Source organism: Mesoplodon mirus (genome assembly GCF_964341445.2).
Source record: "Mesoplodon mirus genome assembly, chromosome: 1".
NCBI classification, from domain to species: Eukaryota; Metazoa; Chordata; class Mammalia; order Artiodactyla; family Ziphiidae; genus Mesoplodon; species Mesoplodon mirus.
The window spans coordinates 62428015-62716372 of NC_138976.1; the positions used below are offsets into that span (position 1 = coordinate 62428015).

General features: G+C 40.2%; 1 protein-coding gene across 3 annotated transcripts; it reads left to right on the top strand.

Annotated features, from left to right (window-relative positions):
- The first annotated feature begins 32731 nt into the window (after positions 1–32731).
- TTC39B (tetratricopeptide repeat domain 39B) lies at positions 32732–157146 on the top strand. 3 transcript variants are annotated; one of them, XM_082629144.1, is made up of 21 exons: positions 32732–32988; positions 63855–63889; positions 90884–90979; positions 100646–100756; positions 103963–104094; positions 105068–105144; positions 110584–110651; positions 113798–113862; positions 126490–126595; positions 127963–128028; positions 129574–129682; positions 130694–130761; positions 130847–130906; positions 132354–132515; positions 133683–133774; positions 138376–138502; positions 142232–142340; positions 145895–145981; positions 150704–150821; positions 153578–153694; positions 156934–157146. In XM_082629144.1, the coding sequence occupies exons 1-21, from the start codon at positions 32947–32949 to the stop codon at positions 157022–157024; spliced, it is 1938 nt and encodes a 645-aa protein (XP_082485270.1). In that variant the 5' UTR covers positions 32732–32946; the 3' UTR covers positions 157025–157146. The 3 variants fall into 3 exon arrangements, with proteins under 3 accessions (XP_082485270.1, XP_082485271.1, XP_082485272.1); XM_082629145.1 differs by lacking the exon at positions 145895–145981; XM_082629146.1 differs by lacking the exon at positions 63855–63889.
- The last annotated feature ends 131212 nt before the right edge of the window (positions 157147–288358 follow it).

Genomic DNA, 288358 nt, shown 5'->3' on the forward strand with positions numbered 1-288358 from the left:
CAATAACACCATGATACTGCAATATGAAGTTGCAATAGGTGCAAAACACAATGAAGTGTCAAAGGCAGGTAGAGGAAAGAGCATGAGATCTGCACATTTGTATCAGCAAAGGAAGCCAGTCAGTGTGAAGCACAAGATTGAGAAATAAAAAATCTGGAGATTTGGGTGGTGGCCGCTGCTGGGCTTCAACTTCTAGCTGTATAGGGCAAGGTGGCAGAGACCCTGGCACCCTGTGCCCCACCGCTGATGCCCAGATGGAGGTCGTCAAGTGGGTGGTGGTGGGAGATGGAGTTGTAAGTAAAACTTGCCTACTGATGTGGGATGCCAATAATGCATTTCCTGGAGAATAGATCTCCACTGTCTTTGATAACTATTCTTCCCATGTTATGGCAGATGGAAAACTGGTGAATCTGGGCTTATGGATGCAGCTGGACAACAAGATGATGACAGATCACATCCTTATCCTGTCCACAAGCTGACGTATTCTTAACTTGCTTTTCTCTTTTGAGTCCTGCATCTTGTGAAAATGTCCGTGCAAAGTGGTATCCTGAAGTGTGACACCATTGTCTCAACACACCCCTCGTCCTAATGGCAGCTAAACTTGACCTTAGGGATGATAAAGACATGACTGAAACTGAAGGAAAGGCTGACTGCCATCAGGTATCCTCAATGTGTAGCCATGGTTGAGGAAATCTGTGCTGTGCAACACCAAGAATGCTGGGCTCTGACACAGCGAGGTTGCTACATGGTGTTTGATGAAGCTCTTCCAGTGGGTCTCTCCCATCTCCCGTCAAGAGGATGAGAGAAAGCCTGCTGTTGAAAATGTCTGAGCACCTCACTCCTTGCCCCACGCCCCTGAGAACTTTTGTACACTTTGCTGAAAAACGCTGGCACCTTTGCACTGAATGCCAACTTTTTGTTACAGATTAGGTTCCCCATAAAACCATTCTGAAACAAACAGGAACTTTAAAGTTTTGTTTAAGGTCTAAGAGTTAAAACTTGCATGTTCTATTAAAATTTACCCCTAAAATGGAAAAAAAATCTGGATTCAAGCCCTACCTTCACCATGTACTAGCTAACTGACTTTAGGCGAATTACATCTGTAGTGGCCTCAATTTCTTCACTTGCATAAAATAGGAATAATAATAGTACTTATTTTGTGATATCTTTTTTTGCAAAAAATAAGTGTGATCATCTATGTAAAAGACTTATGCTAATTAAATAGTTTGGTTTTAGTTAGGTAGAGGAAAGAATTTGAAGCTAGGACAGAAGCAACATAGGTCTGCCATGACCTAGCTCATTTCCTTTGGGCAAATTCCCTGACATCCTTACTTTCAGTTCACCCCTTGTTAACTAAGTTTGGTAAGCAGGTAGCAGTGTGGTAGGCATTCAGCAAATGTTAGCGCCATCTTTCTCCTTCCAATCTCTTATAAAATGAGATAATTGGAATGGGTTACTGCTTTACAACCTGGCTAGTTATCAGAATAATCTTCAGAGCTTAAAAAAAGAAGAAAGAAACTGATCAGTCAGAACGTGTGTGTTCAGAGCCATGGACTAGATGATCTATGAGATTCATTCATGGTCTGATGATTGGTTATTTTTAACCTCATGAGGAAAATATGATTTGTGTTTGATTTTAAACTATTTGTTTATTCTTCTTTTTCTACAAATTATTTGAGTCCATGTATAATATTACATAACAATAAAAGGGACAACATATGAGGATCAGGGAACCTTGAAGGGTTATTGTGAGGATGAAACATGATAGTTCAGGCAGGCACTTAACACATGGCTGGTCAAGGTTGAGAATCAGTAATGGCAGCTATTGTTACATGGGTGAATAGATCAATTATCACTCTCCCTAAACATCACTTTGAAAGATGGCTTTGGAAAACAGTGGGTGACTGATGGATGTTGTGTTCTCTAGAACACAGATATTCTGTAATATTGATTAAGGGCAATTAAAGGAAGTGTAGAAGAGTGTGGGGGATAGGACTTTCCAGAAGAAGGGGACCATTTGGGCAGAGTTCCCAGGTTCTGACTTGGTGTGTTTGGGTGATTGATGAGACAACCTGAGAGGCGGGGGGTGGGGTGCTGGGAAATAAGGTCAGATTACAGAGGTCTTGAAGGCTGAGTAGAGAAATGTATATCTGGTGGAACTACTGAAGCTTAGTTTGCTGAGTTTATGGCTATGGCCACCTCTCACAAACTCATAAGACCACCTTGTATTTCCAAAGCAATTTTAAGGACATATGCCCAGGAGCTGGGAAAGAGAAGGCACTAGGAGGCAAGCCCGTCTTTGTTTTCTTCTGGGGGAAAGAAAGTAAAACGAAAATGTTCAGGACACTGCTCCCCTCAGACACAGTTTGTACCTCTAAAGGGCATGATGCAGATTGTCAGCCATACTTTCCTTCTGTGAATTCATATTGGTGATGTGAACTAAGAATGCCGCCTGCTGTATCATAAACAAAGGATGTTGCAGCCATCAAGACACCACATTACAGCCACCTTGACAGTGAGTCCTGAGGGAACTCAGGATGGAAACAAAGAATGCCTACCATCTAGCAGTCAATGGCTGCAGCCACCCCCAATGGTGCACACTGAGGAGACTAAGGATGAGAAAACACAGGATACTGCCCCCCAACCCCATGCCAATAGCTGAGGGGCATATCAAAGGAATAATTTCAATAGGCCCAGACTTTGCATATTCCCATACATAGAAATGTGCTAATTTCATCAACTTGAGATGTCTGGTTTTCTTTTATTAACAGTAATCTTCTGATGTTCCCAATACCTGGTCTTTTGTTGCTAAAACTCCTATATATCCTGGCTCCCTGAGCCCTTTGCCTCTTTGGAGCGGTCACTCAGAGTTATTTGAGATGCTGTCTCCTGCGCTTGAAGTCCTAAGAATGTTTGCTGAATAAAACATAACTCTCAACTTTTAGGTTGTGTATTTTTTTTCAGTTTTCAGTCGATGGTGACAAGCCCTGTGCTCTATCACCAAGTCACCCCAGAATGACAGAAGCCCATGGTACTCTAATGGATGCCTGATTCAGGTGCCTACCATGGGGCAAAAAATATCTGACTAATTGTAGCTCATTTAAAGGTAGCTATTGGGAAGAATTTCAGTGCTCCACCTGGGCACCCAGTATGACTTGTGACAAACTTCCACTATGGCCTGGTTGTCCTTATCTTTAAAATAAAATCATTTGTGTCACAATTTGTACTGATCCAACTCCAGGTATTTTCAAGTGGTTTATAGTCTGTGTTCACATCCCAAGCACATTTTTAGGGGAGGGGTCACTGGGCTTTCTTCCTTCCCCCTTTTGCCTCTTGGATTCTCATTAGTGTTCAAGAGCCTTGAGGCTGAAATTGAGCAGGACCCTGTAGGGCCTTCCCAGGGACAGACCACCACCCCCACCACACTCCCTATCCCCCACCTCTTGTTTGTAGAAAAGCTTTAGCCTTCTAGGCCTTCCCCAAGTTCCAAAGAGCAATTTTAATCAGAGAAGTGAGAAAATGCAGAAACAAAGGAAAACAGTCAAAATAATAATAGGCTATTATTATCAAAACAAGACAAAATAATAATAGGTTAGCCATAAAACAAAGTCAAGGACCTTTAGTTCCTCCTCAAGGGCTATAGATAATATCCTGAGCCATATCCTTGAGTTGTTTTGCAGAAACTAAAACCCTCACCAGGTGGAAGAAGTTAACTGCATGCTGACCACAAGCATGTAGACCCCAGACCGGATGATGATGTTAATTCTTGAAATACCACCCTATTACCTCATCATCAACCAATCACAAGAATGTCCACAAGCTGATCAGGCACCGTACAACCCTCACCCCTAATGTTGCCTTTAAAAACCCTTCTGTGAACTGTAAACAAGATGAAAAGACAACCCTCAGAATGGGAGAAAATATTTGCAAACAAATCAACGGACAAAGGATTAATCTCCAAAATATATAAACAGCTCATGCAGCTCAATATTAAAAAAACAAACAACCCAATTAAAAAATGGGCAGAAGACCTAAACAGACATTTCTCCAAAGAAGACATACAGATGGCCAAGAGGCACATGAAAAGCTGCTCAACATCACTAAGTATTAGAGAAATGCAAATCAAAACTACAGTGAGGTATCACCTCACACCAGTTAGAATGGGAATCATCAGAAAATCTACAAACAGTAAGTGCTGGAGAGGGTGTGGAGAAAAGGAAACCCTCTTGCACTGTTAGTGGGAATGTAAATGGATACAGCCACCATGGAGAACAGTATGGAGGTTCCTCCAAAAACTAAAAATAGAATTAGCATATGATCCAGCAATCCCACTACTGGGCATATACCCTGAGAAAACCATAATTCAAAAAGACACATACACCCCAATGTTCATTGCAGCACTATTTACAATAGCCAGGTCATGGAAGCAACCTAAATGGCCATCGACAGACTAATGGATAAAGAAGATGTGGTATATATATATATACAATGGAGTATTACTCAGCCGTAAAAAGGAACGAAATTGGGTCATTTACAGAGATGTGGGTGGGCCTAGAGACTGTCATACAGAGTGAATTAAGTCAGAAAGAGAAAAACAAATACTGTATATTAACACATATATGTGGAATCTAGAAAAATGGTACAGATGAACCGGTTTGCAAGGCAGAAATAGAGACACAGATGTAGAGAACAAATGTATGGACACCAAGGGGGGAAAGGGGGAGGGAGGGTGGTGGTGGGATGAATTGGGAGACTGGGATTGACATATATACACTAATATGTATAAAACAGATAACTAATAAGAACCTGCTGTATAAAAAATAAATAAATTAAATTAAAATATAAATAAATAAATAAATAAATAAATAAATAAATAAATAAATAAATATAAAAGCGCTTCTGTGAAAGCCATCAGGGAGTTAATGTCTTTTCAGCACAAACTGCCCATTCTCCTTGCTTGGCCCCTCATTGGGCGCCTTGCAATACCCTCCTTTACCACAACCCATTGTCAGTAGATTGGCTTTACTATGCATTGGGTGAGAGGACCCAAGTTTGGTTCGGTAACAAGGTCTGGGACTGAGCTTCACTCTCTTTTCACCTGCCACCGCATCTGCCACCATGCTGGCCCAGACCGTGTGCATGAGACCGATAGCTGCTTCCACTGGGATTTTCACAGGGGTCTCCAGCTTACTCAGCATAGAAAATACATATTGCCTTGTCATTTATAATGAGCAAGAAGCAGTTTTAGAGAGGATGACTAAATTTCAGTTAGCAGCCAAACTCCTACTCCTGCACAGTGATGGCTGTTATTTTTCTTTTTCTCAGATCAATGCTTTTTTCCACTACCATTCCAAACTCCATTCCAAACTCACAGAGCTGTGTGGAAATTTTAGAACAGCAAAATGAATGTTGAGTGTATAAATGCTTGTGGGTGGTATGTGCATGTGTATGACATTCTATGTTTCCTGGCTAAAAGTTTACGAATGTGTTGGTATTTTGTGAGTGTGTTGGCCAGAGGGATGATCAAAAGAGTAGGTGTAACTACTTTTCCAGTCATACCTTCTTCCTTCCAAACCTCAGAGGTATAAATTGACTGGCACTAAACATTATAAATAATGTTCAGGGATTTTTTTTCTTCTAAAGCCAGGTGGATTTGCTTCTTATATTTTCAGGGATGGTTTCTCCCGACAAACAAACACAATGTGTCCATTATGTTACTCTTGGTCAGTTTTTGTCATTTCTACTACAGGTTGTCTCTACTTTCGTACATCACATGTTCTTGGAAATGTGTTTCTAAGTTGAGTACCTGAAAGCAGAGTGTCAGACTCACTTGTTATAAAGAGCGTTCTATTCCCAGAGACTCAAAACATGTCAAGTTTATGCAGGGGCACCTTGCCCTGGGGTGAGGGGAGGGACAGCAGAAGGTGGAAGGGAGACATTGGGCTCTGTCAGGTGATTCTAGATGGACTCCCCAGAGCACGGCGGGGTAGGGGTGGGGAGAGTAAGCGCCAGGGTTCCAGATGTCAGGGTGTGCAGGTCCCTTCAGGTAAGAGAGGGACAGGAATGTTAGAGCAAGTTTGTGTGCCTGACACACAGTGAGGCCAAACAAACCGTAAAGTCAGAGTTTGGCGCAGAGCAAGGTTTATTGCAGGGCCATGCAAGGACGCGGCTGGCTCATGCCCTAAAAAGCCCCGAGCTCCCCGAAGCATTTTTAAAAGCCAGGTGAGGGAGGGGGGTCGCCAGGTAAGTGATCAGCTCATGCCCAGTTTTCTGATTGGCTGATGGTGAGGTAACAAGGTGGTGTCACAGGGGTTAACATTATTAGTCCTTAAGCTCCAGGAGGCCTGGGGTGATGTGCTCATGGTCATCAAGAAGTTAACATCTTCCACTTGGTGGGGGTTTTTCACATCAGTAAAACAACCCAGGAAATGTGCATCAAATACTGTTATCCAGGTACCTCAGAGAGGAGCTAAAGCAGAGGATATGCGGGAAGGCCCCACAGGGTCCTGTTCGGTTACAGGAACGTGATCATGATAAGACCCGAAGAAGGGGTGTCTATGCTGACCTGAATGATCACAAGTGAAGGCAACTTTCCCTGATAACTTGCCTAAGACTGACACTCCACAGTGAAAGTAGCTTGTAGATGATGGTCAGTTATCATTGGCCAGCTGAAGTAGGAAGACTAAATCCAGAGAGATGCTTTTCCAGGATGAATGTACTAAGTCAAAAATACTCGAAGGCTGCTGTCTTGGTCCCTTCAGGCTGCTATAACAAAATATCTCAGACAGGTGGTTTATAAACAACAGGAATTTGTTTGTCTGAGATCAGGAAGTCTGAGATCAGGATGCCATCAGGGATACGTTCCTGGGTTGCAGATCTCACACGTGGTAGAAGGAGCATGGGAGCTCTTTTGGATCTCTTTTATGAGAGCGCTAGTCCCAGTCATGAGGGCTCCACCCTCGTGACCAAACACCTCCCAAAGACCCTACCTCCTAATACCTTCACATTGGGCACCAGGATTTTGAGATGACACATTCAGACCATATGCTTATAGTGGAGTTCCTTCACATAACTGAACATCAGTCTTGCTATATGTAACCCATGGTCAGTTACAGGTGTGCTCTGCTTGATGCTTTCCAAGTTAGTCAGATACTGAATTTAACAAATTGAATCATGTTTAAAAAAAAGTTTCCTTGTTATTTTAAGGAAACTTTTCGTGAGTGCTCGTATTATAATAATTTTTATGCTTTACCTTCCCGGTAAATTTAATTTTTTAAAATATTGAGTCCAGTAGCCAACTCTAAGATGGCTCCTAGTGACCTTTGCCTTCTGGTATTCACATCTTATACTGTCTCCCCTCACACTGAATTAGGGCTGGCCCTGTGTGACTTCTGACGCTGTGTAATAAAAGGCATTGTAGCTTTTGCCTTACTCTCCTGGACCACTTGCTCAGCAGAAAGCCAGCCATCATGCCACGAGGACACTCAAGCAGCCCTGTGGAGAGGTCAGTGGGGAGAGGAACTGATGCTCCTGAACAACAGTCAGTGCTGACTTGCCAGTCACATGAGTGAGTCCCAGTCAGGTCTTCAGGGAATTGCTCCAGCTCTCATCTGACTACAACCACCTGGGAGACTGAACCAGAACTACTTCTGAATTCCTGACTCATAGAAATTGTGAGAGAAAATAACTAATTATTATTGTTTTAAGCCATGAAGTTTGGGGATGATTTGTTCATTAGCAATAAATAATGAACATATTAAGTTTCTGAAAGTAGGAGATACCTGTATTATTTAGTCACACTATGAGAAGTTTCTTATTATTTTTGTGATTTGTTTAACCTAAGAAGTTTAACCTCCTTAGATATGTGGGTTTATAGTTTTCTCCAAATTTGTAAAAATTATGGCCATTTCTTCAAGTATTTTCTCTATTCTCCCCTATCCTTCCTCTCCTCCTGTGACTCCAATCACACATATATTAGGGTGCTTGACATTGTCCTACTGCTCACTGTTGCTCTATTTACTTTTTTTTTCTTTCTCTGTTCGTCGTGTATCATCTTTAACACTGTCTTAAAGTTCACTAATATTGCCTTCTGCAGTATCTAATCTGCTGTTACTATCACCTAGAGTAGTTTTCATCTCAAACATTACATTTTTCACCTTTAGAATCTCATTCGGGTCTTTTGTTATGTCTTCTATGTGTCTATTTAACATGCTTGATCTTTCCTCTACCTTCTTAGATATATGGAATACCATAATAACTGTTTTAATGTTCTTGTCTATGAATTCTGTCATATCTATCATTTCTGGATCTGTTTCTATTGATTGATTCTTTTTTTCTCTGCATTATGGGTTATTTTTTCCTACTTCTTTACATGCCTGGTAATTTTCCACGGTAACATGACAGACAATTTTCCCTTCTAGTTTTATTGAGATATAATTGACATACAGTACTGTGTAAGTTTAAGGTGTACAGCATCATGATTTGACTTACACCACAGGCATTTTGTATTTAATCTGTCGAGTGCTGTATATATTAGTATTCCTATAAATATTGTTGAGTTTTGTTCTGGTACACAGTTAAGCTACTTGGAAACATTGGTATACTTCTGGGTCTTGCTTTTAAGCTTTGTTAAGCAGGACCAGAGCAGCATTTGATCAAGGGCTAATTCTGCCCCACAACTGAGCCAATTCCCTTCTAAGTACTCTACTTGATGTCCTATGAATTATGAGATATTCTACTCTGTCTAGTGGAACATGAATTACTGGCACTGTATGATCTCCCAGGATTGCTCCTGCTAATCATTAATATGGTGATGATTAATTAGATTTCCAGAATTCTCTCTCTCTGCAACTCTCTTCTCTCCAATCCTCTGCTCTGTGAACTTAAACTACTTTGGCCTCCCTGTGCTTTCATCTGTCTCCTCAATTCAGGGAGGCTATCGGGCTTCCTCCAGTTTCCCTCACCCTAAGCTGCAGCCTGGAAACTCTTTCCGGATAGTAAGGTTGGCCAATTATAGGGCTTATTTGGTTTGTTTCCTATCTTTCAGGGACCACTGTCTTGCACTGCCTGATGTACAATGTCTGAAAACCATTGTTTTCACACATAATTGTTACACACACTATTTTTCAGTCATTTCAGACAAATGGATAAATCTAAGCCTTCTTACTCTATCTTGTTGAGAAGCAGAAATCACTTTCTTACTATTTTTGAGGTTGGCATATATAACAGAACTGCTCCATTTGAGCTGCAATGTGTATATGTTTTTATGTTTGTTGATGAAAGTGTGTGATGAGGAGGGATGGGAAAGGTCATAGAAATCAAGGTCATCCATTTCTTTTAAAAAATAATTTTCAAATGCATTTTTAAAAAGTAGTAAAAAAGATAAGAAAATAATACAAACTTAAGTAAATAATATAAATACAACACAGATAATAATGTGGAAGTTAAGTCTCTTGACTGACTCACAACTCTATCATTCAATCCCACCTTAATCCTCAGAATAGACTGCAGCTAACAGTTTTTTGGTGTATTCTTACAAAAGTGTTTCTGAGTGGGAATGTAGTGCTATGTTTTCATGAAATATAATCAAGCATAGTATAGTATTTTTTTTTTTCTCCAATTCGCGCTGTCTCGGCGCACGTATGTGTCACCAGCTCTTTTTTTTTTTTTTTTAATTTATGGCTGTGTTGGGTCTTCGTTTCTGTGAGAGGGCTTTCTCTAGTTGTGGCAAGTGGGGGCCACTCCTCATCGCGGTGCGCGGGCCTCTCATTATCGCGGCCTCTCTTGTTGCGGAGCACAGGCTCCAGACGCGCAGGCTCAGTAATTGTGGCTCACGGGGCCAGCTGCTCCGCGGCATGTGGGATCTTCCCAGACCAGGGCTCGAACCCGTATGTCCGGCATTGGCAGGCGGACGCTCAACCACTGCGCCACCAGGGAAGCCCCAGTATAGTATTTTTGACATAATAATCATTAGAGGTATAATTTAAATTCTTTATATTCTATCAATTAAGAACTGATATATTTAAAATAAAATTTTTACTTTTATCTTTTGAAATCTGTTTGAATTACATATTTTGAGGAAAGCTGAATAAAGCTACAGCATTTTCCATTAAATTTCCACTGCTCTATTCATTAATATGTTAATGAATTAAAGTCTTTACAGTAATGTATTAAAATAGTAATACATGTTCATGTGTTCATTTGAAAAAGATCAGAGAAATATAAAAAAGAAAAACTATTTTGAATCCTACCACTCAGAGATGACTTGGCCACTATAGCTGTTTGATAATTTTTTATCAATTAAATTAGCAGAAGACATCCTCATCCCTAATTAATTACATGACATAGCACATAAGGATTATTTTGGCTGTATGTGATATGTACCTAATAAACATTTCTCTCTCTCTCTCTCTCTCCCCCTCCATCATTCTCTTAAATGAATGTTCTCCTGATAAGTACATGTGATGTTCAGTAAACGTATGCTGATAAAGTAATTAAGTAGGGCAGTTGATTTCATTTATTAATTCAAAATACATTTGTTGAGTAAAATAGTTATAGTCCCCGTTTTCATGAAGCTTTTACAGTCTCAGGAGGGACTAATATTAATCAAATAATTATACAAATAAATATATACTCACAAACTGAGATAAATGCTATAAAGGAAAAGAAGGCTATAAAAGAGTATAACAGGGACCTGACCAAGCTAGAGGAGCCAGGAAGGTTTTCCTTGAAAAGTGATTTGTCAGTTGAAAAGTCATCCTGACAAAAAGTCATCCTGACAAAAAGTCATCCTGACAAAGGATGAAGGAAGGAGTATATGGGCATAACATATGCAAAGGCCCCAAGGTGGGTGGCAGTTGAATCTGGGGGAAACAGAGAAGGCTCATATGCTGAGGCACAGAGAGTGAGATGTAGTATGTCTGAGTTAGAGAGGGGCTTCCCTGGTGGCGCAGTGGTTAAGAATCCACCTACCAATGCAGGAGACACGGGTCCGAGCCCTGGTCCAGGAAGATCCCACATGCCGCAGAGCAACTAAGCCTGTGTGCCACAACTACTGAGCCTGCTCTCTAGAGCCTGCGAGCCACAACTACTGAGCCTGCATGCTGCAACTACTGCAGCCCATGTGCCTAGAGCCCGTGCTCCGCTACAAAAGAAGCCGCCACAATGACAAGCCCGCACGCTGCAACTAAAGAAAAGCCCATGCACCGCAACAAAGACCCAATGCAGCCAAAAATAAATTAAAAAAAAAAAAAAGAGTTAGAGAAAGACCACATCACACTGGGCCTTGTAGGCTATGTTAAGGATGTGAGTCTTTAGCCTAAGGGTGGCGGGAAGCCAATGAAGGATTTTAAAAAGAGAAGCGCCAATACTAGATTTTTGGTATGAAAATATCCTTGACTGCTGTGTAGAAAATAGTTGGAAGGAAGCAAAAATTAATGTAGGTTGGGACTGCCCTGGTGGTCCAGTGGGTAAGACTCTGTGCTCCCAATACAGGGGGCCTGGGTTCAATCCCTGGTCAGTGAACTAGATTCTGCATGCATGCTGCAACTGAGAGTTCGCATGCCGCAACTAAGACCCGGCGCAGCCAAAATGAATAAATAAATAAAAATAAAATCTTAAAAAAAAATTAACGTAAGGACACCCATTAGGAGGCTGTTTAAGTGTAACAAGTGAGAGAATAGGGGCTTTGACTAGAAGGGCAGTGGTAGAAATGGAGGTAAAAATCATGGTAACGAGACAATGTGTAGGCGAGGGAAGTGTTAAGGATGACACCTAAGTTTCTGGATTTCAAAAGTGTGTGGACCAAAAATGTATAAGAGAAATTATACACCATGACCAAGTAGAATTGATTCCAGGCTTGCAAAGCTGGTTCAATGTTCAAAATCAATCAATATAATCTATCATATCAACAAGCTAAAGAAGAAAAATCATATGATCATATGAATTGATGCAGGAAAAGCATTTAATAAAATTGAAAATCAATTCATGATGAAAAGTCTCAGCAAGGTAGGAATGAAGGGAAATTACCTCAACTTCATAAAGGACATCTATAAACAGCCCACAGCTAAGATCATATTTCATGACGAAAGACTGAATGCTTTCCCTCTAAGATCAGGAACAAAGCAAGATGTCAGCTCTCACCTCTCTTGTTCAACATAGTATTGGAAGTTCTAACCACTGCCATAAGAAGAAAAGTAAATAAAAGAGATACAGTTTAGAAAAACAGAAATCTGTCTTTAATTGCAGATGACATGATAGTCTATGCAGAAAATTCCAAGGATTCTACAAGAAAACCTCCTAGAACTAATAAGTGAGTTCAGCAAAGTCACAGGATCAATATACAAGTAAGTAACATTTCTATATACTAACAATGAACACGCAGCAACTGAAATTTAAAAATGCAAAATCATTTACAGTTGCCCCAAAGAAAATGAAATACTGAGGTATACACTTAACAAAACATGTACAAGATCTATATGCTGAAAGTTACAAAATACTGATTTAAAAAATCAAAGACATAAATAAATGGAGACACGTACTGTGCTATGGATTGGAAGAGTCAACATGGTAAAGATGTCAATTCTCCCCAAATTGATCTGTAGTTTTATTGCAATTCCTATCAAAATCCTAGCAAGCGTTTTTGAGATAGAGATGAAGTTATTCCAAAATTTAGGCACGGGTCCCAAAATAGCTAAAACATTCTTGACAAAGAAGAATAAAATAGGAGGAATTACCTGATATTAAGGCTGACTGTATATCTGCAGTCATTAAGACAACGTGGGGAATTCCCTGGTGGTCCAGTGGTTAGGACTTGGCCTTCTCACTGCCAGGGCCACGGGTTCCATCCCTGGTCAGGGAACTAAAATCCCATAAGCCACACAGTGTGGCCAAAAAAAAAAAAAAAGACAATGTGGTATTGGTAGAGGGTTAGACACACAGATCAATGGAACAAAACAGAGAACCCAGAAGCGGACCCACACAAAGATGCCCAACTGATTTTTGACAAAGGTGCACAAGCAATTCAATGGAGGAAGGATAGACTCTTCAAAAACAGGTTTGCAGTTATGGGACACCTATAGTCAGATAATGAAACTCCACCTGAACAAAATTCAATCTAACACCAAAATTAACTCAAAATGAGTCATGAACTTAAATGTAAAACTGTGAAACTCTTTGAAAAAAAAAGATAGAAAACAAATTCTTTAGGATCTAGGCAGAGTTTTCTTAGATGATCTATGAAAGGAAAAATTAATCCATCTGAACTCAACAAAATTAAAAATTTTGTTCTGTGAAAGCCCATGAGAAGAGATTGAAAAGATAAGCTACAGAATGGGAAAAATTGTTTGCAAACCACATGTCCAACAAAGGACAAATATCTAGAATACCCTCAGAACCCAAGAGTAAAGACCCAACCCAATTAGAAAATGGGCAAAGGCATGAACAGACATTTCACCAAATAGGATACATAGGGGGCAAACAGGCCCATGAAAAGATGCTCAACCTTGTTAGCCACCATGGGAACGCAAATAAAAACTATAATGAGTTATGACTAAACACCTTTCAGAATGGCTAAAATAAATAATGATGATAACCTCATACACTGGAGAAGGTGTGGAGAGACTGAATAACTCATATTTGTTGCTAACGGAAATGTAAAATTGCCATTTCTTATAAAATTAAACATCCAATTCCCATACAACCCAGAGATTGCACTCTTGGGCATTTAACCCAGAGAAATGATAAGTTATGTTCACACAAAACCCTGTACATGAATGGTCATAACACCTTTATCTGTAATAGCCAAAGCTGGAAACAACTTAGAAGTCCTTCAACAGACGACCGGTTAAACATGCTGTGGTACAGGTCTTTCCTGGAAAACTATTTAGCAACAACAAAAAAATCGATTGACACATGTAAGAACTTGGATGAATCATGAGGAAATCACGTGTAGTGGAAAAAGTTAATCCTCCAAAATTACATACTGTATTATCCCACCTATGGAACATTTTGAAATGACAAAATTTTAAAAGTGGAGGACAGATTAGTGGTTGTCAGGGGTTAGGGATGAGGGTTGAGGGTGATGTGAGATGGCAGAGAGGCGGGTGTAGTTACAAAAGGATAATACGAGGTATCTTTGAAATGCTAATACTCCTCAATTTCTTGACTGTGGTTGGTGGTGGATCCACAAACCTACACATGTGATAAAATCGTATAGGACAAAATATACACACACATACAAATGAGTACAAATAAAACTAGGAAAATCTGAATAGGTTGGTAAATCATATCAATGTTAATATCCTGGATGCCATTTTATATGAGTTTTTTTTTTGGCCGCACTGCACGGCTTGCAGGATTTCAGTTCCCCAGCAAGGGACTGAACCTGGGCTATGGTAGTGAAAGCCCAGAATCCTAACCATTAGGCCACCAGGGAACTCCCCGTATGAGTTTTACAAAATGTTACCATTGAAGGAAACTGGGTAAAGTGTATACAGGATCTCTCTTAAGAAAAAAAAAGAGGGACAGTGGGGACATTACTGAAAAGAGCCGTAGCCTAAGATGATTGGTATCAGGATAAACTCCAAATTCCATAATCAGCATTTTGTACTTTATGCTATGGCCCCAACTTATATTTTCAGGCTGTCATCCATGACACACTTAAGCAACCCAAGCACTGCAGCCCCTCTGAGCTCCTTGCCATTTCCCCAAATGCTTAGCGCATTCCATATGGGAGAGTGTATGGCTCAGGGCATCGGTCCCCCAATCTAGTTGTGCGTCAGTCTTTCCTTTGCCTCACCCAGTACAGGGTAGGGATTGGGATATTTGCTTGAAGCAAGTAGTCACCCATGAGCTTGAAGTTCTCACCCTTAGTTTAGTAGCTTACCAAAGAATTTTCCAAACGAAGAATGTTCTCTCCTATTCTGGTGCTAGTGATTAAGACAAAAAAGTCACCTTTTTTGTCTTCTTTTCTAGCAGTTCCTCTGCCTGGCATTTCTCGCCCCAGCTCTGCCCCTCCCTCTGCTACCACTCTTAAAGCTACCTCCTTAGTAAAAAAAAAATTCTTGTCCATTCAGCCAGAGAAAAGTGCTTCCTTCTTTGAAATTCCAAAGCCGTTTCATCAGTAGTTTACACTTGTGCTATATTTTTGGTTATTCATACACCAGTTTAATGTTTCCACTAGACTATGAATGACTTGGGGGCAGAGTCCATTCATCCTCTAGTCCCTCATACTGGGTGCTGTGGAGACAGACATCGGTAAAACAATTCTAAGTCCTTGAGGCTCTTACAACCCAGTGGGGGAGATGGTTTTATCAATAAATCCCTCTATCTTTCACAAGGTGCCGAGGAGCCAGAGATCAGTGCCCCATTTCAATGTTTTCTGAAGCCCCCTCACAGTAAGAGGCAGATTCAATCGGCAATAGTTGATTCTCTCTACACATTACTTTGTGCTGACTGCTTCACTCAAGTTGCTGAAGCCAGAAACTCTTGGGAAACAGGAATGGCTCACTTGGGAAAAGAGATGTGGAGGGTAAAATGGCTGATGGGGGAGTTTCACCTCATCTTGGAAGATAGCAAGTCTCTAAGGCTTTGATACATGAGGCAAAGAAACAAAACAACATATAAATATGCTTATTCACATGTGTGTATACACACGAGCGTGCACGCGCGTGCACACACACACACACACAACCCAACAACAGGAAAGGAAAGAAAACCATTTATATTGTTACACTTTTTTCCTTTTAGATTTCACATTTGACAACGTGAATAATGTAAATGTAATATAAAGTCACAAAGCTTTGACTAATTTTATAAGCCTACTACTACACATGGGCTTGGTGGGTAATGGGAGTGGTATGTAGATGAAAGCTTACTATTTTGAACCTTACTATGCACTCAGAGGAAAGATGGCCCTTTCATGGTAAGGCAAATATGGTAGGTTTTTATCTTATCATTGGGACTTCTTCATAAAGTTCCTTATCCGGTCACATATTCTGTGAACCTGTTATTTTTACCTATCCTGTGTTCATTCACCCTGCTTTTGGCAGCAGTACCTTGATTTTTCCCGGGGAACCTCTACTCCCCTGTTGCAGTCCATGTGTCTCCCCAGAACCAGCACACAACTTGGAGCAGCTAATCAGAATACTGTATTCCTATGGTCACTGTAACTGGCTCTGTGGGTGGATATGTGACTCAATTTGGTCTAATTAGCGTGAATGCCAGGACTTTTGCCAGAACCATTGGGAGAAAATTAACTCTTTGAGCTGAAGTTGCTGTGAGAGAAAATAGGGTGATCCTGGAAGTACTGGCAGCCATTTTTTTCAATAAAAGAGACTTTGGCAGAAAACACTGTTGTCACACACACACACACACACATACACACAAACAAAAAACAGCTGAATCATGGAACGAGCAATACTAAGTCCTTGATATCTAGCCTAAGCCTCTGTATCCAGCATGCCCAGTGCTCACTCTAGTCTTGGACTTTTAATTTATGTAGGTTAATAAATTTCCTATTTTGCTTAATAAATTTCCGATTTTACTTAAGACAGCCTCATTTGTGTTTTTTTGTTTGTTTGTTTGTTTTCTGCAGTACGCAGGCCTCTCACTGCTGTGGCCTCTCCCGTTGCGGAGCACATTTTAAAATGTCTGAATATAGCAGAAGCTTCAAAAATCATTCATATGACCCTCCCTCTGCTGGCTGCAAAATGCACTAAAAATTTATAGAAAGGAGACTACAGTAGACCTAGTCTCTCTGGTATAAAATTTTATATTCTTCCATTCAAGATCAGGTGAGAGATACTTGCTGTAATAATTTTATGCGATAAGAGCCTTGCTCACGTTTTCTGTTTAAGGAAGTAGACAAAGGTCAGGTGTTTTTAGTTCTATTTTATACTACAGGAATCTGAAAGCTGGGGTCTATCCATTTTATGGGGTACAAAAAGCAGATAAAATTTCACTAAAACCTGTTTTCTGGGCTTCCCTGGTGGCGCAGTGGTTGAGAGTCCGCCTGCCGATGCAGGGGACACGGGTTCGTGCCCCGATCCCGGAGGATCCCGCATGCCGTGGAGCGGCTGGGCCCGCGAGCCATGGCCGCGGAGCCTGTGTGTCCGGAGCCTGTGCTCCGCAACGGGAGAGGCCACAGCAGTGAGAGGCCCGTGTACAGCAAAAAAAAAAAAAAAAAAACAACCTGTTTTCTGCTTTTATAAAATCCTCCAGTTTTAGTTTATATAATTGAGCGTCACGATTCTTGTCTTCTAATTTTCTTTTGTTTTTATGTAGATTTTTTTAAATGACCAGGAAGATAAAGTGAGAACCACTGAGAAACATTAAGTTTGACTTGACTGTAGGTTAAACTCATTTCAGGTCTAGGTATTACCTGAGTTAGAAACAAAACTTTGTCGAAGACAACAGAATAAAAGAAGAGTAGAAAAAAATTAGCCTAAATATATATTCTTCATTGCTTCATCAACTTTTCACTGTTCATAGTTAATTAACTAATAAATAAATGTCTCTAAGTGAATCCTTGTTGGCTCTGGAGTGAAAAGTAGCCTGTCGATTTAGAGTCTGGTTACTCAAAAAGTGCATGATAATGTTATTTTTATTTTATTTTAGGTGAAAAAAAGGAATGAAGAAAATCATAGAGGGTGGAAGTTTGGGAAAGTAGTAGGAGAAAAGATTAATCCTCTCCTCTTCTCTGCCCTGAGAAAAATAAGATTTCTAGACCCTAAATAGAGAAAACACTGTTATTACCAAATTCTGAGAGTGGTGTGGTCTTCTCCCAGATCTTTTTCGATTTAATATATGGTGGCACTGAGGCACCACGGCTCAGAAGAGAAAGTGCAGTGGCCAAGGACTCTGGCACTATGCTTCATTTCCTGTCTCATCACTAGCTGAGTGATTTGGGGCATATTACCTCTTAAATTTGTTAGCATTCACCTCTAAACAACAGAAAATCCTAAACTAACACCGGTTTAAACAAGATAGAGATTTATTTATTTATTTTTAACATAAAGAAAATTCAGACATAGGCAGTAGAGAACTGATATGGTGGCTACATGGTCATCAAGGACCTAGTTTCTCTCTATTTTGCTAGATCAACATTCTGATTGTGTATCCTCATAGTACAAGAGAGTCACTTGAATTCCAGCCATTACATCTACATCCCAGCAAATTGAAAGAATAAAAAGGCAAAGGTAAAGGCCAACTAATCTTTTAAGTAAGTTTCAAGGAGTAGCCATACAATGCTTATGTTTACATATCATTGGCTCTTTTTTAAGGTTGTCACAGTTGGAAAAAAAAGAGTCTGAGAAATGTAAATCTCTGTTTTGGTTACTTGTGGCCAGCTAAAAATTGGATTTTCTATTGCTGAGGAAAAAGAGAAGAATAGATATAGGGGTGGTAACCTCATCCTCTACCATACACTTTTAAGCTTCAGTTTCCTTTTCTGTAAAGTGAGAAGCAAAACAGTATCTACCATGTAAGCTTTTATATAGAGAATGGATAAACAACCAGGTCCTACTGTACAGCACAGAGAACTATATTCAATATCATATGATAAACCATATGGAAAAAAATTTAAAGAATGTATATATATATATATATATATATATATATATATATATATATGTATAACTGAATCACTTTGCTGTACAGCAATTAACACAACATTGTGAATCAACTATACTTCCATAAAAAAATACTGAAAACAAGATCTACCAGAGAAGATAAATCAGATAATATAAGTAAAGTGCCTGGTACAGTGTGCATGCTCAACACATGTTATTATTTAATCTGTTGTAATTTTGCTCTTTGTTAAAGCTGTCAAATTGAGACCAACTTGTTATCTAGGAGGATAATTCCATATATGTGTGTATGTATATATGTATCAGTCAGGATTCTTAGCTACAGGCAACAGAAACCATTTCTTTCTTTTTATCTTTTTCATTTTTTGGCTGTGCCGCGTGGCATGCAGGATCTTAGTTTCCTGACCAGGGATTGAACCCACATCCCTTAGAGTGGAAGCGCGGAGTCTTAACCACTGGACCACCAGGGAAGTACCCCAACAGAAACCGTTTTTTGCTAACTGAGGCAGAAAAGGAATTAATTAAAAGGCTATTAGAAGGATATCTTGCTTGTTTTTCAGAGGGCTCACAGAACCAACTTAGAGACTTCACAACCAGAAATAATGTCCATTATCATGCCACAAGGTGGGCCCCACCGTACAGACTCTGCAGATCATGTTGCCAGTGCTAGTGACACTACTGGACACTGACCACCTTCACTAGGACTGTTTCTCTAGCTGCTTTTGGAAACGGCTTGTAGCAGTTTCCACTGTCACTACCCACACTGATATGGATTCTGCAGGATACCTGCTGGTTCACGCACAAGCCTTGAATTCAGCACCTGAGTTGGGCTCTTGTGATTGGTGGACCCTAGGTCATAACTTGCATTCTTGCTACAAAGGAGGCTGTGGAAGAAAGTCTGGCATTTTCAGATTTTCAAGAAGGAGGTAAACTTTGCTTTAGGTGGGAGTTCTCTCACAACAGAGTTTTAGATGCTGGGTGGCTAAAAACAATGACAGATGATTTCTAAACAGCAGAACTTCTTTACAGGACTGAGAACAAATTTTTGTGTGTGCTCTGTAGTTTGTCATTCAGAGAAGTGGGTGGTGGTGAGAAAAGGAGATTTATTAAGCACATACTATAGGCACTTAGCTAGCTGTTTAGTATTTCGTTATGAATGAGAAATCATCCCTGTCTTCTAGAGCTCAGAGTCTAGCAGCTGAGGCAAAACTTACATAGGCGATTTAAAAAATTCTTTTGTATTATAGTTTCAAATGGTAAAAAATAGCTATATAGTCTATCCTCATTATTTGTGGATTCAGTATTTTGAATTCACCAACTTGCTAAAATTTATTTGTAACCCCCAAGTCAATACTTGTGGCACTTTCAAGGTCTTTCCTATGCTCCTTTGAACCACCATTACTATTGTGCTTGTTCCCTTACTAATGAATTAAATAGATTTTTAGTGTGTGCTCATGATATGTATTAGAGTCATGTTTTAGCTTTTTGACATTCTAAAATTATAATTTATAGAACTTAAACATTTTAAGTTCTAAATTATAATGTACAAAGCAGTGGAAAATTTGAGTCATCCAATGCTCACGTTCCCAACTGAGGTTAAATGAGGCAAATACTCTGCTTTCTCATTTCACTGTCATGCTGAAAACCAGTATCCTTTTTGTAGTCTATTTAGTGCCATTTTTTTTTCATTTTTGTGCTTCTTGTTGTTTGTTGGTGAATCTGTTGCTTAAACTGGCCCTCAAGCACAGTGCTGATGTGTCTAAGTGTATAGACAAGCTTTGCTCAGGCATAAGTTATAGTGCTGTTGTCTGTGAATTCAATGTTAGTGAGTCAACAATATATAAATGTCTTTAAACAGAAACACACATAAAACAAGGGTACGGGGCTTCCCTGGTGGCGCAGTGGTTGAGAGTCCGCCTGCCGATGCAGGGGACACGGGTTTGTGCCCCGGTCCGGGAGGATCCCACATGCCGCGGAGCGGCTGGGCCCGTGAGCCATGGCCGCTGAGCCTGCGCGTCCGGAGCCTGTGCTCCGCAACGGGAGAGGCCACAACAGGGAGAGGCCCGCGTACCGCCAAAAAAAAAAACAACCCCAAAAACAAGGGTATGTACACTGATCAGCTGACAAAAATGTTGTGACCAGAAGCTTGCAGGAAACTAACCCTGTATTTCCCCTATTAGCAAGAGCTCAGTATTTGCTAATTCAGTATTTGCGGCAACTTTATAGAACATTATTACCATTAACAATGAGAATAAACTGTATTATTTTCCCCCTAATTTTTTTTTTTTTTTTTTTTTTTTTTTTGCGGTACGCGGGCCTCTCACTGTTGTGGCCTCTCCCGTTGCGGAGCACAGCCTCCGGACGCGCAGACTCAGCGGCCATGGCTCACGGGCCCAGCCGCTCTGTGGCACGTGGGATCTTCCCGGACTGGGGCACGAACCCGTGTCCCCTGCATAGGCAGGCGGACTCTCAACCACTGCGCCACCAGGGAAGCCCTTCCCCCTAATTTTAAAAATGATGCAAGTCCACTGTAAAGTAATGTAAACAGTAAAGGAATGTATTTATAAGAAAGTGAAAAATACTCTACCCATCTCTCAGAGAAGAACGTTGTTGAACCCAGGTCTGTTTTTCCTGAGGCGCAGCAAGCCGAACGCTGAGATGCCGACGTTTGCCGCCGAGAAAGGGTTTATTCTCCAGGCAACCAGGCGACGAGATAGGAGCACAATTCTCAGATCCATCTCTCCTAAGGCAAGGGGCTCGGGGTACTTTTGGGATTGAGAAGCAGGGCTGTCTGAGGCGTAGGGAGCCTGCGGAAGAGTGATTGGAAATAAAAAGTTCCGGTAATTGTCGTTCTGCGCAGGCGTAGCAGCTACAGGCTTCCTCACTGGACCCGTGATCAGGAAATGGTAGGTACGCGCTTTCTGAGGGTGAAGTTTTTGGCCCTCTGATGTCGAAAGATCACTGGTATACACCTAGTTGGAGGGTCGGTGGTCCTAACCTTTTTTTTTTTGCGGTATGCGGGCCTCCCACTGCGGAGCACAGGCTCCGAACGCGCAGGCTCAGCGGCCATGGCTCACGGGCCCAGCCGCTCCGCGGCATGTGGGATTTTCCCAGACCGAGGAATGAACCCATGTCCCCTGCATTGGCAGGCGGACTCTCAACCACTGCGCCACCAGGGAAGCCCTATCCTGACCCTTCTTAACTGGCTTGAGCTTGAACTGGACACAGCTGACTCCAAATTCCTAAAAAAAAAAAAAAAACCACAACTCAGGCAAACACCTTATAGTCTAGGCTACATGCTGCTTAAGGACATCAAAGTTTTTGTAGCAACAGTTAAAGCAAGCGTGATCAGTGAAGGCAGGTTCCAGATTTAGTGGGTCTAACTGATGATTACCCTCGGTTTCAAAACCACTAACGTTAACTATCTTGGTAAAAATTATTTCAAATATTTCCTTTTTCATATACATATACACATTCATATAAATGGAATGATATGATCGTGGTTCTAAAATTTCTTCCTTCAACATTTGAATTATCATTTTAAAATTTTCAGAAAGCTAAAAACATGACTAATACAAACATACTGTGAGCACATGTTTAAAAACGTATTTAATTCATTAATAATGAAACCAGTAGGATCCTAACACTGGTTCAAAGGAGCATAGCAGAAACATATGTATCTATAGTCATTGAAAGAAAATATAAAATGAGGTTGATAAGCGGATGCAAAACTGGTTAATGTAATTCAGGGCAATAAAACTTTGGGGAAAACTTTTCTGCTGGACAGAAATTGTTTGCAGTTATCAGTCATTTACAAGCAGTTATCTAACTGGGACCAGCCATTAGTAAATTGGGTCAAAGAAAAATTACGGAGAACCTTGTACTCTTTAGGCAGGATTATGAAACATTGCTCTAGTAAGTAAAATATTAAATAAGAAAAATTATAACACATTAAATATCGACCCTAAGCTCCCTAAATTTCCTAAAATATAATCAAAACACTGTTAAACAGTTTTGCTAGGATAAAAAATGTTCCATGTCACCAAACAACTCGTATGGTTATAAACAATATTTGTTTTGCAGGCAGTCGTGTCTCTGCATCAGCACCATCTTTGAGGCAGAAACCTGGTGCTGACACTCAGTACACTTTTCAAAACCATTTAGGTAAGATTCTAATATTCTACCAATTGTTTTTGGACTATAACATAAGACTTTTCCTGAAAAGTATTTCGGGAATGTTAATATAATTTTTTTCTTATGTAAATGTTGGCTGAAAAACGTCTTGAAAAGTATATATTCTAGGACGTTTGGGTATTTAAAACGAAGAGGCAGTCTACCAGAAAAACGGCAGAGACGTTTTTTGCAGCGTATCTCTTTAGTGTATTCTGAAAATTATTCTGTCCACTTCTGTGTTCGCCAACAGACAGTTTCTCTCCCTGGAGGCAAACAGTGTTATCTGTTTGAAGACCCAAAGGCCTAAAAATAAAACAAAGTGTGCCAAGGACCCTCACCTTCACCCTTACAGGCAAGGTAGGGACTAGGCCATCTGTTGTAGCACATGCAAAGAGAGTGAGTTCCGGAACCTGCTTTGTGACCTTGGATTATTATCCACTTCAAGGTGATGCAAGAGAATGCTAAGAATTCCTGAGAGGTCATTGGAATAATAAGAGTAAAGCTGATTCTAGGGGAGAGAACTGTGGTGTCCTCTGCAAGTTCTCCTTCTACCCCACTCTGGGGGAAGAGGAGAGTGGGATGGGGGCTGTTCCTTCCTTCTATTCAAGCAAAGGAGCTTTCAGTAAAACCACTCAGAAAACTTGATAGGCATCCACCAGAGCTTTAGGGCAGAGGGATTGGTGTCTGCCTATGCTGGGGGAGGTGTATGTAAAGCCTGGTGGGGGACTTAGCCGGAAAGAAGGGCTTCCTTAGAGGCAAGCTGCACGTCCTCTGATGTCGGGGACAAATGTGTGTTTCTTGTATACCATTAGATGAGATGCTCACAGATAGAGCTGACTGTACGTTGTCTTTAACAGGATCTTCAGACATTCTCTGGGAACACATGGTGGGAGTGAAGGGTCCCCCCCTTGCCAAAGAAGCATTTTTCTCTGGGAAGCGCTGGGGATGAGGGAGGCTAAAATCCATACCTGCAGAAATCTCCAAACAACCCTCAAAAGTCCTTTGTGACAGGAAGAATCAACTTTAGTCATCTGTCCCACGAAGAGGGCACCCGTAGCAGTCAAGTGAGAGCTCTTGTGCCCTTTATCTCTGTCATTCCAACCTTGGAGGGTCACCACATTTACAATTTTTATATATTTTTATTTTGACTTGAAACGTATTTGACATAAAACACTGTGTAAATTTAAGGTGTACAACAGGTTAATTTGATACATTTATATATTGCAAGATGATTGCCATTGTAGCAATTGATAATTAGCACCTTTATCATGGTACATAATTGTCACTCCTTTTTAGTGGTTGGAATAATTAATTAGTTCTAGTCTCTTAGCAAGTCTAATGATTATAATATAGTATGGTTGTCAATATTCATTATACTGTGCATTAGATCTCTGGGACCTACTACTCATTACAAATATGTACCCTCCAACATCTCTGTCCTATGAGGATCCCAAAATTGTAGCTAGTGATGGAGGTGAGGAGGAAGAGTGAGAAAGAGGAAAGAAACAGTCTGTCTTCTCTTTTCCCTCTACAGAAGCTTGAAATGGGGTGGGGGGAATTTTAAATTGAATGATGTTTGGGTTTTTATGATTATTAGGCTGGGCTAGACTCCAGAATATCCCCGAGTGATGTCAAAAGCTATGGCACCTACCTAAGATTCTACCCAGGAGCAGAAAATAGCATGACCAGAAGGGACAGTGGGAAAGAGAATTAAATTGCTTCCTGATCATATCTTCTTATTTCCTGCTTGTTTGATATATCAGTCAGGGCTATGGATCAGCACACCCCACTCTGCTGGCCGGTGCCACATTCAACAGGCAGGAGACGCGGACACTGGGTGAAGCCTGCTGCTCTTTCTTTCTCTATTTGAGAGGCAGGCATCCAAATTCTTGGTTTCCCACCAGGAAATAGGTCTGGGGCTGGTATTGGAGGGGACTCAGAATAGAAGAGAACAAAGCTCTTGAACCTGAAGAAAGTGAGAAGAACAAGAGAGGCTGGTTAGTTGAAACCAGTGTCAGTAAGGGAAGCTTCAATTTCTGAAGTTCCTTCTTGTTGGCATTGGTACCTCTGCCTGTCCTGGTGTCCAGGTCACATTTATGGGTCCTTTCTACCTGTCTCTGGATCCATTAGGCATCCGGCAGCTGGCATCCGGCAGCTGGCATCTGGGAGGCAACGCAGTGCAGCAAAAAGGGCTCTTTAGTACTCGTTGCAGTGCAAATTGGCACAGTCTTTCTGGAGGGCAAATTAGCCAGATCTGGCAAAATCCTTGCAGTGTTTATACCTGTGTAAGAGTTAGGATTAGATTCAACTTCAAATAATTCAAGACCCAAAATAACTGTGATTTTTAACAAGATGGAAGTTTATTTCTCTCTCATGTAAAATTCCAAGTGTATGTGATCCAGAGCTGGTACTTGCCGGATCTCCAAGAAGCATTGAGGTTTCTTCCAGCTCAATCATGAACCAAGATGAGAGTATCCATGTTCTAGACAGCAGGATGGAGTGTATCCAATAAAGGATGTGTCCAATGAAGACAAAGGGCAAAGGTCACAGAATACCTGTGTCTAAGGAAGGGTCCTAGAAGCTGCCACATAAAGAGTTTTGCTCAAACCTCATTGAGGAGACCTCAATCCCATGGCCACACCCAGCTGCAAGGGACACTGGAAAAAGCAGTCGATTCCAGATGAGGAAGTATCTGGCTAAAAATTTTGGAAGAAGTGTGAAAGGATATTGGAGAACAATGAATACTGCTTTGTGCCTTGTTTATTTCACTTAATAATATATGTTGGAGATGATTCAGTATCAGCCCTTAAAGGGGTTCCTCATTTTTATGTACTTTATTTTAAGGCTGAAGAATACTCCATTATTTGGAAGTATCACAACGTATTTAGTCAGTTCTCTGCTGATGGATAGTTAGATAGATGTCAAGCTTATATTATTACAGGTATTGCCACAGTGAGTAACCTTGTGCATTAGCAGTTTTACATATATGTGAGTATATCTATAGGATAAATTTCCAGCTGTGGGGTTTTTAAACTCTGGATCGTCATTGCCAAACTTTTCAAGGAAGATGTGCTAATTTTCCTATTCCCACCTACAATGCTTGAAAGGAGATTACTTAAATAGGTAGGAAGCAGCTAGAAAGATAACTTTGGAATCAAATACACCAGAGTTTGAGCTGGATTCTTTTAGATCCTCTGAACAGTATTGACTGATTATTTTTTAAATCAGTTAATTTGGATAAACACAAACAATAAACACTCCTTCCCCTAGTGTGAGTGGCTGCTGAGATTTCAGCTCAGTTCTTTTAACCTTATCTGGGCTGTTTGGAGTTGGCCTCACAGGTGTACGGGTCAGGGGTCAGCCAGAGATTTGGACAGGAGTTTATAGTCCCAGGAGTTAAACCCCATCCCCCCTTCCCTTTCCTGGATATCTCCTCTCAATTTCCAGCTGCTGTGTTTGCCCTGAACTCTGTCCTCATGTTCTTTGAACCAATTAAATCACACAGGCTCTCCTCAGGCTAATGCCATAAAAAACAAGTAAGCCACAGAGTAAGTTCTTTCTGGAGTATGAGACCCCAGCAGCCTTCAGAATCTACCTTTTTTGGGTCTCTCTTCAGTGCCTTCAGGTAGGTTTTTTGTGGTTGAAGGTTGTTACCTGCAGGAGGTACTTCTCTGGACTTGTGTCAGCATTCTTCACAGTTGGACATTTATGATTTTTATAGTCCCTTCTGCATGAAGTGCAGACTTTGAGTTCACCAAGTGTCTTATGTCTCCAAAGGCTTTGGAATTGTCTGATAATGACAAAATAAACAGCTGGCAGTGTCGGAGGTGGGTTGTGGGGTGTTGGTGAGTGGTAGGTGGGCTCACCAGTTTCTGGGGTATGTTTGTTGTACTGAGGCAGATTTGGGGGTATTTAAGCCTTTCCTAGCCTCTCCAAAAAACAGCCTTCAGGCCACAGTTATATCCTTTATAAAGGATGTAAACAGAAAAGGGCCTTAACATGTGGTTGATCCCCACTCAGTAATGACTTTGGGCAGGTTGTCTAACATCTCAGAAACTCAGTTTTCTCATCTGTTGAGATGTAAGCCCTGCCCACCTCACAGTGAAGGTGCTGAGGAGGCAATAAAACAGTTCAGATGTGCAGAAATAATACTATGCCTCTGAGCCCAGATATAACTTCTGAGCGGTGTCAGAGGCTCTCAAACTGCACCTGAGGCCCATCACCCTGGAGCCTACTTTTCAATGTTTATATATGTTTCTAGAAATCAATGGGAAATTCCAAGTCAGCTAGAAACATCAAAAAGACATGAAAGTATATAGATAGTATAAAGTATAGAGAATAGTGTAAATTATTTCCCCTTAAAAATGCTAATACCAGCATATTAGGTAGTATGGCATTTTGGGGGAAATTACTTGAGATACCTGGTAACTTGGGAACATGTAAAATCACCTCCATGGCTGCTTCCAGTCACCACATTCCACTCTCTGTCGTAACTGTGAATCAAGGAGAGCTTCCTTCACTCCAACTAAATCCCAGGGTTGTAGTCTTGTGGATATGGAAAGTCATGTATTTTTATCCCTCATTCTATATTTGACACCCACAAAAGAAGCTGAAAGAATTGAAGTGGATTGTTCAAAGATCACAAATCAGGGTCTCAAGGAGCTAAGAGATGAGGCTTAATTACTGATGGTCCAGTATCTGCGTGGGAATCAGGCTCACTTGGAGCAGTGAGGACCTACCTCTTTTTCACGTCGGTCAATTGAACAAAAGGAAAAATTGATGAAAATGAAATGAATGTGGTTTTATTGAATCATATGAAAATAAAGCTATATTTTCACCACTTAGATTGTTTTCCTCATTGTTGAAAGAATATCAAGGAGAAAACGGTTACAGCGCTTCGTTTAGATGGAATGTTAATGTTAGTCTTTGTATGCTAAGTAGCAGCACAAAAGCACTTTTCTAGCTTTTCACCTTGATCCCTTAGAGGGCGGGCTATATCTTCCAGGTAGACTGCTTGTGCCCAAGGAGCTCAAGTTGCTCACCACGGTTTAGAGCAGCGATTCTTAAGGCCTGGTTCTTGAATTAGCAGTAGCAGCTGCAGCAACAAGTGGACCCCACCCCAGACCTGTCTAATCAGAAACTCTGGGGATTGGAACCAGCAATCTGTGTTTCAACAAGCCCTCTGAGTGATTCTGATGCATGCTTAAGTTTGAGAGCCATTGCTTTAGAGACACGTAGAGCTACATTTTAGTGCTGAGTCAAAACTGATTTTAGAATATAGATGTTACTATGTGTAGATCTTAGGGAGGAGGTTTGTATCTGACTCTTCTCGGTGAGTGTAGGAATTGCCTAATGTAAATCCAAAGTGCTCAGTCAGAAGTGTTGTAAGTACTAAGCCTGTAAGTGGCTATGAGAATATAATTGCCAAAGATGGCTAAAGATAATTATTGGTTTACTAAAACTGTGCGTGAAATACAATTTTTTTATCATAAAAAAGATGCTAGTATTATTCAGAATGTGAAGAATATTTGGATTGTAGGACAATAATGGATTCTAGCAGTGTAAGGGGAAACATGCCAGAAAAGAAGGCACAACAGAACCCCAAGAAAGAGGACTTGAAGGAGGTGTCTTCAGGAAAGAAGGTGTGCATGGGCTACAAAACTGCTCTAAGTAGGCTACTCCAATCCAACACTGGGTTAGAAGTTCCAAATGCTTCAGCTGAAATCAGTGGGAAGGCATATGGGAACCCAGAACATCTAATAACACTTTGAATTAGATACTTACACATATACATTTAAGATTGTTTGCATCTAACAGAAAACTCAGTATAATGGTGACTTAAACAAGATAGTAATGGAAATTAATATAATTAATAGTAATTGAGAATAATAGAAATTTGGAGGTTGCTGGTCAAGTACTTGTGTGGTAGCTCCACGGTCATCAGGAATCCGGACTCTTTCTGTCTTTTTGTCCCACTATTCTAGTTTATGGCTTCCATTCTCAAGGTATTACTTCATGGTCCAAAAGGGCAGCAGGAGCTCCAACCATCATGTCTGTTCCAGGCTGTTGGAAGGAGGAGAGGTAGAAGGGCAAAAGTGCCATATGCCTTTGTTCAGTCCTTTCCCTTTAAATAGCCTTCCTGGAAGTCAAATATAATATATTTCATTGACTGGAATTTAGTTACATTGGCTATTCCTAGTTGTAAAGGAGTTCTTGAAAATGCCATCTTTTAGCTGGACACCATGCTGCCTTATATAAAATCAGGTTCTCTTACCAATAGAACAAGGGGAGAACAAACAGCAGGTGGCAAAGAGTACCTCTGCCACAGATTCCTTATTTATTCTTGTTTTTAAATCCTCAACACTGCACTCTGAGGTTTCATATTGCCGCAGTTAGTCTCTGTTCTGCTTTTCTCTTCTGTGGGTCTCTCCTCATCTGAAAAAAATGAGATTATTCTAATTTAAAGAGATATAGTGAAAGTAAATAGGAAGGTGATTGGAAAGATTATAGGTATATGTGTGTGTGAAAAAGTGAACAACTGATAAACAGGGCAAAATGAGTGTTTACCCAGCTCCAAATGCCTAGAGCAGGGATATTCTTAAGGGAGAATTTCAGCCTCCACTAAATGATGAGGTTTTTTCCCCTAGCATTTAAGCCTCTCTCAGGGACCTGAATTAATCTCCTTTAGGTCACTGAGGGACCTCTAAGTACTTAGCTCTTGTATAATTTTGAAAAAAATGAGTAGGCATTAAAGATAGTCATCATGCATGCCACATCACCCTATGAAAAACATTATTTACTTTTTAGATTTCATGTAATTTGCATTCTTTAATCTCCCTCATTATTACTGGTTTTCCCTGTTTTTAAAAAAATCATTATGCTAAAGCATTGGCATTTCAAGGTCTAAACAAAATGCTCTGTGTACTATGCACTTTATATACTTTCATTCATTCACTCAATAACCATTTATGACATATCCATTTAGAGTTGGGCACTGGGGTTTTGCTGTATACACAAAACACAAGGTTCCTTCCCTCATGGAGCTTACACTACAGTGTATGTGAGGGTGTTGTTGAGGGAGATAGACCAGAAGCAAGTAAACAGATAAATGAACAAGATATTTTCAGATAGTGATAAATGCTAAGAGGTAGCAGGAAGACACGGTAGTAGGTGATGGAGAGGGAGGGAATGGCATGGACATATATACACTACCAAATGTAAAACAGATAGCTAGTGGGAAGCAGCCGCGTAGCACAGGGAGTTCAGCTCGGTGCTTTGTGACCACCTAGAGGGGTGGGATAGGGAGGGTGGGAAGGAGACACAAGAGGGAGGAGATATGGGGATATATGTATATGTATAGCTGATTCACTTTGTTTTAAAGCAGAAACTAATACACTATTGTAAAGCAATTATACTCCAATAAAGATGTTTAAAAAAAATAGTATACAGGGCAGGACTTCCCTGGTGGCACAGTGGTTAAGAACCCGCATGCCAATGCAGGGGACTAGGGTTCAAGCCCTGGTCTGGGAAGATCCCACATGCCATGGAGCAACTAAGCCTGTGAGCCACAACTACTAAGCCCTCACACCACAACTACTGAAGCCCGTGTGCCTAGAGCCTGTGCTCCGCAGAAAGAGAAGCCACCGCAATGAGAAGCCTGTGCCCCGCAACGGAGAGTAGCCCCTGCTCACCACAGCTAGAGAAAGACCATGTGCAGCAACGAAGAACCAATGCAGCCCAAAATAAATAAATAATGTTAATTGTTATTAAGGTGTACGGGGCTTCAGATTTGATCTCTCATTTAAAAAAAATTACCAACTTTTATCTATAAGAATGATTTCTGAAAAATTAAACTTGATTCTCACTATAACATAATCATGCCACTAATTAGTGCCAAGTTCTTTTGTACCTCTTCAAAATTTGAGGAGTTGAAATTTGAAAGACAATAATAAAGCATACAAGAGAGGAAGAAGCCACCACAGGATGGTTTAATGTCAAATAATGTAATATTAATTTAGGAGCCAACTAAATTTTAGAACTTTAAAAAACGGAATCATGCATGAGCAATACAGAGTGGAATCTGGACCCAGACAGGAAATCCAGCCTCAGAAAGCTAAGCATAAACAGGAGGTTGGGGGAGGAATGGAAACTTTCAGGTGTATTGGAATTAAATGACCCCTAGGTCCTTTCTAGCTCCACATATCTGATTCTAAGAGTGCTGAAAGAATGTGTTAACCTGTTTTTAAAAGTGGCATTATTGAAATATAATGTACATGACCATAAAACTCATCCATTATAATTATATACTTCAAGGATTTGTAGTAAATCATAGAGTTGTGCAATCATCACCGTAATCTAATCCATTTTTTCCCATGTTGTTTGTGGGGTGGAAGCCATTTTATTTTTCTAGTATAAAGGTACATAGTGACTCATTAAAATTGTAGAGCAAGTTTCAAGGATGCTAAGGTGATTCACTGAAAGTATGTGTAATAGACATGTGCAGACAGCTGATCTACTGAAACAAATAGGGAGAAAGAAAGGGAAGGTGGTGGCTGGAGGCAGTGCAGAACAATGGTTAACACCACGCCTTAAGGTCAGATTGCTGAAGTTCAGATTCTGGCATCCCTACTTCCTTAATAGCTGTCTGACCTCAAACAAGTTACTTAAACTCTCTGACCCTCATTTCACTCATCTGTAAGTTAACAGCACCTACTTCATGGGGTTATGAAGGGTAAAGGAGTTAATTTACGCAAGGGGCTCAGCATAGTCCTGGCACATAATAAGTACTCAATAAATGTTAGCAATTTTTATAATTGTCACTGGATGACCATTAAATAGCCCTTCATGAGCCAGACACAGAAGATCCTGTGCTCTGTGATAGAATTTATATGAAATTCTAGAAAAGGCAAAATGAGAGTGACAGAAAGCAGATCAGTGGTTGCCAGAGGCCAGGGAGTGGGGGAAGTAAATTGACAGCAAAGAGGCACAGGGAACTTTTTGGGTGTGTTTTCATGATTGGAATGGTGTTTTGTAAACATCTGTTATCAAATTACAAACTTAAACTTGGTGAACTTTATCGTATGTAAAATAAAGCTGACCAACTCCCCCCCCCAAATACCCTAAAAAATGTAGCTTATAATTTTTCAGTTGGATAGTTCAATTACCTTGCATGTTAGACACAGGAATCAATTTCTAAACGAAGCCAACAAATACTTGTTGAGCATCTACTACGTGTAAGGCACTGTTCTAGGTGCTGGGGATACAGTTTTGAAGAAGACAAACAGCATCCCCACCCTCATGGATCTTATAGTTCAAGCACGAATTATGCACATATGTTTGGGGTTTCAAAATGGGTCATCGTGACAGGATATTGGGAGGAGGGGTAGAGAAGCTTTAAGTTGTATAAATATATGTCCTGTGGTTTTTCTGTTATTTTTCAAACATACACAGAAGCAAACACGGCATTCCTGTATCTGAAGATGATGTCCCTGACTTAGTGTCTGGACAGGTGGAATGACAGAGACCTTTGTGTGACTTGTGACCTTGACTCAAGGCTGCTCTCTGGCCTCGCCATCTGCGAGATGCCGTGCGCACCTGGCGAGGGAAGGGGACTGGCACTGGCCCAGGGACCAGGTGGACGGTTCAAAGGGGCATCAGGGATAGGTGGCTTTGACCTTGGTTGGCCTCGTTAACCCAGCGCCCTCTTGGCTCCTCCTCCTCACAGAGTACTGGAAGCTGGTACTCTCAGGTGCCTTCCCAGAGAGTGGGCCAGACCAGCGAAGTTCGCCAGTGACTCCGCCCACGAGGTGACTCCGCCCACGAGGTGACTCCGCCCATGTGGATCCTAAGTGGATGCCGTCTGGAGGCGGAAAAGCATTGGAGAATCTGATTGGCTGCTCTAGTCAGAGCCGCGTAGAGGGCGGGGCAAGGCCTGCGGGGGGCTGAGCTTGTGTAGAGGCCCGCCACCCGGCGCCGGCTCGGGAAATGGATGCTCGTCTGGTGTGCGGGCGCCGTGGGCGGGGAAAGCACACCCTCAGCTGCGCGCTGGCCCCGCCCGGGACCCGGCGGGAGCGCGGGGCCATCCTCTTCCTCCTTTGCTGGCGCTGGGCTGAGCCCGGAGCCGAGAAACTGAGTTGGCTCTGAGCTCCCTGTTTGGTTTCTGGGCGGCGGCAGCCGGAGGAGGAACATGGCGCTCGTAGGCAACGGAGCAGAGTTGGAAGCGGACGAGGTACTGGCCGGTGGGGAGTGTGGGCACTGCCCCTGGAGCCCGGGAGGAATGAGCGAGCTCGGCAGGGTTGAGCGAGTCCGGCAGGGACGGCCAAGGTCCCGCCCCCTTGGTTCCCTGTCTGGGACCTGCAGCCTCCCTCCCGGAGGAAGGGACGGGGTTGCGGCTGGGGACACCAGGCCTTGGGAGGTCTGTCCTCGCTGGAGCGAGGAGGGTCTCTGCGGCTCTCGGAGCGGAGGCGCTGCTGAAGTTGCGGGCGCCGGCACCGTGGGCTCTTGCGGATCGGAGGACACCACGTCCGGCTAGCGGGTGGATGGGTGCGAACACGCGGGAGCGCAGGACCCGCAGTACAGAGCAGTACTGAGCCTCACCAGGGACGCCTAGGCTTTATGAGGTCTGACTCTGAAGTCCCGACATTGGCCCTTTAGAGTTTGTAGAATCGTCTCTTGACCTGGGAATCTCACCTTCTCTGGAAGTTTCCGGTGGCAGAACAGAAAGGCTTGCAGTCGATGAGAGGAGGGGGACAGCCGGAGGAAAAAGGAGCCCTCGGGGTGTCTGCACCCGCGGGCAGTGCAGGGCTGTCCAGGGGCTGGAGGGCCAGGGACCTGGAGCAGCAGCCCAGGAATTGGTGCTTTCCCCTCCGTCTACGGGGCCCGGGCCTTTTCCCAGCAGGTTCCCAGTGTGGGTGGTGGACGGAGGGAAGGCGCTTGGGGAGCCGACTCCGGCCTCCAGTGGTCTCGACTGTCTTTAAATAATTAGCCACTTCCTCCAGTGGCTGGCGCGCCCGGGTCTGAGCACCCTCGGGCGGGCGAGCAGGACCTGTTGATTTATCGACTGTTCCTTTGAGCAGTTGGCAGCTCCGGAGAGACGCGCTCTCCGGCGCTTTAAGTTGAGGCTAGCGGCGGCGGCCGCAGCAGCAGCACCCGCAGCGGCTGCTGCTGCCATTTTACCTGACTTGAATTTTACAAGTCGCTGACTGAGGAGGCTTAGTTTCAAATGATGCAATAGTGGAAGATCTGGAGTTGGCGGGTTAAGCTTCCTGTTCATCTCTTTCAGTGTCGGGAAACTCCTTTGACAACGAATACTATGTTGAAATGTAGCCCTTAAAATAAAACGAAAACCGAACTCCAGCTCCTTTACACGACTGGCCGACAGGAGGGCAAGCCGGACTGTCCAGATGCTTCCTTACAACCTGTGCCTTCCAAGGAGGGTATCAGGACCACAGATCAATGAACTAGAGCTTGCATAGCTGCATGTATTGTTGAAACTTTAAAATTACACATAAAGGCAAATGATGAAATGCATATTTGTTGCCGTTTTCATCTGCGACAACCTTTCTTTATTTACAGCTTTAGGCTGTCTTTTTGGTACGACCTGGAGCCGGCTTTTCTCATTCCTCCTGTCTTAGATCTTTTCTGTAATCAACGTCATAACACTTTCTTGGTGCTTTGACTATACATTCACTTTCTCCCTTAAAGGTTTTTATCGCTCCCTGCTGTATATTAAATTATGTATCCGTGTTCTTGGCATGCAAGGCTCTCTACAGTGTAGTCTCAATCTGATGTCCCAGCCTTGTCCCCAGCCACTTTTCTATTTATAACCATTTAGTTTAATGTGTTATGCCTGTATTAGAAATACGGAAACAAGACTGGGAGTAGGGAATTCCCTGGCAGTCCAGTGGTTAGAACTCTGCCCTTCCACTGCAGGGGGCATGCGTTCGATCCCTCGTTGGGGAACTAAGATCCCACGTGCTGCATGGCACAGCCAAAAAAAGGGGACTGGGAGTAGCTAGTAAATGTGGAGTGAAATTTTTGAATCCCTGGGCTTCTTGTTGAAAAAGATTTGCTACACTTAGGGTGATATAATTGTCTAGACCAGGGCATTGTTGGGAGAGAATGCTTGGACAATAGGTGTAAACTGGTACTATCTTGGCATATTGAGACATGGCTACCCTAGCTGTGCCCACAGCCTGCAAGGTGAACCTAATGCCATGCGTTTGCTAGGGAGGAGGGGGGCTCTAGCTCTGTGGGGGAAATTAGGTTTCAGAGCAGCAGAGAGCCTGGCACACAGATACTTGGTAATACATATTTATTGAATGAATAAATTCAATGAATTTATTGAATGAATGAAGACTATGCTTAATAACTTCTCAGTTTTTGCCATATCTTTCATTTGTTTTTTAAAATCCAGTAACTGTTAGGCTCCCATTACATGTTAGGTACTCTACTGGTCCTAGGAAATGAGCAAAGTACAAACAGAATTTTTTTGTTCATGCCAAATCCACTTTTGTCCCTCATGGTGCACCATTTCCATTGGAATAAGTTTTGCAAACATTTATTGAACATTTGCTTCGTGCTTAAACTTAGTAGGTGTCTTAGAAACGGAAGGCAGTTTCGGCTCTCTACGGTTCTCAGTCTGGGTAAGGAGATATGGCACATGAACAAGAACTCTAGAAAAGAGATCAAGGCAGGGTAAGCAAATAAGAAGTGATGCATTGCCAACCGGGTACCTTGACTTATTTGTGGAAAGTCCCTCACTTTTAGTGGGCTGAAGCACTCTACCACAAGTGCACAAGACCCTGCTCTTCAACTCTGGATGTGTGAAACTAAAAGAGCTGGGAAGCTCTTCAAACACTTAATATAAATTTGATAGTCTTTGAGGCCACTATTTGATATTCTAGGAAAGTAAAAAGGGACAAATTGGTGTAGTTGGAAAAGTGGTAGGTTAGGAATTAGGTGAACTGGGCTCTCAGCTCTGCCACTAATTTGCCCAATAGCCATTCATTCATTAAGTGTGCAAACATCTGACTGTGTTATGTGCCAAGCCTGGGCCTAGCTTGGAGATACAACAGTGACCCAGGCTGACAAGATCTCTGTCTATAACAATATAGTGACCTTGATTGAGCCAGTCTCTCAACCTCTTAGGGCTCTTTAAAGTTTCCTCATCTGAAGATGGAAGGGCTCTATGAGCCCTAAGTGTTCTTCCAGCTCCAAAAGTCTACACTTTTAGAGGTGGGGGGCTCCTTTGTTTGGGAGAAAGGCTAATAGTATGGGAATCGCTTTTCTTTCAAAGTACCCAAGGAGATGATGGTAGTAGAGGGGCCCTTATTATAGTTGCGGGATGGGGTGTTTTCTTAGGTAAGCTGGGGGGTTTTGTTTTTTTTGTTTTTTTCTCTAGGTGCTAGGAGGGTAAACGTGGGAACAGAGAGGTTAGGGCTTGCAGCCTCAGGGGCAGCAAAAATTGGTTCTGGAGGGAGGCAGAAACTTCTCAGATGTTCCAGTGGTTTGTGGCCCTTCAAAGCTTGGTGGGCAAAATCTTACTTCTTAACATTTAAATTTCTCTCATTGGTTTTTCTTGGGTATTACACAAGCAACATTGACATTGAGTTCATGGAAGATATACAGAATGTATGCAGGGTCATTACTACAAACCTATGGCAAATAGATGGCTATGACTGGAGAACTTTCTGTCCATCAATAGCTTGATCCTGAAGTCATATTTCTGTTGGTGACTTCCTTATCCATTAGGTCTGCCTTTGGCTGCCTTGTGGATGTTAAGTGCTTATGTTTGACCCACACTGCTTTGTGTGTGACTTGGGGTTTGAAAATTAAATAAAAGTACTTTATATTTTATTCTTTAATCCTATTAGAATTATCCAACCCACTAATAACTATGCCAAGTACTGAAAAGAGAAACTATTGATGATATCTGAATGAATATGTAGCAGCTGGATAAGTTAAAAATTATTTGCTCATATAAAACAAGAGTTAAGTTCATGAAAAATAACTTTTAAGAAGATTTTTTTTTTCAATTGTTTTACCTTTTCTGGAAAAATAGCAGTTTTGAAAGTTTGAAAAATTTGGTTACATTGCTATTATTATGTAGAAATTGGCAATTTTTATGTATAATTTGATACATCACATTTTTACATTAAAATTACATTATAAGTTACTCAGCAAATACAAAGTTTAATGTTAATAGCTTTAAATTTTAAAACATGACTTAACATTTTTATTGCCATTCTGAACCCATTATTATATAAGAAGAATAAACTTTATACTTGCTCTTTTATGTATAAAGTACAGATATATCTCTGTGCTATTAACATTTCATGGGGGATATGGTTAGGAAAAAAGTGTCTAAAAAGGCTCCTGGGGCAGGGGGACAATACTGAAAAAAAGTTGAGAAACACTGATTAGGGAAAGAAATGGTTTATGTGACAGATGCTTTCATGGCTTGAATTTTTGGCCCAGGATTTTTTCAATCTAATTCTGATTTAGAAATTTTCCCCACTGGCATTTTAGATGAAGTTTAGATAAAACTGATTGCTATAGTTTTCTTCGGATCAGATTCATTCTTTGATTCTATCAGTGTTCATTGAGCACTGCCCCAGGTGCAGGCAGTCTTCAGGTGCTGGAAGTCCATACTGAGATAATATGGCTTGATTGCTCTTGAGGAACACACGCTCTAGCAAAAGACACAGTTACACAAGTAACGAGCGCTGTCTTTGGGTCAGGGTAGATATTAGGTAGGAGGGCCATATAATTTATCATCCATAGCAGGGCCCTGGGGAAGTCAGTGTGCTGCTTTCAGTAATTACTCCAGGACAACAGGTGCAAACAGGAATGGTTGGTTGCCCTCGTTTAGTGGCTGGCAAAGACTTTAAAGAAGAGGTGGTATTTGAACTGGGTCTTAAAAAAATTTTTTTTAATTAAAATATAGTGGATTTACAATGTTGTGTTAGTTTCAGGTGTATAGCAAAGTGATTCAGATGTATGTGTATATATATATATATATATATGTATATATTTTTTTCTTTTTTAGATTCTTTTCCATTTTAGGTTATTGCAAGATTTTGAGTATAGCTCCCTGTGCTATACAGGAGGCCCTTGTTGGTCATCTATTTTATATATAGTAGTGTGTATGTAAAGGAAACAATCCCATTTACCATCGCAACAAAAAGAATAAAATACCTAGGAATAAACCTACCTAAGAAGGCAAAAGACCTGTACTCTGAAAGCTTTAAGACGCTGATGAAAGAAATCCAAGATTACACAAACAGATGGAAATGCATACTGTGTTCTTGGATTGGAAGAATCCATATTATTAAAATGACCATACTACCCAAGGCCATCTACAGATTCAGTGCAATCCCTATCAAGTTACCAATGGCATGTTTCACAGAACTAGAACAAAAACTTTTAAAATTCGTATGGAAACACAAAAGAGCCCGAATTGGCAAAGCAATTTTGAGGAAGAATGGAGCTGGAAGAATCCGGCTCCCTGAAGTGGATCTTGAAGGGTGTGCTAGGTGGAGCAAGTGCGATAAGGCAGAGGCGTGGGTGAAAGTTGAGATGGGGGTGATGAGAGCACACCCTGGGGTCAGCAGGGTGCTCAGCATATGGGGAGGAGTGCCTCGGAGGGCTGCGATCTCCTAAAAAATGGGGACCCAGAGGGCTTTTTAACTAGGCAAGAATGATACAATTATTTATTTTAGGAAGCTAAGTCTGGTGAAGTTGGTGCAGCCAGACTGGAGGTGGTGGCAGGAAGGGCAAGAGGCTGTTGCGACAGTTCAGAATGGGAGGTGGTGAGGACTGGAGTGGAGCAGAGGTCATGGGGTTGGAGAGAGGAGGCCAGAAAGGAGGGACTTCTCAGGGAGGACTTGGAGGAGGAATTGGCCTGGTGGCCTGTTCCCTAGTTGGAGGGGCAGTGGAATGGGGGGAAGGGAGGAGCCGGTAAGAGATGATTCTTGGCTGGCTGGTGGTGCTGTTACCTAAGAAGACAACTGGGTAAGGTTCAGCCTTCCGGTGGGTGTGGAGGGCGGGGAAGGACCTCATGCAGAATCCACTCACCTGCTTGGTTCACTGTGACTTTCCTTACTGAGGGAGCACGGCCATTTGCTTATGAGTGGATGAATCTGGGCAAGGTTAGAAAAGGATGTTTGTAAATTGATCCTGCAGGTGAGCGAGAGGAAAAAAATAGCATCAGTTTACCGTCCTCAGCCTGGATGCCAGCTCAGGTTAACAAACAGGCAATTTTCCTGAAATGTTCAATTTTTTTTTTTTTTTTGCCGTACACGGGCCTCTCACTGCTGTGGCCTCTCCCGTTGCGGAGCACAGGCTCCGGACGCGCAGGCTCAGCGGCCATGGCTCATGGGCCCAGCCGCTCCGCGGCATGTGGGATTCTTCCCGGATCAGGGCTGGGATTCTTCGCGGACCGGGGCATGAACCCGTGTCCCCTGCATCGACAGGCGGACTCTCAACCACTGCGCCACCAGGGAAGCCCCTGAAATGTTAAATTTTGAATCATTTGAAAGCCCATCTGTTCTGGGAATGCTACTTTCTCAGTGAAACTTGCCCTCATTTTCTGCTCACGTCCCCTTTGCCCCGCACCTCCTACCTCCCCCTCAAGTTCAGTGGTGCAGGCATGCTTCTTAGACAGGAATCAGTTCTTCCTTGGGTTAGCTGTTTGCTTTCCTTCCTATCTTAGCTCCCTGTGCACGGGTGCTGTTACTAATTATGCGCCGTGTGAACTGGATACTGTGAATTCTGAGAGGCTAGTCTGTTGACAGTCCCCCGGCCCCCAGTCTCAGGTGCCCCGGTGGCCAGCTCAGGCAGGTCTCCTGAAGTTACTGTGTGCTCGCTTCCCAGGAGAGGAGTGCCCGGGGACTCGCCTGGGCGCTGAGAGGCTTCCTGGGAAGAGCTTCCCTTTGTCAAACCTCCCCTCGGTCACTGTGTCAGAACTTTCCTCTTCCATCCCTGTGCTTAGTGGGAGTCGGTCACATACCCAGACTCTGGCCAGTCGGCCACTGGCTAGGTCACCACACCTCTCTAAAGGCACTCTTGACGTGTTGACTTCCTGGTAGTCCATAATGCCATTATGCATCTTGAGCTCTTTATTGAAAGACTGGGTGTGTAGTAAGAGCTTTTTTTGCTGAGATCTGTGGACCTGTATTTTAAAATACTTCAATGAAATGATGCACTATGTATATTTCTTGGGTCTGATTGTAACTAGTGAAGGAGAAGATTATTCAGTCTAAGTTAATGTATCGGGTTTTATGCCAGGTGCTCCTGCCCTAAGTGATGGTCTAGTGGGAGGTGGAAGGCAGGTGTGTAGACAAATAGATGCAATTCTCTGTGCTGAGAACTACGCAGGATGGATGCCAAGGTGCTTTGGCAGCACGGAGGAGGGCATCTCACCTGGAGTGGGGGGAGGGAACGGGTAATGTGGGATGGTTTCCTCAAGGAGGCCATTTCTTAGACATTCTGAATCTTGTGGGATGAGTAGGGGTTAGCCATGTAGAAGAGAGCTGGGGACAAAGGGAACTTGCATTGCATCCCGGGGAGAGGGAACAGCAAGCATAGGGTTCGGAGGTGAACAAGTGCTTGTGGTGCTCTGGGTGGCAGGAAATGAGGCTCAAGGGCAGGAAGGGCTCTTCTAAGTTTTTCATGCGGAATCGTGGATATCCTGATGTGCATGGTGTGCATTTAAGGGTTTCAGATGAGCAGAGGTGTGGTGAGATCCGTGCTGTAGGTGGGTCCCTCTGGCAGTGCATGGAGGCCGATTGATTGGAGGAAGACAGGACCGGAGTTGGGGAGGGAGGTTGTTTTCTGGTGTTTTTGTTTTGTCGAATGACTGTTACAGCCCCCTGAAGGCCCACTCTGTGCAGCGCTAGCTAGGTACTGGGATAACACGATGGGAAAGACATGGTTTTGATCCCTCTGCAGCAGGCAAGCAGGAATATGGACACACAAAACCACTCTCACCTGGAATGGAGGGGAGAGTTCGGCGAGCTTGTAAGCAGGCCTGGGGCTTCTAGGAGGAGGAGGAAGAGAGGGCTTTCCTGGGGTCGTCACTCACCCTGAAGGTGCTGGTGAGGCGTGCCTCCCTGCCCCTCCGCCCCCAAGTCAGATCAGCTAACTTGGTTTCCAGACCAAGTCTTTACTGCCCAGCTGTGTGACTTAACCCCTTTGGGCCTTGGTTTCCTGTTACATAACCTGAAGGATTTGACCTTGATGATCTGTTTCTGAAGTTCTCGGCTTTGACGTTTGTGATCTAGAAGGTGCCATGTGATCTGGACTTTGAGGGGTGGAGTTTTAGCAGGCAGCCATGGAGAGCAGATCACGGCTTCATTCCTTCAGGCAGAGGGAGCAGCAGGGGAACATGCCTGGGCATGGGTGAAGCTTGGTGGAGGCTGAAGTGCAGACTGTGTGAGGGCTCTGTGGTCGAGGCTGGAAGACAGTGCTCTGTGTGTTCCAGCAGATTTTGGTAGGTCTTGAATGCTCAGCTAAGCATTTTGGGTCTTTTGTTTTTGTTTGTTGTTTCAATTTTCTTCCTTGACATATGTATCCTCCCACATTTGGGAAATGTGTTTCTTTTTCTTTTTCTTTCTTTTTTTTTTTTTTTTGATAAAGGAAGCAATGATGATCCCATTTCTTGGGTGGTTTCTCCTTTCCCAGCCCTATTTCCAAAGTACTTAGTTTTAAACTGATGGCTGTAACCTGCAATGCACTAGTTAAGGAGGCAGACAAGTCAGGCACGATTGAGTACTTCCATAGGCTGTGTTTTGTCACATAGACTCTTACCCTCAGCTAAGTTGTCAGATGCAGAACCCCTGGACCCACGACTCTGGTGCGGTCAGCAGGACCAGTCAGGGGTTCTCTGAGGGTGTCCTCTGTCCTCCTTTTCTCTTGCCCTGCTTCTTTAGGCTGCTTTGCCCCAGAGTTCTGGGCTTCCTGGTCTATTTAAATCCATGCATGAATCACAGTCCTTCCCTCAGAGCTAAAGGCAACAAACCTCAGAGTCTCACATCATTTTTTCAGACCAAATGGGGTAGGATCTTTTGGAGAGGAGGCGGGCAACACAGATGACAGAGTGGGAGAGTCCGGAAGAGAGGGGAATGAGGCCTGGCTCCAGGACCCTCTGCCAGAAGCACTCAGATGTCATCGTCTGTGCAAAATCATCGCCCGAGTGCTTGCTGTTCGAGAATAGCTACCCCTGGCTTGGATTCCGATCTAGGCTTCTTGTCTCATTTGCTGTGTGACCTGGGGCTCGTTATTTAACTTGTCTGATGCTTTTCATTTATAAAACAGGAATAATGATAACTACTCCATAAGGTTGGCAAACAGGATGAAATACGAGTCTGTTTTACAAAGCACCTGGCACATAGAAGTACCCTTAACGTGCTAGTTCTCTCTTCCCTTCTGCTTTACCTTAAGGTATTGCTGCCACTGTTTATTATTTATGGGTTTGATGGAGAATCTGTTTTAGTGTGTCCGAATGTAGTTTCACCTTATTTTTGCAGCCTATAGGGGAGAAACTAATGCAGAAGTACACAGCCTAGACACAGGCAGTGACTGGCCGAAGGCCACCCAGCTCACTTAGGCATGGAATGAGGGTTAGAAGCCAAGTGCTCTAACTCTACATTCATGGCCCTTTCCACCGGGTCAGGGAGTGGCAGACTGTGCTGCAAGGACAATGTAAACTCCCTCCTGCCTGTTCTTGTAAATAATGTTTTATTGGAATACAGACATGCCCGTTTGTTTAGGTGTTGCCTGTTGCTGTTTACACACAATGTCAGGTAGTAGTTAGGACACACCGTATGGCCCACGTGGCCTAAATATTTATAGGGTCTTTGTGGAAACAGTTTGCTGACCCCTGTACTAGGTGATTTCTAGGGCTATGCATGAGTTTGTTTATAAAGCATCGTAAGCTTTATGAATTAAATTTGCTTGTTTCCTTAATACTCCTATTATAGGCATCAAAAACTCGGAAAACATAGAAATCTATTTGACACACCCCATGAAGTGCTATGGCAGAAGTTCTGGAGTCAGACGGGTTTGAATCCCTGCTCCTCCATGTACAGCCTTGGATAAGTTAATCTCTCTAAGCTTCAGTTTCTTCATCGGTCAAATGGGGATAATGTTGTAGAACCTGCTTCAGAGAGTTATTTATTTATTTATTTATTTATTTACTTTTGGCTGCGTTGGGTCTTCATTGCTGCATGCGGACTTTCTCTAGTCGTGGAGAGCTGCGGCTGCTCTTCGTTGCGGTGCATGGGCTTCTCATTGCCGCGGCTTCTCTTGTTGCGGAGCACGGGCTCTAGGTGTGCAGGCTTCAGTAGTTGTGGCACGTGGGCTCAGTAGTTGTGGCTCGCAGGCTCTAGAGCGCAGGCTCGGTAGTTGTGGCGCACGGGCTTAGTTGCTCCGCGGCATGAGGGATCTTCCTGGACCAGGGCTCAAACCCGTGTCCCCTGCATTGGCAGGCGGATTCTTAACCACTGCACCACCAGGAGAGTCCTCAGAGGGTTGTTGAGCGGATTAACACCCTATAAAGTGCTTAGCATATGGGGTGCAAATGTTGGCCCTTAGTACCATTATTATTAAGGCTGCATGATGCGGATACTTGACATTGATTTCCCAATCCAATAAGGAACTGAACTTGCATAAAGGTCGGCCCATGCAGAGTCCTGCAAGACTCCTTTTCCACTTGGATTCCTTTAGGATGATGCAGTTACCTCTAAGGCTAATCTCAGGACTCCAGCTATGTCAATTCTGCAAGTTTATAATCCTCACACCTCTCCCTCCCTGAGCGGAGAGGGGAAACCACTTACCGAAAAAGAGAGTGTAAACATGGGCTCAAAGGGGCATCTGTTTCAGCAGAACAGCGTTTATAATAGTCAGCAAGGGACTTAGCCATGTCCATAATATATTTTTTTTAAACTTTTATTCGCTAACTAGTGAGTTAGTATTTTTCACTATATGTTTACTGGCCCTCTTAGTTTCTTATGTGACTTATCTGTTCACACACTTCCAGGAAAGGGAATTCTTTTTTTAAAAATTTATTTATGTATTTATTTATTTATTCATTCATTCATTTATGGCTGTGTTGGGTCTTCGTTTCTGTGCGAGGGCTTTCTCTAGTTGCGGCAAGTGGGGACCACTCTTCCTCCCGATGCGCGGGCCTCTCACTATCGCGGCCTCTCTTGTTGCGGAGCACAGGCTCCAGACGCGCAGGCTCAGTAGCTGTGGCTCATGGGCTTAGTTGCTCCGCGGCATGTGAGATCTTCCCAGACCAGGGCTCGAACCCGTGTCCCCTGCATTGGCAGGCAGATTCTCAACCACTGCGCCACCAGGGAAGCCGCATGTCTGTAATATTTTGAAACTGACATTTGCCCCCTGACACCTAAATGGTATGTGTGGTAACCTCTAGTTTCTCCAAATGTGTGGCTGTGCAGGATGGTCCCCTGTTTAACATTGGTGAATGTCATAACATTCTTATGACATTTCCATAAGATCGTAAAGCACCTAGATGTTAATAGGAGACTGTAGGAGGTATGTTTGTGTTCGGCTACTTAGTTTAAGAGGTTAAAAGGTAAAGGAGGTGACAGCGTGTGTGTACTCCTGGGCCCTGGAGGGAGCTCTAGGGTTCTCTCTCTGCCCCCAAATCATGTGCCATGCCAGACTGCTGTGTTTAAAGTTCAAGTCCATCCTCCCCTTGCTGCTTAAAATCTATCCACAGTGTTTCATTTGCTTTTGAGGTATTATGCAAACAGTTAGCATGGTGTATGAGGCCTTACTTAGGACCTATCTCGGTGGTTCTCACGCTTTAGGGTGCATGGGTAACCTGGCTACGGGAGTGGGTGGCTTGTTAAGATGCATGTTCCTAGGTCCTACCGCAAGCCATTCTTCTTCGGTAGGTCTGGGGTGGTTCCCAGGAGTCTGCCCTCCTAACAAGACCTTTAATATCAGCTGTGGTGAAGTGCTTGTAGCTTCCCTTCCAGGCGCCGTCTCCCACAGGGGCAGCCTTTCTCACTTCTCAGCTTTTTCATACGCTGTTCCCTCACTTGGCTGATTCCTCTTCATCATTGAAGACCTCCCTCAGGTACATTCCTCCTCCAGCCTTTCCAGATATTCCCTTATTTTCTCCCCTCTAGGTACTCGATGACCATTTAGCATTCCTGGCTGCTTCCAAGGAGAAATACTCCTCTTTCACCATACAGGCTATGACACCCAGCAGGGATAGGATGTAGGTGCCTTGGTGTTCCAGAAGGAAAGGGTGGGACTTTTCCCCCCCAGAAAGCAGCAAAGGAACTCCATTCAGTGCTTTCTAACAACGTGATATTTTTAGCCTTTCAACCAGAAAGGAGAATTTACCTCCATAATCTGTTAGCTTTATCTCAGTATTCTTAAAAAAAAAAAGCTTTATTGAGGTGTAATTTATAGGCCATTCATTCACTCCTTTTAAGTGTACAATTCATTGATCTTTAGTAAATTTACATTGTGCAGCTATCGCCACAATCCAATTTAAGAACATTTCCATGACCCCATAAAGATTCCTTGTGCCTGTCTGCTCTCATCTCAATATACTTTTCACCTTTAAATGGATTGAAAAATTAAAAATCATCAGGATAAAATAGAATTTCCCAGGCAGAAGTAAAAATGAGCAGCCATTATATATGATGGGGACAAAGCAGACATGTTAGGCATCAAAAAGCAAGACTGCAGAGCAGAGTGCATTTGGGTCAGCGCTGACTTGGCTCTTAACACTGTGACGTCATCAGAAGACAGGCTTGAGGGCTGAGTGAATTACCCTTGTCGAGATGAATAATTTGTCCCATTTGCAATAAAGCAGATGTGCAGTATATACAGATGATGGTTTTTCCTGATTTTCTAGTTCATTCCCCAAGGCAGATGCTACTTATCCAACATGTTTAGCTTGCTGCCAGAAGCACAAGCAAGCAATTGCATTTCTAAGCCATTAACAGTTGAGTGAAAGGGACTGTCACCCTAGCACAAGTCTCAAATAGGACAAACAGTCAAAAAATTTCTGCCTCTTTTCAGGCACCCCATCTGAATTTCAGATTTGTCGTATCTGTTCCTAGGAAGGCATGTGGGAGAGAGGAAAGAACATGGATGGGCTTACAGGTTAGTGGACATGGATTGGGTTCTGTCACTTGCAGAGGCACTGTGACCTTGGGCAAGTTACTTAATCTCTCTGTGAGCTTCAGTCTCCTCGTCAGTCAGTGGGGGATTCTAATGGCCACCTCAGAGAGTTGCTACTAGCAGCCTTGGCAACTCATCCAGAGCCATTCATTTGAATAGCAATGATGTATAGATTTTGCTTTTTATCAGTACATAAGAATGGCTAGAATTTTACAGAGCAGGAAAGAATCCTAGTAAGATTGTATCAAATACTACAACTAGCCATATTGAACATCTTGATATTCAGTATGCATTTGCTGATATTCATTTTAAGGTCTAGTTTTGAGAGAGAAGGGTTTTTTTTTTGTTTTCCTTTTAAAATACAAACAGTGGTAAATGCCCTTGTGGACACCGGCCCAAGCTAGGTAACCAAGAGCAAGACACTTGGAGCCATAGCTTCCTCACTCCTATAGTGGCATGAAGTGAAATAACACATGTAATCTAGCTGGGCTAAATAGGGAGCATTCAGAAAATGAGGATGAGTATAATTTATTCATACACTTAATGCTTTTAGAAGCCTGAGGTGTTCACATTTCTTACAGTTTTCTATTTAGTAATACTAGCATATGTGCATAGGTGGTATTTCTCCCAACTTTTCAAAATAGAAAACATTGAGATTCGTGGACTTTTTCATGAGATGTCAAGCAAAGTTACTCCGATTTCATAAATAGTAGAGATGACTTTATAAGGTGTTAGGTTCCACAAGTCCAACTGTAATGCTAATTATATTGGAAATTTAAAAAGTAAAGCTACTAGCTTAGAAAGAATCTTTTTTTTTTTTAATCTTCTAAAGGCTTACCTGCTTTTACCTCCCTTTATAGTTTATGGTGGAGGAGGTTACATTTTAACTTAGATAAGAGTCCCCCTTTTTGATGTACAGGGTCAGAACTTTAAGTCTGCATGCCTCAGGGAGCAGGTTTCACGTGACAATAGATTAGGTTCAACGAGGGGGGGGGCATGTGACATGCTAAAATGAACTCCTGTCTCTTTGTTAAAGACCTAAAAGCATTCCATTTCAATTGTGGCAATTTGGTGACAGTCACCCCTTCCATAATCATTTTAGGAGCAAACACAAGACTTTGGGGGAACAATTTAAAGCAGCATTACTCAACCAAAAAAGCCCTCCCCATGCCTCAGCCTTGATCTTCCCTCTCTGTTCCCCTCAGTTTACGCTTCTTTTGCCTCCCACGTCTCTGTCATCAGCCAGTCCTGTCGGATCTACCTCCAAAACATGGCTCCTTACTGCATACTGGCCCCTTCTCTCCATCACCGCTATGTCCCCAGGCCACACCACTGTCTTCTCCCCCCTGCATCTCTGGAAGAGCATCCTCACTGGTCTCCCTGCTTCCTCTCTGGCTCTGCAATCCACTCTCACTCTGCAGCCCAAGTGCGCTTTTACAAATGGTAATCACATTACGCCCGTGCTTCAGACTGTTTATTTAGGATGAAATCCACACTTCTTTTCTTTGGCTTTCCCCCTCCAGCTCATCTCCTGCCCCTCTCCCCTTCGTTCCTCTGCTGTAGCCACCCTGGCTTCCGTTAGGTTTCTTGAACATGCCCAGTTCTTTTCCACCATAGTGCTCCTGCGTTAGAGTTTCCTCAGCCTTGCAGACTGCACCAGTTCTTCACGTGACCAGCTCCTTCTTAACTTTCCATCCTCACTTTAAAGATCAGGTTCCAAGTGCAGTTTTCCTTGGGTTTCATCTTCAAAGCAGCCTTTCTCTTTCCTCTATTACACATCCTGTATATAATCACCATCTGTGTTATCTTGTTTGTTTATTTTCTTCTCTGTCATCTCTCTCCATCAGGTTTCAGCACAGGAAGCAGAAACTGGTGTAGGTAGTTTACATAAGAAAGAGTTTGAGAAGGGAATCCTCAGATGTTTACAAAGTGCACAGAGGGGCTGTAGGTGTGGTTCTAGGCTGGGCCTCTGTGAAAGACCCTCAGTGCTGTCCAGAACTGACTCACTAGGGCAGCTGCTGGTATTCTGTGGCTGATGGTTCTAGAGCTAAGAGTTCCCAGCGCTTTGCAGTAGCTGTGGTTCAGGGATCAGGAAGCCAGAATGGAGACACCTCTGCTGCCACTGTCTTATATATGCTGGAAGGTGGAGAAAGGATGCTGAGCCCAGCTGTTGAGACCATGTCAGTTCCCTCACCCTTGCTTGACAGCAGAAAAAGTCAGAAAGGGGCAGGAAAATGACCTCAGCCTTTTGGGTCTTGTACGGGTATATCTTAATGGGTGTAACCTAATTCTCACCCAGAATCAACTTACTTCTTCTACAGCCACAAATCTCTCAGGCTCTCAGTAGCTCTTGTCTCTGTAAATTGTACTGCAGTTCCTCAAATTTCTCTTGTGATTGATCAAAACTCCACTGATTGTTCTGACTTGTTCTGTTGTCTCCAGATGTTTCTCAGCTTCTTAATTTTGGCAGTTCTTTATTTTCAGGTTAGCTTCACACTCTTGCCAGTTTTCACTATAGATAGCTCTTTCTCTTAATTAAAAAGAAACAATTAAAGAGACTGAGTTTTAGAGGTCTGCACCATTATTCTGATACAAACGCCGATGATCCCTTAGGTTCTCCCAGTATTTATTAAATCAGCTAAGAATTGGTAAGGAAACTCAGCTTCATATGGCAGCAAATCAAGCAGACCCTTAATGTTCTCTTTTTTAACAAAGTCCATTTTGTAATGTATATCGGCGTGTCAAGTGTGTAGGTCAGTGGCTACATACCTCAGTTTTCATTAGGGGACTCGGAAAAATAATTGAGTCTTATTGTAAAAGTTTAGATGTGCCTAACCTTATAAGAGTCCTTGGAAAAACAGAATTCTCATAATAAGCAAGTTCTAGGTATTAGAATTTGCTCTGAGGGGGTAAAGAGTGAAAAATGTAAAAGTTGCCTAGACCAAATTTGGGACAATCTGAGCACCAAAATAAGTAAGGACAGTAATGTATTATAGACCACTGAAAATAGGTCTCCTTGAGTCCATATGGATGATGACCAACTAGATAGACACATGGAGGAGACGGGAGGGATTTACTTTCAGCAGAATGCCAAAGACCAACTGGTGGAAGTGGAGGGAGTGCTAGAGGTGGGAAAGCAGTGTTCAGCTCTCCTAGTAAAGATGGAGTCAGGTAGCCATCATCACAGGTGATATAGACAAGTTTTGGGGAGGAGCGTGATATTGATCTGCTCTTACCCTATCTCACCACAGATTCCTCATGACTTGCAAGAAAAAAATGGTAACTATACAGTGGAGAAATCAAACACTGCTTTGACCAGGTGACCAAAATTAATATATCACCAGTGGGGGCAGACAACATCTGTGCCTCCAGATACAAGTAACCTGACAAGGACACAGGGTCCCTTCTGTACTAGTCTAACCTGAATACTTACTATGGACCAGACACCTACATACAGCTCACTTAATTCTTTCAATCCCACAAATTTGATATTACTGTTATTCCCATTTTACAGTGTTGAGTATGAATCTTAGAGAAGCCAAGTAACTTGCCCAAAGCCACACATAGTTAAGAAGTGATGGACTGTTGGTAGGACTCTAAACCCATGTTCTAGCATTATTTTTTTCCCCCTTGAATTTGAAGCTTGAAGGCTGTGAGTTTTTTGGGTAAATAATTCCTACTATTTTCTAGATTTTTCACATCTGTTTCTTATTCTATTCTCAAAATATCTAACGGGGTAGGGAAGGAAATTTGATGGTTTATCCATTTATGCAAAGGTGGGCAAACTTTTTCTGTAAAAGACCAGATAGTAAATATTTTGAGCTTTGTAGACCATATCGTCTCACTTGCAACTACTCAGTTCTGCGGGTGTAACAGGAAATATATAAATAGACAATATGTAAATGATTGAGAGTGGCGGTGTTCCAATAAAACTTTATTTACAAAAACAGGCAGCAGCTTGGATTTGGCTCATGAGTTGTAGTTGGCTGACCTCTGTGGTGGTGGACTGATCGGATCTCTTTGGGGACACCTGGACATGTCAGCCGGGGGTGGGGCAGAATCAGAATTCCTAGTGCAAAGTGTTGTGCCCTGCCCACTCCCCAACCTTCTCCAGGCTGCATCACTTAGTACCACTCACTAGTGCCTTTAGGAGAGTCAAGTCCCAACAATAATAGTGATAATGAGTGTCTTGTCCTGGGTACTTTGTACTGTGTGTTTTGCACTTGTGTCATTTAATCAGTGAATAACCCAGTGAGATGGGAAACTGAGGTACAAGAAAGGAGAAGGCTTGCCCAAGGTCATAGAGCTAGTAGGTGGTTAAATGGATTTGAACCCAGGGAGGTTGATTCTGAGCATGTGAGCTCAAGTCTTACCTTATCTCTCCCACATTATGGGCTTTCTCAGCTTGAGTTTGCCTTTGAAGCCTTATTCTTCAGGAACTGCCTCTTCCCAGCACTCATATTAAGAGATGAGATTCTCTTTTTAAGACATTTACTTTGGAACCGAGCTACAAGTAAGGGAATGCTAACTCTGCCATTTTTCTGTTATAGTTGGAAAGTTTGAGGGTCAAATAAGATGATGCAAGGGGTTTCTTTTTGCTTGTCCTTAGGCTGCACTGAAGACTATCAGCTGTAGAACCACTTTAATGATAACAAAAGAAATGATTTGTTAGTGTTGTGTCAACACGGAGCCGGGTGCATTAAATACATTATCGCAGTTAAACCTCAAAACAGTGCTGTAAATTAAGTGGCATTATTCCCATTTCACAGATGAAAAAACTGAGGCTCATCTATGAGATGTTGGATAAGTTAATTAAATCTCCATGAGTCTTAGTTTCCTTATTTGGATATAATAATAGCCCTATCTCATAGGGTCATTATGAAGATTAAATGAGTTAAGGCACTTTAAGAATTTAGAGCAGTGTTTAGCAATGAATGGTATTACCTTTTATTATTGTTTTTATTATTATTATCAGAATATAGTAGTAGTAGTAGTAATAGTAGAGGTGAAAATTTTTTTTTTTTTATGATTGTTTGTGAATTGGAAATAAGCATCTAAGTGTCTAACAGAGTGCCTGGGTGTTAATAAATGGAATTTATGGTTATTTATTCACAGGAAGAAGTATAAGCTCTCTTCATTTTAATTTAAAAATACTTCTACTCATGATGGTTTCCAAATTAAGCAGTTTAAAATGTTAAAACTCAGTCTCTTGATTCTCTTTGTTGTTGTTTGTTTTGTGTAAAATTATTCTCCTGCAAAAATAGTATGCCCTAGATATTCCTCTGTTTACTATAGATTAGGTAGGGCTGGTACTAGAGGACAGGAGTGCATGACTTATTAAGTGATTGCCAAGGTTCATTTTACAATCATAAAAATAGTAACTGAGGACTGTGTACAGGCGAGTAAAATAATTTGCTCATTTATGTTAAACAAATTCAACAATACACCATTGTAAAAAGACTTGTTTTGCATATATACTCTTTATTACACACCATACATTGCTGTACACATTTTGTGTTTGTACATGCCCATTCCTCTCTGAGGTTATATACAAAACCATGTGAACTCTATAATAATGGCAATTGAAAGTATTTGGTCAATGTCAATTTTGACTCTACGTGATTTTCCTTTTAAGTACTGGCCTTAGAACTTAACCCCTGCTATAAGCTGCAACTCAACTCCATATTTATAATGAGGTGCAGAAAGGAAAATATTTCCCCCTTCATAAAGTTAACTGTTTCATTTTTTAAAAACATGCTTCTCTATATGTTAGCAGAAACTAAAGTCATGCTGTCCAGTTCATTTGTTATTTGTGAGGGTGACATCTGGTGGTTCTTTTTAATTCTCACGTTTTCTCTGTGCTTGGCTAGAAGTTGTTAGAAATTCCAAAGAGTCACTGTGTGAACTGCTTTGCCTGGTACTTAACATACTAGCTGGCTGTTGAGGATTGAGTTAGTGTAACTGATAGGGCTTTGAAAGCCCAGCACTGCATTTATTTTTATTTATTTATTTATTTATTTTTACAACTTTATTGGAGTATAATTGCTTCACAATGGTGTATTAGTTTCTGCTTTATAACAAAGTGAATCAGTTATACATATACATCTGTTCCCACATCCCTTCCCTCTTGCGTCTCCCTCCCTCCCACCCTCCCTATCCCACCCCTCCAGGCGGTCACAAAGCACCGAGCTGATCTCCCTGTGCTATGTGGCTGCTTCCCACTAGCTACCTACCTTACGTTTGGTAGTGTATATATGTCCATGCCTCTCTCTCGCTTTGTCACAGCTTACCCTTCCCCCTCCCCATATCCTCAAGTCCAGTCTCAAGTAAGTCTGTATCTTTATTCCTGTTTTACCCCTAGGTTCTTCGTGACATTTTTTTTCTTAAATTCCATATATATGTGTTAGCATACGGTATTTGTCTTTCTCTTTCTGACTTACTTCACTCTGTATGACAGACTCTAGGTCTATCCACCTCATTACAAATAGCTCAATTTCGTTTCTTTTTATGGCTGAGTAATATTCCATTGTATATATGTGCCACATCTTCTTTATCCATTCATCAGATGATGGACACTTAGGTTGTTTCCATTCTCCGGGCTATTGTAAATAGAGCTGCAATGAACATTTTGGTACATGACTCTTTTTGAATTATGGTTTTCTCAGGGTATATGCCCAGTAGTGGGATTGCTGGGTCATATGGTAGTTCTATTTGTAGTTTTTTAAGAAAGCTCCATACTGTTCTCTGTAGTGGCTGTACCAATTCACATTCCCACCAGCAGCAGCACTGCATTTAGGTGCGGTCCCTCTGGATGTCAGCCTTCCCTGAGGGACTTTATTTTAGCATGTGTGATGGACAAACAGCCACCTTATTGGGGAGGATTTGTGTTTAATTCAGAGAATTTAGGGTTTTGAGTAAGGGATGGCATCTATACCAACCTCTTTGCTTTACTCATGAGGCGGCTAGAGCCCCAAGAGGTTGAATATATTAACCAAGGTCACACTGTGTTGGCCAAGGTCACTGTTCCCCAGTGAGCTGAGGTCCTGGGCTCTGTGCCCATAAGTTATCTTTATTGGGCTGAGTCACCCACTGAGTTGGAAGAGTCCGGGCATTAAAGGATAGGAGACAAAAGGCATTTCAAGATGGGAGAAGTAAAGACAGTTAACATTTCTGAGTATTTATTGCAATAAATATTCCCACATTCAGCCTTTTTTCTCTCTTCCAAAAGAGGGTGCAGAATCTTTAGTGGGAAGGAGTTATTGAGGAAGTACAGTGAGGGAGGGATCCCAGCTCTGTCTCTGTGAATCTACTGATTCATCCCATATCTGAGAAGTTAGTATCCTCAGGAATTATATTTTGTATTTATTGAGCCTGTTTTGAGTTGGATCTTTACACGCCATTAACTCACTAGCATCCTTCCAACAATCTGGGGAGGCGGTTGGAATCCCCATTGTTAAGAGTCTGCAAAGTGCAAAAGTACTGTGTTGTGTTACAAAGTGGATTCAAAAGGAGTGTCGTGGCCCTTGATTTCAGCCAGAGCATTAAGATAGGCTCTTGAAAGTCAGTGGAGGAGGATTCAGAAGGCTAGACCTTCCCAGGGTTGGGGTAGAGCTGAGATTCAGACCCAGACAGGTTTAACTTCCTGGCCTAAATTTATGTTTTCCACTGTCCTATGTTGGAAATGCACTTAAGGGAATTTTTGAATAAAACCTAACTCACCAACACGTAATAGTGGCTTAGTAAAAATATGCTCAGTTTTATTTCTGTGTTCAATGTAATCCTTCCTAATGGAGTGACTACTACTGTGTATCTCCTATTTTCACTATCAGACCTGCGAGTTTTGGTAAATATGAAGCTTTGAAAAAAAAGACAGGACTTATGGGGTAATATTGGAGTACTTCTCTGGCATGAGAGAACCTAGAGAACTATGTTAATACTGTACTTGGAGAATGTGTGAAATCATTTTCAATCTCAAGTGATGAATGTTTAAAATAAAAATTTCTCAGGCACACATTTTTTTCTTCTGGCAGCTGATTGTTTTTTTTTTTTTGTGGTACGCGGGCCTCTCATTGTTGTGGCCTCTCCCGTTGCGGAGCACAGGCTCCGGACGCGCAGGCTCAGCAGCCATGACTCACGGGCCCAGCCGCTCCGCGGCATGTGGGATCTTCCCAGACCAGGGCACGAACCCGTCCGTGTCCCCTGCATCGGCAGGCGGACTCTCAACCACTGCGCCACCAGGGAAGCCCCTGGCAGCTGATTTTTACTATTTGTATTATCTGAAATTTAAAAACTATTTTTGAATAATGTTAGAAAACTTCCAGTTTTTTTGTAAGCGTATCCAAAAAATTAGATTTTATAAACCTTCTGGGCAGATTTGGAAGATGAACTCTGTGTCATGTTTTTTCTTTTTTGTCTGCTACTTTTGAGAATTCTGTTCATAACTTTGGAAAGGTCACATTTTGTTCACTGCAAGGGCCCGGTGGGGACGAGGGGTGTGAGGGGTCTCTAGTGTATGGGCCCTCGTCGCTTTCCTTCTCTTTCATTAGGAGCTCTGTGGGTCAGTTAAGTTTTGATGTTAATCCTTCAAGGGGAGGTATAAGTGGTGTCTGTACCCTTTAGATGCAGTAATGGGGATACTGAAGCCGAGGTTTACATTTGGCTCCAGAGAGCCTCAGGGCACTGCTGTTCCCTCCTACAATATGAACTTTTAAAAAATGCAGGCTGTAAAATGCAACTAGAAAGTTCAAAGGCCATGGATAGCAGATGTGAGCAGATGAAAAATTCTCCTTGACACATGAGCTCAGGGTGCATATATTAAAAAGTTGTTTGCCCCAATTTTGCTCTAAGGGTCACTTCATGGATATATAATAAAGGTGTATTTTAAATTAATTAATCCTGATTTAGAAAAATCAGCACTTTATTGAAGTTATAGTAGGAAATGATGTCACTTAAGTTTATGCATTTCCCATATGATTCCTTTAACTAGCAATGTGCTTTTTCCTTTTATGTGTGCAAAGATTTACATCCAATATTTGAGGAAGACTCCTGGTGTGTCACTAAGATAATGGTAAAGTGTAACAACTGGTGTCAGTCTTGTTTTCCATTTTGGACACATTGATTGACCAGGGGAGAATACCATGCAGAGAAGTGTTTGCAGTTCTTAGGGCCACAATACCCATGGCTCTTAATCCCTGCCTTAGTCCTGCACGAGGCTGGGGCACCCTCTTCATGTCTCATCTCCCTGGGAATAGTCCAGATGTGCCCCAGAGCCAGGCGTGGAATCTGTCAGAGTTGTCAGAGTTCTCAGCAGCTCTGGGGTTCTTTGAGTCCATGGTACCAAACTTACACAGCTGCCTTAGTCATCAAATGGAATGTTGCATAAAAGCCGACAGAGCCCCATCAGACCTTGTCATCCCTCCCTAACGAACAACAGTTAAATGAGAACATGGGGACTTCAGCTCTCAGACCCATTCAAGTCATCCATAGGAGAGAGGGAAAAATAGAGGAAGAGGCAGAGGAGGAAGATGAGGAGGAGGAGAATAAGGAGGTAAGGGGAGAAAGGAAGAGGTCATAGAGAAGTGATTCGACTTTTTGGATTTGCAGTATCTCATTTTAATTTTTATCACGTTCCTTCCTACTCCCCCTTCCTTCTTGGAGTAATCTTTGCCACATAAATATTTCTTTTCACACCACAAAGTGAATTAAAATTCAGATGGGGAGGCCTGAAAAGTTTGTAAATCTATTTGGTCTCTTTGGAAATTAATACAGAGTACTTAAATTATTGCTGTTAATTGCATATTTGTTGTCTTTATTCTTTGCCTCTCCTCAGGGATAAAAATAATATAAACATCTTCATCATTAGTATCTCCATTATTTAAGATTCTTAAAGAAATAAACATTTATTAAGAACCTGCTGTCACTTAAAGGCACTTGCATGCATTTTTGCTACTCAGAATGTTACAAAGTTAACAAATTAAGATGAAAATTGTTTAGAAAAGCCTTAGCAGTTGATGCAGCACCCCTATTCCCTTTCCTCACTTCTGTGTCTGTTTCTGTGTGTCCAGGATCCTCCATCCCTCTGGGGGCAGGGGGTAGGTTTCAGGCTCCCCACCTAGCAGGGAGCAAGCCCTGGAGTGCTAGCTTGCATCTGGAAGGTGTCCCCCGCCGCCCCACCCAGGAATCTCTCACCTAACAGGGTTAGCCCATTTGCTGAATTGCAAAATGAAACTGTCAAGGTAAGGACCTCCTATCTCAAGACAAGGGTTCTCAGTCAGCCAGTCAGCCAACAGTCATCTGCTAAGAGTCTTTGAAGTGCAGAGTACTGTGTTAGGTTATAAAGTGGATTCAAAAGGAGTCAGATGGCCCTTGACTGCAGCCAGGAGTCAAGATAGGCTCTTGAGAAAGTCAGGTACCGTTTGAGGCAATGTATGCTTAGGAGCCAGGTGTGGCGCAAATAAATATTTATTACACTTATGCCCAAGCATAGTAGCTCCTCAAGGTTGGCCTCGGCATGGGAGTTGGGGGGCCAATGCAGCAGCCTTCAAGGACAGAACTAAACACTGAGGCTTTCCTTTGAACACATCTTCTTTGTCAGCAGCATGAGCTTTCCTGTGTTACTTTCCTTAAACCGGAAGGACTCTGGATGCTTCTCTGACTATATGTGTTTCAACTGGAGTTCATATGGTATGCCTACACAGTACTGGGAGGTTTAAGGGAAACCAGCTGTGGTAATCACTGGGGAAGTGAAAACTAGCAGTGATGAAGCTTTGGGAAGTTGATGGTGAGTTTGGGGAAGCAAAGAGACCAGAGGTAGAAAAATCTTGTTATGCTCTGTGAGGAATGTATGTGGGGATATTTAATGCTGGGTGGGAGACTGTTGACTAGCAGTTCCCTGTAGATCAGGTACCAAACCTAGTGGTGCTGATAGGAATCCACAGAGGAAATGTTCTCCCCAAAGCAGCAGCAGGAAAGGGATAGAATTTGAGCTGGGGGTTGGGACTTAGAGAGACTGGTATATGGTGTGGGAGATACGACATGATACTATATATAGAGAATGCTAAAGATGCTACCAGAAAAATGCTAGAGCTAATCCATGAATTTGGTAAAGTAGCAGGATACAAAATTAATGCACAGGAATCTCTTGCATTTCCTATACACTAATGATGAAAAATCTGAGAGAGAAATTAAGGAAACACTCCCATTTACCAGTGCAACAAAATGAATAAAATACCTAGGAATAAACCTACCTAGGGAGACAAAAGACCTGTATGCAGAAAACTATAAGACACTGATGAAAGAAATTAAAGATGATACAAACAGATGGAGAGATATACCATGTTCTTGGATTGGAAGAATCAACACTGTGAATAGACTATACTACCCAAAGCAATGCACAGATTCAATGCAATCCCTATCAAACTACCAATGGCATTTTTCACAGAACTGGAACAAAAAATTTCACAGTTGGTATGAAAACACAAAAGACCCCGAATAGCCAAAGCAATCTTAAGAAAGAAAAACGGAGCTGGAGGATTCAGGCTCCCTGACTTCAGACTATGCTACAAAGCTTCAGTAATCAAGACAATATGGTGCTGGCACAAAAACAGAAATATAGATCAATGGAACAGGATAGAAAGCCCAGAGATAAACCCATGTACATATGGTCACCTTATCTTTGATAAAGGAGGCAGGAATATACAATGGGAATAGACAGCCTCTTCAATAAGTGGTGCTGGGAAAACTGAACAGCTACATGTAAAAGAGTGAAATTAGAACACTTCCTAACACCATACACAAAAATAAACTCAAAATGGATTAAAGCCTAAATGTAAAGCCAGACAGTATAAAAATTCTTAGAGGAAAGCATAGGAAGAACACTCTTTGATATAAATCACAGCAAGGTCTTTTTTGACCCACCTCCTAGAGAAATGGAAATAAAAACAAAAATAAACAAATGGGACTTAATGAAACTTAAAAGCTTTTGCACAGCAAAGAAACCGTAAAGAAGAGAAAAAGACAACCTTCAGAATGGGAGAAAATATTTGCAAATGATGTAACTGACAAAGGATTAATCTCTGAAATATACAAGCAGCTCATGCAGCTTAATATCAAAAAAACAAATAATCCAATCCAAAAATGGGCAGAAGACCTAAATAGACATTTCTCTAAAGAAGATATACAGATTGACAACAAACACATGAAAGGATGCTCAACATCACTAATCATTAGAGAAATGCAAATCAAAACTGCAATGAGGTATCACCTCACATCGGTCAGAATGGCCATCATCAAAAAATCTACAAACAATAAATGGTGGAGAGGGTGTGGAGAAAAGGGAACCCTCTTGCACTCTTGGTGGGAATGTAAATTGATATGGCCACTATGGAGAACAATATGGAGGTTCTTTAAAAAACTAAAACTAGAACTACCATACCACCCAGCAATCCCACTACTGGGCAGGTACGCTGAGAAAACCATAATTCACAGAGTCATGTACCACAATGTTCATTGCAGCACTATTTACAGTAGCCAGGACATGGAGGCAACCTAAGTGTCCATTGACAGATGAACAGATAAAGAAGATGTGGCACATATATACAATGGAATATTATTCAGCCATAAAAAGGAAACGAAACAGTTATTTGTAGTGAGGTGGATGGACCTAGAATCTGTCATACCAAGTAAGAAGGAGAAAAACAAATACCATCTGCTAACACATATATGTGGAATCTAAAAAAAAAAAATGGTTCTGATGAACCTAGGGCAGGACAGGAATAAAGACTCAGACGTAAAGAATGGACTTGAGGACACGAGAAGGGGGAAGGGTAAGCTGGATAAAGTGAGAGAGTGGCATGGACATATATACACTACCAAATGTAAAATAGATAGCTAGTGGGAAGCTGCTGCATAGCAGAGGGAGATCAGCTTGGTGCTTTGTGACCAGCTAGAGGCGTGGGATAGGGAGAGTGAGAGGGAGACACAAGAGGCAGGGGATATTGGGAGGTATGTATATGTATAGCTGATTCACTTTGTTGTACAGAAGAAACCAACACAACATTGTAAAGCAATTAAACTCCAATAAAGATGTTTTAAAAGTATAATTTCCAAAAATTAGAAATATGACTTTCATAAAGATATAAAGTGAATGTGTAGAAATTTTATTTAGCCTATCAACGAGGAAAACAGTAAAGTGGTAAACTGATTCTCCGGGTATTTGTGGAACTGGGTATTTATAGGCTTAAAACAAAAACAGTGTTAGATTTAGATTGCTAGGCTACAGGTAAAACTGGATAGTGGCCTACAGGGCTATAAAACTAATCACTGAGGTTTTCTCTCCATTCCGAAATCTGCAAGCTAACATGTCATCTCACAGTATCTGGTTTCTAATCTCATAGTAAATAGCAAAGTCTCAAACACAAGGAAGTTCTCCTAGAGAATTCAGGAATCCTTGGGAAGATTTGTGCAACAACATGCAGTATGACCTGCAGAGATATGCTGCCCCCTCCTCACCCACCCACTCTCCACTCCTGCCCAACTGCCTTAGCTCTAGGTTTTGGATATTTTTTATTAACATTGAAAAAAATACTTTGGCATTAAAGAAATCTGAGGGTGAATCTCACTTCCTTCACTTGTCAGCTGTGTAATATTGGGCAGGTAGTTACCTGCGACTGGATTTGCTTGCTGCAAATTGGGAGGAGCTTTTGTAAAGTGCCTGGCACATGATAGGCGCTCGTTAAATCTTAGTTCTTCTCTTTACCTTTCCTTTTTCTTAAGTGAAAAAAGTTCACCCTTTGTCTGACCTTCAGAGACAAAGTTTTCTTCCCCTTGATAAGTGGAATATTTATAAATGGAATGGAATATTTATAAATGGAGTATTTCCTGCCTTATCAATAAACAAAGGATGTCACAGTCATCAACGATTGCAGCCCTCCAGTGTGAGCCGGTGAGCCCTGAGGAAACTCAGGGCTGAAAAGAATACCTGCCATCTAGCAGCCATCAGACTGAAGCCACTCCCTGTGGTGAGCCCTGAGGAAACTCAGGGTGTAAAAATACAGGATACTGGCCACAGATATCTGAGGTGCATATCAAAGGAATGATTTCAGCGAGCCCAGACCCTTGCATCTTCCCATACATACGAAAGCGCTAAATTCCTTAATTTGAGATATCTGGTTTTCTTTAATTAACAATAATCTTTTGCCATTCCAGACTACCTGCCCGTTGTTGCAAAACTCCTATATATCATGGCTCCTCCCCTCGCCTCCTTGGAGCAGTTTCTCAGTTATCTGAAATGCTGTCTCCTGGGCTGCAGTCCTCATGTTGCCCCAAATCAAACTTAACTTGCCACTCTTACATTGTGCATTTTTTTAAGTCAATACCCTTCCTCCCTTCCTCCCTCCCTTCCTTCCTTCCTTTCTCTCTCCCCCTCTCCCTCCCTCCCTCCCTCCCTCCTTTTCTCTTTCTCTCCCTCCCTCCCTCCCTCTCTCCCTTCCTTCCTTCCTCTCTCTCACTCTCTCTTTCTCATCTCTAGTTTATTAGAATAATATCCTAGAACTCTGGTGGATTTTTCCCATTACTAATAGAGGCATTCTCTTAAATTTTTATTATTCATCTAAATGGAAAAAAATAGATTTTAACATTCTTTTTTTTTTTTTTGCGTTACACGGGCCTCTCACTGTTGTGGCCTCTCCCGTTGCGGAGCACAGGCTCCGGACGTGCAGGCTCAGCGGCCATGGCTCATGGGCCCAGCCGCTTCGCGGCACGTGGGATCCTCTCAGACCAGGGCACGAACCTGCGTCCCTTGCATCGGCAGGCGGACTCTCAACCACTGCTCCACCAGGGAAGCCCTAACATTCTTTTTTAAATAAAAATTTCCAGCAGCTTTATTGAGATGTAGTTAACCAATAACATTGTGTGAGTTTCAGGTATGTAACTTGACGATTTGATACATGCGTATATTGTGAAATGATTACCATAATAAGGTTAGTTAACACATCCATCACCTCACATAGTTATAATTTTTTTGTGTGTGTGATGAGAACTTTGAAGATCTACTCTCTTAACTACTTTCAAATATATAATGTAGTATTGTTAACTCTGGTTACCACGTTGTACAGAATGCTTTATTTAGAGAACCCTCTGCATATGACAAAATGGAGAGATGTTCCTCAAGTGAAGATGATTTCTTACTGGATATAACTTAGTGTTTCTTGTTTTGAGGTGGGGATGGGGGTATTACTTGTTTAAGTGTAAATATTATCCTTGTCTCCTTTTAAAAGGAAAACTGGCGGGCTTCTCTGGTGGCGCAGTGGTTGAGAGTCCGCCTGCCGATGCAGGGGACACGGGTTCGTGCCCCGGTCTGGGAAGATCCCACATGCCACGGAGCGGCTGGGCCTGTGAGCCATGGCCGCTGAGCCTGCGCGTCCGGAGCCTGTGCTCTGCAACGGGAGAAGCCACAACAGTGAGAGGCCCGCGTAGGGCAAAAAAAAAAAAAAAAAAAAAAGAAAAGGAAAACTGGCTTCCCGAGTTCTCCTTTCTGAAGCCCACTCAGTATCTCAGCGTCTGCTGTGAGCCCTGCTCTGGGTTGAGGTTTGTGAGGAAGGGGTTGGATGCACAGAAGCTCCGAGGAGCATGCTCTCTGCATTCCCCCTTCCCGGTACAGGTCGGCCCAGGTGGGGTTAACGGATGGCAGAGGGACCATGAGCTGGTGTCTGGCACAAGTAACAGGTCATCACTACCAGATCTGTATTCCTGGAGAGTACTCGTCTCTCCCCTTCTCCACAACCCCTCACATAATAAACCTGTGTGCTGGCATGTGGGACACTGAGCTGTGATTCAAAATGACAAAGTCTTCTGATATTGTTCCAATCACTCATTTCTGGAGAGTGAAGAGTAAGAAAGAATTGCCCTTGACTGTGCCTCCCTCACAGAGTATGGTATTAATATAGATCAATAGGTCAGGGATCCCACATTCTAAACTCACTTCTGCCACTACTTATAATGTTGTTTCTTCTTTTTTGTATTTACACATTTTTTTTCCTTTCCTGCCTAAATGCAGAATCAGTATGTTGTATACATTGTTCAATATTAATGGTCACATGAGGGAAAAACTCTGTAACCCTCCTTCCTCATTTCTGTGTCCTATCTGTAAATGAGGTGATGTGATCAGTGCCTTGATGGTCCAGGCTCAGTTCATTCATTCATTATGCAACATGTAGCCGTTGAGCAACAGCTCTGTGCCAAGCCCTGGCGGTTTATCTGTAAACATGATAAATGAGAACCTGCCCTAATGGAGATAGATTGTAACCAAGGAAACAAATAAGGTGATTAGAGACTATGATAAGTATTATGAATGAAAGAAATCAGATGATGGGAAACTATAAGTAAGCTGCTATTCTTAGTAATTTTAATTAGGGTTATCAGAGGTGGTCTCTTTGAGGAGGTGGCTTTCTGAACTGCAAACGGAAGGATGAGAATGAGTCAGTCATAGGAAGAGTTGAGTGAAGAACATTCTAGGAAAGAGAAACAATGCAGAGAGGTGTGGGATGAATTTGGCTTGTGCCTGGACCAGAAAGACAGACCTTTGGCTGAAGTGGAGTGAGTCTGGTGGGTGGAGAGGTGGACAGAGGCTGGCAGGGTCATTTAGGGCTTTGTAGATCATGGGAAGGAATTTGGGTTTATTCTAAGTGCAATGGAAAGCTTTTAAAGAGGTCTAAAGCAGTGGAATGGTATGAGCTTATTAAAAGAAGGGAAAGGAAAGAATAACTGAGGCTGCTGCGTGAAGAGCTGAATGGCAGATGTCAAGCTTGGGAGTAGGGAGACCAGTGAGGTCCTTGTGCTTGGCTGTGGAGAAGGTGGTAGGGATGTGAGAGAAGGAGACCTTGAAGGTTTGACTAGGTTATGGTGGGTCCCAAATACCTGGATGAGGAGCTTGGATTTGATTTACAGCTGTGAGGGAGCTTCGTGTGTGAGTGTGACTTTGTGAGTGAGTGAGTGTATGTGTGTTTGTGTGTGTGTATGACTGTGAGTTTAGGAGTGAGCTTGTGAGTGTATGAGCCAGTGTGTATGAGAGTGGGGTGCATGTGTGGATTTGTAAGCAGATGTGAGTGTGTGTGTGTTATGTGTGTATGTGTGTGTGTCTGGGTTTTTCTCCTGTTGCAGATTTTGAACAGGCCAGTGGCATGAAGGAAAGGGCTGCCCTGTATGCTACAGATAAAGGCTGGTGACAGGGAGACTTGCTGGGCGGGTAGTGGAGTTAGACGTGACACGATGGCCCAGACGTGCTAACGTGGCCAGCCATGGAGAAAGAGACGACTGAATCGGGCAGGTCCTGTTCTTTGTTTTATTCTGCTTCTGGGTTGGATGAGACTGAGGAGTGAAGACCCCACTGAAGGAGTCACATTCTCTTCAGATTCGCCCAGTCTGATTGCTGGCTGAGTAGCTTACTCGTCTTATTAGTGACAAAACCAACCCTAAATTAAACCTCACTTAAATTCATGTGTTGGTTTCTCTGAAAGGAATTCCATTAGTAAGAGTTAAGTGGAATGGTTCTACTGCAGCCCACCCAAACTGTCCCCACTCGGCCTCGAGGGGTGCACGTGCACACACACACACACACACAGGGAGTACACACACGGGGAGTACACACACACACACGGGGAGTACACACACGGGGAGTACACACACACACGGGGAGTACACACACACGGGGAGTACACACATGGGGAGTACACACACACACACGCAGGGAGTACACACACGGGGAGTACACACACACACATGGGGAATACACACACGGGGAGTACACACACACACACACACACTCTCTCTCTCTCTCTCTCTCTCTCTCTCTCTCTCTCTCTCTCTCTCTTTTCTATTTAAATTTCTTGATTCTTGAGAAACTCATTGTGTTTTTTGTTCCCCCCCCAGGACATCTTTGAAGATGCCTTGGAAACCCTCTCTATGTAAGTAGTAACATAATAAAATGTATGTAGTAGAGAAAAATTGATGGTTTCTTATAAGAAATGTAAATATTTCATTTTCATTTTTTTGAGTGTAGTGGCTATTGTTGGAAAAATTCACTTCTCCATAATTTAACAGTTAGGATGTGATTAAGCTTAAGAAAGGATGTGTCTAAAGTTACTATCAAATATATTTTTGATATTATTTCTTGTAACCTTAATTAAACTAAAATGAAAGAAAAAATGTTTTCCAACAAATTAAATTTTATTTATTTATAGCTAACCCTTTTACATCTTGCCCATATTTATTTACATGGTTAGCCTCATATTGTAGATTTTTGCTTTTGGTTTGCACTTAGTTTTATTATAAGCATTTCCTATAAGCCTACATAATTTTTGTAATGATTTTAAATGACATCATATTAGATCAAGTGGAACATCGCAATTTACTTATTCATTTCTCCTTTGTTAGACATTTAGTTTTTCACTGGTTTAAAAACTTAAAACTAAGTAGTGAACATTTTAATGTGTATAGCTTTATCATATTTTTGAATATCTCCAAAAGGTTAACTTCACCCATGTAGAATTATTGGATTAAAAGGGATGAATATTTTTATTCTTAATGTGATATTTCTCAAGTTGCCTTTCTGTGTTAGTTAGCTCAGGCTGCCATAATAAAATACCATAGACTGGGTGGCTTAAACAACAGAGATTTATTTTCTCACAGTTCTGGAGCCTGGAAGTTGGAGATCAGGGTGCCAGTGTGGTTAGGTTCTGGTCAGAGCTTTCTTCCTGATTTACAGATGGTCATCTGCTCGTTGTGTCTTCACATGGCAGAGGGAGAGAGAGCGAGAGAACAAGCTTTCTGGGGTCTTCTCCTATAAGGGCATTAGTCATGAGGGCCCCCCTCTCAGGACCTGATCTAAACCTGATTATCTCTCGAAGTCCTCATCTCCAAATACCATCACACCGGGGATCAGGGCTTCAACATGTGAAATTTGGGAGAACGCTATTCAGTCCCCAGCACTTTCAAAAGGGTTTCACCAGTTTGCACGGCTGTGAACTGCGTAGAAGTGAAGTGGTTTAAAATGTAGCATTATCATCCCTAGGTATTATTTGAAACCATTTTGCTGCTTAAATGATACCTAATTGTTTTATCTTAAAATTTTTTTCTGGGAGTTCCCTAGTGGCCTGGTGGTTAGGATTCTAGGCTTTCATTGACGTGGCCTGGGTTCATTCCCTGGTCAGGGAACTGAGATCCTACAAGCCATGTGGTGCACACCACCCCCAAATTTTTTTTCTTATAATCATTGTTTAGTCCATTGCATTTCCTTTTGTATGAATTCTAGTCTTCTTTTGCCTATTTAACTTTTTTCTCAATGTTTCTTTTACATACTTATGAACTTTAAAATATATATACACCTTCATATTTTGTCCTATTTGCTACAGATACTTTCCCTTAATTGCTATTTTTATGTTAGAGTTGCAAATTTTTATATTGTCCTAAAGTTTTACTGTTTATGTCATTGAATATGTATGTGAATAAAAAACTTAATTGTGATTAGGATTTTAAAAACTAAAACCTTTGGGCCTCCCTGGTGGCGCAGTGGTTGAGAGTCCGCCTGCCGATGCAGGGGATACGGGTTCGTGCCCCGGTCTGGGAGGATCCCATATGCCGCGGAGCCTGCGCATCCGGAGCCTGTGCTCCGCAACAGGGGAGGCCGCAGCGGTGAGAGGCCCGCATACCGCAAAAAAAAAAAAAAAAAACAACAACAACAAAAAAACTAAAACCTTTTAGTTTAGTTCTTAGTTTAGTTTAGTTCTTTTAGTTTTCTGATGTGCATTATTTCTTGTGACACCTAAGACTGTTTCTTAAACAGTTTTGTGTTTCCTTTTCAATGTTGCCAAAATGTCCCTGGTACTTGCTTCTCTCACCTTAGTTGTAGCAACACATAATAGTAATACTTTACCTAATTGAGAACCTTACCTCTTTGAAATAGAGCCCAAAGCCGGAAAGGGTAGCCAAAGTAGGTATTAGAGCTCATGCTCTAAAAATCTTGCCTTTTACTTGTAGTAGAGGATTCCATCCAGAGTCTATTTACAATGAATGTAAGTACACTTATGCTTTTTGGCATACTTTTGCCAGAGTTCTAAGAGGTATGGTGAGAGGGTGGTTTTATTTATTTATTTTTATTTTTAAATTTTTTATATCTTTATTGGAGTATAATTGCTTTACAATGTTGTGTTAGCTTCTGCTGTACAACAAAGTGAATTAGCTATACGTATACATATATCCCCATATCCCCTCCCTCTTGAGCCTCCCTCCCACCCTCCCTATCCCATCCCTCTAGGTAGTCACAAAGCACTGAGCTGATCTCCCTGTGCTATGCAGCAACTTCCCACTAGCTATCTATTTTACATTTGGTAGAGTATATATGTCAATGCTACTCTCTCACTTCGTCCCAGCTTCCCCTTCCCGAGGAGGTGGTTTTAGAAGCCAGTTTGTTGATAGTAGCAAAAAATGGCAGGGAAAGAAGAAAGTAAATATGACATACAGTCATAGAACTCCAAAGCACAGCAGTGTGGTTTTACCTAGTTTAGGTGCACACAACAAGATGTACCTTTCTGGTGAGTCAAGCCCTTGGACTTGACAGGTGAACTTGAGCACCAGTCTCAGTTGCCATTTACTGCCTGGGAGATCTGGGACAGTTTCTTTCTTTTTCTTTTTTTTAAAAAATTTTTTTGGCTGCTTTTGGGTCTTCATTGCTGTACGCGGGCTTTCTCTAGTTGCGGCGAGCGGGGGCTACTCTTTGTTGTGGTGCGCGGGCTTCTTGTTGCAGTGGCTTCTCTTGTTGCAGAACACGGGCTCTAGGCATGCGGACTTCAGTAGTTGCAGCACTCAGGCTCAGTAGTTGCGGCACGCGGGCCCTAGAGCGCACGGGCTTCAGTAGTTGCGGCGCGTGGGCTCAGCAGTTGTGGTGTGCAAGCTCTAGGGTGCATGGGCTTCAGTAGTTGTGGCACGCAGGCTCAGTAGTTGTGGTTTGTGGGCTCTAGAGCACAGGCTTAGTAGTTGTGGCGCACGGGCTTAGTTGCTCCACGTCATGTTGGATCTTCCCAGACGAGGGATCAAACCCGTGTCCCCTGCATTGGCAGGAGAATTGTTTTTTTTTTAATTTTTAAAATTTAATTTATTTTTTATTTGTTTTAACATCTTTATTAGAGTATAATTGCTGTACAGTGTTGTGTTAGTTTCTGCTGTATAACAAAGTGAATCAGCTATATGCCTACGTGTATCCCCATATCCCCTCCCTCTTGCGTCTCCCTCCCACCCTCCTCATCCCACCCCTCTAGGTGGTTGAAAAGCACCGAGCTGATCTCCCTGTGCTATGCAGCTGCTTCCCACTAGCTATCTATTTTACATTTGGTAGTGCATATATGTCCATGCCACTCTCTCACTTCGTCCTAGCTTACCCTTCCCCCTCCCTGTGTCCTCAAGTCCATTCTCTACGTCTGCATCTTTATTCCTGTCCGGCAGGAAGATTGTTAACCACTGTGCCACCAGGGAAGTCCCTCTGGGACAGTTTCTAAGTCTCAGTTTCTTTATCCTCTCACAGATTTATTGGGAAGATAAAATGAAATTTAATTTAAATGTGAAAATGGGTATAAACACATAGTAGGTGCTCTGTAAATATTGGTAGTATACTACTCCCCCACCTTGGATGCTGTTAATCTCCACTGAGAAAAGCATGTTCACATTGCTGTCTCTGAGACATTGGAAAAAGTTTAAATTATATCTAGTATATTCTATTTAAGAGGGTAGAGACTTGTATCACACATGTTAAGAAAATTCCAAAATGAGTAAAAATGTTTTCAAACAGCATTTGAAAGTTAGTAGGATGTGCTTCATTCACAGGGAAAGCTCTCTTGGATGTTTCTCTATTCCATAACATAGAATGTGATGTTACTGTACTATGTCTCCTGTATTACTGACCCTTTCTGAAATTAAAAATATTACTGAAGTAATCTGTTATTCAAGATTTTTCTTTTAAAATATTATGTATGTTTTCTCGCTGATTACAAGTATATTTTAATTGTAAAAAAATTCTTCAGTTTTTTATGTGAACTTCTATTTTGTCCTAATTTCAGGGTTTGCCAAAATTTCTCTCTCGTTCCCTCTTATTAAATTTACGATGCCGCGACATTCCTCTTGTGATCCATTAGCTGCTGAAATCAGTCAAGTTCTTTTTCCGTATGCTGATTGAACCGCATATTTTGGTTTTATGTGCAGGTAGCAACGCTTCCACCTCTCTGTAGCAGGATGTGGTCCTCTTGCCAACCTGGTGATTAATTTCTTCCTGTGAATACTTTCTCCTGAATTTCTAATGAAAAGATGCAAGTGAACAGATGAGGGAGGCCTTAAAGTATTTCCACAAAAGAAAATTATCTCCTACTCTCCTTTTCTGCTTAATGAATTCACCACCACAGATGTAGATTTTCCTAGTTCTGGATCTTTGTGTAACAATTGTGTTATTTTAAGTGATTAACTGTTTGGGGAAGTTGCTAGATTTACAAGCTGATAGATCGTACAAACATCTCTAACGTTTAGAACTGGAGGGAAAATTAGAGATTTTTTTTTTTTTTTATAAAACAGTTAGTGGGACATTGAACATGTCCTTTCTAAAAATTAAAAAATTGTTTATGAAGTTTCTGACTTGTTTAGCATAGGAGGTAATCTCTCAGGGAGGCACCGTACATTAGACCCATCTCATGGCCTATAGAAATTTGCTAGAAGATTAGCTCTGCCTTAGTCTCTGGCTCCCTGATTTAACAATTCCATACTGGTATGTGCTTCTTGGTGCTCTGATGACTGGGTATCCTTCTTGCCCACTGTTTGTACACAACTACCATATCTGAAAATGTAGTGGTGGGTATAAAGTCTGTTCATGAATTAAGTGATATGACATATGAAGAATAAATAAAATGTTCCAGGGTTTCCAAAGAGCTGTTTCTGGTTGGGAGATCGGAGTGGCTGGCATTGGTTTTGGGTTTTGAGAGATACTAGGGTTACCTGGGACACCTGTGGACACAAGAGATTTTGGGTCACCATGGATTCCTGGCTTCCATTTAGTGAGGAGAGTAGATTAACTGCTTGGAATCAAGTGAATTGGTAGTGTTTTCAATTAACCTCTTTCTCATAAAAACCACAGTGGGCCATGGCACAAAAATCTAATTAACTGGGGGGCCTGGTTGGGTACTACTTAATCAAGATTTTCTTTTTATGATAGTTTAGAGAAGTCAGAGGAGACATCAAATTTATGTGCAAAGACTGTTAGAGCAGATTCAGGTTTAATATGTTTTCAGCAGTGATCTCTTAATATTCCATAGTACCTTATTAAAATTTTGAATTTATCCTTATATAGAAATTCATAGGTGTTTGATCAAGTCCTGAGGCAACGGGATGTATGTGTTTACGTGCAGGAACTATGGTGAATTTGTTCTTACGTCTAGAAGTTGAAAGAGGCAGACATTTTTAGTCAGGTGATAAGAAGCTTTACAGTAGAATTAAAAATATTTTGTAGTGTAACATTTCTCATGGACTTCGTCCTTCTTCACACCTTCTCTTTTGAACTACAAACTGTAGGTTAGAATGAGGTAAAGCTTTTAAGGCAACCCCCCCGCCCCCCATCAGTTTAGATCAGTTAATTATGGTGCAATAGTTTTGTCTGTTTTAAGGTTACTTAGGGTGATATTTGATGAATGGCAGTTGAAAAATATCTAGTTAATATTTTTCTTCATAGTGGTTAAATTATAACTAGTAACTACAGGCAGAGTGAGATTAATTTTCATATTTCTGTGATCTTTTCCTTGACCCAGCTTCTCTGTCTAGGTAATCCAAATGTTGCTCAGGTCTGGAGGGGCACCTCTCTGCCCTGACCTCAACCTGATTTTTCTTAACCAGGTTGGCACTTAATTATTTCATTGGATCTAAGATGCTGCTGACATTGTATATACCACTGAGGAGGGAGAAAAACACAATGGAGAGTTTTACAGGTGACTTTGCCTAAGGGAAGGGAAAAATAAAACTGTCATGCAGGAATACACAGTAAGGAAATGTGTGTATTTCAATCTTGGTACTAGGTAGGGAGGGGGAAAAAACTTCTCTTGAGATTCTCTGCCCTGGGAACTTTTAAAAATAGCTCTATCACATTATGAATTTATATCCCATAAAATCCCTGTTTTAAATTTACAATTCATTGGAGTTTATTATATTTACAGAATTGTACAACCATCATTACAATCTAATTAAAAAAAATTGATCACCCAAAAAAGAAACCCCGCACCCCTTTACAGTAATTCTCCTTTCCCACTCCTACTCCTAGGCAACCACTAATCTAATTTCTGCTTCTAGATTTGTCTGTATAGACATTTCATAAAAATAGGATTATTCAATATATGTTCTTTTGTGTCTGGCTTTTGAGGTTTATCCATGTTGTGGTATGTGTCAGTATTTCATTCTTTTTTAGGGCTGAATAATACTCAACTGTGTGGATATACCACATTTTGTTTATCCATTCATAAGTTGATAGACAATCAGGTTTTTTCCAGTTTTCGACTGTTGTGAATAATGCTGCTATAAACAACTGTGCACAGTTCTTTGTGTGGACACATGTTTGTAATTCTCTGGCATATATACCTAGGAGTGGAACTGATGGGCTGTATGGGAATCCTGTGTTTAACTTTTTAGCACTCTCAGAATTTCAGTCACAAGCTAGTTTGTGGTCTGAATATTAGGTACCTGTGTGGCCCAAACAACTTCAAGCAGGTAATTTAATTTTAAGTGGATCAGCTTGGTTTTGCCTTCAGGTAACTGGCAGAAGCCAATGTGGATCCTTTCCCTAAGAATTTAACTTTGATCTAGGGCAATCAAAGTTGCTCTTGATTTTAAGATACATCTGGGTTTTGGTGATATTACATGATGAAAAATCTGTGTTATAGAGTCCATGGAATACAGTGAATGGAAATAAATTTCGCTAAAAAGCCCAGAGTGAGCAGCATCCCGAGCGTCTTTTCCCTGTATTGAATTGCTTTTCTGTGTATTTTCTTTTGTACTGTTAGGTCTTCTTTAATGGTCCACCATTGTATTGGAACGTTCCACAATAAGTAGTTCTTTATATAAGCTTATGGGGGGGGTAGGGAGCGTGTATGCACATTTTAAGTTAAGGTATGTATATTCTATGAATGCTTCCTTTCACTCTAAGGAGGAATGACAGTATTTCCTAAGCTCAAAGGAAAGCTTCTTAGTGACCCTTTGGTCCAATTGTCTCATTTGACCAAGGAGGCCCAGGGGAGGTGGAAGACTTGGTGGTGTTGGTGGCAAAATGAATGGAAAATGACCCGTAAACCCTTATGGACAGGGCCTTTGTCATTGTGGTTCCCTTTTCTGCAGGCTCAGGAGCCTCTCTGACCATCACTCAACCCCAGGTAGCAACACCCAAGTTGTGCCTGCAAGTCAGAGAAGCCCTGCTCCCAGTACTGACTTCCTTGCCTCCTCCAAGAGTGGCCTTCTGGGCATGACTACTACTCTGTCTGGGACTACCTTAACAGTTGTAATGGGAAATAGGTCCAATCCTTGCCTATTTGATCACTCACTTGGATATTTCACAAATGCCTTAATTAAAAAAAAATTAATTAATATTTATTTATTTTGGCTGCACTGGGTTTTAGTTGTGGCATGCGGGATCTTTGTTGTGGCATGCATGCGGGATCTAGTTCCCAGACCAGGGATCGAATCCAGGCCCCTGCATTGGGGGCGTGGAGTCTTACCCACTGGACCACCAGGGAAGTCCCCGCCCCCAAATGCCTTAATTTCTGTGTTTCAAAGTGAACTCTTGGTGGCCGCCTCCCTCATCCCTCCTAAACCGTTTCCTCTCCCAGGCTTCTCCATCTTTGTAAATGTCTCCACCCACTTGCTCAAGCCAGATGCCTGGTGGACATCTTTGATTCCTTCCCTTTTCTTTAACTTCCCTACTACCAAGTCTGATGATTTCTACCTCCAACATTTATTTCCCATCTGTTTACTTCTCTCTCTCTCCTCTCTGTTACATTAGCTCGAGGTGCTGTCAGGTTTTGCCTGGATTACTTTAAGAGCCCCCAGTGTGTTTTCGTGCTTCCTTTGTTCTCTATTCTTCCACCCTCCCAACTGCGTCCTACGCATTCTCCACACAACAGCTGAAGTTACCTTATTTTAAAATTTTAATATGAAAAATTTCAAACATATATAAAAAGTAAAGAGGATAGTAAACGGAGCTCTTGTATACTCACCACTTACCCTCAACAGCTGTTAACTCAAGGCCGATCTTTCTTCATCTATAATCCACCCCCAGGTTATTTGGAATCATATCCTAGACAATATACTTTATTTCTACCTCTACATATTTCAGTATGTGCTTCCTGAAAACAAAGGCGTGCTCTTATACGTAATTACCATTCAGATAACAAGGTCAGGAAATTGCATTGAAACAGAACTATTATCTAATCTATAAGCCTTTTATGGCATCACTGTATCTGTATTTTAGTATGCATATAAAACATAGGTCTCTTTTTTTTTTTTTTTTGCGGTAGGCGGGCCTCTCACTGTTGTGGCCTCTCCCGTTGCGGAGCACAGGCTCCGGATGCGCAGGCTCAGCGGCCATGGCTCACAGGCCCAGCCGCTCCGTGGCATGTGGCATCTTCCCGGACCGGGGCACGAACCCGTGTCCCCTGCATCGGCAGGCGGACTCTCAACCATTGCGCCACCAGGGAAGCCCATAGGTCTCTTTTTTAAAAACATCACAAGGCTGTTGTCACACCTAAAAAATTAACAACATTCATCAAATATGCTGTCAGTGTTCAAATTTCCCAGTTGTCTCATAATTTATTAACAGCAGGTTTGTTTGATTCAGGACAGAGTGATCCTTTTAGAAAATCCTTTTAGAAATTCAGTTGGATGATGTCACTGTCTTGCTTAGAATCTGTGCATGAGTTTGCATGTCTCTGAGGATGAAGACTCCAATCTACCTCAGCCCGCAAGGCTTGAGGTCAAGGTCAGGTCCCCACTTACTGCTTCCACTCACCCTCATTCTCTGCCCTCAGCCAGAAGCCTCTTCCAGGGTTTTGACTGAGCTAGACCTTTGCTGCCCTAGATTTGTGCATCTGGCCTCTCTGACCAGAGCGACTCCCTTCCATTCCTCCCAGAGCTTCTTCCTGGTCATCCTCAGCTCTCAGGTGCTATGTCCTCCCACTTTGCTTAATGACTTCACCTGATAGGTTACTCCTTCCTCATTCCTCTATCTTGGCATCCTGTTTGTTCCTCTCACACCCTTTCTCATTTTGTAGTTATTTTTTACTTGTTTTTGACTGCCTGTTCCTTTGGACTCTTGAAGTACCAGGAGGATGGGACTGTTCTCTTCTTTTTTTTTTTTTTTTGCGGTACGCGGGCCTCTCACTGTTGTGGCTTCTCCCGTTGCGGAGCACAGGCTCCGGACGCGCAGGCTCAGCGGCCATGGCTCACGGGCCCAGCCGCTCCGCGGCACGTGGGATCTTCCCGGACCGGGGCATGAACCCGTGTCCCCTGCATCGGCAGGTGGACTCTCAACCACTGCACCACCAGGGAAGCCCCGGGACTGTTCTCTTCTGCTCATCGTCGTGCACCCTGTACCCAAGCACGATGCTTGGCATATAGGAGATGCTCAATATGTATTTGTCGAATTAATACATTTGTTGAATTAATGTACTAATCGGAAACTATAGATGAATATTCAAAGTAAACTGCAAGGATTTGCAGTGCATTAAAAAAAATCCAGCCATCATTTACTGAGAACTTAGCAAGTATAGGGCACAATGATATTGCTGTGATTGTTCAAAGGGAGAGTGAGTTAAAGGATCTTTTGGGATGTGTTTTTATTCTTCTTTTTAATGATGACAGCTGGTTGTGTTAATCAACCTGTACATACATAATTAGGTAATGTCCAATTGTTTGGGCGTACTAAGCACTGTGCTGATTGTCAGTGACTCCTTTGCCGTTACTCAACTCTGGGCTGACTCACCTTCCATCTGAAGTTTATGTAAATGAGCTGTCATACTCTTAGGGGTTGTAGTGAGCTTCACTACCTTTTGTTAACTTTCTACCATTTTTTATCTGCCTTGTTTTCTGATATGTTTATCCATCCGGATAAAAATAGCAACCTGAAATGAGTAATAAAACACCACAAAAGCAGATACTTGGGAGCTTTGCCTTTTGAAATGTGTCAAACTTCTCCGTTGCCTATGTTTTGAAAATTAATCAGTATCTCTGGTTCTCCCTCTCTCTCCTTCTTCCTACCTTTTCCCTTTGTGTCCTCATGCTTGTAGAACATTGTAGCTAGAACTCCTCAGAGACAAAGTGATGTTTGCATTAGGTACATTATTTATAAATAATGTATAGTTCAGTATCATGTATCATACACATTTAATAGTCTGAAGACTTAGCCACTAACAAATTTAAAGGGCTCTGAAATTGCTTAACACTGAAGAGGTATTTGGGGATTTATTCATGATTTTTATTTTGTGTAATTTCTGTGTTATTTATTTTATGTTTATTGTCCAGAGTGAAAGTATTCAAGCCAGCAAGGAGTATTTTTTTTATTACCTGTGAGCAGAATGATCTCAAAATGTGTTAAAGCTCCATGTAGCTCTGATAAAGTAGCATGTTTAAAGGTATAGGCATAATTTTGGTCTCCCCTGTAGGCAATGCAATTATGAGCTTTTAATTTCTATTTATTTTATCAGCAAAGGAAGTTTTCTGTGAGGGCACCTTGACTTTGTTTTTATGCAAACTTCAAAGCCAGCAGCATAGTCTTTTCAAATCACTCTGGTTCCAGGGTCACATCATCTTGTGCCTTTTGTGTCAAATATCCTGCTGCTTCCCTCTTATAAGGATACTTGTGATTGCATTTAGGGCCCAAACCAAATAATCTAGGATAATCTTCCCATTTTAAGATTATTAACTTAATTACGCTTGCAAGCCTCTTTTCTCATATAAGGTAACATTCATAGGTTCCAGGGGTTGAGACTTGGATATCTTTTTTTTTTTTTTAAATAAATTTATTTATTTATGTTTGGCTGTGTTGGGTCTTCGTTTCTGTGTGAGGACTTTCTCTAGTTGCGGCGAGTGGGGGCCACTGCACGGGCCTCTCACTATCGCGGCCTTTCTTGTTGCAGAGCACAGGTTCCAGACGCGCAGGCTCAATAGTTGTGGCTCACGGGCCCAGTTGCTCCGCGGCATGTGGGATCTTCCCAGACCAGGGCTCGAACCCGTGTCCCCTGCATTGGCAGGCAGATTTTCAACCACTGCGCCACCAGGGAAGCCCAAGACTTGGATATCTTTGGGGCCATTAGTTAGCCTAACCACAGGTAAAAATATCATGCATGGTGGATACATATACAGTTTTAATTTCCTTCTTTGTTTCCAGTTCTCTGTAAGGACTTTATTATTTTTAAATCAGGAGATATCAGAGTACATTACCTGATACTTTTATAATCAGATTAAACTGTGAGCCACATCACAGAAACAGTCCAGTTCTAATATGTGTAAGAGCCCTTAAGGCAAGACAAGAAAGTTGTCAAGTCACTGACCATCTCTAAGCCTACTTTATTTTTTTGAGTTTCATCAAAATCAATTCAAATATTCTTTATCTAATATTAATTTTAAATTGCAGTTTCCATCTACAGTGGAGTGACGTTATACGTATATTTCATTCACTTCACTAATTTAACTTTTGTTCATTTAACCCATTTGACCGAAAACTTCACAGAGCTTGACTTTCCCTTATTTAGTGTTTTTAAAAAGTCAGTAAGATATAAAATCCAATTCTAACTTGGGAGCATCAGACTGCTCTTAGGTTTTCCTTAAAACAAAAGAGGTAATTCATTTTATTCCTCATTTAACCCTCTTTGATAGTGGTGAATCCCTGGATTAGATGAAAAATCATTAAAAGGCCCTGTGGATTTTATAAATCCAGGCTATTTGTATTTTTCTTGCTTGCTTCCCTAGGATAATCAAACAGTGATGGATTAGAATTAGGCTGCAACAGAGATTGGGAAAAAAAAAAGTCTCCCGGCATCCCTTCCTGCAGGAGCATCAGCTTCGGCAGTGAGTGTAGCTGCCACTTTAACTGACATGTCTTAAATTCTGCCCTGGGAAGCTCTGGGATGCTGTCAGCTGCCGGGCAACTTCTTTTCTTAAGCTCAGTAATTGAGAGTCTCACCGGAGACCAAGAAATAAAACAGAAATTGAGGATTTTTTTGCCTTTTAAATTGAGGATTGTCTCTTCTTTTCACTGGCTTTTAAAAAATCTCGTAGAAGAGAGGGCATCTTCACAGTGGGGCTATATTAATTCCTTCAAAGTTACAGCTGCTCTAAACCTGTGAGTATGTTACATTTATTTAGCTGTTCCTGGGGGTATGATTGCAGCATTCTCTTTGGATCTGTGAGGATTTAATTTAAGGAAAGCTATGCTGATTAAAAAACTTGGAGTGAAATTTCACTGGAGACCTGCAGTTTATGTTAATTGGCATTGTCTTCATTAAAGCCTTCATGTCAAGCCTGCCAGGGCTCCCCCCCCCCCCCCCCCCGCACCGCCGCATATCTTTTTTTCTTGAGTTCCTGAGAGTGAGTGCTGAAATTGGAGAAAATAGTGAATCTTGCTGAGAAGGATTCAGTCTTCCCGGGATGCTGTGGCTGGTTTACTGCTGCTACAAGGTGTGCATGGGGCTGCAGAACAATGGAAGGATGATGACGGCTCACTTTGTATTCACTGTTTGTCTTATGTCCTTTGTTGGCGTCATTATGGCGTTTTGTTTTGTTAAGGTGATTAAAACCCTAAAAATTAAGTACCGTGGCATGCTGGCAGAATAGCGTCAGTAGTCATAGACTTCACCGCTGTCTGTGCTGTGTCGGGTTCAGCCAGTCTCTTTGTAGCAGATCACAGTAAAGGGGAGTTACCCAAGAGTGACCTTTGCATGCCCACCCTTTTCTAATTGTGCATTTGAGTCGGTGCCATTTTTTTTCTGGTGACGCAGACCCTTTAGTCTAAACATCTGTCCTTAGTCATTGTGTCCCCTTTGGAATACACTGGAGGCTAGAACTGTATCCTTGCTGAATTTTTATTGAATCAATTTTGAACCTTTTGTAAAGAGAGAGGTTAAATTTTGGTTCCCTTGATAACCCCCATATGTTCTTGATTGGTCTTTGTTACATGAAAGTCTTATTATTTTAGTGATCTGATTCAGATCATTTGGTTACTGATCTCATTCCTTTATCTTAAAATCACATTAGCTAAAGTGATATCTAAAAGTTAAGTTCAGAGATCAATAATCAAAATACTTTTAAATACCAACGGTTAACAGTCGTCTTTGTAGATGCAGAATATATTATGTGAGTTTTTTTGGGTGCTAGTATTTTGATTGATTCCCTGCAGCATAAAAAATAAATCAAGGATTTTAAAAAAGAAACTCTACCACCCAGAGATCAAACATCTGCTGTTTTTATTTTTAAACATTTCGTCATTCCTAAATGCAGCAACTTTGAATTCAATGAGGAAAGAGTCCTAAAAATAGGAAATTCTGCCTTACCTAGACTGGTAAAGAACTTATATTCATTCATTCCTTTCATTCATTCATTAACAAACGTTTACATTTGTCACAAAGCTCTTGCCAGGCTTTGGGGACATGATGCTGAACAAGATATTATATCTGCCCTCATGGAGCAGATACTATTAGCAGGTGAGGGGAACATTCAGAAACTACCTAATTATTTCATTATATGTGTTGTAATTTTTCAACTGTAAAAGTATTGGTACTTTGCAGCCAAATATTTATATTAAAGACATACAAATACTTCCAAGTAATTCTGCCCCAGATCTTCTGGAAACACAGATCCTTGGTATGCTTGACCTGGAAAGAGATTTTGAAAATAATTGAATTATTTCAACAAGCATGTGATAGGCACTATATTAAGTGCTGTTTTTTAGATCAGTAAATAAGGAATAAGCCCTGCTTTGGAGGAGGTCACAGTCTAGTCTATTGAGAGAGGGAGGGAAATTGGTTATGTTAGTATATTCTAGTATGTTATTCAGTAAATACTGTGTGTGTGCTGTAATGTTGGGCATTGCCATAGGCACTGTGCTGGGCACTGGGGGTGGGGTGGAGAGTAAGACAGAGATACCCTGCCCTCTGGAAGCTCTTAGGGGCCGTGGCAGAGAAATGATACGATGCCATGAGAATACACATGAGGGGGAAGGGGCCTCAGTACCATTTACTGATCATCTGTGGTGGGCCAGCCATTAATTGGTACTCTCTGTGTGCATCAATCTTCCCTTCAATCCTATAAACTAGTTACTATCTCTGCCGTAACAAGCAAGTAAATGGAGATGCAGAGAGGTTAAGTAATTTGCTGAAGGTCACACAGGAAGTGAGTGGAGGAATTAGAACTCGATCCCAGATGTGACTTGACTTCACATCTCTGCCCCTTCCAGTGGTCCCCAAACCTGGCTGCTTATTAGAGTTATCTGAGCTCTGGAGGGAGAACTGTGTTTATTACGGGCATGCCCTGAGGACTATGGGCAGTGAGATTTAGGGACCATTCTTAGACTACCCCCTCAATTTACAGATGGAGGAGAGCAAACATAGAGATCATACAGTAGTTAAAATGGGGCCAGTAGCTAGATTTCCTAGTCACCATTCACTCCATTGCAGTATCTGGAAAGATATATACTAAGAAATCAAAACCAGAATCAAGAGCAAACAACAGACCCAAACCAACCAACCAAATTAACAAAACAAAACAAAATAAAACAAAAACAATATAGTAGCAATAAGAACCTGAACCTGTAAAGTGTTTGTCTGATCTTGGCTCTGACTTATCAATATTCATTCAGGCACTTCAGTTTATTCAAGAAACTGTTATTGGGATGTAATGGGATAAACTCTGTAGTATGGAGAAGGTCAGGGTTCTGTGGGAGCACAGATGAGGGATGACCAACCTACACCTGGGTGATGGCAGGACTTCAGAGAGATGCTGACCTTGTAGGGCTTTCTGGAGGAGGAGATGTCTGAATTGAGGCTGATATTGCTAGATACTAGTGGCAATCAGGTGTATCAGCAGAGTTTATTAGGGCAAAGACCCTGAGATATGAGAGACCATTGTAAGAGAGGAAAAGTTTCTCCTCTGTCCTCTTAGGTTCATGCTTGGGGCCCTGCAAATTAAATGGATAAAAGACAGATTAGCAAGGGAAGAGAAAAGTTTAATTGCGTACGTACATACGAAAGTTCACAAAGAAATGTGCCTCAAGGAGGTGGTTAGAATTTGGGGCTTATTTACCATCTAAACAAAGAATGATGAAGTGTGGAGAAGAAGCTAAATAAAAGAGTTTGGGGGGGCTTCTGGATGAAGGTAAGTTATGGGAAGATGATTAGAAAATGTATGTTAGAGAAGAATTGTTTAGTAAGTTTTTTATGCAGCTATGAGTCCTCTCAGGTGATACGAGTTATCTTTGGACTAGTTTTCTTCCCGGTGGGGGAGAGGGAGACATCATTACAAAAGGAAACTGATACCCTGATTTTAGATAGAAAGGAGGAGAGCAGAGAGCTAATTGCCTTCACCTCAAAATAATCTTTATGTGAAAATGATATATTTTGGGGTGACATACTCTGATCCCCTTCACCATGGTCTCTTCAGGGTTTGCCAAGAAGCTTGAGAGGCCTTCAGTTCTAGTGAGGATAGTCTGGTTAGAGAAAGACAGGTACCAAGGGTACCTTGCCAAGAAACTGTGGCAAGGGCCATGATGAGCCACTGAAGTGTCACTAAAGTATGAGTGGTGAAGTCATCTCGCTCCTGGCTCTTAAGACTATGGCCAGTTATTTATAACTTAGGGCTTAAATAGGCTTTGATGGCTTAGGTAGAGAATTTAACATATTTGTGTGCATATACATATGAATGTACATAGAGATATATGCATGTGTATATATATATATACACACACACAACGCATGCATAGAGATATATATTGGTATAGATATATATCAATCATTGTTTTTATGGAAAATATGTTTTGATTTCCAACCCAGTACATCATTAACAAATTTATAAGATTATAACCCACTTGTGACTTTGTATGGTTTTTAATCTCCCATTTTTTGCATCAAATCTCTCATTTGATTAGCAGAAGTCTCTGAGGCCTGTCATGAGATAAGGGATTTTGAGGCTCTGTGTGGTTTCCTGAACAAAGCAGTGAGGGAGGTTTAGCAGCTTTTTGCTGTGTCATCGTTTTCATATCTTAGTGGAGAAGAAATGGATTAGATTCTTTTTTTTCTTTCTTTTTTTTTTTTTTTGTGGTACGCGGGCCTCTCACTGCCGTGGCCTCTCCCGTTGCGGAGCACAGGCTCCGGACGCGCAGGCTCACGGGCCCAGCCACTCCATGGCATGTGGGATCTTCCCGGACCGGGGCACGAACCTATGTCCCCTGCATTGGCAGGCGGACTCTCAACCACTGCGCCACCAGGGAAGCCCCCTCCTTCTTTTAATAAAGTCGCAGTGCCCTCTGCATATGAAAAATGCTTATAGGTTTTTTGACCTCATGCTCAGAGATCTTCCTATCGTTTGACTTGCTTTCTACTTTTCAACACAAAATTTACACTTATGTCTTTGGCTCATTTTAGAAAGGGCAGGACTGCATCTATGGGCAGATTATACGAACAAGAGTTTGACATGAATTTCATGCATAGCTTGTTTTTCTTTTGATAGTTCATCAGTTCACAGGTGTGGAAAGTCTTTTTTTTTAAATTTATTTATTTTAGGCTGCCTTGGGTCTTTGTTGCTGTGCGAGGCTTTCTCTAGTTGCCCTAAGCAGGGGCTACTCTTTGGTGCGGTGCGTGGGCTTCTCACTGCAGTGGCTTCTCTTGTTGCAGAGCACGGGCTCTAGGCACGCGGGCTCAGTAGTTGTGGCTCACGGGCTCTAGAGCACAGCCTCAGTAGTTGTGGTGCACGGGCTTTGTTGTTCTGTGGCCTGTGGGATCTTCCCGGACCAGGGCTCGAACCTGTGCCCCTTGCATTGGCAGGCAGATTCTTAACCACTGTGCTACCAGGGAATACCCGGTGTGGAAAGTCTTTAGTGACCATTCAAGTGGTATGAATGGATTTCTTTGGTGATCGTTTTAGATTAGTGGGTTATAGAATATCTTATTTCAGGTCATTACAGGTGACTATATTTTAGAAACCAGAGAAGTGTGGGACCCAGACTTGACTTTCTCTTGTGGTTTGGGGCTGTAGTCATTATCTTCTTAGCTTAGTGGGTGGGGCAGAATTTGAGCCTTGCCATGAGCTAGCAAACTGGGCCTTAATATACAGCATTATGTGCCATCACCCATCTTTAATATTAGCTATTTTTAAAGGCAATATCATCCCTGTATAACAAAACCATTTTATGTGCCCACTTGGTACCACAGGCTGAATATGAATATATACAGTACACCACTATGAAAACACCTAAAGAAAATTAAACTTTGACGCTTGATTACCTGAGTATTTGTACGTTTCCCCTTGTGTTTTGCTTGTCTCCTCTAATAGATATATGTGGGGGAAGCCGTAATATTTACTGATACCTGCTTGCTTGTGAATGAGGACTCCATGATATTCATGGGTACTTTCCGTGATCTAGATAAGTGACATAAAATGCCAAGTATTGATATTGTGTTTGGCACAAGGGTGCTAATATAGAATAAATACAAATGTCATTCATTCAACCAAAACTTATTGGGCTTCTCTGGGCTAAGAGAGTCCCTGTCCTTAAAAAGCTTGTAAGCTACTCACAGCAACTGAAAAGTAGACCATTCATCATACTATGATAAGTTTTTTTTGTTTGTTTTTTGTTTTTTTTTGTGCGGTATGCAGGCCTCTCACTGTTGTGGCCTCTCCCGTTGCGGAGCACAGGCTCCGGACGTGCAGGCTCAGCGGCCATGGCTCACGGGCCCAGCCGCTCCACGGCATGTGGGATCTTCCCAGACTGGGGCACGAACCTGTGTCCCCTGCATCAGCAAGCAGACTCTCAACCACTGTGCCGCCAGGGAAGCCCACTATGATGAGTTTTAAATTCTGATCATGGAACCCAAAGGAGAGACACATTACCTAAACTGGAAAACTTTTGGGTAGCCTTAATTTTTCTTTCCCTCATGGATCATGAGACAAATGAAAGGAAAGCGTGTTTTCACCATTGCTTTTTAGAAATTTCTTTTTTTGCTAATCTTTGTTTTAGGTGGTGTTTTAAAAGAAATGATAAACAGTTACCCCCATTCAGTGTTATGCTGAAAACCTCCATTTGCTCTGCATCCTGAAAAGGGTCTGCATCCCTCCTTTGAGGGACTAAGGAAAGTGGCAAAGTGCCACTAAGTGGTCTCTGGCTGTGACTGCGGGAAACTTGAACTGCTGAGTAGCAGGAGTGCAGTGGTCTGTCTAATGGGAAGTTCTTGGCCCCAATCACTTAACTCTTCTAACAACATCAGCACCACATTTATGTCATGTTCCAGTTTAAAAAGTGATTTTACAAAATGGAATGCATCGCTTCCGCAGAGCATCCCTGTGAGGTAGACAGGACAAATGTATTGTTAACCCTCTTCTGGCTTTTGTGCGTGTGCTGCTTCCCCCCCCCCTTTTTATATATAAATTTATTTATTTACTTATGGCTACATTGGGTCTTTGTTGCTGTGCACAGGCTTTCTCTAGTTGTGGTGAATGGGGGCTACTCTTCGCTGCAGTGCGTGGGCTTCTCATTGTGGTGGCTTCTCTTGCTGTGGAGCACGGGCTCTAGGCACACGGGCTACAGTTGTTGTGGCACACAGGCTCCGTAGTTGTGGCGCACGGGCTTAGTTGCTCCACGGCATGTGGGATCGTCCTGGACCATGGCTCGAACCCATGTCCCCTGCATTAGCAGGTGAATTCTTAACCACTGTGCCACCAGGGAAGTCCCCCATTTTTGTTGTTTTTGTGTTTATCGTTGTAAAATACATGTAACATAAACTTTAACCATCATAACCACCACTGCAGTCGTATTAATAAATACATTCATAATGTGGTGCAACCATCACCACCATTCACCTCCGTAACTCTTTTCATGTTGTAAAACCGAAACTCTACACACGTTAAACAGTAGCCTCCCTGCTTCCTACTCACCCCACCCCCAGCCCCTGGCAGAGGTGAGTGATTGGTCCGTAGTCACACTGCTTGCACAGCTAGGGTAGAATCCAACATTCTGCCTGTGTTGCGGCATGCTTTCTCCTAACTCGCACTACAGTAGGGAACTGAAGAAGGATAATTAAAAGATTAGGTGGAAGTTTTCCACTAGAAATAAGAGAACCTTCCAGTAGGGAAGAGATTTTCTTTTAAATTTAAAAAAATCAGTAAAAAAAAAAAACAACCCAGCAAAATGAAACAGGTACCGTGTATATCTCTTGCCAAGTAACATTCTATTGTTACTTGTTTTAAATAACGTGGAGTACAGTTTGCTTTGCCTAAGGAAAGAAACTGAAAAGATACAGGCTCTGATTTTAGTTTCCAACTCTGTCAGTGATTTGCTGTGGCTCTGGGCACGAAAAACAGCATCTATTGGGGTACTTTCTTTTTTCTAAAGAGACAGTAAGTCCCACCCTCCATTTTCTTAGGGAGTAGGGTCTGAGCATGCTTTCTCTTTTATCCAGAAATGAACTTTTATTCTTTTTCACCTGTCCTCACTTTGTCCTGGAACTCTCATTGCCCTTGAGGATGGGAAAAAAACCCATTAAGTTGTCAATTAAAGATGACATCATCTGTTCAAAATTCAGACAGCCTCTTTCAGAGGGACTCAGATTTTCTTGGGGGAGTAGGAGAGGTAAATGCCCAGGCAAGTAAAAATTTAAACTCTGCATCGGGCTGACATCTCCCTTCTCAAAGGTTCCCCCTCCCTCTCCTCCTTCCCAGATGGCCTCTGGGGGCAGGAGGAAGTGACACAGGGATGGAGCCCTGGTCTGGGTGTTGCTCTCTGGTTGACGTCTCATCGGCTATTTTTGCAGTGACCCCTGTCCTTGCTGCCTTTGCTCCCGAAGCACTTGTGATGGCTGGACCTGTTGGTGTGCCCATGACCCCAAGGGCTTGGCATTCTCCACTGGTGTTGGCTGGTCCACAGGTACCGGAGGCCTAGTGGCCACTCCTATTTAATCCCTGTTCTCTGCCCTTTGCTACAGGAGCTGTCTTTTAAAAATGTGTTATTTTGCAGTAACTCCATACTTAGAGTAAAGGTATGAGAATAATACAGAGAACTTCTCTATACCCTGAATCCCTTTTTAACATTTTGCCACATTTGTGTATTTTTCTCTGTATACTCACTATTATGTATTTTTCTGAATCGTTTGGGAGTAGGATACAGCTCCAGAGAAGCTGATCTAGAAGGATGCATTGGAACCTTCCAAGTGAACAAGGGAGGGAAGTGTCTGGAAATAGCTCTCATGTTCTTCCTTTTTCTCTGCTTTCCTCTAACTCTTCTTTCTTCCAAGTTAAGTTTCTCCACCTCCTTGAGCTCTTCCTTTTATGGAAAAGCACAAAGAATGTAAAAACCACCCAAGTCCTTCAGATAATATGAAGGCTTAAAATATTGATCGAGGAAGCCTTTTTTAATAAGTCTAAGCATGAATTTTTTAGGGGCAGTTTATCTAGTTTATAAATTCACTAGTATCTCACCTAATAGAATAATTATATCCTGTGTTGGTGCTTGCCCTTTGGCCTTTTTCAGCTTTTTAGATCTTCCCTCTAAAGGGTAGGACTAGTATGGCAAAAAAAAATGTTGAAATTTCTTTCCTTTGATTCTTTTTTTAAATTTATTTATTTTTAATTAATTTATTTTTGGCTGCATTGGCTCTTCGTTGCTGCGTGTGGGCTTTCTCTAAGTGCAGCAAGCGGGGGCTACTCTTCATTGCGGTGCGTGGGCTTCTCACTGCGGTGGCATCTCTTGTTGTGGAGCACGGGCTCTAGGCACATGGGCTTCAGTAGTTGTGGCCCGCAGGCTCAGTAGTTGTGGCGCACGGGCTCAGTAGTTGTGGCTTGCGGGCTCTAGAGCGCAGGCTCAGTAGTTGCGGCACACGGGCTTAGTTGCTCTGTGGCATGTGGGATCTTCCCGGACCAGGGCTTGAACCCGTGTCCCCTGAGTTGGCAGGCGGATTCTTAACCACTGCACCACCGGGAAGCCCCTTTCCTTTGATTCTGATAGCACAGCAGGCGAGGGGGTGAAGTTGACAGTAACATGTATTTGGGGAGTGCCTGGTAATTTCTGGGCTGTTCTGCTCTCCCAGCAGTAGGAGTAGCACCTCCCTTTTTCCTCTCATCGCTGGCCATGAGAATGGCTATTTGAAAACATCATCCGTGGGACAGAATTTGGTCTGAGGAGCAGTTTTCTTTGGTAAGAAAGACAGGTTGGTCATATGGGCAATAATATGAAGCAGTAGGTTTCCCAGAAATCTGTCGGTGGTGCCCCTGGAGTCCTGTGTCATAGCTCCAGTGGGCGCCATTCCGACTGTAGGTTTCATAATGGTGCCTCCTGGAGCACACCCACTGGTCTTTCTTCATGCATTTCTCTCGTCCCCTAAAGAGAGATTTTAACTTTGATGAAAAAGCCTCAAAGATATTAAGTGTCTTTTTATTAATTTTTGAAATTTTATTTCATTTTTTTCTTTTTTAAATAGTCTAGCTTGTATTTCATGGTGCAGGAACATAGCTCATTGTATCAGATTTATTGGGGGAAATTAAATTTGAATTGATTCTGCTAACTATGATTTGAATGAGAGAAAAAGTATAAAAAATGAAGCTGTAAGCTTTTCATCTGAGAATAGTTCTACCTAGTGATTAAAAATTAGAGTGGTGGGCTTCCCTGGTGGCGCAGTGGTTGAGAGTCTGCCTGCTAATGCAGGGGACACGGGTTCGAGCCCTGGTCTGGGAAGATCCCACATGCCGCGGAGCAACTGGGCCCGTGAGCCACAACTACTGAGCCTGCGCGTCTGGAGCCTGTGCTCCGCAACAGGAGAGGTCGCGATAGTGAGAGGCCCGCGCACCGCGATGAAGAGTGGCCCCCACTTGCCACAACTGGAGAAAGCCCTCGCACAGAAACGAAGAACCAACACAGCAAAAATAAATTAATTAAAAAAAAATTCAGAGTGGTATGAAACTCGATAATAAAAAGGCAAGTAACCCAATTAAAAAATGGCCAAAGAACCTGAACAGGCATTTTTCCAAAGAAGACATACAAATGGTTAATATATAGCTAAGCAGATACTCAGTACCAGTCATTAGACAAATGCAAATCAAAACCACAATAAGATACCATCACACCCCCGAAGATGGACAGTAACACGTGTTGTCCAAGATGTGGAGAAACTGAAACTTTCATACATTACTGGTGGGAATGTAAAATCACACAGTCACTTTGGAAAATGGTCTGGCAGCTCTTCAAAATGTCAAACATAGAGTTACCATAGGATTCGGCAATTCCACTCCTAGTTATATACCAAGAGAAATGAAGTATATGTCCACACAAGAACTTGTACATGAATATTAATAGCAGCATTATTCATAATAGCCAAAAAGTGGAAATAACCCATATACCCATAAACTAATGAAATGACAAATGAAGTGTGTTATATCTATGCAATGGATTATTATTTAGCAGTAAAAAACAATGAAGTATTGATACATGCAACAGCTCAAATGACTCTTGAAAACATTATGCTAAGTGAAAAAAACCAATCATGAAAGACCACATATTATATAATTTCATTAATATAAAACATCCAGAATAGGCAAATCTGTACATACAGGAAGTAAATTAGTGGTTTCTTAGGGCTAGAGGTGGAGGGACATGCGAAGCAATTGCTGGTGGATGGATATAGAGTATCTTTTGGGTGACAAAGTGTAAAATTAGATTGTGGTGAAAGTGACATACTATCTATGAATATTAAAAAACATTGACTGTATAATTTAAATGAGTGAATTGTATGGTCTGTGAATAATGTATCAATAAAGCTGTTTAAAAACTTAAAGAAATTAAAGCAGTAAAATCAGGGCAAAATAAGGACACATTTCCTAGCATACCTATACCTGTAAATGAAATATGATGTACTGTTTTTCTTAGCCTCTATAAACCCAGTAGCAATATTTTTCTCTAGCTAAAAATACATTTTTTTCCTGACATTTGAGTTTAACGTCTAGGTTATGCTCAGAAGTGGAAAAAACGAGTCATTTTTTTCAGTTAAAATTTTACTGACTGTACTTGCTTTGGTGGTACACATTCTAAAACTAAAACAATATAAGGAACATCTAGCATGGCGTCTTTGCAAGGGTACACGTACCTCAGTGCAGTGTTTTATGTATATTTCCTTCCTTTATTGAAGGAAGTAAGAGAAGACCTGAATAAATGTGTATAGATGTGAAAAATATAATATTGTAAAGATTACAGTTCTCTGCAAAATCTCTGAAAATGTAATGAAGTCCCACTCAAAACCTCAGCAGGACTTTTCTTGGAACTTTACAATAACTGATTCTAAAATTTGTAAATAAGAATGAAGTTGCAATAGCAGTCCCAGACACCCCCCTCCCCCAAAGAGCATTTAATAAAGTAGAGGGCTTGCCCATTGCCATATAGGATCTAATAAAGCCAAGCTAATGAAAGTTGTGTGAATGGTGCAGACAGAGGCAAATAAGTGAATGGATCAAAAGAGTGCCTGAAACTGCCCTGTACATGTACGGAAACCTGCCCTGGGTTAGAGATAACAGCATCATTCATTATGTTGGAGTGTGATAATTTTACTGTAAACGCATGTCAAACATTTACTTATCAATGAGGAAATCATCAAGATGGTGAAACTGTTCGAAGAGCATTTGGGAATTGAAGGAAGAATGTTCGAATGATTTGTTATATACAAAACTGGTTAATCTCTTACAAGGCAATAAAACCATAACCATACCAAATTATTTGCATATGTACCAGACAAAAAAAATCTGCAAGTTAACATATTATTTTATAGAATATAGACCTTCATAGAAAATAGCAAGTCAAACAAGGATATATCCCTTATAGAATGAAATATTCCTTGGGTGGGCCTGTTAGACAATGCTCCAAGATGGCATTGAGTGGGCATGCAATCTTTTTTTTTATCTTATTTCAAAGCTACTGAGTAGCTGAAGGATGAGTTATTCATTGCTATTGGGATAATTGCCCATCCATAGGGGAAACAATTAAATTTAGATCACACTGTACACAAAAGTGGATTCTAGATATACTTGTGTGTTAAATTATTTTCTCCATGTGTTTAAGCATTTCTCATAAAAAAGGGGAAAATAGGTTCTTGATAAAATACTAGATAGTAGTTTACTATCTAGTAAGTGAGTGAATTAGGTCTATAAAAAAAAACGGAAAAAAATCAGTTTGTAGCATGATGTACTTATTGTGATACTAATATGAATTTTAAAATACTGTAGAATTTCTGGGACTTAATGTACATGTATATAAAAGCATAAAAAATGAAACTTTTGTACCCCAGAAAAATGAAAAAAATCTAGTATTGTTTTATTAATAATTATTAAGTTCTGCTAAATTTAAGTGTTTTCTGCCTGGTAAAGATGCTATAATTGTAGCTTTGAAACATGCAACATTTACCTGACACAACAGACTTGATTTTAGCAGAACTTAATTAATTTAGTGTTTTATATATATGGTATGTCAAATCATTGGGGTAAAGATACAGGCTTTTAAAAATTAGCTTGGGAAAAATGGCAAAAGATTAAGAAAAATACACAGCACTATCTTGTACCATATACTCAAATTGTAAATGGATCAGCACATTAAATATTAAAAAAATAAGCAGCAATTATGTTATATAATCTTTGTGGAGGGGAGGTTTTCCTAAGTGTGCCCTCAAAATCAGAAATATTAAAGGGAAATGATTAATTTTGATTATATAAAAATTTCAATATTGGGGAGAATTTTAAAATTAAAGATAAGGCAAATGAGAAATGGGGATATTTTTATATACATTTCAGAGAACATATTTTTCTAGCCCTTATAAATGAATCTGTAAGGGAACAGATAGGCAAGAATGGTCCAAAAGGCTAGACAGCCCTTTGAATCTATCTATTCCTCTTTCCCTGCTTGTAAACTGAGATGTCAGTCAGTACCCTGGAGTCTCGTTTACCTAAGTGCTTAGGGCTTCCTCCATTCTCCTGGTAAGAAGTTCTTGTGATAGAAAATAACATGCCTTCAAGCTACATTTCCACTTAACCGTGGCGTTTTCTTTTCTCCCATCACCCACACCCAACCACCCTTCTGAAAAGAACCTTGATTTTCCCCTAACCTGATGTATGAAATTTAGGAAACTTGACACGTTCAAGAAAAGATGAATGTTGAATATAAAATATTACCGGGTATTGGGAAGTCTGAAGGTAGAATATAATCAAACTCCACTTAATGTACAATAAGGGCATTGACATCTTAGAATTAAAAAAAAAAGAAGCTTTCCTAAAAGGATGGTCAATAACCCTTTCCTCTCTTCTCTATGGCTTGTGGACAGTTAAGGTGAATCGTTGATGGGAGGTTGACGATTCTGTTATATACAGGGCAGGGCTTATTCTTAAGCTCTATGGAAGTTTCCTTCTCTGCAGTAGGCTTGCCTTCGCGTGTGTCTCTGCGGTAGATCTAGGTCAAAATGTGGCCTAAGATTCTGCAAACCAGATTGGTCTCCAGCTCCTTTATGTTACCTCGGCATTCTGTGGTATAAATATATAATGGGAAACAAGGCAGTTTTTAAAACATAAGATATTTTACAAAATACTTGCCCTTTCACTCCAGAATTTATCCTTAGGAAATAATCAGGCAAGTGAGTAAAGGGGCTCATTGCAGTATTGTTTGTATTGATAACTGGAGCACCTAGCATGCCTCAAAATGAGGGAGAGGCAACCAATTATGTCACCTCTATTCAGTAGACCGCCATGTGGACACTAGCTATGATAGAGCAACTCTGTATTTGTTGAGAAGAAAAGATTCAGGATAAATTTAGCATATAATGAAGGAAACCAGAATATGTTATCCTAAAATACGTATGCCTCTTTGACATAAAAATCATTTTGAGCTGAAGGCAATCAAGAAGCAGTAAACACTGAAAAAGTTCCCTCTTTCTGCCTCAAGGTGTAGGACATACATTCTGTTTTTACTGGAGACAGACTCGTACAGCTCAGAGAGTCTGCAGACAAATCTTGTTAAATGAACCCTTATTTATTCCAAGTTATTCCTTCACCATTTACCACTAGGCCTTCACCATTTGTTTTGCCAATTCTTGACAAATGTATTGTTTCTTTGTCAGAAAGGTATAAAAGATTTCTGCTCTGCTTACTTCTTTGGGTCTTCATTCTCCTATGAAGGCTCTCACGTACATGTAACCATTCAATTACATTTGTGTGCTTTTCTCTTGTTGATCTGTCTTTGTCAGTTTAATTTCCAGACCCAGCCGGGGACCCTAAAAGGGTTGACAAAAACTTTTTCCTCCCCTACAGTAATATTCCATTTCAATTAAGAAAAATATAGACAGATAGATAGATAGATTTACTTGGGAAAAGATTTGGAAGGATATATACAAGCTACAATGTTATCTTTGGGTGGAGAGTTTTGGGGGGTGATTTCATTAATTTCTTTTTTGTGTACTGAAATATAAAGAAAAATAAGTTTATTTTATTGGGGCTGTATTTCAGGAATATTCACCATGTAACTGAGTGGATTCTGCTATTTGATTTTCAAAACTGATAAGAAATGGAAGTGAGATAATATAAATAATTGAAGGACTTGTCTTGTATACTTTAATCTATGTAGACTTTTCCTGTAAGACAAAGAAGTAATAACCTCACTGCCTTTTTATTAACAGGCCTTCTCGTGTAGATATGGCAACAAGCAGCCAACACTTCTCATCATTTGATACAAAACAGGCATCCGGACAGCACCGAACATCTAATGTGAAAAGGTCAGGAACGGGGTCGGGGGGGGGCGGTGCGGGTATTCCTGGGGGACTGGGGAGAGCAGTCCAACCCTTGGGTAAATTGCAGTGTTGATGTTATGATAGGGCTTTGTGTTTTACTAATGGGTAGGGTGGAGAGAGGCCTGGGCAGGTGTAGTGCCCATTTTACAAATTAGGGAAGGAGTCTCGGAGCTCCTAAGGGATTTAGTGAGTAGGTGACCCTGTTACATAAAAGCAGAAACAAAACCAAATTCAACTCTTGGGGTACAACTCCCTCTTGAGCCTATTTTTATCCTTAAAAATTTTAACCATTTATTTTATTATGAAATAATGTAACCATATTGCCAAGCATCGGGGAAGATGGAAGAAAGAAGAATTAGGAGCACTTTAACACGGACTGTTAGAATTTTGGTATATTTCATTCCAGTCTTTTCTCTAGGCATGTGCTCCTTGATATAGATGTAGCCATACCTTATTCATTGAACATTGTATTGTGATTGTTTTTCTAATTGTATTCTTGTAACTTTGGCTTAAAAGTGCATTTAAGAAGCATTTGTCGTAGAAAATTCAGGAAATATACAAAAGCACAAAGGAGAGATAAAATATGTATTACCATCACCATAACTTTTTTGGGTGTGTATTCTCTCTTTTTCTCTTCATATATAGAGAGATTATTTTTTTTTCTAAATTGGGATCATATTAATTTTACTCTTTGGTAACCCACTTTTCAAAGCATAATATATCATGACATTTTTCCTTTCCACTGAATATGTTTTATAATATCATATTTGATTGCTAAGTACTGTTCCTTTCTGCCCATTTTAGAATTACTTTAGCCAGTTGTCATTTTTTGAATATGTAAGTTGTTCCTTTCTTGGTTATTAAGGCAACTCTGTTAAAGCTTTATTTTATACCATGAATAAGTGCTTTCCATTTATCCTTACGTGTTTATTCAACTTTATACAGCACATCTTCGGCCTTTTAGATTTTGCATTTGAAATTTCAGCTACTTTTGAGCATGTTCACAATACTCATGGGCTTGGCGGTTTGTCTTAGGACTCAACCCTCACAATATAAGGAAGGGGTGCAATATTTATAAGGACTGAGGAATGGAGATGAAGTTGAAAATAACTTCTCAGCATCTGAAGGCGTTTATTTTCCACATTACTTTTTAATTTCATATGTCTCTGCTCATGGAAATCTGAGCTATCTTCAGAAATATGTATTCCTCCCTCATAGTTGTCCTCTAACTGATCTGATAGTTTCCTAGGTAACCACTGCATCAACATTTATATAATGCTGAGTTTGAAAGCTGGGATAAAATAAATTTAAAAAATATTACTGAAAGCAGTGATAAATTAAGGGCATAGCATTCAGAGAGAGCTCTGGGCTGTATCGGTAGACTGGGAATTTTCAGCATATGTGTAGTTTTTTGTTGTTGTTGTTGTTTTTTGTTTCTTTTGCGGTACGCGAGCCTCTCACTGTTGTGGCCTCTCCCGCTGCGGAGCACAGGCTCCGGACGCGCAGGCTCAGCGGCCATGGCTCATGGGCCCAGCCGCTCCGTGGCATGTGGGATCTTCCCGGACCGGGGCACGAACCCGTGTTCCCTGCACCGGCAGGCGGACTCTCAACCACTGCGCCACCAGGGAAGCCCGATGTGTAGTTTTGAAGGCATGAACTGTATGTGCTCTTTCTAAGAGAGAGCAAAACAAATGAGAAGAGAGTGAAGGAAGGAAGCCCCATGAACACAGACATTGAAGGAGCAGCTAATGGAATGATTTCATGCAGAGCTATGGAGGTTTGAGGGACAGGATGATTAAATGAGATGGTAGCTGCAAGATGGGCAAGGGGTTGGGGAGGGGTGAGTTCTGGAATGAGGTCAACAGAGCCAGGTGTTGCAGAGAGGTCTACGTGGATAAAGGCTGGAAAGCATCCTTTGTATTTTGTAGTAAGGTCATCATAGACCTTTAGCTTAGAGGGTTCCTTGCCAGGCTACAGTGGAAGATGAATGGGAGGAGGGGAAGTAGGGAAAGTGAGAGTCAACTCTTTTTTGAAGCTTTTGCCTATGAAGAGAAGGAGTGGGAGAAGTTCAGGAGAGAAGACAAAATCGAAAGTTATCTTTTTGGCTGGTTTTACTTTAAGTAGAAATGAGTGAAATTTGTGCGTTTTCTGAGTTGGAAAGAGGGCAGAGAGGAAAAGGTTAAAGACATAAAGGAAGAAACAGAAGGGAAACGTAAGAAGTATAGTATTAGCATTTGTAGGTTTCATTTTAAAATTAAATTATTAAAATTAAGATTTTTCTTTAAAAAAATGAAACAAATATTCCTACTCTGCCTTTCAGTCAACAGGTCTTCTAATGCATTTGTAAAAACAAGCACTTGTAAATTTATTGTGAAGCAGCCCAGAAGGACATCTGCAAAGTTGAGCAGTGCTTCAAACTTGAGCAAGTATGTGGGTAGTTAGACCGCATAGAGCATAATGGCACCCTAGCTAATGTATACTCCCCATGTGACTGCTCCACTGACACCCGGTGTATTGCTCTTCTACACAAAGCTGTGAGGCAATCAAGGGGGGAGTTTAGTCACTCTTTCACAAACGAGCAATCCTGGATGGCAGGTGACATACCCAAGGTGCCTCAGCCAGGCAGTGGTTGATTTGCATCTTGATGCTCCATCTCCTCATTTCCTGGCCAGAGCATCTTTAATGATGAACCCATTTGCTTCCCTGGTTGTAATCCCTCTCATCTGTTTAGTCTTACAAAGTGTTTGACAACCATGGTTTCTTTTGATTATACTTCAACTTGAAAGAGCCAGGAAAGAATCTTTCCATGTAAGGATCCTGATGTCGAGAGCAGTACATGGCTAACTGAAATGCCTTGCAAAACTCTGAAATATTTTGAGTTTGAGTTATCGCCCGTGTCCTTCCAGGGCACCAGTGACAAAGTTGCGGATATTTGTTAAGTTCTGTGTTCGCCACTTCATATCTGTTGACACCCAGAAGCAGTTGTGTTAAAGCCACTTTTGGAAAAAGGAGGAAAGACTTTCCACCCTGGCCCTGAGCCTTTCCATCATTTCCTCCTCTTACCATATCTTTCTGAGTTGAGAGACATGTTGTTTGGCCTTGCGTAGGAAATGGAATGACGACAAGGTTGCCCACTTTCAAATCTCTAAGACAAAGTATATTTTGTCTTCTTGATCTACTTGAGAAACTTGTCGAAAGCAGGAAGAAGAACAGAGGTATAGCATCTCAGGATTAAAGGATTTTTTTTTGGTGGTACGTGGGCCTCTCACTGCTGTGGCGTCTCCCGTTGAGGAGCACAGGCTCCGGACGCGCAGGCTCAGCGGCCATGGCTCACGGGCCTAGCCACTCCGTGGTATGTGGGATCTACCCAGACCGGGGCACGAACCCGTGTCCCCTGCATTGGCAGGCGGACTCTCAACCACTGCGCCACCAGGGAAGCCCACCAGTAAGGTTTTAATAAGAAAAACTTTGTAACAAATAATGCTTCAGATGTTCTGAACATAATTTATTCCTCCTTTATCTTCCATATTGACATTTTATTCTTTCCCCCCCGTCATCATTGCTAACTTGGCTTGTGTTCCACAGTTGCTTCAGTACATAAACAAGTTATTATTTTAGATATTTTTCCTTTTTATTTACTTAATTTTATTTTATTTTTTAAATTTATTTAATTTTGGCTGCGTTGGGTCTTCATTGCTGCGCACGGGCTTTCTCTAGTTGTGGCGAGCGGGGGCTACTCTTCATTGCAGTGTGCGGGCTTCTCATTGCGGTGGTTTCTGTTGTTGCAGAGCACAGGCTCTAGGCGCATGGGCTTCAGTAGCTGTGGCACGCGGGGTCAGTAGTTGTGGCTCGCGGGCTTAGTTGCTCCACAGCATGTGGGGTCTTCCCGGACCAGGGCTCGAACCCGTGTCCCCTGCATTGGCAGGTGGATCCTTAACCACTGCACCACCAGGGAAGCCCATCCTTTTTAAAGTAGAAGACTGAAAAACTCATTTTGCCTTTAGATGAACATATCTTCTAATTCAGAAACAGGAAGAAAGATATATATTTACTGAAGATATATATTAATAGAGGCACCTGGGTGGGGTTTCCACAGATGGAGACCATGAGTGTATAGTCCCTCTGAGAAGGGCTGAGCGCTCACAGCTTCTGGAGAATTATATATACATGGTTGTTAATTTGCATAGGCCTTGACAGTTCACCAAGTACCCTCGTAGCAACCATGGCCTTGGTTTCTCCTGCACACATTGTGAAATGGGAGGGCATTTCAAAGATGAGGCAGTGGACTCAGGGAGGTGGAGTGACTTTCTGAAGGTCACAGGCTAGAGAATGGCAATGCTGACTTTGATTGCCGGCCCAGGAATTTTCATTCTATCACATCAGGCTTCAGGAGGATGATGTCACAACGATGAGCCTCTTGGAGATCTTTGGCTGTTTTTAAATAGTCGTACTCATCACTCTAGGCTGGTTGGACAGTTGTTATGAGGCTGAGCAGAAGGGTTTATGTGGTAAGTGTGGCTGCCATTTTAGGTCTTTGATCTAAGGGGGCAGTGTGATTGAACATCTGTTTTAGGCAGAATAGTCTGAGGGTGGTGTCCAGAAAAATTAGTATTATCTGGGAGCTTGCTGAGCCCACCCCAGGCCTACTGAATCAGAAACTCTGGTGGTGAGGCCTAGTGGTATTGTTTTAACAAGCCCTCTGGTGAGTTGAATGCATGCTAAAGTTTGAGAGCCGCCTAAGCACAGCTGGTAATACGAAGGCATTCTTGGAGACTGTTTCAGAATTCAGGCTTGAAGTGGTGATAGTCTCAGTTAATGTGGAGGCAGCGGGAATGGAGAGAACAGCTGACCCCAAGACGTGTGTGAGAAGTCCTAGCTGAGATTCCACTTGCTCTCTTGGTCATTCTTTGTGGAACACATGGTAGCACTGGTATTCTGGAGGGGAGGGGGTCTTAATTTCACGTGAACAGGTTAGTAAAACGCTTAGAAAGGTTGAGTTCACGGTGTTTGGAGGTGCCGAGTGCCTACTTCTGTTTCTCCCTCTGAGCTGGGCTTGCAAGTGCATCCACCCAGGTGCCAGTGTGGCCAGCTGAGATGCAGAGGTGGCTGTTTCTGTGGCAAGGGGACTGGTATCTGTTCTCAGCCCATTTCTTGGTAACAAAAGATGAGCTGTACTCTGAGAGAACTGGTGGGAGTGGAAATTAAGAGAACAGGTGAGAGGTAACACTGGAAAACCTAATGGTTGAAGGGAAGGGGTGATGAGGAAGGGAGTGGGGGTTGCTGAGCTAAAAATTTCCTTTTGTTCTTAGAATAAAGTCCATCTTCTTGGGTGGGAGGGAGGGAGACTGCAAGAGGGAGTGTATATGGGGATATATGTATACGAATAGCTGATTCACTTTGTTATAAAGCAGAAACTAACACACCATTGTAAAGCAATTATACTCCAATAAAGATGTTAAAAAAGTAAATTAATTGGGCTTCTCTGGTGGTGCAGTGGTTAAGAGTCCGCCTGCTGATGCAGGGGACACGGGTTCGTGCCCCGGTCCGGGTAGATCCCACATGCCGCAGAGCAGCTGGGCCCGTGAGCCATGGCCGCTGAGCCTGCGCGTCCGGAGCCTGTGCTCCGCAACGGGAGAGGCCACAACAGTGAGAGGCCTGCGTACTGCAAAAAAAAAAAAAAAAAAAAAGTAAATTAATTAATTAAAAAAATAAAATAACATTGCTATTTAAAACAAAAACAACAAAACAAAACAAAGTCCATCTTCTCTGCCACCGTGGTTTCTGTTTTCTGCCGGCTTTCTGTCCTCATTTCCTCCCACTCTCTGCCTTGCTCACCGCATTCCCAGCTTAGAACCTCCCTTCTCCCCTCAACCTAGATATTCTCATGGCGGCCTCCACTCTGCAGCACTTGGATGTCACCCTTTTCAAGAACTTTCTATGAGCATCCTCATTAATGTTGGGCCTCACCTCACCCCCTTCCCCAGCCAGTTTCTTCCCCAGACCACTTATCCCAGTCTGAGATGATCTTAGTTACTGGTCTCCTTGTTTTAAGTCTGCCCTCCCTCCCCAGCTCTTCCACAGCCGGGAACCCTATGGGTCTGCTCAGTGTGTATTCCCAACACCTAGAAGAGTGCCTGGTGTGTAGTTAGAGCTCCATAAATATTAGCTGAATGAATTCTAGGTAGAGATTTGATTGGGGGGGGCAGGTAGGGGGAGGAAGTAGGGGGAGAAATGTGTCTGTAGACACCAGGCAGCAAATGACAGCTAACTTGGCAGGCAGTGGAGGTGAAACAGGATAAATCCAAGAGATGTTCAGGAACTAACACTGACAAAATTTGGAGCTGGACTGATATGGAAGGTATTAAGCAGTTTACTTGTGAAAAATTTTCATGAGAGAGGTTTGTGAACTCCTAGCATTCGTATTTGACCTCTTCATTCACTAGAAACTTAAGGACAAAGCAATTCTGTGTTAGTATTAGGGTTCTTCAGAGAAAGAAGACCAATAGGAGATATATTGAGAGAGAGAGAGAGATTGATTTGTCATGGGAATTGGCTCACGTGATTATCAAAGCCAAGAAGTTCCATGGTCTGCTGTCTGCAAGCTGCAGAACCAGGAAAGCCAGTGGTGCAGTTCAGTTGAAGCCCGACAGCCTGGTAACCAGAAGCACAAGAGAGGAGAAGATAAATGTCCCAGCTCAAATAGAGAAGAGATCACGTTTTCCCCCTTCCTCTGCCTTTTTGTTCTATCCTGGCCCCCAGCGGATTGGCTGATGCCCACCTACATTGGGGAAGGCCATCTGCTTTACTCAGTTCACCAATTCAAAGGCTAATCTCTTCCAGAAACACCCTCACAGACACAAAAATAATGTTGTACCAGCTATCTAGACATCGCTTAGCCCATTCAAGTTGCCTTATAAAATTAACCATCACAAAATGAGCTCTCCAGCTAACCCCTTTTCCAAGAGCTTGTCTCCTTTCTGCACCACCCTGGAGGAGAGAGGCTTTCAGGTCCCAGGCATAAGGAATTCTGTTGCTGAGCGTCTCGCAGAGCAGCGCTCTATCCCCCCAACCCATCCGGCCACTCAACAATACTTACGGGGTTGTAGTATGTTCTAGATACAACCAAAGGCCCTGGGGGCATAGCAGTGACTAAAACAACCTCCTTGCATTTATATCCTAGAGAGGGAAGATAGCCAAAGACAAACAGGTCCACAAATGTAGGCACAAGATATTTTGGATGGTAATAAGTGGTATAGAGCAGACAAAACAATGGGAGAGGTTGGGCTGAGGTCAATGAGGCAGGTCTTGAGTTGGTGCTTTTTGAGCTGATATCTGAATAACAAGAAGGAACCAGCCATGAGAAGACCTGGGGGCAGAGGGTGGGTGGTTCCCTGCAGCACCTTCAGAACCCACTTCTGGAAGATGAGTAACCGAAGTGGCATTTTTGTTTTCCTGCTTAAGAAGTGAATATGGAGAGAATGGTGGCACAGAAATTCAACTTTCAGATCTTTGAAATGAATCATTGTACTGCTTATTTCCTTACTGACATATTTTCTTGTTAAAAGATGTTACACAAAACATTTTAGAGATGGCTCTCATTTTAAAGGGCAGAATTTCTATCAATCATAAATAATTAACATGAGTTTCAAAAGGTAAAATCATGACTCATACAGATGTAAAAATGAACAGATGTTAAAAATTTTACTTAACTCATTAATCAGGGAGAGAACTAGGCAGATGTTAAAACAGATTTGAAGGAGATATCGAAACAGCACACATTTATATGGAGTAAAGGAATGTTGAAATGAATGTGCAGATTCAGGCAAAACTAGCTTCTTCCACAGTGGAGGAGGGAAGTCGATTGAAGGCCAGGACAGAATTTACATGTGTTAAATAACAAGTTCAACTGACTAAATTTGAAGATCTAATTGTCTTTATTAAACTCTTCGTGAATTGGGCAGCATCCCATCTAGCAAGAGAAAGGAGCTCCTTCAGGCTGCAGGAAAGGAAAGGTTTTTCAAGGCAAGGAAGAAGCAGGGGAAAGAGGAAATTAATAGTAAAGAATGCATTGTTTTAGGCTAGGTTGCCCTCCTAAGGGGAGTGGAAGGGGTCTATCAGTGGATTTCCAAGTGCTGTTCAGGAAATTCCAGGTTGGCTGGTTAGAGGTCACATTCTTGGAGAAGGTTGGAACTGTAATTAGGTTATAGCTTTAAGTCCTGGTGGGGCTTAGCATAAATGACTCCATTTTGCGCCTGCTGTCTCTTTTCTTTTAACATCTTTATTGGAGTATAATTGCTTTGCAATGGTGTGTTACTTTCTGCTGTATAACAAAGTGAATCAGCTATACATATACATATATCCCCATATCCCCTCCCTCTTGCATCTCCCACCCACCCTCCCTATCCCACCCCTCTAGGTGGTCACAAAGCCCCGAGCTGATCTCCCTGTGCTATGCGGCTGCTTCCCACTAGCTATCTGTTTTACGTTTGGTAGTGTATATATGTCCATGCCACTCTCTCACTTCGTCCCAGCTTACCCTTCCCCCTCCCCGTATCCTCAAGTCCATTCTCTAGTAGGTCTGTGTCTTTATTCCTGTCTTGCCCCTAGGATCTTCATGACTTTTTTTTTTTTTTAGGCTCCATATATATGTGTTAGCATATGGTATTTGTTTTTCTCTTTCTGACTTACTTCACTCTGTATGACAGACTCTAGGTCCATCCACCTCACTACAAATAACTCAATTTCGTTTCTTTTTATGGCTGAGTAATATCCCATTGTATATATGTGCCACATCTTCTTTATCCATTCATCTGTCGATGGACACTTCGGTTGCTTCCATGTCCTGGCTATTGTAAACAAAGCTGCAATGAACATTGTGGTACATGTCTCTTTATGAATTATGGTTTTCTCAGGGTATATACCCAGTAGTGGGATTGCTGGGTCATATGGTAGTTCTATTTTTAGTTTTTTAAGGAACCTCCATACTGTTCTCCATAGTGGCTGTATCAATTTACATTCCCACCAGCAGTGCAAGAGGTTTCCCTTTTCTCCACACCCTCTCCAGCATTTATTGTTTGTAGATTTTTTTGATGATTGGGCCCGTTGTCTCTTTTTTAACACGGGTCTATAGACAACAGTTATTTTGTATTGATATCAGTTACGTATAATTTACAGAGCTGTAAGATAGTTCCTGTGGAATCAAAAACAACCTGGCAGGGTCTTCTTTAGATTTTAGATGATGCAGTTTTCCACTGACATACATTCTTACCCCTACATAATCAAACTAAAACAAAATAACCTCTGCTCCCACTCATGAATAGATGTAGTTCCTACACTTGTGGTCTTCGGAGTGATGGGGGGACTATCATTTACTAAGTGCCTGCTATGATCATTATTTGTCAATTTGTTCCATCTTCAAAACAGCCCCATGAAGTAGTTGGTGGTGTTCCCATTTTACAGGTGAGAAAGTCAAGTTCCCAGAGGTTAGAGACACAGCTAGTAAGTGACAGAGTAGAATTCCAGCCTGTCCTTCTGTCTCCAAAGTGTACACACACACACACACACACACACACACACACACACACACTCCCTGTAACAACTTGATAAAGTAAAAACTGTAGAAATTCTGTGTATTTTTTTCTTGATCTTTAGGTCAATGTCAACCAAGGTGGATCTTAGGAGTGGCCTGGAAGAATGTGCAATGGCACTGAACTTATTTCTAAGTAACAAATTTACAGATGCCTTAGAATTGCTTCGACCATGGTAATTAACTTTATTTCTTTTAGATAAAATATATTTTTTTGGATGCTTTTGATGATTCTGTCTCTGATGTCATTCTTGTCAGTTAATTTTTCTGCACTTCCTCCTGAATATTTATAAACTAATTTGGTTGAGACCCCTAAATGTTGATTAGTTTTAATATCCAGTTAAGAAATCTGTCGTTTCAACTTTAATTAGTAGAGCATTTCTGATTCTTTCTCCTATCTTAATTTCTATACTTGTTCAAATAGTGTCATCTTATTAGTTTCATAGAGCTTCATTTGGCTTTCTTCAGTGAAATATTTTTATGGATATTCCTCTGAAACTTAAATATCATTGAGAAAAGTTTCTTTTGAAATGGGCATGGGTGGATGTCCCTGGTGGCGCAGTGGTTAAGAATCCACCTGCCAATGTAGGGGACACGGGTTTGATCCCTTGTCTGGGAAGATCCCACATGCCGCGGAGCAAATAAGCCTGTGAGCCACAACTACTGAGCCTGCGCTCTAGAGCCCGGGAGCTACAACTACTGAGTCCGTGTGCCTAGAGCCTGTGCTCTGCAACAAGAGAAGCCACTACAATGAGAGGCATGCACACTGCAACAAAGAGTAGCCCCTGCTCGCCACAACTAGAGAAAAGCCCGTGCCCAGCGACGAAGACCCAGTGCAGCCAAAAATAAATAAATAAGATAAATAAATTAAAAAAAAGAAAAGAAACGGGTGTGGGAAGAACTAAAATATGGTAATCTCAGATGCTAAAAAGAAATTTAAGATAATAAAAATCTTACTGGGACTCCCTATTTATGTGATAAATCACTTAGGCAGTTTCATTTCAATTAATAGTACCTGTTAATTCTGATGATGTGGCAGCAAAACCTATGCTTAGCCTTCTTACTAGGCCTCACTTTGACCCCAGTGTCCACCTGCTCGGCAGGAATAATCTTACCTTGTGCCTCCAAACACAGTGTCTTCCTTGGATGAAGCTTAGACCTCAGATAATAATTTCAAGACATTTACGTGGGCACAGAGTGGGACTCTCATTCCTTTGAGGAGTCTGTAGGGTGAGCAGGGTGATGTGACTCTAGTCATTGCCTTTGAATCTTAGAAATTAATGTGCCTACTGAGGCTGTGGTGAGTCTCAGACTTAGAAGAGCTGCGATCAGTTAGCATTTCAGAGGTTAAGAACAGATGATAAAATAGATGGTGAAGTCCTATGGTAATTGCCCAGGGCTGTCTCCACCCAATGCTTGTCTCGCATCCTCTACCTCAGGGGTTCCCAACTCCCGGGCCACAGACGGGTACTGGTCTGGGGTGTGTTAGGAACTGGGCCGCACAGCAGGAGGTGAGTGGCGGGTGAGAGAGTGAAGCTTCATCTGTATTTACAGCCACTCCCCATTACTCACATTACCTCCTGAGCTCTGCTTCCTGTCAGGTCAGTGGTGGCATTAGATTCTTGTAGGAGCGCGAACCCTACTGTGAACTGCACAGGCCAGGGATCTAGGTTGCACGCTCCTTATGAGAATCTAATGCCTGATGATCAGAGGTGGAGCTGAGGGGTGATGCTAGCACTGGGGAACGGCTGCAAATACAGATCGTCATTAGCAGAGAGGTTTGACTGCCCAGAGACCATAATAAATCAATGCGCTTGAATCACCCAGAAACCCCCCCACCCCAACCCCTCTTGTTCGTGGAAAAATTGTCTTCCACGAAACTGGTCCCTGGTGCCAAAAAGGTTGGGGACCACTGCTCTACCTTGCCTGTATCTGCCTTTTTCCTTCTGTCCTTCTTAGTCCTTCAGACCTCTCTCTGTCTGTGTCTCTTCATCTTCTGTCTCTATATCCCTCTGTCTTCCTCTGTCTTCCTCTCTCCCTCCCTCTCTTTCTCTCTCTGCCTGTTGTTCTCTCCTTGTCTCTCCTCTCTCAATCTGCCTGCCTGTCTCCTTTGTTTTTTATTCAAAAAGTCTCCATTTTTTCTCCTCCACTGACACCCAGCTGGTCATAATATGGAATGAAAATAAATGACAGTCTTACACTTAGTCAAGTTTTATATTCTCTGATCTTTATGCATGTTTCACTGTTAAACATACGTTTTTCCCACTTGAATACTTTTTTCCCCTTGGAGAAGCTTTTGGTTTAAAATGTGGGGTTTATACAACATTGTAAATCAACTACACTTCAATAAAAAAAAATTTTTTTTAAACGTGAGGTTTAAAACCACAGTTGCTGATTCACTTTGGGCTCCTCTTATTCCTTTTTTTTTCTTTCTTTCTTTTTTCTTTTTTTGAATAGCCAGTGCCCTCACTGTTTGGGACTAACTGCAAATTACCAAAGGATGTTTAGACTCTTTCTTGGGGGGAAAGTATACTGTGGCTTGTATTTGTTTTGCAGAGCAGCAAAAAAAAGTATTTTAAAAATGTATTTGAATTAAAAATAAAACCATGCATTAATATTGTAGATCTTATAAATAACGAATTAACATAGCTTGAGAAGTTTTGAGGAAAGAGATGGTGAGGTTTTCATAGCCTGAGAGTCTGGGATGTGCCATCCATTTGGGCTGAATGTCCTTAAGAATCGAACAGATAACTTGATAATTTGAATTATCCAGAACTTTAATCAGGATTCCCAGATAATGGGATTAGATTTGGTAAGAGATCTACCATGAATTTTTGTCTGGGCCCTTTGTGGCTGACCTAACTTATTGCAAAAATCTTGTTTCCTCGTGGCCTCTGGCTGGGAGAAGGGAGGGGATGATTTTAAACAAGACTTACCTTTCAAAAAACATATCAGAATTTCTCTGTCACAAACTATATTTCCAGTGGCCTTTATTTTAGCACTTATTTCAGAGCAAAAGATGGTACACTGCTTCTTGTACAACTGGGAAAAATTGGGTTTGCTTTGAAACATTTTCTAGGAAATGAGTCAGCAGGCTGCCCCCTTGTGCTCAAACAGGGAACAGCATATGCCGCACTCTGCTTCAACCTGGAAAGTTTCATGCTGCCTGCTTGGGCTTGAATTAGCAAGTCCTCAGAGTTTGAGTTCTTTAGGGCATGTCTTTCATAGTCCATATTATTTCAGTGACCATGGTGAAGGAGTAAAAGTTGTTACTGTGAAAGTCACGTCATGGATTTACTAGAATTTCTTGTGATTAGTTTCAGATGAGACCTGAATGCTTTTCAGTTGAATTGAAATGTAATAATTTCTGTGTTCTCCCCAGGGCTAAGGAGAGCATGTACCATGCCTTGGGCTACAGTACCATTGTGGTGCTACAGGCCGTCATGACCTTCGAGCAACAGGACATCCAAAATGGCATTTCTGCCATGAAGGACGCCTTACAAACCTGCCAAAAGTATGAGCTGAGTAATTAAATACTTGAGACATGCCTACAAACCTTTCTGTCTGTGTGACAAAATGCACTTAGCCTGACTGAGAGCTCTGTTGGAAGTTGGCCACGGTTATACAAAAGGACTTGAGCATCACAGGTTCCTGGCCTCAAGTAGTTTTATGTACGGGAGATAAAAATATTTCCACTAAAGAATTACAGTAGGATGCTGGGATGGCGGAACACGTGGCATCTATATCTTCCACTTTTCTCGTTGGTACTTGAACTTACCAAGAAGGGCTGAGGATTTCAGTGGGATTAGCAGCAAGCATCTCTCGGGGTCCCCCTGGTGGAGCGTTTAGGTACCACATGCCAAGCCCGGCCAAGCAAGGAGCATTCTTCTTTTATATGGGAAATGCTGCAAAGTCAGAAGAGAGTCTTTTATTTGTCTAAATGGATATATTTAAACACTTTTGCTTGGTGGAAATGACATGGAATTTCATTTTTATTTTAATCTTTGTGTGTATAGGAAGCTCCTAGCAAAAGCTGTTAACTAGCATTGGTGAATTTTAACATTGCTGAAATTATGTCCTCTTGTAATTATGTTTCCAGCCCCTCAAGGGAAGAGAGTTTCCAAACACTGCACCCTAACTCCATTCTTAACCCGTGGTGAGGTGACCCTTAACAACAGAAATACTGATTTTAGCCATAGAGATCAGGGAAGGTGCATGACAGGGTTAGTATTGACTGTTATGTGTATGTTTGTCCATGCACTTGTTCAGTAAGCTTGGATTAAATGCCCACAGGATGCCAGTGCTGGGAGCTGGATGTGCAGGGTTCAAAAGGGTGGTCTCTGCCCCAGAGATTTTAGGGTTTAGAGTTCTGTTTTGGTGACTCTTTGGTGTGATTGTGACTGAAATGAATGTCAAATGAAAATGAGCTTGATTATTGTTATTTTTTCTTTCTACTTCCCATCTCCCCTTCTACTTATTCTCTGCAGATACAGGAAAAAATGCACAGTCGTAGAATCTTTCTCAAGTCTTCTTTCTAGAGGATCATTGGAACAGCTGACTGAAGGTAAGAGGCATTTAAAAGGGTTTTTTCCTTTGAAAAACTAAAATGTGGTCATGATCATAAAATTCAGCACTTACATGTATAATTTAAAGTAAATGGAATGTCTTTTTCTCTGCCCCATCATACTCACCCTCTAGAAGTAACCACTGTTAATAGTTGGTTTTCAAGCCTTGCAAACTTTTCTGTGTACATGTACAAATATATACAGAAGGTACACATAGGATTTTTGTAGCTTTTCATGTATTTTTCATTTTTTGCTAATGTAGAATCGTGATACATGTTATGCTACAATGTAATTTTTGGCAATTGACTTTTTCCATGTCAAGACATATAAATTGTACTTCATTCTATTTAATAGCTATTCCTTAGGACAGGTGCCATCAGTTACTTACTTTGTCTCTATTGAAGGGCAGTTACATTGTTTTTCTCGCTATTACAAATAATATCTTCATGCATTTTTGTAAGTATTTCATAGGATAGATTGCTAGAAGTGGAATTACTGGGACTATTTGAAAATAGAAAACATTTATAGATACTGACAATTTTTTCTGCAAAAAATTAGGTCAGTTTATATTCTTATACCACCCATGTACAAAAGTTTCTATTTTTCCGCAAGCTATTAATTTTTTCCTCAAGGTCAAAGTAATTTTGATACCTTTAAAATAATGATGATGTTTCACAGTATGGAAGATGTTTGGTTTGTGGACATTTAGGAATATTCAAGAATCCAGGAATGTCTGCAGCATTTGATCAAATGGCTGGGAGGAAATGACTCCTTTTGCTGCCAATTGCTTGATATTCCACAGAGATTAGGGCAGAAGTTCTATGATCAGCCCTGTTTTATTAGTGTTATTCTCTAGTCAGGATGGTTTATAAGAAAGGAGCATCCCAGTACACCTGTAGAAGAAAAAATAACATCTTTCAAATGAGGCCATTGTAGAGTAAAGCTGCTGCCATCCAAGGAGCATTTGTGCCTGTGTTGTCATTGTCAAATTTGTTCTCTGGAAGAGGTAACACAAAATCGTTAAAGTAGCTGTAGCCGATTAAGGCAGGAGCAATTCTGGATACTGCTGTCTGTCATTCCTAGTGGTCAAGTGTGTGCCAGACACATTTTTGAGTGTGTTTCATTATGAAGTTTTGTTTGCTTTGTTAGAAGAGTATTATCAACTTGTTATGGACATTGGAGAACTTGGGCTCACTAGAGTGTTGATAACAGGAGAGGATTACAAGACTTGTTCCAAAAGGTATGATGCTGGCCCTGCAGCTGTCATACGGCAGAGTGGATTTCACTGGTCCCTCCAGGCAGCTGAAGCCCATCATCTTTTTCTCCAGAAACTGACCTCCAAGGGCCCTTAAGAGTTTATTTATCCCCTTGATTTCAGATAGACTATGTTTTCATATTTTTCATCTTAGGGCCATTTATGTAAATTGGCCCCAGGAGACCTAAAGTCCACTAAAGTAGGTCAGTGGGAAATTAAATGGGCCCCAAAGAAATTTGACTCATTTATATTCTTCTGTTTTCCTCTGTATGGCTTCTCTCCCGTGGCCCATTTCCCCCTGCCTCCCTTTTTCGTTGCAATATAAAGCCTGGCATTTGAGATTCTTTTTTAACCTTCGTTTACAAAAGAATGGCATGGTATTATTGGTATAAATATGAATAATAATAATAACTTAAAACATAATAATGATAATGCCCCATTTTTTAAAGGCACTCTCTATGTGTGAGACACTGTCCTTGATGCTTTCCTTAGCATTGTCCAATGTAACCCATGTAACCTCCTTTTTATAGACTAGAAAGTGATGTTCAGAGAGATTAGACAAATGGTCCAAGATTACCTGCTTAGCAGAGCAGAGTTCAAACCCGATCTGCCTTTCCCTAAGCCACATACCCCACACCTTCTCCTGTAGTTGGGTAGAAAAGGGCATGAAATGTGTCACATATGGATGAAGGAAATGTTGAATTATTTCTATGTTAGACATCTTGAAAATAGATGGTACTGTTCTTATCTTTTTATTCTGTCTTTGGGCATGGCATATTTAGAAGTATTGAAAAATAAACAGCAATGAGATACCACTACACACCTATGAGAGTGTCCAAAATCTGGAACACTGACAACACCAAATGTTGGTGAGGATGTGGAGGAACAGGAACTCTCATTCATGACTGGTGGGAATGCAAATGGTGCAGCCACTTTGGAAGATAGTATGGTAGTTTCTTACAAAACTAGGAGCGGAAAACTTGTGTTAACCCCAAAATCTGCAATTGAATGTTTATGGCAGCTTTATTCAGAACTTGTCCTTCAATAGGTGAATGGATAAATAATAAAGTGTGGTACATCCAGACAGTGGAATATTATTCAGTGCTAAAAAGAAATGAGCTATCAAGCCATGAAAAGACGTGTAGGAGCCTCAAATGCATATTCCTAAGTGAAAGACACCAATCTGAAAAGGCAACCTACTTACTGTATGATTCCAAGCATATAAGATTCTGGAAAAGGCAAAACTATGGAGACAGTAAAAAGATCAATGGTTGCCAGGGGATGAATAGGTGGAGCACAGAGAATTTTTAGGGCAGTGAAAAATACTGATACCATAATGATAGATACATGTCATTATACGTTTGTCCAAACCCATAGAATGCGCAACACCAAGAGTGAATGCTAATGTAAACTGCGGATTTGGGTAATTATGATGTGTCAGTGGAGGTTTGTCACTTGTAACAAATGTACCACTTTGGAGGGCATGTTGATAATGGGAGAGGTTATGCGTATTTGGGGGGAAAAGGATATATGGGAAATCTCTGTACCTTCCCCTCAATTTTTCTGTGAACCTAAAACTGCTCTTAAAAACTAAGGTCTTAATTGAAAAATTATGAAAATAAATCAGGCTGTGACTTTAACCTATTCTGAAATAAGGTTTATTTAGACTTTTATGTCTGAAGGCATGCTTAGCTGACACTTCAGTGCATAATGAAGATATTTCCTTCAGTGAACTGAAGAATTTATAATTAAAAGATGTTCTGGTAGGTACCTATTTGTAAATGCCAAATGTCTAATTTCGAGAGCTAAGGGCTGCCCAATATAAATCAATCAGAGTGAAGAAATAAGACTTTTATAAATTAAATTGCATTTATTCCTAATGAGTTTGGCTGTTGCTGCAACCCAAACAGACTTTGTGTTCAAGGGAGCATGTCAAAACATTGTGGATTTAGGGTGCACTTTGTTTTTCCTCTTGGTAATTTCCATTTCCATCCTTGAATGGCTGGCTTTCTGCAGGAGAGAGGATATTTAATTAAACTTTTTGTGGGTTTAACATGGGACACACCCATTCTTCCTTCCTTATGGCTGGCATATTACCCTAAATGGCTTTCAAACTGCCTTTAAAAACCGACGTTTATATACAGTGCTTAGGATGTGCAAGGAATTTAATATGAAGATTCCTTACACGCAGAATACAGAGTTCAAACTTTCTTCCCTTTTATCTCTGGCTTCTTGTTACGTCATTTGTGCTGCTCTTTGACTTGTCCATCTTTAGCTTAACTCTGATCCATCTGCCCTTCTGCTCAGATCTCTGCAAGGACTCACCATTGTCTACCAAAGGAAGCCCAGACTCTGATATTCAAGGTCGTCCATAATTCAGCCCCAACTTACGTTTCCAGGCTCATTGCCCACTCCTCCCTGTGCACACCTCGTGCTTCAGCCAAAGGTGCACCGCTGGACTTGCCACGCAGGGCTCGGTGCTCCTTGCCTTTGCTCGTGTTGGTTCTCTCCCAGCAGCCGCTTCACCCCCTTCTTGGCACACGCCCCAAGCCAGCCATCTGGGTTACTGAGCAGGCTTTCAAAGTGAATAATTACTAACAGTTCCCACTTTGTTACAAGTTTCCCTGGAAAGAGGATATCCAAGTGAGTCTGTAAAAATAAAAGTTACCAGTTTTTCTCCCACTGAACACACGGAGAAAATTCAGGGGAGCACTTTGAGGTGAGGTGTACCGAAGGACGGAGACTCTGGCTGCTGATGCTGCTAGACTGCGCAGAGGCCACAGCTCCTCAAGTTTGGCCTGTTGTGTGTCTGGCCCCATCTTATGCGTGCTGTTGGAAGATCTTAGTTGCACTGTTGCTTCTTTGTAAATCAGCCTTTGGAACATGAGCGTGGCAGGAAGGTGAACCTGTTTGTGAGAACTAGTAGTGTGTGTGTGTGGTCGGGAGGGGTCCTGTGTGTGTAAGTGAAAGAAATAAAGCACTAGTTCTTATCCAGTTAGATTCAACAATGTTCCCATTAACACAGAGATACCCCGTTTTTCAGTTACTTACATCACATAAAGATGTTCTACTTCCTGAACTTTTGGCAAAAAGCATGACATGGACCAAGGGCAGTAATCTTAGTGAAAGTAGCTGATGCATCGAGGGCTTACTCTGCCCAGTGAGCTTCACAGGCAGCACCTGGTTGAATTCTTCAGCTCTGAGGTAGAGATGTCATTAGCTGGACTTCAGGAACAAGGAAACCAGCAGAGAGAGGGAGGGTAACTTGCTCGAGGTTCTACAACTAGCACGTGGCAGGGCCTTCCCTGCCACCTAGGCCGTGAAGTACCCCAAAGCTCATTTACTTAAATAACACACCAGTTTGCATCCCATGGATAAAACGGGAATCTGCTGATTTTGTTTATGCAAAAAAAAAAAAAAAAGAAAATGCAAAGATTTCTCCCTCCCCAATCTCTGCAGGTATCATGGACTGTCTAGGAAGATAGGCCACGTGTTTTGGGGCACTCCACGTGTCCCAAGGAGACATACGTAGTTTTATGTAGCCCTTTTGTGAGTGCCTTGTTCCTGCACTAGATATCTCAGTGATCCAAATAGCCCCAAAGTGCGCTAGTGTGACTTTTTTACATCAAGTCATCCCTGAATGAGGAGTCATGAGTTGGGCACACAGGCCAGTTCTTTTTCCTAGAACCCTAGGGAATTACTGCTTTCTCTTCAAGTTAATAGCATGCCTAACCATTGTCATGACTATCATGCCTTCATGTTTTAGAAGCTAGAATTAGTATATTTAAGTTAGATTTCCAATCTATAACTGTGTTTAACTTGCCTGTTCCTGTTAAGTTAACAGATAAGTGGTTTCCTTTTTTCCAAGAAGTGCTTTTACATTTTGGTTTTTACATTTTGGTGAGCTGAGTTTGGGTCTTTGACACCAAGGGCCTGACTCTTGGCAGTTATATGTGAATGGAGCCAAAGATAACTCCCCCCAAACATTTCATGCATTCTGGAAAATTCTTGCTGAGGGCCTGAGAACTGAGGTCATCATTCCACTTTTATGGAAGCACCAAAGCAACCTAGGTTTTTATTGTCTCCCTTGGGCTCATTTATCTACCCGTTTTTTCTGAACATCTCAGAGCAATTACGGTGGATATGGGATTTTCCTTAATATATTTTTATTTGTTTTTAATAGAGGAAATGCATGCCGAAATCTGTTATGCCGAGTGCCTCCTACAGAAAGCAGCCCTCACGTTTGTGCAGGTAATGAACATTTGGCTTAGAATCAGCATTGCCCGGGAAGCCTGCCAAGTACGACATAGAAGAAATGTGGCTCATTCTATGTCAGTGCTTCAGTTCTTTTGACTTAGAGTTGTAGTGAAAGATATTTGTTATTACTGATAAACTTTTGCTGAAAGAAGACCCTGGTTTTTTTTTTTTTCCTACGCAAATGTACTTAAAATTCTGTTTCGAACTTCGCTTTATTGGGAACCACTGGCTTTTGAAGAAGCTGTCTTGCAACTACCTCACCTAATTTCAGGATGCTGCTCTGTACGAGGACTGTGAGGTTATCCCTCTTTGTGATTGCTTATGGTGGAGGGCTGCACACAGGAGTGACCGGCTGGAGGAGGCTTCAGCATCCTTGGCTGTTCCCTTCTTGCATCAGATGCTTCAGCAAAGCTTAGTTATGCATGCATCGAGAGCCAAACTTCCCATGTATACCTCAGATTTTATTTCCCCGCTCATTGTATTCTCATTCCCTTTTCTTTTATTTCTTATTTTGGAAGAGCAGTTTAAAAAATGTCACTAAACAGGGCTTCCCTGGTGGCGCAGTGGTTGAGAGTCCGCCTGCCAATGCAGGGGACACGGGTTCGTGCCCCGGTCCGGGAAGATCCCACATGCCGCGGAGCGGCTGGGCCCGTGAGCCATGGCCGCTGAGCCTGCATGTCCGGAGCCTGTGCTCCGCAATGGGAGAGGCCACGACAGTGAGAGGCCCACGTACCAAGTCACTAAACAAAACAATGACTCCTTTTCTCATGGGGCATTTAAATTTCACCTCTAGGAATTGTTACCACCAGTACTTGCCTGTCATTGTAGCTTCCAGTTCTTCTAAAAAATATGGATTTTAACATTGTGGCCACGCAGGTGGCGGTGATGGATACAAGTGGGGTAGAAGTGGGGTGGAGATTGTAAGGGGGCAGAAATTCAACTGTAAGATGGAAAATCTTCCTCAATCTCAATGATTTACTTGAATTGAGAGTTGCTTTTCTCTTTTTCTGGAGGGTGACCTCTTAGGTTGGATTCTGGTTAAGTAAAATTAAGTCAATCTGGTGTAGGGCCCTGTTTCCTAAAACCCCACATATTATAAAGGCTGGTTGAAAACAACAGTCTTACTGCCTCAGTAAACATAAGGCTAGTCACGGAGGCCCCCAGTTTTTTCTGATGTGTTTTTCAAATGATAATTTGATAATAAAATCATTGATTTGAAAGTTTTTTGTTTTTTATGTCTGGGGGGCTTGTAGTTCAACGTCTGGGAGATATCCATGGCTCCCCTCTTTCTCATGCCTCTGTATCCAGCCAGGCTTGTGGTCATGCTGCTTTTACCTTTTGAAGGTTTATCAGCTCCGTCTCTTCCTCTTTATTCTGACTATAATTGTTCTAGTGGGGGGCTTGTCAGCTCTTCCCTAGACTGCATGGCAACCCAGGGACCTTCGGTCTGTAGTTTCTCTTCCCTCCAGCTCACTCTCCATTGTGCAATTGTGCACCCTCTCAAAGATGAGAATTTCTCCTGGTCATGTCTCTGCTTCAGCATTTAGTAGCCCTCATTGACTATGGCAGTGGTTCTGTATCAGAATATCACAAATGGGGAAGGCTTTTTCTAACCAAACTGGTATCTCCCCCCCAGTTCCCCACTCTCCTCTTACCAGTGTCCTCAACTGCTACTGGCAGGTATGTTGCATACTTGAGTGGCACAGGTACAACACAGGTAGCTTTCTATTCCTTAGTCATTCCCTTTTTTGCAGTAGGTTTCTGCAGCAGTGCTGAGTTATATAAGCACAGATGGCCAAGCCAAGCACACCAGGATCTTTAATGCTTCCCTGAGCATTGTTTTATTTTTTTGCTTGCAAAGTTCATACCTACCTTGCCTTCTTTCCTTCAGCTGGTTACTTCCCAGTCTTTGTGTGTGTGTGTGTGTGTGTATGTGTGTGCTTTAAGCATTGATGCTTCCAGGAGGCTTTTGTGGACCTCTTCACATCCCCGCCCACCTTTGTGCTGTCATGACATCCCCCACATGTCTCCATCCATGCATGTCTCCATCCCTTAGCGAGTTGTGTTGCTTTTTTCTGATTCTGTGTTTGGGTGCCTGCTGTAAAATAGGCATTCAGCAAATGTTTGGTGAATCCTGAAATGAAATATTCTTATTTGAGGCAGATTTTAATCCAATTTAAGAAATTCTTTCCTGGCCATTATTGGAACTTGTGTAACCAGAGGATTCCTTAAAATCAGAAAACAAACATTTAAATTGCATAGTGAATTTTACATTTATTGATTCTTTTAATAATTTAAATATTAAGTATTTAAGTAATTGATGACATTAACAAACTAAAATTAGTTCTTCTTTTGTTTCGGAAGGATGCTCAAGTGCATAGGAAATCAATACCAGAGCATCCTTCTGATATTAATGGACTAGAAAAGCATGGGACTATCTCCATTAGCACCTTCTATTAGAGTAACATCTTTCAAGCAGTTATTTGATATGCTTTAATAAGAGACTCTTGGAATCCTAGAATGCTCACCCTAAAAAGGTCATTCATTTAGGCCAGCTGCCCCAGTTTTATGGTTGATGACCATCAGGCAAAGAGAAGTGATCTTTTTTCCCCTAAACAGTATTATTTCATATTAGTGACAACAAATTTAGAATCCAAATCAGTTATTTGTGGTCTGGAAATGTATATGAATGAAATCCACAATGTTAAATAGACTGCCTGCTAAAGTACCCCCTAAACCATAATCCCATTACTTGGAGTAAGACAGACAGGAAAGTCCTTGGAGCATATCCTTAAAGTCAGCCATTTTGAATTCCATTGAACCCAGAAGAAAGTTGCTCAGTAGTTGATGATGTTTATTGAAGTACGTTTGGACTAACCTTTATGGCCCCAAATTGATGAGGACTACTTCCTTACTTCCTTAAAGTAATGCAAGGATTTAAGAAATGTTTCCTTTTTGTTGTCCTCTAACTTGGAAGAAAAATGATAAAAAATCATTTCAGATATAAAGCAAGAAGAATGTTTTAATTTAAAAATCATATCCTCAAAAGATAGTGTTTTGTTCTAATCACGCAGCTACACAGCTGTGGGGACAGTTTAAGAATCTTTTGCTAAATGATCTAATTATTTAATTGTTTTCAGGATGAAAATATGATCAACTTCATCAAAGGTGGACTCAAAATTAGAACAAGTTACCAAATATATAAGTAAGTTAAAAATTAAGATTTATAAAAAATATTTTAACAAGGTTTGTACCTTTTTGACCACGGTCTTGTGGTTTCTAAGTGATTCTTGTACTATGTACCATTTTGTACTTCAAAGTTCTCAGTCAGTATGACTATGTTTTTTAAAATTTGGTGTTGGTAAAAATGCACTTGATTTTTGGCTTACTGAGGTGTATTCAATGCCATAAGACAACACAATTTAAGTTTAAATGCAGTTTTAAAAGAAAAATATCTGTAAAGAAAAGTACTTACATAATTTCTGATTAGATAATCTTAGTTTCTCTCTCCTAAAAACAATTTATAAATTTAAAATGACAGGTATGTACAGGTATGTCTTTGGTCCAGACACTAGAACATCACTGCTCCAATGAAGTGTCTGCAGTGATTCAGGTGTTCAATTAAAGTGGACCATAGTGTCATTCACATCTTCTATATCCTTACTGATTTTTGTCTAGTTGTCCTATCCTTTACTCACAGAGTTAAAAATCTTCAGCTTTGATTCTGGAGTCATCCATTTCTCCCTTTAGTTCTGTCAGTATTTGCTTTGTATATTTAGAACCTCTGTTATTGGGCTTATATATATTTTAATTGTTTTATCTTCCTAATGAATTAATCTTTCATCATTATAAAATGTTCCTACGTAACTCCTTATAATATTCCTTGTCTTGAAATCTGTTTTGTCTGATATTAATAAAGCTACTCGTGCTTTCTTATAATTAGTATTTGCATGGCATATATTCTTTTACTTTAAACCTAACGTTGTTTTTATATTTAATTTGCATTTTTTGTGAACATGCTTAATTGGGTCTTGCTTTTTTATTCAGTGTGACAGTTAATATGTTTGCACTTGTGAATACCATTTTGCTTTTTCCCTTTGCCTTATTTGTCCCCCCCTCCTTATTTTTCCGCCTTCTTTTGCCTTAATTAAAAAAATATGTATATGTATTCCAGTGGAATCCTTCCATTGTTTTCTTAGCTATAGCCCTCTTTAATTTTTTTAAATGTTTGCTCTAGTGATTATAATAGCCTTCTTAACTTATCATAGTCAACTTAGAGTTAATATTGTACCATTGCACAAATATAAGAACTTTGCAAAAGTATAGTTTCATTTACCACCTGTTGTCTTTTATACTATTCTTACAATAGTACATGTATGTATATTATACACCCCACAGAGTGGTACCCACCTTTTGCTTTAAACAATTTTATGTCATGGTCTTCACTATTAACCCATATATTTACCATTTTTGGTGTTCTTCATTCATTCCTGTCTAATTTCAGACTGAAGCATTTCTTTTAAGATTTCTTACAGTGTGTGTCTACTTTCAGCAATTCTCACTGTTTCATTTACCTGAAAACATCTTTATTTTTTATTTATTTATTTTTTTGCGGTACGTGGGCCTCTCACTGTTGTGGCCTCTCCTGTTGCAGAGCACAGGCTCCGGACTCGCAGGCTCAGTGGCCATGGCTCACGGGCCCAGCCACTCCGCGGCATGTGGGATCTTCCTGGACCGGGGCACGAACCCGTGTCCCCTGCATCGGCAGGCGGACTCTCAACCACTGCGCCACCAGGGAAGCCCACATCTTTATTTTTGAAGGCTGTTTTTGCTCAGTATAGTATTCTTGAGTTACAAGGTTTCCTTTTTCTTTTCTTTTTTTACCCCTTTAAAACTGTCAATCCATTGTATTATAACCTCTGTTGTTTCTGATCATAAGTCAGCTGTTATTTTAATTATTGTTCCCTTGTCTGTAATTTGTCATTTCTTCTGGCTGCTTTGAAGACTTGTATTTTTGATTCTTTGCACATTGACTGATGTGCTTAAGTATGGCTTTGAGAAATGTGTAGCTATTATTTCTTCAAGTATTTTTTTCTGCTCTATTCTCACTTTTCTCCTTCTGAGACCCTAATTACTTGTTAGTTACCTGATTTTGTTCAATAGGTCACTGAGCTGCTGTCGATGTAAAAAAATTGTTTTCTTCAGATTAGACATTATCTCAACATCTGGGCTGTCTTGGGGTCAATTTCTATTGCCTGCTTTTTCTCCTGACTATATGTCATGTTTTTCTGTTCTCAAGTCAATAATTTTTTGATTGTACACTAGATAGTGATACATTGTAGAGACTCTGTAGGTTCTGTTTTCTTTCTCCGAGTAGTGCTGATTCTTGCTCTGGGAAGTATTTGACTTGACTAGACTTAGAGCCCATACTCTTACTCTTTGGTAGTGGGCAGCATCTGAAATCTTGGTTCCATTACTTCTTCTGTCTTGTCTCTGCTTTTCTTTGGAGTTTCCCCAGTGCTCACATAGTTCATGAATCAGCCAAGAATTTGAGTGGAGTTCTAACACTGATTTTGGTGTTTCCCTCCTATGTGGTTCTCTCCTATCTGAAAATTCCCCCATTACCTTATAGATACTCTGGCAGATTTGAACTCTGTGCTCCTTTTGAAGCCAATAAGACTGTGGCTTTCTGTGTAAGTTCTAGGCACCCCGCACCAAGTGTACTGGGGAGTACTTCCAGGTGACTAACCATATAAACTTAAGGTCCCTTCAAGAGTTGTTCTCTTTTTTCAAATTTCAACCCTTCTCCAGTTTCCCATTACTTTTTTTTTTTTCAGTTTCCAGTGCCTACCAATATATTTTAAATATGTATTTTGCATTTTGTCCAGAGTTTATAATCGTTATCCGTGGGAGGGTTAATCTAATATAAGCCACCCTGCCATTACTAGAAGCAGAACGAAAATTTAGTATTTTAAGAGATGCTTTTACCCAAAATGATTTCATAAAATTATATTCCATTGAAAATCCTGGAAGGGAGTGGATTTTGGGAACCTGATATATTGTTTTTACTTTTCCTCTTGAAATGTTTTTTAGAAGATATAAAAGAATGTTAAAGAGTTGATTGCTTTTTCAGTCATCAAAAGTTAAAAACCAAAGGAATTAAAATAGTCTTGTAATGGCACAGAAATATATATCAGTGGAATGGAACATAGGGCTTAGAAACGCTTGTGTGTGTGTGTGTGTGTGTGCGTGTGCGTGTGCATGCGTGTGCATGTATGCGTGTGTGCACATTGTGCATGCACTTCTATGTACACACACATACATTTACCAGGGAATTCAAAGCATACTAAAAACCTATATATACATAAATCTCTTTAAAATCAGTGGGAAAATATGGGTACTTTAATAAATGGTTTTGGAAAAATTGGCTCTTCGTTTTGGAAAAAAGACTGTATAAAAGATACATTCCAGAGAGAAACAGTCAGCTCTACCCACCATCAGTCCTTCCCATCAGGAAACTTGCACAAGCCTCTTAGATAGCCTCATCCACCAGAGGGCAGACAGCAGAAGCAAGAAGAACTACAATCCTGCAGCCTGTGGAACAAAAACTACATTCATAGAAAGATAGACAAGATGAAAAGGCAGAGGGCTATGTACCAGATGAAGGAACAAGATAAAACCCCAGAAAAACAACTAAATGAAGTGGAGATAGGCAACCATTCAGAAAAAGAATTCAGAATAATGATAGTGAAGATGATCCAGGACCTCGGAAAAAGAATGGAGGCAAAGATTGAGAAGATGCAAGAAGTGTTTAACAAAGACCTAGAAGAATTAAAGAACAAACAAACAGAGATGAAGAATACAATAACTGAAATGAAAACTACACTAGAAGGAATCAATAGCAGAATAACTGAGGCAGAAGAACGGATAAGTGACCTGGAAGACAGAATGGTGGAATTCACTGCTGTGGAACAGAATAAAGAAAAAAGAATGAAAAGAAATGAAGACAGCCTAAGAGACCTCTGGGACAACATTAAATGCAACAACATTCATATTATAGGAGTCCCAGAAGGAGAAGAGAGAGAGAAAGGACCAGAGAAAATATTTGAAGAGATTATAGTCAAAAATTTCCCTAACGTGGAAAAGGAAATAGCCACCCAAGTCCAGGAAGCACAGAGAGTCCCATACAGGATAAACCCAAGGGGAAACACGCCGAGACACATAGTAATCAAATTGGCAAAAATTAAACACAAAGAAAAATTATTGAAAGCAGCAAGGGGAAAATGACAAATAACATACAAGGGAACTCCCATAAGGTTAACAGCTGATTTCTCAGCAGGAACTCTACAAGCCAGAAGGGAGTGGCATGGTATACTTAAAGTGATGAAAGGGAAGAACCTACAACCAAGATTACTCTACCCGGAAAGGATCTCATTCAGATTCGATGGAGAAATCAAAATCTTTACAGACAAGCAAAAGCTATGAGAATTCAGCACGACCAAACCAGCTCTACAACAAATGCTAAAGGAACTTCTCTAAGTGGGAAACACAAGAGAAGAAAAGCACCTACAAAAACAAACCCCAAACAATTAAGTAAATGGTCATTGGAACATACATATCAATAATTACCTTAAACGTGAATGGATTAAATGCTCCAACCAAAAGACACAGGCTTGCTGAATGGATACAAAAACAAGATCCATATATATGCTGTCTACAAGAGACCCACTTCAGACCTAGGGACACATACAGACTGAAAGTGAGGGAATAGAAAAAGATATTCCATGCAAATGGAAATCAAAAGAAAGCTGGAGTAGCAATACTCATATCAGATAAAATAGACTTTAAAATAAAGAATGTTACAAGAGACAAGGAAGGACACTACATAATGATCAAGGGATCAATCCAAGAAGAAGATATAGCAATTATAAATATATATGCACGCAACATAGGAGCACCTCAATACATAAGGCAACTGCTAACAGCTCTAAAATAGGAAATCGAGGTAACAAAATAATAGTGGGGGACTTTAACACCTCACTTACACAAATGCACAGATCATCCAAACAGAAAATTAATAAGGAAACACAAGCTTTAAATGACACAATAGACCAGATAGATTTAATTGATATTTATAGGACATTCCATCCACAAACAGCAGGTTACACTTTCTTCTCAAGTGCACATGGAACATTCTCTAGGATAGATCACATCTTGGGTCACAAATCAAGCCTCAGTAAATTTAAGAAAACGGAAATTATATCAAGCATCTTTTCTGACCACAACACTATGAGATTAGAAACGAATTACAGGGTAAAAAAAAAAAAACCACAAACACATGGAGGCTAAACAATACATTACTAAACAACCAAGAGATGAATGAAGAAATCAAAGAGGAAATCAAAAAATACCTAGAGACAAATGACAATGAAAACATGACAATCCAAAACCTATGGGATGCAGCAAAAACAATTCTAACAGGGATGTTTATAGCTATACAGGCCTACCTCAAGAAACAAGAAAAATCTCAAATAAACAGTCTAACCTTACACCTAAAGGAAGTAGAGAAAGAAGAACAAAAAACCCCCAAAGTTAGCAGAAGGAAAGAAATCATAAAGATCAGAGCAGAAATAAGTGAAATAGAAACAAAGAAAACAATAGCAAAGATCAATAAAACTGAAAGCTGGCTCTTTGAGAAGATAAACAAAATTGATAAACCATTAGCCAGACTCATCAAGAAAAAGAGGGAGAGGACTCAAATCAATAAAATTAGCAATGAAAAAGGAGAAGTTACAACAGACACCACAAAAATACAAAGCATCCTAAGAGACTACTACAAGCAACTCTATGCCAATAAAATGGACAACCCGGAAGAAATGGACAAATTTTTAGAAAGGTATAACCTTCCAAGACTGAACCAGGAAGAAATAGAAAATATGAACAGACCAATCACAAATAATGAAATTGAAACTGTGATTAAAAATCTTCCAACAAACAAAAGTTCAGGACCAGATGGCTTCACAGGTGAATTCTATCAAACATTTAGAGAAGAGCTAACACCCATCCTTCTCAAACTCTTCCAAAAAATTGCAGAGGAAGGAACACTCCCAAACTCATTCTATGAGGTCACCATCACCCTGATACCAAAACCAACCAAAGATACTACAAAAAAATTACAGACCAATATCACTGATGAATATAGATGCAAAAATCCTCAACAGAATACTAGCAAACAGAATCCAACAACACATTAAAAGGATCATACACCATGATCAAGTGGGATTTATTCCAGGGACGCAAGGATTCTTCAATATATGCCAATCAATCAATGTGATACACCATATTAACAAATTGAAGAATAAAAAGCATATGATCATCTCAATAGATGCAGAAGAAGCTTTTGACAAAATTCAACACCCATTTATGATAAAAACTCTCCAGAAAGTGGGCATAGAGGGAACCTACATCAACATAATAAAGGTCATATACGACAAACCCACAGCAAACATCATTCTCAGTGGTGAAAAACTGAGAGCATTTCCTCTAAGATCAGGAACAAGACAAGGATGTCCACTCTCACCACCATTATTCAACATAGTTTTGAAGACCTAGCCATGGCAATCAGAGAAGAAAAAGAAATAAAAGGAATACAAATGGGAAAAGAAGAAGTAAAACTGTCACTGTTTGCAGATGACATGATGCTATACATAGAGAATCCTAAAGATGCTACCAGAAAACTACTAGAGCTAGTCAATGAATTTGGTAAAGTTGCAGGATACAAAATTAATGCACAGAAATCTTTCATTCCTATACACTAATGATGCAAAATCTGAAAGAGAAATTAAGGAAACACTCCCATTTACTATTGCAACAAAAAGAATAAAATACCTAGGAATAAACTTACCTTGGGAGACAAAAGACTTGTATGCAGAAAACTATAAGACACCAATGAAAGAAATTAAAGATGATACCAACAGATGGAGAGATATATCATGTTCTTGGATTGGAAGAATCAATATTGTGAAAATGACTATACTACCCAAAGCAATCTACAGAGTCAATGCAATCCCTTTCAAATTACCAATGACATCTTTTGTGGAACTAGAACAATAAATCTTAAAATTTGTATGGAGACACAAAAGACCCCGAATAGCCAAAGCAGTCTTGAGGGAAAAAAATGGAGCTGGAGGAATCAGACTCCCTGACTTCAGACTATATTACAAAGCTATAGTAATCAAGACAATATGGTACTGGCACAAAACCAGAAACATAGATCAATGGAACAAGATAGCAAGCCCAGAGATAAACCCACGCACCTATGGTCAACTAATCTATGACAAAGGAGGCAAGGATATACAATGGAGAAAAGACAGTCTCTTCAATAAGTGGTGCCGGGAAAACTGGACAGCTACATGTAAAAGAATGAAATTAGAACACTCCCTAACACCATACACAAAAATAAACTCAAAATGGATTAGAGACCTAAATGTAAGACCGGATACTATAAAAAACTCTTAGTGGAAAACATAGGAAGAACACTCTTTGATATAAATCACAGCAAGCTCTTTTTTGATCCACCTCCTAGAGTAATGGGAATAAAAACAAAAACAAACAAATGGGACCTAATGAAACTTAAAAGCTTTTGCACAGCAAAGGAAACCATAAACAAGACGAAAAGACAACCCTCAGAACGGGAGAAAATATTTGCAAATGAATCAATGGACAAAGGATTAATCTCCAAAATATATAAACAGCTCATGCAGCTCAATATTGAAAAAACAAACAACCCAATCCAAAAATGAGCAGAAGACCTCAATAGACATTTCTCCAAAGAAGACAGACAGATGGCCAAGAAGCACATGAAAAGCTGCTCAACATCACTAATTATTAGAGAAATGCAAATCAAAACTACAATGAGGTATCACCTCACACCAATTAGAATGGCCATCATCAGAAAATCTACAAACAACAAATGCTGGAGAGGGTGTGGAGAAAAGGGTACCCTCTTGCACTGTTGGTGGGAATGTAAATTAATACAGCCACTATGGAGAACAGTATGGAGGTTCCTTAAAAAACTAAAAATAGAATTAGCATATGATCCAGCAATCCCACTACTGGGCATGTACCCAGAGAAAACCATAATTCAAAAAGACACATGCACCCCAATGTTCATTGCAGCACTATTTACAATAGCCAGGTCATGGAAGCAACCTAAATGCCTATCGACAGATGACTGGGTAAAGAAGATGTGGTACATATATACTATGGAATATCACTCAGCCATAAAAAGGAACGAAATTGGGTCATTTGTTGAGATGTGGATGGATCTAGAGACTGTCATACAGAGTGAAGTAAATCTGAAAGAGAAAAACAAATATATTAACACATATATGTGGAACCTAGAAATATGGTACAGTTGAACCACTTTGCAGGGCAGAAATTGAGACACAGATGTAGAGAACACACGTATGGACACCAAGGGGGTAAAGCGGTGGGGGGTTGGGGATGGTGGTGTGATGAATTGGGCGATTAGGATTGACATTTATACACTGATGTGTATAAAATTGATGACTAATAAGAACCTGCTGTATAAAAAAATAAATAAAATTAAATTAAAAAGATACATTCCATATAGATTTAATATTAAAATATTTTTAGAAGAGTTCAAGCAAAAACATAGGAAAGTCTTTTTATAGTCCTAAAGTACAAAGGCCTTTAAACTTTTGATTTATTTAAAAAATTTTCACTTTGAAATGATTCCAGAATTTTTACAAAGAATTTTCATGTATTCTTCCAATATACAAATGTTAACGTCTTATAGAACCACAGTATAATTATTAAAACCAGGAAACAAACATTGATATAATATTATTAACTACTTCATTGACTTTACTCAAATTTTTCTAGTTGTCCCACCAGTGTCCTTATTCTGGTCCAGGATTCACTTCAGGATCCTGGATGTCACATTTAGTTGTTTCGTCTCCTTAGTCAGTTTTAATCTGGAAGAGTCCCTCAGTCTTTCTTTGTCTTTCAGGATCTTGACATTTTTGAAGAATACTGGGCAGGTATTTTTTAGACCATCGCTCAAGGTGGACTTGTCTAATGTTGCTTAATGATTAAATTCAGATTTTTCTATGGCAAGAATACTATAGAAGTGATATGGTGTCCTTCTCAGTGTGTCATATCTGTAGATATATGATGTAAATTTCAGAAGCCTTTTAAAGTGTGACATAAAATCAGAAACCATAGAAGACTGACTTGAGCAAATAAACATATAAATTTTCATCATGGCAAAAATATCCCGTAATAAAAAATACAAATAGAAATGTGATATAAATGACTCAAGGCAAATGACAGTGTGAGAAACTCATAGGTTGGTGGGGGTCTAAACTGATAGAGTTTTTATGAAGGATGTTCTGGCAGTATATACCAAAATTAAGAATATGTATCACCTTCGATCTCAGAAGTTGTTTTTCTAAGAATTTATCCTATGAACAATTAGGATGGTATAAATATAGTTATAGTCCTTGATATAGGAAAGTACTTGATGAAGGTCTAAGGACACTCTTAGCAGCATTGTTTGTACTATGGAATATTTTGAAACAACTTGAAAATTTAAGAATAGGAATTTGGTTAAATAAATTATTCCATAGAATGGAATAATATGCACTTGTTAAAGAATAAGGTAGCTTTCATGCATTTTCATGGAAAATTGTCAATATAATCTATTGAAGAGTATATACTATATGATCTCTTTTGTGTTTTCTAAAGATTGCACTCTTAGTAAAGCATAAAAACAACTAGAAAATTATGTACCAGGCTGTTAACAGTGACCATCTCTCTGTGGGATGATTGTGTAGGGACACTTAGGCTTTCTCCATATTATTTGAGCATTTTATAATAATCATCTATTATCAGCAAATAGAATATTTACACAGAAAATAACTCTGAACATAATATGCATATCCTGCCATCCTGTTGATATTTTGACATTTGAATTTTTGTGCATGTGTATAAGCATATATAATTATCTTTTTATACAGTGAAATTATATGCTTTGTGTCATTTTGAAATTTCCTTTTTCACTTCATGTCAAAAAATTTTAGGTCATTAAGTATTTTTAATTAATCATGACTTTTAATGGCTCCATAGTATTCCACTACGTGGATATACTACATGTGTATGTATAAATGTATGCATGCATGCAACTGTCTTCATAACCAATTTCCGTTTGTTGCCTATTTAGTTTGTTTATAAATTTTTATTATAGGTAGTAATACAGTATCTTTCCTTATAGGTCAAGTTTTGTGTGTATCCATGCTATTTCCTTAGAATAAAATTAGATTTGTTGGTTCAAAGGTATGCATGTGTGTAAGATTTCTGATATATATTGCAAAATTATTCTGAAGAATAATTGGATTGGCAAACTTTTTCTTAAAATACCAGACAGGGCTTCCCTGGTGGCGCAGTGGTTGAGAGTCCGCCTGCCGATGCAGGGGACACGGGTTCGTGCCCCTATCCCGGAGGATCCCACATGCCGCGCAGCGGCTGGGCCCGCGAGCCATGGCCGCGGAGCCTGTGTGTCCGGAGCCTGTGCTCCGCAACGGGAGAGGCCACGGCAGTGAGAGGCCCGCGTACAGCAAAAAAAAAAAAAGCAAAAAAAAAAAAAAAATACCAGACAGTAAGTGTTTAGGCTTGTGGAATGTAAGATCTCTGTCCCAACTACTCAACTCTATGACCGCAAGGTGTAAGCAGCCATAGACTATAAGTAAATGGGTGTGGCTATGTTCCAGTAGGTTGCCAACCTCTTTACTATAACTACCATTTTACCAGAAATAAATGAATGTGTCTATTTGTTCTTACCTTTGCCAGCACTGGTTTTCCATTTAACAAATTAAAGTAATGGGTTTTATCACAAAAGTGGCATATATATTTTGGAAAATAGGAAAACGTGGATGAGCAAATATTAAAATACACACACACCCCATATACTTATCACCCAGTAATTATGGCTGTTAACACCTTAGTATATATTCTTTCAGAATATTTTCTACATGTATCTAAAGATATATATTTTTTAAACAAAAATGAGATCACACTGTATGTACTATTTTTTAACCTGCTTTTTTCAGTTAATGATCTTTACTTTTTCGTGTCAACAAGTCTTCATTTCGTGTAATACTCGATCCATGTTCAAATTTTGCCTGTTGGCCCCAAATCTCTTTTACTGCTGGAATGTCAGCACCAGGATCCAACCCAAGACTGTCTTGAGCATCCAGTGTTTACGTTCATTAAATACATCTTATTCTAGAAGAGTCTCTATATTCATGAGAGTTGTTGAAAAACCCAACCCATTTGTCCTGCAGGATATGTACAGATTTGTTTGGTGGCTTCCTTGAGTTTTCATTTAGCTTGTTCCTTGCCATAGTCAGCTCAGGGTGCCATAACAAAATATCATACACTGGATGGCATAAGCAACAGAAATTTATTTCTTCACAGTTCTGGAGGATGAAAGTCCAAGATCTGGGTACCATCATGATCAGGTTCTGGTGAGGACTCTCTTCTTGGCTTGCAGACAGCCACCTTCTCACTGTGTCCTCACGTGGCAATGAGAGACCTTCCTCTTATAAGGCCATCAATCTTATCAGAGGAGGACCCCACCCATATGACCTCATTTATCCTTAATTACTTCCTAAAATCTCTGTCTTCAAATACAGTCACACTGGGCGGGGGGATTAGAGCTTCAACATATGAATTTGGGGGAAATATAGTTCAGTCCATAGCATTCCTGTAGCCCCTTATATTTCCTGTAAACTGGAAATTAGATTCAGGTTAGCTGCATTTGGCTAGAATACATCATAAGTGAAGTTGCATGATTTATAATTGCATCACACCAGGTGATACATAATATCTGGCTATTTCTTATTACCTTTAAAAATATATCTGTCAGTTTGATAAGCAATTTGTGGTTATTGCCAATTTTTACATCTTTGTCATTGTTTTCATCTGCATTTCTCTTACTAAGTATTTGCCTTTCGAAGATGTGAAGGGAAAGGGAAAAATGCATAGAAAATTAATTAAAGTGAGAAATCAGAAAGATTGGCTTGGATGGAAGAGGGAAAAATAAGAAGACAGTTGCAGGCAATTGTGATCAAGCTTGCTTTCCTCTTTCAATCTTTCCTAGTTGTGAGTTTTATTTTGGTCTATTTGAGACCATGGTGATCATGCTGAAATTCAAGTCTTTTTGTCAGTAGCACCTCAGTTACTCAGTGGAAGGTAGGTTGCTGAAGTGTGCACAATAGCTGAGAGACTGAGCATTCCTAGGTAGTCTCCTCTAACACATTGCTGGGAAACTGTGTGATCACAGTCCTTCGGTCCTATGGCTCCTGAGTCATGCTTGCTGATATTTGAACCCTCTTTTGCTTTAAGCCCAGAAAGATTGGTCCTGATAAACAGTGTAGAAATGAGTGTGTCATTTTTCCTTAATGATGATTACCCAGTAGAGGGGTGGGATAGGGAGGGTGGGAGGGAGGCTCAAGAGGGAGGGGATATGGGGATATATGTATGCATATGGCTGACTCACTTTGTTGTACAACAGAAACTAGCACAGCATTGTGAAGCAATTATACTCCAATAAAGATGTATTAAAAAATAAAATAAAATATCGGCAAACTAAAAAAAGAGTAAACTCAGCACAGCATCATCCACTTAAAAATTCTCTAGTGTTTTGGCTAATGACATTTATCTTATGGTATGTAAATGCAAAATTTGACTTAAAATTAGTTTTCAGTGTCATAGTAAACTTACAGTATAACTGTTTTCTTCAATCCAGAGAATGTCTTTCTATCCTGCATGTAATTCAGAAGAACAAAGTTGAGCAGCAATTATTCTATGAGTTTGAAGGTGGCGTCAAGCTTGGAATAGGGGCCTTTAATTTGGTAAGTAATCAGAAAGGTTCTTGTAAAAGAACCTTAGGTTTTCAGTGCCTCTGCTACTGCATTTGAACCTCACCCTGAACCACTACCTGGGTTTGGTTGGCAAGTGGCTACAGTGGGATCAGTTTTCTTGTGCTGTGAACCAGTGGGGGCTTTGGCCAGAATGTGCTGTAAAGTTCTGCACATGCTCAGAATAGTTTTTGATTGTATAATAAGGGAAGCATGCAGCTCTCTGAATGGACTAGTAACATTTTTTGGTAATAAGAAGCTTGAAATTCAGTTCTATTCCCACATCAGAAATATTATTGCTATAGCAATGGTGGCTCTGAAATTGAAAATAGGTGAGGGAACAATATAGTTTGAGGGGTGATGAAGCTCTGGGGCAGGTGAAGGGTTTGAGTAGATATCTGTCCAATTGCTATATTATTTAGATATTTTGATATTTTATTAAGCTTTGACTGGAATTGGTGAGAAAATTAAGTGGTAAAGGGAATCCCACACATAAGTGTATACACTACCATGGCTGCTTTGTTCATGAGCCCATTGGTTGATGATGGAGGTGGCTGAAGAGAGAGGCTGGCTAGTGTCCACAAAATGAATCACCCTATCCACTTGAATATTAAAATTTTCCTCTGCTGAGGTCAGCCTTTGGTGAACATTCACATGGGACACAAATATCTTCACATTTTTTGCCCATTCTGAGAGGTCTGTCCGTATACCTCTTTCCCAGAGCTCCTTGTCATCAATTTTCCCATCATGTTCTTTCTAAAGCCCTGACCATCCAACCAAACCATTGGCAACCACCCATGAATCAGTAAATAATTGCATATATGGCCATTTCTCCTTCCAAGCAAAGTGAACAACCAGGGCACTGCTCAAAGTTCTGCCCTGGGAGGCCTTCCCTTTATCCTACTCTGTAGGGATATCCCACAGAGGGGCTGTAGTGCTGTAGGTGTCTACTTCTGGGTCATGCCTGCATATATGAAGAATACAACAGACCTTTGCTTTCTGGAAAAGGATGCTAAAAGAAACACTGTTTGGAGGTGGACACTGGGGGTTATCTTCTCATCACTTTATCAACCCACATGAAAGGAGCAAGTGTTCTTTAGAGCATTCTGAAAAAGCCAGGTTTTCTGTTTTGTTTTGTTTTTAATTTTTTAGGTGTATTGTCTTAATTAAATGAAATTAAGTCACAAGTAATGATTATACTAGGTGCAGTATGTGGTGACTGAGATGTGTCCAGTGGTTTAACCTTGGTTCTAATTTTTCATATGACTGAATCATTAAAATTTTAAGTTGGTTAGAGTTTAACATTTATCTACAGTTAGATGTACTAACACATAAGTACACTTGTATTTTTTTTCTTACAGATGCTGTCCCTTTTACCAGCACGGATTATCAGACTACTAGAATTTATAGGATTTTCTGGAAATAGGGTACAAAATTAATTTTTTCTTAATTTTGACAAGGAAAATAAAAGTTATTTATTGAATATGAGGGAAATACAACATGTCCTCGTAACTAGCAATTTGTTTTCAGAACAATAAAGAGGCATTGGGTCTTGATTATATTTTTCAGGAGTTAGAGATGGTTTTTCTATTGAAAGTTAAAAATTTTCATCTTTGTTATTTAAATTCTGGGATTAAAATTTATGTTTTACTAATATTGCTGCTTGCTGGATCTTTAGTACTCATGTGAGGTTAAAATATGCTTCCCTAACACTTTTGCAACCCCAACGTTTCCTGCAAAACCAAGAAATTAGGCTAGATTTCTCTGTCTAACATTTTATGATTCGTATGGATCAAGCATAGTTGCAGTGTTTTGGTTTTCCTTGTTTTTACAAGTTTCACTATAAAACTAAGCAAGGAAATTTATTTTCCATGAGTTTTGTTTGTTATAGTTCTGTGTGGTTGTTTTTGTAGTGTATAACATTTATTAATCATAACACTCAATATGCTATTACCAGAGTTGCCTTATTGCAAAAGTTGTCCCTGTTAGTCCAGAGAGCAAGTTTTGAGAAATATATGAGAACAAGTACAAGAAGCTGTAATTTTTTTCCCTATTTATTCCACTGTCCAGGTTCTCCATAAGTATTATGTATTTATGGTGATCCCTTCCTGATATGGTCTATCTATTCAGACTCTGTATTTCATCATTACCCTTCCCCTCTACTATTCATCTTCCACCTTATTTCTTTAGTAGCTCCACCTTGCCCCTTGAATAAAGTCCGAACTATAGCATGGATTCAAGGGCCCTCGGATCTGATTCTAGCCAATGCTGCTAGCTTACTACCCATCCTTTTTGCTTCCCCAGTGTTCCTGCTAAACTGGGCAAATGGTTGTTCACCAAATAGACCCTGTGCTTTTCTGTTTCCATGCTTCTGCTGGTGTCTGTTTTGGATGTCCTCCCCAACTGGCATCCTCCCAAATAATGTCTCTTGAGAGCCTCTCCATCCATTAGGATTGAGATAAATGTCACCTATTCCACAAAGCTTTCCCTTATCTTCTCCCAACAAAGCTCAAGTATTCTTAACTTTCAGAATCATTTACTTATCTTTCTTATGGCCCTCGCCATATTCCAATAAAATTATGTGTTCATGTACTACCTTCGCTATTTGATGGAAAGATCTTTAAAGACATAGAACTGTATATATTCATACCCACCATAGCGTTTTGTACTTAGATCCTCAATATGTTTTAATAAATTAATATTTATATAAGAGAAATGCAGCATTTTCTATGAAATGAGCTCTACCTTTTTCTCTCCCTAAGATCACATGATATAAGAATTGGGGAGATTGTCTTATGCCAGTTTAAAATGTAAAATTTGTTTCTAGTTAGATACTACTGCTATTCTAAGCTCTTGAAAAATAAACCCCACCTTCATGGAGGATGGGGATCCGTGAGCTAGCATTTTAAAGTCTCTGAATATGATGTTTCAATCATGCTCTTCTCATTCTAAAATGCCTCTAATTCCTATAGGAGTTGGGCATCCTGCAGTTACGGGAAGGTGCCTTAGGAAGAAGCATGAGGTCTCCACTATGCTGCTTAACTATACTAGCTTTTCATACTTATATCTCCCTGATACTTGGTAAGGACTGGATTATATTTCACATCATTGAAAGTTGATTATCTTTCATCTGAGTAAGTAAAAATTTAGAAAAATCAGTAAGATTAGACGTAGTCTATATTTACCTTTTTTTTGAGTAAAAGTGGAAAATTATGACATTTCTCGTAGTAACATTTGGCAGAGGGGTGGAGGGTTCCTTTCATCAAATTCTTTTTTTTTTTTTTTGTGGTACGCGGGCCTCTCACTGTTGTGACCCCTCCCGTTGTGGAGCCCAGGCTCCAGACGCACAGGCTCAGAGGCCATGGCTCACGGGCCCAGCCACTCCGCGGCATGTGGGATCTTCCTGGACCGGGGCACGAACCCGTGTCCCCTGCATCGGCAGGCAGACTCTCAACCACTGCGCTGCCAGGGAAGCCCCATCAAATTCTTTTTAATCTGTTCTCAGCTAAAAAATTCTATAAAGCTTGTTTAAGGTGATCTATTTTTAGCATATTACATTTCTTTTTTTAGCAGAAGATTAAATTTTTGGTTAAAATAAGTTTAATATTGCTATTAAAACCAGAAATTTCATTTAGGAATTGAAGGCAACCACCTCTGCTCCTAAGAATTTGCCCGAGAGCTTTCTTAAACTAAAGTCATAGATGAGACTTGTCTTCTTTTATTTCCCAAATTTTTTTTTTTTTTTTTTTTTTTTTGCGGTACACGGGCCTCTCACTGTTGTGGCCTCTCCTGTTGCGGAGCACAGGCTCCGGACGCGCAGGCTCAGCAGCCATGGCTCACGGGCCCAGCTGCTCCGCGGCATGTGGGATCTTCCCGGACCGGGGCACGAACCCGTGTCCCCTGCATCAGCAGGCGGACTCTCAACCACTGCGCCACCAGGGAAGCCCTTTCCCAAATATTAAAATGACAAATTAACAGTTTTCATGTTTTCCATGAATAGGTCTTTGCTATATTTTAATGAAATTTGGAGAAATAGTTACCAATGTCGACCACATTTCTTGAAGACTGAGGTTTTTCCTGTTAAATTTCTAGGTACAGGAGAAGTGAATGTTGTGGAAGCAGAGAGTCTCCTTGAACCCTACCTCCAGCAGTTTCCAAATGTACGCTTAGAATTTCAAGTGTCTTTTTCAACCATAATCAATCAACCAGGGTTGACCATTGAACAGTCTGTTTCTCCCTCCGCAGGGCTCCCTCATGTTGTTTTATCATGGCCGGATAGAGCTGCTGAAAGGAAATGTGGAAGAGGTAACTTATTTGAGGGGGTCATTTAGGGGGCTGTCTATCTGGTGGAGTTGTGTAGTGCACCCATTCCATATGAGCAAGTCCAGCTATATGCACTAGACAGAAATAAAGGGAAGATATGTAATTAAAAAGCCAAAAGTTAATTGTGTGGATGCACTCTATGATATGTCATAGATTACTGAATATACTCTACATTTGCACATAAAGTACCTGAGGCAATTCAGGGTAGGATATAGAAATACAGTTGGGCAGTTTAAGGGGCTTTCAAAAATCTTTGTCTACTATCCATCTCGGTATTACATATTGACTTTGGAATCTTGCCCCTGCATAAAGGTCACTCCACTGTACTACATGTGTGCTCCCCATCAAAGGAAATTATTCACTAATTCCCTTGAAGAAGAAGAGTGAATAGCCTTTTATATAAATATACTCATGAACAATTTTCTTCTACACAAATGGGGTCAAACATGTATTTTTCCTTGATTTGATTTTTTTCTACTTAATATACATCTTGGATTTCTTTCCAGGTCAGTATTTCTAAATCTTCCTCATTCTTTTTGATGGCTGGGTTTCATTCAATGAAATGGATATACTGTACTTACTAAAGCAGTCCACTATTGATAGACATTTGGCTACTATACATAATGCTGTTGTAAACATTATTATGTGTATATTTCTGTGCAAAGGTGTATTTATATAAGATTGATTCTGATAATGAGGATTTCTAGGTCAAAGATGTTTGCATTTTTGATAAATTCAGACAAATTGCCCTCCTAACAAGGCTAGTCCATTTAAACTCCTATAAAGATATGAGAATACTTGTTTTCAGTGCTCTTTGCCAACTCTGGTCGTTATTTATCTGTTTTATTTTTGCCAATGTGATGGTTGAAAAATGATAATCTAATATTTTAATTTATCTTTCCCAGTGTAAAAATTTCTTCATATGTATATTTGTCACATATATCTTTTTCTCTAATTTCCTATTTATATCTTTAAACAATTTTCCCACTGAGTTGTTTGTCTTTTTTTAAGGATTTTATAAAATTGCTGTATGATAAGGGTTAATCCTTTGCCCGTTATGCATATAGCGATATCTTCTCCCAGTCTGTCCATGCCTTTAACTTTGTTTAAGGTATATTTTATCCTCTGGAAGTTCTAAATTTATTGTCAGATCTTTTCTTAAAGGACTTTTGCATTTTACGTCTTACTTAAGAAAGGAACTTTGCTACTCCCACATTATAAAGTTCCATGGCCCTCTCACAGAGTTAAATAAAGAGGCAAAATTTAACTGTATTGTTGCATGTAAGGAAAGGAATGTGTTGTTGTCTTGAGTGGTTTAATGAGTGATGATTTTGCTCTTTTTGTACAAAGTGTTTTATGTATTTTTCCATTAGGTTATTATCTCCTTGTCTAATATCTGGATGATCAGCTTTATGCAATTGACTTATAGGCACAAGAGATATTTCGAAAATGCATTTCAGTTCAAGAAGAATGGAAACAGTTTCACCATCTCTGTTATTGGGAGCTGATGTGGATTTTTGTATTCCAACAAAACTGGAGGGAGGCGTATTACTATTCAGATCTGCTTTGCAAAGAGAGTAAATGGTCCAAGGTAAAGTACAGTTTCATTAATATCATCTGTTTGCTAATAAGTGTACAGGATGATTTTCATTTAGGACTGTTTGTTCCATAGTATGATATTGACACTGTTTTCTCAACTTAGAGATCCATCAAAGGAGGAAGTGGACATTAAGTACCTGCTGTTTATAACCACTGTTCTCAGCACTACGTGCTTTAAAAGCCATCCAAATAGTCTTTTTCAACAAAGAGGCTTTATCTGTGAAGATGAACTGTACTTATATATAAAAAGTATTAAATATCAAGTATTGATAATTGTTTGTAGACTTTTTGATACCCTGATAACAAGGCTTTTCACAATAATCAAAATTAATTATCCATTCATCCGTTGATGCACACTTAGGTTGCTTCCATGTCTTGGCTTTTGTAAATAATGCTGCTATTAACGTTATGATGTACATATCTTTTTGAATTTGTGTTTTCATTTTTCTTTGGATATATACCCAGGAATGGAATTGCTGGATCATATGGTAGTTCTATTTTAATTTTTTGAAGAACTTTCATTCTGTTTTCCATAGTGGCTGTACCAACTTACATTCCCACCAACAGTATACTAGGGTTCCCTTTTCTCCACAATCTCATTAACGTTTATTATTTGTTGTCTTTTTGATGATAGCCATTCCAACAGGTGTGGCAAGTTAGGGGAAGGAGATTAAGAGGTACAAACTGCTAGCTATAAAATAAATAAAATACAAAGTTGTAATATACAGAGGATATAGCCAATATTTTATAACAACTTTAAATGGTGTATAATCTATAAAAATATTGAATCACTATGTTGTACACTTGAAACTAATGTAATATTGTAAATCAACTGTACTTCAATTAAAAAAAAAGAGTTCTAAAAAAATTCTGATCCATTTGTGAAAAGTTGGGAGGAGTGAGATAATGATCTCTTTTGCATTTTGTCCATTTTCTCATCCATGAACGTTACAGTTGTATAGTAGAAAAATGGCCAAAATTAGGTGAAAAGTTTTGATCTCATTTGGAACAGGTGATATAAGACTTCATTTCTTTTTTTTTATATTTGATACCTCTTAAATATTATATCTGGAAGATTTGTAGGTCTTTCCTGATTTGCAAGATAGCAATGTCATGTATCTAGGATGCTCTCTGACTAGCTGCTTTTCTTTTCCTCAAGGCAACATATGTGTTCTTAAAAGCTGCAATTTTGAGCATGCTTCCAGAGGAAGATGTAGCAGCAACTAAAGAGGATGTGGTAACTTTATTTAGGTAAGCAAGACACTATTTCTATAACAAAGATCCTGAATGAATAGAGGAACACACAAATACTTTCTTTTTCCCTTAGTGCTCTTCCATGTTTCACCTTCATATTTCTTTAACTTATCTGATTTGATACAGAAACTCTTAAAAAATATATTTAACTAAGGGTCAAAATGTCATCCTTTTAGCAAGACTTTGCAGATATGCCAGTGTAATTGGGAATCCTGAGAACACATGTTTTTTGTTTTGAAACTGGGGCTTTGCTACTGCATTTTGAACACAGTTTCCTAAAATGATATTGTTAGCTAAAGATGTTTACTGTTATAAATCAAAGGTATTTTGTGATCAGAAAAACTTAATAATATAACACAATATAATATACCCTTAGTTTTCATTAGTGTGCCAAAGATTCTGAGAAGCTCTGCTGTGAAGTAATCTGTTTAACTTTGTTTAGACCAGTGTCCATCCATCCATCCATCCATCCATTCATTCATCTCTAACCTTTATGTTGAGCACCTACTGTATGAAGACTACTGTGTTAAGTGCTGAATAAACAGGCATGGATCCTGTCCTTGTGCAGTTCATAATCTTGTAGTGGAACTAGACATCAGTGAAATAATCACCCAGTAAATGCAAAATTATAACACATGACTGATTTTTCTCCTCCTACTTGTCTCACCATTCCTTCTTGGTATCTGTAAGCTCATCCTACTTCCATCTATTAAAAGTTGATGCTTTTGATTTCAAAGGTCAGTCTTAGAACCTCAACCTTAGGAAATCTGATTCAAGCCAAATTGAAATCCCTAGTACAGACCTTGTGACTGAGCTCCAGACCCATATATCTAGCTCCCGTTTACCACCTTCACTTAGATATGTCAAAGCATTTAAAACTCACCACATCCAGTCTTCCCTAGCAAACCTGGTGTTCTTTCCTCTCTCAGTGACTGGGACTACCAGTTAGCAAGGCAAAAACCTATAATACTTGCATCACCAACACTACCCACTGTCCCTCCTTTCCCCAGTGGGAGGAGAGGTATGGATAAGAGCACAGAGGGAATGACAGTTGAGATGAGGTCTGAAGGTGGCTTGGGAGCTGCTGGGGCAGTGGGGAGTTGTGGTGATAACAGTTTCAGACCAAGGGAACAGCATTTGAGAGGATGCTGTTGCAGGAACAGCCTATGAGAGGATGCTCTTGCAGGAACAGCATATGAGAGGATGCTGTTGCAGGAATAGCATATGAGAGGATGCTCTTGCAGGAACAGCATATGAGAGGATGCTCTTGCAGGAACAGCATATGAGAGGATGCTGTTGCAGGAACAGCATATGAGAGGATGCTCTTGCAGGAACAGCATATGAGAGGATGCTCTTGCAGGAAGGAGCACTGCACATTAAAAGAACTAAGACAAAGCTGATCTTGGACAGGACGTAATGCTACATTTTATATATAGGTCAAAGGAAAATGAACGTCCAGGATTGCTCAAAATATGTCTCATAGAACACAGAATTCCTTTTAAAAATAAGACAAGAGTCTCCAGCCGTACCACCCTGAGTGCACCGATCTTGTCTGATTTCAGAAGCTAAGCAGGGTCGGTGCTGGTTCGTACCTGGATGGGAGAGCACCTGGGACTACCGAGTGCTGTAGGCTTAAAAAAAAAAAAAAAGACAAAATGTTTTAGGGACACAGAGCTCATTGGTGTCCCGAGTGGGAGTTGGTAAGGTAATAGAACAGAGGTAGAAACCAGACTGGGATTGGCTAAAGAGTGAATGAGATACAAAGAAATGAAGAGAGTTGAGCATAAATAACATCCCTGGATAACTTTGACTATGAAGGGGAAGAGATAGAGAAAGAGTTGGAGGGAGATGTAATATCAAAGAATATCTTAATGGGAGAGATCTGAGCATTCTCAAAAACCACTGGGAAGGATCCTTTGGAGAAAGAGAAGTTAGACATATAAGCGAGAAATGGTATAAGCGAGAAATGGGATAACTGATATTTACAAGGCTCTTGAGAATGCAAGAGGAGATAGAATCCAAAGCACTGATGGCAGGACTGGCTTTATCTAGAGGGAGGACCGGGTCCTCTGTTGTATGGGAGGGAGGAAGTCCAGAACAGGTGTGGAGGCATGCAAGCTCGTGTGTGGTAGTGTGAGATGGAGGGCTTCCTCCCTCACAGCTTCTGATTTTCTTCATGAAGTAGGAGGCAGGGCTGTCTGTTGAGAGTGAAGGAGAAAGGAGTGGGCTGGAGGTGTGAGGAGGATGAAGAATATTGGAAATCATTGCTGTAGAGGGTGGGACAGTGAGGTGATGAGAGAAACACAGGAGGGGGAATGGCAGGCGGTGCCAGGGCTCGTTTGAGGTTGGTGTTGATGAATTTACAGTGATACCAACTTGTTCTCAGTGCAGTTGCAGGGAGGATGGATACTGAGCTTCACCCAGATGAGTGCAACGACTAGGCATTAGCAAGGAGTCTAGGACATAAGCCAGAGCATGCTGCAGTAAAGATTGCCTGCCTGGCAGTCTAAGCAGGAGGATGGAGGGATGGGGAAAGAAGGAGACTGCTGAGCTGGGAGAAAGTTGAAAGGCAAGAGGACTGAAAGTCTTAGTAGAACAGCCAAGGTAGCATGAGGAGAGTGGCGTTCAAAGGGTGGTGTGCTTGAATTTGTGCTTTGAGGTCGAAAAGTCACAGGTGATGAAGTGGTCTAAGGTGTGACTGTAGGGGTGGGTGGCTGTGGTGGAAAGGAGGAGGTGACCGCTGGAGATGAGGAAGTTAAGGAACGGAGAAGCTCAACTGCGTTCTTCAAACATAATTGATGACAAACACGTTTCTAAAAAAATTTATTTATTTATTTATTTATTTTTGGCTGCGTTGGGTCTTTGTTGCTGCGCACGGGCTTTCTCTAGTTGTGGTGCGCGGGTTTCTCATTGTGGTGGCTTCTCTTGTCACGGAGCACGAGTTCTAGGCGCGCGGGCTTCAGTAGTTGTGGCACGTGGGCTCAGTAGTTGTGGCACACGGGCTTAGTTGCTCCGCGGCCTGTGGGATCTTCCTGGACCAGGGCTCGAACCCGTGTCCCCTGCATTGGCAGGCAGATGCTTAACCACTGCGCCACCAGGGAAGCCCAGTGACAAATACTTTTAAGTGGAATACTATAGTGTGTGACCACATTATGAGAAATAATGGCCTGGCTGAACCCTCTGACAAATTTGTCAGAACAAATTTGAAGGTATGACCAGGACTACTTTTTCATGCTTTTAGAGAAGCTCTTTTTAGCAATAGGACCAAGTATACTAATAGAATCAACATTAGTGGAAGCCATGTAGATTAATGCCACCTCTTACTGGTAGAAGGTACTGCCTTATTTCACACAAACAACAAATGGAATGGAATACTAAGATACATTGAGATCTTTTACATCCACACTTCCTGTACTTCAAAGTAAATTTTCTCCATATCAAAATAATTTCTTTGAAATGTGTAACCAATCTTATTTTCAGGAGAAAGCTTGAGGTCTGCTGCATGTGTGGTAGCATCTAATTTGTTGGGATAATGAGAGGAGAGTCCCACAAATGAATGTTCTCTTCATACAGACTCTGTGATCCTTAAATGACAAGGTTTCATGTCCACTGCATGCTTCTGACCCCTTCCCTCAACTCCCACCTCACATTTCCACTGCCTCTTCCACTGATTTTAATTCACAGTAAGGATGGGCATTCTGGTTTAAAAGCCATAGCCCTTTGTACACCTGAAAATAATATAATGTCATATGTCAATTATACCTCAATTAAAAAAATCCATATTCCCAAATTGTGCCCAGAAATAATGTAACACAAGCTTGTCTTCATACTGGAATGTTTTTTCCTCTTATTGCATCTTTTTCTTTCAGTATAGTTGGATATTTCCCTAAATTTCTTCTTGGCAATGTGTTTGGTGCATTTGCAAAGTTACGTATAAGAAAGTGCCCAAGGAACTTGTAGTCTCATCATCCTATTCTCAATTTTATGTGCTTGTGAATTTTATAATTGGAATTTCTTAGAATTTGGAGAGAAAGGTTGTAAACATGGTATATGTTCTTAGTTGATTATTTTCAAAATCACCTATGCTTTGGAAACATTTTCTCAAATTATACATGAATTGACGGCCATCTTTTGAGCCACATTACTTTACAGATCTGTGTCATACTTGCAGAAAGGAATAGGAGATGTACCAGTATACGCTATTGCCTCTCTCCGAAGTATCCACAATGTAAATACTTTGGACTTTTTCCTGCTTACTTATGGAAATTGCCAATTTTATATCTAGATTTCCTTGACTCTGTTTGATAGGCTAAGACACTTGCTAAGTTAACTAGAAAGAAATACGTGTCAATCAGTGGTTCTCAAACTTGTGCGTGCATCAGAATCCTCTGGAGGACTTATTGAAATCCAGATTGCTGGGCCCCAGCTCTAGAGCTGCTGATTTAATAGGTCTGGGGTGGAGCCTGCAAATTTACATTTCCAACAGGTTTCCAGGTGATGCTGATGCTACCAGTCTGGGGAGCACAGCGTGACAAGGACAGATGTAAATAATGTACGTGTTCTTAATGACCTTTCGCTGGGGCTGGGGCTTTTCACAGACAGGTGGATGGCTTGAAGCAGAGAATTGCTGGGAAATCGATCCCTACCGAGAAGTTTGCTGTGAGGAAGGCTCGACGTTACTCTCCTTCGTTGCCTGCACCCGTGAAGCTCGTCTTGCCTGCCCTGGTATCTGCCTTTATTTTATTTACTGTTTGCATCCTAGAAATAAATTGTCTATTCACAGTGGCAGGGAGAACATCTAACTTTTGTTGTGAAGTTTGCTCAATTAAAAACCATTGTGTTTGTAAGGTGAACATTTATAAATAAATTATTAATGAATAATAAAAAGTATAGCAGATGTTTTTTGACTGATTGGTGTGTTCTAGGAATTTTGATAAAGGCTATTTACAAAATATATCATTTAATTCTTATAGTAACTCTATAAGGGGAGTTTCTCTTTGTAGCCTCATTTGACAAGTAAGGAAATTCAGGCAGAGACAGGTGAGTTGACTTAATTGAAATTGAGTTGAATTATAATGCAAGCCACATATGTAACTGTACCTTTTCTAGTAGCCACATTAAAAATCAAAAGGTAAAACATTGAAAAATAAAAGGACACATGATAATCATTTTAAGAGTATTGGTTCAATCCAGTTTATGCAACATTTTGTCATTTGAGTATGTAATCTCTAAAAACTTATTAATGAGATTTCGCATTCTTTTATATTGTACTCATCCACTGAAATCTGGTGTGTGTTCTATGCTTAGACTGTGTCTCAGTTTGAACCAGTCGCATTGCTCCAGAGCCATAAGTGGCTGGTGACTGCTGTGCTCTAGCCCAGCCCTAGAGCTCACATTCTTTTTTTTTTTTTTTTTTCTGTACGCGGGCCTCTCACTGTTGTGGCCTCTCCCGTTGCGGAGCACAGGCTCCGGACGCGCAGGCTCAGCGGCCACGGCTCAGGGGCCCAGCCGCTCCGCGGCATGTGGGATCTTCCCAGACCGGGGCACGAACCCATGTCCTCTGCATCAGCAGGCGGACTCTCAATCATTGCGCCACCAGGGAAGCCCCATAGAGCTCACATTCTTGATCGGTATGCCATTTAGGCTAGACTTGTGAAAAGCATAATTTCAACTTAAATTGTCTTAATGAAGACTTTTTAAAAGTACTGAATACATCAAATTATGATGACTCTTTGGGGCTTTAGTTTTGTGTAGGTAGTCACATAGCACAGGAAAGCTGTTTAGTGCAAGCTGACACCTGCTGTCCTCCTTTGGGGGTTCATGATTTTTTTTTTTTTTTTTTTTTGCTCTCTCGTTGCGGAGCACAGGCTCCGGACGCGCAGGCCCAGCGGCCATGGCTGATCACGGGCTCGGCCGCTTTGCGGCATGTGGGATCTTCCCAGACCGGGGCACGAAACTGTGTCCCCTACATCAGCAGACGGACTCTCAACCACTGTGCCACCAGGGAAGGCCCATGATTTTTTTTTTTTTTTTTGATTCCAGAGTTTATTCAATTATCCCCCTTTAACAGTTATTTAGTTTCCAGTTTTTACTACTACAGACAAGCTACAATTAATATTCTTTCATATCTCTCTTTTTGTACATGGGCATAAAATTGTCTTGGAGAGATGTTTAGAAATGGAATTCTGGGTTGAAGGGCATATGTATTTAATACTTTGACATTGCCAGTTTGCCCTCCAGAAAGGCTGTACCAATTTAAATTCCTACCAACAGTGTTTTACTGTTTAAATGTGCAGTTGAGCATCTTTTCACATGCTTTTTCATTTTTATTTCTTGTTTTGTGAATTGTTGTTCATATACTTACTTCCCTAATTTCATCGGGTTTTTTATTATTTTATCATTGATATAGAAGCTCTTTAAATATTCTCTGAGAAAGAAAACTGCAGCCCCTCACAGGCATCCGTTGGGAGCTAGCCTGCACCTAGTACCTTGACCCAGGTTTCCCAACTTAGTCTCGGAGAACACCACCCTCAGACTGGGTTGTTCTGTGCCTGTGATGGAGTGAGATAAAAATATGACCACTCTGGGGACTTCTCTGGTGGTGCAGTGGTTGAGTCTGCCTGCCAATGCAGGGGACACGGGTTCGAGCCCTGTTCCGGAAAGATCCCACATGCCGTGGAGCAACTAAGCCCGTGCGCCACAACTACTGAAGGCCGCAGGCCTAGAGCCCGTGAGCCACAACTACTGAAGCCCATGCGCCTAGAGCCTGTGCTCCACAAGAGAAGCCACCGCATTGAGAAGCCCGTGCACCGCAATGAAGAGTAGCCCCTGCTCGCCACAACTAGAGAAAGCCCACCTGCAGCAACGAAGACCCAATGCAGCCATAAATAAATAAATGCATAGATAAATAGATAAATTTAATAAAAAAATATATGATCACTCTGTAATCATATCTGAGCACAGATAAAAATAAGAACACCACGCAAATCACAAAAAATGACCAAACATCCCCCTTTCCCAGCCAGCGTGGGAGCCTGCTGCTGTTTTACCAATGACAGCTTTCAGCCCCATTTCTGCTTCATTTCTATCTAGTGATTTGTGCTGGGAAATTTTTTTCTTTCTGTGTCACAGAACTTCCCTGAAATTTTTCTAGAGCACCATAGTCCTTTCTCTGCCCTAGAACTTAGATGCTTGTGTGTACATGACAATGTATAGCTTGCTCTGATTACTAAGGGTCTTAAGGAAAGTTAACTCAGAGCACTTATTTCTCCAGGGGTAAGGGTGTAGAATTGGCTTGAATTTGTGGTGACTAGGAATTTTACCAAAATCCTATATGTCATAAAATGGCAAGGTCAGGTATGAGTGTTCCTTCTTCTGACAAATATTCGTTCGATAAAAGCAAAATTTAAAAACATCATCATCAGTTAAAATAAATGTTCGGTTAGTTATTGAATTGAACTCTTACTCTATTAGCAGTAAGAAGCTAGATGTAAAACAAAAGGTAGTGTTATCTTAGTTTTCAGTACCATAATGTAAAGATGACTTTGTTGCCACTGCAATGTATTTTCCTCATTTCTACTGCTTCCCTGTAAGAGGCTGTTCAAACAATATCTCTGTAATATTTTCACATTCGTTTATTTCCAAGAAGATTCTAATTACCCTGGTTATTTCATACCTTTCAAAATATGAACTGCACTACCAGGAAGATCAGAAAAATATTTTCAAGCAAGAGCACATTTGCTTTTGGTCCAAAAAAAAAAAATTCTCATCTGTTTGCCTATTAAGTGTAATTTGCAATGAGAAATCATTAGTTTACACTTTTAGGGGCTGTCATTCTGCCGTATGGCCTTTAAATGAATGCATTTTCTGCATATTGGATTGCATTACCGGACTGTCACATGTTTTTAATGGTATAAAAGAACCTGAGCCAGGTAAAATATTTCCTATGTTCATTTTCAGTGATGTCCTTGGAGACATTTTATATAAACAATTGGCAGATATTGAAAAATGTTTCCCTTTACTTAAGAGTAACAGCAAAAATCTATATTAAATAGAATTGTTCATAGTATCATTTTAAAATATTACATTTATTTCTGTATCTGTAATCCATTATCTTCCAAAAGGATTGGATACCAGTAGGTACTTAATAAGTACTTGTTAAATGAACGAGTAAATTAATTTTTCAGTAAAAACACAATATACTATATATATATATATATATATATATATATAGAATACTTCGCAGTATAAAAGGCAAAAAGCATTAAATAAAGTGAGACAAGGGGAAATTAAATCACTAAATTCCAAATGAGGAAAGCTAAGGAAAACGATCTCTAAATGTTGTCTTGAGATCACTAGCAACTGAGGCAAAACACACATATGTAGTTTTGTTGTTGTAAAGAACATTGAATAACCTCACATAATTGCGAATGGTTTCTCATTTTTCCTCATTAGGAAATGATGTATGTTTGGAATGGTTTTCCACTAGTGAGCAAAAGAAAAGATTTTTCTGAAAGTCTGTTGGTAACTGTTGAAAAGGCTGAGGCAGATCTACAAAGTGAAAGTAAGTATGAAAAGTAAGAGCCTGGAAATCTTTACCGTTGCCCCTCTCTCGTCCTTTCCCTGTGCACATATGCCCGTGTTAATTTGTGTGCATGATGAGGACAAAAGAGCTTGAGCCGAGGTGACTGGGTGATTGCAATCAAGATGGAGAAAAGATACCTGATACAACATGGATGAGCCTTGGGGACGTTAGGCTCAGTGAAAGAAGCCAGCTGCAAAAGAAAACCGAGTGAGAGATATAATTTACATAAAATATGGAGGATAGATCAGTCTGTAAAGACAGAAAGCAGATTAGTGGTTGCCTAGGGATGGAGAACTGGGGGTGTGTGAAAGCTAAAGGTTATGGCATTTGTTTTTGGGGGTGATGAAAATATTTTAAAATTGATTCTGGTGATGGTTCACACCTCTGTAATATACTCACAGCCAGTGAATTGCATACTTTAAAGGGGTGAATTGTATGTTATGGGAATTTTATCTTAAGGCTGTTACAAAATAAAAAGATGAAGAAGAGAGTTGAGTTTTAGAGCAGCTCAAGGGAAATGTATACTGGTTTTAGTTGGTTGTGATTCTTTCCGTGCCTCATTTTTGCTCTCTAATGACTACTGTGTTTTTACAGACACAGAGAATTGTTTGTTTTCAAGTTGAAATCTTGTCACAATTTGATTTTTTTACTCATTACTTTGGTTGTACAGGAGGTCCCTTTCCAGTGTCCTGGAAGCTCTATTTACTGGAAGCAGCTGGCATAGTAGGAGGAAAATCAGCTGGTCTGGGCTTATAGTTCCAATCCTGCAGCTGTGAGGCTCCGGGAAGCATACCTCATCCCATACCCAGGAGGGCCTCCGATTTCTTTTAAAATGGGTGTGGTGTTGGACCAGATGATACCCAGGGTTTTCTTGCTCTGACATTTTCTAGTTCTCTGTCATAAATAGAGGCTTTAACTTTTGCTAAACAATACCATAAGTGATAGCTTTTGTTGTATTCCTTATCAACCCCCAAATCATTTAGGTATTTTTCCAAGATAATGGTCTTATCCTCTGGAATGTTCTAATCACAGAAGTAAAGCAAAAATTGCTGGGATGATAAACATTGTAAAGGGCATACAAATTCAAGAATAGCCAGGAAAAATTCTAACAGGTAACTAACTTTTCTTAGCTGGAAGAAAATGGGCACCGAAGGAGTACCGGCTCCATATGCAGTATACTCCCCACGTGGGGGATGAAATGATTGACTCCAGGGATGAGCACCTCATTTGGATGATTTATTTATTTAATTTTTTTGGTAGTATAGTTGCTTTACAATGTTGTGTTAGTTTCTGCTGCTGTACAGCAAAGTGAATCAGCTATACATATACATATATCCCCTCTTTTTTGGTTTTCCTTCCCATTTAGGTTACCACAGAGCACTGAGTAGAGTTCCCTGTGCTACACAGTGGATCATTTTTTACTTCAACCACAGTATGGGGCTGAAATGTTTAATGACATTTCTCTTTACAATTACTTTTAAAAAATTAAACACGTAATTACATTTGATAGATGTGTTACCGAGTCGAAGCTCACTCTGCTCGCCACACCACAGGCCAGTGAATCAGAGACGAGGTGCTGAGGCAAGGAATACAACTTTATTTGGAAAGCCGGCAGACCGAGAAGATGGCGACTAGTGTCTCTGAAAAATCATCTTATCGGGGTCTGGATGCCAGTTTCTTTTATAGAATCAGAGAGGGAGAGGTGGTGAGGAAGTAAAGTAAAAGGGCCACCAGTCTTGCAAAACTCCTGGAATGACCAGCCTGGGGAGGGGATGTGTTAGTTTCTTTTTTCTTGCAGCCAGTCACAGGTGGTCAGGGTTCCCTGAGGCAGGCCATTATGTATGATTATAATAACAAAAGCAACGAAAAGCAAAGGTTAAAGTCAAAGAAACAGATCCAATGGGGAGTCCGTTTTAGCTCTTCCCTGTTACAGATGTGGGTGAAAAAAGTCACCCATATTTTTCCTGCTATGCAGAATTAATTTAGAATTTCTGCTAGCTTTATTTTTTATTATTTAAAAAAAATTTATTTATTTTATTTTTGGCTGCGTTGGATCTTCGTTGCTGCGCGCAGGCTTTCTCTAGTTACGGTGGCGGATTCTTAACCACTGTGCCACCAGGGAAGCCCCATCCTAGCTTTATTTTTATAGTTACAATCATAGTGTACCTGGACATACTCTAGCCTAGTTTTTTTCATTTATTATATCGTAAACTTTTTTTTTCCATTGAGAGATAATTGACATATAACACTATATTAATTTCAGGTGTACAGCATAATGATTTGATATTTGTATACATTGTAAAATGATCACCACAGTAAGTCTAGTTAAAATCTGTCACCGTACATCGTTACAAAATTTTTTTTCTTGTCTTCAGCACTTTTAAGATCTATTCTCTCAGTAGTTTTCAAATATGCAATACAGTATTAACTATAGTCACCATGCTGTATACTACATCTCCATGACTTATTTTATAACTGGGAGTTTGTACCTTTTGACCTCTTCATATATTTCACCCACCCCTCAACCCCTCGCCCCTGGCAACCAATCTGTTACCTGTATCTACGAGGTTTTTTTCTTTTTTTTTTAAGATTTCACATAGAATCGAGATCATATGGTGTTTGTCTTTCTCTGTCTGACTTTTGTTCACTTAGCATAATATCCTCAAGGTCCTTCCTGTTGTTGTAAATGGCAAAATTTGATTCTTTCTTATGGCTGAATGTTCTATTATATATATATAACACATTTTCTTTATCCATTCATCCATTGATGGACACTTAGGTTGTTTCCATGCTTGGCTGTTGTAATAATGCTGCAATGAACATGAGGGTGTATATATCTTTTCAAGTTAGTATTTGTTTTTCAGATAAATATGCAGAAGTGGGATTGCTGGATCATATGGTAGTTTATCATAAATGTTTTGATTGTTGCTAAGTAACCCTTATAATAATTTCAAAAGCTTCATGGCATTCCATGGAGATAATATATCATAATTTAATCAGCTCTTTCAGAATTGTTGAGCATTTAGGCTGCCTTCCATATTTAAAATAATTGTAGCTTTAGATTCCCACCAATAAGGAGAAGCAATAGAAAAGAATGCAAGCTGAATCAGTGGGCTTATCTGCTAACAAGCTCAAGGTTTCAGGCTGGATAGATAAAGAATGCAATGGAACTAAGAGCAATGCTGTTCTGAGGCCACAGACCACCGCCCTCCCCACCTCCCCATTAGCCTTCTTGCACATACAAGCAGGTGATCACAGGGATACCAGGTGAGTGGAATATTCTACTCCACTATTGAAAAACAGTCGTACGAAAAGCTCATCTGTTGATGAAGGGCGAGTATGTCACCTTCCCATATTAAAGGCATCATTTTAAATAAAAGAATGATGGTTTCCTTTCCCTTCTTTTTCCTTCCCCTTTTACAGAAAAGTTATAATACTTCCACTCATTTTCATCTGGAGGTTAGGTAGAGTAGCCAAAATATTGAGGTATTCATCTTCATGGACTGATAATTCCTTTGATTTCTGGGCACCAGGGAAACCAGTGGATGAGAAGGCTCAAGAAACTGGGACCAAAAGGAGGAACTCAAAGTTTGTACTATTTAACAAAGAACCAAAACAACGTATGCATAAGTACAGACTATATGGACATTTCAGACTTTCTTTGTCTGTGTGTCCTAGATGTTCCATCACTAACATATCTTCTGCATAGTTTCTACTAATATAGAGTTATGATAAGCCTCCTTACATTTTTTACAATTCTTTAAAATTTTTAATGGTAGGAAAATGCATATAATATAAAATTTACCATATTAACCATTTTTTAAACTGTATGGTACAGTAGTGCTAAGTATATTCACTTGGTTGTGCAACCAGTTTTGAGAACTTTTTCATACCCATTAAACAATAACTCCCCATTTCCCCGTCCCCACAGCTGTGGGCAATCACCATTCTACTTTTTGTTACTATGAATTTGACTATTCTAGAGACTTCGTGTAAGTGGAGTCACACAGTATTTTTCTTTATGTGGCTGCCTTATTTCCCTTATCCTAATGTCCTCCAGGTACATCCATGTTGTAGCACATGTCCGAATTTCCTTCCTTTTTAAGGCTGCATAATATTCCCTTGGATGTTTACAGCACAGTTTGTTTATCTATTCATCCATCAATGCATATTTGGTTGCTTCCACTTTTGACAACTGTGAATAATAAATACTTCTATGAATATGGGTATGCAAATATTTTTTTGAGACCCTGCTTTCAGTTCCTTTAGATATATGCCCTAAAGTGCAATTGCTGGATCATACGGCATTTCTATTTTTAATTTTTTGAGGAACTGTCATCCTGTTTTCTCTAGTGGCTGCACCATTGTACATTCCTACCAGCAACGCACAGGGTTTCAATTTCTCTACATCCTTGCCAATGCTTGTAATTTTCTTTTTTTTTTTTTAATTTGTTTTGTTTGTTGGTTGTTTGGTAATAGCCATCCTAATGGGTGTGAGGTGATTTTTTTTTTACTCTTTTTAATATGGAATAATTTCAAAAAGGAAAAATACTTACTTTGATTTGAGTGGAAACTCAACATAGAGCCCCATCATTTTGAAATGTAACTTAGATGAAACTCCATAAATGTTTACTTCAAAAAATGAGATTTCACAAAATGTACTTCAGTAAAATGTATTTGGGTTTTTGAACAAATTTACTAGTGTTTATTTTTGTTGAATCAACTTGGCCACTCTTCATTAATTTGTTCCTTTGAACACTCTTAGATTTTCCATACTAGGTATAGCATTGTGACAGGCAGAGAAAGCATTGTTCCTGTCATTAAGGGAATTATCTGTGATTAAACCCCACATATTCACAAATCAGATGGAAAAATGAATATGTTTTAAAATAAGTGGGTATGTGAAAACTGGGAGGTAAAGAAAAACCTCTTTTTATTAAGTTAAAACATTTGTAGGGTATTTTTCCCCCAGCAAAGCAGGCTAGCTTGCTTCTTCTGTTTTACTACAAAGATAAGGGTTTTGGTGCAGTAGAATAAATCCTAATGTTTGAATGTCTGTCCTTTGTAGTATAGACTGTTACGTACCACCAGGGAGTAAGGGCTCTGTATACAGTCGTACCTCAGTTTCTGCATGGAATCGGTTCCAGGACCCGCTGTGGATACCAAAATCCTTGGATGCTCAGGTTCCATAGTCCACCCTCTGTATCTGCAGTTTCCGCATCTGTGGATTCAATCAACCGTGGGTCCTAAATGTAGCTCCAATCTGGTTGGTTGAATTTGCGGATGTGAAGCCCTCGGATACAGAGCACCCACGCTGTTAAGAAGTCCTGAGGGACTATTGAGTTTTCCTCTCTTTGAGCAGGCTCTTCACCCCTTCCCTCTAAATTTATTTTGTCCCTACATTGGTGGGGGAAAAAAATTAAAGGAGTAATATTTGTATCAGACGACGCATGTAAAATGCAATAGAGGTTTAGAAAATCAGGCTGTTCTCTCCATCCATTCCTTTCTCTTTTAATGACATATTGAGATGATAGACTTTGAGAGATATTTAAGCAGAACAGGTGGGGGAGAAGAGCTCAGACAGACAGACACATTGTACTTTGTACAAACTTGTCTTTGTATATCTTCTTGCTGGATAAAAAAAAAAAAACCAAACAAACAAAAAACTGGTTTCTTTTCTGAACATCACTTTTGCTAGATGTTGCACATGAAATTTATGATGATCTCTTCTAGGTCCACGGTTTTACACAAGATGACTACCTGATTCTATACCCCTACCCCCTTAGGATCTTTTAGTAATTAAGCTCTTATCCTTCAGAGTGAGGGAGAAAATCCACAATTGGAAAATGGAGTGAAGTGGCAAAGCTGAGGTGACTTCAGCCTCCACTAAACACCTCCTTCCCCCCTACCCACCCTCGCCACATACACATTATTAGGAAATGAATGTATTTTGGCTTCTCATACCTTTGTTAAGTGTCTCTAAAGTAAAAGATGATAGAGGATATAACTGGTGTTCTCCTCTGACGATGCCACAGTTATGAAAGGCTGGTCAGAGATACAAAAGGAGGAATACTGTTTAAAGACAGAAAAGAACTTGGTAGTATGCCCTGAGTCAGTATTTGCTATTAATTCCAATAGTGCTTCATTCGAAATCTGACTCAATTCAACATGTAGCCAGAAGTTGATTCAGTAGTTCTACTTTAACTATTTGTTATAACTAATTTGCAATTATGTAGCAAGCATAATACAAGTTACATAAAAGGGAAAGTGTTACTTTATGGCTCTTCACCTCTAAATCTATTTTCACATTTTTCCTTTGGTGCATATCAACTAGCTTCTAAAAAGTTCAATTGTACATATTTTGTAGCTTGGGTCTCAAATTTCCTTTTCCCTAAGCCTACCCTCTGTTTTAAGTTCAGCAGATCTTTTGTGATGCAAGTGTGCTTTGGCAGCATTATTGTGTAATTTTCTTGGGGTGTAAAATGTGTTGAAATGTTCATTCGGGAACTCTCCCGTGAGGTTGATAGTCATGATAAAGCCTTCACATTTTAAGGGAAAATAATCATCTGACAGGTAGTGGTCTGAGGAAATAATGGTTTTGCTTTCTAAGGTTTTTGGAGGAACATGGTATTTTTGAATCCATTTTCCATATCCCAAAGTCATGATCTAAATAAAAGTTGTGTGTTTTAATGGTACTTCAACTTTCCATGGTGTTCCTCAGCAAGATTGTCCTTCACTGAGCACCAAAACGGTGAGATAAGACAAACTGTCATAAAATGTGACATAGAACTCAATAGAATGCACAATAGTGATACTAAAACTTAGCATCCAGTATGGACCGTAAGGGTTTGGTTCTAGGCCTGGAAACATAATACTTCTTGAATGGATATTTCAATGAGCATCCATGATTAGAAGCATAAACAGATTTTTTTGAGGAAAAGGGGGAATGGATTTTAATAGGGAAGGTAATGTGGCATTGACATTTGTGATTTTCTTAGTGAATAACCTGTCAGATCTTGGAAGTGAGAGGTGAATATCAGCTATTTTCAGCACCTAGAAGTAAAGTGACCTCCTTCCAGTTGGTTAAGTAGCATCCTTAACCTCCCATAGACAAGCAGTTTACTGATTAAAACACCAGCATGTGTTAATGGTGATTTCTGACGTTTATACTGAAAGCAAGAGTATTTCAGTATGAGGGACTCTTAGAGCCTCATTAATTTGGTTTACTGCCCCTTCCCACCTGTGTTGTCACAGCGTGAAATGTATAAATTATCAGTCTGTCTTGGAGTGATTTGTTAGTTGCACTTAACTTGCAAAAAAAAACCCCACCCCAAATTCAAAAGTGATAGATGTGAAATGGCAACCTTTGTCAGATAGATGTCACACATGATACGGTTCCTTCTGTTAATATATGTTAGCCTTGGGCTGTAGAAGGTAACGAGACATTTTCAAAAGGGAAAAAGTCCTGAAAGAAAATCCTCCGCATTAGCCTCACGCAGTTAGAAGTTTGTGGGGACTTTAGAAGCCTTGCACACTTCAGAACCATTTTGTCTAATTTTATGACATAATTTCTTCCCCAAAAGCACATAACCTGGGAGAACTGATAAGTTGTAAACATAATGATCTGGAGAGGGTGTGCTCCTTCCTGAATTTTTAATGGGGAGAAGGCCATCTGCTTCTCCATATGGAAGTGTTACCCTCTTCTACAGGAAGCCAGCACAGCTAGGGACCAGAACCACAGGAAGAGGCAGCGTGCGTCCTCCTCACCGCTTTACCTTTCACAGAACTAATAAAGCTCTTGCTTTATCTACAGTTCAAACTTCCTATAATTATACCTAAGGTCACATAACTTAGAGTATGAGCACCCGAAAAAAATTTTAAGTGGCTAGAGTGAACCCCTTAATAAAATGGTGTATTAATGTAGTTAGTATTCTTTTCATTTGAAATATTTTCATTGTATTTTATTTAGTAAGGCATAACAAATGCTAAACATATCCTCCTTATTTTTAAATGGTCCCTCTGAAACCTAAGAGCTGTTAGTGCTAACTCTTTTTTTTTTTTTTTTTTTCTTTTTGCGGTACACGGGCCTCTCACTGTTGTGGCCTCTCCCGTCGCGGAGCACAGGCTCCGGACGCACAGGCCCAGCGGCCATGGCTCACGGGCCCAGCCGCTCCGCGGCATATGGGATCCTCCCAGACCGGGGCACGAACCCGTATCCCCTGCATCGGCAGGCGGACTCTCAACCACTGCGCCACCAGGGAGGCCCAGTGCTAACTCTTAAATAGGATTTTTACAAGTATTTTTCTTTCCGTGTGTGAATTGTATGTTTGTTTTGCTTTAAGACTCCAGTGACTACTCTGTAGATGATGAATGCTTAGTGAAGTTGCTGAAAGGATGCTGCCTGAAGAACTTACAGCGGCCTTTGCAAGCAGAATTGTGTTTCAATCACATTGTCCAAAGGTAAAAGCAGACAATGAAACCAACTTGAGTGCAAATTGTGGTTTCTGGGGAATCGCTGTGAGAAAGTGATGCTCTTATCTCCCGCTGCTAACCTTTTACTTGGTGTTACCAGAAAGAGAATCCAGTAATGTTTTCTTTATTCTCTGAGAAAAAAATTATAACCTAAGTGGAACATGGCTTTATGCCTTTCTACCTGGTGTTCACAGGTGACTTACAAAAGCTAAATTTACAGCCAGGCTGACATGTGTCTGTCTAAATTCTGGCAGCAGTGTACAGCACATCTGATACTTTTTTGATTCATGCATTTGTCTGCCATTCATTTATTCCACAGATATTTGAGTACCCACTATGTGCCAGAGACTGTGATCCTGAATCCTAGGGATTCAAAGTTGAGTAAAAAGACTCGCCATCATTGTAATGATAATGTGACAGGAAAGAATGACTGTGATGAATACTAAAACTGCTTCTCGTTTGGCAAGGGACATTTTTCTGTAGATGAATGAGTTTTAACCCCCCAAGAGCATTGATGATGATGTCCTGCTCTTTTGCTAATTAGAGAGTTGAGTCAAGGTTCTGATGCCTGACCCTCTTCTCTATATCTGGAGTCACAAATGCAATTACAGGGGCCAGACAAGTAACCTTACTGAATGATGGCAGGAATAGGGATTAGTGGGCACTGCAGTTTAGGGAGATTGTGTGTTCTCTCTAAAGAATGCAGCCACTCCTGAGCTCTAATTGATTATTGCTCTGGACAGTGTGGGCCCAGTAGCAATAATCCCTACAGTTTTTTTTTTTTTTTTTGGCTGCGTTGGGTCTTCGCAGGCTTTCTCTAGTTGCAGCGAGTGGGGGCTACTCTTTGTGGCGGTCTGCGAGCTTCTCACTGTGGTGGCTTCTCTTGTTGTGGAGCACGGGCTCTAGGTGTGCGGGCTTCAGTAGCTGTAGCGTGTGGGCTCAGTAGTTGTGACACACGGGCTTAGTTGCTCCGCGGCCTGTGGGATCTTCCCGGACCAGGAATCGAACCTGTGTCCCCTGCATTGGCAGGCGGATTCTTAATGACTGTGCCACCAGGGAAGTCCCTACAATTTTTCATTGAAAGCCTGGAATCTGAATTTTGCATAACGTCTCCAGATTTTTAAATCTTGGCTCAATTTTTGGGAAACCATTGTGTAAGCCAAATAGATCACAGCCATAGACTGCCGGTTGACATTTTTTGTTCAATATCATGTGCCTTTCCATCCATAGCTACTGATCTGCCTCTTTCTGACTATATATTATGAGAATGTAGGAGGACTGGTGTCCTTATAAGCTGAAAGAGACAACTATTTCCCAAATAAGTAATATACAGTCTTTAGTAAACATGTTAAAGAAGTATCCATTGAGTTCGCTTTTATTGGTGTTTTTATTAGGATCAAAAGGATGACCCATTTGGGCTATTTGTTGTATTTTTTGAATCTCATAGTGAATTGCTTGCTGGTGTGTTTTATAGTTTTGGATTGTGAGTTCACCTTCAGTGGGGTTTTATCTTGAGGCTCCTATGAGGCTAGGATTGAGGAAGAGTCTCTCTCTAAAGTGATTTTGCTTTTATTTCTGCCAGATGCCCAATAGGCTTTTCCAGGCCAGGGCCACCTTCATGTTAATTTCATTGCTTAGAAGTTCTTGGATCATTTGGGCCACATAAATTTGAATTTGCAAATTCATGTGAGGGCAGGCCTATTGGTTATTAATTTCCTAAGGGATGTGTTTTTTCCCGCCCCCCCTCACCTAGACCTCAGGCCAAGGAGCCAACTGCCCGTCTTCCTCCTATGCTGCAAGTGGGTTTTTCTCATCTGCCCTTTCTCTGGTGGAGCAGAGCCCCAGCTTTATGTAGAGTCTCAGCTCAGGCTCTACATACTATGTGGACCCAAGGCCTCACCTCCTGTGTGGACATTGAGACACAAAGCTCTGGCTGATTCAGACTGAAACAGACCTAGGAGTGCTTTGGCATCATGCACATACTTAGAGTTCTGGTTTTGTTTTGTTTTCAGTTTGAGAGTTTTCCTTATGTCCTTGTGAGCTGAGCTCTGCATTTTAAAGGGTGTTGCTCTTATTTTTTTGAGTGCTTCTAGATGTTTTGTAGTCAGAGAATTTTCATAATACTGCTGAAAACAGAAGTGTTGACCACTTCTTTCTTGACATTTTGAAGCATTATAAGACAGCAGTGCAAAGAGAGTTGAACCTCAGTGAGAAATAAGTGGCATTATTTTCTGAGTGGAGTCATTTCCTGAATACATTCATGTTCAGGAGGGATGATCCTGTCCTTTCTAGGGTTAATCTTTGAAGATCTGCATGCGTTTGTATACCTGAAGGGCAGTAAACAACCCTCAGTGCTGGATTTATATTAAGGAATAAAATAAAACAGTAATATAGGGAATTCCCTGGCGGTCCAGTGATTAGGACTCTGTGCTTCCACTGCAGGGGGCACGGGTTCAATCCCTGGTCGGGGAACTAAGATCCTGCATGCCAGAGCTTGGCCAAAAAAAAAAAAAAACAGTTAAAAAAAAAGTAAAAAAGAAAAAAAAGAGTAATATATTAAAAGCATAGTATTTATTGCCATGGTTTATTAGGTTCTTTAACTGTATAATGGCAGCTTTTCTCTGATAATAGTCTTAGTGCTGTAGCTGTTTTCTTAAGAATGGGGAAAAATACATATATGTTGGAAAAGAATGATATGTTCCTTGTTCTGTTAAGACTTAATTGCTTTTCATTTGCTCTTTTAGTGAAAAGCTACTGAAGTATGACCACTACCTAGTGCCATTTACTCTGTTTGAATTGGCATTTTTGTATAAAAACCAAGGGGAAATTGACAAGGCCATAAAGGTCCTAGAAACTGCAAGGTAAGTGATAATGGCAGCTTCTCCTTGATTGCTATGGAGTCAGGAATGTCAATACAATTTTAACAACAGCAGTAACTTGATACACTTAAAATGAACACATTAATGAAAAATTAGTCACAATTTTACATTTGCTAATTTATGCTTAGTTTCTGCTTGTGGCTTTTGCTGGAATTGTGCTGTTTCCAACCCTCTTAATGCCAGACCCTGTGGCTGTTTACAAATGTTGTGATTTTGGGGACCTACATGACAGATTTCTGGCCTGTTCTCTTCTATATCAGGGGTCAGCAAACTTCTTCTGTAAAGGGCCAATTAGTAAGTATTTTTGGCTTTACAGTATAAGGTCTCCATTGCAACTACTCAATTGTATTAAAAGCAACCATAGAAGACAATATGTAAATAAATGGGTGTGCCCAGATTTGGCCATAATTTTGGTCATAGTTTGCTGATCCTTGGCGTGTTCCACCATCTCTCTCATTTCCTTAAAGAGCCATTGATTTGAAGAAGCCCTTTGAATCTTCTCCTCTTTTTTCTTTCTATGTGGCAGTTTCAAAGTACTTTATCAATTCTGCTGTCCAGTGGCTCTCAGACCTCCTGTGATCATGGCTCACTTACTGGGGGCACAAACCCTGTGGTCTGCTTGCTTTGAACACTACTTGCCATGGAGAAAGAATGCCATGATAGCTGTAGGCCATAAATAGCTTGCTGATTCACTAGTTTGTTCATTTACTCAAATTCAGCAGAAAATTCACTGAGTACCTATTATGTGCTAGACACTAGAAAAGGTTCTAGACAGACAACTGTGCATAAACAGGCAATGTTTCTACCTTCTAAGTTGAGGGGTATTGGTAAATAAATAAGAAGAGTAGCAATGGTATGTGCTTTGCTGAGATTTACGATATGATACAGGGTACTCGAGTGCTACTTTAGATTGAGTTGATTCTGGAAGGTTTCCTTCAGGTGGTATGTAGCATAATTAAAGCCAGTCCTGAGAAGACCAGTCACCAGAGGACTGTGTGGGGAGCATTGTTGGCTGGGGGGTGGAGCGGGGAGGGTGTTGAGCCTCGAGGTTGATAATGCTTCTTGAATGAAATGGGGAATACTGAGAGGATAAGGATTGAGGAGAGAGAAAAAAAAAATTACTCCTGTTTGGACTGTGATATTTTGAGGTGCCTATAGGTATTCATGTGGAGATGGTGAGTTGGCAGTCATATATATACCAGCATGGAGTTCAGTGTAAAGGTCAAGGCCAAATGTAGATATTTCAAAGTCACCAGAACAGAGACAGTGATATTTAAAGCTGTGGTGCTTGATGAGGTTATTTGGGGAAAGTTATACAGCTAGAGAAGGAGATCCAGCATAGAGCCTTGGGATATGCCATCATTTTAGAGGTTAAACAATAAGATTAAGAAGTGGGGCTTCCCTGGTGGCGCAGTGGTTGAGAGTCCGCCTGCCGATGCAGGGGACACGGGTTCGTGCCCCAGTCCGGGAAGATTCCACATGCCGCGGAGCGGCTAGGCCCGTGAGCCATGGCCGCTGAGCCTGCGCATCCGGAGCCTGTGCTCCGCAATGGGAGAGGCCCCAACAGTGAGAGGCCCGCGTACCGCAAAAAAAAAAAAAAAAAAAAGAAGTGGCCAGTGAGTTAGGAGGATATCCAGGAAAGCCAAGTGAACAAAATGTTTCAAAAGAAGAGAGTGGTCAGTTGTTAAGATGGCCGCCAAGAGGTCAGTCAAGGTGAGATCAGAGAAGTGGCTGCTGAACTTGGCAGCATGATCATCAGTGACTTTGACAAGCGAGGTGAGAAAGTGGAGTTAGCTACTCCAGGCAACTCCTTCAGGATATTTGGCTGTGAATAAAGCATAGTAATGGGGCAGAAGCTTTGGAGGCACAGTGGAGCCAAGAGAGGTTTCATTATCTTTTTTTTTTTTAAAAGCCGAGGTTATGAGAGAAAGTCACTTTTAAAGTTAATTTGTTGAGAGTGAGTATGACTCCTATTTCAACTGACATTCGTGTATCTTCAAATCTATTGAAAATTTTTAGTCCCATTGGAAAATTTGGGACTAAAAATACGGTTTCTAAGTATTCATATCATTTGGACATATTTGATGTTATCTAAGCAATGCAGAATAAGGCAAATTTATAACAATGAAAATAAAAGACTAGTAATTACTATGAAAAAGCAAGACCAGCAGTGATCAAAAGTCACCACTAACTCAAGACAGTCCCAGTGATGTCAACATAAACAGACGTCTCATAATTTCAAGACTGTTGATTATCTGCAGTTTTCCTTGTGCAGTAGGAGCTTTGCAAAGCTTCCGAAGTTAATTAGGGAAATACTCAATTACGTCCTTTGGTAAACTCTAGTAAGATGTTGGCTTAGCTTATGAATAATAACCGTCATTATGAATAATAGCCCTTATCAAGTTTACCAGTAAGTAACCCTTAGACCTGTATAAAGTAAAGGGCTATAGAAAGAAATGAATGCCACTGCAAAGAAAGAAAGTACAGCTCTCCCATGGGCCAAGGTGGTGTGTGAAAGCAGAGCCCAAGGTCCAAAGCATTCCATTTTGCTGATTCTGAACAATTCTAGCAAAGAGAAGTCAACATGGATGATCTAAGTGAAGTTTTTAAATAATCTGTGGATTTCTAATGCCCTTCCTGACATTGTCACGTAATAATTATTGATCAACCCATTGATATTTGCCCATCAGAATTGCAGTAAGTAATTTTGGTGTCACCAAGTAATCCTGCTATCTTTGTTGTGATTGTCGTTTTGTGAGAGTTTCTATATCTATATCTAAATATATATATATATATATATATATATAAATTTTTTTGTGTGTGTATGGAGGGGGTGAATGATTATGTTCATCTTGTTTATACAGGCTGCCTGAAATTTCCAGTTTAGAAAAGGAGGTCAACTCTTTAAAAATAGTTCACAAAATTTGTTAAGCCCTCCTTGTAACCTTCTTGCTGTTTGTGAATGGTTTGGTAATTACATAAACCTTGCTAGTCAAAGCGCGCTTTTTAGACCACCACCAGCAAGCTTCTAGAAATACAGAATATTGCCATCCTCATCTCCTCCGAGGATCAGAATCTGCATTTTAACAAAATCCACTGTTATGCATATTAACGTTTGAAAGCAAATAAGGAATGAAGATGAGAGGAGGGGGAGGAGGGTGGTGGTGCCCTGGTGTATAAAGGAATTTTGACATTACAACGTTATTGTTATTTATCTTTAGAAATAACTACAAAGATTACTCACTGGAGTCCAGACTACACTTCAGAATTCAGGCAGCTCTTCACCTCTGGAAAAAATCTTCCTCAGATTGATCAGAACATAAAGGATGGAATTTTCTCTCAATTAGTACTGGCATCTGCTGTAGATTAGACCTTGTATTAAAGTGGAAAAATGATCTTGTGAATGTGAGACAAAAAACTAATTTTACTGTCAATATTTTCTATCATCTGTGTGGTTTACTATTGGTCTACATAAGTGGGGTTTTTTTTTCCCTATGGAATGATGTTAAATAATATCTAGAAAACTCTTATATTCTGCATCTCCAAAAAAAATTTCATATCCGATTTGAATTGGAGAGTGAAAAGTCTTTTAAAGGACTCACAGGTACAGTAAAGTATAATTAGATTATTTATTTTTTTAATGTGGAAATGAATATTGTGTAAGTAGCAAATGGCTTACAACCTAAGCATTTTTAGCTTTGTTGGTCAGTTAAACTTCAGAGATATTTAGTTGCCTAGCATTTAAGTTTCAGAGGGGAAATAAGAATCACCTACATTCAAAATAGCTCAATAACTTTCCGAAAACTCCTGAAAAAGACAGGCAATGGGTGTGAACAGGACAGGTAATGTAGGTAATAGGTTGAAAGACCTGTGTCTAGAAAAGGTGATGAAATGTTATTGTTTTTTATTTTTCATGTAACTTACAGGTGGTTTTGAGAGACTATCCTGTTTTTGAATGTAGTTAAGTCTGTTATTATTATAACAAAATTCAAAAAAATTCCATGTATCTAAAGGGAAAAAAAGTTATATTTTAGAAAATTTCCTTAACCTTAACAATGAGCACCTAAAATATATACGCTGACTATTTTTCTTATAAAGTTCCTGCTGCTTTCAATGATATGTAAAATAATAATTTTTACACTCGTAATGTTGGTGTGTAAGGTCTAATCTGCTCATTTCTCTAGCACTGTGATGGTTCCTTATAAATATCTGGACTGTGCTTAGTCCTTTAATTTGCAAACACAATCAGGGCATGGAGTGGACGAGAGCCAACTCTGTGTGGTCCTGGCTCTGCTGTCAGCAGTTACCGGGGTGATGTTTAGGGAGTTCTGTGCTCTCTCCATCACCATATTTTCCTCATCTGTGAAATGGAAAAAGAACAGATGAATTTCAAGGTCTCTTTTAGTTTTATAACTGTGGGTCTGAGGCTGAGATATTTATTTTCAGCAAACAATGTTAAAATGTTTAATCCAGATCATTCCCACTTAGTGTGTGTTTTATTTTACAATCATCACTGCCCTCCCCAGCCCCTCAGCTCTCCAATATGTATGTGCAGTGGCTGAGGACAAGACTGCATCCAGAGCGACAAAAAACAGTTCAAGAATCTATGAATCAGGGTTTTGTCTTATTTCTATTTTGAAGAATAACTTGTCGTGGAAGCCTCTGCAGTTTAACAAAAACAGCCCCAGATTGGCAGTCAGGAGCCCAGTTCTATTAGATAATAATAATTCCTCTACATGGAGTGAGTCATTGACCCTTTCTGGCACTCAGTTTCCCTGGTGGGGATAGCAACATAGAGCTTGGTGCTTGTGATGGCTCTATTAGATAATGCATATGGTAGCTTTTTGTAAACTGAAAGGCTGCATGAATATGAGTTGTAATAGTTATGGTTTTTATGTATGTATTACAGTATCAAAACAGAAGTATTGGCTTGAGTCTGTGGTCTCTGATATAAAATGAAAGTGTGGAGACTCAAACAAGTTTAAATTTATTTGAAGTGTTTGGCACTGACATGAGCTCACGTTGTGAATTTGCTCCTTGCTGTTTATTCCCCGCTATATGAGCCTGTATCCAGCAGGTATTTGGTCTTGTTTTCTTTAAGGTACTAATTCTTGGCCAATACTGAGGATGTTTTTCCAGTGGAAAATGATGAATACAACTCAAGTCGGAGTACCACCCCTTCAGATAATATTGGTGGTAGATTGATCATGTGCTATTAATATGAATTATATAACTTTACATTAGGACCAAACAAAAGAGAAAATAACTGTCATTACAATTAGTAATGGAAAATCTGTTCAAAAATTTCTTTGAATGTTACTTGGAAAAAAAATTCTCCAAAGCTCTTAGAAGAGTTTTGGTAGCACTTTCTGGTATGAAATGGAAACGATTTAAGGTAATGGTAGTTATTTTTGTTTTATTTTAACTCTACATTACCAAAACAAATATAAAAATTCATATCTCCCATTAAGATTTTTCCTTTATTTGTTCTTATTTCATTTGTATTTTTATTTCCTTTTCTTTTATAGTTACCTGATAATCTATCCAATGAATTTTTAAATGTTGTAATATCATTTATTTATTTATTTTTAAACATCTTTATTGGAGTATAATTGCTTTAAAATGGTATGTTAGTTTCTGCTTTATAAGAAAGTGAATCAGCTATACATATACATATATCCCCATATCTTCTCCCGCTTGCGTCTCCTTCCCACCCTCCCTATCTTACCCCTCTAGGTCGTCACAAAGCATCTCCCTGTGCTACACGGCTGCTTCCCACTAGCTATCTATTTTACATTTGGTAGTGTATATATGTCCATGCCACTCTCTCACTTTGTCCCAGCTAACCCTTCCCCTTCCCCGTGTCTTCAAGTCCATTCTCTATGTCTGCGTCTTTATTCCTGTCCTACCCCTAGGTTCTTCAGAACCATTTTTTTTAGATTCCATATATATGTGTTAGCATACGGTATTTGTTTTTCTCTTTCTGACTTACTTCACTCTATATGACAGACTCTAGGTCCATCCACCTCACTACAAATAACTCAATTTCGTTTCTTTTTATGACTGAGTAATATTCCATCATATATACGTGTCACGTCTTCTTTATCCATTCATCTGTGGATGGACACCTAGGTTGCTTCCATGTCCTGGCTATTGTAAATAGAGCTGCCATGAACACTGTGATACATGTCTCTTTGAATTATGGTTTTCTCAGGTTATATGCCCAGTAGTGGGATTGCTGGGTCGTATGCTAGTTCTATTTTTAGTTTTTTAAAGGAACCTCCATACTGTTCTCCATAGTGGCTGTATCAACTTACATTCCCACCAAGAGTGCAAGAGGGTTCCCTTTTCTCCACACCCTCTCCAGCATTTATTGTTTGTAGTTTTTTTGATGATAGCCATTCTGACTGGTGTGAGGTGATACCTCATTGTAGTTTTGATTTGCATTTCTCTAATGATTAGTGATGCTGAGCATTCTTTCATGTGTCTGTTGGCAATCTGTATATCTTCTTTGGAGAAATGTCTATTTAGGTCTTCTGCCCATTTTTGGATTGGGTTGTTTGTTTTTTTTGATATTGAGCTGCTGAGTTGCTTGTAAATTTTGGAGATTAATCCATTGTCAGTTGCTTCATTTGCAAATATTTTCTCCCATTCTGAGGGTTGTCTTTTCATCTTGTTTATGGTTTCCTTTGCTGTGCAAAAGCTTTAAAGTTTCATTAGGTCCCATTTGTTTATTTTTGTTTTTATTTCCATTTCTCTAGGAGGTGGGTCTTGCTGTGATTTATGTCATAGAGTGTTCTGCCTATGTTTTCCTCTAAGAGTTCGATAGTTTCTGGCCTTACATTTAGGTCTTTAATCCATTTTGAGTTTATTTTTGTGTATGGTCTTAGGGAGTGTTTTAATTTCATTCTTTTATATGTAGCTGTTTAGTTTTCCCAGCACCACTTACTGAAGAGGCTGCCTTTTCTCCATTGTATATTCTTGCCTCCTTTATCAAAAATAAGGTGACATATGTGCGTGGGTTTATCTCTGGGCTTTCTATCTTGTTCCAGTGATCTATATTTCTGTTTCTGTGCCAGTACCATACTGTCTTGATTACTGTAGCTTTGTAGTATAGTCTGAAGTCAGGGAGATTTCTCAAGATTGCTTTGGCTATTCGGGGTCTTTTGTGTTTCCATACAAATTGTGAAATATTTTGTTCTAGTTTTGTGAAAAATGCCATTGGTACTTTGATAGGGCTTGCATTGAATCTGTAGATTGCTTTGAGTCGTTTAGTCATTTTCACAATGTTGATTCTTCCAATCCAAGATCATGGTATACCTCTCCATCTGTTTGTATCATCTTTAATTTCTTTCATCAGTGTCTTATAGTTTTCTGCATGCAGGTCTTTTGTCTCCTTAAGTAGGTTTATTCCTAGGTCTTTTATTCTTTTTGTTGCAGTGGTAAATGGGAGTGTTTCCTTAATTTCTCTTTCAGATTTTTCATCATTACTGTGTAGGAAAGGAAGAGATTTCTGTGCATTAATTTTGTATCCTGCTACTTTACCAAATTCATTGATTAGCTCAAGTAGTTTTCTGTTAGCGTCTTTAGGATTCTCTATGTACAGTGTCATGTCATCTGCAAACAGTGACAGCTTTACTTCTTCTTTTCCGATTTGGATTCCTTTTATTTCCTTTTCTTCCCTGATTCCTGTGGCTAAAACTTCCATACTATGTTAAATAATAGTGGTGAGAGTGGGCAACCTTGTCTTGTTCCTGATCTTAGTGGAAATGGTTTCAGGTTTTCACCATTGAGAACAATGTTGGCTGTGGGTTTGTCATATATGGTCTTTATTACATTGAGGTAAGTTCCCTCTATGCCTACTTTCTGCAGGGTTTTTTTTTTATCACAAATGGGTGTTGAATTTTGTCAAAAGCTTTTTCTTCATCTATTGAGTTGATCATATGGTTTTTATCCTTCAATTTGTTAATATGGTGTATCACATTGATTGATTTGCATATACTGAAGAATCCTTGCATTCCTGGGATAAACCCCACTTGATCATGGTGTATGGTCTTTTTTTTTTTTTTTTTTTTTTTGCGTTACGTGGGCCTCTCACTGTTGTGGCCTCTCCCGTTGCGGAGCACAGGCTCCGGACGCGCAGGCTCAACGGCCATGGCTCACGGGCCCAGCCGCTCCGCGGCATGTGGGATCTTCCCAGACCGGGGCACGAACCCGTGTCCCCTGCATCGGCAGGCGGACTCTCAACCACTGCGCCGCCAGGGAAGCCTGGTGTATGGTCTTTTAATGTGCTGTTGGATTCTGTTTGCTAGTATTTTGTTGAGGATTTTTTGCATCTATGTTCATCAGTGATATTGGCCTGTAGTTTCCTTTCTTTGTGACATCTTTGTCTTGTTTTGGTATCTGGGTGATGGTGGCTTCATAGAATGAATTTGGGGGTGTTTCTCCCTCTGCAGTTTTTGGATGAGTTTGAGAAGGATTGGTGTTAGCTCTTCTCTAAATGTTTGATAGAATTCGACTGTGAAGCCACCTGGTCCTGGACTTTTGTTTGTTGGAAGATTTTTAATTACGGTTTCAATTTCATTACTTGTGATAGGTCTGTTTATATTTTCTAATTCTTCCTGGTTCAGTCTTGCAAAATTGTACCTTTCCAAGAATTTGTCCATTTCTTCATGGTTGTCCATTTTATTGGCATATAGTTGCTTGTAGTAATCTCTCATGATCCTTTGTATTTCTTCAGTGTCAGTTGTTATTTCTCCTTTTTCATTTCTAATTCTATTGATTTGAGTCTTCTCCCTTTTTTTCTTGATGAGTCTAGCTAATGGTTTATCAATTTTGTTTATCTCCTCAAAGAACCAGGTTTTAGTTTTATTGATCTTTGCTATTGTTTCCTTCATTTCTTTTTCATTTATTTCTGATCTGATCTTTATGATTTCTTTCCTTTGTCTAACTTTGGGGGTTTTTTGTTCTTCCTTCTCTAATTGCTTTAGGTGTAAGGTTAGGTTGTTATTTGAGCAGTTTCTTGTTCTTTGAGGTAGGACTGTATTGCTATAAACTTCCCTCTTAGAACTGCTTTTACTGCATCCCATAGGTTTTGGGTGTTTGTGTTTTCATTGTCATTTGTTTCCAGGTATTTTTTTGATTTCCTCTTTGGTTTCTTCAGTGATCTCTTGTTTATTTACTAGTGTATTGTTTAGCCTCCATGTGTTTGTATATTTTCCAGATTTTTTCCTGTTGTTGATATCTAGTCTCATAGTGTTGTGGTCAGAAAAGATACTTGATACGATTTCAGTTTTCTCAAATTTACCAAGGCTTCATGTGTGACCCAAGATATGATCTATCCTGGAGAATGTTCCATGAGCACTTGAGAAGAAAGTGTATTCTGTTGTTTTGGGATGGAATGTCCTATAAATATCAGTTAAGTCCATCTCGTGTAATGTATCATTTAAAGCTTGTGTTTCCTTATTTATTTTCATTTTGGATGATCTGTCCATTGGTGAAAGTGGGGTGTTAACGTCCCCTAGTATGATTGTGTTACTGTTAATTTCCCCTTTTATGGCTGTTAGCATTTGCCTTATGTATTGAGATGTTCCTACGTTGGGTGCATAAATATTTACAATTGTTATATCTTCTTCTTGGATTGATCCCTTGATCATTATGTATTGTCCTTTGTCTCTTGTAATAGTCTTTATTTTAAAGTCTATTTTTTCTGATATGAGAATTGCTACTTCAGCTTTCTTTTGATTTCCATTTGCATGGAATGTCTTTTTCCATTCCTAGGTCTGAAGTGGGTCTCATGTAGACCACATATATACGGGTCTTGTTTTTGTATCCATTCAACCAGTCTGTATCTTTTGGTTGGAGCATTTAATCCATTTAAGGTAATTATCGATATGTATGTTCCTATTATCATTTTCTCAATTGTTTTGGGTTTGTTATTGTTGGTCTTTTCCTTCTCTTGTGTTTCCTGCCTAGAGAAGTTCATTTAGCATTTGTTGTAAAGTCGGTTTGGTCGTGCTGATTCCTCGTAGCTTTTGCTTGTCTGTAAAGGTTTTAGTTTCTCTGTCGAATCTGAATGAGATCCTTGCTGGGTAGAGTAATCTTGGTTGTAGGTTTTTGCCTTGCATCACTTTAAATATGTCCTGCTACTTCCTTCTGGGTTGAAGATTTCTGCTGAAAGATCAGCTGTTAACCTTATGGGGATTCCCTTTTATGTTATTTGTTGTTTTTCCCTTGCTGCTTTTAATTTTTTTTTTTGTATTTGATTTTTTTTTTTTTTTTTTTTTTTTGCGATACACGGGCCTCTCACTGTTGTGGCCTCTCCCATGTGGAGCACAGGCTCCGGACACGCAGGCTCAGCAGCCATGGCTCATGGGCCCAGCCATTCCGCGGCATGTGGAATCTTCCCGGACCGGGACACGAACCCGTGTCTCCTGCACTGGCTGGCGGACTCTCAACCACTGCGCCACCAGGGAAGCCCCTGTATTTGATTTTTGATAGTTTGATTAATATGTGTCTTGGCGTGTTTCTTCTTGGATTTATCTTGTATGGGACTCTCTGTGCTTCTTGAACTTGATTAACTATTTCCTTTCCCATATTAAGGAAGTTTTCAACTATAATCTCTTCATATATTTTCTCAGTCCCTTTCTTTTTCTCGTCTTCTTCTGGGACCCCTATAATTCGAATGTTGGTGCATTTAATGTTGTCCCAGAGGTCTCTGAGACTGTCCTCAATTCTTTTCATTCTGTTTTCTTTATCCTGCTCTGCAGTAGTTATTTCCACTATTTTATCTTCCAGGTCACTTATCCGTTCTTCTGCCTCATTTATTCTGCTATTGATTCCTTCTAGAGAATTTTTAATTTCATTTATTGTGTTGTTCATCATTGTTTGTTTGCTCTTTAGCTCTTCTAGGTCCTTGTTAAACGTTTCTTGTATTTTCTCCAATCTATTTCCAACATTTTGGATCATCTTTACTATCATTACTCTGAATTCTTTTTCAGGTAGACTGCCTATTTCCTCTTCATTTGTTAGGTCTGGTGGGTTTTTACCTTGTTCCTTCATCTGCTGTGTGTTTCTCTCTCTTCTTATTTTGCTTCACTTACTTTTTTGGGGGTCCTCTTTTCACAGGCTGCATGTTCGTACTTCCTGTTGTGTTTGGTGCCTTCCCCCAGTGGCTATGTTTAGTTCAGTGGGTTGTGTATGCTTTCTGGTGGAGGGGACTGGTGCCTGTGTTCTGGAGGATGAGTCTGGATCTTGTCTTTCTGGTGGGCATGACCGCGTCCGGTGGTGTGTTTTGGGGTGTCTGTTACCTTATTATGATATTAGGCAGCCTCTCTCCCAATGGGTGGTGTTGTGTTCCTATCTTGCTAGTTGTTTTGGCATAGGGTGTCCAGCACTGGAGCTTGGTGGTCGTTGAGTGGAGCTGGGTCTTAGCGTTGAGATGGAGATCTCTGGGAGGGCTTTCGCCTGTAATATTACATGGAGCTGGTATGTCTCTGGTGAACCAGTGTCCAGAATTCTGCTCTCCTACCCCAGAGGCAGAGGCCTGACTCCCGGCCGGAGCACCAACACCCTGTCAGCCACATGGCTTAGAAGAAAAGGCAGAAAAAAAGAAAGACAGAAAGGAAAAAGTAAAAATAAGGTTATTAAAATTAAAAAATAATTATTAAAAAATTTAAAAAGTAACAAAAAAGAATGAAGAGAGCAACCATAAAAAACAAAAAAACAAAAAAAAACACGGATAGGCAGAACCCTTGGACAAATGGTAAAAGTAAAGGTATACAGAGAAAATCACACAAAGAAGCATACACATACACACTCACAAAAAGAGAAAAAGGAATAAAATATATATATCGTTGCTCTGAAAGCCCACCGCCTCAATTTTGGGATGATTCGTTGTCTATTCAGGTATTCCACAGGTGCAGGGTACATCAAGTTGATTGTGGAGATTTAATCTGCTGCTCCTGAGGCTGCTGGGAGAAATTTCCCTTTCTCTTTGTTCGCACGGCTCCTGGGGTTCAGCTTTGGATTTGGCCCCACCTCTCCATGTAGGTCGCCTGAGGACATCTGTATCCGCTCAGACAGGACAGGGTTAAAGGAGCAGCTGATTCGGGGGCTCTGGCTCATTCAGGCCGGGGGTGGGAGGGGTACGGAATGCGGCGCGAGCCTGTGGCGTCAGAGGCCGGCGTGACGTTGCACCAGCCTGAGGCGCGCCGTGCGCTCTCCCGCGGAAGTTGTCCCTGGATCACGGGACCGTGGCAATGGCGGGCTGCACAGGCTCCCGGGAGGGGAGGTGTGGAGAGTGACCTGTGCTCGCACACAGGCTTCTTGGTGGCGGCAGCAGCAGCTCCAGCGTCCCACGCCCGTCTCTGGGGTCGGCGCTGTTAGCCGTGGCTCGCGACTGTCTCGAGCTCCTTTAAGCGGCGCTCCTAATCCCCTCTCCTCACGCACCAGGAAAAAAAGAGGGAAGAAAAAGTCTCTTGCCTCTTCGGCAGGTCCAGAGTTTTCCCGGACTCCCTCCCGGCTAGCTGTGGCGCACTAACCCCAACCCCTTCAGGCTCTGTTCACGCCGCCAACCCCAGTCCTCTCCCTGCGCTCCGACGGAAGCCCGAGCCTCAGCTCCCAGCCCCGCCCGCCCCGGCGGGTGAGCAGAGAAGCCTCTCGGGCTGGTGAGTGCCGGTCGGCACCGGTCCTCTGTGCGGGAATCTCTCCGCTTTCCCCTCCGCACCCCTGTGGCTGCGCTCTCCTCCGTGGCTCTGAAGCTTCCCTCTCCGCCACCCGCAGTCTCCGCCCGCGAAGGGGCTTCTAGTGTGTGGAAACCTTTCCTCCTTCACAGCTCCCTCCCACTGGTGCAGGTACCGTCCCTATTTTTTTGTCTCTCTTTATTGTTTTCTTTTGCCCTACCCAGGTACGTGGGGAGTTTCTTGCCTTTTGGGAGGTCTGAGGTCTTCTGCCAGCGTTCAGTAGGTGTTCTGTAGGAGTTGTTCCACATGTAGATATATTTCTGATGTATTTGTGGGAAGGTGATCTCCATGTCTCCCTCCTCCGCCATCTTGAAGGTCTCCTCCTAAATGTTGTAATATCATTAATGCTACAAATATTCATGTTTCCTGCCATGTTAAAGATACCATGGCAGCAGTAGTTTATTGTGACATCAGCTAATATTGAATTTTTAGAGTTATTTTGTGATTCAGGGTGTTCTGTGAAGAATGAGTACTGACGTGACTATGTTTTATCTGCTGTTTTGAGGGGCATATGTGAGGGGGTTGGTCTTCCAATATATCTGACAGTTTGTGCAATTTGTGTAGTTCTTGGTATAATTACTTTTTTTTTTTTTTTTTTAATGAAGAGCCAGAGTTTTGATTGGTTCTGTGTAAACATAAGACTCAAGTAGAGGTTAAGCTTTGTAGTATTGGTGACAAGGAAGGCATGATTTCCACTTGACAGTTAATGGAAGATTAGCTATATCAGCTCTTGTATGAACTTATATCTTAATATTTCTGTGCTTCTCCTGGATATAAGAACGTCCCAAGTTATATAGGAAAAGGAAGTTCATTGATGCTATGTCTCTACTACAAGTGAGTAGAAGCTATAGGGAGGTAAATTCCAGATTAATCAGCATCAAAGATTTTTAATCATTGAAACAATCTAATAAGAGTATAACCATTTCTTTTGCAAAGGAGTAAGTTTAGCAGAGCTATGTGACTATCATTCCTACCTGGCCTGGAAGCCTTATAGTTGAACTTTGAGGTCACTGTGAGCCTTCGATCAGGTTTCCAAATCAGTGGGATATGTGTAAAGAAGAAAGTTACCACCTTTCAAAGAAAAGTGAGCTTTTCTTCTATTGAAACTACTTTTAGAGGTAGTTACATTGTGTTAGCCACTAATAGCCCCTGCTATTAATACTCATTATGATTTCATTTCTCATCCATTCCTTTAAAGTGAGTCTATCGATGTTTTCGAATAGAGATTTTTCTTCCTTTGGACGTTAAAACTAATCATTTTGAAAAGGTCTTTGTGATCAACAGGAAAAATCTCTGGCATTCTGATTAATTCTTCATTAATTTCTTTCATATTCCTCTTTTTTCCCTAGTTATTTAATCCACATTTATAAGTCATAAATTCTAATGCCTTTAATTAAAATGAGTCAATGAGGACTCCAGTGGTTGTTCTGATGCCCTAAGATTTTGTGATTCATGGGGCATGGAATGGATCTGGGAAATCTTTTTTTTTTTTTTTTTGGCTGCACCACACAGCCTGTGGGATCTAAGTTCCTGGACCAGGGATTGAACCCACGCCCCTGCATTGGAAGGTGGAGTCTTAACCACTGGACAGCCGGGTAAATCCTTGGAAAATTATCTCATCCTCCCCAACTGCTAAACAGTGTTGTTCCTCCTTCAGTCCTGCTCTGTCCAGTACGGTAGCCACTGGCCACATGTGGCTATAGAGAACTTGAAACATGGCTAGTGGCACATGTTGGAATGATGCTGAGAGTCAGGGAACATTCATTTCTATATGCCTCCCAATGTCATGCTTCCTGGAGTTCTGGCTTTTACTTGCTGCCTACTGTGATCACGTAATCACCATAGTTGCATTGTCAATCATGGTTCAAATATATATCTGTGAGTTTTGCTTTTTCTGTTTAAGTTCCCATAAACTTTTGTTTGATCATGTTTATTCTGCAGATATCATTGATCGTTGGCATGTTTGAACATTATTATTCTCCCCCTCCCCCAGCTCCTTATATACTAGACTTGAGAGATCTTATTTTTAAGATTATTATTTAAATCTGATTTTACAGACATTCCTCACTTTTTGAGATGTAACAGCACAAACTCTTAGAGTTGTAGAGGAAGTGACTCACCTTTGAGACGTTAGTAGATTTTATGATTAAAATATTTTTTAAGATTAACATTATTCTGAAAATGTGGGTGACCTTTTCAATCCCTTTATATTATCAATGTTTCACCATTGACTCAGCTAGGCCAGTATTCATCTTTAAAGATTTTTAGGCAGTAGTTACCCACGTAGAGAATAATTTGGCAGATAGTTTATTTGAAGTTATATATTTATCTTTTGCTGCCTATTATTGATATTTTTAATGTATATGAAACCTAAGTGATATGCATACATATAATTGTCATATTTTAAATATCTAGACATTTCTTGATCTGACACATAGATAGGTCAATAGGTAGGTAGATAGAAAACAGCTTACAAATATTAACTAGACAATGCTTTATATTGTTCTCTCAGAAGGAGCGCAGGGTTTTCTCACGTTTCCCATCCCCCAGGCCAATTATTTACATATTTTTTCTTTATGTTATTAGATTGCTTGTTGCGAAACCCTGTTTCTGCTTCTCATTGTCAGTAGTTTTGTCCTTACATCCCTTAGATATAGTTACCTCAGAATGTAGAACTTGAAATGTAATGAAAAGTACACACCAGAATTTAGCATGAGGGGAAATATCTTCTATGTTGAGAAATTGCTGTCTGATCGTGATGATGTTAAAGTCCATTCCAGTCTGTTTATAACTTCATAACCACAAAAAGAAGTGATGCAGGGACTATTTAGTAGATTGAGAAGGCTGAACGGATTCTTGGCCTGGTCCATCTCTGAAGGACTATGTGGATCTAGCTTCAAAGGAAGTTCAACCCTCATTCTGTCCAGTTTACAGATGTGTAAATTACAGTGTAGTAATACTGTAACACAACTCTGCATGGGAAAATCAAAGCAGCCACCTCACTGTATTTTGCTAATAAAAAATGCATACCAGTGCCTACAGATTGGATATTTAATAGGAAAACTCAAGGTACTTTAATACCTTCATTAAGTAAAACTTTGTTGCATATTAGTATACAGTATACCTTGTATGTTAATCCAATAGTTCTTAGACACACATAATTTAAATGACTAATATAAGGGATGCTGGTATATCTCAGTGGGAGCTTTTGTTTTATTGCTACTTAATATTTTTTTAGTAAATTAGCTTTAATTATTGGTAGTCTGTGTAGTATCATTTAGGGGAAAAAAAGTTGGTCTCAGTGTAACAGAACTGAACGCCAGAGAAATTGGATAAAATGAATGTGTTAAAGAATATTGCTAATTTCAGTTTTAAAGGAATTATATTATTTTGAAATGCTGGAAGGTCTTCCGCAGTTTGAAGGGATGACACTCCCTGCTTTGGAGTTATACAGATGTTTTCATTCATTCTTATCTTTATTGGAGCCAAGCGTCCAGGTGGCAATTTTGGGTATAGTAAGTGAGTTTAAATAATTTTCATTAGTTACTCCATTTTTTTCCAGAAGTGATTTTATTCTTCATAGTAGACAACTGCTTTCTAAATAGTGCTTTAAGAAAATAATTTACATGAAAAGAGAGATTATGGGAAACATTATAAATCTTAGGCTATTAATTTAATGGCTTAAGAAAACAGTACCATTGGGTTCTGTGTAACTAAGATTTGCAGAAGGAGAACACATGTATTTCACTGATGTATGCTGTCCAGAAAAATTGCTTAATTCTCAACAATATGTTGCATTCTCATGCTATGTTAGGGGAAAATTTTATAACTAAGTAGTTTATTATTTTTTTCCTTTGCTAACTCCTGCCATCCAAACACCTGAATGAATACCAGCTGATTCATTTATATACTTGTGTTTTAAAATATTTATTTGCAGATGTTCATAGAACTCTCAAATTTTTGATGTAAGTTGCTAAATCATATGTAAAGGCAAAATATATATTTAATAAGTGAGAAGTATTATTTTATTACTGAGATTTATTTCCAAAGCAAATTTATTTTGTAGGTACTTCACTTGGTAAATTTTGCTTTGCCTTAAAACACACAAACCTGTCTAGTGATCTGGTCACCTAAAAACCCTTCATGTTTCCTTAACATGTAGAGGGATTTTAGTTACAGGCCATAGCGTTTTGCAAATCAATGTATAGTTTCATGTTGAATCATCAAAGCTACCTGTATATAGTTTATAATTTAATGTTTTATTAGTAAACGTTTTCAGCATTTTATCTCACTTTTTCTCTTCTCATTACATTTGAACTTAAATCCTATCTTCCCTGTTGCCAGCGGTCACAGTTTTACAGAGCAAAATATTTTTAGAAATTGAAGATGTGTGAGTTCTAAGTAAGATAAACGTGTTTAGTAGCATCCATCTGCTGATCAAGTAGGCATTGGATCTGGTACTAGAAAGTGAAATAGATTGTAGCTATAAAAGCATTTTATCAATATAAGTCTAGAAGGAAGAAGAAAACTGTGAACTTCTGATATTTTTAATATCAAAACTGTGTTCCCAAATGAGTATTCGTTTGCTGATTTTGTGTTAAAATGTTATCATCTATGATGTGTAAGCTCATGCTGATATGAGATCTAAATTTTCAACATGAAGACATCAGTTCCTGTAGCCTATTTTTAACATTAAGACATTTTTGAAAACAGATGTCATCTTAAAAATTGTATTTTTAAATGCAGATAAATCATCCCAACTTAAAAGTCAATGTTTTTTTCTTCATTCCTTAGTATTACAGAATACTCTGTGTTATTAGATGCATGTTTAGGTTGCTGGATATTCTTGGAATTCTATATTTTCATATTGCTACACTGGTTTACCTACAGCGTGCATTTGAATTGTTATTTAAATAAATCACACTTGATGGAATTACAGTCTTCTTGTTCTACATATGAAAGATGTACATAACGCCTGTTTTGCTGATATTTAATTGTAATGTGATGTACACTTGAATGTTTGTTTCTTGGTAAGACTTTTTTTTTAAATAGAGTTTTATTGGAGTATAATTGCTTCACAATACTGTGTTAGTTTCTGTTGCACAACAAAGTGAATCAGCCATATGCATACATATGTCCCCATATCCCCTCCCTCTTGAGCCTCCCTCCCATCCTCCCTATCCCACCCCTCTAGGTCATCGCAAAACACCCAGCTGACCTCCCTGTGCTATGTTGCTGCTTCCCACCAGACAACTATTTTTACATTCAGTAGTGTATATAGGTCGACGCTACTCTCGACGCTACTTTACCCCAGCTTCCCCCTGCCACCCCAAGTCCTCAAGTCCATTCTCTATGTCTACCTCTTTATTCCTGCCCTGCAACTAGGTTCATCAGTACCATTTTTTTTTCTTTTAGCTTCCATATATATGTGTTAGCATACGGTATTTGTTTTTCTGACTTACTTCGCTCTGTATGACAGACTCTAGGTCCATCCACCTTACTACAAAGAACTCAATTTCGTTTCTTTTTATGGCTGAGTAATATTCCATTGTATATATGTACCACATCTTCTTTATCCATTCATCTGTCGATGGACACCTAGGTTGCTTCCATGTGCTGGCTATTGTAAATAGAGCTGCAGTGAACATTGTGGTACATGTCTCTTTTTGAATTATGGTTTTCTCAGGGTATATGCCCAGTAGTGGTAATGCTGGGTCATATGGTAGTTCTATTTTTAATTTTTTGAGGAACCTCCATACTGTTTTCCATAGTGGTTGTATCAATTTACATTCCCACCAACAGTGCAGGAGGGTTCCCTTTTCACCACACCCTTTCCAGCATTTATTGTTTGTAGACTTTTTGATAATGGCCATTCTCACCAGCATGCAGTGATACCTCATTGTAGTTTTGATTTGCATTTCTCCAATAATTAGTGATGTTGAGCATCTTTTCATGTGCCTCTTGGCCATCTGGATGTCTTCCTTGGTGGAATGTCTATTTAGGTCTTTCACCCATTTTTTTAACTGGATTGTTTGTTTTTTTATATTGAGCTCCATGAGCTATTTGTATATTTTGGAGATTAATCCTTTGTCTGTTGCATCATTTGCAAATATTTTCCCATTCTGAGGGCTGTCTTTTTGTCTTGTTTATAGTTTCCTTTGCTGTGCAAAAACTTTTAAGTTTAATTAAGTCCCATTTGTTTATTTTTATTTTTATGACCGTTACTCTAGGAGGTGGGTCAAAAAAGATCCTGCTGTGGTTTATGTCAAAGAGTGTTTTTCCTATGTTTACCTCTAAGAGTTTTATAGTGTCTGGTCTTACATTTAAGTCTTTAATCCATTTTGAGTTTATTTTTGTGTATGGTGTTAGGTAGTATTCTAATTACATTCTTTTACATGTAGCTGTCCAGTTGTCCCAGCACCACTTATTGAAGAGGCTGTCTTTTCTCCGTTGTATATTCTTGCCTCCTTTATTGTAAATTAGGTGCCCATGTATGTGTGGGTTTATCTCTGGGCATTCTATCCTGTACCATTGATCTATATTTCTGTTTTTGTGCAAGTACTGTACTGTCTTGATTACTGTAGCTTTGTGGTATAGTTTGAAGCTGGGGAGCCTGATTCCTGCAACTCTGTTTTTCTTTCTCAGGATTACTTTGGCTATTCAGGGTCTTTTGTGTTTCCATACAAATTGTAAAGTTTTTTGTTCTAGTTCTGTGAAGAATGCCATTGGTAGTTTGATAGGGATTGCATTGAATCTGTAGATTGCTTTGGGTAGTATAGTCATTTTCACAATATTGATTCTTCCAATCCAAGAACATGGTATATTTCTCCATCTGTTTATGTCATCTTTGATTTCTTTCATCAGTGTTTTATAGTTTCCTGAGTACAAGTCTTTCGCCTCCTTAGGCAGGTTTATTCCTAGGTATTTTATTCTTTTTGTTGCAATGGTAAATGGGAGTGTTTCCTTAATTTCTCTTTCTGATTTTTCATTGTTGGTGTATAGGAATGCCAGAGATTTCTGTGCATTAATTTTGTATCCTGCAACCTTACCAAATTCATTGATTAGCTCTAGTAGTTTTCTGGTGGCATCTTTAGGATTTTCTATGTATAGTATCATGTCATCTGCAAACAGTGATAGTTTTACTTCTTCTTTTCCAATTTGTATTCCTTTTATTTCTTTTTCTTCTATGTTTGCTGTGGCTAGGACTTCCAAAACTATGTTGAATAAGAGTGGGGAGAGTGGGGAGAGTGGACATCCTTGTCTTGTTCCTGATCTTAGTGGAAATGCTTTCAGTTTTTTACCATTGAATATGGTGCTTGCTGTGGGTTTGTCATATATGGCCTTTATTATGTTGAGGTAGGTTCCCTCTATGCCCATTTTCTGGAGAGTTTTTATCATAAATGGGTGTTGAATTTTGTCAAAAGCTTTTTCTGCATCTGAGTTGATCATATGGCTTTTATTCCTTAATTTGTTAATGTGGTGTATCACATTGATTGATTTATCATGGGATAAACCCCACTTGATCCTGGTGTATGATCCTTTTAATGTGCTCTTGGATTCTGTTTGCTAATAGCTTGTTCAGGATTTTTGTGTCTATGTTCATCAGTGATATTGGCCTATAATTTTCTTTTTTTGTGATATCTTTTTCTGGTTTTGGTATCAGGGTGATGGTGGCTTTGTAGAATGGATTTGAGACTTTTTCTCCCTCTGCAATTTTTTGGAAGAGTTTGAGAAGGATCAGTATTAGCTCTTCTCTAAATGTTTGATAGCATTAGCCTGTGAAGCCATCTGGTCCTGGGCCTTTGTTTATTGGAAGATTTTAAATTACAGTTTCAATTTCATTGCTTGTGATAGGTCTGTTTATATTTTCTAAATCTCCCTTTTTCAGTCTTGGAAAATTGTACCTTTCCAAGAATTTGTTCATTTTATCATGGTTGTCCTTTTTATTGGCATATAGTTGTTTGTAGTATTCTCTTATAATCCTTTGTTTTTTTTTTTTTTTTTTTTGCGGTACGCTGGCCTCTCACTGTTGTAGCCTCTCCCGTTGCGGAGCACAGGCTCCGGACGCACAACCTCAGAGGCCATGGCTCACGGGCCCAGCTGCTCTGTGGCATGTGGGATCCTCCAGACCGGGGCACAAACCCGTGTCCCCTGAATCATCAGGCGGACTCTCAACCACTGCACCACCAGGGAAGCCCCAATCCTTTTTATTTTTGCAGTGTCAGTTGTGATTTATCCTTTTTCATTTCTAATTTTATTGATTTGCATCCTCTCCCTTTTTTCTGGATGAGTCTGGCTAAGGGTTTATCAATTTTGTTGTTTGTCAGTCTTCTCAAAGAACCAGCTTTTAGTTTTATTGATGTTTGCTCTTGTTTTTTTCATTTCTATTTCATTTATTTCTGCTCTGATCTTTATGATTTCTTTCTTTCTACTGACTTTGGGTTTTCTTTGTTCTTTCTTTACTTGTTTTAAGTGTAGGGTTATATTGTTTATTTGAGATTTTTCTTGTTTATTGAGATGAGATTGAATCGCTATAAACTTCCCTCTTAGAACTGCTTTTGCTGCGTCCCGTAGGTTTTGTGTCATCTTGTTTTCATTGTCATTTGTTTCTATGTATTTTTTATTTTTTATTTTTTATTTTTTTGCGTTATGCGGGCCTCTCACTGTTGTGGCCTCTCCTGTTGCGGAGCACAGGCTCTGGATGCGCAGGCTCAGCAGCCATGGTTCACGGGCCCAGTCGCTCCGCGGCATGTGGGATCCTCCTGGACTGGGGCACAAACCCGTGTCCCCTGCATCGGCAGGCGGACTCTCAACCACTGCACCACCAGGGAAGCCCTTTGTTAAACATTTCTTGTAATTTCTCAATCGTGCCTCCATTCTATTTCCGAGATTCTGGATCATCTTTACTATCATTACTCTGAATTCTTTTTCAGGTAGATTGCCTATTTCCTCTTCATTTATTTGGTCTTGTAGGTTTTTACCTTGCTCCTTCATCTGTGACATATTTTTTTGCCATCTCATTTTTTTTTTTTTTAATGAGTGGGATTGTGTTCCTGTCTTACTGCTTGTTTGGCCTGAAGTTTCCAACAACAGAATTTGTAGGCTGTTGGTTAGAGCTGGGCCTTGGTGCTGAGTTGAGGAACTCCGTGAGACCTCACTCCAATGAATATTCCCTGGGGTCTGAGGTTCTCTGTTAGTCCAGTGGTTCAGACTCTAAGCTCCCACCACAGGAGCTTCAGCGTAACCCCTGGCTTGTGAACCAAGATCCTGCAAGCAGCATGGGGTAGCAAAAAAAAACAATAACAAAGTAAAAAATAAAATTAGACTAGGAAACTGACAGATATGTTAGAAAGAATATAAAAATATAGATAAATCAACATCTGGAAGGTACAACAGTACCACAATAGCAAAAAACAAGAGGAGGGAAAAGAAAAAAAAAATGGTTGGGGGGAAAGGTCTTGGCTGTGGAGAGTGGGGCCTAAGCAGGGGTGAGGTTTGGGTGGTGGGCGGGGCCTATGCTCAGGACCCACAGGGCTGGAAAAGGCCCTGTGGGCTCTGGGGGTGGGACTTAGGCTCAAGGAGCTGAAGAGGCCCAAGTGTGCCCCCCACCCCTGGTCTCAGAGGGCAGGGGACCTCACCTGGAAGCCCAGCAGGCTTCCTGTGCTCCGGTGGGTGAGACAAACATCCTCCTCTCCTCTCCTGCTCCTTTGTCCTGGGAGAGCCCCTCAGCCTGCCTCTCCTGATCTCCCCAGCCTCCCTCCTATGCCCCCAGGACCAATTTGGCCAGGGGGGGAGTGGGAAGGACCTTGGAAGTCAGGGGACTGGGCTGGGAGCTCAGCAGAATCCCTGGCTCAAGTGGGCAGGGTAATCGCCCTCCTCTCCTCTCCTGCTCCTCCCAGATAGCTCCTCCTGCCTGCCTCTCATCATCTCCCCGGCCTCCCTCCTATGCCCTCAGGACCCATGCAGGCTGGATGGGGCTTTGGAGGGAGGTACTGGCTTGGGAGCTCAGCAGGCTCCCCTGCCCGAGTGGGCCAGGCGATCACCCTCCACTCCTCTCCTGCTCTTCCCAGAAAGTACCTCCTGTCTGCTTCTCCTGGTCTCCCTGGCTCCAGGGGTGCTGATCCTGTCTGACCTCCACTTCACCTCCCTCCTCAGTCCCCCTACGTCCTACCAGTTCACTTTGGGGTTCCACCCATCTCCTTGGTTGTCAGAGTCCCCCACCAGCGGCTGGCAGGAGCCCTAGTTGTGGGGAGATGCTAACTCGATGTCTTCCCACACTGCCATCTTGACTCCGCCTCTCGGTAAGATTTTTTTATTGAGGTATAGTTGATTTACAATATTATGTTAGTTTCAGGTGTACAGCATAATGATTCACAAATTTAAAGGTTATACTCCATTTATGGTTATTATAAAATATTGGCTATATTCCTTGTACTGTAAACTATATCCTTATATTTTATTTTATATATAGTAGTTTGTATCTTTTACTCCCCTACCCCTATCTTGCCCCTCTGACCTTCCCTTTCTCCACTGGTAACCACTAGTTTGTTCTCTATATCTGTGAATCTGTTTCTTTTTTGTTATATTCACTAGTTTGTATTATTTTTTAGATTCCATATATAAGTAATGTCATACAGTATTTGTCTTTCTCTTTCTGACTTATTTCACTAAGCATAATACTTTCCAAGTTGATCCATGTTGTTTCAAATAGCAACATTTTATTCTTTTTTATGGCTGAGTAGTATTCCATCGTGTATATATCCCATGCCTTCTTTATCCATTCATCTGTTGATAGATACTTAGATTGCTTCCATATCTTGGCTATTGTAAATAATGCTGTTATGAACATTGGGGTGCATATATCTTTTTGATTTAGTGTTTTAATTTTCTTCAGATATATACCCAGGAGTATATATTTCTGGGTCATATGGTAGTTCTATTTTTAATTTTTTGAGGAAGCTCTATACTGTTTTCCACAGTGGCTACATCAATTTACATTCCCACCAACAGTGTACAAGGATTCCTTTTTCTCTACATCCTCTCCAACGTTTGTTATTTGTGGGCTTCTTGATGATAGCCATTCAGACAGGCATGAAATGATATCTCATTGTGGTTTTGATTTGCATTTCCCTGATGATTAGCGATGTTGAGCATCTTGGTAAGACTTTTTAAAAAACCTTTACAGGCACATGTGAAGGCCCTTCTTTGGGCCATATTTTTGGCTGAGCACTGAGCATGAAGTGATAAATGGATGATACAGTTGTCTTGGGGATTGCCTTCATGTTCATCTCTTTATAATCTATTTAGTAGTTCAGAGATTTAGATTAGCTGCTAGTATGTTCAATTTAAGGAAGAATCTTTAGCATTCATGTTTCATAGTAGAAAAGAAATTGGTCTCTGGACATCAGGAGGTCTATATTTGAGACTGAACTTAATCTAGGAAGTGACATGTGAACCGCCTCCCCAGCAACTTAACTTCTCTGAACTTTGCCTAGCACCTCTGTAAAAAGTGGATGATTCCACTGCTTCATTCAGCTCTAGGAAGGATCAAAGGAGGAGGTAGGCAAGAACCACAAAGGGCTAATTCAGCATAAAATGCTTTCTTCCACTCCTTCCTTCTATGAGTTAGAGCAAGCTAAAGTCTGTCACAGATCAGGTGTTCCTGCCAGTGGATGGCTTTTCATGTCATGATTCAGTAACCCAGGTTCTTTCATTCTTGTGGCTCTGCCCTCTTCTAGGCATGGCTGCTAAGGTCACTCTGTTCCTTAGCATCAAGCTGCCAAAGGAGAAGAAGCATGGAGGGTAGTGTGAAGGGCGTGGTACATATCATCTTCTGCATGTTCTCATTCTGTTGGCTAGAGCTCAGTCACCTTGCTTCACCTAATGACAAAATAGGCAGAGTAATGTAGCCTCTCTGTGGGCTCACAGAGAAGAGGAAATGGGTGTGGGCAGCAGTTAGTTTGTGTCTGCCACATCCCCATTTAGGCTGGATCTACCATGGTTTTCCCAATGTGTCCATGCTTTTATGTTTGCCTTTTGGTTTTTGGAATGAGCAGTTAGATGGATTTGGGGAGGTATTAGTTATAACTCAATGAATTGAAAGTGAAAAAATCAACTTGAGCTAGTTAATGAAAAACAGACTTGAGGAATATGTTAAACAGATAGAGGGTGTCTTGTGGAACCCAGGGGAAGAAAAGTAGGAGATCCTCGGAAGTACTGGAATTCAGAGTAGAAAAGCTTTGCAGATTGTTTTTCCTCTGTCTCTCCTGGGCATCCACTTCCTTCTCAGAAGATGAACCTCTGCTAGTGGTTCACAGGCTACATGATGGGAGGGAGATGTCTATGACAAAAAGGATTATTTTTCTCTTGTGTTCCATCTCTACTGCAGGCCAGTAAAGGATCCACTCCACATTGTCCTCGCCCAGGGCCCTGGGCTGTTGGAGTCTTTGCCATCTGGCATGAGAGGGGAAGGAATTATGGTATACAAGAATTGGCTCTAGGGCATCAACTGTATGGGACAGGTGGTATCTGGATTTAAGGTGGGGATCATTTTGTAGGGTATACAAAGATTGAATTGTTATGTTGTACACTTGACATTAATATAATGTTGTATACCATTTTTCAAAAAAAAAGAATTGGCTCTTAAAGCCTCCACTTGGGGGCTTCCCTGGTGGCGCAGTGGTTGAGAGTCCACCTGCCGATGCAGGGGACACGGGTTCGTGTCCCGGTCTGGGAGGATCCCACATGCCGCGGAGCGGCTGGGCCCGTGAGCCATGGCCGTTGAGCCTGCGCGTCCGGAGCCTGTGCTCCGCAACGGGAGAGGCCACAACAGTGAGAGGCCCACATACCGCAAAAAAAAAAAAAAAAAAAAAAAAAAAAGCCTCCACTTGGAAGTGACACATATTTCATGTTCAAAGCAAATCACAGAGCTTTACCTAACTTTAACTGGGTGGGAAAGTGCGACACTATCATGTGCTTGGAAGGAGAAGTACCAGAAATAGTTGTTAATGACCACCATGGTCTAGATATTTGGTTCACTCTCCTTCCTGCACACAAAATAAACTCATTTCTGCCCCAAGGGAGATCACCCCTAGATATCATCCAGTTGTGGCATCTTTGTGATGTGCCCTGTAGTCTATTTCAAATCCAAATGTAGATCTGATTGATCTGGATACCATGAACTAAAAAGTTATTTGCCCTCTATGCACAATTTATGTACTGGTTGGACAGAGGCAGGATAATCACTACAAACACTCCCATTCTGAAAGTGATAAGTGAAGCGTGGGAAACACACAGCAAACAATGGTCTGTTGCAATTCTAAAATCCTATATTTTCAGGCTCCCACCTTGGGAATGGAGATGCTTCTTGATTAGGCCTTGATCCCATTTTCTGGGAGGAGCACTCTTGTCTGTTGTTCTCTCTGGCATCTGGCTCCACCTTCTGAGTGATTCTTTATTTTCCATAATTTTTTGGCCACATATGAAGTGGCCATCAGGGAAATTGCCCTCCTTAGGAAATGAGCAACTTTCTCAACACTTTCCTCTCCCATATTGGGGCCAAAGAGCCACTTTAAGTATCAAAAAGTCACATCTCTTTCAGTGCAGGTGGTTCTTTAGCAGTACCAGTCTCTGAAAATTTAGTGTGCTTTTAATCTATTTGATTCAGCACCAAAGTATTTCTAAGACATTATTCTCTCCCATATCCAACCTCCCTTGACTTAATTGACTAAACTTAATATTGACTTGAGTTAATACCATTTCTGGAATTGATTTCTGTATTAACAGCCAACTCCCAGTTCTCAGCAGCTTAAAATAACAATAGTTTGTTTCTTGCTCATGCTGTATGTGCATTTTAGGTCAATAGAGAACCCTGTTCTGCATTGTAGAGGCCATTGGAACCCCCATCATCTGGAATGATACTCATCACTATGGCAAAGGAAAGGGAGTTTGGCAAATTACACACTGGCTTTTTTTTTTTAACACTTTTATTGAGGTATAAGTTAAATACCATACTGTTTACTCCTTTGAAATATCCAAGTTTACATTTAGTAAATGTACACTCTTGTGCAACCATCACCACAATCCAGTTTTAGAACATTTCCATCACCTCAAAATTTCCGCCTTGCCTATTTGCTGTCAGTCCCCTCTCCTAACCCGCTGGCCCCAGGGAAACACTGCCCTGTGTGTCTCTATAGCTTTGTCTTTAGTATAAACTTTATATAAATGGAATCAAACAAGATATAGGCTTTTGTTTCTGGCTTCTTTCGCTTAGCATAATGTTTTTGAGATTCATCCATGTTGGATATATTTGTAGCTCGTTCCTTTCTATTGCTGAATTGTTTTCCATTGTATGAAATTACTACATGTCAATTATCCATTCTCCAGCTGGTGGACATTGGATTGTTTCTAGGTTTTGGCTTTCAGGAATAACAACACTATGAACTTTCACCTACAAGTCTTTGTGTGGACATAAGTTTTCATTTTCTTAGGCAGATGCCCAGGGATGGAATTCCTGGGTTATATGTAAGTGTATGCTTAACTTTTTAGGAAACTGCCTGCATGGACTGTACCATTTTCATTGCCATCAGCAATGTGTGCGGGTTCCCATTTCTTTACATCCTCAACAATCCTCGATGATGTCATTCTTTATTTTAACCATTTTCATATGTGTGAAGTGGTATCTCACTGAGGTTTTGATGTGTACTGTTTTTTTAATTGAGCAATAATTCACATAATATAAAATTCATTATTTCGAAGTGCACAATTCTGTGTATACAATTCAGTGTGTTTTTTAGTATATTCACTGTTATACACCCATCATCACTGTCAATTCTAGAACGTTTTCATCACTCTAGAAAGAAACCTTGAATCCATTAGTCAGTCCTGATGCCCTCTTCCTCCCATCTCCTGGCAACCACTGATCTAATTTCTATCTGCAAGGATTTGTAAATTCTGGTCATTTCATGTAAATGAAATCATATAATATGTGACCTCCTGAGTCTGGCTCTTTTACTTAGCATAATGTTTTCAAGTTTCATCCATGTTGTAGCATATAATAGTACTTCATTCGTCTTTGTGGCTGAATAGTATTCCATTATATGGATATACCACATTTTTTCCCCTCTGTTCACTAGTTGAGGAACATTTGGGATGTTTTCACTTTTTGGCTTTTATGAATAATGGTGCTGTGAACATGCATGTACACATTTTTGTGTGAACAAATGGTTTAAATTTTCTTAGGTATATATCTAGAAGTGGAATTTCTGGGTCATATGATAACTCTACATTTAAATTTTGGAGATTTGCCAAACTATTTTCCAAAGCAGCTGTATTATATTACATTCCCACCATCAATATATGATCTTCACCATCTTTTCTTTTCCAGCTTTTGGTTATAGCCGTCTTAGTGGGGGTGAAGTGGTATTTCATTGTGACTTCTTTGATTTGAATTTCTCAAATGACTAATGATGTTGGGCATCTTTTCTTATGTTTGTTGGCTCTTTATATATCTTTTTTTTTTTTTTTTGCGATACGCGGGCCTCTCACTGCTGTGGCCTCTCCCCTTGCGGAGCACAGGCTCCGGACACGCAGGCTCAGCGGCCATGGCTCACGGGCCCAGCCGCTCCGCGGCATGTGGGATCTTCCCGGACCGGGGCACAAACCCGTGTCCCCTGCATCGGCAGGCGGACTCTCAACCACTGCGCCACCAGGGAAGCCCTATATATCTTTTTGATGGAAATGTCTATTCAAATTTTTACTCTTTAAAATTTTTGATTATTTGCCTTTTTGTTGTTTAGTTGTAAGAGTTCTTTATATATTCTGGATACTAGACTTTTACCAGACATATGATTAGCAAATATTTTCTCCCATTTTGTAAGTTGTCTTTTCATTTTTTTGATAGTGTCTTTTGACACACGAAAGTTTACATTTTATGAGGTCCCATTTATTTGGATTTTTCCCTTTGGTTCTTTATGATTTTGGTGTCATAGCTAAGAAACCATTGCCTAATCCAAGGTCACAGAGATTTACTCCTATGTTTTCATCTAAGAGTTTTATAGTTTTTAGCTCTTACATTTCAGTCTTTGATCCATTTGGAGTTAATTTTTGTATATTGTATGAGGTAGAGGTCCAACTTCTTTCTTTTGCATGTGGATATCCAGTTGTCCCTGCACCATTTGTTGAAAAGCACACTGGCTTTTAAAGCTTTTACCCAGAACTTTCGTATACATCATTTCTCTTCAAGTTTCATTTGTCTAAGCAAGTCATGTTGTTACACCCAGCTTCAGGGGAACAGATGAGTACAATTCTACCACATGCTTCCATAGTTCTAAGTTCACATGTCATGGTTCCAGCCACACAGATGACTTTTTTTCAGTTCAGCTTCCAAGTCTTTGCAGGGAGAGTTTTTATTGGCCTAGCTTGGGAGAGGTGCTGACCCTCCCCTCACACGATTGTGACTAAGGGAGCGTAGTCATTTGGAACAACCATGGCTGCTGGCAGTTTACCCCTATGCACTGGTGAGTGAGACAGTTAGGGGAAGTGATCATTATAAAGTTAAGTTTATCTAATTTTAAATCAAATATTGTCTGTGGCTCCAATATAATTCTGGTTTAGGTTACTTGAAAATTGGTCTATATGTTCCCTGATTGTACTTTTATTGAGCAAGTAATTTACTGAGTTCTACTATTTCTTTCAGACACTGTTCTAGGCACTTGAAAAATATTTGTGAATTAAACAGATTTCTGATTTCATGGAGCTTATATTCCAGTGGGATAAGACAAACAGTAAGTGTGATAAGTAAAATTATAGTATAGGGGTTGGCAATATAAGGCCTACAAGCCAGCTGCCTATTTTTGTAAATAAAGTGTTATTAGAAAATAGCCACGCCCATTCATTTACATACTATCTATGGCTGCTTTCCCACCACAATGGCAGATTTGAGTAGTTGCAACAGAGACCTTAAGGCCTATAGACTTAAAATATTTATTATATATCTACTATCTGGCCTTTGGGAAAACATTCGCTGACCCCTCTATAATATGAAGAATGTGAATGTGTGCAACGGAAAAAAGAAAAAATAGAGCCAAGTAAAGAGAGCTGGAAATGTTGAGGCAGGGAAGAGTATCTGTTGCTATTTTAAGTGAGATGATTAGAGTCTGCCTCATTGAGAAGATGAAACTAGAGCCAAGACTTTACAGAGGGGGAGGAGCTAACTAGATATATGGGGGGAGAATATTTCAGGCAGAAAACAAACTCAGTGCAAAGGCATTAAGAAAGGAGTGTGCCACATGCCGCGGAGCGGTTAGGCCCTGAGCCATGGCCGCTGAGCCTGCGTGTCCAGAGCCTGTGCTCTGCAACGGGAGAGGCCACAACAGTGAGAGGACTGCGTACTGAAAAAAAAAAAAAAGAAAGGAGCGTGCCCAATGCATTCAAAGAACAGAGAGAGGACCACATGGCTGACCTGAAGTGAGCAAGGGGGACTGTTGTAGGAGATGGGTCAGAGAGGTGTCAGAACTGTGGAGGCTCTGAGATTTTGCTCTCTTTGCAAGCTAACAAGTTTAACCTACATGGTTTTGTGGATTCTGGCAGAAGACATGAGATTCCTGAGTCAGAGGCAAAAACCCCTCATTACTCATGGCACCTCAAGTAGCACGAGCATCAGTATATTTACATCAGTCCCCTTCTCTTTTCAAGACCCATGGGGGTGATGTGAGGCACCCAGGTGGCTGCTGCTTCCCCAGTGGGTTTCCATCACAGCTGGGAACCCTGAGCTCAGGGAACCCGAATCTCTTATAATGGATTACAAGCCAACCTGCCTGCCCTTTGCTCTGGAGGGAGACATTATCTTTGTCACACTGGACAGGTAGCACACCTGCCCTCTGCTCTGGAAGGAGACACTATATTTTGCAAAGCTGCTCGCTATCCAAAGATTTTTGAAAACATGATCTAGAACAAAGTTAGTGCCTCTTCTTGCAAGATGTGCAGAAAGCAACAGGAGAATTGTCTCCCTATGAGAGGTTCATAAGGTACCTTTGTATGGTAATGGGGCCCTTTTAAGAACTTTACCCTGACTGAAATGAGGAGACATTGCAGAATTTTCCTTGCAGAAGTGACACATGATGACATGTTTTGAAAAGTTTACCCCGGCTGTCATGCTGAGAATAGAGTGAGGTGGACAAGGGCAGAGCAGAGAGACAGGAGGCTATTGCAGGAATACAGACAAAATGGTGGCTCAGACCAGAATGTGATGTTTTGGGTTTGGTCCTGGACACCTGGAAGAATGGCATTCCATTAACTGAGATAGAGTGACAGAGCAGATTTTGGGGGGCTGCTCAGAAATCAGTTTTGGACATAATGAGTTTGAGATATCTATTAAATAGATGTCTTGATATTGAAAGGGTAGTTGGATAAATGACTCTGGAATTTGGGAGAGAGGAATTTGGGTTGAGATAAAAAATTGGGAGTCCTTGGCCTACAGATGGCATTAAAAACCATGTGGCTGGAGACTTTTATAAGGAGAGCTCAGGGAGTGCCCGTGGCATTTCATCCATAGTTATGAATTGGGGTGAATTATACGCTCTGTTCACTCTCAAAGCTACATTGAGCCTGTTGAGGTTTAGATTGAATAAAATATAATATAGATGAATAATATTAAGAGCTTAAAAACAAACTCTTCCGATAAAACAATTAGGACCTTTATCTAGCTTTTTGCAGACTCTCAAATATCTAAAAGAGGCAGAGTGTCATTTGAGCTTTAAAGGGAAAAAAAAAGTCAAGCATAAAATCTAAAATTTTAATTAAAAATTTTTGACAATGTTAAACAAGAAGCAGCTGTGTGGGGGAAGATTTGTGTGCATTTTTAGCCCCACTTTGAAAGCCTCAGATTGTCTCTGGAGCAGAATGCAGCAAATTGTCACAAATCTTGTTTTCTGAGAAATTGGTTATATCAACATTACAGCATGCCACTTCTACAGCCAGCATGCCAAAAATAACATGAAAAGAAATGACTGCAAATCTAGTTAGAATTAAGCCAGTAATTATTGCGTTTGTGATCATTTCCAAGAATTGTTCCTACCCAAATATTAAATGGAAAAAAAGAAGAGTTCATTCTAGCCCTGAAAGATTCCACTTTATTTTTCTCCTTCACTTAATGGTTTATGTTAGTAAACCATTAATAGTTTTAAACAGAGCACTTCTATGTTGAGATTAAAAGCAAAGTCATTTTAATAATATTTTGGAGACTGTATTTTTCTTTATTACCAGAGGAAATGTTTTCTCTTTTTATTTTTATTTTTTTGTGTGTTTGAAGTTGTTTAGAATACTAAAGCTTCCTCAAACCCCAATGAAAATTATAATCTTTTAAAGTCCTGAGATAATCACCTTTTTTTCTGATTTCCCCTCCATTATCAGATAAGTTAATTTGGCAAAATATCTATTTGGCAAACGCTAGGTGAACATGGAGGTAAGAATGGTGATAATGGAACCAATGTAGGGATGGAACTAAGGAGTCTTTCTTTTGTCCATAAAATGGCTTCTCTGAAAAGAGATGGAATCCTTTATACCAGGAAAAGTAGGGGTTTTTTTGTTTGTTTTTTTTAATGATGACAGAATGATTATTTAGGAAAACTCCCTTTACTTAGAATTCGTCATTATCTTCTCCCATGGTTCGCATATGACCCTTACAAGTTAGATCCACCAGTAGACCATAATGGTGCCCCTTAATCTAGTAGGAATTACATGTATTCTGACATTTCCTTGCCTTGGGGAATTCGATTTTTCTAATCCTTGTCAGAGATTTATGCATAACTCTTATCCAGTAAGAACAGGACACATTCCTCCTCCACCCTTCCTCAACCAGGTGATCTTTCTAAGGCCAAATCAGGCTAAATTTGACCCTGAAAGGAAACTTACTGACTAGCTATCAGAAAGATAAATGCATCTTTTGAAAATAGCTGTAAGGACTATACTACAAAGCTACAGTAATCAAGACAGTATGGTACTGGCACAAAAACAGAAATATAGATCAATGGAACAGGATAGAAAGCCCAGAGGTAAACCCATGCACATATGGTCACCTTATCTTTGACAAAGGAGGCAAGAATATACAGTGGAGAAAAGACAGCCTCTTCAATAAGTGGTGCTGGGAAAACTGGACAGCTACATGTAAAAGAATGAACTTCCTAACACCATACACAAAAATAAACTCAAAATGGATTAAAGACCTAAATGTAAGGCCAGAAACTATAAAACAGAGGAAAACAGGCAGAACACTCTATGACATAAATCACAGTAAGATCCTTTTTGACCCACCTCCTAGAGAAATGGAAATTAAAAACAAAAGTAAACAAATGGGACCTAATGAAACTTAAAAGCTTTTGCACAGCAAAGGAAACCATAAACAAGATGAAAAGACAACCCTCAGAATGGGAGAAAATATTTGTAAATGAAGCAACGGACAAAGGATTAATCTCCAAAATATACAAGCAACTCATGCAGCTCAATATCAAAAAAACAAACAACCCAATCCAAAAATGGGCAGAAGACCTAAACAGACATTTCTCCAAAGAAGATACACAGATTACCAAAAAACACAGAAAAGGATGCTCAACATCACTAATCATTAGAGAAATGCAAATCAAAACTACAATGAGGTATCACCTCACACCAGTCAGAATGACCATCATCAAAAAAATCTACAAACAATAAATGCTAGAGAGGGTGTGGAGAAAAGGGGACCCTCTTGCACTGTTGGTGGGAATGTAAATTGATACAGCCACTATGGAGAACAGTATGGAGGTTCCTTAAAAAACTACAAATAGAACTACCATACGATCCAGCAATCCCACTACTGGGCATATATCCTGAGAAAACCATAATTCAAAAAAGAGTCATGTACTACAGTGTTCATTGCAGCACTATTTACAGTAGCCAGGACATGGAAGCAACCTAAGTGTCCATCAACAGATGAATGGATAAAGAAGATGTGGCACATATATACAATGGAATATTACTCAGCCATAAGATAAAAAAATGAAACTGAGTTATTTGTAGTGAGGTGGCTGGACCTAGAGTCTGTCATACAGAGTGAAGCAAGTCAGAAAGAGAAAAACAAATACCATATGCTAACACATATATATGGAATCTAAAAAAAAGGTTCTGATGAACCTAGGGGCAGGACAGGAGTAAAGATGCAGACGTAGAGAATGGACTTGAGGACACTGAGAGGGGGAAGGGTAAACTGGGATGAAGTGAAAGAGTAGCATTTATATATATACCCTACCAAATGTAAAACAGATAGCTAGTGGGAAGCAGCTGCATAGCACAGGGAGACCAGCTCGGTGCTTTGTGACCACCTAGAGGGGTGGGATAGGGAGGGTGGGAGAGAGACGCAAGAGGGAGGAGCTATGAGGATATATGTATATGTATAGCTGATTCACTTTGTTATACAGCAGAAACTAGCACAGCATTGTGAAGCAATTATACTCCAATAAAGATGTTAAAAAACTAAAATAAAAGCGCCATTATCACACCCCACCCCACCTCCCCCCCAAAACTAGCTGTAAGATGTTCACTGTCAATGAAACCATGGCTCTTGAAAAGGAGCCTTATGTTCGGAAACTTCTGAGAAGGTTCATCTCATCTGTAAAATAAAGATAGTTACTGGTGTCATGCTCTTTTAGACATCTCGTTTCACTTGCTTTCAGGACTGGAAGCTGTCCCTGAGACATTCAGCGATCTGTGTATGGAGTGCCAGCCACAGTGTGGTTCGTTGTAGTGGCTCTCACATTTCTATCTCTTGAGTTCTACACAGGAGAAGGCCCCAAGGCTATCTCTAAATATTCTCACCTGTCTAAGCAGAAAGTGAGATGGCGAGGGCCATAGGGAAGGATGGTATTTCAGATTGGTGCACCTGTCTGTGCCTCCAGGATGCCCTCCTCATCTTTCTAGATGAGTTTTATGTCCCTACACTTAGTTTACTAGACACTTCAAAAAATAGTAAATGTCCAAGATCTTTTTTTTTCCACATCGCCATGTGTGCGGGATCTTAGTTCCCCAACCAGGGATAGAACCTGTGCCCCCGGTAGTGGAAGTGCAGAGTCTTAACCACTGGACTACGAGGGAAGTTCCAATGTCCAAGATTTTGATTAACAAAATCCATGGCTGGATTGTCATTGTTGGGATATATTGTATAGAAAGTAGGGACCAAGTCAGCACAAATTCTCAATAATTGGTATTAAAACCCAGTTTTGGGACTTTCCCTGGTGGTCCAGTGGTTAAGACTTTGCCTTCCAGTTTAGGGAGTGAAGGTCCGATTGCTGGTCGGGGAGCTAAGATCCCACATGCCTTGGGGCCAAAAAACCATAGCATAAAACAGAAGCAATATTGTAACAAATTCAATAAAGACTTTAAAAATGGCCCACATCAAAAAATAAATAAATAAAACCCAGTGTCTGCCATTGGTTATCAAGAAACAAGTCAACTCCAGGTCTAATTCAATAGACTTAGAATCCATTTTCATGGCTCTTACTTATTAAATGTCCAAGCCAAAGGGAAGCACGAACTCAGCAACTGTTCCATCTTTCCTTCCATATGAACTCTCTTCTTCCATATCCCCCATAGTAATTTTTCCATCAACGTTTGATGCTCAATTTTCATTTCCCTAAAAGTGATCCCTGGAAGTCTTCCCAAATCTTCAGAAGCATGATCGATTTGATTTCACATTTTCCTTTCTCACCTGCTTCGTCACAAAATTGGTTTCTGATTGACTTGAGCAATCTTCTGCCCTCTGAAGGAAGGGTTTGTAAAGCTTAGTCCAAAGGAAAAAGTCTCCTGTTCCAAGGCCAGCAATTTCTCTCCCAGATGAGAGAAAGCTCTCACAGCCCTCCAGCTACTAACTGTCCTCGCATTACTGCCTTTTGGTGATTCCTCCATGAATGTTGCGAGCAATTCCTGACTCTCCAGCCATGTTTAGCTCTTCTGACAGTAGCCCCTTCCTTGGAGAGGACCTGACAATTAAGCTAAGGCTGCTTCCTTTCCTATCTTTGTTGGACAGGTAGCTATAGAATGACATAGGTAGTTCCCAGAGCTGGCGATTGCACTGAGGCTAGGCTTCTGAGCTGTCTCCTGGAACAGTCATTGAGGTTGTGCTTCCCTGTAGTTCAGGCATTTATTTAGGAAGAGCCCTGAAAACATGATTTCATAGAATTAGAAGAGCTTCTGGTAGACCTTGACCTGGCACTCACATTTACAAAGGTAAGCCATGCTTCTGGTCTTTACAAGCTGTGAATAGAAGAAAAGCTGGGAACTTTCTAGGGCCTTTCATCCCATCGTCAAGTCCCTGGGCTTTGGCTTCAGTTCGAGTCTAATGTAGATGGTTGATGATTGCAGTGGCTGCAATTTTTGTTGTTATTGTTAAGCAAATGTATGCTTTTCTTCTCTATGATGTATTTTGTTTTATGCACCAAATCATTCAAATAATGCTGAGTATGAATGACCAGACACCTACTGAGACAAGAAGCATTTTATTTATTTATTTATTTATTATTATTTTTTACATCTTTATTGGAGTATAATTGCTTTACAATGGTGTGTTAGTTTCTGCTTTATAACAAAGTGAATCAGTTATACATATACATATGTTCCCATATCTCTTCCCTCTTGCGTCTCCCTCCCTCCCACCCTCCCTGTCCCACCCCTCTGGGTGGTCACAAAGCACCGAGCTGATCTCCCTAAGAAGCATTTTAAATTGTAGGCAATTCTGCAAAATCAAAAGAATGAAAATCACAATTTACAGAAGAAAACACAATACCAAAAATGAAAGATTGAGAAAAGAGTAGAAAGTCTTAACTAGGACATTCATTACATCCTTTGATTTGGGGAAAGGCACTCATGTAACACTGTCAGTTGCCAATGGACATAGGTGTTTGCTTCTTAGTTCTGAAGCTTCTTTTCTGAGCAGGTCTTACTCAGAGAACTCAGTTCATAAGATAGAGGTAAGTTAAGTAAACACATTTTATCACCATTTACCCCTTACCCTTGACCCAATGGGAAAAGGGGAAAGTAAGGAATAAAGGTTACAGCCCTCACTCTTCAAGGCCAAGCCCTGTAGAGAGCCGTGGTAGGGAGCGTGGCTCTCACACCACAGAACTCAGAGGTGTGTATTGTCGGCCCCCTCTGCTCAGGGTGACAATTCTGCCAGTGGGACTTTAGCAAGTTACAGAAGGGCATGGGTCAGTGTGTTAATCTGTTGTTTCAGGACACCTCAGAGTGGGGCAGGATGCCTCTGAACTGGACTGACTAGTGGTCGTCATGGCACTTATCTAGAGGGGCTAGGTTTTCACAGGCCAGACCACAGGGGCACAAATACCCAACCAATCCTCTCAAAAACCAAGTTTCACTAGTAATTCAACAAAGTTTAACTCACTGTACTGTAACAAACCTGTGGTATCTGTGATGTCTCTTTTTTTGTATGCTAAAGTCTATAGACTTAAATTCAGAAGACGGTCTGTTGGCTAAAGAGAAAAATCCACATTTCCAGGTAGCATTTGCTTGGAGTTCCAAGGCTCCACAAGAGATTTTTTTTCCTTCCTAAGATCACTACCAATACAACGTGCGTATACATGCGTGTGTTCTTCTCTGCACATGAGTACACACACACACACACACACACACGGAGGAAAGTCTCTGCCTTGTGCAGAAACATTCTTATGTTCCAAGATTGAATGGGCTGCCCTATGGCTTTCCCACCAGTCATAAGTGGGAGTGCAGGAAGTTCATCTCCAGGAGGAGCCTGTCCTACTGAAAAGTCTTCCTTTGGTTTTAGTGCTGCAGGGACAGCAGGCTCAGGCAGGCCCCTAAATCAACTTTGTCAAGCCTTTGACTGTACTGCAGCTGGACCATAATACCACAGTGCTTTCTTTTTCTTTCAACGCCACAGAGAATTGATGTGCAGGGACAATTAAATGCCTCCCTCTTGGTCCCTGCATGATGACCTTCATACCAAAAATGTGAGGGTGTCGGGATTTTGAGCAGTCCCTTTCAAGCAGCCCTGGCAAAGCATGGGCCTTCAATATGTATTGAATGATTACTGGTGTCAGGAGTCCTTTCCTAGACTTGCCTCTTCTTGGAAGACCTCAGTTGAGTTGTCTTCTGGAAGGACTACATAGAATAGCTGGAAAAGAGAAGCCTAGAAGTTTCCTTCAGGCTTGGCAGATGACTAAACCTGCGTGTAGAGGGTAAGTGGCAAGTGAAGGCAGTTCTTTGGGACTGTGAACAGGCAAAAATGGTTTTGCTATGCAAGGTGAATAAGCTGTATGGAGATTGCTGAGGAGATAAACCTACGTTGGTTCTCTCATGGTAGATCATTGTTTTTTTTTGTTGTTATTTCAATATTAGTTGAGATTCAGTAGAAATCATTCTAGGTGCTTTAAGAAGAAAAGGATTTAAAACAGGAAACTAGGTGTTTACAAAATCATCAGACAGATTGGACAAGTAGATTCTAGGCTGGGCCTCCAGGAATGACTCCAGACATGGAAGAAGTGACTCACCTGGGGACATACTCAGGAAGGTGAAGCATTACGAAGCTGCCACATTTAACCTTGAATTAGAAAACATGCCGTGTAGCTGTAATCCTGGTATCAGGAAGCCACCTGCTCTCTAGGTGCTGCACGCAGACCCTGTTGCAGAAAAAATCTGTGTCTCCCACAGCTTTCTTGCCAGTGTAAACAGCCCAGAGTTGCAGGAAGATGGGCCTTACCTCTGCTTTCAGATCTCCTGTTACGACATCTAACGAAATTCATGCCCAGATCTATAGCAGCAAGGGTATCTGGGAAATGTGGTTTTTAGCTTTCAAACTTCTTCGGTTTAGGAAGGCCCACTAGGAGGATGTTGGAATGGATGCTAACAGTTGTCTAGAATTCAATATGTATCCCATGAGGGCTGGCCCCCTCAGCCTGGCAGCAGCTTCAGCTTCCCTGGCAGGTTGAGAGGGTGTGAGCTCACCGGATGTTACCAGGGCAAATTTCTTCATGCAACCTGAATGGCTGGGACCACAGTGAGGATGAAGGCTGAGAGAGTATCGGCCGTGAAGATAACAGGTCCCAGTTGGGTGAGTAAGAAGCAACGACAAAGCCCTTAAGGGTGGTGGGTGGTTTCAGTGACTTCTGGCACCTTTCTTGGTATTGAAAGTCCCCATCCTCCTTCTGGCAGAAGCTTTGAGGGAGAAGCATGGGCCAGCAGGTGGGAAGAGGATACTTACTGACTGGCTTCTCTCCAGAAGTGGCTATAGTCACCCTGTGGGGTTTTTCATAGGTGTTTGAGCGGGCAGATGGGGAATGGGTACCTCTGGGCCCTGCAATTTCCTCTGGTGGTGCTGGTAGTGTCAGCATAATAAGTGTGTGAATGGTGGTGGGTCACCGGTGGGAGGTTTTGGGGGGTTAATGGTCCTGATGAGCCTGTTAAGAGAAGGTGAGTGTTTACCAGCTGGCTTCTCCCAGCACCCTCAAGTTCCCTTCTGGCTATAAGTCTTGGCCCTGGCTATGGGGCAGGAGGCTATGTGATCACACTGAGAGAGTCACTTCCTAGCTGGACCAGAGGGAGCTGCCTTCTTCATGCAGGATCATGCAGATGCCTGCTTTAAAATCTCCTGTGGCTTCCTATTTGTATGAGACAAAAGTCCAGGGGTTCCTGTTGGACCACCAAGGCTCTATGTGATCTGAGTCCTACTAAGTCTAACTTTAACTCCCCCTGCTCTTCCTCGCCCACTGTGTCGCAGCTGCCCTCACCTTCTCACTGTTACTTTCTTTTTTTTTTTTTTTTTTTTTTTTTTTTGGCTGTACGCGGGCCTCTCACTGCTGTGGCCTCTCCCGTTGCGGAGCACAGGCTCCGGACACACAGGCTCCGCGGCCATGGCTCGCGGGCCCAGCCGCTCCGCGGCATGTGGGATCTTCTGGGATCGGGGCACGAACCCGTGTCCCCTGCATCGGCAGGCGGACTCTCAACCACTGCGCCACCAGGGAAGCCCCTCACTGTTACTTTCGTAGGTCAACTGGTATTGACCCCAGAGCCTTTGCCTCATCATCTGCTCTGTTCAGGGTAGTCTTCCCTTAGGTCTTTGCTTGGTTAACTTCAGCTCATAGGCTGCGTCCCACTGTCATCACCTCAAAGGTTAGAGTATCTAGTTCCCTTAACAGGGAATGGGTGAGTCCTCTGTGAGGAAAGTCCCAACATTTTAGTGGGAGATATAGCAGAAGATTTAAATAAAAGAAGAGATACACCATGTTTGTGGATAGTAAGATGAAATATTGCAAAAGATATCAGTATTTTTCCAAATTAATTTTCCCTAATTAATTTTCCACTCCCAATCAAAATACCAGCAGCATGACAAAATTATTCTAAAATTGACAGTGAAGAGTCATCAGGCAATAATAGTTGAGAAATTAAGAAAGAAAAAAGGGTGATTTGCCCTATGAGCTAATAAAACACAAGGCTACTAAAATTGGAAAAGTTTGGTATTTGCAAAAAGAAGTGACAGGACCGTGGAAAAGATCAGAGAACCCTGAAACCAATTCTTATAAAAATAGGAATTTAATGTATCATAAAGAAAGAATCACAAGGTCTCACTCCTAGGTATATGCCCAAGAGAATTAAAAGTATGTCCACATAGAAACCTGCACATGAATATTTATAGCAGCATTATTCATAATAGTCAAAAAGTAGAAACAACCCAAATATCCATCAACTGATGAATGGATAAAATGTATATATGGATACAATGGAATATTACTCAGCCAAAAAAGGAATGTAGTACTGATACATGCTACAACATGGGCAAATCTTGAAAACATTGTGCTTCGTGAAAGGAGCCAGACATAAAAGTTATATATTGTGTGATTCCATTAATGTGAAATCTTCAGAATACACAGACAGTAGCTTAGTGGTTGCCAGGGGCTGGAGGAAGAGTGATTCCTAATAGGTATTGGATTTATTTGGGAGTGATGAAAATATTTTGGAATTAGATAGTGGTGATGGTTGCACAACTTTGTGAATATATTAAAAACCATCGGGACTTCCCTGGTGGGGCAGTGGTTAAGAATCCACCTACCAATGCAGGGGACACGGGTTCGAGCCCTGGTCCGGGAAGATCCCACATGCCGTGGAGCAACTAAGCCCGTGCGCCACAACTGCTGAGCCCGTGTGCCACAACTACTGAAGCCTGTGCGCCTAGAGCCTGTGCTCTGCAGCAAGAGAAGCCACCACAATGAGAAGCCCACACACCACAACAAAGAGTAGACCCCGCTCGCAAAAACTAGGGAAAACCCGCGTGCAGCAGCAAAGACCCAATGCAGCCAAAACTAACTAATTAAATAAATATATTTTTAAAAACCCCACCAAATTGTACACTTGAAAATGGTGGATTTTATGTGAATTATATCTCAATTTAAAAAGTATTGGGGAAATTGATTATACAGATAATATTGAGTTAGATCCATATATCAAAATAAATCCTAGATCAACTAAATCATTACATTAAATATACATGAATACTGAACTGTTCTAAGAATTATAAAATTTCCACACGTGAAAATAAAAGGTGAAACCTCAAAGGAAAATATCACTAGATTTTTACCAATAAAAATGAAAAACTTTTGTATGCCAAGACACATCAAAATCAAAAGGAATAATCTGGAATGATATTTTTCATAAATGTGGCAGGAATAAGATTAATACTCTAATGTTTTATAATTTCAATAATAGTTATAAGAAAAATTAGAAGACCCTAGCAGAAAAAAAGGACATAGGCAATTCATAAAGGAAGAACTATAAAACACCAATAACGTGAAAAGTGAAAGGTAAAATGTAAACAATGCGGTGTTCTTTTCTTCTACCAAATTAATAGCACTTCCATCTCACAGGTAAAGTGATATTTCTTGAATCCCTGGCATTGGAAGCAAAATGTGAGTCAAAATTTATAACCGAATTGTGAAATAGGAGATACCCTGGTGTGGATGCTGTGTGGGTATGCATCATGCTCTTTATTTTTAAAAAAATTTCCAATGTGCAAGTTTCTTCCCTTTTAGATTTAATTAAAACTGAACTTGATGGAAGCTTGAATTTTGTTTTTCAAAACTGTAATGTAGTATTAGTTTTTCATAAAATTTAATATATGTTAACCAGGATTTAACAGAATTTCATTGATATAATACTTATATATTTTTTTCTCATAAAATTAGAAAATATCACCTATAAGAAATGTTAAAACTTGACAATGCTCTCAGTATTATTAGAGTTCCTATTTTATTTTCCTTTCTTGCTTATGTTGGCAGTAGACTATCTATACTGGATATATTTTTAATGGAGAAAACAAAGAGGCAGCTCAAGGGAAGTCCCCTTTTCCCAGCCATCTTCAGGCTCAGTAGAAGTGGGACAGTAACGTTGGAATTAGTAACGGAGACTTACAAGCTTATAAAGATGAACTACACTGCTCCCTCCCTGCTCTCCTGTCTCTGTCAGATTCACCTTCAGTTATGTCTACTGTGATTCAGACAAGCTCACCTCAGAACCAGAAAAATTGAGGGTTAGTTCTACACTGTATTAAAAGTAACTCAGGAATATACAATTATTTTTATTTTCCAATGATCCCTTTTATTATATAGGGGAAATTAAATTATGCATAAACATTTTATTATTTAATTTGAACATTGTCTCATCATGAATGGCCTCTGTGCTTTACTACACAACCAGCTATTCTCTGCTACAAACAAAATTCCGAAATTCAGTCCGACCTGCATACTCTTGAGAAAGTTTTCCTGGGAGGATGTTGTGAACATCTTTGGGTATAGATACCGACACAAAGTTGGGGAAAAGCAAGAGGCAGCCTTTTGTCTATTCCTTGTCCTTGCTGTCTAGCTAAGGCTGCATCAGAATAATAAGGCAGTTCTATCAGAAAACTGCACTAATTAGTTGCAATTTCTCAACGTCCTTGGGCTGTTTCTGAAAACTAATTACTGGGAACCAGAGGGTGAAAGAGAATACACACCCTGCCGATATGTAGTTAACACACACACCTCTCACGGGTGCTGATGGGACAGGCTACTTAATTTCCCCAAAGAGGATGCACTGGGTTTTCCCCTCCCCATGTTTTAAGTTTTTCTTTTTTAACAGCTTTGTTAATTTAGGTTAAGTGGTTTGGTTGTCATGGAAACCAGTATTCCTCTCAGGCTGATTGTGTCAAAAGCATCATTAATCTGTTTTCTCAACTGCCTCTTCCTCATCCATCTAATTGCCATCTCCCTCCCCACCCCCTTCCTTTGGATGACATCATTTTGTACATTTTTAGGACACCATATGTGAGATTCAGCACAATTTATTTTCTATTCAAATTTCATATCACTATGTTAATTGTCATATTCCCACCCCGAAGGAGGAAGATGTCTCCCCTATGTGGGGTACATAACACCTCCAAAGGTGAGGCTGAAAGTCACTTAATTTAATACAACTCATTTGCAATTCAGCTTCCTAGATAACTCTTTCCTTTTCACCTCTTGGGTTTTCTTCTTAGGATTCTAAATCACTGTTTATGAGGTTCTGGGAACCACGATCTTTGAAAGAGTAAAGAACCTGTACTATCGGGTTAGCGAAGAGGGTGGATAATTCAGGTAACACTATGGCCACCCTTCTACTGAGATGGCCTTGAACTTGGTGAGAGAATGTGGAGCCCAGTCTATTTTCTGTTTCTCTCAGATAATGCTCTTGGTGCAAGATGCTGTGTCATTTGTGTTCTTTTGCCGTGGTATCCATTTTGACACAACCCTGGCCCAAAATGCAGTGTGACAGTGCCTATTTGCCCCCTGCAGCTTTGACCCATGGAAAGAATCTCAAGTGATTTGTTCTGTTCTACTTTGATCAGTGGGCAAGATTTTTCCTGCACAGCTCCGTCTCTATACAAGTTTTCCAGTTCTCTGCCCTTTATTATGATGGGCATAGGAACATCAAGGACATTTTGGCTGTGAGTGAGGCACAGGTCAGTGGGGTGCAGCACTTCAGGATAATTTGACACATGGTCCATTCACTCTACTTCCTGGTCCTCTCGATGGAAGAATTTTGAGAATTGTTGCCTCATCACCTTCCTCTTGGGAAAACCAAATCTTATCTTTTCCCTATTTTGCTGCTGTTTTTATGGGGTGGTGCTGAAAATCTAGGAAAGAATATTTATTTACATTTTACACGCAGTCACATCATTTATACGTAAATCACATATAAAGATGATTTTTTTCCTATTTCATAACAACAGACACAAATGATATTCCTAATACTTTTTTTGTGATATCTATTTGATTCTGAAGGTTCATATCGTTTTCTCACCTCTATTCCTTAGGCAGAATTCAGGGTTTCTTTCTCTATTTCCTGATATTTTTTATCCAGACATTTATTATAGCATGAATACCATTTAATTGTTAGTTTAAAAGCATGTCTCTTCAAAACATGAGTTATTTGAATCACATTTCTTATCTTTATGCCCGGCAGAGTGCCTGACACATATTATTTGGTCAGATTATCTGTTGGATAAATAAATGTTTACTTAAGACCAAAACAATTTTGATTTATAACTACATCAATTTACAATAGGAAAAAATGTCCATTGGTTTTGATTGTTGACAATGGTGGTAGAACTGATCAGAGTTTCATGTGTTAACTCTCTAAGAAGCGTTTCTATTTTAGGCCAAAGGAATGAGGCAATGTGTAAGAAAACTACACAAAGCCAGTTGGTGGCTGTCTTAGCCCGTTTGGGTTGCTATAACAGACTATCATAGACCGGGTGGCTTATAAACAACAGAAATTCATTTCTCATAGTTCTGGAGGCTGGGAAGTCAAAGATCAATGTGTTGGTGAATTCATTGTACAGTGAGGGCCTGCTTCCTGTTTCATAGATGGTGTGTTTTTGCTGTGTCCTCACATGGTGGAAGGGGCAATGGAACTCTCTGGGGTTTCTTTTATAAGGGAACTAATCCTTTTCATGAAGTCTCCACTCTTATGACCTAAGTACCTCCCAATGGTCCCACCTCCAAATACCATCATACTGGGGGTTAGGTTTCAACATGTGAATTTGGTGGGGGGGCACAAACTTTCTGTCTATAGTAGTAGCTAAGATTTATGCTTCTGCAATTCTAAGTTTAGCAGATTTGGTGACACCCGGTTGGATATGGGGTATGAGAAAGGATCTAGTATGACTCCTAGCTCTCTGGGTTAGGTTCCTGGAGGGAAGCTGACAATACAGGGGAGAGCAGGTTTGGAAGGTGGAATGGGGAAGATGGATGAGCATGCTGGCACGTGTTCAGATTGACTCTGAACTTTCAAGAACCACTGCAGAATGAATTGGGCCTTTCTGAGTAAAAGACAAAGAAATCCTTCGGTTATATTTTTCTCTGATGACTGAGTCTTTAATGCAACCATATAGAAGCAAAGTGTCCAATATCATGTTGTTCTAAGCAAGAAGCCCTCTCAATTAGGGCTGTTGAGCACTGGAGAGAAATAAGGAAAATAGGCAACAACAGTACTAGGAACTGGTGCAATATGAAAAGCAATTCAGAGTTGTAAGAAAGACTTGATATCAAGATTCTTTTTGTGCTCAAGACATCACTCAAATTATCTCTGTGAAATTTTTGAAAAATGAAAGAACAATTGGGCCCACAGAAGGGCAGGAATCAAGAGTAGTCACCTCTGTCCTCTTCCTTCCCCTGGATTTCCCTAGCTTTCTTTTATACTCCTTGGCCTTTCTGACGTTGATTTCATCCTTCTGTCTCCTGGCCAGCTTTGTCTATGTCTTCATAGACCCTGATTCCTCAAAACTTTACTGTGTACAGGGCCCATTTTGGCTGTCCCTACATGTCATGGGATACTTCCTCCTTCAGCTCTCCAGATAAATGACATTATGTTTTATTCTCCCAAATCAGGATTCTCAGGAGAGAATACTTATTGTCCATTTCATTTTAAAGGTACAGGGAGTATGGGCAGGGTTACCTGGCTGCCACCACTTATCAGATGTGTGGGTGAGGAGTACTTCAGAGCAGATCATGGACAAAAAATTCACTGAAAACATCACTTGAAGACATGCTGCACCCCTTGCAATCAAGATAATTGGTTATTTCCCTAACTACTTCCACTGTAGAAACAAGGACTTACATCACAATAGTTCTTTTGTCATTATTTTTAATATAACAAGCAACGTAAGCTTCGAGCAGAAGTTGTTAAATCTTAACATTTCTGGGGCCCTTTTCCAGAACTCATGTAATATCTTTATGTTGTCACCAAATACTGCTTAAAATCCAGGTTTTATTTCCTGCCATAATGAGGTGTAGTAGGACTTAGAAGCCACCAGATGTCACTATTGCAGATAGCATTCCAAACCCTCCAGCTTGCATCTGATATGGTTGGTGCAAATATTTTAGTTAACAGTCTACAGGCCCCAAGAAGTCATCTAGACTGTCCCTCCTGATGGGAAGCTGCAGTGAACAGTGGTGGTTTACCTTTAATGATCCTCAGATAAAGAGCAGTGTTTATGAAAGCATACATCTCTGACGGCCACTTGCAGGACAGACACCAAAACAAGTTAGCTCCAAGGGCCTTACATTCCGAATATCTATGAGTCTGAGATTCTAAAGCCAAATAACCATGGTCTCTGCCTGCTGCCCAACCTTTGTGTGCTCTTGTTTTTCTCAAGATGAAATCATTTTAGTGAACGGTATATTGTACATTCAAAATGGCAGAATCTCTAATAGTGAGAAACATGAAGGAAATATCACAGTGACGACAAAGGTTGGCTGTGTATTTAGATGGCTTCCCTTGGCTTAGGAGGCCAAGGCTCAGAGGCTGAGGGCCTAGGGGAAAGGGCAGTCTTCAGGCCACTGGTCAGCTGCTCTCTGCTGGCTTAAATTTTACTCAACTCTGAGATTATTGTGGAATGTGGAAGGGGGTGTTAATTGTGGTTTTATATCCCTTCTCACCTTATATTTGTTGTCTTTTCATTTTTGTCTTTCCTTCGTCTTCTCCTGTACTCACGTCATGTTCCCTTGCCTAAATTATCCTTTCCCCTTTGCCCTTAGTTCCCAGTGGCCCCGAAAGCATTTCTTAGCTCCCTCAGTAGCAATGGATGCTCAAGAAGTTATGATTTGGGAACCTGGTTTCTTATCCCTTGTCCTCTTCTCCTAATATATATATATATATATATATATATATATATATATATATATATATATATATATATATATTTATAAATTTATTTATTTTTATTTTTGGCTGTGTTGGGTTTTCCTTGCTGTGTGCGGGCTTTCTCTAGTCGTGGCGAGCGGGGGCTACTCTTTGTTGCAGTGTGCGGGCTCCTCATTGTGGTGGCTTCTCTTGTTGCAGAGCACGGGCTCTAGGCGCACGGGCTTCAGTAGTTGTGGCATGTGGGCTCAGTAGTTGTGGCTTGCGGGCTCTAGAGCGCAGGCCCAGTAGTTGTGGCCCATAGGCTCAGTTGCTCCATGGCATGTGGGATCTTCCCGGACCAGGGCTCGAACCTGTGTCCCCTGCATTGGCAGGCAGACTCTCAACCACTGCGCCACCAGGGAAGCCCTCTCCTAATATTTTTGACCACAAACAGAAGAGTCCCAGCTGTGGGACTCTTGATCAACTCCCAGCTGACCACAAACCATTAGTCCCAGCCTAATGGTGGCCCATTAGGAAAGTGGAACCTAAAGAGTACTAGCGACCTGTAGAACGGGTGTTCTGCGGAATATACTTTGGGGACTATTCCCACTGCAGGAAATTTTACATATCCAGTCTTAACAAAGAAACAAAATTGAATCCCTCTTCTAAAACAAGATCAAGCTTTTGTTTTTTTGAATTTTTATTGGAGTATAGTTGATTTACAATGTTGTGTTAGTTTCAGGTGTCAGGATCAAGCTTTGATGTTTGTATTCTGAGATATTTTATTTAAAGCAAGTAGAATAATATAGGGGATATCACTTTTCTATGATGTCATTTACATGACTAAAAATAAATACTGCATTACTGATAAAATTCTAAAATTTTCTTTGGAGGCATTTTCACTTCTTGAATTAGTTACAGCTTTAGATCATTTAGTTTAATATTTATCTGAGTGCCCACTGTATGCCCAGTGATGTCCAGAGAATGCAAAGACAAATAAGACATAGTTCTTTTTCCATAGGAGATCTGGGAGCAAATGTTATAGTCTTTTACCTTTTAATTCTTATACTCTGCTAGCTGCGATGCCTGTGCCTAGGATAGAGTAAACCTTAGGTAGATAATGGTAGGCATTATTAGGTATTTGGTTAAATGCTTTGAGTCAAAGAGAACACTATAGGTCATCTAGACCCTTCAAACTTCTTTACCTTGTCGCTTAAGAAAACTAAAAACAAATCTCAAATAAGTGGCTTTTAATCTTGTGGTCAAGGCTCTGTTTTGAATGTGCAACATTGAGCACCAGAGCTATAGGAAGCACTCCTTAACTCCCCACCCCATCTTCCCTAAACCCAGGCAATGTGCCTGCTTTGGTGGGGGGGGATCACTGTGACCACTTCATTTGCCACGTATCAAGGCTAAGTGGAAGTTTGGTTGTATTTTTTGGGTATGGACAGTAGGGTGACCCAATCAGATCACAGGCTTTCCGTCACTCTCTCACTTGGGTCCACCACCTCTCCAAGGCATTCAGTGCTATTTGCTTAGGTTTTTACTGAGTTCAATGTCCAGGTTATGCCATTTCACAAGTATCCTGCCTTTTTGCCTTCACAGCAGATGCGGGGTTCTCCTCATTTGGACTTAGACAAGCCATTCAAAATAATTTCACCCCCTTGCCTCTCTCTTGGTTGTGCCCTCAAGCCGCAGACACAGTGGACGTCAGAGTGAGGCCTTCAGAGACCATCGCCAGGGGCCTGTACAAAGCCTCCCGCACTGGTCCACTCTGATAATTAACTGCAGCACACACCTGGCAGCTAGGGTTCAGGATCCCTGGTCTTTCCAGGAGATGGCTCTCCATGTTAGCCCTGTTGGAACCAAAGGCAATCATTATTTTCTTACTACTGTTAGGTTTAATGTCAGAGAAAGCCTGATAAATTCTTAATGAATTGACCTATACATGTTGCCCCTTGAAATATTGTAACTCCTTAGAAATGGTCTCTTCTTTGAGGATAAATTTTTGTGGAATGTTGGCAACTTCCTTCTAGATAGATCTATGATTCTATGCCTAAAAAGGCATAATCCCACTTGGGACAAAAGCCAACTTCAATATCAGTTAAAGCTTAGCTCATGCATAGGATGAACAAATTCTGAATAGAATTTAAGAAAAATCCTTTTCAAATCTTCTCCTTGATTTATGGACATTATAAATATGACCCCTGGAAGATAACATGTGGGATTATGGGATTTATTTTGTGTGTTTGCCACAAGGATGAAATAGAGTTTTGGAATTATTCAGGCCAGACGCAAAGGGAAATTAAATAAGCTCGGTGGATGAAAAGAAATGTTTAAAAATTGCCCTATAAGACATATCAGGTAATAAACCACCAGGGCCAGATGGATACACAGCTGTTTTGTACAGAACATTCAGTCATAAATTACTTCTAATTTTAGAAGAGGTTTATAAACATGCTTCAGGAACCAAAGAAACCTCTCCCTGTTCCAATTTCACTGGCAAGAAAAAAGAAATGTATAGACCATAAACTCATTTTATTCCTTAACTCTGACCAAAAAACCATGACTGTTAGATTTATAAAGCTATTAAGCAGTATATTTGCCTTAAGTGGTTTTATTCTGTGGAAAATTTCTGGAAAATAATATTTACTACCTACTTAATATTACAAATATAGTACTAGATAATAGAAAAATGGGTATGGATAAGGCTTTTACCTAGTGAACTGAGGAGCTGAGAAAGCACTCATCTCAATGCAATAGTCATAGAAGGTTTTTGTAGAAATTTCAAAACTAGCCTGAATCCAGGCAAAATAAAGAGGACTTTCTTATTTTTAGGAATATATCCTTGGAATAATCATGAATAGATTAAACTATTTAATATCACACATGTTTCTTAAAATGAGGTTTGAAATAGCAACAAACTGGAAAAAACCTTTATGTCCAACACCAGGTTTAGTTATGGTATGTTCATTCAATGGATATTATGCAGTTATTGCAAGTAATATAGAGTACTTAATACCAGAAAGATGGCCATCATATTTTTTAAGTGATAAAAATGGGTTTCCAAGCAGTCTTCATGATATGATTTGCTTTTTGTAAAGTAATAGAAAGACGTGTGTTTGTGTGTCTGCAGTGTCCACCTGGGTGTCTTGTTAGAGTCAATCGGACATTAAAACTCAAGACTATCAGAGTGTACATCTGGACCGGGCTGCTGCGGAGGGTGTCACAGCAGGACACAGCTCATCTGCAGGGCAGCAGCATCAGGCATTCTTTTTCAGTGGGAGTCTTTGCAGCAGTACCACTCTGCTGCAAGGATGGGAGAAACACACCAGGCAGGTCAAGAGCTGCCATGGCTTGGAAGCCTCAGACCTCACAGTAACTAAATCTTTCTTATAACAACTCAGTGAGCTTCCTGGGTCTCCAAAGGACAATCCAGTTTTAAGAGTCACCACACTCAGGGAGATCCACAGCTACCTGTCTGATCAGGTATTTAGACCTCATTTATAGTCTCTCCTAATTCAAATGTAATTTACCAAAGATCATCTTAATCATTAAGCAATGTTTGCTTAGTGCTATAGACTTCATATTCATTTCTCCCCCCAACCCCAATTCATATGTTGAAATCCTGGCCCCCAAGTTGATAGCATTAGGAGATGGAGCCTTTGGAAAGTGATTGGGTCATGAAGACAGAGCCCTCAAGCATGGAATTTGTGCTCCTATAAAAGAAGACTGAGAAAGCTTCTTGCCCCTTCCTCCATATGAGGTTACAGTGAAAAGATGGTAGTTTAGGATGGTAGTTTCGCCCAACATTGAATCTGCCAAAGCCTTGATCTTGGACTTCACAGCCTTTAGGACTGTGAGAAACAAATTTCTATTGTTTGTAAACTGCTCAGTCCATGGTATCTTTGTTATTAGCAGCTTGAATGGACTGACAGTGTCATAGTTAACATCTACTTGTTGAGCACTCAAGTGTTTAGGTGGTCAATTTAAGACAACAAGCCAAACTGAGAATAATAATCCAGTCTTTGTTTACTTACTCTGATAGTAATAAATAAGAGAAAGAAGAGGTGACTGCATCCCAGGGTTCTGTTTTCCCCATGGAGTCAGACTACCTTTATCAGTTCTCCAGAAGACAGAACTAAAATGTTAACTGAAGGGCCAGTTTTCATAGAGGACATTTAACCCTTTACCTGTACTCATAGTGTTTGTTATTATTCACCTTCTTTATTTACTCTTTTTGCCCCCCCCGCCCCCCCTTTTTTCCCCTGAGGATTCAGATTACTTTCATGTGTGATCTCCTTTATATTTGTTCAGTGACTTGGCTGGAAGTACCACCCACCCTGCCTCAAGGTAAAGCCTCTTATGTTAGACCTCAGAAGGTACAGCCTTGGGCATGCCCACAGTCCCCCCTGGGATGATAGTGTCTTTAGCAGAGCTGGCTTTTATTGTCTTTCCCCTGATTGCTCTATCAGGCTGTTCACCTCTGGTGGTATCACACCCAGCTTTTAGACTCTACTAATTTCCAGCTGTTTGCTCTATTGCTTTTAACAATATGCTGGGACATAAATTGCTCTACAGTCCTATCTAATTAAACTCGGGCCTTTTGCAGGAGTAAAAGTCTTTGAGACCAGTCTTTGAGTTTTGCTTTGACCCCAGGAGGGCTGTTCTTAGCTGTCTGCCCCACTAGTTCTCCCTGTTAAGCCTCCGTGGGTCTACAATTTAGCTTCTCAGTCTTATAAAGCTACCAGCCTCCTCTTAATTGCTTACCACCAAAATCTCCACTGTTTTCAACAGTGCCCTTAGGCTTAAACTTCCTCACATACTCTTCCAGATAAAATCATTCCTTTGAGGGATTCAAAGCTCTCTGTTGTTATGGCTTTCCTCTCCCCTTGGTCAGAACATTTGTGCCACTTCTCCAGAGCTTGGGGCAGGGACATTGGTCCACTTCTCTCAGAATGACACTCTTGCTTGACAAGCAGTATGCTGAGTGGGGGAGTAGCCTAGCCTGTGGGCTTTGCAGCTTGCTCTCCTGGCATGGAATCTCTGCCCACAAGTAAGCTGGGATCAAGGGGGTTTGGCCCCATTATTCTTATCCTATCATGCCTGGAATAGAGCTTCTGCCCTATGAGTTGAGGGTGATGGAAGGTAGCCCTGAACCTCACAGCTCTTCTTGCCTGGAATAGAGCTTCTGCAACCTGGTCCTCCTGGGGAGATACTTTAGCTCCAGACTGAGAGCTGGGGAAAGTGGGGCCCATGTTCTTGGCTGTGCCAGCCTGGATTGGTGCTTCCATCATGAGCTGGGGGTGGGGGAAATGCCACCAATTCTTGTTGTTCTTACTGAGATTTAATAGATTTTCTTGAACAAATATTTTTCTAAGGGCTCTCTCAGGGCTGTTTGCCCTTAGGAAAATTTCTAGAGACTTAAGCAATTTAAAAATATAATTTTTACTAGTTATGGTTGTTTTGCTGGGAGGTTTGTGAAACTCCTCATACTGCCATTCTAGAAATTTATTTCCCCTTCTTGTTTATAATTTATGTGTCTCAAGGACCATTAGCCTGTAGTCATTTCATTAATACTATGCATTTATTAAAAAGATGGAAAAATATACAGGCACCTATTTATATTAACCTCTGGATGAAGAATTATGTTGATTGAAATATTCTTATTTTGCTTATCAATAATTTTTGCCTCAAACTTTTTTTTTTCTTTTGAAATGAGAAAAAAGCTTTTAATGAAAGAAGCAAGTAAAAATGAATAATTTTTCTCTTGGTGACTGGGAAGGAAAGAGACAGCAATTCATTCTCTCCCTTTCAGTAAGAGACTTGCTGGAAAAAAAGGTAAATCTCCTTATGAACATATTAATGACAGACCTCTTAGCAAACACACTAATGGTGTTCACTGGTGGAAGAGTCCTCAATTGTGGAGTGTTTTCGGCATAGCAGGAGGTGCCTGGTCTGTCTAGAACTGATCATGGTAAACAGGCCAGGAATCTATGGATTTCTGGGGCGTGGCTCTCTTGAAAATGTCACATAAGCTATTATTGGGGGAGGTCATTGAGAGGACGTGACTGCTGTTGGACCGGAGAGTTGGACCCAGGCAAACAGAGGCTCCTCATCCCCTCCCCTGCCCTTGAAATATACATTCTACCCACCATTTCCACAGCCGGAGCCGGTTCAAAGATGCAGCCTTGAGAGAGTAAGGTGGTGTTCAGTCCATCTGGACTGAATATGTGACTGAACCCAGGTAAGACCTTTATATAACTTCTAACATTCTGGTGGGTGGATGTGGAGATCTACTTGTCTTTCGGCCACTCAAGACAAGCCCCGTAAGTAAGATCCTTTGCTTTTAAACCTGCCAGCTACCAATCTGGAGTGATCTGCCTCTTTCTCTGGCCTCTTCTTGCTCCCCATGTATGGGGGCCAGTTTGTGAACCAACAGCTATATGACTACAGGACTATGAAAAGGAGGTGTTTTAGGACAGAAATAGCTTTCTTTTGTGAAAGGGGGTATTGCACAAGTTCAGTATTGCCAAATAAGGTAGGAAAGGACCTGGGAAGCCGAGTTGGAGGACCTGGAGCTCTCCCTCTCTGTTCTGTAAAGCCTATTAGGGAGTAAGATCTCTGGTTCTGTTGAGTCTGATTTGAGAATCCAATCCTTTGTACTGTTTCAGTATTAAAACAAGAAAAAGAGCCACTTTCTTTGGCACCTTTGTGAGTTTAAGCATTTTATTGAAATGGCATTAGAAATCACAACACTTTTCAGGTAAATAATAAGCAGTTAAACTCAGGAGAAGCAGGGAGATGGAGGTTGTGTCTGCTCACTGCCAGCACCGCTATTTATAACATAACTTATGTGTATTTCATCCAACAATTGGGCAATGCAGCTTTAGATCTTTTTTTTTTTCCTGAAAACCAATTTGCCCTAAGTAAATTTGGCAATTTACTGAAATAGTTTTCTGGGAATTGATTTTTAGTGAATTGGACTGTTTCCAGGCAATACAATTAAAAAATAAAAATATTTACCCCAGTTCCTCTGGCATTTCCATGGTGCCTGAGTATAAAGAGGAATTATTAAGAGTTGTGGGAAGTGAATACCTTTTCCCCCCAAATATGAGAAGTTTCATATTTTTGGTCTGCTTTATGCCTTTTTGTGGCCCCATGTGGAAAAAGTTTTTTCCTTTTTATTTTAAATTTATACACCCATCAAAGAACGTTTGAAAAGAAGAATATTTAAAACAGGACACCAACCAATTTTTATACATTTTTAATAGAATTTCCTCCAATCATCTATTTATATGCCCAAGTTTTTCTCACATGATTGTAAATCATTCTGAACAGAGTTAAAACATTTTAACACCCCAGAATTCATTTTATGTAAAATAGTCACTTAAGTTTATTTTAAAAAATCATTCCAGATATCTGCCTAAATTTCCCAGTTATTCAAAAGTGCTGAGTCATCAGAAACTCTCCAGATTGCTTGTTTTTGTTTCTTCACAGCATAGGCTGGTCCTGTGAACATAATAAAAGGCATAGAGGAGAAAAAAAAAAAGTCCCATTTATCTAGGGGCAGCACTTTAATGGGATGTAGGAAGGATACTGATTAAGGGGCTTTAGTCCTGAGTGCATTTACCCATCATCAGCTAAGTCATGTCATTTCCATGACTGTTTCCCAGGTGTGATGAGGGAGTGCATCATGATATCACTATGGTCCTTTCTAGGTCAAATAGCTAACAGCCATCAAAAGGCATTACTCCATGTTTCAGCTGCTTTTCATCATATGTAAAACATTGGTCTGACTTCTAAAATTCTTCTGTGTGAAATAATTGACTGTCACCAGTTTATAAATGCTTTGTGTTCAAAAGGATTTTTTTGTTAACTCAGTTTGGATGGGAACACTTTTTCCCACAGAAATGATGTTAAATTAATGGTTCAATTTCCAGCAAGGTAGCTAAGAGAGAGTTCTAATAGCATTATTAGTTTTATTTGCTTCTGTGTCATACTGGATCCTATGATCTATCTAGAATCATAATGTTCAATAATATATCACATATAAATAGCATACAGCAATGCCAGTCTTTAAATGCATATCTGTTTTCCCCTCCTTCTTCATTGTCCCTGCCCCACATAAAAGCAGAGAGGATTAATAACATCAAAAATCATACCAGCTAACATTTATTGCAGGTCTACTATGTTCTAGTTATTGTGCTAAGCCCTTTATGTGTACTTTGTCATTTAATTCCCACTACTTTCCCCATTCTACATGCGAGCAAACTGAGACTGAGAATTAAAGTGACTTGTTCAGAGAAACAGAGCTGTTAAAATGTGGACCCAGACCTGAGGTCGCCAAACCCTGTGCTCCTGCCTGCCCCCTTGTGGCGGCAGTGCCACTAAAGGACACTCTACTGCAGCCATAACGCATACGGAAGTTTCCCCTTGTCCTCAGTTTCAGTTACCTGCAGTCCACCGTGGTCCAAACATATTAAATGGAAAACTCCTGAAATAAACAATTCATGAGTTTTAAATTGCATGCCATTCTGAGTAGCGTGATGAAGTCTCACCCTATCCTGCTCCTTCCCTCCCAAGATGTGAATCATCCCTTTGTCCAGCCCATCCTGCCCTTTAATCACTTAGTAGCTGCCTCTATTATCAGAAGCACTGTCGTGGTATCACAGTGCTTATGTTCAAGTAGTCCTTATTTTATTTACTGATGGCCCCAAAGTGCAAGAGTAGTGATGCTGGCAATTTGGATGTGCCAAAGAGAAACAGTAGAGTGCTTTTGTTAAGTGAAAAGTTGAAAGTTCTTGATTTAAAGAGGAAATTTTAAAAATTGCATGCTGAGGTTGCTAAGATCTACGGTAAGAATGAGTCTTTTATTTGTGAAATTGTGACGGAAAAAGAAATCCATGCTAGTTTTGCTGTCACGCGTCAAACTGCAAAAGTTGTAGCCACAGTGCATGATAAGTGCTTAGTTAAGATGGAAAAGGCATTAAATTCATACAATAAGATATTCTGAAAGAGAGACCACATTCACATAACTTTTATTGCACTATATTGTTATAATTGTTCTTTTTTTATTAGTGATTGTTGTTAATCTCTTACTGTGTCTAATTTATCAATTAAACTTTATGATAGGTATGTGTGTATAGGAAAAAAACAAGGTATATATGGGTTTGGTACTGGGTTTCAGGCATTCCCTGGGGGTCTTGGGACATAACTCCCGTGGGTAAGAGGGGACTATTGTAATGGTCAAATTTTGCTTCCTTGGTAAGAATCTCCTTACATAACTCCCTCCACCTTTAGACTAGCTCAGTTATCCCTACCTAGGCTCTCACAACCTTGAGTTTATAGTACTCATCACTTTTATACTAGTATTTGTGTAGTTGTTTAATTAACATCTCCCTGCTTGCCTAGATGGTAAGTACAATGAGGGAAGAGACCACTTATGTCTTTTTGCCTTTCTCCCCTAATGCTAATGCCAATAACACAGTTGGTGCTCAGTTAATATATTTAGAATAAATGAATGAAGTAGAAATGTGGGAGGATTGTTTTTATGGGGGCAGAGAGAGAGGTGCATGTGTGGGCAGAATCGGGGCTTCAATGTCTTGGAAGGCAGGGTTGGGGCTCCAGTACTGATGGATCTCTCAGGTAGCCACATATGCTATAGCTTTTGGTATACTGGTGGAGAATGGTGGCCCAGGATGGTGTTAGGATCACTATTTTACCTTTCAGATCACTATGTCAATCTTTAATTTGAATAATTTCCTCTGAGATAATTTTCAAAGAGTCAAGAGGTTTACCATTTGTGCAGTGATTTCAATGGAACTGTTCCCCTAATCCATTGGTTCTTTTAAATTTTTAATTTGTTGTTTATTTTGCTTCTTTTTAATTTTCATCAGCTTTATTGAGGTATAATTAACAAAGAATTTTGTGTAAATTTAAGTCGTACCGCATGATGATTTCATATAAGTACATATTGTGAAATGATTTCCATAAAGTTCTTTTTTAATTTTTTAATTTTTTAAACATCTTTATTGGAATATAATTGCTTTACAATGGTGTGTTAGTTTCTGCTTCATAGCAAAGTGAATCAGTTATACATATACATATGTCCCCATATCTCTTCCCTCTTGCGTCTCCCTCCCTCCCACCCTCCCTCTCCCACCCCCTAGGTGGTCACAAAGCACCGAGCTGATCTCCCTGTGCTATGCGGCTGCTTCCCACTAGCTATCTATCTTACGTTTGATAGTGTATATATGTCCATGTCACTCTCTCACTTTGTCCCAGCTTACCCTTCCCCCTCCCCATATCCTCAAGTCCATTCTCTAGTAGGTCTGTGTCTTTATTCCTGTCTTGCCCCTAGGTTCTTCATGACCATTTTTTCTTTTTAGATTCCATATATATGTGTTAGCATACGGTATTCGTTTTTCTCTTTCTGACTTACTTCACTCTGTAAGACAGACTCTAGGTCCATCCACCTCACTACAAATAACTCAATTTCGTTTCTTTTTATGGCTGAGTAATATTCCATTGTATATATGTGCCACATCTTCTTTATCCATTCCTTCTCGATGGACACTTAGGTTGCTTCCATGTCCTGGCTATTGTAAATAGAGCTGCAATGAACATTTTGGTACATGACTCTTTTTGAATTATGGTTTTCTCAGGATATATGCTCAGTAGTGGGATTGCTGGGTTGTATGGTAGTTCTATTTTTAGTTTTTTAAGAAACCTCCGTACTGTTCTCCGTAGTGGCTGTATCAATTCACATTCCCACCAGCAGTGCAAGAGTGTTCCCTTTTCTCCACACCCTCTCCACCATTTATTGTTTGTAGATTTTTTAATGATGGCCATTTGACCAGTGTGAGATGATATCTCATTGTAGTTTTGATTTGCATTTCTCTAATGATTAATGATGTTGAGCATTCTTTCATGTGTTGTTGGCAATCTGTATATCTTCTTTGGAGAAATGTCTATTTAGGTCTTCTGCCCATTTTTGGATTGGGTTTTTTGTTTTTTTGGTATTGAGCTATGTGAGCTGCTTGTAAATTTTGGAGATTAATCCTTTGTCCGTTGCTTCATTTACAAATATTTTCTCCCATTCTGAGGGTTGTCTTTTCATCTTGTTTATGGTTTCCTTTGCTGTGCAAAAGCTTTTAAGTTTCATTAGGTCCCATTTGTTTATTTTTGTTTTTATTTCCATCTCTCTAGGAGGTGGGTCAAAAAGGATCTTGCTGTGATTTGTGTCATAGAGTGTTCTGCCTGTGTTTTCCTCTAAGAGTTTGATAGTGTCTGGCCTGACATTTAGGTCTTTAATCCATTTTGAGTTTATTTTTGTGTATGGTGTAGGGAGTGTTCTAATTTCATTCTCTTACATGTAGCTCCCTAGTTTTCCCAGCACCACTTATTGAAGAGGCTGTCTCTTCTCCAATGTATATTTTTTCCTCCTTTATCAAAGATAAGGTGACCATATGTGCGTGGGTTTATCTCTGGGCTTTCTATCCTGTTCCACTGATCTATATTTCTGTTTTTGTGCCAGTACCATACTGTCTTGATTACTGTAGCTTTGCAGTACAGTCTGAAGTCAGGAAGCCTGATTCCTCCAGCTCTGTTTTTCTTTCTCAAGATTGCTATGGCTATTCGGGGTCTTTTGTGTTTCCATACAAATTGTGAAATTTTTTGTTCTAGTTCTGTGAAAAATGTCAGTGGTAGTTTGATAGGGATTGCATTGAATCTGTAGATTGCTTTGGGTAGTAGAGTCATTTTCACAATGTTGATTCTTCCAATCCAATAACATGGTATATCTCTCCATCTGTTTGTATCATCTTTAATTTCTTTCATCAGTGTCTTATAGTTTTCTGCATACTGGTCTTTTGTTTCCTTAGGTAGGTTTATTCCTAGATATTTTATTCTTTTTCTTGCAGTGGTAAATGGGAGTGTTTTCTTAATTTCACTTTCAGATTTTTCATCATTAGTGTATAGGAATGCAAGGGATTTCTGTGCATTAATTTTGTATTCTGCTACTTTACAAAATTCATTGATTAGCTCTTATAGTTTTCTAGTAGCATCTTTAGGATTCTCTATGTATAGTATCATGTCATCTGCAAACAGTGACAGCTTTACTTCTTCGTTTCCAATTTGGATTCCTTTTATTTCTTTTTCTTCTCTGATTGCTGTGGCTAAAACTTCCAAAACTATGTTGAATAATAGTGGTGAGAGTGGGCAACCTTGTCTTGTTCCTGATCTTAGTGGAAATGGTTTAAGTTTTTCACCATTGAGGACAATGCTGGCTGTGGGTTTGTCATATATGGCCTTTATTATGTTGAGGAAAGTTCCTTCTATACCTGCTTTTTGGAGGGTTGTTATGATAAATGGGTGTTGAATTTTGTCGAAAGCTTTCTCTGCATCTATTGAGATGATCATATGGTTTTCCTCCTTTAGTTTGTTAATATGGTTTATCACATTGTTAGATTTGCGTATATTGAAGAATCTTTGCATTCCTCGGATAAACCCCACTTGATCATGGTGTATGATCCTTTTAATGTGCTGTTGGATTCTGTTTGCTAGCATTTTTGTTGAGGATTTTTGCATCTATGTTCATCAGTGATATTGGCCTGTAGTTTTCTTTCTTTGTGACATCTTTGTCTGGTTTTGGTATCACGGTGATGGTGGCCTCACAATCACCCTGGTAGAATGGTAGAATGAGTTTGGGAGTGTTCCTCCCTCTGCTATATTTTGGAAGTGTTTGAGAAGGATAAGTGTTAGCTCTTTTCTAAATGTTTGATAGAATTCGCCTGTGTAGCCATGTGGTCCTGGGCTTTTGTTTGTTGGAAGATTTTTAATCACAGTTTCAATTTCAGTGCTTGTGATTTGTCTATTTATATTTTTTATTTCTTCCTGGTTCAGTCTCAGAAAGTTGTGCATTTCTAAGTATTTGTCCATTTCTTCCAGGTTGTCCATTTTATTGGCATATAGTTGCTTGTAGTAATCTCTCATGATCCTTTGTATTTCTGCAGTGTCAGTTGTTACTTCTCCTTTTTCATTTCTAATTCTATTGATTTGAGCCTTCTCACCTTTTTTCGTGATCAGTCTGGCTAATGGTTTATCAATTTTGTTTATCTTCTCAAAGAACCAGGTTTTAGTTTTATTGATCTTTGCTATCGTTCATTTCTTTTTCATTTATTATTTTTTTAATTTTTAAAAAATTTATTTATTTATGTTTGGCTGTGTTGGGTCTTCATTTCTGCGCAAGGGCTTTCTCCAGCCGCGGCAAGTGGGGGCCACTCTTCATCGCGGTGCGCGGGCCTCTCACTGTCGCGGCCTCTTGTTGCAGAGCACAGGCTCCAGACGCGCAGGCTCAGTAGTTGCAGCTCACGGGCCCAGCCGCTCCGCGGCATGCGGGATCTTCCTGGACCGGGGCACGAACCCGTGTCCCCTGCATTGGCAGGCGGACTCCCAACCACTGCACCACCAGGGAAGCCCTTCATTTATTTTTGATCTGATCTTTATGATTTCTTTCCTTCTGCTAACTTTGGGTTTTTTTTTTTTCTTCTTTAATTGCTTTAGGTGTAAGGTTAAGTTATTTATTTGAGATGTTTCTCATTTCTTAAGGTAGGATTGTATTGCTATAATCTTCCCTGTTAGAACTGCTTTTGCTGCATCCCATAGGTTTTGGGTTGTCGTGTTTTCATTGTCATTTGTTTCTAGGTATTTTTTGATTTCCTTTTTGATTTCTTCAGTGATCTCTTGGTTATTAAGTAGTGTATTGTTTAGCCTCCATGTGTTTGTATTTTTTACATATTTTTTCCTGTAATTGATATCTAGTCTCATAGCATTGTGGTCGGAAAAGATACTTGATACAATTTCAATTTTCTTATATTTACCAAGGCTTGATGTGTGACCCAAGATATGATCTATCCTGGAGAATGTTCCATGAGCACTTGAGAAGAATGTGTATTCTATTGTTTTTGGATGGAATGTCCTATAAATATCAATTAAGTCCATCTTGTTTAATGTATCATTTAAAGCTTGTGGTTCCTTATTTATTTTCATTTTGGATGATCTTGTGAAAGATCCATTGGTGAAAGTGGTGTGTTAAAGTCCCCTACTATGATTGTGTTACTGTTGATTTCCCCTTTTATGGCTGTTACTATTTGCTTTATGTATTGAGGTGCTCCTATGTTGGGTGCATAAATATTTACAATTGTTATATCTTCTTATTGGATTCATCCCTTGATCATTATGGACTGTTCTTCTTTGTCTCTTGTAGTAGTCTTTGTTTTAAAGTCTATTTTTTCTGATATGAGAATTGCTACTCCAGCTTTCTTTTCAATTCCATTTGCATGGAATATCTTTTTCCATCCCCTCACTTTCAGTCTGTATGTGTACCTAGGTCTGAAGTGGGTCTCTTGTAGACAGCATATATATGGGTCTTGTTTTTGTATCCATTCAGCCAGTCTATGTCTTTTGGTTGGAGCATTTAATCCATTTACATTTAAGGTAATTATCGATGTGTATGTTCCTATTACCATTTTCTTAATTGTTTGGTATTGTAGGTCTTTTCCTTGTCTTGTGTTTCCTGCCTAGAGAAGTCCCTTTAGCATTTGTTGTAAAGCTGGTTTGGTGGTGCTGAATTCTCTTAGCTTTTGCTTGTCTGTAAAGGTTTTAATTTCTCTGTCAAATCTGAATGAGATCCTTGCTGGGTAGAGTAATCTTGGCTGTAGGTTTTTCTCCTTCATCACTTTAAATATGTCCTGCCACCCCCTTCTGACTTGCAGAGTTTCTGCTGAAAGATCAGCTGTTAACCTTATGGGGATTCCCTCGTGTGTTATTTTTTGGTTTTCCCTTGCTGCTTTTAATATTTTTTCTTTGTATTTAATTTTTGATAGTTTGATTAATATGTGTCTTGGCGTGTTTATCCTTGGATTTATCCTGTATAGGACTCTCTGTGCTTCCTGGACTTGATTAACTATTTCCTTTCCCATGTTAGGGAAGTTTTCAACTATAATCTCTTCAAATATTTTCTCAGTCTCTTTCTTTTTCTCTTCTTCTTCTGGGACCCCTATAGTTCAAATGTTGTTGCGTTTAATGTTGTCCCAGAGGTCTCTGAGACTGTCCTCAATTCTTTTCATTCTTTTTTCTTTATTCTGCTCTGCAGTGGTTATTTCCACTATTTTATCTTCCAGGTCACTTATCCGTTCTTCCGCCTCAGTTATTCTGCTATTGATCCCTTCTTGAGAATTTTTAATTTCATTTATTGTGTTGTTCATCACTGTTTGTTTGCGCTTTAGTTCTTCTAGGTCCTTGTTAAACGTGTCTTGTATTTTCTGCATTCTATTTCCACGATTTTGGATCATCGTTACTATCATTATGCTGAACTCTTTTTCAGGTACACTGCCTATTTCCTCTTCATTTGTTAGGTCTGGTGGGTTTTTGCTTTGCTCCTTCATCTGCTGTGAGTTTCTCTGTCTTCTCATTTTGCTTAACTTACTATGTTTGGGGTCTCCTTTTCGCAGGCTTCAGGTTCGTAGTTCCCATTGTTTTTTGTGTCTGTCCCCAGTGGCTAAGGTTGGTTCAGTGGGTTGTGTAGGCTTCCTGGTGGAGGGGACTAGTGCTTGTGTTCTGGTGGATGAGGCTGGATCTTGTCTTTTTGGTGGGCAGGTCCACATCTGGTGCTGTGTTTTGGGGTGTCTGTGGCCTTTTTATGATTTTAGGCCACCTCTCTGCTAATGGGTGGCATTGTGTTCCTGTCTTGCTAGTTGTTTGGCATAGGGTGTCCAGCACTGTAGCTTGCTGGTGGTTGAGTGAAGCTGGGTGCTGGCATTGAGATGGAGATCTCTGGGCAATTTTTGCCATTTGATATTACGTGGAGCTGGGAGGTCTCTTGTGGACCAGTGTCCTGAATTTGGCTCTCCCACCTCAGAGGCACAGCCATGATGCTTGGCTGGAGCACCAAGAAAGAGCCTGTCATCCACATGGCTCAGAATAAAAGGGAGGAAAAAAAGAAAGAAAGAAAGAAGAAGATAAAATGAAATAAAGTTATTAAAATAAAAAATAAGAATAGTTATTAAAAAAATTTTTTAAGTAATAAAAAAAAGAAAGAAGGAAGAGAGCAACCAAACCAAAAAAAAAAAAAATCCACCAATGATAACACATGTTAAAAACTGTACTAAAAAACAAAAACAAACACAGAAAAAACCCCGACAGACAGAACCCTAGGACAAATGGTAAAAGCAAAGCTATACAGACAAAATCACACACAGAAACATACACATACACACTCACCAAAAGAAAAAAAGGGGGAAAAAAAGTATATCGTTGCTCCCAAAGTCCACCTCCTCAATTTAGGATGATTCGTTTTCTATTCAGGTATTCCACAGATGCAGGGTACATCAAGTTGATTGTGGAGATTTAATCCGCTGCTCCTGAGGCTGCTGGGAGAGATTTCCCTTTCTCTTCTTTGTTCGCACAGCTCCTGGGGTTCTGCTTTGGAGTTGGACCTGCCTCCTGAGGGCGTCTGTTCTTTGCTCAGACAGGACGGGGTTAAAGGAGCAGCTGATTCAGGGGCTCTGGCTCACTCAGGCGGTGGGGAGGGAGGGGTATGGATGCGGGGCGAGCCTGCGGCGGCAGAGGCAGGCATGACAGTTGCATCCATAAAGTTCTTAATTGAGTGTCATTTGCTGAGGCCTTGATAAAACTTCAGGGGTTTCTTTCTGCCTTTGGGGAAAAGTCGTAAGGCATCAACCCAAGGCCTTTGGTATTGAATCTCATTTCCTGCAAGTTCCCAGTGCAAACACTCTGCCACACGTAGGCTTATCTCCTCCCTGGACCCTGTCCTATCATAGCTTTTTTCATCTCTCTGTCCCCAAACTATTCCTTCCACTTTACATACTCCCCTCACTCCCATGCATGACCCTTTGCAGGTCCAGTAAGCACCTACCCCACACAAGCCTTCCAGATTGACCCATCCTGTACCCACAGCTGTAGCCTGCCAAGTCACTGCCATGCCCCCCTCTTGCCTTCTTTTGCATAGGAGTGTCACCCGGTTATAGGATTACCAACTGCTTTTTCCTTGTCCCCCCATCATTTCCTCCTTGAAGCCAGATGTAATACTGCATATTCTTCGGTAGGTGGCAACCTTCACAAACAGAAGTCAGGCAATTTTGTTGCTTTGCTTGACAGGACAGTATCCCTCATGAGAGGCACAGATGCTCCGAGCTGCTACCTCTGCTGATCTTGTTCACTAATTAGAAACATTTGTTTCCTTGGAGTCACAAAAATGTTCCCACTATTATTCTGTTTTGTAAGGGGAAAAAATCTGAGTTGTTATTTAAGTGATTCCATTTTCCAGCCCTCAGGAGCTTAGAAGATCAGAAGATATCAAAACAAAGCTCTCCTTTATCACGTTTTTTCAAGGATTTAGGGAAAAATCATGATTCTGTTTTTCAATTTTGGTATGGAATTTTTATTTTCCCAAGATGGGGCTGCTGCTGAGATTTTGTATAGGGATCTTTATCATTAAAAAGAGTGAGAAGGAGAGAATGTTTTAAAAAACACAAGGGTAGACTGCTAATTGAAAACAAAGACATTAAAAAACTGGACATATTGTTCAGAATTCATTTTCTCTTTAACAAGAACATTTGAGAGTTGGTTGCTTTAAACAGTGGAGAAGTTGGTACATAACACTGGTACATTTGGTACCTAGACATTTCTGGAATAATGACACAGGCATTGCACTTACTTAAGACCACTCCTCCTCTGCATTCATACCTTATTTGTTGCTAGTTACTAAGGCATCTTACTTGGAAAATAAGTGCACTCCCTTTTTCTTGTTCTGTTCCTCCAGAACTTTGGTTCACCAGTGTGAATTTTACTTCTGGTGGGAAGTTTTCCTTGGATCATCCAATCTCTAGTGTCACTTTTCCCTCAAACTATCTTCATGTACATGTACAAAACAAATGCATTATAAGGAAATGAAACTGAATTTTAGTAAGTGAACTGAAATGTGTACTTCTAAATATGCATTGTGCTCTTCAGAGAAACTGTGGAAGGCCATGTATTTATTTTAATGATGATTCAGTGACTTAAAGCATTTTTTTTTTTTTTTTTTTTTTTTTTTTTGCGGTATGTGGGCCTCTCACTGTTGTGGCCTCTCCCATTGCGGAGCACAGGCTCCGGAAACGCAGGCTCAACGGCCATGGCTCATGGGCCAAGCCGCTCCGTGGCATGTGGGACCTTCCCAGACCGGGGCACGAACCCGTGTCCCCTGCATCGGCAGGCGGACTCTCAACCACTGCGCCACCAGGGAAGCCCCGACTTAAAGCATTTTAAACCTCCTCTTTTGGTCTTATTTCAGAGCCTGTGGTAACAGGGTAAGGTCTGTTCTGGGGTCATGCCATGGGTCCTGAGTTGTTAGTTCTGTGCATTGTCTTTTGCAATCTTGTGCTGTTCAGATGGCATTTACCTCATGAGCTTTGTATCGCCCTATTTTCTTTCTAGCTAGGGTTTGCTGGGCTCCCACACTGGGTTTATCATTTAATTCCTGAATCCCCACCGCTTCTGGGTTACACAAGCAACTCTTTGAGCATAAGTTGATTTTTTTTAAAGAGTAACTGCATTGTTTTGCAACACATTGTTTTTTTAAAACTCATAGTTTATTTTAGGGACTATTAGATGACAGACCCTCAAGGCAGCGAGGCTGTTTCAGCAATGAAAATATGTTTGTGAAAATTAAAAAGCAAAAGGAAAATATGTTTATGAAGATGTAGCTAGATAGCAGTAACATATGCGGTCTTCCCATTCAGAAGTTCCAATGCAGCAAGATCCTTTTAAATTAGAGCAGTTTTCTGGTGAGGTTAATTGCTTTTGTAGTCAGTTTTGGCATCATCATAATTTGTTGCTCCAAGTCATGCTATGGACTAGAGCGTTCTGTGCCTTTTACTCAGCTCAAACAAGGCAATTTACACTTCATTGTTCTAGTTAAGATGGAAGTGAATGTCCAATTAAAAAGTTGTGCATCAACTAAAAAGAGAAGGGAGGGAGAGAGGAACAGCAAATGCTGAGTAAATGAAGCCAGAAGAGAATAGTTTAAAAAATTTCCTCCCAAGAACACACTGTGGGGCGTGCGTGCGTGCGTGCCTGCGGTGTTTGAATAGTTAAAACAAAGAGTCAGTTCCTATTAGCATTCTCTCAGAGGAACTCTTTCTTTCAACTTGCCCCTTGGTTCCAGCCAGTGCAGATTTCTATCTGTGACATATGTGACGGGGCCTGGACCTCAGGACTTGCTGAGGGTGATGAGCACGTTTGTTGAGAATAATTGTACCTACACTGTGGAAGAGGCCATAAAAACCGGATGTGCAAAAAAATGAAAAACAATATATGGTTTTATTCCTTTCCAATTTCCTTCTCACAAAAGGATTGATAAAAACTCTGAACCAGATGTGTTGAGGAAGTGCTCTCTTCTGCCATGTCTGTATTCCTTTTTCTCTGGCTGTCCTTATTCTGGTGGTCCCAGCCTGCTTTAGGTGACTGAGGGGTGTCACTCTTTTGTGTCACAGCTCTTATGACCATTTGTGGGAAATTCTTTATAGCTATACTCACTCAGAGCCCTTTATTTAGTTTGATTAGTTTTGACTTCAGCATTAATTATTGTATCAAAATAATCCATGTGCATATACAAACATAATGAAATAGGACTAAAAACTTATAAAGAAAAAGCTCTCCCCTCTTCCCTTCCTCTCACCCTCTGTCCCAGCCTCTTGGAAAGTGGTCACATTAAACTCGTTCAGCTGTTGCTTTTAGTATTTATTATAATATTTCCAATTAATATGCACATACTGATGTATATTTTTAAATCAATTTTAGACATTATTCTCTTATTGTGGATGAAGTTTTAGCTCTTTCTTTCTCCTCCATCCCCACTGCTTGTTCTGCTCCTGTCCCCTTCCTCATAATCTAGTTATGTCTAGATTTGGGGTTAAATGAATGCTCAGTGTTTGCATTATTATGACTATATCAGTTGTTTAGTGCAGAAGCAAGTAATGTTTGATGATTGCATTTCCTTTCATATATGACTTTTTAATCCTGATGTTAATAATTGCCTTATTTTTTCACTGCCTTAGTTTTCCATGTATGCATCGATACTTTGTTTTCCAAATGCTTCAACAGACTTGTCAAACACCTGTAACATTTTTTAAAACACTCAAACCAGTTTTGCAAAAAGAAAAATCTATGGGTCCCATTCCCTCTTCTCACCCACCACCCCATTTTCCCCAGACCTCTGATTCCTCCCCAGCCCTGGAGAATTTGCTCTGTGTTTTTGTTGTGGGCCAGCAACACAGGAATCACTGTGAGACTTCTCTGGTTTTAGGACCCCGTTTTCCAGATCCCTTGCCTTTCCCATCCCTTGATTTTTTTGAGTTCTTGGGCAGTCTGAAAATGTCTTTATTCTATCCCACACCTTGATTAATTAATAATTTGGCTTGGTTTAAAATTCTGTCCCCATCTGCCAGAATTTTGAAGGCCTGGTTTACTGTCTTTGATAATCTAGTCATTTTTTTCCCCTCTAGCTTTATTGAGGTATAATTGACAAATAAAATTGTAAGATATTTAAAGTGTACAAAGTGATGATTTGATATGTATATGTTGTGATTGGATTTCCCCCCACTGAGTTAATTAACACATCCATCACCTCACATATTTACATGCTATTTTCCTTTGGTGAAAAAAGCTCTATTCCCTTAGGAAGATAATCTAATTTTATTAATCTGTTAAGAAATCAGATGCTATTCCAATTCCCATTTTCTTTGTAAATGGATTATTATTGTTGTTGTTGTTAAATCTGTATAATTCCTTAGAATTTTCTTTTTATCTTTGGTATTCTAAAATTTCATGGTAAGGTGCTTTTATGTTGGTTTTTATAATTCACTTTATGTGTACTTGTGGGTTATTTTTGGCACGAAGACCCATGTCCTTCAGTTTTGGAAAATTCTTTAATTTTATTTCTTTAGCATTTCTTTCTCTGTTCTGTCTGTCTGGAACTTCTGTTAATTGGATCAGGGATCTCAATTCTAATTTTGGCTAGAAGTAAGAGTCAGTACTAATTTTCTTCTATACTATTATCCTCGGCTTTTTCATTCTACTTTTCCAACTCTTATTTATCGAATTTTAAAAAATTTCAGCCAAGATATTTTCAATTTCAAAGTGCTCTTTGCTTTGATTTTTAATTTTTAATACTGTATTTTTCATTCCTATTTCATGGCTGTACTATCTACCTTTAACCTTAGGATATTAGGATAGTTTTTTTAAATTAATTAATTGATTAATTAATTTATTTTTGGCTGCATTGGGTCTTTTTTTTTTACATCTTTATTGGAGTATAATTGCTTTACAATGGTGTGTTAGTTTCTGCTTTATAACAAAGTGAATCAGTTATACATATACATATGTTCCCATATCTCTTCCCTCTTGCGTCTCCCTCCCTCCCACCCTCCCTATCCCACCCCTCTAGGTGGTCACAAAGCACCAAGTTGATCTCCCTGTGCATTGGGTCTTCGTTGCTGCGCACGGGCTTTCTCTATTTGCGGCGAGCAACTCTTTGTTGTGGTGTGCGGGCTTCCCATTGCGGTGGCTTCTCTTGTTGCGAGCATGGACTCTAGGTGCACAGGCTCAGTAGTTGTGGCTCGTGGGCTCTAGAGCACAGGCTCAGTAGTTGTGGCGCATGGGCTTAGTTGCTCTGAGACATGTGGGATCTTCCTGGACCAGGGCTCGAATCTGTGTTCCCTGCATTGGCAGGCGGACTCTCAACCACTGCGCCACCAGGGAAGCCCCTTAATCCCCTATTTTGAGCTCCATGCTTCAGGTCAACTCCCCACTACCTAATATTTTTGAGTGTTTCTGGCCCATTTTTTCCAAAGGGTAAATTTCCAGTCTCCTAAGCAATGGGGAGAAGGCCAGTGGCCTGGCTGCAAGGAACTGAGGGAAGGGAAAGAGCCCTTAGCATTTGATCACTTCCTACTGTTGGATACAGGTTTTCATTCCTAGGTCTCCTCTTACTTTCTGATTCCTGGTGCATCTACTCATGAGCCTTTCCATGGTATTGCAGGTGATTTGGCTTGTTTGTTTTTTAAAAAATAATTTTTCTCTGTCTTTTTTTTTTTTTTTTTTTTTTTTGCGGTACGCGGGCCTCTCACTGTTGTGGCCTCTCCCGTTGCGGAGCACAGGCTCTGGACGCACAGGCTCAGTGGCCATGGCTCACGGGCCTAGCTGCTCTGCAGCATGTGGGATCTTCCCAGACAGGGGCACGAACCCGTGTCCCCTGCATCGGCAGGCGGACTCACAACCACTGCACCACCAGGGAAGCCCTTCTCTGTCTTTTATACTGGATTACTTCTCTTTGCTAGAGTTGTTAGTACTCCCCTATCTGCTTTCCATCTTTGAAAATTTGTTGATGTCATTCATTGGCAGTTGTCTCCTCCCTGTTTTTTCTTTGTCCTTATGCAATATGCATTTTTAATTCTTTAATTTATTTTAGTGGCATTTCAAAAGGTGGTAGTTAATTGCTGTTCTTCATTCCACCCTTTTATGCCAGATGTACCCTTTAAAAGCCTTTTAAATAATAAATACTTCATGAATGGGCTTCCTAAGGAGGTTTGCTATCCACAGTGTGCTTTGTACAATGCTTTCACTGACTACCTGATAATGACTTATTTTTCTCTTTGCTCAGTGTCATAGTCTTGCTCTCCAACCTGTGCATTCTGGGTAACTTCAGGGCTCTGCTTCTGGGTACTGAGTTCTTTGTTCTTCCCGTGTTGCACCATGGTATTGCATGGTGATAACAGATTTTGCACAGGTGATTTCTATTTCTTTTGGTGTAAAGAGTTCCTTCTTAGCTAGAAATGATTTTCCCAGAAATATAGACAACATTAAACATCACCTTGGACTTGAGCAGTTCTAAAGGATTTTTCCTACTTTCATGTGGCCTACATATGCATATTCAAAGACTTAAGAAATACGTATAACTCTCACATCAACTGGGAGCCCTTTCTCCTTTTATGTCTAATAAGCTTACTTGAATGCCTCAAAACCAGAATCTGTAGAAATCCATCCTCAGCAAGATTTCTGCAAATTCAGAAGGAACTCACATCCTGATCATCTCCTCTGACAAGTGCATTCGTGTTTTTTGTGACCTACGCTGCTACAGCGTAGATGTGAAATGCAGGTCGCTTCAGATTCCAAAAGCTCCCCTCATACAAAGCAACTGTAAGCAGGATTCAATTTAGTTTAGGGAACTCAGCTGAAGAGATTTACTTAAGTAGAGTTTGAATTAGATTGAGTTTGAGCTGATTCGGGTATTGTTTTAACTGATTGGAGACTGAGTTGAAAAGAATTTGATCTGGGTAGAGATTGAGTTGAGAAAAGATTGAGTTGTGGAGAGATTGAGTTTTATAAAGATCGAGTTCTGCAGAGAATTAATTGAATAGTTTGGTAGAAGATATGGATGACATATGGACTTGGGGTCATATTTCACAATAAAAGTCTATAATAAATTCTCCAAAATCCTTTTGGGCCCCTCCTCTTGGGTCATCTTTTGGCTCGCTCCATATGGAATAGGGGGAACGGGCTTTATCACAAGGTATTCTCCTGGTTCTGCTCTCTTTTCCTTTCTTTCTCTCCTCTCCTCCCCCCACTCATTCTAAAACAACAAAGAAATTCCTTTTCTGTTTCCTCAGAGCAGTTTAGAGGTCTTCTCTGACAGCTAGATCCTTACTGTCTCAACACTGCAAGTGCTCACCAAAGTTTCTCAGAGACTATTCCATTCCTACCAAGGTATGGTAAAACTGCTAAAATGATACATTTTTTCCTACCTTGTTACCTTTAATTTCACGAATGATAAATTTTAAAATGCTTCCTTTCTCTCTGTTTTCGGAGTACACTGAATTGAATGCTAGGAGTATGTTCGTCAATATTGACGTGGAGAACAAAAAGGAAAACTCAATGTTTGCTCATTGGAAAACACAAAGATATACTTGTATATCAGCCCATAAATTGGTGTAGTTCTCTGTGGTTCCAGTCAATGAACTGGTCAAAATGACAATGATAGTTTATTTTAAAGCAAATGTGTCAAATTGACTATGATGAAAAGATACCGCTATACTGTACTGTCACAACCTCACCCACCTACATTTCTCCATATGAGGTTATGAAATTCCATTTGGTGAGCTTACAAAGAGCCGAAATGACAGTTCTCACATCAGATCTAACATTTCAAAGCAAATTAAGGTAATAGGCACTTAATGTTTACTAGGTGCTTTACACTGTGCTGGAGGGAAACGTTGCATGAGTCACAATTCTTTCCTTTGGGGAAGCTGGGAATCTTATTAGTGAAATAAGACATAAATAGAAATAATTGTTAGATAATATGAAAGAGCATAAATTTAGGGATGAAATTGTGGGGTAAAGCTCTGTTACGGGATTTTGGAGAAGGGAAGGTTGTTAGGGTTTAGTGAGAATGAAAGCCTGTGTGAGGGGACTGGACCTTCACCTGTGCCCCAGCAGGAGAGGTTGGGCTTATCAGGTGAGGAAAAGGGTTTGTGGGAATGGGTTGAATGAGGGTGAAGAAAATAAGGAGGTGAGATCCATGGTAGAGGAGAATTTTCTTGGGGAATACTCACAGTTGAGGTCAGCTAGGAAAGGTTGCTTTGATTGGGTTCTAGGTGGAAGAGGCTGGATTTTGCCTCACAGAGAGGAAGGAGCCGCCCAGGTATTACTGTACGTGAAGAACAAAGACTGATAAAATTGTTTAACTAACAATCCATTTCACAGGTTGCAGAGTTCTTCATTTGCTTCCACGTGCTTACAGTTCTTTCTCAGCAGAAAGAGGGAGAACAATTTTTTACTTTTTCAATGAGAATGATGTGAAGGAAAAAAATTTTTTTGAAGAACTTTACTTTGTTTTGTATACATGGATTAAAATAAAAATGCTCTTCGCTCTGTCAGATTTTTACTTGCCTGTGTCTGCTGAATTGCCAGCCCACCTTGAAAGGAAATCCACTTAAAAAACTTATATTTTTCTTCAAGAGGAACAGGCTTGTGAAGCTTATTCCATGTGGTTGCTGAAGTCTCAGTAAAGGCGCCGGTGCCATCAAAGGTCACCTTCAGGGGCTTCCTGGGTGGCGCAGTGGTTGAGAGTCCACCTGCCGATGCAGGGGACACGGGTTCGTGCCCCGGTCGGGGAAGATCCCACATGCTGCGGAGCGGCTGGGCCTGTGAGCCATGGCTGCTGAGCCTGTGCGTCCGGAGCCTGTGCTCCGCAACGGGAGAGGCCACAACAGTGAAAGGCCCGCGTACCACAAAAAAAAAAAAAAAAAAAAATCACCTTCAATTATTTATCAAAGTGAGGAAGCCTCTTCTGCTTGTGTATTCTTTTGTGTAAATTCAGATATTTCTATCACAAATTTTTTTTCCTATGAAAAAGGGTTGACGTGTACCTACAGTTGAGTTTCAGTCTTTTTAGACAAGTCTGGCAGACTGAGGACGCTGGAGATAGAGGAATCAGATGGCAGGGAGGGATGCCTATTTTGACCTTCAGATAGACAGTTTTGACCTTCAGAGGCTCTCAGAGCTCTTACTTAAAAAAAAAAAGTTTAACTGGAGTATAGTTGATTTACAATGTTGTGTTAGTTTCAGGTGTACAGCAAAGTGAACCAGTTATACATATACATATATCCACTCTTTTTAGATTCTTTTCCCATATAGGCCATTATAGAGTATTGAGTAGAGTTCCCCATGCTGTACAGTATGTGCTTATTAGTTATCTACTTTATATATAGTACTGTGTCAGAGCTCTTACTTTTGGAGAACCTACCCCATATCATTCTAATAAGTGAAAACTCACCTATATTCTATGATAAATGTCTTCATGTGGAAATAGTATTTGAGTTGATGCAATGTTATGTTTGGTAAACACTTTAGCTGAATATTCATGTTAAATTTTTGCATGGTTTAAAAAATATTTTGGGACAAACAAATACTTTCTTTGGGTCTGTGTTAGGTCTCAACATTTTCACAGGCTGAACAGCTGATAGGCTGTGAGCAATGTGTCTCCAGGGCCTAATCAGTAAAAAACCCTGGAGGGAGGGCCACTCAGAGAGAGTTTTCTGTGGAGGATGAAGGGGACTGACCCCCCAGTTCAGACTTGGCAAGCAGCTTGGGGCTTCGGAGCTGGCCCTTGTACCCATCCCAGCTCTGCTACTCTGACTTCCCACGGGCACCCCAGAGAGAAAGCTGAGAAATGGATGCTGTGTGTTACCTGAAAAACCCGTTTCACCTGACCCTTTAGCCTGCCCCCTTCTCAGCCCCAATTCATGACCATGTGGTGGAGAGGGAGGCCACCTTTGCCTTCACAGTGCTCCAGAGATTAGCTGTTTCCATGCAGCCATATTGGAGAACCTGAGAGGAGGGGCTGTTCCCAATACAGTGGTACAGCTGAGCTGTCACGGGGGAAGGCGTGGCCTTAGATTGACCGAGGAGAAAGAGAAGTGGTAGTCAGAACTGACTTGCGAGCACACGGGAGATGCTGTCTGGAGAACTGCAGAAAGAATTCCAAGGAACTTTGCAAGGAATTAGATTGTGCCCCAGCGGCGATGCTAGTAGGCGTATTGCCCTCCAGGCTGAGGTACGGTAGGCCCTCCCTCTCTCCCCCTCATATCTGTGGGCTCAGCATCCGAGGATTCAAGCAACTGGGGATGGAAAATATTAGAGGAAAAAAAACTATAAAGTTCCAAAAAGCAAAACTTGAGTTTGGCAGGTGCCGGCAACTATTTACACAGCATTTACATTGTAGGAGGTATTCTAAGTAATCTAGAGGTGATTTGGGGTATACAGGAGGATGTGTGTAGTTGATATGCAAATATTATGCCATTTTATATAAGGGACTTGAGCATCCAGCAGAGTTTGGTATCTGAGGGGGTCCTGGGACCATTTCCCCCATTGATACCAAGGGACAACTATGTTGGTGTTGGTGAGACCTCGGGTGTGTCCATAGGCTGATGAGATTGGGGCTCAGGTGCTTCCACAGGTCTGCTTTCCTGCCTTCTTTTCTTCTAGCACTTAGGGCTCACTTGTTCATCAGACATGCTTCAAATTGGACATTAGATGCACAGATGAAGAGTCTATGTGCCTTACCTTTAAATTACTCCTGAATCATAGGAGGAGCTCTGTGTGTGTAAGACTCTGCAGTGGGGACACCAGCAGGGTAGCTCCTAACACTGCTTGGGGAAGGGAGTGGTGGCCAAGGAAGGCTTCCAAGTTCAGCAGGTCTGTGATTGGAGCAAGTACATGGGAGCACAGTTTCCTCTCAACAACAAACACATTAGCAACCTGAAACTAATACCATATTGTAAATCAATTATATATCAATTTAAAACAAGTGTGTTGAAAGTTCAGCAGGTGCCTGGCATTTTCCTAAACACTTAAGACATTATCTCAATCAATCAGAACCAGTAGATGAGAAGCTGCTCTGAAGTAAATGTTGAGTGGAACTATATTTTTGTGTTTGCCCTTTTTATGGGGGCCCTTTATTTTTTATTTTATTTATTTGTTTACTTTTAAAATTGAAGTATAGTTGATTTACAATGTTGTGGTGTATAGCAAAGTGACTCAGTTAAATATATATATATTCTTTTTCATATTCTTTTCCATTATAGTTTAAGATATTGAATATAGTTCCCTGTGCTCTAGAGTAGGACCTTGTTGTTTTTCTATTATATATATATTAGTATGTATCTGTTAATCCCAAACTCCTAATTTATCCCTCCCCCCCACCCCATTTTCCCTTTGGTAACCATAAGTTTCTTTTCTATGTCTGTGCATCTGCTTCTGTTTTTAAATAAATTCAAAATATCGTATTTTTGATTCCACATGTAGGTGATATATTTGCTTTCTCTGAGTTACTTCACTTAGTGTGATAATCTCTATGTCCATCCATGTTGCTGCAAATGCCATTATTTCCTTTTTTATGGCTGAGTAATATTCCATTGTATGCATGTACCACATATTCTTTATCCATTCATCTGTCGATGGACATTTAGGTTGCTTCCATGTCTTGGCTATTGTAACTAGTGCTGCTGTGTACGTTGGGGTTGTGTATCTTTTTGAATTAGAGTTTTCTCCAGTTATTCCCAGGAGTGGGATGCTGTATCTTATGGTAGCTCTATTTTAAGTTTTTTAAGGAACCTCCATTCTCTTCTCCATAGTGGCTGCACCAATTTATAGTCCCACCAACAGTGTAGGAGGTTTCTCTTTTCTCCACAGCCTCTTCAGCATTTATTATTGTAGAGTTTTTGATGATAGCCATTCTGACCAGAGTGAGGTGATACCTTGTAGTTTTGATTTGCATTTTTCTGATAATTAGTGATGTTGAGCGTCTTTTCGTGTGCCTGTTGGCCATCTGCATGTCTTCTTAGGGGAAATGTCTGTTTAGGTCTTCTGCCCATTTTTTGTTTTTGTTTTTTTAAATAGAAGAAATTTATTAGTAACTAATAAATTAGTTTCAATTATTGTTGCATACTCAAACACAGGCTACCTCCACCTCATATCTTCAACTGTGTGTGTGTACACATACATATGATATTATGATGATATACATCAGCTTAATTGAGAGATAATTCACCTTGCATAAAATTCGTCCCTTTAAAGAGTACTATTCAGTGGAGTTTAGTATATTCACAGTTGTGCAACCATCACCGATATCTAATGTGAGAATATTTTCATTACCCCAAAAAAGAAACCCCAAACCCATTAGCAGTCACTCCCCCTCAACCTCTAATAAACACTAACCTATGTTCTGTTTCAGTGGATTTGCCTATTTTGAATACTTCATGCAAATGGAATCATAATAATATATGGTCTTTTGTGACAGTATTCTGTTGCTTAGAATAATGTTTTCAAGGTTCATCTATGTTGTAGCATACTTCAACAGTATGGTATACTGTTGAATGTTGTTGTAGAATCCATACTTCATTTTTTTTATTGCTGAATAATATTCCATTTTAATGGATACACTACATTTTGTTTACCCATTCATCAATTGATGGACATTGGGCTGTTTCTGCTTTGGGGATATTATGAATAATGCTGCTACAAACATTCATGTACAAGGTTTTGTGTGGACATGTTTTTATTTCTTTTGAGTATATACAGTTGGCTTTCCATATCCATGGGATCCATACCTGTGGATTCAACCAACTGTGGATCAAAAATATTTTTTTAATTCCAGAAAGTTCCAAAAAGCAAAACTTGAATTTGCAGCGCACCAGGAACTATTTATATAACACATTGTATTAGGTATTATAAGTAATCTAGAGATGATTTAAAGTATACAAGGGGGTATGCATAGGTTATATGGAAATACTACACCTTTTTATAAAAGCAACTTGAACATCTGAGGATTTTGGTATCAGCAGGGGTCCTGGAACCAATCCCCCGTGAATATAGAGGGCCGATTGTACATAGGAGTGGAACTCATGGATCATATGGTAGCTCCATGTTTAATTTTTGAGAAACTTCCAAAGTGTTTCCTAAAATGGCTGTACAATTTTACATTCTCACCAGCAATATATGAGAATTACAATTTTTCCACATCCTCATGAACACTTGTTATTATTGGTCCTTTTGATTATAGCCACCCTAGTGGGTGAGAAGAAGCACTTTATTTTGGTTTCGATTTTTCTGACCACTTTTTGATTGGGTTGTTTCATTTTTTGTTACTGAGTTATATGAGCTGTTTGCATATTTTGGAAATTAAGCCCTTATTGGTTATATCGCCTGCAAATATTTTCTTCCAGTTGGACAATTTTATTAATGGTCTAACAGAGGTATTACTTTTCCTGTTCCCTGCCCATAGTGTGTCATTTTATACCTCTTGGCACTGACATACTTACACATCTCTGTTTTATCAATTGCCGTCTAGCCCACCCTTTGGGCAATTAACCACACTCTCCTGGAATATCTCTTGAACCGTGGAATTTTTCAGGTTTGTGTCTTTTCCCTCCAGTAAGAACATAGGCCCCTTTTTTTGTTCCCCGTGGCCCCAACTCAGAGTCACACCCAGGGTAGGTTTGTTGGTGCTTTTTTAGGACTTCTTACCATTTTGTCAAAGGTTGTCTAAAAACTGTGGGGTAAAGGAGTTTGATTTTTTAGGCTCAAAGCAAAAACTTCACGTGTCTTACACGGCAGCCATGTGGTGTACGTCAAGTGCCCAGTTTACAAACTCTAATATAGAACATATTTGAAAAGACTCCCAACTAATCCACACTGAGAATATCTATGCGCTTTTGGGGGGATTTTGGCTTGGGCGTTTCTTTTCCGGAACAGGTGGTGAAGCTAAATTTGTTTGGTGTGCTTGACATACTTGGAGCCTGTTATTAAAAGACTTCAGTGGCTGCAATAAACAGTTCTTCCCTTCTTTGTTTACAGGGAATTGTGTCTTTCTCTGGGGTGTTGGATTTCTGCTTCTGCCCACAGGCAGTCTGGAAACCATCCTTGGCCTACATTCTTCCACTGGGACAAACAGCTGGGCTGATTTGGTTTGCTTGCCTTGTTGCTTGACTGTGAGATGTGGCCCCAAGTTCTGACATTTGGGTCCAGCTGATTTTAGTGATTCCTTCAGGTTCAGAGAAACAAAAGAAATGCATACCATTTCTTCAAAATCCCCATATTTATATAAAAGTGATTTCTCACAAGGTTTCCAGGTTACAAGGTGGTGGGGAGGGGATGAGGGCACAGGTAGAGGCATTGATATAAAAAAATGGGAAGAGTGCCTGGTTGCTGGATTTGAAAATCTTTCAGGTCTGAAAGCAGATGATTTGGTTTTCGTTTGTTTTGGCCAAATCAAATGACTGTCCCCAAATCAGCTTTGTGATGGAAAGCAAGGCTTTCCTGCTGAGGAGGAGGGTGGCTTGCTTTGTTATGTCCTTGAGACAGGCCAGCCCTGATTCTTTCAAAGCATAGATTTTGGACGGACAGCTCTTCAGTTTCAGGATCCACGATGCTACTGGGATTGGCTGTTAGAAACACTCTTGGTGAGTGGGGTGAGAGGTGGCCACAACCAAAGCACTTTGGTGCTGCCACATGGGACTTCAGCTGGGAAGTGTCACTGACAAGGTGTTATCTCCATGGATTGTTTATGATGGCTGCTTTCTACAGCAAACCTGAATCCAGCCCTTATCTGCAACTGTCAGACTTGTGCTTGCATAATCAAGGTTGATGGAAGGCCTTCCTTCCTTCCAGTTGTTTATTGGTGTTTCCTTTCAAGATCTGGAGGCCTGACCTTCCAATGTGAAGTGGTACAGGCTTGCTGCAGGCATCAAAGAGCTAAAATTAGTTTGTATTTGGCACCTTCTTTGGATGCCAGCTTGACCTCCTTTTGGTATACTTTCCTCTTTTGGTTTTTGCAGGCACTACTGCATGGTCTGTAAGAAACTGAATTCACACAGATTTGGGTTCAGATAGCAGGCTGTGTTATGTATTGAGGATGTGACCTGGATAATGAATTAGTTACAACATGGATTCAGCTGTTGTAGCAAAGGACAGAGTACAGTGGCTTCAGTAGGAGAGAAGCTTCTAACTGTCTCACATAACACAGTACATGCTTGAGAGTTGATGTGACAACTTCATGGTATCTGCTTTCTTGTTGTTCTGCCATCTTCAGGATACAGCTTCTGTTTTGTGGTTCAAGATGGTTGATCCAGCTCCTGCTGCCAAATCTGCATCCTGGCCAGTGGGAAGGGAAGAAAAGTGGGAGGGCATGTCTTTTTTAAGGGAACAACCTAGAAATTACACATGTCACTTTAACTCAGAGCTTGTTGCCCAGGATTTAATTGCATGGCTGTTTTTTATGTTTATATCCATCTAAAATTCGTATGTTGAGCCCTAACTCCCAATGGGAGTTAATTAAGTTAACTCCCATTAATTAGTTAATTAGGTTAATTCCTTTAGGAATTAATTAGGTTTAAATGAGGTCATGAAGGTGGTGTTCTCCTGATGGAATTAGTGCCCTTAAAAAAAGAGACCAGGGCTTTCCTGGTGGCGCAGTGGTTGAGAGTCTCCCTGCCGATGCAGGGGACACGGGTTCGTGCCCCGGTCCGGGAAGATCCCACATGCCACGGAGCGGCTGGGCCCGTGAGCCATGGCCGCTGAGCCTGCGCGTCCGGAGCCTGTGCTCCGCAACGGGAGAGGCCACAACAGTGAGAGGCCCGCAAACCCCCCCCCCCCAAAAAAAAAGAGTCCAGAGAGCTTGCTCTCTCTCTGCTCTGTAAGGATACAAGACAGCAGTCGGCAAGCCAGGAAGAGAGCTCTGATCTTGGACTTCTTAGTCTCCAGAATTGTGAGAAATAAATTTCTGTTGTTTAAGTCCATGGTATTTTGTTAAAGCAACCCAAGCTAAGACAATGGCTATATGAAGGAGTTGGGAAATGTTTTCTTTAGTCACGTGGCTATGTGCCAGGCTAAACTCGGATGTTTATTTCTAAAACAAGAAGAGGATAATGGGTGTTTGAGGACAAATGGCCTCTTCCAATGACAAAATATTTACATTTACTGTGTCTAATCTCCTTTATCTGGAAAGTGAGATTGATCTCATAGAATTATGAGACTTAGATGATGCTTATAAAGCTTTTAATATGGTGTCTGGGACAGAATAACTATTTAGCTAGTTATGAGTAAAAGAAAACATGTGGATTTACTTGGATTCTTGCCTTTTATTAGGGTAGTTTTATTAAACGTTTTTTTTTTTTTTGGCTTTTATATTTATCTTAAAGCTTTATCTCCAGAAGAAGATTCACTGTATCACAATGGCAAAGTGACGACTTCACCTTTTGCATCAATTTGGAGCTTTATCTAGTGGTAAAAGAGCTAGATTTGAGGTGTTTGTGAAGGGGAACTTGCATTCTTATAAGTGTTTACCAGTTCTCCCTTTATCCTATCAAGAATTGCCTCATTTGCAGTCTTCATCAGAAATGCCATAATTTGGAACTCTAGTTTCTGGAAATGAGAAGAGTGGTTAATTGCTTATGAATCTCAGAGTCAGAGAATGTATGCTAGAGCTTTTAAGAAAGAGGCAGCTTCTGGAACCCCGTGAAGGGTGCTATGGTCTTTGTCAACCTTTAGACACTGACATTTGGTATCTGATAAAGCAGGGATCTCGTACTTCTGAGGTGCTCTGATCTCTAGAGTGAACTAATTAACTGAATCTGAGGTTTTGGCATGAAATCTACACCTCTTTCCTAAGGTTCTCATCACTTCAGTTGATTATAAGTTGTCATTCATGCTCATTACAGAAGTTTCACCTTTAACAATTAAGGATTTCTTCTCATTGGACTGCTTTGAATCACAAGCCAGACTACAATACTAGTGCAGACTACCAATTGTTGCCTGGATCTATGGTCTAAGGAAACAAGGGTACACCAGTGGGACCACACAGGGTGGAGGCAGCCTCCACAGCCTTGCTCATGTGGGAAGGAGCAGTGGAGGGTCAAGAAATGTCTCCCCACCCCCTGAAAGGTATGGAAGCTGACAGCCTATGAGGCTGCCATGCAACTGGTAGCCAATTCTAACCTTGCTCTACTGAATTGTTTTCCAAACTGAATGATTGTGAAATAATTTTGTAAGTTGTGATGATCATTCTTTAAAAATGGAAATAGAATAGAAAACACCAGTGGGCATCTCAGGTTAACAAGAGAAGCAATATTTATTTTAACTATCTATCTCTATATATGTATGTGTGCTGAGCCATGGTGTGTTTTTCTTATTGTGAGCCATGGTCAAAGAAAGTTTGAAAGCTATTTTTCTAGCTAAGATGTACCAGTGTTATCACTATAGGGCTGATTTTCTGTAGTTTGTTTTATATTTCTCTGATCAAGTCAGACTGTGGTGATGGGGAGATAGACATTTCTGGATTTTGTAATCTGTATCTCCCCCTTTCACAAGATGGGCTGAAGTCATCGTAAAGGCTAGATAGCTCAATCATTTCCATTTCACAAATCATTGTTGATCATAAACTGTGTACAGACACTGTGTTGTGGGAGGTACGTAAAACCCTTTGCTGCCCTCTAGAGGCTCGTAAACTACTAATGGTGGCAAAAGATAAAGGAATATGCAGATAATTCAACCACGAGACTGACCGTAATAGCAAATATAACTAACTTTGATCCAGACATCATGAATTAACTTTCAAAATTTAATTTAGATAATTAAAATAGTCTTATTGCCAAGAATCAATTATTTCATATTAATACTCTTCCAATTTTAGAAGTTTTGAAATTCGGTACAGGCAAAAGTTTGGTAAGGTGGGTTCTCATACATTGCCAGTGGGAATGAAAGTTGGTATCATCTTTGTGGAAAGCAACTGATGGGCAATAATTGACTTAAAAATACAGTCTTTGCAGTAATTCCACTTCTAGGAATCCTTTAAAAATATCAGATTTGGACAGAGATTAATGTGCAAAATGTTTATTGCAGCTTCATTTAAAAAAATAAATTTATTTTATTTATTTATCTTTGGCTGTGTTGCATCTTCGTTGCTGTGCGTGGGCTTCTCATTGTGGTGGCTTCTCTTGTTGCAGAGCACGGGCTCTAGGCACGCGGGTTTCAGTAGTTGCAGCAAGCGAGCTCAGTAGTTGTGGCTCACGGGCTCTAGAACACAGGCTCAGTAGTTGTAGCGCACAGGGCGTAATTGCTCCGCAGCATGTGGGATCTTCCCAGACCAGGGATTGAACCCATGTCCCTTGCATCGGCAGGCGGACTCTGAACCACTGCGCCACCAGGGAAGCCCTATCACATATTTTTAAAAGTCACATCTTCAAGAAATAGGTAAAAATGCTGGAAAGTGTTTACGTGAATTAGTAAATGAAAAAAGCAGAGTCAAATACTGAATAGACAATATGACCACAATTCTAAAAAAAACACCCCTATTTGTACATAGGGGAAAAAACCCCGAAAGGAAACCTATCAATATGTTAAGTATTTAATCTCTAAATTGTAGCATTTGGGTGATTTTTATTATCTTCCTCAAAACTTTAATGTATTTTCTACAGTATGCAATTTTTTTGTTTTATAATCATAAATAAAAATACCATTTTATATAAACTATAAAAATTACATTAATTAATGCCAAATTGAGTATGTTATTTTTAGAAGAGCCTTTCTTGGACTATAATGACATCTTTTTGGATTTAGTGGGTAGTCCTAATATTTGCCTCATTCCTTCACTTTGCCAGTGGGGGAGATGTTTGCTATGGCAACAGAAATGATTAGAACAGTCACTTCTTTCCTTTTCTAAATTTAACTTTTTTGAAGAGTAGAATGTGAAATGTCTTTCAAGTAGTTGGCCCCATCTGTATACCCATTTATATTTCCTAGAGCCCCTTTGGACTTAGCCTCCTAGATCAGGGCTAACCCTGAAGAACTTCACGCTCAGCATGGGACAAAATGAGTGGTTGGACTTAATTATGGATGTATTTAATCGATCCATGCTATATCTAGTTTACCTCTACACTGGGCAAATTTGACCAAGAGAGACTAAATTGCCTTTGAAAGTAGAATTTGTATTATACTTCTTTTGTTTGGTAAACTATCTAAAGACAGGAAATATTTAACTGCCAACAATCACTGAGTGATTCTTTAATGTCTTGCCTTAACAGTTCAATTTAATTTATTTGCATTATCTCATTTAATTCTAAAAATAACCCATCATATTGTTCCTTTCATTATTCCTGTTTTATATACAAGGCACCTGATCTCTAAGGAGGTTAAGTAACTTGTCTAGAGTCATATCAATACTAAGTGACAGAGCTGGGTCCAAGCCCATGGTGGTGGGGGGGGCAGAGTCCACGTTCTTAGACCCTATGCCATTTAGTGTTTCCTTTTCTGCCCTCCGAGACCCACTGAGACCTCTGCGTATAGGCTAGATAATTTAAAAAAATTCCAATGTCAGAAGAGACGTTCTATCATGACTATTACTATAATGGCTAAATTATTCTGAATTGATTAGGGATGCCAGCTGCCTTCAGGTTCACTCCATTAAAATTAGCTTTGCATATTCCTGCCCTACAGTCGGTGAGGCTCAAGTTTTAATCTCCTTGCAAATCCAGAAAGAAAAGAAACTAAAATCATTTTATTCCCAGTAAAAATCTTCCAGGTTTAGTCAAAGCAAGTTGTAATTTCTGGTGCTCCTTGGCTCATTAGCTCTTCCAGATGGTGCATGTAAACATGGCAGGAGCTGCAAACTGTGTGAAGGCCGAAATGTAAATCAAGAAATAAGTATGCATTATAATTTGTATGACAAATGGAGAGCCTATAAAGCGAAACGGTGTATTGCTCAATCAATTTCATCCCATTACTTTTGGGATCCCCCAGGGACTATTTTAGGAAAAGGACTTTCCCCATTTTGTCAAGGTCAATTGTCATTACAGTGTTTAGAGGAGTCCTTAGTCTAGCACAGATATGTTTGGGGGCATCGTAGATGCATTCTTTCTGCTCTTGATGATCTATGGGCTGATTAGTTCTTCCAAGAAGAACAAAAGAGAGAGAGGAAAATGTTACCTTAAAAATTTGAGGGTTATTTGAGAAGGAATAGGAGGCCGGTTGCAAGTGTTCTCATGCCCACTGTAGTGGATGTGATGGTGCCCTATCCAGATTCCTCCCTCTCTAGGACAAAGGTACTCATTCCACTATCCTTCTGGGAGAGTTGATGGCAGGTAACTCTCAACAGAGGCCCTGAAGAGATCTTCCTGGCCCAAGGTCACATGTCTTCTGAGCAGTCCAAATCTATTGGCTGGTTAGTGTGGGAATATAAAGGTTCAGGTTCCCCATCTCACACTCTATTATCCCCCTCCTCAACTCAGGACAACTATGAATGGCCACCCCAGCACCTGAGATCCTCATAGGATTTGCTGAGGCCTTTCTTTTTTTTTTTTTTTTTTTTTTTTTTTTTGCGGTATGCGGGCCTCTCACTGTTGTGGCCTCTCCCGTTGCGGAGCACAGGCTCCGGATGCGCAGGCTCAGCGGCCATGGCTCACGGGCCCAGCCGCTCCGCGGCATATGGGATCCTCCCGGACCGGGGCACGAACCCGTATCCCCTGCATCGGCAGGCGGACTCTCAACCACTGCGCCACCAGGGAGGCCCTGCTGAGGCCTTTCTTGCTACTGAATTGCAATCCCAGTTTCTGTGCAATTTTTAATAATTTAGCACCAACAACATGAGGTGGTAGAAAGGGCTCCAGACCAGGATTCAGGAAACTTGGGGTTTAATGCAAGCTTTAACACTGTTAAACTCTAAGATCTCAGACAAATGATTTGTCTTCTATGTTCCTTATTTTCTTATCTTTCAAGTGTAAAGCCTGGTCTGGATCAGCAGTTCTTACCGAGGGATCTCCCCAAGGGAGTGTCCTTCGACTCTGAAACTCTAAAATTATACATGACGTCAAAGGGCTCCACAGAAGTTTGAAGAGCCAAAGCACCAGGTGATTATCAAGTCATCTCTGGCTAAAAACCGGTGCTTCTATGAATACTACATGAATTAAGATGAAAATTATAGAATCTACAGTGAAGAGGCACCTTTACTGACTCTGGCTCGTAGAATCTGAGTCTAAGTAAGGAGAGAAGAAATTTCAATCTAGTGAGAGAAGTAAGAAAAGTAGGTAACCTTTGTAGCAGTTCACAGGGGGAATTTCTGGAGAAAGCTGGAAAGAACCCTGGCTCATTCGATCCTTAGGAAGTGGAGACTCTGAGGGATCAGCTTCAGCAATCTAAGGGCATCTGGCTTCATACTGAAAGTTATGCCTATGACAAAACAAGCTGACCTCTGTGCTGGGGGAGATTCGAAGAGCACTTCTTTATGCAGCAGCTTGTGGGAGAGGATGACAGAAGTACCTGAGATAGTTGCTTCCTAGGAAGAAGAGATGGAGTTTATTCTACAGAAGGGAAAACGTAAAGTAGGCATCAGAATATAGCATAGGTGGGAGAGTTTCCTACCTTTGCAAGTATTTAAGCAAGGCAGAGAAATCACTTGACAGTGATGGGGGAAGGATTCCTACCCTAGGAGGAAGGTTGGGCTAAGCTGTCCTGCAACTGTATGGGTCAGGGTTTTTATGAATCTGGAAGGATTCTAATTCATGATCATTGCATATAGAAGCTACAATTAATAGAGGGGCTATGACAATTAGAATATCATGTAATGATGAAAAAGATATAGTGAAACCAATCAAGAGATAATACAAAATTTCCCCAAGTGGAAATATTGTTGGCATGGCCCGAACCTGGTGGATCTAGCTAAGGCTTGGAGTTGTTTTTGTTTGTTTGTTTGTTTGTAATACATCTATACATTGTAAACACACTTTCAGTTTATGAGGGATTACTAGTCATATCCAGAAGGTGGCTGACAATATCTTACTGAATAACAGAGGATGCATGGGACAAAATAGATGAGAAGATTCTGGATTTTCCTGCATAAATCACACTGAATGCTCCATGCTGATGATCAAGGACCACGATGGAGATGTCTTGGCTTATGCTGAAGAAAACATTTGCTGTACCATGTTGCAGTGTTTCATTGTTCCTGTCAGCCTCAGGTGACTTCTCACTTTTCTTGAACGCAGAGTTAAGCCTATTGAGCTTGTAGGAACTTGTTATTTAAAACTGGAGATTTGATTTTCCAGGCCCCAATTCTGATGTTATTGCCTTGGTGCACAGTCTTGGATCTCTTGGGGCTCTCTGAGTCATTGTCTTTCTAATTGTGTCAATCATGCCTCATTGCTTGCATTTCACTGACATAGACTTCTCTTAACTCCTCAGAAATTTAAGTGGACTATTCACACCTCAGGCTGGCCTGTTTTTATAATTTTCAGTACTGGTGTCCATTAATTTTCTGTTAGTAAATTCATCTCAGGACAGATAAGAATGGTCTTTTTCTTCATATTTTTGAAGTGAGTTGTACAGGAATCTCTAGAAATGCATGATTTATTTATATCAAGCTTGATTCTTTTATCCTTGGATATTACTTTACACCTTCAGTTAATACAATTATTTTAAAAATTATTCATCAATATAAAATTTTTCCTGTAAATTATGAAATCATTTTTAATATCTTTTCACAATATATGAAGAGATAATCTTACTGGCAGATATGAAAAAAGTATTTCTTCCTGAAAAGTTCATTAGCTGAATTCCCATTTCACTAGCTTTTTTTGCAGCATGCCTCAAAAATACATCAAACAATACTTGAATAAAAAATGACTGGGAAACTGCCTGCAGAACCAAAGACACTAAAAATATATCCATCATAACTCAAGTTATCTTTTACACAGTGGCTATCGAAGCATATTCTTTATATGTACGGGCTCATTAAATCCTCATGAGGTGTTATGCCCATTTTATATACAGTAAGCATTAAAGGGACACTTGCATAAATCTATCACATCTTGTTTCCTTTCCATTAATCAACCCCCAAACATCGTGGTGAAGCAGTTCTCTCCCTCCCTCCCTCTGTCTCTCACTTGGTCTCTCTCTGTCTCTCTCATCACATCTTCACCATCCCCACACCTAGCTCAAGCCCTCGTTATTTCTCACTTAGATGACTCTAGTAGCCTCTGAACTTGTACATCATTCTCTACCTTGCAGCTGGCTTGTTTTTTCTAAAATACAATAGTGGTCTTGTATTAGGTTTTTTTTGCTTGCAAATGAGTGAAACCCAATTCAAACTGTATTAAACAAATGATGTAGGGATTTCTTGGGCTACATCGTTCGGAAATCCAAAAGATGGGTCTGATGAAAGGCCCAGCATGATGTAGGGTTTCCAATATACATGCTGGGTGTGTTGGTCAGTGGGAGCCCCGGACTCAGACTCTACCAGCTGCACAGCCCAGCAAAAGCAGGACATTTTCCCACATGGTTTTGGCAGAACAGGTCCCAAGAAGAGTCTTGGGTCTATACGTGAACCAATCACTGAAGCTTGAGTCATGCAGGCCTTTCTTTGGGTAGAACTAGGCTTGGAGGACAGAGTCAGCTCCACCCAAACCCCATGAATGTGTTCTGTTATCAGCTGAAGGGGAGAAGGGAGCCTTGGCAGGCGAACACAACAGATGTACATGACATTCCATATTGAAAGTCTTGCTACCACTCCCAGCTGCCTTTGGATAACTGCCAAACTCCTTAGCATGTTATATATGCCTCATCTACCTGTATGGTTTTATTTCTGCCTCTCTCTGTTTTTGACTGACAACTTGTCTAGGGTTCAATTTAGTCAGCACGTCACAACTTCCTTCTAGCCTGTCAAACTGGGTTAGGGATTCCTTGTCTGTGATTCCAGAGTACCCTAAACCTCTGCTATCCTAGCCCTGAACACCCTTTTTTTTTTTTTTGGTAATTAGTGTTTATCAACCCTGAAATTACTAGAGAATCCTCTGCTTGGGAACTTAAAATATACCCATGCCCTAGCTCTACTCTAGCTCAAGTCCTTCAGAATCTCAAGGTGGGAAATGGGGGGACTGCCTATCTATCTATCTGTCTATCAATCATCATCATTATTTATCTGTCCATCCATCTATCATCAACCTACCTACGTACCTATCACGTATCTTATCTCACTCATTTTTTCTTAAGCTCCCCTGGTAATTCTGAGGTACAACTAGACTTAAGAACCACAGGGTTCCATCATTAACGTTCCATCCAGATCTACAATTCTGTGGTTCTAATCCAAGATTTGGTAGGAGGTTTACCTACTCTTTACCTCTCTCTTCTCCTGGTCTTTCCTCTATTCCCCTTCCCTCCTTCTATTTCTAGCTCTTGCACTGAGAGATAGCGAAGCCAGAGTTTTATTAAAAAATAAATACAAGGGACTTCCCTGGTGGTCCAGTGGTTAAGACTTTGCCTTCCAGTGCAGGGGGTGTGGGTCTGATCCCTGGTTGGGGAGCTAAGATCCCACATGCCTCATGGCAAAAAAACCAAAACATAAAACAGAAGCAATATTGTAACAAATACAATAAAGACTTTAAAAAATGGACCACATCAAAAAATCTTTTAAAAAAATGAATAAATACAAAATATTTTCTCTTCATTTTAATTTTAATTGCTCTTAGATGCTTGGAGGCTATCTCAGTGACAGTGAGGTTATCAAAAAAATGAGTTACTTAGTCTGTTGCCTCTTTATCCTAGCTCAGCCCAGTCTCTAGTATGGGGCTCAGCCCAGTCTCTCATATGGGGCCCAGCTCTGGAGCTGTGCCTATGGGCCCCTTATAATTATGTCTCAACAGCGTGGCCAGTCAGGCCCACAGTGAACAGAGTCATCTGAAGCGCTTTCTGTAATGTTTCAAACTGTTGTGTTGTTGACATTCAGTGCATGTGTTTGTCATTGACACACAGGCTCCCATTCCAGCTGGAAAGCCTTGCCTTTCATGTCAAAGCTCTTTAAAGGAAACGTTCCTACTTCTCTCAAAGCCAGAGAGAATGGATGGGAGGGAGGAGTTTGTTTGCCCACATCTTCAAACGCACTGCATTTTGGGGATGCCAACAGGACTGTTTTCATTTGCTCCCCACAAAGGGAGATCTCTGCTGCTCTTCCTGAGATCCTGATGGAAGAGTGTTTGTCTTTAATGTCATGAGAGAGAGAGTGCAGCTGTGTTTATGGTGGGAGTTACCTGTAATTTATGTTCTAACTTAAACATTTGGGAAGATGAGCTGTTTCCTTTAAAGACCTGAATTCTTTCTTTCTTTTCTTTTTCTTTTTTTTTTTTTTAAAGCTCAACTCCTACAAATTTTTTAAGCACCAGGAAGGCAGTTGGAAAATCAGGACTTCTGATGTCTGGAACAGAATTGAAATTATTGAAATGGTAACATTCTAGAATGTGAACATATACTTAATTTCAATCCATAAAAGCATAAGCAAATGAGGAAAACCTCACCCAGCTGGTTTTCTAAGTAAGGGCAGGACATTTCTTTGTGGATTCGTGAGCCCCAAGCTGATCATATCATGTGTCTCCCTCAGCTCCCTTACTTTTTTTTTTTAATAGCTCAAATCATGCTAAATTTCATTATCCTGAAAAAGTGACTTCCAAGGACATTGGGGAAAGTGAGCTGGGTCACCACCACTCAGGTTTGGGGACTGGGAAGAGGCGTGCAAAGGGTAATAATTGTGAACTGATAGAATCTAATGGAACCCCAAGTGTTTGTTTTATAAACATCAACAGATGGATTCCTCCCCTCGGCTGACCCAGTGAAATATGGTTTGTTCTCATCTAGGACCTTGAGAGGAAAAATCTATTCGTCCCTCCTCTGCTAAAGAAAATCAGAGCCATTTGTTCATATTTATCTTTAGGACCTGTTCTTTAAAAACTAACCTTCCACTGAAAAGTTTACCAGAATCTCCAAAGAAAATTAAAATGTAGCATCATTTATTTATCAATTCAGCAAACACTAAGTGCCCATTATGTGCAGGCATTATGGAAGGAATAAAAAGATGGTAGTGAATGCTATATCTATATAAATGCACTTAATAAATTATAAGTGCTTTAGTAAGTCATTGGACAGAATTGCTACTGGTCACAGACATCAAAAAAGACATAAAGTACTTGGATGAGATCTAGATTTAGTCAATGATGTTTTCTTGTTCTATGAATCTTGGGGCCCTTTGACAAAAAAGTCAAAGAGGTTAATCTGGCTGGACTCATTTTTTGTTAGCCTACATTGTCTCATGGTGTTGCTCTTTTCTTTACGAAAATTTTCTAAATTCTGAGTAGCAGTCAGTTCTAGAATTTTCCTGGGAATTGATTGTCACTGGTTTGTACTTTTCAAGATCTCTGTCTGAATGTTATTTTAATCATTTACGTTACTCTAACTTTCCTCTACAGGCAGCACCATACACAGGGGATGGGGAATTAATATTGCAATTTTGTAACCAAGCCATCAGCAATATGGAAGCTTACAGTCCTACATTAGCCTGGTCCAAGTCAAAATGACTGTTGGGTTTCTGAGCTTGCACAGAAGTGTACTTTGTCCATATCCTCCCCACAAAAGACTTTCAGAATTGTCAGACAAACTCCCCTTTGGCTACTCAGAAAGCACCCACCAAAATGCCTTCCTAGGTTTTATGAGTTCAGTTTGAATTTGTTCCAGAATTATTATAAACATCTCTTTGTACCGCTAAACACTTTCTGATAAGTCTAAAATTATTTTAAAATAAAAAGTTAAAAATAATATAATTTAGTCAACTAATTATTGATTGTTAGGCCTTTAGACTGTTTCTAAATTTTCTTTTTTTTAATAGCTTTGTAGTGAATACCTCTGCCATAAATTTTTGTGTATATCCTATCTATTTCCTTATAATACATTCCTAGAAGTGCAAATGTTGGGTGAAAGTGTATGCACATATTTTTTCCCCTTCCAGTTTTATTGAGATATGATTGACATACAGCACTGTATAAGTTTAAGGCGCACAGCACAATGATTTGACTTACATACATCATAAAATGATTATCACAGTGAGTTTAGTGAACATCCGTCATCTCATACAGATACAAAATTAAAGAAATAGAAAAAAAATTTTTTCTTATTATAAGAACCGTTAGGATTTGTTCTTAATTTTCATATACAACATATATGAAAGCAGTCTTAATTATATTTATCATGTTGTACATTATATTCCTAGTACTTATTTAACTGAAAGTTTGTACCTTTTGACTGCCTTCATCCAATTCCTCCTCCCTCAACCCCCTGATTTCTGGTAACCACAAATCTGATCTCTTTTTCTATAGTTTGTTTTTGAAATATAATTGACCTGCAACACTGTGTTAGTTCCTGTTACATAACATAGTGATTTGATATTTCTAATGATCAAATTTCAAAATGATCACCATTATAAGTCTAGTTATAGTATGTCACCATACAAAGATACTACATATTTATTGACTATATTCCCCACGCTGTACATACCCGTAACTCATTTATTTTACGACTGGAAGTTTGTACCTCTTAATTTCCCTCACCTATTTCTTTTCTCCCCTCAACCCCCTCCCCTCTGGCAACGACCTGTTTGTTCAAAGTGTATGCGTATTTTTTGATGCATATTATCAAACTGTTCTGTAAAGTTTCTCTTAACATTACTATTGGCTGTTAAAATTTTAGAAGTATTTTTTAGTTGGATAGAAAACAATGATACTTCATTGTTGTTGTATCTTTTGTATTGCTTCTATTACTGAGGAGAGTAGCAATCTTTTCATGTTTATTACCCATTTTTACTTTGTGTATGTGTGTAAATTACCTGCTTATGACTTTCACACATTTTACTTTTGGCAGTGCTCCCATTTATCTTAGCGATTTGTATCAAGTCTTTCATGTGGTTCCCAATCTTGTCCCTGTGTTGAGATTATTTTTTCAGTTGACAACTTTGGAGGTTTTATGTTTAATTTGTTAAGAGAGTGTGAAAGTTTTTTTTGTTTTAATTTCTCCAAGAATTGGAAGCATAAGAGTATATGAGCAACAGCATCTAAGTAACATCCAAAATTGATATCTGCACTGGTAATCAATCTTTACCCTTAGACTTAGCTCAAACCCTCCAACTCTTTCCTATCAGAAGATGAGTTTCTGATTAATACTGGTCTCTCAGGGCATGGTAAGGGCATGAAAATGAAACATATAATCTGTGTTCTACCAGCTGATGTTCCCATCGTTGCAAAATTCAACACAGGACTCTTCTGTCTTTCGAAGCCCTACCTTCTCTCACTTGTGGTTTTCTGAGAATTCAAATATGGCCTGTCACTTCATTTCCTATCAGTCCTGCTCATGCATAGACATCTCCTGTGAGTCAGGCTTCTCCTTGTCCCCGAACCTTTTCTCTAACAACTCTGTGTCATTGCTCCCACCTTCAGTTAGTTTGTCCAGAAAAGTCCCCTCCACTCCCAGCCCCACTTATCTGCTTGGAATGTTCCTACTCATTCTTAGGACTTCAGCTGAAGGCCACTTGTAAGCCTGATGCGAGGTGAGTTGATTGTCAAGGGGAGAAGTACACAGAATCCTTAGATATAAGTTTGAAGTCCCAGATGAACCAAAGCATAAGTGACTCATGGCTTACAATCTATGCAGGTGATTTCATTACCTCTGACATTTTATCCTACTATACTTTTAATTTATTGTTTCCCTCTGAGAAGTTGGAGGACATGTTTTCTGAGCCCTGGGGACTCATACTGCTGTCCCCTTCAGTGTGAAGCCTTCTCTTGCTTCTTGGGCAAGTTCCCAGTCTCTAGCATCATGCATGTGTCTCTCCCAGAATAGTCGCTTGTCATCCTGACAGTTCTCCCTCTATACTTTTTTTTTTTTTGCCTACTCTACTGCAAGCTCTGTTGGAGCTCCCTCTGGGTCTTATTCATTTTTATGTTTTCTTTACCCCCAGTGATGCCTGATATATAGAATGTGCTCGATAAAAGTTGAGTATTGTTATTCCTCTCATTGCAGAAATTATATTTGTAGGATGCTACAATTGAGAAATATGAATTTTAGTTTATATCCAATAGTTTGTTTATCACACAGTACATATATATTATGAAAAAAGTAGAAAATACTGTTAAATAAAAAGAATAAAAGTAAAGTGTTCTGTAACTACACTTCCCAGAAATTGCCACTGTTAATATATGGCATATATTCTTCCAGAATTTGAAGAAGAAGGTGGTGAAGAAGAATATTTACTGAGTCCTCACTGTGTGTGCCAGGCATTGTACTAAACAATATGGATTTTCTCACTCAATCCACATGTTAACACTGTGTGAGAGGGCAACTATTCTTTTCTCCATTTCAGGATGGAAGACACTGAGGCTTAGGAAGGTTAAATAACTTGCTCAGGATCACATGACTGACAAGTAGCATAGCCTGGATTTGAGCCCACACAGTGTGAGCCCAAGCACACAAGAGTCAGAAGAGCATGGTGATCAAAGTGTGAATCTCCAGAGCCAAACTACCTGGGTTTAAACTTCATTTCCTTCACTAACAAGCTGTGTGACTTTAGGAAAGCTAATTAATATCTCTGTGCCTCAGTTGCTATCCCCTCATCTTTAAAATGGGGTTAATACTGATATTAACCCCAAACTCTGCACAGAGTTGTAAAGAGGATAAAATGAAATAATTTGTGTGAAGTACTTAGAAAAGTGCCCACCTATAGTAAAATATGAATTGTTAGCTTTATATTACTATGTATATTAAATAAAAATCAGCATACTGTAATCTTTGTAAACTTTTGACTTACTATACTGTGAACATTATTTTAGGTAATAAATATGCTTGTACCACATCATTTATAGGACCATACAGTATTCCAGCTCTTTGAATATACTGTAATTTATGTAACCAATTTCCTGTTTCTCTAGGATATGAGCTTCACGAGATGGGTCCTGTTCCGAGTACTGTGGCAAGGCTAGCAAAAGGTAGGTCCTCAATAAATATTTGTTGAATGATTGAATGAATGAATATTATTGACGTTATTTCCAATTTTTCACTTTTAATCATATTTTTAAGAATTCCTGGGCTTCCCTGGTGGCGCAGTGGTTGGGAATCCACCTGCCAGTGCGGGGGAAATGGGTTGAAGACCTGGTCCAGGAGGATCCCACGTTCCGCGGAGTGGTGAAGCCCGTGCGTCACAACTGTGGATCCTGCACTCTAGAGCTAGCGAGCCACAACTGCTGAGCCTGTGTGCCACAACTACTGAGGCCTGCATGCCTGGAGCCTGTGCTCCACACAAGAGAAACCACTGCAGTGAGAGACCCGCACACTGCAGCAAGGAGTGGCCCCTGCTCGCTGCAACTAGAGAAAGCCTGCGTGCAACAACGAAGACCAGACGCAGCCAATAAATAAGTAAGTAAGTAAGAATTCCTTTCTTTGCAGGAGGTTTTGAAGTTTTAAAATTTCCCTAACCTTCTAATTATTGCTTAAGAACCAAAATGTAATTCTTACACTGAGGTAAAGACATGTTTTTTAAAAATTAATTAATTAATTAATTTTTGGCTGTGTTGGGTCTTTGTTGCTGTGCGCAGGCTTTCTCTAGTGCTGGAGACGAGGGGCTACTATTTGTTGCGGTGCACGGGCTTCTCATTGCGGTGGCTTCTCTTGTGGCAGACCACGGGCTCTAGGCTCACGGGCTTCAGTAGTTGTGGCTTGCAGGCTCTAGAGCACAGGCTCAGTAGTTGTGGCACATAGGCTCAGTTGCTCTGCGGCATGTGGGATCTTCGTGCACCAGGGCTTGAACCCGTGTCCCCTGCATTGGCAGGCGGATTCTTAACCACTGCGCCACCAGGGAAGTCCTGTACAGACATGTTGAGTCTAAGGATACCCATTTGGTCCAAGAGAAAAAATACTGCAGCTAAAGTAAAGGTGCATGGTTACGTTTAAAATAATAACTTTTAAAAGTCTCTTCCATGAAATTGTTTTCAAAGATTATTTTCCCATGGGGTAAATTTTAACAAAAATTGCTCCAGTTAACTCCAAGTGACATGCATAATGCTTTGATTACACATATGAAATTCATTTAGTCAAAGAGATTGAGTAGGAAAAATGCAAGTTTGTGAGGGAAAAAAACCCCATTATGATAATGATAGAGTAGTTCCCCAAGATCTAATCACATGCACATTTAGAAGAAAGCATTTTAGATTCTTTGTCACAGCAACATGTGGTGACTTTCTAACTATTCCCAAACAGCTTCACTCTGCCTTCAAAATTCCATTTTGTGTTATACAGATCTGGGAAGTTGCCGGCAGAGACTTACGAAACTTGGACATTTTTCAATTTAACTTGAAAAATGTGCTACTTTTCCTCATCCCTTGACCTAGGGTGGAAAATAGTGATGAATGGAGAGTAAAGATGAATTGAGGTGAGGAGAGCCACTTGACGTATTGTTCTGATGTAGTAAACGCCTCAGAGAATTTCTTTAGGGAGGTGATGAGCCTGGCCAACAGAACGTATTGACCAGAAGGAAGATAAATAGACAGTGCCTAGCTTGAGGAACAGCTGTAGCAAAGGGTTGCTCCAGAAAGGGAACAAATCTAGAGTCCAGCCAAGAATATCCTTTTTGTCAGTTGAGATTGTGTCATGGTTTTATTATGCTTCTGGGTAGATTTAATCTAATTTTATTCTTTGGCCTTGAGCTCAAGTGTAAACGACATAGTCCAATCTGCGTTGTAGGATAGCATTGAAGTTGCTTCGGATTTGAGTGTCAGTTTCGCTTTCATTTTGGTTTTGTTCAGTGTGAAAGTGGTAGTCCCTGGCTACCTGCAACTGTAGTTACATCACTTGGAGCCAAGACTCTGAAAACATAATAAGAGACATTGGAGACCTGTGAACAGTGGTTAAACAGTTCACTAGGCATCTTAAAGGGAGATAACTTATGGATATTTTGGCCTAAAGTCCACTCACAACCTAACTGAATAGCAGAGTGTGACGTAAAAATAATCTTCCTAGGTTTGCCTTTCCTTTATCTTTTCCTCTTTTTGTCTGCTTCTCAGTTTTTTCTCTTGTTCTCTCCTTTCGATTCTTTCTCTTTTCTCCCCTTCTCCCACCTTTAAATGTGTTTCTCCTTTTTTCCTATATCCTCCTTGTCCCCCACTCCCTCACTGCTGCCGACCTTTGCCTCTCTCCCTCTCTTATGACTTCCCCTTTCTTCTCCATGCCTGCCCGGTTTTTAACTGCCAACTTTTTAACTTCATGGAGCTGAAGTATTGTTTTGATGGTAATTGTGAAAAAGAATTTTACTGTTTGTAATTTTAAAAATAGTTTGAGGAAAGTGTTTATTTTTCCAAGGAAAAAATTGTGCTCCACTTTTTCTGATCTTAGTTTTATTACCTAATATAAAGCACTTGAATAAAGTCTGGCACAGGAAAAGCACTACATTAAATCTCAGTGATTAGTATTCCCTTGATTCAGTTTTTCTCTATGGATCGGTCAACCTTGAAAGAAAAAAGATTTCCTCTGTTTTCCTTAAGCAAATCAAGATGGGCTGTTGCTGTTGCCCTTATAGATGCTCTTAAGGATGGAGCATTCACCCTTTTTCCAGCCCCCTGTTTTAGTGGATCATTATTAACTTGTCTACCCAAACTCTTTCCACGTAATTTAAGCTCACTTTCTTTTGTTTGAGCCTTAGCAGAAAGAACAAATAAATAATGCCTCCATGAGGTAACAGTCCAAGTTCTAGAAAATCGCTCTTAGGCCACCTTTGGACATGTTGTAGCATAGTCCACGGACAGATCATGGGCTCTGGAGCCTGACACTCGAGTCCATGGCCAAAGCATTTAACCCTCTCAGCATATGATTCTTCATCTGTTGGGAAACATTCAGAGGACTGTTGTGATAATTAAAGAAATCCAAGCTGACAGAACACTTAGCATAGTGCCTGTGTGTGGTGAGATCCTGATAAATTGGCAGCATAAACCCCTGGAGCTCCCACTGTGGGAGATTCTTCTCATGAAAATGCTACCAATTCTCTCTCCTACCTCTACATAACCCATAAATAATGAGTGTGGTCTGGGAATATTAAAATCAGAGAGATCAAAGATCATTAGTTATGGAGAGAGAGGGAGAAACAGAGACAGTCAATCAGCCTATGTACCTTGTGCCTCTGGGCACAGAGACTGCCTCTTTCACACCTGAGTGACTAAACTTGGAGGCTTCCTAATATAGAGCCAGGAGAAGTAGTGGGCCTATCATTTGCTGAACTGACTTCTTTCAAAAAATCTTGTGGAGGAGGGTCTGCCCCTGGGGTTACCCCTCCTCCATTTCCCCACAGGCATTGCACAAGTATCTGGTTGTTGGAGAAACCAAGCAAAGGTGATAAACTGTCTCTTTTTCAAGCATAAGGGTTACACAAGACAATGTCGTGTGTGTGTGAGAGACAAGGTAATAGAATTAAACCCTTCTCTTAGCAATACTTGAAGTGCCCCTAAAACTTAATCTCAGGTACAGTTTCTTGATACTTTCCTCAAAATAACCTAAAAATGCTGAGACCAAAACTGATCCAGTCAGGAAATGTTTTTTATAAAAACGTACATTGGATACACTCCTAAGGTTTCAGTGGTTCTTAATTGCAGGTCAGTGTTCACTGCTGTGCTGCCTGCCGTCACCTGTGAGCTGCACTGCCAACTGTTTAACTTTGGGTTTTGTTTGTTCTTCTTTCTCTAGTTGCTTTAGGTGTAAGGATAGGTTGTTTATTTGAGATTTATCTTGTTTCTCTAGGTAGGACTGTATTGCTATAAACCTCCCTCTTAGAACTGCTTTTGCTGCCTCCCATAGGGTTTGGATTGTCATGTTTTCACTGTCATTTGTCTCTGAATATTTTTTGATTTCCTCTTTGATTTCTTCAGTGATCCATTGATTATTTAGTAACATGTTGTTTAGCCTCCATGTGTTTGTATATTTTATAGTTTTTTTCCTGTAATTGATTTCTAATCTCATAGTGTTGTGGTTGGAAAAGATGTTTGATATGATTTCAATTTTCTTAAATTTATCAAGGCTTGATTTGTGACCCAGCATGTGATCTATCCTGGAGAATGTTCTGTGTGCACTTGAGAAGAAAGTGTATTCTGCTGCTTTTGGATGGAATGTCCTATAAATAGCAATTAAGTCTATCTGGTCTAATGTGTCATTTAAGGCTTGTGTTTCCTTATTAATTTTCTGTCTGGATGATCTGTCCATTGGTATAGTGGGGTGTTAAAGTCCCCCACTATTATTATGTTACTGTCAGTTTCCCCTTTCATGGTTGTTTGCATTTCCCTTATATACTGAGATGCTCCTATGCTGGTTGTATATATATTTACTATTGTTATATCTTCTTCTTGGATTGATCCCTTGATCATTATGTAGTGTCCTTCCTTGTCTCTTGTAACAGTCTTTAAAGTCTATTTTTTCTGATATGAGAATTGCTACTCCAGCTTTCTTTTGATTTCCATTTGCATGGATGCCAACTGTTTAATAGTAACATGATTAGTAGTTAAAGTGATCAAGCTTGCAAATGATTTAATTTCTAACCAGATAGATGAAAATGAATTCAAAATTTTCTCTATAATGACATCACTTTCACTTGCTTTCATTATGCTTTCCTGGGTGAAGAAAAAGAGGTTGGCATTGTGGCTGGCAGGTGGGAATCTTTCTTGACCCAAGATGTGAACATCATTGGTCATGGCTGTTGTAAACAGTGGTATAAAGATGAACCTGGCAGAAAATGGGATGCATTGGGCCACTATTGATTCTGAGGTGAAACCATAATGCTTTAATAATTCACTGTTTTGCTTACTCAAATTCATCTTTCTCAGGTATGCCTATAGATACAGTGTCTTGATGATGAGTGGCAGTCTGAGGAAATAGATCTTTTGGAGGATCTGTATATGGAGGTGTAAGATGTTTCTAGTTCTGTGAGGACAGCAGGGGAGAGATGAAAGTTAGACACCAAAAGAGGAGCAGGTTAAATCTGTAGGCAGCTAGTCTTTAAAGAAGCCAAGAGAAGGAAGCACAGCCACCTTTCCTCCTCCGTGATCATAGAAGAGATCCTGTGACATGATGACCCATTTCTCAAATCTGAAATGGTATAAGAACCTCTGAGTTTGAGGGATTCTTCGCAGGCTGCAGACTTCAAAGATGTGATGAGTTAGGCTGGGGAAGGGGTCTGAGTCTATTCAGTAGAGTTTTCTTTTTCCTACAGTTTCAGGAGGATTGGGTAAGAGAATGGAATAGTGAGAGGAAATAATGGGAGAGACAGTCTTCCATAGGCATCCTGTACTCCTATGCATCTTTGCTGAGCATGCCAAGAATGCAAGGCCAACATCACTTTATACCCAGGCCATTGCTCAGGACGGTGTTTGCACTGAACAGGCTTGAGGCATGAAGTAAAATCTCCCTCTGGGACGAAGCAGGCTTGGTTATTGCTTCCTATGACATGGTAAGTTCCTGGAGCTCAGTGTTCCTCTCCTGTAGAGGAGTGCCTGCTACCCACTCTGTGTGGGCAACCATCTGTCCTCCATGTTACCTCTATTTGGAAGCCAAGTGGAACTGATGCAAACATACTAATGCTCACACTGCTTGCTGTGCCATGAGTAAAGTCCCTTTTCTCTAACCAGATATCTCGTGTCTTTTGCTAGCATCCACGAAAATGGTAGCAGGGTAACTTGTTAGTTTGTAGGCAGGTTAAAATCAAATCTCACCTAACAGGAAAGGAATACAAAAGTTTACAGAAATATCTTAAAACTTGAGCCTTCACCAAAGCACTTTCTTTTTCTCTGTCCTTCATGAAGTTGTTCACCCATCCTTAAAAACCAACAATAAACTCTGAGCTTCTTGGCAAAGCTGTAGAATTCTTGGACTCCTTAAATTTGACCTCAAAAGTCACTGAACTTCCTGAATTCTTCCCTAGGCACAAGAAAGACGCCATGAGACCACTGATGCCGTGTGTTTGATAGTGGGCGACTGGGGTCTTGGAGAGGTCAGCCAGCCCTTCTTGCCCTCAGGCTATACTTAAGTCAGTCCAATTTTCAGACATCTCCAAAGAGTGAGTGTGTTTAGCCACATTCCCTCAGTAGTCCGTTGTAACATTTTCCCTTTTCCCTTTTAGGACATTTCTCTGCTTTATAATTTAAATAGAATGAAAAGGCTTATCATTAAAATTTTTTCCTTTTGTGGACTTCTATGGGTGTTTAGAAAACTGGTCAGACCCTGAGAGAAAGACAGAACAAAACCTCTTGATGTTCACTGTCATCGTCTTTTCTCAAGGCTGAATGGTGTTCCAATTTTCTTTAAAAATCTTTCTCTGTGAATCTCATTCCCATAACTGTTCTCTCTGTTGGTTTCTTCAGGGAAAATAGGAAATGAACTCTACTTATACCATCTCAAGATCTTCTTTCCAGCCTGCTAATCCTTACATACACTTTTCTTTTTCTGCCAGAGACTTCCATGAGTACCATCTTCTAGGGATTGTATTAAGTGGATCCCTCAATTGGGACACTGGAATGATCAAGTTCTAAGACTATTTCCAACATAAGCGTTTTTTTGTTTGTTTGTTTTGGGTTTTTTTTGCGGTATGCGGGCCTCTTACTGCTGTGGCCTCTCCCGTTGCGGAGCACAGGCTCCGGATGCGCAGGCTCAGCGGCCATGGCTCACGGGCCCAGCCGCTCCACGGCATGTGGGATCTTCCCGGACCGGGGCACGAACCCGCGTCCCCTGCATCGGCAGGCGGACTCTCAACTACTGTGCCACCAGGGGAGCCCCCCATTTGCCTTTGTTTTTACTCTCATTATTCTAGGAGGTGGATCAAAGAAGATATTGCTGTGATTTATGTCAAAGAATGTTCTGCCTGTGTTTTCCTCCAACAGTTTTATATTGTCCAGCCTTACATTTAGGTCTTTGATCCATTTTGAGTTTATTTTTGTGTATGGTGCTAGAGAATGTTCTAATTTCATTCTTTTACATGTATCTGTCCAGTTTTCCCAGCACCACTTATTGAAGAGGCTGTCTTTCCTCCATTGTATATTCATGCCTCCTTTGTCATATATTAATTGACCATAGGTGTGTGAGTTTATTTCTGGGCTTTCTCTCCTGTTCCATTATACATATTTCTGTTTTTGCACCAGTACCATACTGTTTTTTTGTTTTTTTTTTTAGTACCATACTGTTTTGATTGATTTAGCTTTGTGGTATAGTCTGAAGTCAGGGAGCCTGATTCCTCCAGCTCCATTTTCCTTCCTCAGGATTGCTTTGGCTCTTCAGCATCTTTTGTGTTTCCATACAAATTAAAAATTTTTTCTTCCCAGTCTGTGAAAAATGCCGTTGGTAATTCGATAGGGATTGCACTGAATTTGTATATTTTCTTTGGTCCACATCCACATTTTAAATCTCCTGTTTGGCCAATGCCACAGACAGAGGGATTTTGGAGACTAACAGTGGATTTTCTTAATCTTAATTAAGAGATGACTTCAACTGCATCCTGAATATAGTGGCCAATGCCACAGACAGAAGGATTTTGGAGACTAACAATGGATTTCCTTAATCTTAATTAAGAGATGACTTCAACTGCATCCTGAATATAGTTTCCTTACCTGGAACAAATTGATTCTGTCTTGGCTACTGGATTTAACAATTGAACTGGCATTTCTCTTCAGTATTCAATTAGTAGAAAATATCAGGAAACATTTGCTTCCAACTGGAACAACAATAAACTTTGCCTAAATTACATCAGCTGATACCAACTTCATGACTTTATGCCACTCCACAGTGGTCCTGGGACCTTGGCCATTCCCACTTTTCAACAAGATGTTATATTGGCCCACTACACTGATGATGTCATACTGGTAAGACCTGAGGTGCAGGAAGTAATGAACACCATGGATGCTTTGGTAATACACTTATGTGTTGGTTGTGAGACAATTGTATGTCAAAGGGTAGGAAACAAAGTCCTAAAATATACAGGGCTTTCTTGTTTATACTTTAAATCCTCTCTGCCTCATTGACCACTGTAAAATAAGATCACCAGATGTGTGTGGGCAGTGACCAGCATCATGCAGTTACAACCTGACAATGCCTCACCCTGGGCCTCTGGCACATGCCTCTTACTCCTCACACTGGAGATTGTCTCACACTCTTACCTGGGATACCTGCAGGTACCATTGTGACATTCATGCATATGTAAGCTGTTAGGGTGAGGGAGTTATGGCTCCATAGCAATGTGACCCTGGATTAATTCAGTTGGCCAGTCCTGCCTAGGACTTTGACTCTTCCAGGCGTAGCACAGAGATGCAAGGACAGCCAGAGATTATTCATACGGTAGTGGAGGTAAGAGTCCTTGGGTGTAATGATGAGTGTTCAGTGTTGGCTCCCCCAGTGGTAGAGTCCAAAACAGTTCCTGTGGAATGAATTTGGCTGTGTCTCACTTGGCTACCTTCCTTGGTTCCTGACCATTGTTTCAGCTTTGTTTTTCAGTCTTCATGTTGATTCTATGAGCTATCCAGTACTTGTTGTTTCCAACAACTTTTCTGCTTAAGTAGTTTCTACTGTTTGCCACCCTGAACCCTGACTCTGTAAAGAGAGTTAGACTAAATGACCTCTGCAATGATTACCTCATCTTTTTTTTTTTCACTCTATTACTATGCTGTTCCATTTCATCAATGGGTATGCTTTTGTGAAGTTTTTTTAAGAAATAAAAGCACCTGAAATTAATACGATGTTGTAAATCAACTATACTTTGATGATAGTTAATAAAGAATTAGAAGTTATGCTTTGATAGGCTTAAGTTTTTAATTTTTCTTGGGGTTGTCTTTTGAGAAGATGTGTGTAAAAAGCAGAGAATTTATAAATATCAGTATGATTCTTAACACTCATGAGGCTTTTTTTGTTGGACGTTTTGAAATACTTTTATTAATTAAAATCCAACTGGGTGATTTATTTTAGAGTTAATGGTGTGACATTTTATCAGGAGGTTAGTTCTGGTTGTTAATGACCACAAAGGTAGAATGTAAAACTTTCCACAGGAAAATTTTGTGAGCAAGAAAAAAGCAAGATTTTGTTGTTGTTGTTGTTGTTACTATTGTTATATACTATTAACTCAATTTAGCGCTTGGTGACTGAAGGATCTGATGTTTGCTGGTCTTTTCACACATGAAGATAGTATGAAGGATCTGGTATGGACCTAAATTGCTCTGGTTAAAACAAGAGAGAGATGCAGGGAGGCCCAGAGGAAAGATCACAGCCAGGTGCTACAGCTTGAGGCGATTTGAAGTCTACATGGGGAAAGCTAGAGAGAGAGGCAATCCTTTGGATGGTAGCTGAGGATACATTTTGGAGAAATGGAGATGTAGGATGGGGATTTTTGGAGAGAAATACTTTGTGTGTGATAAAAACAATCTCCATCTCCCCCAAGAAATCATAAATTCCATATTGCTTACTGACACCTGTGGGTGGAAGTCTCTTCATTTTAAAGGAGATAGGAGAAGTGTAGGGTGAAAATAGAGACAACATGAAAAGGCAGTCAACACCTGGATTACAGAAATCATATTTATAAAATCCTGTGTCATTTTTCACTGTCCTTAACTGAGGCTCAGTTGAGCTCTAGTAGGATTCTTGCTCAGAGGCTCTTTCCTTAAATTATATCTATTTTCACAGATTCGGCCCATTTCCACCAAGAAAGGAGTAGCATTTCCTGAGGTCCTACAATGCACCAGTCACTAAGCCAGTTGCGTACCAAGGTGGGGGAGGAGGACAGTGGGAGTTGCCTGCCTGGGTGAGAGAAGTAGCTGATCACTGAGCTTCTTTAGGGTTGTCTGTGGATTATAATAATAAAAAGAAAGTAAATTTTAGTCGGTTTTATTATTGTTTTAAAATTCTCTGTAGATAATGTACCCCCTTTTGACTTGCACCTGGGTGCACATCTTCTAGTACCCCTTTGGTATGCCACTGCTCTCTATATTATCTGTTTTACCACTTAGAATAACTCTACAAGGCATTGTCACCCCATATTATAGATGAGCCTTGAAGAGATTAAGAACTTCATTGGAGACAAGAGCGGAGTCATGATTTCAACCCAGCACCTTGGCATGAAAACCTTTTCTGTCCCCAGTACATTTCCCTGTCCTCCTCAAGGCAGCCCGGACAGTATATCTGCGGGCAGGTTTTCTTCTAGTCTAGAATTTGATAGATGACCACGCCTCTTTCTTCCACTTTACCCTCATGAAGGGTAGAGGACCACTTTGGGCAATGGGCAAGTACTCATTCTGTCCCTGGTGACAAAAATAATTTGGTTGTCTTTGGTCTATAAAGCTCTTAGAATGTCAGCTTTGATTGTGAAAAGGACTTTATAAAAGCAGTGACTAAATTCGGAGCCACAGGACAGGAAAGCTGTCCTACTTCCTAATGCATTTAGCTCATCCTCAAGAAATAAACATAAATAGCACTGTAGCTTGTTTATGATTAAAGGCAAGTGTCTTGCATGAAAAAGTTGATCTTTTAAAAAATAGCTTAAAGCAATCCAACTATCCTGATGAAGTATCAAAACTAATTTACCCTTGGTTAAAATGTGCCCTTTATATATGCCCCCAGTGAAAGGATGGATGCACTAGAGCAGTAAATTAAGAGTTCAAAACACTTGGGAATGTTTGCTTTGAACTGAACCAAACATTAAGCAGCAATAGAAAAAAACGCTTCTTAACTGCTTTTGAATTGCAACCTTCTTTTTCCTGTTTTCCCCATTTTAGGCCCCCTGTCTTCAATTCTGAATATTTATTGTTAAAATATACTTACCAAAGATAGATTAATTCTTCTTTGCAGTTTTCTTGGTGAAGTGTTTCTCTTGCTTATAAATTAACAGGCAAAATATTTTTGACTCAAGTCTGAACAAGACAAACATATGGATTATATTTGTTTTGAAATAAACATGGCTTTAAGGCTTGTCTGTGGCAGTAACAGCACAAACAGAGGGAGAGAAAAATACATTCTGGCCTTTTCTAACATCAAAACACTTAGAAATATTTGGGGTCAGTCATAACCCCAGCAGCACAGATGTTTTCATTCTTTGAGTTATCCTGCCATTCAGCCAGAATCCTACAACTCGAGTCAATTGTAGGGGATTGGTTGGAAACTTTCCTGCTCACCTTCCATCTACCTCCTACCCCCTGGCCCTCCTTATTTTATGGTGGAAGTTAACTAGAACTATCAACTTCTTAATCTAATTTCAGATTAAATTATGCTGCTGCCCTTAGTATCATTTTTGTCCAAGTGTGATCTATAGACGCCCTGCATCAAATGACCCAAGGAGCGTATTAGAAATGCAGAGCCCCAGGCTCCACGCCAGTCCTAATGAATCCATACCTTCATGGGTAGAGCTCAGGGATCTGCATTTTAACCAGATTCCCAAGCACACCAAAGTTTGAGATCTACTGTTCCAATCACTTAGTATTAGCTAAAGGTTTCCTCTTGTTAAATTTTTAGCCTATTGAAATCCTTGGGCTGTTATCTAGGTAACAATAGTTTTAGTACTGCTTAAGCTTTCTGTTCCACTAGTATTTATTGATCCCCTACATTTGTGCCAAGACTTTTCATGTTCATGATTTCAGGTAATGATAAATTGGCCAGTGAAGTATTTTATTCCAAAATAAAGATGAGGAAACTGAGGCTCTCAGATATTAAGTGACTTGCTCACCCAAGTTTACACAACTAGCTAACAGTGGAAGTAAGATTTGGATCAGGTTTCTGACTTCATAGCTCAACTTATGTTTCTATTATAGCTGTTCTTTTGGTTAAATACAGATGTTTATTGAGCTTCTACTACAGACCAGGCACTGTTCTAAATGATGGAGGTGGAGTGAGAGCAGATGAGACCCCCCAGACCACATTCTAATGGGAGAAGACAGACAGTAAAAAGCTCAAATGCACGTAAGTACCCGCATTAAAGAACACGTGACAAATGGAGATTCTAATTCAGAAAAAAATGTCATTCTTATAATCTTTATTGTCACATAAAACTAAATAAGACATTATTAGTGTTTAGGGCTAATAAGGTTCTCAGTTATTATATCTAGCAGACGATGTAAGAATTGCCCATAAATGTTAATTAATGAGAATTGTTACCAAGGAAATACATAATCTGGAAATTCACTTCTATCTCATCAATAGTCTTAGTTACCATCAACTTGTCAGACTGGAAAGAATTTTCAAAGTTTTTAAGCACTTAACCATGTAACACATCAGGCAAACATTCTTCACCGATCACCTTGAGCATCTCAACCTCCAGAAATGGATTTGAAAAAGGACAGAAGTAACTGTCTCCATGCTTGAATTAGTCATGGAGTCACATGGGCTTAATGCTTATTATATTTTCAAACAAGCTTGAACAAATGCCTTTCTAGCACTCACCAGAGAGCACTTTTATTTATTTATTTTACCTCATTTGTGTTTCCGTTCCTCCTGAAAGCAAAATTAAGATGAGTGACTAGTGAGAGAGAGAGAGAGATCTCCCACATGTTTCCTTGAATCCAATGAGGTTGCCTGAAAACAATGCACTTAAATTCCCTTCACCTAGTTCCCGGCTGAAGTTCCTTCTTTGAGTTTCACTTCTCCATGCTGTTGAGGGAGTCTATGCAAGAAATAATTAGTTGAGGACTCTTTCTGCCTCCTCTCAAAATGGCTTTTGAGACATTGCTCCTTCTGTTTTCCTGAGCTGTTCTAAAGAGTTATTGGAACTTAATGCTCAGAGCAGTTTTGTTGTCCTGACGAACTCTGCCTGGAATGTCTCTCTCTTTGTGAATGCCTGACTAAACCTTTCCTTCAGCTCAGTCCCCTCTTACTTGCTGTCCCCCTTCTAAGGAGCTAATCATCCCACCTGCCTACCCAAGCTCTGCATCTTGAACACAGCTTCTGCAGCTGAGATTTTCACAGTTTCCTTGTCTGTCTTCTTCAGTGTTACCCTGAGTTACCATAAGGATCATAATCATGACTTAGCCATCTCTGAGTTCTTTGCATTCATCACAGCAGGAGCCACATATAACATTTTTTGAATTCAATCCAATTGGTGTAAGTTTGAGAAAAGGATTAGGCTTTGAATACTGGGAAGAAGTTGTTCTGATAATTGAGAGCAACTGGGAAGGTATAGAATCTGTCCCAGATGTCACCAAGGGACCTACAACTCGGTGGGAAAGGGGGCACAACACAATCAGGGGGTACCTAATGGAAGAAATTGATCTCTTTCCTGTGAATACTGCTAGACGGTTGAGACTGCTCAACAAACTGGTTGCAGTCAGGGTGGCTGTAAGTTACTTTATTCTTCTTGCTGCAGTGGTAAATGGGATTGTTTCCTTAATTTCTCTTTCTGATCTTTTGTTGTCAGTGTATAGGAATGCAAGAGATTTCTATGTATTAATTTTGTATCCTACAACTTTGCCAAATTCCTTGATGAGCTCTATGAGTTTCCTGGTAGCATTTTTAGGATTTTCTATGTATAGTGTCATGTCATCTGCAAACAGTGACAGTTTTACTTCTTCCTTTTCAATTTGTATTCCTTTTATTTCTTTTTCTTCTCTGATTGCCATAGCTAGGATTTCCAAAACTATGTTGAATAAAGGTGGTGACAATGGACATCCTTGCCTTGTTCCTGATTTTAGAGGGAATGCTTTCAGCTTTTCACCATTGAGAATGATGTCAACAATGTGTTTGTCATATATGGCCTTAATCACGTTGAGATAAGTTCCCTCTATCCCCACTTTCTGGAGAGCTTCTATCATAAATGGGTGTTGAATTTTGTCAAAAGCTTTTTGTGTATCTATTGAGATGATCATATGATGGTTTTTATTCTTCAGTTTGTTAATGTGGTGTATCACACTGATTGATTTGCTGATATTGAAGAATCCATGCATCCCTTGGATAAATCCCACTTGATCATGGTGTATGATCCTTTTAATGTATTGTTGGATTTGGTTTGCTAGCATTTTGTTGAGTGTTTATATGCCCATGTTCATCAGTGATATTGGCTTGTAATTTTCTGTTTTTGTGGTATCTTTGTTGGGTTTTTGGTATCAAGGTGATGTAAGCACCGTTCCTCCTGAAAGCAAAATTAAGATGAGTGAGCCTCATAGAATGAGCATGAGAGTGTTCCTTACCCTGCAATTTTTTGGAAGAGTTTCAGAAGAATAGGTGTTAACTCTTCTCTGAATGTTTGATAGAATTCACCTGTGAAGCCACCTGGTCCTGGACTTTTGTTTGTTGGAAGTTTTTTAATCATTGTTTCAATTTCAGTACTAGTGATTGGTCTGTTCATATTTTCTATTTCTTCCTGTTCAGTCTTGGAAGGTTGTATCTTTCTAAGAATTTGTCTATTTCTTCTAGGTTGTCCATTCTATTGGCATATCATTGTTTGTAGTTGTCTCTTATGAGCCTTTGTATTTCTGTGGTGTCCGTTGTAACTTCTTTTTCATTTCTAATTTTATTGATTTGAGTCTTATTTATCTTCTCAAAGAACCAGCTTACTACAGTGTATTTTATGCATAGTTGAAGGCTAAGGTCCATCACTGGACTATGGCCTCCCCAACACAATGTTTGAGTAAGATGGGCCACTAGCCCCAGTTTTCTGGATGTTTCTGAAGTTGCCTCATCTTTGAAGTAGCTGGTGGAAGAGAAAAAGCTATCTGTAGCTTAACCTTCTTGCTGTACCTCAGTTTTCCCTCTATATTCCATCTACTCCTCGATCCAGGAAGGGTGGATATTTTTGTGCCTCTCCTCCCTGATAGGCTGGAACTTTGCCTCTCTCATTTTCTCCTCCTTCCTAGCCTCATGGCTTGTTTATCTTTTATGGTAAAAGGGGATCAGGAAGAAAAACTAGCTTCTCCATAAAGGAAAAAAATTGGGAAGCAATTAAAAATATTTACTGTACTTGTCCCTGATTATAAATCAGAAGCTCCTAGAATAGGTAGCCTATTGAGTCATACCATTAGTATTTACCTTACTGGGAACAAATGAACAAAGATATTTTCTTTGAGAGCTGGTTTTAATAGAAGGAGGGGAAAAGAAATGTTAAAGTCAGAAGTATCTGTGACCAAGAAAAGTGCAAATGAGAGGTTAGGGAGATAAACTCACCCACTTCCTGCTGAAGATACCAAATGGATCTGACCCTACTGGTAAAATTCATGTTTTCCTCCCTAGATTCAGATGTGGGACAAGCCTTATCCATTTATAATATTTATTTAGGACAGTGCTTCATGCTGAGCTGTTTGAGAATCCAGTTGTGTTTTATTTTCTGGTATTTTGAGCTAAGTCAGGATTTTTCATCCCCTAACATTTCAGTGATAAGAATACTTTATTTTCCAGACACTGGTTTTTACAGACATTTCCATTCTGTGCATTGCCTGGTCTGGTTTTTGTCTAGAAAAGACAGTCCAGTCAAGCCCTTGCCAAATGAGAGATAACGATGGAGACTTTCTTTATGCCCCTGGGGGTAGCACTTTGAGAAGAACTAATGGGGGAGGCATGGTGTGTGTGTGTGTGTGTGTGTGTGTGTGTACACAAGGTCTTTGGTTTCTCCATTCTTTAAATCTCAGTTTAATACTTTAGTCGGGAGTAAACATGGGAATTTCCTGATTTACCCATAGGAAGGATGAGAAGCCTGGGAAAGCAGAGTCTTCATATGTTTAGGAATAAGTGAAGTCCTAATAGCTGTTCATAAAATTAGTGGTGGGTTATTTTTCCTGATGGAGAATAAGTGATTCCATTACTGGTACAAATAACAGTATAGGTAGAAGTCTGGCCTCCACTGCTTCACTCTGGTGGGTAAAAGCCATCTTTCTCTGGGAGTGAAAGGGAATTATCAATTGCTTTGGAAAATGTGGGGTCATGGCCATTACCTGGTGGATGAGAAAGGCATGGTCTTTGGGTTCAGACCTGGGTTCCAGTCCAGGCTCCATTACACACTAGCTGAGTGACCTTGGGCAGGTTACACACCTACTCTGAGCTTCTGTTTCTTCATGAGTACGAAGGCAAAAATAGTACATACCTCACAGAATTGTAAAAAGGGGATAGTTACAGAGGCTGCTTCCTAAAAGGGCTTCATTGAACACCTTTCTATTGTGGATGCTGCTTTTCTTTGCAAAGAAGGAAAGCTAACATCCAGAAAATTAGTGAAGACAAACTCCCAAGGGCTGATTTTCTCTTAATAATCATCTACAGTAAATGGCAGGTGACTCTTTTCTCAATGCAAGGAGTTTTATTCTATGAACTTCCCTCCTAAATAATCTTAGAGGTCTCTCTGAAAATTTGGTGTGTCATGTGTCATAGAAGTTAGTTTTAAGAAAATGCTAAAAGTTTCATATTGTGCTAAAGGGGAAGAAAATGAGAAACACTGGGCATGTACATAATAAATGGTGTCTTAGTTCAGGCTGTTATGACAAAGTACCAAGAACTGAGTGGTTTATAAACAACAGAAATTTATTTCTCACAGTTTTGGAGGCTGGAAGTTTGAGATCACGGTGCCAGCATGGCTAGGTTTTGGCGAGAGCCCTCTTCCGGGTGGCAGTCTGTCATTTTCTCATTGCATCTTCCCATGATGGAAGGCGGCGAGTGAGATTTATGGGGTTCCTTTTCCATTCATGAGGGTGTTGCTCTCATGATCTCATTACCTTGCAAAGGCCCCATCTGCTAATACCATCACACTGGAGTTTAGGATTTTAACAATGCATTTTGTGGGGGGCAGGAGTACACAAACATTCAGTCCGCAACAAATGGTGATTTTGTACCAAATTTGCCCACATTTGGTAGTTTCTCCTTGGAAAGGAAATCACCAATAATAACAGGCCATCTACTACATGCTAGGTATTTTCATTACACATACCCTCTTTCTAATCAATGTGAAATACATACAAGAGTTATTTTTAAACATTTGCCTGTGACCCTTAGCAAGAAATACATTTGAATTATGTGTGTGTGCATATGTAACATAATTATATATGAAGTTAAAGCAAAAATTTCAGGAAACAATACTGACCCTTATGCCATGGAATGCAGCCTTGATATTTTCTATTCTATACCAGTTCATTTGGTTAAAATGTTGATTGTAACTCAAACTGGTGTTATGACCTGCTAATGTGTAGCAAATTGCATTTTGAAAACCCCTGCCCTACATTCTAGGTACTGGTATCCACGTTTTGTTTTTTATAGTGGAAAGGACGTTCCAAGAGTGTGTAAGGTGTGCCGGAGGCCACATGGCCAGGAGGTGTCAGAGTATGGATTTGAATCCAGAGTTCTGATTCTGAACTCCATGTTGCTTATACCATACTACGCTGCCTTTTGTGGAATTTTCCTCTCTTCTTTTGTGTGTGTGTATGTGTGTGTATTTGTCTCCCAAACACACTTAGCTATTCAGAGACCATGAAACCATTTGTTAAACCAATCCTGGCAGCTATTAAAATAATTCCACTAGACACAAAAAGCATGGCCTCTAGAACTTTTCTCCTTTGCAGGGTTCTCACTAAACATGCTCTATATGCAGAAAAACTGGTCTCTTTATTCAGAAGTTTAAAAATATCATTTTATTTTCTTCCCAAAGGGAAGCACAAGTTGCTGGTTTAAACTGAAGAGAAAAATACTGCTTTGTGTTTGCCTTTTATTTTGCACCCACTTGGCCTATAAAAATGAATGAAACTGACACCAAAGAGGGCAATGTTGCACCCCTGGATTCATTCTGATGATGTTTTACTAACACCTTAAATCAGAGAATATGACACACCCACATTTTATGGCTTATCCTTTTATTACAGTACCATGTTATTTTCTGGAATTCTTAAAAATAATAAGGTTTTCAAATACAATGTGAAAAATAGCTAGTGTGTTTATTTAAAAAATATTTTATTTGAAGAGTCTGGAAAGACCGTTACATGGCCTTTCCCCATTTGCAGTTAGATGGAGAGGCTTACCTTATCTGTGTGATTTTTCATTAAAGAGCTCGAAGAGTCTGACAAGCGAAAGCCCACCAATACCTCACAGACAGCAACTGCTTTGATAACTCTGTTATGTCCAGACCAGAGCTAAGCCTGGTTAAGTCAGGCATATATTTTGACATTCTAATTCTAAGCCTTCTAATTGAAATGGCCAAAATGTATATGTGATTACTGCAAAATACTATAGTTTGTTTAAAAAAAAGAACAAAAAAGAAATGAAGAAAGAGATTGCAGGCTTTGATATAACTCAATAGCTACTAAAGATTGGACTACTGCCCAGAAGACCAGAAAAATCTCCATTATGACTGGTCGTTCATTCAGTCAATAAATATGTATCAAGTATTGGGACTTCCCTGGTGGTGCAGTGGTTAAGAATCCGCCTGACAATGAAGGGGACACGGGTTAGAGCCCTGGTCCGGAAAGGTCCCATGTGCTGTGGAGCAGCTAAGCCCATGTGCCACAATTACAATTATGCTCTGGACCCTGCGAGCCAAAACTACTGAGCTTGTGCACCACAACTACTGAAGGCTGCATGCCACAACTACTGAGACTGCGTGCTGCAACTACTGAAGCCCTTGCGCCTAGAGCCCATGCTCCTCAACAAGAGAAGCCACTGCAATGAGAAGCCTGTGCACTGCAATGAAGATCCAATGCAGCCAAAAAAAAAAAAAAAAAAAAAAAAAAAACACATTATGTATCAAGTATTCACAATGAGCCCTTCATATTCCCAGATCCTGCATCCATGGATTCAAGCAACCATGGGTAGAAAATATTCATTAAAAAAAATTACAGAAAATTCCAAAAAGCAAAACTTGAGTTTACTGCATGCTGGTAATTATTTACATGGTATTTACATTGTATTTTCAACTATTAATATAACATTTACATTGTATTAGGTATTATAACTAATCTAGAGATGATCTAAAGTATATGGGAGGATGTACCTAGGTTATTATGCAAATGCTATGCCATTTTATATAAGGAAATTGAGCATCTGTGGATTTTGGTATCCACTGGAGTCCTGGGACAAATCACCCATGGATATTGAGGGTTGACTGTACTATGTGCTGTATTCTGTGGCAGGCTGTTTATTCTCAAGGAGTGTATTCATTGCAAAATTAATTTTTTTATGCCTCCTCTGTTCAGAAAGCATTTTGGGTGATTGGGAGCTTCCTCTGAGCACATTTCTGGTTCTTATGCAAATGATGCAATGGCATCTCATGGGAGGTCACTGGAGGCAGAGTTGGGGTTATAGCAGAAGTGGAGTTGAGCAGTCTTCTTTCCTCTTAGCTCGTTTACTGGGTAGTTGTCTCCATGCATGAGGATGAGAACAGCGACTATTAAAATTCACTTTGCTCTGTAGAGTAAGAGCCCTTTTCTTAGACCTTTAGAGTTCAGAGAGGTTTGGGAAGGGATCCTGATTAAGTATAGCCTTCGGGATCTGTGTATGTGTGTATTTTCATTCATTCATTTATCTTTAAAAAAGAGACAAACAAAATTAAAAACCAAAACAAAACACCTCTACCCTCAGGAGCATCTGTTTACTTTTGACATGGTAGTACTTAATCCAGGAGCCATGTTCCTGGGGAAAATTAGTTGTTTCATAGGCTTCTTTACAGACTTTTGGTTTCTTTGGAATAAAGAATTCCAGGAAACAATGGGCTACATGTAAGAGAGCACAACAGGGCTTTTTAAAGGTTCACTGAACCGACCATTGTGTTGCAATTGAGTTTTAGGGCCAGGATCAAGAGTTCTTTTAAATAAATTTTATTGAACTTCTGCTTTGTCTGAAATAGATCCTACGTGGGCAAAATACCTGGAACACAAGAGAAGCCTAATAAATATGTTTTGAAAAAAGATGGATGGTTAATTCTTGGTCCCAATCTCAGTGAAGCTCGAAATCTAGTGTTGAAAACAGACACTGATTTTCAGTGAATCATTTATTCAACAAATATTTATTAAGTGTCTACTATTGACTGGTACTTTTCTGAGTTCTAGGCAACAAGATTATGTTAACAACTAGGAAAGTATTACCTTTGTGACCATTAACCAACCTTGAAATTGTAAGTTGAAACCTTAGTGTCATAGTAATGTCTGTAATAGATAGCTATTGTTCAGTAATTATTATGTACCAGCTACCATACAAAATGTTTTACATAATTATCATATGTTTTACATAATTGTCATATGTAATCCTTATGACACTCCTGGGGGGTATTGTTGTACTATTTTAATTATTATGTCATTTTTACCGTTGAGGAAACCGAGGCTTAGAGAGGTGAAGTAACTTACCCAAAGTGATAAAGCAAAGAAGCAGTGAAACTAGGATTTTAATCTTTGTGGTATTTTTCCATTCCTAATAATTTTTTAACCTAAAAGCTAAAAGTAACTCTTTGCAATTAAAAAGTAGTCTCAAAAAAAAAAAAAACCCTAAGAAAAAAGTAGTCTCATATTCTTTTACTGAAATCATTCTGTAGGTGAGGAAGCAACACTTTAGTTGATGGTTGATTCTGCTTGGTCTTATTAACATAGGAGTCCAGGCCAGTGCCCGCATTTAGAGACCTTGAGTAATACCACATGAGTTTTATTAATGACTGCTCTTTAGTTAAACTTTATGAGTCTATGTAAATCTCATCACAAGTGAGACTGAGCCTTGTTTTGAAATATTTCCTTTCTCTTTTTTTTCAAGTAGTTAAAACCTTCTCCTGCCAAATCTGAAGCTTTTAATTAAAAGTGCAGTGCCCTGGAAAGGATGAATTCTCTCCCTGGCCCTGTTCAGACCTACAGTTTATGGCCTCATTGGAGGAGAAAGAGCTTATGCAGCTGTAAGAAGAGTGAAATGGTGGTCAGAGAGAAATAGCTTTTGGTTTCCTTCATTTTCTACTCATCTGATCCTCAAGCACCCACGCCAAATGCTAGGGTGGCTGCAGACTGCTGTTAGGTATTGAAGTTTAGTCAGATCATAGGCTGAAAAAAACTACTGGTACAACTACTGGGGAGAGTATCTGTGACTTTCAATAGTCTTGCTTCATGAGAAGCAGAGAGAGAAGATTAATAATATTTATAATCCTCCGTGCTGGGCTGATAATTATTTCCTTGGGTTACACTCTCTGAAACCATTTACTCTACCTCAATCCCTCTTTCCCTATCAAAGGGCAAAAAAAGAAAGGTCCAGCTGAGTTTTATTTATTTTTATTTTTGATATATTTAAAATTGAATTGTAGCTGAGGTACAATATTATATAAGTTGCAGGTATACACTATAGTGATTCACAATTTTGAAAGGTTATATACTCCATTTTATAGTTGTTATAAAATATTGGCTACATTCTCTGTGCTGTACCATACATCCTTGTAGTTCATTTTACACATCATAGTTTGGACTCTGCCTCTGTATTGCCCCCCTGCCCGCCTTGGGGATTGGTCACAGTGGCACAGGTACCTCTGGCTCCTCTTCTCCATCTTCTCTCTCTCTTCCTCTTCTGGTCCTTCTGTCAGTCCCTTCCCACCATTCACTTAGAGCAAAACCTTTCTTTGTTGGATGCCTAAATGTCTAGTTTTTATAAGTATCTACCTCATGCATTAATGAGAATGCAATGAAATAAATAAGAAGTGAAGAACTTAGAAAGAATTCTGAATATGTCAGTCACAGGATTGACATTGTGGGTGGAAGTCCTGTGAATTTGCCCAGAAACCTGGACTTAGTCTGATGCCCTGTTGTCACTGTCTTGAAATTATTAATAATTTTTGAATAAGGAGACCCACATTTTCATTTTGTAACTGCATTTCACACATCCTGGAGCTGGTTCTGCTTAGCGGTAAAGAGGCAAGATCATGCTTTTCTCAAGTGCTGTCATTTAACGCAATGATTGTTTTTGACAGTAAAATGACTTAATATCCTAAAGATTTACCTTTGTGAATGTGTGTTAGCACACCAAACTTCCTTTCCCTCTGTGACCACTACAAGGGAGCTAAAAAATAATTGCCTTGTGGTATGTTTGACATAACTGGCTTTCACATACCACAAAGAAATTTGAACTCCTTTAAAATTGAAGGATCAGCATTGTTAGGGGATTTACAGCATTTTCAAAAAGCATGCCCCCAGGTTCACATGCTTTCCTGATTCCCAGGACAGAGGAAATTCTGTAGAGAAGCAGTGAGAGCCCCTGCTCTCACCTTATAAAAAGAACCACTGTGGAGTGTCATCTTTATTCATGAATCCATAAATCCCACACATATCTTTTGGGTGCCTATGAGGTGCAAGACACTCTCTTACCCACTGGGGTTCTAACCATGAACAGGACAGACCTGGCGCCTGCCCTCCCCAAGCTCCCAGTCTAGTGGGAGAGATCAGATGTTAGAAGAGGTGCTGTGAGGAAGAGGTATTGAGTGCTATTGTTACTGAACCAAACTTGGGTTCGCTCCCCTGTATGCAGTAAAGCCAATCTACTGACACCAGGTTGTGGTGAAGGAAAGTGCAGCGTTTATTGCAGGCACCAAGCAAGGAGTCCAGGGCAGCTAGTGCTCAGAACACTCAAACTCCCTGATGGGTTTCAGGAAAGCATTTTTAAAGGCAAGGTGAGAGAGGGGAGTCCCAGGGTAAGTCATCAACTTGTGCACAATTCTCTGATTGGTTGATGGTGAGGTAACAGGGTGGTGTCATAGGCTTAACATCAATCCTTAGGTCTGGGGACTACATGTTCATGGTCATCAAGTAGTTAATTTCTTCCATTTGGTGGTGGTTTTAGGATCTGTAAAACAACTCAGGAAATGTGCCTCAGATACTATTATCTAGGTACTTCAGAGAGGAGCTACAGCAGAGGGTATGGACGAGGGGATCTGTCCTGGAAAGGCCCCATATGGTCCTACTCAGTTACACTATAGGAGTACATGAGGAAGCCTAAAGCAAGTAGGGGATCAAGGGGGACTCCTGGAGGAGGGGACTTCTAAGTTGATACCTGAAGGATGAAAGGAAAAGAGAAATGTGATCCCCTTAGAGCTGACTTTAGGGACAGCTGGCCCAGGGGAGTGTAAGGACCTTGTATAGCGCTACACTAAGCATGGTTTTGAGGTCAAGTTGAACTGAGTTTGAGTGTTCTTTTTGCTGCTAACTAGCTGTGTGACCACATAGAAGTTACTTAACTTCTCTGAGCCTCTATTTATCATCTGTGAAATGGGCATAATTATGGTACCTACTTCACCTGGCTGTGGTGAAGATTGAGGAGCTAATTTCCCCAAAATCTAGCAGAGTGCTTGGCAAAATTTAAGTGTTAAATAAATATTGGCTGTATTGTTTCAAGACATATTAGCTGTTTTCCTGGCATAGCAGCTGTTAACTTTTATGATTAAGATATGAAGTTCTAAAGCAGTACCACAGAGACTTACTAATAAGCTTGGCTTCTTGTCATTTATGGTTTGGGCACACATTCACTGCTTTTTAGTGCCTCACCATATCTGAGCAGCATTTCTACTGCAAGGAAGGGATTTTCCCTTGTCAGTGGGGAAATGCAGTGGCCAGGGACCTCAATGAGAGGGTCAGTCAAGACATGAGATCTGCTGTCCTGTGGGAACCAGAAGTCTGAATCTCATTCACTGTGCTCAGTTGTGTTGCAAACAGGAAATGATGTGGTCATTCTCAAAGGATTAAAACCAGGGATCCTTTTTAATATGGGTATTCAAGATGTTGAGGTCATAGCCCTGAGGAAGAACTGGGAACCCTCATAATCCCTTTGAAAAGCATTGGTTGTATGCAATTTAGTTGTGGTTTTAGCATATAGCATCTAAAGGATGCTGGAAACATAAACATCAGTACTCACCCCTGTCACCTGGCCTCCTAATTATTACCGTCTGTCCTCACTTCATTGATTCCCTGTGACAGAGTCATACCTGCTCCATGATGGCCTAACCAGGTCAGTTGGAACAACAGCAAAAACCATGACTGATGTTTGTGGCGCTCTGCCTAACAGTCTGCACATCAGAGTTGATTTCCTCCCAGAAATAGGATGCAGGACTGTTTGGTTTTTCTGGCCTAAGGTTTAAAAAAGTTCTGAGAGTAGGGCCAGGAACCTTTGGCTCTGATCTGGATCATCTACTTTGCAGAATTTGTTCTGAAATATCAGTTTCAGTTTCTTGAAACACTTTGGACTTTCTGTCCATAGCTTTTTTTTTTTTTTTTTTGCTTCTTACTCATCCACTGATAAATAATAAAAACCTATGTCCAAAGCACTCTAGAAAAAGGAAGCTCTATTCTCTGTGATCAAGGAGGTACAATCTGATTGCAGAGATGGAGCAAGCTCGTATGAATGGTAATTTGTCCATCTGTGGCTGATGTATGGGCTATTAAATCCCTCAGTTAATACAATGGAAGATGGAATTCATGCTGCAACTTTGATTCATATGTAATTCTAAGATTTCATTGGTCAGGAATCCAAGGGTCTGAGGGAGAAGGCTGATTCACCAACTTACTCAGTAAAGCTGAGTGATTTAACAATGGTACTGCTGCTGGTAATAACATCTGGGTTATCTGTTACTAACCCAGTGCCCATCTCAGCTGTTATATGTGTAATCTTCCCAACAACACATGTACTATTATTACCTTTTCACAGAAGAGGAAGTCATCTCAGAGAGACTGAGCAATTTATTCAAGTCCACACAGCAAAAAAGTGGCAAAGCCAGGGTTGGAACTCATGTCTACCAGTCAGTGATTCATCAAACGTGTTTCTTCCTGTCTGTGTGATGTTGTAGACACCTTGAAGACAGCATTTCCTTTTCTGTAAATGGGATAAAAAGACAGTTGGGTTGTTGTGAAGATTAAAAGAACTGATACATTTAAAAGGGCTTGGAAAACTGTAGAGTGCTATCAATATATAACTTAATATTATAAAGAAAACTTACATATGATCTACCAAACTCATAAAGTGAGCTGTTTTATGCCAAAGCAGGCCTGGGCTCCCTCCCTTAGAATCTGTTGGTGACACAGCTCTACACATGTTCAACAACTTCTGTGATATTTGCCACCAGATGAATAGGTCACTGGTCACATTTGAGAAACATTTACTGAGCTCATTTGTGTGTCAAGCAAAATGCTGGTTGCCTGCTATGTGATGGGGCAGTCCTGCTTTCCTGGAACTTGTAGCTCTATGGGGGAGGTTAGGAGTAAATCCATAAATTTGCATATATATATATATATATATATATATATATATATATATATATATATGTATATGAAATTTTTGATGACTTCTCCAGGAGGGAGAAATGCCATTTTTTTGAGAGAAAACCAGGAGAATAGGCATAATTAAAATGGGCCAGGAAGTAACTTTTGAATAAATGATGTATAAGCTGAAACTTGAAGGTTGAGTAGAAGTCAATTGAATGCAGAGCAGGCAGCATAATCCAGGCATAAAAAAGGGCAAATCTGAAGGCCCAGTATAAGGAAATAATAATAATACTTAATTATAGTAATTATAAAAACTAACATTTAGTGAACTCTTTCTTACTTGTGTGCCAGCTACTATACCAAGTGCTTTCCCAGTATTATCTCATTTCAACCTTAAATGCCCTCTGGGGTAGATGCTATTTTTATTCCTGTTCTACAAATGAGAAAACTGAGGCTAAAGAGATGAAGTAACTTATCCAAGGTCATATAGTATGTAAGTCCTGGAACCAGGATGATTACAAGCTCACATTGTAAGCCATGATCTTGGTTCAGCTAAATAATGAAAAGTTGGCCAGTCCATCTGTTAGGGCTCAGTTGCAGACAACAGAAACCACCTTAGCTAGTTTGAGGAAGGAGAGATTTACCAGGTACTCAGTGGTTTACAATATCACTGAAGGAGCTGAAAGGGAAGCTCCTGGGCTTAGAGTCCAGGCCAAGTTTGCAGAGACAACCTCTTACCCCCAGAACCACATTGTTACTTCTGTGATTAGGAAAACTGTTGCTGCAGCAGCAAATAAAATCTGGAAGCCAGTGACTGCAGAACTGTGCTGATTCCAGCCCAGTTTGTACCAGCAAAAGGGATGCCTCATCCTCTGCCTCTCCCCTGCTTAACTCCCCTCAAGTCAAGTCTCACACAAGTGCTTGTGATTGGCACAATGAATTCACATGCTGGTTTCTAGCAGCAAGGGGGATCCAGGAACTGCAGTTCTTAGCTTTCCTAACATGCATTGCAGGGAGGCATGCTCAACGGGAGTGGGCTCCCATCAGTGGGCAGTCAGTCCATAGGCTCCAGCTCACCAGTGGGGCTGGTCTGCAGGAGTGATGGGAAGGGTAGATGGGACCACATCACGAAGGCCTTTGGGCTATGTTAAGGAATTTATATTCTGTGTAGAATACAAGGGGAAGCAGGGGACTGTCAAAGTCAGATAATTTTTTAAAAAGACTAAGCTGGCTGATGTGTGGAAGGTGGATTGGAGGAGACAGGAGTGAATGCAGGAAGATTATTTACAGGCTGTAAGATGGAAAGAATTGGACAGATTTGAAATATGTTTTGGATACTGAATCAATGTGGTATGGTGTTGAGTTAGATATGGGAAGATGGGAAGACCAGTTTTCAGGCTTGAGAAACTGGGGAGATTGGGGAGAATTTGCTAAGACAGAAAAGGCTGAGGAGTGACTTGCTTAGGTGAGTGTTGGGGCAAGAATTGGAGAATCAGGAGTTCTGCTTTGTAGATCTCAAGTTTGAGATCTCTCTTATGTCAGTGGAAATGTTAAATGATCAGTCGTGAATGACTCTGGAATCCAGAGAATCAGGACTAGAGACAGAAATTTAGGAGTCATCAGTGTATTTATTTAAAGTCAAGAGACTGGATGGAATCACCTACACAGGATGGTGCAAGAGAAGGGGGCACAGGGCTGAGCCCTGAGCCATTCCAGCTGTTATACAGTTAAGGTAGAGGAGGTGGGACCAGCACAGTAGAATGAGAAACAAACACAGAGGTAGGAGGAGAACAGAAGAAAGTGGGAGAAAGTGAAGGAGAGTGTGACTTTTTAAGAAGACAATTGTTAAGACATATTTTGGTCCCCAGTTTCTATGTTCTTTCCAAAATCTCCATCTCGATTATTCATAGCTTCCTTCTTTCCTGGTGGGGGAACTCCTTCTCTGAGGGTGGTAGAGAAACTCACTAATGAGAAATATTAGAATATTAAGAGCAGAAGACAAGCATTACAGAGAATCTTCTGGCAGTGGATCCTAGTAGAGGAAATGCTGTATCTCCATGTGGAGAATAAAGAAATCACATCCCCTGAAGCAGTTAAAAGGAGCAAGTAGCCAGACTATACAGGGTGTGGGTACCCTGTCCTGGCCCCAGGCAAGATGTCAAAATGACTGTTTCCAATCAGAAGTTCCCAAAATATTGATACTATGATTTAATGCCTGTTAAAAGGCCCGTGTGAGTTGTGATTGAGTATGAAATGGGACACATGATTTGCTTTATAATCCATCTGAAGCCCTTATAAAGGCCAAATGTTTTGGAGAATATTTTAAGCTCTGGTGAAGGTCACAAGGTTTTAATTGGCAGGAAACTCAGGCGAACTTTATTAAAATAGCAGTTCTTGTGTAGCTCCCTGAACTAGAAGAAATGGTACAACAAAGAAGAGGGGGAGCACGGGTAATTATATTTCATTTACTTTTTCCAGTCCCTTTCTTTAATTTATTAGTCAGTCTTTCTTTAGAAACTGCTTTTGCTATTACATTAGCTGTTGGCTTGTTACCTCAGCGATTTGTGGTCAGAAGACATCTCACTATCTCACTCTGGATAGTTTCACTGTGTTTCCTCCTTCCTCACCTCGACAACATGGGGTGTCAACTCCTCTGCCCCTTTTCAGAAGATTTGTCATTATTTTGTACATGAACTTGGGGAAAAAAATCCTATTTTTTTTTTAGTGTTTTCTTCCCTCTGTCTCCTCTAATTATTGTTGTTGGACATCTCTCTGGGTTTTCTATTTTTTGCATTTTCCCCCCTTTACAATTCACTTTGAGTGTGTTTCCTTTGAGCTGAAATCCCCAGAAGCTGGAGGACAGGTGAGGTGGCATCAGCTATACCCTTTCATTAAGGCTAAACTAAGAACTGGGGAGCAGTGCTCATTTCTCCAGCCTCCATCAGGAATGGAAGGGGTTCCTGGGAGTAGGTGGAAGCTCTTCTCCACCAGATGACTCAAGGTCACTGGGATTTCTCCTTACCCTTCTGAACTCAGGGCCTCACAACTCCCAAACTTCCAGTCCATTTTTAGGGTATGTGAGGTTTCCTGGAGGCTGAGTGGGTAATCCTTGGTCCTTTGATGCCTGTGTAACCCCACCCACTCCACCCTATAGCTGTGTGATGTTCAAGACAACTAGGGAACAGAGGAACGACTGATTGGTTCAGGTCCTGGGGCTTGGTCTTTAGTGAATTTTCTCATTGCTTAAACCTCTGAATGTTTGTAAAGTAGGGTGTTTGTGCATATGTATGTTTTTTAATAGCAGTATTATAATTACAAATTTTGAAAATGGGATATCTTCATGGGTACAAAGGAAGGAAGCCAGGATGGTGGTGTGTGTGCAATGCCCCGGTCAAACTCCCTTCCTGAACTTGGTCACGTTTGAGAAGCTAAAGTGGGCTCTTAGTAACAGTTGAAGCAAGAGCCTTTGTTTTTCTCTAAGCCTGTTCCTAGGATTCCCTAAACTTTCCCCAAAACATGCCACAGAGGACACCACTTTTCATTTGGAAAAAACAGGCTTGGGAATAAATATTCCTGGTTAGGAGAAACAGAGACCTTCCTCTACAGAGGATGTGGTAATGTGAGAACGAATTCATTTTCTCTAATTGCATTTCTTTGAAGAAACTTTTGCTACAGGTAGGGGTTGGAGGAGAATTTGCTGACTCACCCAAGAGACAGAGTCTGGGGCTCTGGTGAGTGTGGCATTATGGCTTGGGCATCCCTGGTCTAGGCTGTCAAGGCTTAGCTGGGGACATAGGCTCCCAGGGAGCATGGAAGAGGGTTGTTTCAAACATAGATGCTCATGCTGTGTGGTTTTCTGCCTCTCTCTGTGATCAGCATTATGCTTAGTGCACTCAGACCCTTAGGTTGCAGGATGTGGTCCTCAACCCTACCTTTGCTCAGGGAAGGAAGGAGCCCTGTCATTGCAGGAATTTGTATATTTGGCTCTGCCGGGTGCTCCAGTTCTTCACTCAAGGAAGAACTCTCTTTCCTTGAGTTATCTTCACACACACACACAAGTGCCACTTTCTTCCTTAGGATCTGTCCATAGATGGACTTGTTCTTTGTGAGTTTCAATATTCCCTTTGCCCACAGAGGCAACTCCAATATCTAGTGGGCCTGGGCTGGGCACAGAGATGGCCATTGTTTAGTCTTTGAGCTGTAGGTCTTCTTGTCCCTTCTCTTTCATCTAAGGCTGAAACCTGTGAAACAAATGCCTCATGCTATTCTAAAATTTACTCTTTGATGGAAACTCTGGCAGGACCTGGGTGTCAGGTTGTGCTTTCCTTCCTACATGCCTCTCATTGAAGGGCTCTGCTTTTTAAGGACCAGCTCTAGGAATTGACGTCTTCAGTCATGGTGGCCCTGGGACCTCATGGAAAGGAGAGATGAAAGATAACCCTGTTAGAGACAGGGGTTGAATAGTAGAACCTTACCTTTTAAAGTTCCCATTTTGTTCTTCCTGCCTCTACACTGATGCTGAAAGACAAAGAAAATGAGAGGCTGGGACCCATTATTCACTGTCCTCTTTCTAAGCAGGTAGAAGACATTCATTATGGAATGAATGATGTGATGTTCATTAATGAATTATGTGACTTTCTGCATTGATTTATTTGTGACTCTCCATGCTATTCATTGTTAAAGTGGATAAAAATATTTTCTACTGACCTTCCTGGAAAATTCAAATGAAGAAGTGTTTTCTGCATGTGGTCCTGATTGGTATTTCAGACAGTGGTCCTCTACCAGAGAAAGATAGAATCTCAGGTCTTCAGGAACATGTGTGCTCCTTTCTATAGGATTCTGCTCCCTTAGCACAGGTGGAATAGTATCTGATCTCAGGGGCTCAGCATTGCTCACAGATCAGCTCTAACAAAATGGGGAGGCTTGGCTCACAGACACCTAAGATGAGAAGATGGCTGATGAGCCATTTTGAGGACCCGTTCACCTCAGGTGTTCTGAACTCTCCTAATAAGCCATTCAATGGCCCCTGAATCACAGTGTTTGGGGTTACTCTGGAGCCCTCTGCCACATGCAGGTGGATGGTCTGTGAGCTTTGGAAAGAAGCCCTGGTCCCCGTTGCCTATTCCCAGCTATTCTCCTTGACTAGATGTCCTCATCTTTGCCTGGAGTTCCCATTCTTGATGTCATTCTGTTTCAATGATTGATTTAGAAAAACGTGAAGAAAGAGAAAAAGAGACAAGAGTCAGTCTCTTCTGTGAGATGGACCTAGAGTTCCTCTACCTGATTGGTGTCATGGTCTTTTTCAAACATGGAATGACACTGAATTCAGTAGCAAGACAGAAGGAAGACCCTGACCCCACACAAAACAAAAGCCCCAGGACTCACTAAAAGGCAGAAGAAGCCAGCCAACGTTCTTCATCATCTGACATGCATTGCTGTCTCAGGTGATGGGGCACAGAGAATGCATGCTCCAGTCTGAGGTTCCAGGCCCCCATCAGAAGGCTATGGGATAGTCGCAAAGGGCTCCTGAGGACAAATGAGAGGCCAGCCCCTCTGCCACCATCCAGCCTAGCGCATCCCACCACCAGCTCATGGCTGCTAGATATCTCCACCCTCCCCTGGTCCTTCCTATTTTCCTCAGCATTCTGTAAATTTATATGTATACACCTGAAAACAAAAAAAATTAATCGTAGTCAACCTAAGAAAGTAATGGAAAGTTTTATTTGAGCCAACCGGAGGATTATAATCCAGGAGACAGTCTTTCAGAAAACTCTGAGGACTCTTCTTCCTGTTAGAGGTCAAGGCACAGTTCTATGAGTTTTGGAGACAAAGGGTTATATACCAGAGTAACATATTGACAGTTTGCATAGTCCAACAAGGCAAGTAGTGGGTTACTGTGACCCTTTACAGGATTGAGACAGGAATGTTTTATCTTAAGGAGCTACCTTGCTGGTGTCAGGAGGAAACTGCTTTTGTTTTTGGCGACTAGACATCCCTGTGTCTCCTAAGGGGATCTAGTTAATGTATAATCAGATGCACAGTGCACACTAAAGGGGAAGGGGTAGGGGCTCAAATGGGCAGAGAGAGGATTTCATGTTTAAAAATGTTCTTGTCCTGCTTTAAAATAATTTTATTTCATCACACCTTAATGTAATTTTCTCTCTACTCCACCTATAATCCAGTTACTACTTGGTTCCCTTTTACTCCTTCAAAATACAGGTTTGGACAACACCATTTCCACAGCCTTTGGAGGTCTGAAGATCTCTCAGGAATTTTTACTAATTCCCAGGGACCGTATTTTGTTTTTCCTTGTATAAAGTTCATTATTAGATGGGAAAAATACTATAGACTCTAGGGTTTGAAAAAGTATAACAGGTGACAGATGAAGAAACGTGAAATTAAAGATAATATTTTTATAAAACCTTTCATTAATGAATATTGTCAATCATTAACACTATCTTTTAAATACAATTATTACATTTATATGGTACTGTGACTTTTTTCCTGATCATTTTTACACTCATTATCTGGTTTGCTTTCACAACTATTCTATATTATAACTACTATTATAATTACTTTCCTCATCTTAAAGTTGAAAAAACAAAGGACCTTTGTCAAAGATGTTATAATGTTCACAAAAGTATATATACACACACACACACACACATACATGCACACATACACTCAGAAGTATATTCTAATATATTGGAGGCATTCAGAAAGTCCTGATTTGGTTTTGCTGTTGATTATTTAAGATCAACTATGTCTACAAAATTTATTTAATACTGTTTGTTAAGTGCATGCAGTATGAATGGCATTGTTCCAGAGACTATGGTAAATATAGAAAGAATAACGTAGCCTCTGATCTCAAAACTTATATAACTTAATTGGAGAGAAAGCCATATGAATATGTGATTTTAAGGAAAGACTAAACAAAATAAGTAGCATAATAAAATATTAGTCCAAATTAGCAATTATAGGGAAATTAAAGTTATGTTATCTTAGTTGACAGGGATCGTTGTTTTAAAAATTTTCTTGGGAAACACAATACAGTTATGATCTAATCATGTATAGAATCTACAGTATATTTTATTTGGAAATAGATCCTACACATTAGACTTATAAGGATCTTGTACACATCTTAATAATGGCTCTTATTACTTTCCTGATTTCTTCTAAGTTTTTTTCTTTCCACTATAGCAGCCAACATCTCCGATACTCCCCACCTCTCCAAACCTTTTCATTCTCTGCATTTTTTTATTTAGAAAGGCAAAACCATTTCTTCCAAAATATTAAACTTCTTGAAGATTTAGATATTGTTGCATTTCCCTGGGTTAGTGCATGTCATGAAAAGGACTGTAAGCTCAGATCACATCCATTATCATGGGTAAAAAGTCTTTGATACTGTCTGTGTAATTCCTTCTGTGTAATTACATACACGACTCGGGTTTATGGTATATAGAGATTGAATTACAATCCTTGGCTACATGCTTACGAGTTTTTGTTGTGTCCATCCGAAAGAAGTTTTTAGAGTCTATAACTCATGTACTACATATTTAATAAGCGCCACTAATGATTCTTTCAATTTGTGTGCAGAACTGGCTCTAACTGACTGAACAAGTTATTTTTGCTCCAGTTTCTTTATACTTGTTGAAATAGGCAATTGTTACTAACTTAACTACGGGAAGAATAATTTCATTTGTATTGTGTGAAAAATATTGACTGGTTTCTAGTTTTATTATAGGTGTTTCCAGTAAAAATTATTAAAACATGTAGATAATGCTTGCCAGTGCTAACTCAATAAGTAGAAAATAATTAGGATTATCATTAAGCTAGAGATCTCTAAGTGTATTGAGCAATTTTGGAGGCTGCACTGCTATACCCTCTATAACACTAGAAGCTATCTAGCAAATTGTAGATGTTGTAACAGATTTGTAGTGTAGAAAAGAGTTAGTGCAAAACTGAGTGAGAGGATGACATAAAGAGTGGGTAAAAGCTTAGCAAGTCAACAGGGCTCTGATGAACCCACAAAAATTGTATTAAACTTTTTCAGGGATTCTTCTACTGATGGCATTAAAAGAAAAAAAAAAAAAGAAACACGCAAACAAAACAAACCAAGAAAATCCCCCAAAGAAAAAACAAAAATCATCCCATACATCCCCAGCTCCAAAGGGGAAAGAGGTATCCCTTGGTTTGTGGCCACATGATTCCAGTGTCTTCCTCTGTGTTCATGTCACCTGCTCCTCTTCTGTGTCTATTCTTCCTTTGCCTCCCTCTTATAAGAGCTTTCGTGATTGCATTTAGGACTCACCTGGATAATCTCTCTGTTTCAAAATTCTGAATTTAATCACACTTGCAAAGTCTCTGTTCCCATATAAGGCAACATTCACAGGTTCCAGGAATGAGGACGTGGATGTCTTTGTGGGTCTTTATTCAGTCTACCCCCGCCCCACCTCTATCTTTATTCTTTTTCTGAACGCTAACTAGTTGGATTGACTCTTTACTTACCTTCTCTCTCCTATTTTCCTCATCTGTCTTTGTGTTCTAACTTCTGTCTTTCTTATTCTCAATTATATTTTCTAAACCTTCTTTTGAAATTTTAATTTCTCCTGTCATATATTTAGTTTCCAATATTACTTCTTGCTTTCTTAATACTCTTTAAAGTATGGCATTGTGTTCTTATTTCATGGGTGTAATATTTCCTCAAATGTCTTGTGGATTTTTGGCTATCAATTTCATTCATATTTAAGAGTGAGGCATCTAAAGGTCATTTCTGTGTATGGTTTATTGACAGGTAAGAAGGTGCTAAGACTTCATGGGTAATTATTTTTTACTCAGCTGTTAATTTTCCCTAGAGAAGAAACCTCTTACATTGCACATGTAAGTTTTCACTTACTCTGTAAGTCAATTGTCATTTGTCCATTTATTTGCCATCTTCTAGATTTTGTATTCATCTCTCATCTGGTGTCATCTTTAAAGAAGTGAGATAAAATTCATGTAACATCAAAGTAACCATTTAAAGGTATGTAATTCATTGGTATTTTGTACATTCACAATGCTGTGTGACCACCACCTCCATCTAGTTCAAAATATTTTTATCATCCCCCAAAGAAACTCCATACCCATTAAGCAGTCATTCCCCATTCCCCCCATAACCACCCCAGCCCCTGGCAACCACTAATCTACTTTTGGTCACTATGGATGTACCTTTTTAGATATTTCATATAAGTGGAATCATAAAATATGTGACTTCTGTGACTGGCTTCTCTCGCTCAGTGTTAAGTTTTCAAGGGTCACCCATGTTGTAGCATGGATTAGCATTTCATTATTTTTATGGCTGAATACTATTCAATTATATGGCTGTGGCACATTTTGTTTATCCATTCATCAGTTGATAGACTCATCTGCTGTCATCTTACTATTCTGTTTGCCTGAGTGGACTTGTGCCACTTTATACTTTTATTGACATTTTTGTAGGATTTGGGAAAGAAGCAAAGAAAAATGTATATGTTCCAATCTGCCATATTTAACCAAAAGTGTATGCCATTGTTTTAAACTAACAATACAGACATATTGTGCTTCTCTTGAATAACACACAAATAAAAAATTGAGCTTGTACAAAACAACCTGGAATGGGCATTGTCCTCTAACAGACCACAGCTGCAAGCAACAAATAATGACTCATACTGGTATTCCTTATCAAAAATTCATATTCATATTCTTTAATATACTAGAGTTAGCTTTTCAAATAGCCCCTTTAAAATATTTTATTATTTGTTTGTTTTTACTTTTCAGTTACATGTAGTTATATGTTACGTCATCATTAATTTTCAAATTAGAGAAGACTGGCTCTAAAACTGGTCCCACCCAAGAAACTTCAGTTACTGGAAGAATCAGACTAATTTAACAGCCCCACTCACCCTCCAGCATAATTCTGGATCATAATAATAGGGTGGATTCTAGATAGAAACTGTTAGATTCATTTAATTGGAAATATGTTGCATAATGATTTTAAAGGTTTTATATATATTGTGTCCTTAATAATTCATTGTCAAGACAGTACTGTAACAATAACGATAATCGAATACCCAAAAATCAGCCACAGTCTCTCAATTACAACAGATTAAGAGTTTTTAACGCTCCCATCTAGCTCTTAGTTATTAACATTCCTAATGCTTACATAATTATAATCATTTAGATAGATATAATTCAATATTCTGCTTTATTTCACATATATTATATCATAAACATTTGTTTTTATTGCTTTAAAATCTTCATAATCATCATTTAGTGGCTGAATTATATTTCATTATGTGGGCATACCATAATTTACTTAATCATTCTCTTAAGATTAGGCATTTGTGCTATTATGAGTTCTTTTGAATAACTGTGAGGCTTGAATGGAAGCAGTTAATACAGAGCTAGAAGGAAAGTGGTCCTATTTATAGATCTTAGGCTTTGTCTCAGACAAGCCTGGGTTCTCTTGTGTTGGCTCAACCACTAGCTTTGTGCCTTGAGAGAGTTTCCTTTTATTTACTTTTGTAATTACAGCACTTGATTGAGGTCTTTTTACATGCAATAAAATGCACAGATCTCAAATGCCTAACAATGAACTTTTACATATGTACACACCTATGTGACCACATAAACACCTCCCCCCAAGTGTAACCACTCTTCGATTTCTGGCACCATGAATTAATTTTGTCTTTCAAAATTCATATAAATGGAATCACACAGTATGTGTTCTTTTGTATCTGTCTTATTTTCTTTGAAATGCCTTTGAAATTTGTCCATGTTGTGTATATCAGTTTGGAAGTTTGTTCCTTTTAATAGCTGAGTAGTTTTTCAGGATGTGGATATCCCACAATTTGTTTATCCTTTCTTCTGCTAATGGAATTTTGTGTTGTTTCTACTTTGGGGCTATTATGGATAGAATTGCTCTGGTTGCTATGAACATTCTTGCACAAATGTTTTTTTAGATACAGGCACTCAGTTCTCTTGGGAGTCTATCTAGGAATGTAATTGTATTATAAAGTAAGTATAGTTGGTGATGTTGACAAACATGGAACAACATGGTGCAATCACAGTACTGAATGAATGGAAAATATGCCAAGACCTGACTTGAGTAAATCTTTTAATCGCTCTGAACTTTAGTTTCATCAGCTTTAAAATAAAAATGATAATACCTTCCCTGAAGAGTTGCTATGAAGATTAGAATATATGTGAAGAGTGTAAAGTACCTGGCATAGGACCCGGGGCACAGTAGGGATTCACTAAATGGGAGCTATGATGATGATGACGGTGGTGTTTGTGTGGTGGTAGTGGTGGTGGTGGTGGTGACGATGAAGAAGAAGATGATGGTAATATGATCTCTTTATAGGCACTGTTGAGTAGACTTGTTGAATTAAATATAGAGCTGACCTCTTTCTCTAAACCTTGAGAGAAAGTCTGAAAACGTTCAAGAAGGTCCCTCTTGCATTATACATCGGCTAGACCTATGGTTCTTAACAGGATGCCAGCAGCCCATCCCTGAGATTCCTCTTTAATTTTCTGAAGATGGGGCCCAGTCTAATGTATGTTTTAGATGTTCCTCTGGTGGCATTGATCTGCTGTCAGGGCTGAGGACCACTGCTTAGCAGAAGAATTAGTTTATAGCTCACTGTGTCAGACTTTGCCATTCCTCAGTTCTTCGAGGTAGCAGACTGACCGTACTTTTACATTCTTCTCTATGCTGACCACTTCACCCTCGTCACCTCTGAGACCCTGAAACCATCTCTGAGATTTATGTCTTATTGGTAAGCTGCCTCTCCTCCTTTTCTCTTGTTTCTCTTACGAATCTCAAGCTGTTGATTTTAGAAGACGTGCCTTTGTTCCCCATTTGCTGCTTGGCCTCAATATGCAGTCTCAGTCTTCTCAGATGTCACCTTCTCAATATTTTTTTCCTATTTGTCCCGATATTTTTACCTTTTCATTTAAAATAAACACAAATATGGCAAACTCCTGCAGCCTCTGGCAGCTGGCAGCCTGCAAGCCTGGCTGTTCCCACCTTGGAGGTACAGATTATCCTGGCAGACTGTTGAAATTTGTTGTGACTTAAGGAGCAGCTGGTTTTTCTTCTCTTTCTTTCTTTTTTAAAATATTTAAGCCTTAGTTTATTTTCACTTTTAATTGTCAAATTAATGTATGTTTACTGTGGCAGAAAATTTGGAAAGTCTAAAGATCCAAAAACAACAACAAAAATAATTTGTGCAACTTTGTCCCTTATATAGTCAACATCCAGTTTCAGCTCCAGTGATTCCTACATGTATGGCCCTGGGTTACTTCTCTTCCTGAGTCTGTAGCCTCATATGTTAAAGAGGGAGGATAACAAAAACCTGATAGAAAAATGGGAAAAGACATGAATGATAACTCACCAAAAAATAGATAAAAATGGCTACTGAACATATAAAAAAACATTCAATTTCTCTTATCTTCAATAAGATAAATGCAAGTTAATGGCAAAAAGTTTAAGGCTTGACAACACACTTTGTCAGTGAGGTAGGGGACAAACAGGCACTCTCAGATACTGCACACCCTTATAGAGAGGAATTTGGCAACTCTTAAACAGACTACATATATGTTTACATTTTGATCCAATAGTCCTACTGCAAAGAATTTACTCTGAAGATGTATCTTCACAATATGAAATATACATGCACAAGATTACTCATTGCAACATTATTCATGATTGCAAAATATTGAAAATAAGCTAAATCCTCAAATGTAGAAAATTTTTATTGAATAAACTATGAAACATTTAAATTAAGAGGAGCCATGCGGGCCTCCCTGGTGGCGCAGTGGTTGAGAGTCCGCCTGCCGATGCAGGGGATACGGGTTCGTGCCCCGGTCTGGGAGGATCCCATATGCCGCGGAGCGGCTGGGCCCGTGAGCCATGGCCGCTGGGCCTGCGCATCCGGAGCCTGTGCTCCGCGACGGGGGAGGCCACAACAGTGAGAGGCCCGCATACCGCAAAAAAAAAAAAAAAAAAAAAAAGAGGAGCCATGCAAGTTTAAGAGAAAAGGATAAATAGCTCCACAAACAGAAATGAAGTGACGTCTTGTGAAAGAAGCAAAAGGCAAAGGAGTACTATACATACAGTATACTACCTTTGTGTAAGAAACGTAGGTAATAATAAAATATACATTGCAATGGGCTTCCCTGATGGCGCAGTGGTTGGGAGTCCACCTGCCGATGCAGGGGGTACGGGTTCGTGTCCCTGTCTGGGAGGATCCCACATGCGGTGGAGCGGCTGGGTCCGTGAGCCATGGCCGCTGAGCCTGCACGTCCGGAGCCTGTGCTCCGCGATGGGAGAGGCCATAACAGTGAGAGGCCCGCGTACCACACACAAAAAAAAAACAAAAAACATTGCAAGAAGGATAAGTCAGAAACTAATGAGACTGATTACCTACGGGGGTGGATGGGAACAGAGTAGAAAGTACAGGACAGTGAGTGACACTTCTTTGAGTATATTCTCTTGTGTAGTTTTGATTTGGGGCATCATGCTGATGTTATTTCACTCTCAAAAAATTTGAATCAACAAGAATGTAGGGGAAAAAACCTTAAAATGGAATATAAATAGAAGTAGATGAACACAATTTTCAATAAATTAATATAACTGCTTAGAAGGGTGAAGAAGAGCTAAACTGAGTAACTTTGAACGTGGTATTTTGGCTATTGTTAGTCAAAAGACATTTTTTTTCTTTTATAAATTTATTTATTTTTGGCTGTGTTGGGTCTTTGTTGCAGCTTGTGGGCTTTCTCTAGTTGTGGCGAGCAGGGGCTACTCTTCATTCCAGTGCACAGGCTTCTCATTTAGGTGGCTTCTCTTGTTGTGGAGCACAGGCTCTAGGTGCGCGGGCTTCAGTAGTTGTGGCATATGGGCTCAGTAGTTGTGGCACATAGGCTTGGTTGCTCTGTGGCATGTGGGATCTTCCCCTACCAGGGCTCGAACCCGTGTCTCCTGCATTGGCAGGCGGATTCTTAACCACTGCGCCACCAGGGAAGCCCCAAAAGACATTTTTGAACTATACTTATTAGGTTACTTTTTTTTTTTGCATTGTATGGGTTTAGCAATTCTGAAATTACTTTCTGTATATGGTAGGACTGAGCAGTTAAGTAAATATATTGATGATGCTGGCAGCCAGACTTCTCACAGTTGGGGAAGAGGGATACAAGTATGGAATAAGGGAAGGCTAGGAAGAACACTGTGGTGATTGGTGTTGGACTGCAATTAGTGGTATCAGTAGCAATGTCTATATATCTATACATATACATATGTGTTGTTTAAGTCTGTTAGGCCGCTATAAAAAATTACCATAGAGTAGGTGGCTTGTAAACATCAGAAATTTCTTTCTTACAGTTCTGAGGCTGGGAAGTCCAAGATCAAGGAGTCAGCATATTCAGTGTCTGGTGAGAACCACATCCTCATAGACAGCTGTCATCCGACTTTAATCTCACATAGCAGAATGGACTAGGGAGCTCTGTGGGGTCTCTTTTATAGAGCACTAATCCCATTCATGAGAGCCTCACCCTCATGATCTGAGTACCTCTCAAAGGCTCCACTTCCTAACATCACTTTGGGCATTAGGTTTCAACATAAGAATTCTGGAGGGAATACAAATGTATGTAATCATACATACATACATATGATACATATGTAAGTGTATATATACTCATGCTATTTATATATACATATATAAATAGTGTATATTTATATATACATATATAAATAGTGTATATTTATACATATGTAGATACACACATATGTGAATGTATACACACACAAGCATTTCTTAAATACACACTGAAAAGACTTAGAAGCAACCCCTGCCCCCAACAGATTTTGGTTTTCAAATATCATACCACATTAAAAATAGTTAGTGCTTCTTGTATTAATGGCCAATTCCAGGGCCAGGGAAGAGAAACAGGGCCTGGGACATATTTTTGTCTAAAAAGTAAGGATGTACTTAAGGAATAATGGGAACTTGTATTACTCAGAGTTCCCCAGAGAAACAGAACCAATAGGATTTATATATTTATATAATATAAAATTTTGTATATTTATTAGAAGGAATTTAAGAATATATTTGGTAGTATATTTATTGTAAAGAATTAGCTCATGTGATTATGGAGGCTGGCAAGTCCCAAGATGTGCAGAGTGAGTAAGCAAGCTGGAGATTCAGGGGAGCTGAGGTGTAGTTCCAGTCCAATGGCTGGCAGGCTTGAGACCTAGGAATAGACAGTGTCTCAGTTCGAATCCAAAGGCAATAAAAAGATGATATCCCAGTTTGAAGACCACCAGGCAGGAATTATTCTCCTTACCTGGGAAAGGGTCAGCATTTTTATCCTATTCAGGCCTTCAAGTAATGGGAGGTGGCCCACTCACATTATGGAGGGCAATCTGCTTTACTCAGTCTACTGATTTAATTGTTAATAACATCCAAAAACACCCTCCCAGAAACACCCAGAATAATGTTTAACCAAATATGTGGGCACCCTGTGGCCAAGTCAAACCAAAATGAAAATTAACCATCATAAGAGCTATGAAAAAAGAAAATAATGAGAACAATGGATTATAATTCATTGAATAAAATATAGATTGTGAGTCCATAGAGACAATAAATAAACAAATAAATAAGTAAAAGAAAAAGCAAATCTCTTCACTAAATGAGAAAGCCAGGAATGATGGAGGTAGCTCACTATTTTATGACCATTATAGTAAAAACTGATTCAGACAAATATCTATAAATATTACAATAGTAGGTGAAAGTTTGATGAGGTGATGCATATATACATACTCTCAAAGAATCTCCCTAAAAAGAAAGGTAACTATAGTGGAGAAATCTGGCTGACACTACCTGATGGTTTCAGCCTTATTTAACATCTCCAATTATGTGATAAATGGACATCATGTACCTCCTGATGTGATGCATTGAGGACACAATATCACATATATAGCATTCTTGCCAAACATGAAAGAAAAACAAATTGTGGGGAAGTCTACACAATACATGGCCCATGCACTTAAAACATGTCCATGTCATGAAAAACAAAAG

Coding starts and splice junctions, on each gene's coding strand:
- TTC39B (XM_082629144.1), top strand. CDS start 32,947: ATGGCGCTCGTAGGCAACGGAGCAGAGTTGGAAGCGGACGAG. Junction 104,095..105,067: donor GCCTTACAAACCTGCCAAAA/GTATGAGCTGAG, acceptor TATTCTCTGCAG/ATACAGGAAAAAATGCACAG. Junction 153,695..156,933: donor AAGGTCCTAGAAACTGCAAG/GTAAGTGATAAT, acceptor ATTTATCTTTAG/AAATAACTACAAAGATTACT.